General features: G+C 41.6%; 8 protein-coding genes and 1 pseudogene across 16 annotated transcripts in view; 4 read left to right on the forward strand and 5 right to left on the reverse strand.

The window, feature by feature from the left end:
* The first annotated feature begins 26,407 nt into the window (after nt 1-26,407).
* On the forward strand, nt 26,408-45,775 carry SIAH1 (siah E3 ubiquitin protein ligase 1). Of its 4 annotated transcripts, none has more exons than XM_031051964.2 (2): nt 26,408-26,639; nt 42,715-45,775. In XM_031051964.2, exon 2 carries the CDS (start codon nt 42,717-42,719, stop codon nt 43,563-43,565), a length of 849 nt encoding a protein of 282 aa, XP_030907824.1. In that variant the 5' UTR covers nt 26,408-26,639; nt 42,715-42,716; the 3' UTR covers nt 43,566-45,775. The 4 variants fall into 4 exon arrangements, with proteins under 4 accessions (XP_030907824.1, XP_033929089.1, XP_005152263.1 ...); XM_034073198.1 differs by lacking the exon at nt 26,408-26,639 and adding an exon at nt 33,567-33,633; XM_005152206.3 differs by lacking the exon at nt 26,408-26,639 and adding an exon at nt 39,280-39,466.
* Nucleotides 45,776-47,807: 2,032 nt separating this feature from the next.
* LONP2 (lon peptidase 2, peroxisomal) lies at nt 47,808-94,352 on the reverse strand. The gene is made up of 15 exons (XM_005152205.2): nt 94,099-94,352; nt 92,924-93,158; nt 92,051-92,182; nt 90,596-90,718; nt 89,321-89,484; nt 88,538-88,632; nt 86,477-86,735; nt 77,918-78,059; nt 71,833-71,983; nt 71,218-71,344; nt 69,276-69,406; nt 59,714-59,856; nt 50,129-50,336; nt 49,085-49,275; nt 47,808-48,154 (listed from the first exon to the last, which is right to left on the reverse strand). Exons 1-15 carry the CDS (start codon nt 94,329-94,331, stop codon nt 47,933-47,935), a joined length of 2,556 nt encoding a protein of 851 aa, XP_005152262.1. The 5' UTR covers nt 94,332-94,352; the 3' UTR covers nt 47,808-47,932.
* Nucleotides 94,353-117,198: 22,846 nt separating this feature from the next.
* PLEKHF1 (pleckstrin homology and FYVE domain containing 1) lies at nt 117,199-123,854 on the forward strand. 2 transcript variants are annotated; one of them, XM_031051923.2, is made up of 2 exons: nt 117,199-117,281; nt 121,851-123,854. In XM_031051923.2, the coding sequence occupies exon 2, from the start codon at nt 121,863-121,865 to the stop codon at nt 122,682-122,684; it is 822 nt and encodes a 273-aa protein (XP_030907783.1). In that variant the 5' UTR covers nt 117,199-117,281; nt 121,851-121,862; the 3' UTR covers nt 122,685-123,854. The 2 variants fall into 2 exon arrangements, with proteins under 2 accessions (XP_030907783.1, XP_030907782.1); XM_031051922.2 differs by lacking the exon at nt 117,199-117,281 and adding an exon at nt 121,296-121,351.
* A 12,618-nt stretch (nt 123,855-136,472) lies between these two features.
* Nucleotides 136,473-139,535, reverse strand: LOC101878191 (protein C19orf12 homolog). 2 transcript variants are annotated; one of them, XM_005152203.3, is made up of 3 exons: nt 139,082-139,122; nt 138,786-138,962; nt 136,473-137,868 (listed from the first exon to the last, which is right to left on the reverse strand). In XM_005152203.3, exons 1-3 carry the CDS (start codon nt 139,098-139,100, stop codon nt 137,603-137,605), a joined length of 462 nt encoding a protein of 153 aa, XP_005152260.3. In that variant the 5' UTR covers nt 139,101-139,122; the 3' UTR covers nt 136,473-137,602. The 2 variants fall into 2 exon arrangements, with proteins under 2 accessions (XP_005152260.3, XP_033929093.1); XM_034073202.1 differs by lacking the exons at nt 138,786-138,962; nt 139,082-139,122 and adding an exon at nt 139,363-139,535.
* An 11,188-nt stretch (nt 139,536-150,723) lies between these two features.
* LOC117435860 (protein C19orf12 homolog) lies at nt 150,724-155,837 on the reverse strand. 2 transcript variants are annotated; one of them, XM_034073279.1, is made up of 3 exons: nt 155,490-155,837; nt 152,663-152,839; nt 150,724-151,796 (listed from the first exon to the last, which is right to left on the reverse strand). In XM_034073279.1, the coding sequence occupies exons 2-3, from the start codon at nt 152,820-152,822 to the stop codon at nt 151,531-151,533; spliced, it is 426 nt and encodes a 141-aa protein (XP_033929170.1). In that variant the 5' UTR covers nt 152,823-152,839; nt 155,490-155,837; the 3' UTR covers nt 150,724-151,530. The 2 variants fall into 2 exon arrangements, with proteins under 2 accessions (XP_033929170.1, XP_033929171.1); XM_034073280.1 differs by lacking the exon at nt 155,490-155,837 and having other exon boundaries at nt 152,663-153,732.
* Nucleotides 155,838-174,461: 18,624 nt separating this feature from the next.
* Nucleotides 174,462-200,113, reverse strand: LOC101877848 (uncharacterized protein F13E9.13, mitochondrial-like). The gene is made up of 7 exons (XM_034073129.1): nt 200,088-200,113; nt 199,840-199,914; nt 198,759-198,841; nt 191,142-191,322; nt 182,928-183,078; nt 180,650-180,777; nt 174,462-174,849 (listed from the first exon to the last, which is right to left on the reverse strand). The coding sequence occupies exons 2-7, from the start codon at nt 199,910-199,912 to the stop codon at nt 174,659-174,661; spliced, it is 807 nt and encodes a 268-aa protein (XP_033929020.1). The 5' UTR covers nt 199,913-199,914; nt 200,088-200,113; the 3' UTR covers nt 174,462-174,658.
* Nucleotides 200,114-200,451: 338 nt separating this feature from the next.
* CCNE1 (cyclin E1) lies at nt 200,452-212,847 on the forward strand. 2 transcript variants are annotated; one of them, XM_005152200.4, is made up of 11 exons: nt 200,452-200,780; nt 200,897-200,987; nt 201,229-201,297; nt 207,387-207,529; nt 207,603-207,738; nt 208,563-208,709; nt 209,518-209,613; nt 209,977-210,111; nt 210,228-210,339; nt 210,426-210,583; nt 211,379-212,847. In XM_005152200.4, the coding sequence occupies exons 1-11, from the start codon at nt 200,767-200,769 to the stop codon at nt 211,499-211,501; spliced, it is 1,224 nt and encodes a 407-aa protein (XP_005152257.1). In that variant the 5' UTR covers nt 200,452-200,766; the 3' UTR covers nt 211,502-212,847. The 2 variants fall into 2 exon arrangements, with proteins under 2 accessions (XP_005152257.1, XP_030907842.1); XM_031051982.2 differs by having other exon boundaries at nt 200,453-200,780; nt 201,238-201,297; nt 211,379-211,619.
* Nucleotides 212,848-254,156: 41,309 nt separating this feature from the next.
* Nucleotides 254,157-254,600, reverse strand: LOC101877516 (ubiquitin-conjugating enzyme E2 D1-like; annotated as a pseudogene).
* A 4,969-nt stretch (nt 254,601-259,569) lies between these two features.
* URI1 (URI1 prefoldin like chaperone) overlaps nt 259,570-288,358 on the forward strand; it is a 44,398-nt gene continuing 15,609 nt past the window's right edge. Inside the window, exons 1-4 of one of the 2 annotated variants that reach the window (XM_031051803.2) lie at nt 259,570-260,036; nt 272,847-272,881; nt 276,898-276,976; nt 279,233-279,368. In XM_031051803.2, coding sequence (XP_030907663.1) covers nt 259,965-260,036; nt 272,847-272,881; nt 276,898-276,976; nt 279,233-279,368 — 322 coding nt within the window. In that variant the 5' untranslated portion in view covers nt 259,570-259,964. The remainder of the gene's footprint in view (nt 260,037-272,846; nt 272,882-276,897; nt 276,977-279,232; nt 279,369-288,358) is intronic. The other variant, XM_031051804.2, reaches the window with a different exon arrangement.

The following is a 288,358-nucleotide window of genomic DNA, read 5'->3' on the forward strand; positions in this document are numbered from 1 at the left end:
TTGCTTTTCATCTGATTTCCCTCTGGCTCCCAGGAGTCAGTCTCAATGTAGCAGACACTGCATTGCTATTTCCTTTTTAAATCTAGGACAGCAAATCTATGACACTATTCAAAGTCCCAACGTCCTTGTTAATATTTCTTTGTACTAAGAGTGAAGGTAAAGCTTACGCAGGAAGTGTCCTAGTTTCCAGTTCCTAATTCCAGCAGAAAAAGTTTAGAAAACAGAAGTTTGTCAAGCCTTTTATATTTATATATATATTACGTCATATATCTTGTAGTGTGTAAAAGCTTTGTGAAAGATAGAGGGGATAAAATGCAAAAGTATGACAGTTTATTATCCACTTGTAAAATATTCTACTATTAGTTTGGAAAGAATTTCAAAGCCTTCACAGTCATTTAACTCAGATACATCTGTGTGGTACATGAGTGGCAGTAACCTTTTAATGACTTTCCAGTACCAGAAAGACACTGAACATACTGCAGTTAATTCAGCAAAAAGCCTCTAAGAAAACCGAGGGTTTAAAGTACATGATACTCAAGGAAAGGCTTAGAGAACCAAGTTGTTTGAACCTCAAGAAGAGAAGATGAGGAGGAAACCTTATTGCTCTCTACATTTATTTAATGAAAATGTAGGGAAAAGATAGAGGGTGACTCTTTCCAGGGAGTGTGCAGCTACAGATGAGAGACCATGAATGCGAACTGGAACACAGGAAATTACAATTATATGATCTTTATAAGGTCCCTTATAACCCAAACTATTCTATGACTCCACGAAGAAAATTGCTTTCACTGTGAGGATGATCAAACACTGGAACAGATGACTAGAGAAGTCATGGGGTCTTTGTCCTTGAAACTCTGTTCCACCAGATCTATTTGTACTTGCTTTGAGCAGGGGACTGAGTTGAAGTTCTGTGTTTCTAGGACTGAGCAAAACCACTACATCTGACGCTGGTTTTGCCACAAGAATAAGAAAGTATATCTTTCATATAAAAAGCTTAATTATTTTTATAGTTTCTCTACAAATGTCTGACTCCAGATGTACCCACTATGGATAGTATTTCCTTGTCCTCTCCCTTCTCCTCTGTACTCATGCAGCGTTAATAGAAATTGAACAAATAATACATGAACAAACAACAGGCTAATACCATAATGCTTGTGCAGAGGGTTTGAGCTGGCCAGTAGAGCATGTAAAAGCCTTATCTGTGTGGCATAAAGTGCATGGTGAGAAACACTGGGGTCTTACTGGCAATGTTTTGAATTCAGCAGAGGAAAGCACCAATGAGATTTGAGATTTTAACCACTGATGATAGGAATGTGTACCTCACCCAGAAATTCCTCTCAGCTGTTTCATATTACCCGATTAAAGTTTCTCACAAATACAAATATGCATGTACACATTTTTTTCTGACTTTAATCTCAATAATATTTTTAGCTGCTGCTGCTGTAACAGAGACCTAATTCAAAAAAATGAAAGTGAATACAAAGGAAATAAAATTTGACATTCTGATCCCTGTGCTCCTGGCTTTATCCACTGTCCAGTCAAAACCAGATACCCCACTACTGCTGTGAGAAGCAAAGCTGGGATGATGGTAGTCCTTCCTCACTGACTGTAGTTTTTACTACATTTACACCTCAAGTTAGAGAGAAAAAGTTTTGCAAGAATCTATAAGATTATAGGTATTCCTGTATGAAATTAAAGATTAATGGTTCTTTTTTTCTTCCTATAAATCACCCCTTTTAACTCTTTTTCAATATAATAATTTTCTTTGTCTTTTCCACCACTTAGAATTAAGGAAGGCTTTGGACAGTATCTGCAAGCCTTCTGGAAAATCAACAGTTCTTACAGAAATGTTTTTACTGAAAACTGAAAGTATATAATGTCCAGTGAGCCTCTAAGGATCACCTACAAAGACATACATATAATTGCCATGTGTCTAAAAATGCCACCCCTTCCCAAAAAAACAGGTAGTGTTGTAATAAATATCAGTGCTACATTTGAAGAGGGAAATTTTCAACTCGGAAATTCTTTGTATTTATTTTATTAGATTGGTATCATATTTTCAAAACCGTTTCACTAATACAAGTACTAAATCTGAAGGAAGAAACCAAGGAATTGGCAGCTGTTAAAAAAATATTTGAAGAAAACTGAGTGGCTTTTGGAAATTTGTCTGTGCCTAGTGGAGACATTTTTATTACAGGTCAAATGATGTTTTCCTACATGTTCAATGTCCTAGGTGGGACTGCAAGGGTGCTACTGAATTCTTTAGGATATTATTTTATTGCATATTGATGTGATCTCTAAGTGCTGCGTGTATGTATGAAAGGTTAGAATCCAATGTCTGTACTGTAATTATACTCTGTCCTTAACTATGTAACTTAGTAAGTTAATATGGGGGTAGAAAAAGAAGGAGAAGGGATACCTGCTACACTTGTTTCAGAGTATGCCAGGTATTTAGAAGATAGCAATGCTATTAAAAATGAAAGTACAAGAAAAAGAGCAGAATGCATGCCTTTGAAGCAACATTATGTGGAATGCTGAGGTTTTGGTTTTCAAAACTAGTCTGTTAGAATACTAGCAATAGGGGAAAAAAGAAATGGAGCTTATCAAGTAGCCTTGGGGAAGTTGTCTTTCTCCTGTACACATTCAAAATAGAGATGAAAATATGGCTGAGTTCCACAAACCAAATACACCTCTATGCAATCCTACTAAATCGCAGAATTGCATCATGATCTAGTCATCCCTGCAATTTGGACTACATAACATTGAGTTCAAGGTGCTCATATATCGGGGAATAGATATGTGACCCTTGAAAGATACTGGCATGTCAGTGAGTTTGCTTCAGGGTGACAAGTTGACATGGAACAATATTTGGAAGGCCTTCCTTTGGAAAACTCCTGGCTGAGCATGGGAGTTCAAGAGGAAATATTAATAAATGCACGTATTGGAGAGGCATACTCTGTTGTTCTGCAAAATGAAAAATAAAGGGAGATTTATCAATTGCTAAGAAAGCATGTTTGGGTTGACTTCACTTTTGATGTTTTTATTTCTGCACATATTAGGATATTAATTCTAGATACCTTGTCAAACTTACATACTTGTGCGTTAGAAAGCATATGCTACTACAGAGGCTAATAATAGTATATAACTTTATGTAATGTTACACTCCACTTAGTATACAATTTTATGCAATGTTACATTTCACATTAGGCATCATATAAATAAACTTTCTTTTAAGCAAACTTTACACATGTTCCTTTGATCATATGCTGAAGATAATAAATAACAGTTGTGGTTAAAATAATAATTGTAAAGTTCTGAAGGTAAAATGTACAGAGTAGGATCTATTCAGACAAGAGGGTAAGTGGGATTGGCAGAGCTTTTGCTGTGATTTGGGATACAATTTATCTTAAAGCAGGATGCAGGTTAAGTTAATGGCCATGCTCACTTAAGAGTGATCTCAATGTCCAGATTATCTCTGTTACTGCATGATATAGTAACATGTTACTACACAATGTAGCGGGTGAATGAAGATGCAGATGGCAAATGAAGTTGCTAAGACATTATCCATCATATTTGAAAAATCATGGTGGTCAGGTGAAGTACTTGACAACTGGAAAAAGGGAAATAGAGCCCCCATTTTGAAGAAGGGGAAAATGGATGAGATCAGTCAAGTCTCACCTCTGTGCCTGGCAAAATCTTGGAGCAGATTCCCCTGGAAGGCATGCTAAGGCACATGAAAAACAACAAGGTGATTGGTGACAGCCAGCATGGCTTCACTAAGGAGAAATCCTGCCTGATCCATCTGGTGGCCTTCTGTGATGGGATACGGAACTGATGGACAGGAGTAGAGCAGTTGATGTCATCTACCTGGACTTGTGCAAAGCATTCGACACTGTCCCACATGACATCCTTGTCTCTAAATTGCAGAGACATCAATTTGATAGGTGGACCACTCAGTGGATAAAAGCTGGCTGGATGGGTGCACACAAGGAGTTGTGGTCAACAGCTCAGTGTCTGTCTGAAGACCAGTAACGAGTAGTGTCCCTCAGGGGTCAGTGTTGGGACTGGTCTTGTTCAACATCTTTGTCAGTGACATGGACAGAGGGATTGAGCAAGTTTGCCGATGACACCAAGCTGTGTGGTTCTGTTGATACGCTGGAGGGAAGGAATGCCATCCAGAGGGACCTTGACACACTTGTGAGGTGGGCAGATGCCAACCTCATGAAGTTTAACCATGCCAAGTGCAAGGTCCTACACCTGGGTGGGAGCAATCCCAGGCACAGCTACAGGTTGGGCAAAAAGGAAATTCATGGCAGCCCTGCCGAGAAGGACTTGGGGTGTTGGTCCATGAGAAACTGAACATGAGCCAGCTTCAGTGTGTGCTTACAGTCCAGAGAGCCAACTGTATTCTGGGCTGCATCAAAAGGAGCGTGACCAGCAGGTCCAAGGAGGTGATCCTGCTCCTCTACTCTGCTCTCGTGAGACCTCACTTGAAGTATTGTGTGCAGTTCTGGTGTCCTCAACTTAAAAAGGACATGGAACTGTTAGAACAAGTCCAGAGGAGGGGCACAAGGATGATCAGGGGACTGGAGCACCTCCCATATGAAGACAGGCTGAGAAAGTTGGGTCTGTTCAGCCTGGAGAAGAGAAGGCTGCATGGAGACCTCATAGCAGCCTTCCAGTATCTGAATGGGGGCTATAAGGATGCTTGGGAGGGGCTCTTCATTAGGGACCATAGTGACAGGACAAGGGGTAATGGGTTCAAACTTAAACAAGGGAAGTTTAGATTGGATATAAGGAAGAAATTCTTTACTGTTAGGGTGGTGAGGTACTGGAATGGGTTGCCCAGGGAAGCTGTGCATGCTCCATCCCTGGCAGTGCTCAAGGCCAGGTTGGACAGAGCCTAGGGTGACATGGTTTAGTGTGAGGTGTCTCTTCCCATGGCCTAGGGGCTGGAACTGGATGATCATAGGGTCCTTTCCAACCCTAACTCTTCTATGATTCTATGTTGCTCTTGAAATGAAAGTGGAAGAAAAAAGTAGATATGGTTCCACCATCTATTAATTAGCTAATTTCTTATAATCGACCAACCAATGGCAGGGACTTCTGCTCTGTGTGACCTTTCTCTGATACGTAACATTGGAATTGCAGCTTCCTGTGCAAACATCTATCCCTGTGCATGAACGTATCGTTGCTGTATCTGTGAATGGCTTTTGACCCACCATGCTTTGCATACTGACCTTTTTCACAAGCTGACTAGAAAGAAATAAAAATTGGCTGGTGTATTCAGTTCTTCTGGCCCCTTGCATGGGTCAAGATAAGTTTAATTGCTGTTGCATGCTAAGTTCAGTTTCTGTGAAGAGGCTGTAATGCAGGCAGGGAAAGAAACAATATTTGAAAACTTTCAGCAGCAATTGAAGCAGAGTTCATTTATGCATTTCAAGATAAATTAAAGGTATTTTGACATCATCTGGAGGTCCTCGTAGGAGGTCCTAGAATGTCTGCAAAATAAATCTAAGTAACCTTTAGGCTTTAAGGTTTCTCTTCAGTGGGCTGTAGAAGTGTAGCATGTTGAAGACAGCAGGCCTTTTCCTAGTTCTCTCTTATTTTTATCCTGTGTATATCACATTATACAGCTGTCTGCAGTTGGTGATATGATCAGAATATATCTAATATATTTTCTTAAGTGTTTTATGTGAACATATTCTGTCTCATTGTTAACTTTTAACATATTTTCATACTTGCTAGAAAGCACTTAATACTTATTTAATATGCAGTTTTCTACATATTATTGCTGTTCTTAAATCCTGATTCATACTACAATGGGTAATAATCTAGATTAGATATTAACTCTGCTTGTCTTTCCAGTTAAAATAGTTTTATGAGATTCTACACTCTCTCAACTGCTGTTGCATTTGTCAGCTTTCACACCACTGCCCAGTTTATATCAAAGGGTTGAAGGTAGTCATGTTTGAGGTTTGGGGAACTTTTGTATATTTGTATTTGTGACAGTAAGTGCTCAGATGCCACAAGCGCTCAGATTCCAGACAGCTGGATTTGATTGGTTTCCCTGCTCACAGAATGGATGTCTGTTAGTAGTTACATTTTCTTCTCATATCAAGAAAATACCTACTATAAACACAGTTTACCAAGTGTGGAAGTATAGCAAATATAACTTTCAAAATTACTACACAGCAGTTTTTTCTAGTGGACCAAACTTTGCCAGGACTAAATCTTCACTAATGACATAACCTTTGCTAATGAGGCTTCAAAAATATCTAGCCAAATAATAGTGAATAATCTGAGGTAGCTAACAGTTCATTATGGTGTGGAGAAGCTTGACAGAGTGCTGACAAATGGGTAGCAAAAAAAGAGGCAATGTTTCCAGAAAATGTGAAGTGGTGACATCGTTTTCTGTTGTGGATTTGACTCAGAAGATTGGAACTTGACTTCTGGCCTTGACGTTCAACACTTGTTGGCAGCATATTGTTGTGTGTAAATAAATCTATTTAGTTCTTTTGTTCTGGTTAGTTTCCCAGATCACATCAAAGTACATGAAACACATGCTAAAAGGAAAATACCTTTCATCTTAATGATAACAATAAAAACTGCTTTAAATATTCTTCAGTCTGATATATATAAAGTGAAGAAATATGCATTTGATATGGTTATATTTATTTTAAGCAAACACAGTACTTTCTGTGGGAATTAATGGGAAAGGTTATCTGTATCAAAACACAGCTGAATATTTCTGCTTTGTATAACACTATGAGATTAGATTTCTTGCATGGTGTACTTGAATCCATCCTGCCTTATGTTTTGAACCCTTGGCATCATATTCCCCCCTGCAAAAAAAAAAAAATCCTGGAAAAATACAGAAGAATACAAGTTGTATTTTGGGGGGAAGTCAGAATTACGAGATGTGATTCCAAGTATCTGATGATAGAGGGGCAGATTAAGTTCACTTGTAGGCATTTTCTTGCACTACAAGTTGTTACACAAACATTGGTAATCTCTGAAATTTCCCCTATAGAGGCAACACATTAATTACAGGATGTGAGCATGTTCACTTGTAACTTGACTGATAACAGAGAGAGGGGGAAGAATGGTGATTCTAACATCAATTTAAAGCGTTAAAATAAGTTGACAGCAAGTAATGTAACGCTCACAAATTCTTGATGGATACTGCCTCCACATTCCCTTAAAGCTTAAGTGGGTTCTTTTTGTTCCGTACATTCAAACTCTGTCTTACACTTGAAGATTTACTTATGGCCATCTTGTGTGGGAGGAATTTATTAACATGACAAATGTGCTCTCTGAAACATCACAGAGTTGTTACCCAAGAAATTACCAATTTATATTTTGAGCTGTTCCATTCATGGGGGCTGTAAGCACAATGTAGCTAGAAAACTTGATCTGTTTAACTGAAGACCACTATTCAACAGAGTTGGAAGTGATTACATTTATCATTATCTCAACTTCCCATGTAAGCTACAGGAAAATATTCCCTTCATCCCTCATGGTTAATTTAAAGATGTGCAATATATTTTAACTCTCAAAAAAAAGCACTTTGAAGTAACAGAATTTTTTCAGATTTTACTGTGGATGAAACTAGAGTGTGGTCACTGCAAAGGAGATCCTACTCAGATTATATGAAGTCCAGAACCTTATTTGATCATTTGTAAGTTCTTCAATTGTCTTTTTAAGAAAAGTATTACAGTCCCATTTAAATTCTGTTCTAGGCACAGGATGCAGAAGCTAACACTGTTCTCTGTTTCTCAAGAGATGAACCTAATGCAGAGTTGGACCACTCTGAACAAAAGGCTTCAGACTATAGACAAAGCCTATATGGTCTGTCCTTTATAAGGTCTTGCTCTAGCTTAGAAAGACCCTTCTCACTCTGTAATATCTTATACTCTGTTCTCCAAGCTGGAATTTGCCTGCAAAATCCCTAAATAAAGGTAAGTAGGGTAAAAAAAAAAAAAACCACTACATCCAGATTAGTGAATGTTGATGATGATTTCAATTTCCTTCTGTACACATCCAGATATACACATTTTGGATATAAGGAAGAAGTTCTTTACCGAGAGGTGGTGAGGTACTAGAATGGGTTGCCCAGGGAAGTTGTGAATCATAGAATCATAGAATAGTTAGGGTTGGAAAGGACCTCAAGATAGTCTAGTTCCAACTCCCCTGCCACAGGCAGGGACACCTCACACTAAACCATATCACCCAAGGCTTCATCCAACCTGGTCTTGAACACTGCCAGGGATGGAGCATTCACTACCTCCCTGGGCAACCCATTCCAGTACCTCACCACCCTAACAGTAAAGAATTTCTTCCTTATATCCAGTCTAAACCTCTGCTGTTTAAGTTTCAACCCATTACCCCTTGTCTTATCACTACAGTCCCTAATGAATAGTTCCTCACCAGCATCCCTGTAGGCCCCCTTCAGATACTGGAAGGCTGCTATGAGATCTCCATGCAGCCTTCTCTTCTCCAGGTGGAACAGACCCAACTTTCTCAGCTTGTCTTCATATGGGAGGTGCTCCAGTCCCATGATCATCCTCGTGGTCCTACTCTGGACTTGTTCTAACAGTTCCATGTCCTTTTTATGTTGAGGGCACCAGAACTGCACACAATACTCCAAGTGAGGTCTCATGAGAGCAGAGTAGAGGGGCAGGATCACCTCCTTGGACCTGCTGGTCACACTCCTTTTGATGCAGCCCAGGATACAGTTGGCTTTCTGGGCTGTGTGCGCACACTGAAGCCGGCTCATGTTCATTTTCTCATTGACCAACACCCCCAAGTCCTTCTCGGCAGGGCTGCCATGAATTTCCTTTTTGCCCAACCTGTAGCTGTGCCTGGGATTGCTCCCACCCAGGTGTAGGACCTTGCACGTGTCATGGTTAAACTTCATGAGGTTGGCATCTGCCCACCTCACAAGTGTGTCAAGGTCCCGCTGGATGGCATTCCTTCCCTCCAGCGTATCAACAGAACCACACAGCTTGGTGTCATCGGCAAACTTGCTGAAGGCACGCTCAATCCCACTGTCCATGTCACTGACAAAGATGTTGAACAAGACCAGTCCCAACACCGACCCCTGAGGGACACCACTCATTGCTGGTCTTCTGACAGACACTGAGCTGTTGACCACGACTCCTTGAGTGCAACCATCCAGCCAGTTCTTTATCCACTAAGTGGTCCACCTATCAAATTGATGTCTCTGCAATTTAGAGACAAGGATGTCATGTGGGACAGTGTCAAATGCTTTGCACAAGTCCAGGCAGATGACGTCAACTGCTCCACCCCTGTCCGTCACTTTTGTAGCCCCATCATAGAAGGCCACCAAATTGGTCAGGCAGGATTTCCCCTTAGTGAAGCCATGCTGGCTGTCACCAAGCACCTTGTTGTTTTTCATGTGCCCTAGCATGCCTTCCAAGAGAATCTGCTCCCAGATTTTGCCAGGCACAGAGGTGAGACTGACTGGTCTGTAATTCCCCGGGTCATCCATTTTCCCCTTCTTGAAAATGTGGGTTATATTTCCCTTTTTCCAGTCGTCAGGAACTTTACCTGACTGAATGCTCCATCCCTGGTGGTGTTCAAGGCCAGGCTGGACAGAGCCTTGGGTGGCATGGTTTAGTGTGAGGCGTCCCTGCCCATGGCCGGAGGGTTGGAACTAGATGATCTTAAGGTCCTTTCCAACCCTAACTATTCTACGATTCTATGATTCTGTGATTCTATATACATGTTGGTTGTCCTTTCTGTTTCTTCACAAGTTCTCCTCATTTCTCCTTAATCTAGTCAGGCTTTTCAGAAATATGTAGAGGAAAAGAGAAGCAAAATTATGAGAGCTTTAAGACGTATTATTCCACTTCTTATCCTTTACATAATTCCTGTAGAGAATTAAGGGTATGTGCACAGTTCATAAATTAGATTACAGGTAGCAATCTTGTTCTAGTTGAGAGAGTCAAATACTTGAGCAATTAGTCTGCCTGTTAAGTTTTAATCACTAAAGCCATGGAGATTCTAACATAGACTTCGTTAGAAATTCCCCTGGAAATGGAAAATATTTAAAACAGTTCTCTTGCCTAATTTTCAGTAAAGGAATATAATAAAAAAGAGCTTTTCTTGAGGACTATCAAGAAGTAACAGGGGAGTTCTCTGAAGATCTGATGGCTGACAAATTGCATCTGTGCTGATGGAGATCAAACAGGGTTAATGCCCCAAACTACTGATGTAAATTATAAAATAGCTTAACACTTTCAGCCCTTCTCTACCAACAATTGAAACCTAAGGGAATTATACCTCAGAATATGTTGGCAGATATGTACAGAAGAATTACGACAGCAGTTTTCATTCTATCCAGAAAACTGCAAACAGGATGTACCCATAACAGCTTTTTCTTTACCACTGCACCATCACCACTGAGACAGAATACAAATTGTAAATGCAATGGATGAATTAGCCTGGGAGATCCATTTGGCTACTGCTCAGCTATTCATTCTTGTCCCCCAGATCTTACTGCATATCTGTTGCAGAAAGACACTTTACTATCTAAGGGGTACGAATGGTTTCTGCCATTCACACAATTCTAATAATGTGGGAATTTCAAGACCTTTTATAAACTGAAATCAGTCCTGTGTAATGTTCATACGTGTAACTGTTATTCAGAAGCATAAACATATGGAGATCAGCTTCTTTGGAAGATAAAACTCAAGGTAGGCTTTCAGCAGACAGGGAAGGCCAAAAGCAGTTTGCTCATGAGGCCAAAGATATAACAGAAGAAATAACCTAACCTTTTCCCAAACCAGAGAGAGGTCTCTAAGATGGATCTCTCTTAATGAAGGTCTTACGTCAAGCATGAAAATTACTCCTTACAGCAAGCAGAGGAATACAGTGAAATGCAACAGATGTTCTTTCTTGCATTGGGTTATAACAAAAAAGAAATGGTAGGACCCTGTCCTGGATTCAGCTGTAACAGTTATTATTCTCCTTCTTAGTAACTGGTGCAGCACTATGTTTTTTGACTTTAGTCTGGAAACAACACTCATAACACACCAATGTTTTTAATTGCTGCTGAGTAGTGTTTGATCAAGGACATTTCAGCCTCATGCTCTGCCAGGGATGAGAGGCACAAGAAGCAGGAAGGGAGCAGAGATAGGACACCTGGCCCAAACTAGCCAAAGGAGTATTCCACAGCAAGAACTTCCTTCTGCAAGCAATAAAGGAGCCGACAAGGAGCGCTGCTTGACCTCGTGCTCACCAACAGGGAAGGGCTCGTTGGAAATGTGACTCTCCAGGGAAGTCTTGGATGCAGTGATCACAAGATGGTCGAATTTGAGGTCCTCAAGACAGTGAGAAGAGCATGCAGCAAGCTCACTGCCCTGGGCTTCAAGAGAGCAGACTTTGGGCTCTTCAGGAACCTGCTTAGCAAGGCTCCATGGGATATAGACCTAGAGGGCATGGGGGCCCAAGACTCTTGGTTAACATTCAAGGATCACCTCCTACAAGCTCAGGAGTGTTGCATCCTGACTAGAAGGAAGTGCAGCAGGAGGGCCAGGAGACCTCCTTGGATGGATAAGGAACTGCTGAGAAAAATTCACAGGAAAAAAGAGGCTTATAAAAGGTGGAAGCAAGGACAGGTGGCCTGGGATGAATACAGGGATGTTGTCCGGGTAGTTAGGGACCAAGTTAAGAAAGCTAAGGCCCAATTGGAGCTAAACTTGGCAAGGGATGTTAAAGATAACAGGAAGGGATTGTATAGGTATGTAGCGGCTAAAAAACAGACTAAGGACAATGTAGGCCCCTCCGGAAACTTTCGGGAGAACTGCCTACACAGGACTTGGAGAAGGCTGAGGTTCTGAATGGCTTCTTTGTCTCAATCTTCACTGGCAAAGGCTCTGACCTCAGCACCCGAGTCTTGGAAGGCAGACGCAGGGACTGTGAAAACCTAGACCTTGGGCCCACTGTACATGAGGATCTGGTTCGAGACCATCTTAAGAACCTGAATGTACACAAGTCCATGGGACCTGATGAAATCCATCCACAGGTCCTGAAGGAGCTGGTGAATGAAGTTGCAAAGCCACTGGCCATCACATTTGAAAAATCATGGCAGACAGGTGAAGTTCCTGATGACTGGAAAAAGGGAAATATAACCCCCATTTTCAAGAAGGGGAAAATGGATGACCCGGGGAATTACAGACCAGGCAGTCTCACCTCTGTGCCTGGCAAAATCTGGGAGCAGATTCTCCTGGAAGGCATGCTAGGGCACATGAAAAAGAGCAAGGTGCTTGGTGACAGCCAGCATGGCTTCACTAAGGGGAAATCCTGCCTGACCAATTTGGTGGCCTTCTATGATGGGGCTACAAAAGTGACGGACAGGGGTGGAGCAGTTGACGTCATCTACCTGGACTTGTGCAAAGCATTCGACACTGTCCCACATGACATCCTTGTCTCTAAATTGCAGAGACATCAATTTGATAGGTGGACCACTTAGTGGATAAAGAACTGGCTGGATGGTTGCACTCAAGGAGTCGTGGTCAACAGCTCAGTGTCTGTCTGAAGACCAGCAATGAGTGGTGTCCCTCAGGGGTCGGTGTTGGGACTGGTCTTGTTCAACATCTTTGTCAGTGACATGGACAGTGGGATTGAGCGTGCCTTCAGCAAGTTTGCCGATGACACCAAGCTGTGTGGTTCTGTTGATACGCTGAAGGGAAGGAATGCCATCCAGAGGGACCTTGACACACTTGTGAGGTGGGCAGATGCCAACCTCATGAAGTTTAACCATGCCAAGTGCAAGGTCCTACACCTGGGTGGGAGCAATCCCAGGCACAGCTACAGGTTGGGCAAAAAGGAAATTCATGGCAGCCCTGCCGAGAAGGACTTGGGGGTGTTGGTCAATGAGAAAATGAACATGAGCCGGCTTCAGTGTGCGCACACAGCCCAGAAAGCCAACTGTATCCTGGGCTGCATCAAAAGGAGCGTGACCAGCAGGTCCAAGGAGGTGATCCTGCCCCTCTACTCTGCTCTCATGAGACCTCACTTGGAGTATTGTGTGCAGTTCTGGTGCCCTCAACATAAAAAGGACATGGAACTGTTAGAACAAGTCCAGAGGAGTACCACGAGGATGATCAGGGGACTGGAGCACCTCCCATATGAAGACAAGCTGAGAAAGTTGGGTCTGTTCCACCTGGAGAAGAGAAGGCTGCATGGAGATCTCATAGCAGCCTTCCAGTATCTGAAGGGGGCCTACAGGGATGCTGGTGAGGGACTATTCATTAGGGACTGTAGTGATAAGACAAGGGGTAATGGGTTGAAACTTAAACAGCAGAGGTTTAGACTGGATATAAGGAAGAAATTCTTTACTGTTAGGGTGGTGAGGTACTGGAATGGGTTGCCCAGGGAGGTAGTGAATGCTCCATCCCTGGCAGTGTTCAAGACCAGGTTGGATGAAGCCTTGGGTGATATGGTTTAGTGTGAGGTGTCCCTGCCTGTGGCAGGGGAGTTGGAACTAGACGATCTTGAGGTCCTTTCCAACCCTAACTATTCTATGATTCTATGTCATGCCCAAGTATATAAACTGGGGAGAGTTACTGGAAGGCCCGGGTAAGTCTGGGTATCAGTGGTGATCAATTGCATTGTGCATCATTTTTGGGTTCTGTTTTCTTTTTCCTTTCACCTTTTAGTTTTATATTCTTTCTCCTTGCTATTTCCCTTATCATTATTATTATTGATGGTAGCAGTAGTGATTTTATATTATACTTTAGTTACTGGACTGTTCTTATCTCAACCTGTAGGATTTACAGAAACCTTGGGAAGCAGAAACCTTGTCTTCTTAAAAAATCAGCAGAGAAAATCAGTAAGGCTTCTCTGTAAGTAATGTTATATGGCTGATCTGGGCAACTTATTAAAAATGGAGTGCGTGTAAGTGAATCTGTGTGTAAGCCAGTGGTGATGCCAGGGAATTCTTCTATTTAAACAGGTAGCTGGTGAATATGAAATGCTTTCCAAAACAACACTGTGATGATTGATTCTTAGTACCATAATTTACTACTTCTCAACAAATACAGTACATCAGCGGAGCGGGTGGGGGGGGTGGGCGGGTGTGTGGGTTTGGAGGGAGAATGAGAAAGGAGAGAAAGAGAAAAAAGCTGTATTTCTAAGATCCTGTATCTGTGCTTTCTAGTAAATGAACATATCCTGATACTTCTCTCTGTTGATGTCTGTGTTCCTAAAACATTTTTTCTTCTAGACAGTAACTTTGAGAATATGATAACTTTCTGGGGTCATATGCTTCTAGTTTCTGTATTGCATCAAGCAAACTAACCATCCCTCTTCCTAGATCCATTCACAGCCACTCTGTTAATGTCTGTCACCTCTGAACAGTACTGAGTGGTTAAACCCTTCCTCCAGTAACCTAAACACAGTAGCATCCATGACTTTTTAGTTAATTACTCAACAAAAATAGGCACATTTTTCTATGCCACTCCTCATGCTTTGGGAGAAGGTTTTGCACACCTGCAAAACTCTGTTATTTTAATTCAAATTCTGGTGAATTTTTTGTCCCCTTTTTCACGGCCATGAGTACAAAACAGAGAATAAATATCAGGATGTCAACATCCTGTAACTACTTCCTATATTGCTAGTTTTTATTGTCTTGCCACTCTCTTCTGTTCATGTTCTCATATCTTATGCAAAAGTCTCAGGAGTAGGAAGTGCCCTTTTAACTTTATGTTTATTGAACAACTGGCATTCTGAAGCCCTGGCATATGAAAAGGATTTACAGGCATGGGTGCATTTAATAAAAGAAGCATTACCTGTGTAACTTAGCCTGGTGTGAAATTGGACTTGTTACTATTAAGGCTATGTAAAGGGACCTATGATAACCAAAGATCTCTGAAAATCCAGTTGACATATATTTGTATTTTTACCTAACATACTTTAGTATCATGTAATCTGAAGAGGTGGCCAGCTGCAGTTTGAATAGAAAAAAGAATTAAATTCAGTCTTCCATCACAGAAACTGAGCCAACTGCTCAGTGTTGGCTATGTACAGACACCTTAGCCGGCAGGCTTGCTTGGAGGTATCTTGTGACATCACAACGATAAACTGTCTGTTAGCGTTCTAATATTCTGGTTGTTCAGGAGAGTTATTCCTGAATTACAGTCATGAAGTGCTGGATTTTTCCTAGTCCTCTTGTAGGTACTGCAAATACAGTGTGTCAAACACACCAGGTGTCTTTGTATGCACACACAAAAACAAACTGGAGAAATGTAGTGACTAGTCTATCTTCTTCCAGGACTGAGAGAATCTGCTCTTGGGAATAGACTCACTGGATTTCAGGTACTAGCTTGCTTTTCTTGTCATTGTCTGAATTCAGGGTATCCTAGAATATGGAAGATTGGTACTGTTTGTATCAAATATGTGCAAAAGGAGACGTATTATGGTATTCCCAGATTATGCTTGTTTAGATGAATCTTGGTAGACTACTAACACAGTATAATGCATAAATTATTCATAGTTTATGTTGTAGTTAACATAATCATTTTGGTGTCAAAAATAACATCTGTTGGCTCTCCAAAACAGTAAATGATATTTTTCAATTAGCCTTGTAACTTGTCCAAATGGGTAATAACATGTAGTTATAGCACCTAGGCTAAGCTGATGCATTCAGCAACTGATCTGAAAGGCAGAGAAGCCTGCATTTCTTAGCCTACTTGCTGAAATTAGTTAGTTTTATAGTGCTTTAACATTCTTAAATCAGATCACAATATTTACATCTCAGTGTCATTACAACTGCAGTCAAAACTTGAAGTAAAAATATGATAAACTGGAAATACCTTGGCAAAGTGTCTTGCTTGGACCAAGAGTTTTAGGGGCAAGATTCACTTTTTGCTTGCTTTTTTCCTCTATCAGCCCAAGAGACTGCAATTTATAACCTTTTTGCTTAATTTGTATTGATAATCTATAGAGATTTATCTCCTTTCTTGGATATGGTGTTTTCACTGTCCTCTTTGGGGGACAGTATTTTAAATATGGTCACAGGTTTGACACATGCAAGCTTAGGCTGCTGAGACCACATATTTAGCCATACTGACTTAAATAGGTATTCTCCCACCACCCACTTCTTATTTGTGCTGGTTGTCAGTTTGTGCTGTAAAAAATACTGTTGGAAAAAGTTTTACATAGTAAAAGGGTTTTGCTGTGGTTTCATTAAGGGTTATAACAAAGTTACAAACTAGAAAACTACAAAGACAAATGAATTTTAAAATAGTTCGAGGATTTATGATGAGCATGTACACACTTCAGAAGGCCTCTGGCACTAATAAGCTGCAGTGTCTATCCTCTAACTAGATTAAATTCATTTCCACTAGAACTCAGCAGATGCAGCAGCCATTGGTTGGTTTTCATTCCTAAGGGGTACCTTCTCTTTGACAGAAACTCCAGATACCCTTTTGCTTTTCACCATCTAATTATTAGACAGCAATCAGGAAGGTGACAATAAAACTTGGAGCTTGTAGTAAACACCAGTCAAAAAAGGAGGAAAAAGTTAAAATACCCACAGCTTAAAGCAGTTTGTTAATGCACATCCTTCCTAAGGAGAAAAACGAAATATGTAACCCTGAAAAACAACACGCAGCTTGAAAAGTTGAAGCTGAATAGTGGAATAGAACTTTTTAAGAGAGAGCAGCAATTGTGAAAGGGAACTAAATTGTCAAAATGAAATTGGAAATGAGAAGGGGATGGCAGATTTAGTAGTTGAAATCAAGACGTTCTTTCCTGTTTTCCAGGAATACACTGAAATTTATCACTGCTTCAAAAAAAGTTTCACAACAACACGAAAACCTAAACTTCGGATGCAGCACTAGAGGAATTCTACAGTCAACAATTAGGAGAAAATTCATAGGGTAAATTATTTGGAGTTTTTTGAATGAACTCTAATTCCTTGCTATAAGCAGTTTTCCAGCTGCTTTGATGTGCAGCTGCAAAGATTCTGCTTTGGTTAGTTACTAGGACAGGTCACATTCCAGGGCCTCCCACTATAATGCACTTCTAAGGACCATTTATTGGAAGCTCATGGATGAAATTTATTGATTGTGAAAATCGGCCATAGTGTGATGACTAAAGGAACAGACATGTTTGTTTGAAAGTACTGGAGTCAATTTATTTGAAATTGGTCCCTGAATTGTGTAATTTAGGATACATACAAAGATGACTGATTCTACTGCTGTGGCTGTAGCTTCCTCTACCACCCTTTCAAACTTTCTAAATGTGTAGGATTCAAGAATAGCTCTGCAGCAAGAAACTCCCATGTTCTAGAGCTTATGTTCTTGGTTTTGTTTTGTTTTTCCATTAGCACTCTCTTCATAACTTTTTAAGGACACCTGTATTACAATAATACATTAAGAAACAGCAAGATTGAGGCTGTGGCAAGCTCCTGCTGGATATGATGAACCTTCAATTGCATACTGTTTAAAATAAGATGATGGTGTCTTTAGGATCCCTAATACCATATATAAGGCATGCAGGCAGACAGGGTTATAGTGTTTTATCATATCTTGAAGTGCCTCTCTGTTGAAATTCAACCCTGTCTGCAGGATCCCAGTGGTGAAGGATGCACTGTGCAATGCTTCTCCTTATCCCTTCTGGGCCAACCAGAGCAGGATTTGCTCCATGATTATGAAAAGGGATGCATATTTCACTGTCAGATGTTCAAATAATGTGCTTGCTTTCTTCCATTTAGAGGGGAATAAACTTTTTTGCATTATCACAGTGAACACAGGCACAGCTTGCACAGGATTTCTGTTTAAAATCTTACTGAATGTTGTTACCGTGTCACCCAAAAATACTTGGAAGATGATATCTTTATGCAGCTGACAAGCTATAAATTTTCTCTCAGGCAGCTCTGTAAACGTGTGATCTTCTCAAGAGCTTTTAATTTTAAGCAAATGTGCAAAATAATCAAAACAAGCATGGATTTATTTGTAACTACCTAAGAGATTTTACATTTAATTTTGGACTTACTTTGGTAAGAATAAAGACAAACAGTTTTTGAAAAGAGGGTGTTTCACCCTAGCCAGGGAGCTGTCCTCTCCACACTACTGAGAGAACTGAAACAAAAAAACTCAACCTCCAAACCCAAACCATCAAACAATAACAGGAATTAAACCCCGAACACCTTTAGTAGGCAAAATAATGGCGATATTATTGATGGTCAGTGTCACCACGCTAATTGGGATGGCAAACTTGTTCTTGTCATACTACATTCTTTGAATTATCCTGTTGCAAACCAGGCTGTGTTGGTTTTGTTGTTTTTTTTTCTCTTGAGATGAGGTATAACACACATAATGACCTCATTGAATAAAAGGAAGCCTGACTCGAAAGCTTTCCTGTGCAGCGCTAGCAATCTAGGCGGAAGGCTGAAAACAACAGGTGCTACAATGGTAAATGGTATTACAGTAGGAAGTAAAAAAGATATGTGCAGTATGAAATAGGCATTCATATCAAATAGCATCATAATGCCTCTAGCTTTCTGGGTACCCAGGTGTGGAAACCAGAATGTTGCCTTTTGCAATTTTCCCTCTTCACTGGTAAATCAGAAGTGTCAGTTATAATGCATTGTAATCAGATTTCTTTGTGGCAGACAGCTTCTTCAGTGAGGAGCCCCTTCAGATGTTATAATCCTCATTACACTCCTAGTGTTTGCTCAGACTAACTCCCAGTACCACTAACAGGATGTTGCATGACAAAGGATACCAGAACACCTAACCAAAGGTGTTATATCTAGCCCGTATATGATTTGCTGATGTATTTCTTGTCACAAGAATTTGTTGACAGATAATGATTTTTAAATTAATTTTAAACATAAATAGGAATATGAATGAAGCAGACCCTTACTGTACCTGCTGCATTTATGTCTTGGTGACCACTAGGACTCTACTGAAAAAATACTGGCAAGAAGAAAAATAAAAACTTCCCAATCACCTTTTATTTAAAGCTGAATGCAAACCTTGCTCCTTTGTCCAAGCTTCCCCACAGTAGTGCTCTCATTCTTACTGATTCATGCAGAAAATAAAAATCAGGAGACTCTTTGTCCCAGTTTGTATGGATAGAGGAAGGAGAGGGGAAAAAGTTTGGAAGCATGACCATTTTCTTTGGAGGTGTTCTCAAAATGCTCTTTTTTTGGCAAGTGTTTGCTACTGTGCTCAGTCACGGGCCTAAGTAGTACAGTCAATAAGTAAAGGCTGAGCAGGAGAACAATGAAACATTCATGTGTACTGAGAGATCTACAACAGTGAGAACTGGCAGATGTGGCAGGATCTGAGCAAGGTGTTAATCATGTGCCTCAGGAGATTGGTTGCAAGTATAGAAATAAGGATTAGTGTGAGTTTTCTCATCAGAAAACTTGAAGAACAGCCATGAGCCTCTGTAGGAGGCATTTCACAAAGGCAAAAAAGGGATCTTTAATCAAGGAAGGTGATACCACTCTCCTTTTTCTTCCAATATGTTCAAGGCAACTGTTTAATGAATAATTAGACTTTTGCCAAAGGCATACATACATTCTGCAGGGGCCTCCTCCTGATTTTAAGAAGGCCCAAAATGTTGGTTGTTTGCCTGAACCATGAGTAGCAATACAGTGGAGCAAACAGTAAGTATTTAGATAGGAACTACCTATAAAGTGCATGGTATGGGACTATGTTTGCATACCTCTGGGAAAACTAACTCATTTGTGCTAGCTACAGGTATTTGCATTCACTATTTACTGTTTGTTTCTGTACAAAACTAAAGATGTGTTAAGTCTGGTTCAGAACTTTATATATACTGTTTGGGGTTTAGCTCACACCTGATTATTTGTGTATACAGGTTATTTGTCAGAATAATAGAGATCTAGTTATAGTGTCTGACTTAAAAAAAAATGGATGACTTATTATTTGACATTGTTTCTAATTATCTGTCACTGTCCAGGAATGTTGTTCTTCAGGGCATGGTGCAAGACAAATTTCTTCCACCCAGACATAACCTGCCAAAAGAAACCCCTCAAAACCACCTTCTTATTTTGTTCAGTCTTACAGACATACAGATTTCAAACCTGGAAAAGTTACTATATGCGTTTCACAGTATTTTTAAATATTTTTTTTCATATCACAATTACTGAGTTGCCAGGTAGTTGTGAATTTTTTTCTGTAGAGTATCATGTGCTACATATCCACAGAATCTTTCCAGTGTTACACCATTTTAATGTCATATAATTACACATCTAACTTTTTTACTTAGGAGTTAAATGAAGACCACATATTTACATAGTAAGAAATGGATAATTCAGGAGATTGTAATTGGTTTTAAAGGTTTTTTAATTTAGTTAGTTAGAATCTAAACCAGGTCAGGACTGACTGGAATTGTATTTTGTCTAATAGCTTGTTATGGATTCTTGCAAAATAACAAGCTTCTCCTTGGATTCATACTGATGCTTAGGAGGACAGAGCTTGTGCCAGCTCTTCCTGCTGCTAATAGTATGCTTATTCTGTCTTAAAAATCACAGCTTGTTCTAAAACAGAATTTAGATTAATTATTTCACCTGCATTGCTAGACAGTCGCTTGCTGCCCTCCTAAAAGTGCAAGGTAATAATTGCCTAGAAATATGCTGACTATAAGTATTTCTGTGGAGCTCCATGACCTATCAAATAGATAGCATACAACTGGTTGACAGGTTACTTGAGTGTATTTTCTAAATAATTGCTACATAGAGAAAAATATGTGCAACCTAATCCTGTGATTCCTTTATGCTGGGATATCTACAAAATATCAAGATTCTGGCTGCTGTCAGGAAGAATGAAGCTAGAGAAGTAGACAAGTCTTATATTAACTTTTATAGTGCTTCAGAAGAGTTAGTAGATTAGGTATTACGTAAAATCTCCAGTTCTGAAAATGCGTTTGTAATATACTTTAATAGGTTCATATGATTTAAAGGGTAGCAAGGCACCTATTCCTGCCCAGAATAACTTTTAAAAACTAATTTAGCATCTTTTTCACTTTAAAAAGATTCTTTTGTCTCCCCAACATTGTTCATTGCTAAACTAAAAATCCTTCTGTCTTCCTAGTCTTTCTATAAAACCTGTCTTCCACTGCTTCTTTCAATTTTAAGTTCTTAATAAATCCTGAAAAAGAACATAAGTGGTAAATAAATCTAATGCATGAAATAAAAAAAAAGTTTCCTTATAAAAATATTGTTATCAGTTAAGGTAGTCAATTATGATAATGAGGAAATACAGAATATCAGTCTGGTATTCTACCAGGCTGCCTTTCTTTGAAGTGTTTCAAGACTTGGTACAGAGCTGCACTATAATTAATAATAGGCTATAACATATACTTTCTGTAAATATATCCAATAAAGTCAACTGGTAAATCAGGGCTATCAAATCCAACCAGCCTAATGTAACATTAGCTTCAAATTGAAATATTTATTATTTTAAATACTAAGGTTTTGGTTCTATTTATTTGCCTTCTGAAACTATAGCTTTTACTTTTGAACATTTTGTTTGTTCATGTTTTTAGAGGGAATCTCTTGAATGCTGCAGATGTTAGAAGCAGGAAAAATATCCCCAAGCCTTTTGTCACCTAAAGTATTTATCAATAAAACTACTAGAGCTAGCAATCCTGTATATGATGAGGCTTTGCAGGTTGAGTGGGATTATCACACATATTTCAAAGAATCTTGTTACTTTCTTACAAGCTAGGTTTAATTCAACAGCTTATATAAAACCTTCAGTGTATCCCAAAATGCTTTCTTGCAGAGCTCTTCCTACCTCAGAATTTTGTTACCATATAAAATGTGTAGTCCAAGCACATGAAACAGCTATTGATGCCTACCTGAAAAAGTAAGATTGTTTTTTAATGAACTGCTTTAAGTAGTTGTTCTGTACTTTCACTTTCTGGCTGTCAGAAAGCTCTGAAATAAACTGCTTGGAAAGAGAGATGTTTAGCAGCCTAGGCAGTGAAGAATATAGATTAAAAAAGCCAAACTCATCCTACTGCAGGATCAGTAGAGATCAGCAACTGATCTTCCATCTTCATATTACTAAGAGCCCTGGAGGTCCCAGACAAATTTTTGAAAGTCTATCATCTTCCTTCCTGTGATACTGGGAACTGTGGGCAGCAAAAAAACTCATTAGTACTGCATTCAAAGTGCTAGGCTGTATGGGGAAGATATTGACTGAATAGAAAATGATAGGGTTAAAAATATTTTTATTTATATTTTGATAAACAGGATGTATCATTTTGCATGTGAAGAATAGCCTTTTTCTTGCAAACTCATGCTTTATTTAGTACCTTGAGGAATGATCAACTTAAGTTTCCCTTTGTAATTTGCGTAATCACTAATCTGTAATTAGTGTACTATGTTACCTTCAGGTACTTTGTTTACCCAAGTCTCAAAATAAGAGTGTTTTGTTGGATACTTGTGTCTTGAATTTTCTTAAAGGCTTAATGTTCTTATTTTCACAGAACCATGGAGTAAGAGAACAGTTAGGGTTGGAAAGGACCTTAAGATCATCAAGTTCCAACCCCCCTGCCATGGGCAGGGACACCTCACACTAAACCATGTCACCCAAGGCTTTGTCCAGCTTGGCCTCAAACACCGCCAGGGATGGAGCATTCACAACTTCCTTGGGCAACCCATTCCAGTACCTCCCCGCCCTAACAGTAAAGAACTTCCTCCTTGTATCTAATTTAAACTTCCCCTGTTTAACGCGTTGCCTCTTGTTTTATCACTAAAGTCCCTAATGAAGAGTCCCTCCCCAGCATCCCTGTAGGCCCCCTTCAGATACTGGAAGGCTGCTAGGAGGTCTCCACGCAGCCTTCTCTTCTCCAGGCTGAACAACCCCAACTTTCTCAGCCTGTCTTCATATGGGAGGTGCTCCAGGCCCCTGATCACCCTCAGGGCCCTCCACTGGACTTCTTCCAACAGTTCCATGTCCTTTTTATGTTGAGGACACCAGAACTCTACACAATACTCCAATTGAGGTCTCATGAGAGCAGAGCAGAGGGGAAGAATCACCTCCTTTGCCCTGCTGGTCACACTCCTTTTGATGAAGCCCAGGATATGGTTGGCTTTCTGGGCTGCAAGAGCACACTGCCGACTCATGTTCTGTTTCCCATTTTGACACAAAAAAAGCAGTTAGGATACTCAAAACTGGGTATTTTTTTTTCTTCTAGAGACTTTAAAATGCTGTAAATAGAATTCATTTAAGCATGTGTATTTTTGGTAGCTTCACTGTTGTTACAGACAAGCTTAGAAATTAGTTTATGTTTGGGTGCTTTGCTGAGGATCTATGCGCTAAGCTACCAGGATCAAGTGTCACTTTGATCAGAAACAGTACTTCTGCCCAGGAAACCAAATCCAGCCACAAGATTTGAATATCCAGTTTATCCATTGGTAATCAGATTTCTACATCTCAAGAGAATGCTGCCATGAGTTGCTAACACTCTCTTCATTCTTGAAACAAAGAACATGTTTTACAAAAACACAAAATATCACTAGTGCCTTTGTAAAATATTACATCAGCTCACATAAATAGTTTACTCTTTTATTAAATGCATATTAAATAATGGTGCTTCTAAGAATAAGAATACTAAAAAGTATTTTATTGCATCTTAATATGAAACTGAAGACTTACAGACATTATTGACTAGTATGGAAATACAGTAATCTCATTAAACTATAGGACCCCATACATACATAACTTTAATCACAGTGGTATTATACACTTCAATTTGCAATTATTATATTGACAGATACTGCTAATTTAATGGTATGCCCATAGATTCAGCCTTTATTACTCAGCATTTATGAGGGCCTCAGTTGGAGTTCTGTGCCCGGCTCCCAGAACAATAGTCAAAAAAGAATAAAAGGAGCAGTTGCAGAGTATGCAGAGAGAAAAGACAGGAATTATCAGACGCCTTCCAGTGATGACCTATAGATGGAAAGGAACTGATGTAATTTACTGAAGATTAAAGTCTTCAAAATCGGGAAAGGGAAAGAAATGCTTCTGTGTTCACTGGAATGTTTCAAGAATGGACCAAAGTTATAATGGGAGATTTAGATTATATATCATGGGGAGCAACAACGTAATGGTAAGGACAGACAAACACTACCTTCAGAGGATGGTTTTAAAATTTCTACTGCAGGAGGATTTTTTGAATGTTTAGACCAACACCTGTCAGGAGTAAGGAAAGCAAAATCAATTCTACTTTGGAGCAGGGAGCTGGATTAGGTGATCTTTTAATGTGTCTTTAAGACCTTCTAACCCTTACTTCCTACAGTAATAAAACTTGTGCAACCTTGCTGTGAGGACTGTCCCAGCAAGCCCCATCTACCAACTTTAGAACCCATTAGCTAATTTCACCCCAATTTGGAGGAGGAGTAAGTCTCAAAGACGCTGAAGTTCATGTAACCTTCTCAAAAAGTGTGATGATGGGTAGTGGAGGACTCTTTGGTCTGCCAGCTGGAGAGTGCACATTGAAGATGTGAACGGGGTGATGGAGCACTGCATGTGTGCCCACAGCTGGAAAGCAGCTGCACTGGGTATTCTCTCTGGGGCAGCAGCTACAAGCCAGGGTGCTACAAACGGTTAAGGCATGCTGGCAAGCTGGAGCAATTGCAGAGGGGAGGCTGGCAGGAACATAGGGAGGTACTTGTGGTGGGAGGTACTTGTGGTGAGAAGAGAGACAAGAGAAAAAAATCCATTAGAAAAAAAGGCTCAATGACTTTCACTGCTCAAGGAACTAGTCTCTATTTAGTGAAAGGCAAACGCTTAGTCATACTGACCATCTAGGAATGGGCTGATCTGAGTAGGGCTGTGAGATTCTGTCAGCTTGTCCTTATTTTGTAAGAAGTTAGTGTGTGTTTGCAGGATCAAGGCCTTAACCACAGAGATACTTTGCAAAGACTGCTGGAACTGATAAGCATTCTGGTTCTCGTATCTAAAAATAATAACTGATAGAAGGGTTTTTTTCCTTGTTGGCTATGGGAGACTGCCTTTTTTGAACTACTGAACAGACTTCTATTTGTTTAAAAATACATCAAATGACTGGTCCTACTTTATACTGAAATCACAGGTGGCAAAAAAAACCCTCTTAATATTTATAACTATCCAGGACAAAAATAATCCTTAATTACAATCTATTTCCTTAAGTATTCAGGAAGTCAACCCAACTATGGGTTGGCAGTCTTTGCCAACAGGGAGCATGTACTGCTCCTGATGAATACTTAAAGGCAAAGGCTCAAAAGCCACTGCTTAGCTACAAGGAGTGCAGCAAAAACATTATGTGCAATGAAGTTGCACCCATAGCTGTCATTCTTCAACAACAAATAATTCACATTATCTACACTTGGGAGGATTCATAAATAATGGGTTTGATACCTATTGTAAGGCATCACTACATGGATGTATTATTGAGAAGCTGCCTTAAAACTAATCCTCTAAAATCTCTGAATAAGACCAGACTTGGCAAGTTCAACACAAGAATATTACACAAAAAGAAATGCTTTCTGGTCATCAAAAGGAATGAGGACGATATTGAGAACCATCTGGATAACCAGTTAAACTAGCCAAGAAAATGCTTCAGTCATTCAAAATTGAAGTAGGATAGCAAATACATATTTTTAAATATTTTACAGAAAATAAACAGTGGTTCTCCTCTGGCAAAACTTAATAGCTTCAGTAGACGCTCAGGGTTTAATCCAGCAAAGCATATGTAAACACAGCAGTAGCTATACTAATTTCACTCAGTTTATGTGTTAAAAGTTACATGCTCGAAATAAGTGCATTGCTGGACGGGGCCCTAACCTGAATTATGCAAAGTCTTTAAAGAGATTAGAAGAGGGGTTTGTTGTATGCCGTCCCTTAGAACCACCACCATGACCCTGTGCTGGATGTTACCATCCTCTGTAAGACCTCGTTTGGGGGCTTTTTTCATTTTGTTTTTTTAAGTAGAACTAACAGCCCCGTGTCAGGAGCGCCCTGTCGTGCCTCTGAGGCTTTCCCCCACCAGTGCTGCTGTACCAACCAGGAGTTGCGGGAGTGCTCCCGCCGCCGCGGCCCACCGGGTGCAAGGAGGAGAGGGCCGCGCGTGCGACTTCTCCGGGCTCGCTTGCTTGCTCTCTGGGCCGCGGGGGAGCCGGGTAACCCTGGCGGGGCTGGGTAGCGGCGCAGGTAAGAAGCGGCCTCTCCCCAATCCCGACGAGTGAGTGGAAGCACAGCGCGGCCCAAAGGCCAACGGCAGCCGGGAGCCAGCCGCGCCGCTGCCGAATAGTCTTTGTTCGCCGGCCCGCACCGCCCCAGGAGCGGGGTAGCCCGACCTGCGTGCCGCTGCTGGGTGCGCGTGCGCGCTACCGCCCGCCCGCCTCGGGAGCGCGTCCGGCAGGCTGTAAAAGCTCGCTCCGCCGCAGCTGGCGCGTGTTCGTGGTCGTGGTGTGCTCTCGGCCGGTAACCAGCGGCACGGAGCGCGCGGTCGGTTCAGGTGGTTGTGGCCGGGTACTGAGCGTCTCGGCGAGAGCGGCGCTGCCAGTCGCCCCGTAGCTCGCACGATCGGGGGAGCCAGGCAGCCTCAGCGGGGTCCGCCCAGCCCAGCGCCCACAGGTGAGCGTGCTGCAGAGAGGAGGCCGAGTGACCTCGCAGGGGCGAGAGCGACCGCCCTGATGGGGCCCTCTTCCCGACCGGTCCCCGGCTTGCGGCGGTCTCTGGTCGGTCGCAGAAGGCCCCGGCGCGGCCTCAGGGCCGGCTCGGCCGCCGCAGGGGAGAGTCGGGACAAGGCCCCGCCGCGGCCTAAGCGCAGCGCAGGCGTCCGCTTCCCTGCTGACGGACGGGCCCCATGCCACCGCCCGCGATGGGGGTCTGAGGCAGCGTGACCCGGGGAAGCGAGGTGCGGCGGGACCTTCTTGCTCAGCCGAGCCTGCGGGTCCCGAAGTGAGGAGGGACGGGGCCCCGCGCGGCTGCGAGCCCTTACGCTGGCCTATTGTGAGGCAGGCTGAGGCGGGGGCCTGGCCCGGCTCATGCGGAGGGTCTGGGCCGTGGGGCTGCCCCTTTGTGGTCTCGGAATCGGCCTCGCCGCTCTGTGCGCTTTGTGTTCGCGGAGCGGGCCCTGGCGCTGCCAAGGAAGGGCGGCGAGGGCGGCCCTACCACTGCGGGCCTCCGGCGGCGCCTCACTGCCTGCGCCCCGGCGGGCCCCGCTGCCGCAGGAGACAGGTTGCCGGGGTAAATGGGCCGCTGGGTGCTCCTCTGTGGTATTTCCTGGGAAGGCTGCTTTCTCCCTCCTCTCTAATCTGATGAGAGCAAAGACGGGGGGGGGGGGGGGGGGGGAGGGGGGAGGGGGAAATCTTGCTTATCCCACGGCTTCTCCTGTAAAATTAAAAGGCTGTATTTCTCTTCCCTTCTCCACGGATTTAAAAGGACAGGAAACAATAGCGATTGTAGTAAAAGGCAAAGCTTCTAAGTATTTCTTCAGGAGAAAAACTAAGTTTCTTTTCCGATAGTGAACTGGTGGCACTTCTATTACAAGCTCACGTTTCGTTTGTAGCTGCAAATATACAATATTTCTCCAATATTATCTCTTCAGCTTCTGTTTCAACCACTCTGGATGAATACTACCTTTCCTCTATAATAAACGGTTTACTCATATGCTAAATAAATAGATAAAGTGGCTTAATTTGTGTAGTGTGGCAGATGAGTGGATGTTAGGAAGCTCATAGCTAATTGGACTAGGTCATGAAGGACATGGGATATTCCACACATGGGATGTAGTTTCACTTGTCTGTTTAACTCTGAGCCTAGCACAGTGCATGCTAGATGGGGAGGAAAAATGGAAGGACTCTTCTCAAGCCTGAGTTATGCAAGCTGATCTTCAAGAAGATTTGGGGTATTGGAATACAGGTGGACAAATAGAGGCTTTTATGATAAAACATGAATTTCTGGGCCAGTAACCTGTTGTAGAAAATAACTTTGGGGGGCATACCTAAAGAATAAATTGATTAGTTCTGCTTTTATAATATATTCTGCACCCTAACACTGATGTAAAAACTGAGTGTTAAAAATAATTGTGTGAACTTAAATAGAAACTAACATTCTCCTATAGTTACTCCTATAGTAACACACTGGTATTAGGAAAGAAGAAATAACAGAAGATGTAGCACTGCACAAGCTGTATTTCAGCAGTAGCTGAAGACAGTTTCAGTTCAGACTGCTAGTGGTAACTTGCTGTGTTGCTGTCACCAAGGTGAATGTGAAATGGACCAGTTTTAGTTCCAAGTTTAGCTGAAAGCTAATCACCTGTGAGGAATGGGTAACTACTACCTGGTTCACTTCCCAGAGCAGGTTGCTCTGGGAATGGCTTAACATGGCTCACATGTTAACCTGTGAGCCAGTGCTGCTGCAAGAGATGTCATCTTCTGTCATTGTGAGTGTGCTTGGATTTAGTCAAAGTGTAGTCTTACAGCTAAGAAAGACTGGTCTAGCTCTCTGTTGCCAGCTTGTTTTCAGTGTCTTCCTAGTGTCCGATGTAAGCACTCATGTAGGTGTGAAAGACTGATCTTGCTGAATACCTTACCTTAAAGAGAAAGAAAACTAATGGGTAAAAGGCAGTGCAGCCATTCAGTTTGATAGCAGCTTGTTTTTGTTTGTAGAAATCGTGGAATTGCACCCAGACATACTGTGTTTGTGTGCCTGGAGGGAATCATGGAGCCTCTATCTGGTGGATTGTTCTTTGTGCTGTATATATTTTGTTCAGTTGTTTGTAGTAGTATCTGAAAGCTCTGAAGAAATACTAGAACTGAGCAGTTCTTAAGTGTTGCTAAGGTGTTTCAGAACCATTAAACATATAGTGTTGCTACTTTCTCTTTGAAAGGTAATTATAGAATCATAGAATGGTTTAGGTTGGAAAGGATCTTAAGATCATCTAGTTCGAACCCCCTGCCATGGGCAGGTCTGCTTCACACTAGATCATGTCACCCAAGACTCTCTCAAACCTGGCCTTGAGCACTGCCAGGGATGAAGCGTTTACCACTTCTTTGGGCAACCTGTTCCAATGCTTCACCATCCTCACAGTAAAGAACTTTTTATATCTAGCCTGAACTTCCCCTGTTTAAGTTTAAACCCATTTCTGCTTATCCTATTGCTATAGTTCCTGATGAAGAGTTCCTCTCCAGCATCCTTGTAGACCCCCTTCAGATCCTGGAAGGCTGCTATGAGGTCTCCATGCAGCTTCTCTCCAGGCTGAAGAGCCCCAGCTTTCTCAGCCTGTCTTCATACAGGAGGTGCTCCAGTCCTCTGACCATCCTTGTTGCCCTCCTCTGGACTTGCACCAACAGCTTCATGTCCTTCTTATGTTGAGGACACCAAAGCTGCGCACAGTACTCCAAGTGAGGTCTCACACAAGCAGAGTAAAGGGGTGTTAGGATCATCTCCTTTGACCTGCTGGTCATGCTGCTTTTGATGCATTCCAGGATATGGTTGGATTCTGGGCTGAGAGTGCACACTGAAGGTGGCTCATGTTCAATTTCTCATCAGTGAGCAGTCCCAAACCCTTTTCCACAGGGCTGTTCTTAATTACTGCACTGCCCAACACAACTTTGTGGAGCACCTTAGAACAAAGATCTTAATCCAGTTCTCAGGTCTGTGAAAATGGGCTCTTAACTTTGTGGTTTTGTGTTTTGAAACCTCACAACCTTCTGGCATTTTTTGACCAGGTGTAGGACTCAGAATTTGCTAGTCTTGTGATCAGATAGTTTAATCTTCTTAAATTACCTCATATTGGTTTGGAAATCATGTTTGAAACATGCTTTGATACGCGTTTGTGTGTCAATACATATATAATCCCACTTTAAGGTGTACAAGATAAGCTTCTTATTTTTAACTGAAGTGAGTTTTTAAATATATGTAACATTGTTCACTTTTGCCTGTATATGAGCCTCAAGTCTTGTTCTGTTCCTCCTCCTTATGTGCATGTGCAGTTGCTTTCCTGTAAAAGCTATCAAAATGCTCTGCTTATCTATTGATTTCTGACTGTTTATTTTGAAATACATATGCACACATGTGTATAATATATATTAAAAAATCATTAGAGGCACAAAATTACTTTGGTTCATAGGAATTTTCCCCCCCTTTTGTGCATGAAAGTGTCAATGCAGTTGAGTTAATTTGTATAGGGGTTCATCACTACATGGCCCATATCTGTGTGATTATGCAAGTACGGTAAGGATATAATTTGAAGACTGGTTGTACAGGTGTGACTGGGGAATAAATTGGCTGGCAGATGTTGGTGGTGTACTATAAAATTTTAGCCTGGCTTTGTGCTAAGTCAAGTATAATCATTAGAAAGGAAATTATACAAATAAAATGTACTCATTCCCTAACAGAAGTTGAGATAGACATTCTTTTAAAAGAGCACCTGTAAAGCAGTAATTTTAAGAACACTTTTATGCATATTAAAACCAGCTGCTTTGTGTAACAGCTTTATGTTAAAAGCTAGTGTTCCATTTAAGGGAAAGTTGTTCCATGTGCGATCACAATTCTTCTATGGATGTACAGGTGCTCATCTGCTAGAGGAGTTAGGAGTTTTTAGGAAAAAAGATTATTTAATAAAGGGAGTTTCTTAATAGCATATGAGGAAGTAGTTTTAGGCTTGCGTGTGAAACTTTATTTCTTCATTTTTGAGTGTTTGATCTTCCAACCCAATATGTTTTTGTAAAATTCATGTAACAGAAGGCAGCTCAAAAGTACTTAAATTTACAGTTGTCCTCTGGATAGTGAGTCACTGTTAACAGTTGATGTTTGCTATTCACCACTGCAGCATAGGCTCAAGTTTTGATTTAACTGCATACCAGAAGAGAGGACAATATTTTGCAGAGAAGGATGTAGTCACGGGTGTTGAATTTAGAAAGTGCTGATAAAAAGAGCATCAAGCAGCAGAAAGATACATCTACTACCATCACTTCAAAACCATTTATAATGTCTTGTGTTTTGTTTTCTGATGCAGACTCAGGCCTGACTTCAGAGCAGTCATGATTGAATTTTAGTTTTGCATGCCATGAACCATTTCCCAGGCAATACAAATAGTGACATAGTGAGTGCATTCTGCTTAGCATTTGAGATATACCTAGTCAGAATTCAGTGGCCATTAAAGAATATAAGAATGCTGAGAGCTGCTCTTCTGGTGAATTTGAATCACTTGCTACTAGAGTTGGGTAGTTGGATTTTCACAAAGAAGGCTGAAGCATTTTTTTTGGGGGGGGTAATACAAGGATCCCTCTAAAGAAAGGTTACTTTATTTGCTTTCCGTAAAATATCAGTGTGGAATTGATGTCACAGAAGGAGGCCTTCAGATTGGCCTAATGCAGTAGAATTAGTGAGAAGGAGCTACCCTGTCTCCCTAATTTGTCTCTTTGATGTACAAAATACTAGAATGAATAGAGGGCAGTTACTCATATGTGAAGAATTGGAAAGTAAACAGTTATTGAAGTTTTACTATTGCTAGCTGTAAAAACAGAGATGTTAAATAATTTAATATGGTGTCCTTTAGTGTATAATGATACTTAGTTATTACTAACCTTAAGTAGATTTAGATAGGGTCTACAGAATTAATTTCTGTATTCTTATCAAGTTAATATGTTTCCTTCTGCATTAATGACTGAAAAACATGTAAGAAATGTTTGAAAAGCCTGTAAAAGGCAGGGAAGTACTTGCTTGTGGTGACTCAGAAACTTGTGACAGAGCAGGAGCTAAACCCATGTTGCCCATGCTACACAATAATGCTCTATTACCACTAATCCTTTTATGTATGCATATATATATATATTTTTTTTTTTTAGGTTTCAGGGAATGCTCAGTCTTTAAATGTGACACAGTTGTCTGGGGAATGATCAGTTCAACCCATTTCTGTTTGCTGTGTCTCAGGTTGATAATGCGTGCTGGAAGAGTGCTGTTACATCAGATAAAGCCACATTCTAAAACCTGCTAAAACCTTTTCATGAAAAGTAGTAGAGCTGTTGCTCTGTGCAGGAATACAACCATGGTAGAGTTGTCAGTAGCCAAGTTTAGGAATCTGAGTAACATTGTAGTAATGATTTTTAAAAGATTTTTAATGGTGGCAGTTGAATCCTTGTGCAACAGTACTACAGAAACAATTGATTCAATACTGAGGAGTGGGGAAAACAAGTGATTTCAGTAAACTGGACTGGGTTTAACAGGAGCATATGTAATTCAAGGAATGGATGTTAGAAACACAAGACACACAGCAAATGGGAGTTCAAAGAAATAAAGTGCAGAAAAGTTTGGAACCATGAGAAATGTGAAAGCACCAATCTGCTTTTGCATTTATTTTACTAAGGTCTTACATTTGTTATAGTGTAAATAATATCAGTGCTCTTTATTTTCTACCTGAATTGGGTATCCACAGTAGGAAAATCTTACTTACAAAATGTAGAAGTTACCATTTAAAAATATGCACTTGATTCTTTACATTTAAAATGTTGTGTGTTTTATTTTTATGTTGTGCCTCAGAATGACTAGAGGTTCTGTGTAGGTTAGTACAAGAAGGCCTGAAAATTTAATAATTTCTGATAAGTCAAGTCAGGCTTCCAGTAACACTCTACGTGCTGCTGGAGGTATGTGTATGCAGATTTTATGTTTCTCATAACTTAGGGCACCTAGATCTGTACTCTGGAATCAGTTATCTCAGTTCTCCATGCCCACCCCTACATGTTTGCCCTCTACAGGTCACATTACCATTCTTCACAGGGTTCCACTATCAACAAGACTACTTACAGGAATACAGAACAAATTAAGCATGGCAAGAATAAATTATTATTTAAGATGAAAATATGTATGGACCTAAGCAATGCACTCTTTTGGGGAGAATTTAATAAAAATAGTCAATATACATAAACTTGTCCTGGCCGCTCCTACAGAGTGACTTTGTGTGTCATGATCAGTCTCTTATAGGCCAGGTCCTCCTTGATCAGGTCTGGTTATTCTGATGGTCTACTCACTAACTGTTTAGTTATGCAGGAAGTATATTGAGCATAAAATAGGTCTTGAATTTGAATGGGAGTAATTATCACAGAAAGACTTTGTATGTGAAGACACATTGAAGTACAGGTTCTTCTTATAGTATTCAGCCTTACTGAATTAAGGTAGGCGCTTCCACACCATATGCCACACCCTCCTCGTCTGCCACAGACACAGGAATGGTGATGCAATATTGCATGGCAGTTACAGTATGCAGTGGAGAATATAGGTTTTGCAAAATCAGACTGAGGAAAGAACCACAGCCCCCAAACTGTCACACTCAGTAGGATTTGCTGTTAATATTTACATAGTTTTGGTTGGGATTTTTTTTTTTTTTTTTTTTTTTCCTTGAGCTGATAGAAGTTGTATACAGAGCCCATCTGTGATACCTTATAGAACAGAATCAAGTGCTTCCTGCTTCACATATTTATGGATAGTAGTATATGTTACAGCATGAAAAATAACTTGTTGGTTTTTTTTTTTGGTGCTGTTATTAATTCACCTTGAAGCTGATCCTCCTGTATGCCTGCCTGCCTTTTTATTGCAACATTCTATGTCTGGAACTTTTTAAGAGGTAACTGACTACCTGTGTTTATAGAAATTACTGGGCTGAACTATTGTTGGAAGGTGATCCTGATGAAGCTTAGTTCAGTGTGTTCTGTGCACTGTGAAAGGAAATCAGATATTACTAAAAAAATAAAACCCATTTCCCCTGGTATTTACTGTTTGCATAGAGTTGTCTGCATTTTCATACGAAATTTTTCTTACTTTGTTAGATTCGGTGGTTTGTGCTATCTTTATTTTGAAACCTTAACTTCTGCTTTATCTCAGTTAGATTTTCTGTGATCATACTACAGCAGGCTGCCAAAAGGCATGTTCAGTTTGGTATCTGAGAAGGCTAGTGTAGGACAGCTGCTGGTTTGAGTTCATACCATAGTTTTTCATGGTATAGGTTCTGTTTGTAGGCATGCTGGCGGTTCAGGTGTCCTGTGTAAAAGGAAGGCTCTGACCATTGACTTGACTCCTGGAACTGAGGTTACAGAGCTAGTGAATGGAAAGAAGACAAGGCTTTTGTCACAGAGCCCAGCTTCAGTAAACTGCAGGAATGTGCACTTACACAGCTTTGAGCAGTATTTCTGTAGTACCATCATCACACCTCTATAGTAGATGGGATTCAGCAGTGTCAGTGAGATAAATTATTTGCTTTTTTTTTAAAGGGGAAAAAACGGTGAAGTCCAATTTGGAAGTGTTCCATGATCTTTCTAATTCAAGTGTTTGGTTTTGATTTGTGTTTAAAGAACGATTCTTTTTCTCTATATTTTTGTTTATATAAGGAAGGTTATTTCACTGGCTAGTTTGTGGCTTAACTTTAACAGACTATTTTGGGTTGGAAGGGACCTTTAAAGCTCATCCAGTTCCAACCACCTGCCACAGGCAGGGGCACCTTCCAGAAGACCAGGTTGCTCCAAGCCCTGTCCAGCCTGGGCTTGAACACCCCCAGGGATGGGGCAACCACAGCTTCTCTGGGCACCTTCTGCTAGGGCCTCAACACCCTCACAGGGAAGAATTTTTTTTCTAATACCTAGTAAGTTACCCCACATATCAGTAATTTTTCCTATTATTGCTTATACCTATTTATTTATTATATTGTTGCATTTTCTTTCCCTAGTGGTGGTATTTGATAAATTGGTTTTAGTATAGCTAGAATTTTAAGGAATTTCCTTTATAGCTCCCCTAGCTTTTGCTTTCTGTCCAGCTTCCTCTCCTTTAATCTCTGAGAAAATGGGGGAGATGCACATCCTATTTTTCTTTATTATTTGTTTATGGTCTGTGTTCTTGTAATTGCAAGACATATGAAAGCTGGAATGTTCTCTGATAGTACAGTACAGAGTGAGCAGTCCAAACTCAGCTTTTTGCTATTAATCAGACATTTCTAGTGTTCATTCTAGAATGAAATTTGGGGGTTTATCAGTTAGTTGTTCTTTCTCTGAACTTTGGTCTTCAGTTAGCCTTTCTCTGCCAGGCTGGAGTACCACAGCAGTATAGTCTCCAATATTCCATGCTAACTTGGATCTTGATTCTTTAAAGTATGGAAAATTCTGTTCAGCTACAGTATGGGTTACTCGCTTTTTTTACATTGATGAAGTTATTTGTTGCATTTAAAACTTGCATGACTACAGCATTCAGAAGTTACATGATGACAACATTAAGCTGTAGTCATGGCAGTAGTCGCTTGCTAATACGGATTGTAGTGTTGTATGTCTTCTATGGTGCACTCTTCCTTAATTTTATATTTTAAAGTAGTTGGAAAGAAAAACTTCAGTAGCTAGGAAAACACCTCTTGGGTTGGTATTTTATATTCTGGCATTGTTAGGCAGGAGAAGTAGTTAATGATAGTGGTGAAGCAGAAGTCAAAGGACACTAGCCAAGGCTTAAGTTTTTGTACTGGATTAGAAACAGGTCACTAATTTGATGGACATAATATTATCGTTTCTGTTTACGTAGTGTTGTTTGGATCTGTATCTGATATGCAGTATGTGTTGAATTTGGAGAAGACCTGGATTGCCCACTAGCAGTGACTCAATTGGTTATCATACTATGTACACGAGAATATATTTGATAGCATCAGAATACTGAGCCTTAGGGTCTGGTGGCTCACTGCAGAGGTAGCCATGAAGAGGATGACTGATTCCATGATTATATAAATCCATTGGGATTTCCTTTCCTGGTGGTTGGGAAGAGGGGTTGGTAGGGAGTGTCTTGAGGTGCAAGAAAAAAACTGCCTGCACTTCCAGGTAGGCTAGGTTACTACAAGGTGATGGGAATTGTTGCAATTGTGTATGCAAAGGAGATGAACCAGAGAGGTATGTTTTGGAAAATGAAATCATCTTGCAAGTTGTGTCAATTTTGCATTTTTTTTGAGGGGCTTGCTCTATTATCTGTTACATTGGATTGCTCTGGCTTTTGGCTGTTACGCAGGAAATTGGAAGCCCTGAGGTGTCTCAAGTAATAAATAGCATATAGTTAAGGGCACTAAAGAAAACTGTCTGGAAGAGTTGAAAAAAAATCATAATTAATGAATAAAAACCAGAGTGTATAGAGACTAAATTGTGTTTTGTAGTTGATTAATAATTTGTCAGGAACTGTCTTCTGGAAGTTTTGAAGTAGGCCAGTAGGTAGAGAGGCAGTGTATAACCTCGGATGTACTTTTCTGTGCCCACTGTTACTTGCAGGAGCAAGCATGCATTTGATATTAAGCATGCCAAGCCTTTGTACTCTAAAATCATGCAAGAGCTCTGGGAGATAAATTGATAGATTTCAGAAGGGAAAACCTTGGGCCCTCAAGTGTCTTGGAATTTAAATAGAAATTAAAAAAATTAATTCAAAAATACTCACAAGCTATTCACTGGGACAGTTGTGCATAATGCACTTAATGTTACATGTGTTTGATTGCTGAGGTGTGGGTTTGGTGGTGGTGAGGCTAATATATAGTATTTTCACTAGAACCTGCTAAAACCCTTTTCCCTTCTGTTTTGCTGTACATTAATGATTATGAGTGCAAGAGGGGACAAGGAAAGGTAGATTCCTTGGAGGATGACTCAGAAATAGTAAGTACATGTAGTTGAAAAGCTGGCTTTTCCTTAGACCTGTAGATGTTACCTCAGCCATTTAAGACTTTTCATAACTGAGCAGGCATGCTACAAAATTATGGTATCCTAAGAATTTTTTAGAAATTAATCTAATGCTACTTTGAAATTTGTGAGAAAGCTCCCAACGTAAAATAGACTGGATCCCCTTTCTAATAAGAACAAAGTGTGCTTTATAATCCCCTTCATTCTCAAGATAATATTCACTTGGGACTTCTGTATCATTAACACTTGCAGCTTCTTGGGCATGATATTATGTACTTAGAGTATACTTGTACATGTGCACACATTCTTGTTTCTAAATATAGATACACTTCTTTTTTCTGTTGCATTCACAAAACCTGCTGCTGCTGCCGCCAGGGAAATATTAGTCACTCTTTAGTATTTTCAGTTTACTGTTTATAACATTTTACAGATGTTACCAATCTTTCTCTATCTTTTTTTTAAGATCTTATTTACACCTGTTTAATGAGTGTTTTCAACAGGTTGTTTAACTTTCAGGTTTTGGCACTCCTTGGCTTACATCCCATCTTAGAAAAAGTAACCTGTTTTTTTCTACAACTTCAAACACTATCATGAAATGTTGTCATTTGCAGTGCCCTGTAACAGGGGATTGGTTTTAAAAGTCTCATTTTCAAATATGAATGTAAAGTTTAAGAAGTTGACAGACTTCGTGTAACTTTGTTGATGGCTGTAATGCATTAAGAATGCATTTTGTGTGGAAGTCTCTGAATTCAATTAGTTCTGAAATGTGATTGAAAAAAAAAAGATTTTATTGCATCTGTGATAAGACAGATCCTATTCTTACACCACTCTTCGGCATTATAGAATCAGAGAGTTTTTTCTCTCTTCCAGCCATTTAGATGACTCTACAGGAGTTTCCTGGGGTTTTTTTCCCAAAACCAATATTCAGATACTCTTTCAAAAGCAAATTAAAATGTTAAATCTGAGTATTAGTCTGTTTGTTGAGGGTGAAGATTTTGGGTAAGTGGGTGGTATTGACTTGAATTTGTCAAAGGTACCCCCCCCCTCCCCCCTGTATTTTGGTGCAGGGCAGGAGAAGGAGAGGTAATTTCTGGAGTGGTGTCTGAAGCCAGCACCTTTGAAAGATGAGCAGCTGAAAGGGTATCGATCCCTACTGTTAATTCTGTGGCATGTGAGGTGTATGATTGTTTTGAGCTTATCTTGAGACTGCTTTCCTATGCCTACACCTCAGCTGAGCTTTTTAAACAGTGGATTGATTGTATCTTCCTCTTTTCACTGTCACTTTTTTATCTGTCTGGAGTTTCAAAGGCTTTCTCTCTTCAGGCATTGTACATTACATCAGTTTAGCAGGGCATTCACTAATTTATGGAGTAGCAAGTGATTTTGTTTTGGGGACAGCTGCTTTACTGCAGAAGGGAGAGCCCAGGGCACACTTCAGAAGGTGCTCTTGGTTTCTCAAAAGCCATGTCGGTACAGGTTTTCTTCAGCTTTTCTGTGTTGTTTGGAAGCTTTCTTGACTCCTAGCAGGTGGGGATATGTTGTATATTGCATGTTTGGGGGGAGACTGAAGCATGTCTTGTACTATACTGATAGTTTTCGTTACTGGTGATGGGGTGTTATTTGCATGTAGTGGAGTGCCAGTACAAGCTTCCATGGTCTTCCTTGAACAGGACTTGAATTTCAAGTAGTAGGGACACATTTTCAAAGACAACTTTCTTTATTCTTATACTGTAGCCTTTTTATGTGACCAAAAAACAATTTATTGCATTATGTTCTTCTATTGCCCTACTGGAACTTGTACCTCCATGATTTTGCTGTACTTACATCTGTATTCCATAATGCTGAAGGTTTGATGAGCCCAGAGTGTGTGCATCATGCAAGTATGTTGACTTGGTTTCCAACTACTTTATCCTTAAACTGTTCTATTTTGTCAACAGTCCACATGGACATTCGACTTTGTCACATTTTTCCAAGTCTGTTGGCCTTTTCCTAGGGTTTTGTATGCTTCTGCTTCATAGAAATGATGAAAATTCATGTTGAACAGGTTCTTTACAGATACACAGTGGAAACTACTAATTACAGCAGTGTCCTTAAAATAGCGGCATCGGGAAAAGAAATCCATGTTTTGAATGCAGTCTGTAGCTTTTTAGAAGCGGTTATTTGGGGAAGATAATCAGATCTGTATCTGAAGAGAACTGGTTGTAGCACGTGAGACTCACGTACCGGTGTTGCGGGGAGCTCTGTGTGCAGGTGCGAGGGGGCGGCGGTGTGCGCGGCGGTCCTGGGCCGACTCGGGCCCTTCGGGGTGTCCGTGCTGGGGCCAGGCGCTGCCCGCGGTCCAATGGGTGCCAACGGCCGCCGGGGGCCGCCCGCGCCGCCCTGGGCCGCCGCGCCCTACCCTCTGCGGCCGGGCGGAGGCGGGGCGGGGCCGCCGGGGCAGCCAATGGCCAGTCCGGGCCGCGCCGCCTCAGCTGCTGGCCCGCAGCCGGGCGCGGGGCAGCGCCGGCGGGAGGGGCCAGCCCGCGGCGGGACGGAGGTTGGGGGAACCATTTTGGGGCGCTGGGCCGGAGCGTGGGGGCAGCCGTAATGGGGGGTGACAGCAGCGCTGGGAGCGGAGCGGTCCCGCCGGGGATCTGTGCACCCCGGGCAGCCCAGTGGAGACGCGATGAGCTCCTCCGCTCCCCATGACGGGGAGATCAGCCTCCAGCTCGCCGCATTCGTGGAAGGGAGTGCTGTGTGCCTGCCTGCCGGGAAGTAACGCCAGTAAGGGGAAAGGTAGCGACTTGTGTCTCGCGGTGTGCGCAGGGCTGTAAGCTGTTGTGTAGGAGCTCTGAAAGCGTGTCCCTCGGGAGGCCTTGGTAATGTGTGCAGCTCACCCCTCCCCAGAACCGTGTTGAGAAGTTCCTCAACAGCTGTGTGCGTTCTGGTGTCAAGGACAGAGTTTTTCTTGCTCTAGAACTAGGAAATCTTAAAATGCACTTTTCGCTCTTACTCTTGTTTTTGTTTTGTTTTTTTTGTTGCTAGGGTTTTATTTGTTTTTTAATTTGTACAATCTCTTGAATAATTTATGTTGTAGGAAATAATACTTTGACAATGACACTTAGCCCTAGCTTGTCACTGTTGCTTAGAGACTTATTCCCAGTGTATGCAGAGATAGTAACACATCGTGTATTATTACCTGTAGTACGGCTTTTGTAACTAAAAATGTGTTTTATTTCCAGTTCTATAGTTACTTTTATGTGGTTTGTAATTACATGTTTTTGATAGTTTAGTAGGTTAAATATATTGTACTGTCAACACTTCTGTTTATGCTTGACTTGTACTTTTCAAGAGAACTATAAGAAATTCTCACTTTTCCATCATGATATATTATTCATCTTTGTGTTAACAGGAGTGATGAAAATGTAGGCTTTGGGCAGGTTTAGGCTTGGTGAATTTATAGTTTTATCCAGTTTCTTCCTTGTGTGCTAATCTCAATGGCCTGATTCACAGACTCCTGCTCGGTTTAATCCCCTGGTCGTTAGGACAGTCCTCAGTTGTAGGTGTGTGTGAAGGTTGGTCACACACAGAAACGGTGATAAAACAGGGCTGTACGGTTCTCTGTAGTACGTGGTTAATTTCTCTAGTACTTTAAGGCTTAGGAGGTTTAAGTGGGAAGTACCTCTGTGCATAAGGTCTCCTGCAAAGTTGGAAGGTTGCTTAATTTAACTGTTGAATGGGCCCCCAGAGGTGTAATTAAAGAAAGCAGAGCTCACCCAGCCTGTCAGACTGCCCAGGGAACTGGTCTAACGCAGTGGGTTCACCAGTGTTATCTGTGGGTTAGTGGGGATCCCTGCATCAGGACCTATAGGCACAGGGAAGATGAAACACACACAAGTGTTTCTGAAATGCGTGTTTACAATATTCGAAGGGAAACATACTTAGAATCTGACATATGAATATGCATGTGATTCGTCATTGAGCAGCCTGATCTAGTGAAAGTGTCCCTGCCATGGCAGGGGTTGGAACTGTATGACCTTTAAGGTCCCTTCCAACCCAAACCAATCTGTGGTTCTAAGCTCTTTCCAAGTGAATACCATGATCAGATTTTTTTTCTCCCATGTTCAGTTACTTTCTGTGTATAATTTGTTCTAGATTGTAGAACTGCAGCATGCCATAATGAGTCTCCCACCTACAGGTGCTGAGGAAAAACAACAGAAGTGCTCAGTTCTCACAGAGGCCTTTACCATTTGAATACCCTAGCAACAAGCTCATGTGGCATTGCTTCCCCAGAACATCTATTTGATTTGTCACAGATCAAGTAAACTTTTGAACTTTTCATCTAAGCTGGAATGCCTTACAGTAGGTAAATGAAGCCAGAAGATAGAAACATTCCTGTCATATCTCTACAGTATCAGTTAAAGCCCAGCATTGTTTGAGTTTGGTTAATTTTTTTCCCCCAAAGATGGGAACTGGGTATCTCTAATCCAAGAAGCCTGAGATGAAGGAAGAGATTTTGAGGGGTGAGATGGTGCTGTTATTGGGCATGTGACCAAATACTGAATCTTAGACAGTGTTTTTCTAGCTCTTGACTTGGGAGAGAGGTGCTTCTGTAGAAGAACTTGAAAATGCTGGTCTGTTTACTTTTTGAATGTCAAGGGATAAGTTTATGTTATGTTCGAGTCTCTTAGTTCCTTTGCTGCATTGCCTGAACAGCGCATGTCTTGCAGAAGTATGCACAGTATGCTGCTTTGAGCTATCTAGTCCAAGTATGAGTAAGTTTGCGGGTGAAATGATGCTAAATATGGGAAGCTTGCCTATTGCCTAATATTCCCATGTCAAACAGCAAGGTGATTAAGGATGAGATTTATTTTGAAAGCTTTATATGTATGTGACAGATACAGAGCTGGTGTACTTGCAGGGAAGCACTTAAGGTGGTTGAGAATTTTACTGTGTAATGGAAGCCAGTTTTGGATAGCATTTAACTTCCGTCACTTAGGATGGCAAGGTTTATCTTTTCAGACTGGACTGTTTATTTTTTTCTGGTAGTACTAGTAATTTCTTCTGCACGGGAAGGAGAGCTGGGGGGATGAATCCATCAGTACTTTAACTGGCCTGTTTAATGTTTGAGCAAGGTGCTTAGGCAGGGTTCAACTTTTGTATGGGGATGTTTGAAAGGACAACTTTAGTGTGAACTCCACTGACTGAAACTTAACATCTCTTAACATGCCTCTTCAAATACGGGGAACGTTTGAGCTCTAAGATGTTAAAATTCTGAAAGTAAAATTTTTTAAAATTTCTTATTTGGGAAGTTCAGTCAAATTCTTGTGTTTTCTTTTCTTGTATCTTCACAAATGGTTTAGTTCAGGAAGCTGAAGCAGTGGATGTGCTTTACAAGCCTTAGTAACAGTAATGAAAATGGAGAGTCAGTGCCCTGTTCTGGGGAACAAAACAGTGCAGTGAGCTCTGAGCTATGGTTTTCCTTGCTACTGGTTTTCAATTTAAAACAAAACAAAAATACAGTAAACATGGTCACTGAGAAGGTCATATCTTGAAGATCATGTCTGGTTTCTCATCTCACTAAATATGCAGGAACTTAAAATTCAGCTTTAGAATTGCTTCATAGTACTCCCAGTTGTTACACCCAGTGGCCTGGGTGGAGTTATTTTGTAAATGCAATATTAACACCACCCCCTCCCCCTTCAAAAACAAAACACCAACAACAAACTTTGAGGATTTCAGTTTTGTTTTCAGTGTATCTTTACTCATCCCCCTTGGAGTTTCCAATAAGTAAATTCTACTTCAGAGTAATTACGAGAACTTCTTCACTTGTTACATCTGCATCTTGTGCAACTGTTTGTGTTGTATGCAGCACAACTGATATTCTCCATGTAACATACCCCCAGTTTGTATTACGTGAAGGCTTTTCACTGTCGTTTGTATCTGGTTTCTTTTGAGATCTCTTTGTAAATCAAGCAAATCTGTATGCAGAGGAAAATCAAATGTGTCTGGGTACTCATTCTTTTTTCTCTGTTCTGTTGCAGAAATGAGCCGTCAGACTGCTACAGCACTACCCACAGGTACTTCAAAGTGTACACCGTCACAGAGGGTGCCTGCACTGACAGGCACTACAGCTTCCAATAATGACTTGGCTAGTCTCTTTGAGTGTCCTGTGTGTTTTGACTATGTGCTTCCACCAATTCTTCAGTGTCAGAGCGGCCATCTGGTTTGCAGCAACTGTCGCCCTAAACTTACGTGCTGTCCAACTTGCCGAGGCCCGCTGGGATCCATTCGTAACCTGGCGATGGAGAAAGTTGCCAATTCTGTACTGTTCCCATGTAAATATGCCTCTTCCGGATGTGAGATAACTTTGCCACACACAGAAAAAGCAGACCATGAGGAGCTGTGTGAGTTTAGGCCTTATTCCTGTCCGTGTCCTGGTGCTTCCTGTAAATGGCAAGGTTCTCTGGATGCTGTAATGCCACACCTGATGCATCAACATAAGTCCATTACAACACTTCAGGGAGAAGATATAGTCTTCCTTGCTACAGACATTAATCTTCCTGGTGCTGTTGACTGGGTTATGATGCAGTCTTGTTTTGGCTTTCACTTCATGTTAGTATTGGAGAAACAGGAGAAGTATGATGGTCATCAGCAGTTCTTTGCAATTGTACAGCTGATAGGAACCCGCAAGCAAGCCGAAAACTTTGCTTATCGGCTGGAGTTAAATGGTCATAGACGGCGATTGACTTGGGAAGCAACTCCTCGATCTATCCATGAGGGAATTGCAACAGCCATTATGAATAGTGACTGTCTAGTCTTTGACACCAGCATTGCACAGCTCTTTGCAGAAAATGGCAATTTAGGCATCAATGTAACTATATCCATGTGTTGAAATGGCAATCCAACCTCTTGAGGCCAGTGTTTAAATCGTTGCATTTAATTTAGCTGAAACTAGGGTAACCACCTTTGACTGTCGGATGAATTATTTGGTAGATGGAGGCTAGACATATATGAAGGTAATAAAAGGAAAGGCTCTTAAATTACAAAAAGCAGTTGCATGTAGTAACACTAATATATTTAAAATAAGTCAACAGTAAACCACTGAAAATATATATACACCCAAAATGGGCATCTTTTGTATTAAGAATTGATTCTACAGAAAATGTTGTAAAATAATTCTAAAACCTTGTTTGTAGATTGATTGTACTGTTGAAAAGGATACTGTTTTGTGGTTTTATTTGTGTTTCTTTTCCTCCACCCCTTTGACTGACAAGCCATGTTGAGTGGTCTGGTCTCTGGCCACTGCTTCCCTCCCTCCCTGTCCCCCCTTTGTAAGTCACTACATAGTATTGCTGCTGTTTGTGTATATTTTTTGTGTATTTGCTGATTTTTATTAACTTCTAGTTTTTCATTAAATAAATATGACTTTCTTTTCTGTAATTCAGGTTTTTCTCTTTTTTGTATCTTTTTAAAAAATAATTACCGATGTCATCTTTTGATATGCACAGTTACTATGGTAGAACTTCTGTTTCTGTATGTTTGGTAAATTTTGTCTCTTTCCAGTAGTCAAATCTTTGGTGATGCTGTTCTTACTTGAGCTATTCTGTGAATGTACAGAACTCGAAAGAAGTAATTCTGTTGAAAGATATATCGGTAAAGAAAGCTCTAAAAACAGGTCAAGATGTTGTACTTTGAGTTATCTTCTACCAAAAAGGAACAACTACTAAGAATTTTGTGAATTATTATTTTGTTCAAATTCAGGCTTCAAATTTACAGATGTTTAGAAACTTGATTGCATCCTTGTATTTGTTGTTTGCAGTACAAAGAAGGTATTATCTTAAGCAGTATTTCAATTACAAACCCAGACCATTTGCTTAAAAAAAAGGCAGTCAGAATGAGATGCTGTCAGTCTTTTTATGTTTGTCATTGAGAGAATACCTGGCAAGTTCAAAACCAAAACAACCCAACTTCTGCTTTTTGCATTAGCTCAAAGTTTGGCACATTGATACTCTTGCTTAGTTTTTTTGTCTTCATGGCTTTTGGTTGTTACTAAAGGAACTGTCTTGAACTGATTTCTGTATGTTAGTGACATGACAGACGTTACAATGCAAACAGTCTCCTACAGGTGTGACTCCCTAGACAGAAAGCCTTTTGAAGGATACTGGGCTTTCCACAGTCCATCTGTATGTGAAAGATTGAGCCATAAATGTATATGGTATTTGTGTTCCAAGTCACAGACACACAGAATAGACAAAGCTGAAAAGCTGTTTGAAAAAGATCTTTGTCAAACCTGGTGGTAGTAGACATGTGATTGGGGAGGTAGGCTGGCTATTAACTACTTTTGTAACCCATTAAAATACGGTTTTGCTTACTGTGCACTGTCTTAACTTTCTTGTCAGAGGTTGATCTACTAAGACAACTCTTGCTCTTACTATTTTGGTGCATGATGAGGTAAGTATAGGTAAGGAACTCAAAATCCATCAGGTTGGATTAATAAAGTACTACAGAAATAGCTGGCTTTGTGTAGTAAAAGTTTCACTTAAAATCTGGTATTTAGGCTGTTGGAATGGCACACAGATTTGATTTAAAAGATGTACTGGTGCCTTGTGGCAGTAGATAAACCACTTCAGAAATCCAGCAATCTGGCATCTTTTTCTGTATGAATATACAGTAATTATTTGCAGTCTTCCAAATTCTGTAATTGCTCTCACCTAATTAAGCCTGTCTGCATTTACCTCTGGTTTGTCTCCTGGTCTTTGACAGAAACTTGGCTAAATACTTTTTGATATTTTGAGGGATACACTGACTTGTGTGTGATCAGCTGCTTGGGACTTGCATTTGCTTGCTGAGGTCAGCTTGTTTCCAGCTCTCTGGTCTTGTCAAGAAATCTGTATGGAATATGGGGTGTCCATCAGATGGAATGATTAGAGATTATCCTTAGGCCCAGATCCTCAAAAGTATTAGAAGCCTGTTTCAGTGGCTAAACTCTGTTAGAGTTTGAGGGTATGGTGAGTCAACTACACTGATACAGAAATAGAAAACATACTAGAAGTCTGTACAGTTCACTGCCTTATTTAAAATAAATGGTGTATTAAAGTCTGGCATTGTTGTGACAGTAGCTATTTATTCTAGAGAGCATTGTTTTACTTTGCTGTATTGGGAGTATTCACATTTAATAGATGGGCTGAAATGCAGTGTATCTTGTGTTTGCTAGCTGTTTCCATTGCTTCTCATTCCCTTTGGGGGCGGGGGGGAAGACTTTCAAGGAAAATGATTGTCAAATGTGGATGTTAATGTCTGGGTTCTGCTTGACATTTTTTGCTAGTTGGTTGCAGTAGTGTTTTAAAATTGCAGCAGGCAAAGCAGTGCATTGGATGATATACCTTTGTAGTGTTTCCCCAGTTGTCTAGTTTGTATATTCTGTGTTCAGGTATCTTGTAAAGTGTTCTGAGACTCACTTGGTGGTTGTTGCCTCTTACCCTTGCAAGGTGCCTAGTGAATGACTGAAATAGAATTCTTAAAATAGTGAAACATTATGATTTTATTAGATTGTCTTCGGTGACATTTGTAAAATCTTTTGTAATCAGGTACAGAAATACAGAATTTATTACTATGGTGCTGTTATGTTCCAGGTAAATCAGCTTTCTGTCTATGGAAATGAAAGCAAAACAAATCATTACTTTTGATCTATAGGCTGCTTCTGTAATAGCTTTTATCAGTGACACAGTTTGCAGTTCATGAGCACACTCCAGTTTGTTTCAGAATAAATGAACAGGATGAAACTGTAATATATGGGGCTTCCCTTGTGGTTGACCCTAGCATGAAACAGTGAAAAACTCAAGGATCTTACATTAAAAAAGTTTAAATTCTATCCACACTCACATTCAAGGGAAGCCAAGACAAAGCTGTCAGCTGAGATGGGACACTGACAGACTCTTTCTTAAACATGCTTGATTTTTCTTACATCACTTGCAGTGTGCAGTACCTAATGCATTGTGATGATTCAGTGTTCTCTTGGTATCGTTTAAACAATTCACTCTTTATAGGCTAACTCCAAACATAGGCACCCCAGGCTCAAAGTGACAGCTCTTCTGTCAGGTAATAAAGACACAACATATTGTCCCTACAAAATCTAACCAGGCTTTTTTTGTAGTCTTCAAGTGTGCTCCACCTCTTGGTGCTGACAGTACAATTGCATGTACCTGAACCTGAGTGCGTCCTCTCCCTCCTGTCATGAGAATTAGAACATTCCAGTTCTTTGGAGTAGGTTCCTGCATTTAGGTTTGAAAAATGTCTGCATAGACCTTGCCACAAACCAGAGGTGAGGGTTGAAAGGACTTAGTAACTTGGACCATATTGCTTCTGTTCAGCTCCCTTAAGCATATTTTTTTTAGATTTCAAACCCCTTATTTTCTCCTGCTGCTGCTGCTCCTTAGTGTATTGAATGGCATTTCCTAAATAAGTAAACTGTTGGGCCAAATCAGTTTACTTTTTGGTATATTGGACTCTTGATGAGCTGAATTTGCTGCAATTTATGTTCTCTAACTACAGCTCACAGAATTATGCATTATAGAACCACAGAATCATAGAATAGTTAGGGTTGGAAAGGACCTTAAGATCATCTAGTTCCAACCCCCCTGCCATGGGCAGAGACACCTCACACTAAACCATGTCATCCAAGGCCCTGTCCAACCTGGCCTTGAACACTGCCAGGGATGGAGCATTCACAGCTTCCCTGGGCAACCCATTCAAGTGCCTCACCACCCTTACAGTAAAGAACTTCTTCCTTATATCCAATCTAAACTTCCCCTGTTTAAGTTTTAACCCATTACCCCTTGTCCTATCACTACAGTCCCTAATAAAGAGTCCTTCCATAGCATCCTTACAGGCCCCCTTCAGATACTGGAAGGCTGCTATGAGGTCTCCACACAGCCTTCTCCAGGCTGAACAGCCCCAACTTTCTCAGCCTGTTCCCTGTTTATATACAGCTATGCCAGATGAGCTGAGGATTCCTTCTTGACAGCCTCAATTCTCTCATGCTTCAGTCATATTACTAAAGGAGTATTTTTTTCATGATTCTTTGTTGATGTTAGTAAAATGCCTGTAAAATATGGTTTCGGATTAACTGCGGTAGTAGTATTTTGATTTTTATTCGCATTTACACCCACATTTAAACAAGTTTAGCTCGTAGTTCTATTCGATACATTGATAACTTGATCTCTGTGAAACTCAATACAGATGTGATCTTGGCCTGGTTGTTTAAAGTTTACTATTGAGACGCTCAACTCTGGGCTTAACTGCAAAACCTCCATCAAAAGCTGCGTTAAGAACTTCATCCAGGCAGCTTGCCATAACAAAAGTCAAATCTTGCCGTATGTTCACTGCAATTTCTTCTAGATCCTTTTCATTTCTTTGAGGAATGATGATTCTCTTTAGTCCAGCTCGGTGTGCTGCCAGGACTTTGTCTTTAATTCCCCCCACCTAATGAGAAAAAAATACATATATGAAAACATCTATTACACTGATCTAAGGGGGTAATCATTGTAACAAATCACATGAGGAGTTAAACTTTAATGAAAGGTTCTCCCTCCTCCAGTCATTTAGGAAAAAAATTAAAAATGCTGCTGTAGTTTTTAGCTCATTATATGCTTAATGAGGGAAATATGTTAATGTGCTACTGTACCCTTTCTATAACAGTTGAAAATTAAAAATTAATCTGGTAATACAGGTACAAGAGCATCAATAGTGGAAGAATCACCACTTTTCAGGATTTCTTAAGAAACCCTGAAACCCACATTAGAACTGTTTTTATGATAAGGGCAGTATCAGGTTTAGGGGGAAAGTAGTCTTAAGGATGTGATGCTACAGGATTCAAGACAACATTTAGAAGGAAGGTAAATCTGATCTGATACTAAAAACTAAAACTACTGGTTTGAAAATTTGCCTTTGACATCATACTTTGAAAAAGCTTCACAGGAGCCATTCAACTGAACTATGTACAAGTAACAAAATCTAAGACAACTTCAAAAACACATTTGGAGATGGCTTCAAGAGTAACCTACATGCAGTAACTGCAAGAGCTTTAAGAAACAACTTTTCAGATTAAATTAGAGGTAGTTCTGTATTAACAGTTTAGAAAATTGCAGTTCTGGGACCCTCTTGAATTTTAAGATGTCCAGATTTCCTTTCTCACTAAACATTTTGCAGTGCTTTCCCCAAAAGCAGCATCAAGGGAAGCTTTAGCATTCAATGTAAGGCCGTAAGGAATGGTGTGGTACTGCAGCAGGCTGGCTTCCCCTCAGCCTGACAGCGCACCAAAAGAGACTGGATTCCTGCAAATGGCTATAACCAGATTTTATACCCAGAATAGGGAGAATTAATACAACTTGGCTCTTCTGAAATGATGCTTACAGGAAGAACAAGGCCTCTTAGTGTAATTTCTCCTGTCATGGCTACATCTGAACACACCAGCCGCCCGCTGAAGAGTGAGGCAAGACAGGTTACTATGGTAACGCCAGCAGATGGTCCATCTTTTGTGACAGCTCCAGCTGGGAAGTGCAGATGGATGTCAGTGTTGTCAAGGAGATCAAAACTTCCAGAAGCTTAAGGAAAAAAAATAATGGTTTGAATGTGAAAAATCTTAAACCATTTTGTTCCCAGTCTTTATTCTAAAAGTCCACCAGAGAATTACAAGTCTCAGCACTAATTTTTTAACAAACAGTAGACTGAAAAAACAACACTGTATCACAGAGGCCCTAGAAAAACAAACAAAAAGACAACTCAGTGTGCTTTCTACATCCAGATTCCCAGAGAAAACCATAACAAGTCAACCAATATGCTTTGTATTTGCATGAGTTGGGAAATTCTGAGTAGGGAGTAATGTAGAGATCAAGTAATTCCAACACAGAATTTTTAGGGGGTTTTATGTCCCCAACTCCAAATGTCAATTTTCAGACACCATCCCAAAGAACCAGCACTTCACAGAAACCCAGGATTAACCAATATTAGAAAGTAAGTCTCTTATTTACCTCTTTTTACCTTGCTGAGCCTGTAGGACAAGAGTGTAAACCAGAGAGGTAAATGTATATGCAGTTAATACCAGCAGCATTTCGTGCATCAATTCCATTTAGTTTTTTAACCTGTCTAAACTTCCGTAAGTCATGACAGATACTGGCCAATTACTGAATAGTCAGCAGATGATCCAACTAGACCCGTTTACAGAACTCTTGGGAGGATCAAGAGTTAAAAGTGCCTTGGCTGAAGTCCTACTGCACTGCAGCTCAACAGCTGCCACACAAACCCAACTAATTCTCAAGGTATGAAAGCTTAAGACTATGAAAACTGATATTTAGCATAAACTGTATCTTAAATTTTAGAGAAAAACTACAGACTTGTCTACCTAGCCAATGGATGCACACCATCTCCACAATGCACTGTCATTTCTTCCCAGCCTACCGTTGGTTAGCTGGTATCTCTTGGCATTGCTGCGCAGCCAGCTGATGGCAAGATGTGCTGACTCCTTCATCACGTCTCCGAGCTGACCAGTCAAAGTGAGCTGACCTTCTCCATCCATGCGACTGGCTTCTACAAACATGATCTCTCCTCCTAAGGGAGTCCAAGCCAAGCCTATGGCCACTCCTGGCTGATTTAAGCGTTCAGACACCTGAAGGAAAATAAAAGGGAAACAGTTTAGGGAACAGTTGTAACAAAACTCTCACAAAAACAATTTGATAGTTGCCTTCAAAACAACTGTACCCACTAAAGCACAAAAGGTAAATCCAAATATTCAGATTTTTTTTCTTATGCAGCAGTGTTTCTGCTAATGTGTAAACATCCATTATAGAATCAGAGCTGTAAGTGGCTGCTAGCTTAAGGCAATGGCAAACATCTGGGTATATCAAGTTTTTGAAACCTTCCCCACCCCCAAAAGTTCAATGAGAATCTTTCTTTTCAAACGACTTCAAGTATTCTGCCAATGTTTATATGACCTAGTCCATCTGCTAGAGGTCTGTTTGCTCTCTGTTACCTAATGAAAAAGCCAGTTTTGCTCGCAAACATTATCTATAAGCCTCCTTCAAGGTGGATACATTGCTAAAACTACCATCAGATAACACTGATTTTGCTCATTGCAAAAACAGTTCCAAAAAATGCAAACATGACTCTGCTAGAAATGAAAGAGGATGGGAAATTTGAGTCCCATTAGTAATTACAAGTAGTTGAGCAAGCTCTACCCACACCAGACTGATCTACTCATCTACAAGTCTGCCCAAGTACAGTTACTGACGAGAGTAATGGAGGGCTCCGAGTCCCACATTAAGGGGAAGGAAAGACAGGCAAGATGTTTTCCATACAAGTTCCAGGTCTTGATTTTTTTTTCCTCTGCCAGAGATTCTTTAAGAATATACAGAAAGTCATTTTGTTTTCTTGAGCTTCAAAATGCAGAAGCCCCACTGAAAAAAGCATACAGCTATTCAGCGTGTTCAGAGCTACAAAGTTAGATATTTATTACATGGCAAAAAAGAAACTGGATGAATTTTTACTGAGTGAGGCAGTGACAAGCAAAAGACAAATACTCCTTTGTAAAATAAAAGTATAGGCCCATTTTAAAATAATTTGGTCTCCTACTGAAATGCAAAATTAAAAGTTAGTTTGAGCCATTCCTCAAAAAGGGATGAATTCTTCAGTAAACTGTTTAGAGAATTTCAATGTTTAATTTCTTGGATACAAAACAAATCAAAGGAGCATCACAACAGAACCACAATAAAAGAATTCCAGTTCTGAACGCTGCATTTTCTTTTGTCCTTTCTAAGCACATTTAACAACATCACATTTTATACTATTGCAAATCCAGAGCAAGACATTTTTTCTCTCTACCATCAACTCATTCTGCACTGTGCAATTCACTGTGATCTTAGTGCTTTAATTTCGCTTCCTGCCCAGAGTTAGTAGAGAAGTCAGTTTTTAACCATCAGCCCAGCTGCTAGAGCAGACACATCTGTATAGAGGTCTGGACAGCCCTGTACCTTAGATTCAGAGGCAGAATGACTCATACAGCCCTGCTGTGAGCTGGCTGTGTAAGAAACACCTCCAGTTGTGAGCTCCAAAGACAGAAGTTACTAAGCATTTTAGTTCCCTACTAAAATGCTCTCTGGAAGCCCACTAGAAATGCTGATGCAAGTCCCCAGGTAGTACATGGGACTGAAGTTATATAAATCAAACAGCAGTATGGATTTGCTCTTACTAACATAATTTAGATGACTTTCTTTTCGTAGCATTTAAGAAAATGGCACATAATATTTAACTTCTATATCAAAATACCTCATCAAGGGTTTTAATTTTTGTTAACATGAGTTTCTGCATTCATTCCTACTAGTTATATTGACTTAGATTACCTTAGTAATCACTTACTAACTCATGTTAACAAAATTCATCTTGGTTACACTGAGATCCAACAACTGTGAGTCTTCTTGACACTTGAGACAACGATGTATTTTGGCAGCCTGTCACGGTTTCAAACATTTCAGGCTTAATGAACAACAGCAACTGTCCGTACACTCATCCCAAAGCAGCCATCAATGAGGTTTGCTGGTTTGAGGTTTTTTGGGTTTTAGCACTGGTTCTAACTGTGTATCAATTCCAAACAGTTACAGACTAATTCCACTGTTTGACAGCTCTGGGGCAGAAAACAGCAAACATGACTGAAGATCAAAAAACTAATGGCCCTAAAGACTCTTCAGTTATCTCACCTCAGTACAAATTCCTTCCTCTATCCTCAGACTATATAGACACCTCCTTCTATTTTCACAAGTAACTTGAGATCTGGTAAGAGAAACTAGGTGTAGTAAGTGCTAATCTCCTTTCAACCATCATTTTTGGTGCTAAGTGGCAGGATGAAAGGCCAGCAACTTCTCTTGCTGCACTGGTAGACACTGTACTGCCTGTACTGCAGCCTCTTCATCTAAATGGTAACTGATGTGTGTTGACAGGAATATGTCTAGAAAATGTCCTGGCAGTTTGGATAACTGTCCTCAGAAAAGAACCTTGGAAAAAGCCTGAACACACACACACACACACACACACACACTAACCCGGCACCTCTGAATGCATAATTTCTTCTCACAATAAGTCAGAGGAATTTAAATTAGAAAAAAACCCTTACTTACACTTTTTAAAGAGCTTCAGTTAAAAATACCATTAGAATGACTGGTCATGCCTGTTAGATGATGGGAAAAGAGCTACATATTGGTCTGTTGTTGAAACTTTGTGTAGAGGAAACCTACACTTTGGCTGTAATGTGGGAGAGAGGAAGGAGGAAAGGTAGGCTCCAGAGATGTTAGAAACCCCACACTTGTAACCTACGGTCACAATTCTTCTTCCATGTGATTTATTCCTACATTTCATAGAATCATAGAATACTTAGGGTTGGAAAGGACCTCAACATCATCTAGTTCCAACCCCCCTGCCATGGGCAGGGACACCTCACACTAAACCATATCACCCAAGGCTTCATCCAACCTGGCCTTGAACACTGCCAGGGATGGAGCATTCACTACCTCCCTGGGCAACCCATTCCAGTACCTCACCACCCTAACAGTAAAGAATTTCTTCCTTATATCCTATCTAAACTTCCCCCGTTTAAGTTTCAACCCATTACCCCTTGTCCTATCACTACAGTCCCTAATGAATAGTCCCTCCCCAGCATCCCTGTAGGCCCCCTTCAGATACTGGAAGGCTGCTATGAGGTCTCCACGCAGCCTTCTCTTCTCCAGGCGGAACAGACCCAACTTTCTCAGCCTGTCTTCATATGGGAGGTGCTCCAGTCCCCTGATCATCCTTGTGCCCCTCCTCTGGACTTGTTCTAACAGCACCATGTCCTTTTTATGTTGAGGACACCAGAACTGCACACAATACTCCAAGTGAGGTCTCATGAGAGCAGAGTAGAGGGGCAGGATCATCTCCTTCAACCTGCTGCTCACACTCCTTTTGATGCAGCCCAGGATACAGTTGGCTTTCTGGGCTGTGAGCACACACTGAAGCTGGCTCATGTTCATTTTCCCATTGACCAACACCCCCAAGTCCTTCTCCGCAGGACTACCATGAATTTCCTTTTTGCCCAACCTGTAGCTGTGCCTGGGATTGCTCCAACCCAGGTGTAGGACCTTGCACTTGGCATGGTTAAACTTCATGAGGTTGGCATCAGCCCACCTCACAAGTGTGTCAAGGTCCCGCTGGATGGCATTCCTTCCCTCTAGTGTATCAACTGAACCACACAGCTTGGTGTCATTGGCAAACTTGCTGAGGGCACACTCAATCCCACTGTCCATGTCAGCGACAAAAATGTTGAACAAGACCAGTCCCAACACCCATCCCTGAGGGACACGACTCGTTATTGTTCTCCAGGCAGACACTGAGCTGTTGACCACATCTCCTTGTGTGTACCCATCCAGCCAGTTCTTTATCCACCGAGTGGTCCACCCATCAAATTGATGTCTCTCCAATTTAGAGACAAGGATGTCATGTGGGACAGTGTCAAATGCTTTGCACAAGTCCAGGTAGATGACGTCAACTGCTTCACCCCTGTCCATCAGTTCCGTAGCCCCGTCATAGAAGGCCACCAAATTGGTCAGGCAGGATTTCCCCTTAGTGAAGCCATGCTGGCTGTCACCAAGCACCTTGCTCTTTTTCATGTGCCCTAGCATGCCTTCCAGGAGAATCTGCTCCCAGATTTTGCCAGGCACAGAGGTGAGACTGCCTGGTCTGTAATTCCCCGGGTCATCCATTTTCCCCTTCTTGAAAATGGGGGTTATATTTCCCTTTTTCCAGTCATCAGGAACTTCACCTGTCTGCCATGATTTTTCAAATGTGATGGCCAGTGGCTTTGCAACTTCATTCACCAGCTCCTTCAGGACCTGCGGATGGATTTCATCAGGTCCCATGGACTTGTGTACATTCAGCTTCTTAAGATGGTCTCGAACCAGATCCTCATGTACAGTGGGCCCAAGGTCTAGGTTTTCACAGTCCCTGCATCCGCTTTCCAAGACTCGGGTGCTGCGGTCAGAGCCTTTGCCAGTGAAGACCATGGCAAAGAAGCCATTCAGAACCGCAGCCTTCTCCAAGTCCTGTGTAGCCAGTTCTCCCAAAAGCTTCTGGAGGGGGCCTACATTGTCCTTAGTCTGTTTTTTTAGCTGCTACATACCTATACAATCCCTTCCTGTTATCTTTAACATCCCTTGCCAAGTTTAGCTCCAATTGGGCCTTAGCTTTCCTAACTTGGTCCCTAACTATCCTGACAACATCCCTGTATTCATCCCAGGCCACCTGTCCTTGCTTCCACTTTTTATAAGCCTCTTTTTTCCTGTGAATTTTTCTCAGCAGCTCCTTATCCATCCAAGGAGGTCTCCTGGCCCTCCTGCTGCACTTCCTTCTAGTCGGGATGCTTGTAGCAGGTGATCCTTGAATGTTAACCAAGAGTCTTGGGCCCCCATGCCCTCTAGGGCTATATCCCATGGAACCTTGCTAAGCAGGTTCCTGAAGAGCCCAAAGTCTGCTCTCTTGAAGTCCAGGGCAGTGAGCTTGCTGCACACTCTTCTCACTGTCCCGAGGACCTCAAATTCGACCATCTTGTGATCACTGCATCCAAGACTTCCCTGAAGAGTCACATTTCCAACGAGCCCTTCCCTGTTGGTGAGCACGAGGTCAAGCAGGGCACCTCTCCTCGTCAGCTCCTCTATTGCTTGCAGAAGGAAGTTGTCTTCCACACAATCAAGAAACCTCCTGGATTGCTTGTGCCGAGCCGTACCGTTGCCCCAACAGATGTCAGGGTTGTTGAAGTCCCCCATGAGAACAAGGGCCTGTGAGCGTGAGGCTTTTCTTATTTGTCTGTAGAGTTCTTCACCCACAAATTCCTCTCGCTCAGGCAGTCTGTAACAGATCCCCACAGTAATGTGTTCCATCACCGATTTCCCCTTAACCCTGACCACAAACTCTCTGTTAAATGATCACTTGTCCCCAGACAGAGTTCCATACTCTCCAGCCTATCCCTAACATAAAGGGCAACTCCCCCTCCCCTCCTACCGGGCCTGTCTTTTCTAAAAAGCCTGTAACCTTCCATTCCAACACTCCAGTCAAAGGAGCCATCCCACCGTATGTCTGTGATGCCTATTATATCATAGCCCTGTAGATGTGCCCACATCTCTAATTCCTCTTGTTTGGTCCCCACGCTATGGGTGTTTGTATAGAGGCATCTGATCCGAGCTCCAAATGAAGCCGGCTCATTGGCTGGAGCGGCTAGGATATCACTACATTGCTCCGAGTATTTATTATATGTGCTGGCAACTGATTGGGTGTGTTGGGATGCAATGATGCCCCCTTCCCCCAACACATCTAGTTTAAAGCATCCTTGACAAGTCTGGCAAGCCTCCTACGAAAACCACTCTTCCCTTTCTTTATCAGAGCAGTTCCACCAGCCCCCAGTAGGCCTGGCCTACAAATTTGGGCGCCATGTTCAAGATACCCAAACCCTTGACTATGACACCACCCTTTTAACCATTTATTAACCTGTCCAATCCTCCTTGCCTTTGGAAGGTCCTCCCCTGTGTCTTGGAGAATTGTCAACAAGACTATCTGAGCTCCAGAGCCCCTGACCACCTCTCCCAGAGCTCTGTAGTCCTTCTTTATACTCCTCAGGCTACTACTATCTATATCCCTAGCACCCACATGTATCACTAGAAGTGGGTAACAGTCAATGGGACTTACTAGAGCAGGCAGCCTCTCCGCAACATCCCTGATCCCTGCCCCAGGTAGGCAACACACCTCCCTTGAGACTGGGTCAGGCTGACAGATGAGCGCTTCTGTCTCTTTCAAGGCAGAGTCCCCTACTACTACAACTCCCTGCTTTTTCCTGGTGGTACCAGTAGAGATCTTCTGTACCAGTGCACCAGCCGGCTGTTTCTGGTGCAAGTGCATTTCCTCATCAGCCCCCTGCAGGACAGCAATGCAGCTCTGGGTGGGGACAGCAGATTTAGGAGGAAGCCCCTTGCTTTTTATTGCTCTCTTCCTCCTTTTGTTGTTTTCTTTTGTTACTAATTCCCAGCTTCCCAGGTTAACTGGCCTCCTTTTTTCCTCCATGAGTTAGAGGGGAAGCTTGAGGCCCCTGCGCTTTTTGAGCCACAAGCAAGCAGTCCTGCTTCCTCTCAGCTTCCCTGACATCTTGCAGCTTACTGACAGCATCCCATAGCTCAGCCACCTGCTGGAGGAGGACCTCCACCATTGAGCAGTGATCGCAGCCCTGCCCATTCTGCACCTTTCCCTCAGCAGACCAGTTCAGGCACTCTCCACACTCTGAGCTCTGCACTGCAGCCTCCCGTGTTACCGGCTCTGTCTGGGTGCCTACGTTGGCCACTGCCGGGGCAGCCAGGGCATTTGTTCTGTAAAGTAACACATAAGACTATTTATTGGTAATAAATGAATTAATCCTACAAATATGAGCTGAGTATTCTCTCCTGCCTTTCTGCTGTGAGACCTCTGCAGAAGATAGATACACAAGCAGAGCACTGAAAAGACTAATCACTAAGGTATTCTCTGAAGGACAACAGATCAATTAAGTCATGTCCATGTTTTCAGTTCTATTTGCTCACTCTCATCTAAGTACTGACATGCAGCTGCCTCCATTGTATCTTTATTTCAACTAATTATAAATGGCAACATGCAGGTCAAAGGTGAAGCTTTAAAGGCTAGAGAGACACACCACAGACTACAAGCCAGAATAAACACCACTGGCCAGGCTGGAATGCCTGTCATTGACACAGGAGCTTGAAAGACTCTTGGAGGCACTTGACAAAATTCAAAAGCATAAGGGGTTAGCTGGGAAAATTCATTAAAGCAGGAATTATGTGGCTGTCTGAGCAATTCACACTGAAAACTCATAAAGTGTATGGAAAAATATTTGCTTATTAATAAATACAGCAAATAGCACATGAAAATCAACCCTGAGCTGCTCACAAAATTGATGCTTTTGATTCATCTCTAGTTCTATTTCTGCACTATTTGCCTCCTAAATACAGAAACATTTAAAAAACCTTTGATAAACAGGTCAATAGTGTCAATCTTATTTCAGCTTATGCAGGCCAGCAGATCCATGAAATGCTCATATGCATATTCACAGCAACTGTGCATGCAAAAGACATTCTGTAGGAAAAGGACAAACCAGCAGAAATTATTTGCCAACACAGTCATGCTACCAAATTTAAATGAATAATCAACTCCAGAAAAGTTTTAAACTAAGCAGAACCTCTAAGGAAAGTCATGTATTAGCATATTTCTTGGTCTCCAATCTAATTTTTAATAAGTGTGATAAATTCATATTTATTTGAATTAATTCTATTCTTGACTGGGAACTGGGTGTACAACTGCAACTGACCAGTATTTTAGTACAAATTTACAAAATTCAATTTATTTTTAGCACCATTATGAAACTAATAAACACCATTTGTAGAAATCAGAGTACTGTCTTGAATATTAAGTTCAATTTACTACAATGGCTTTATGTGCACCTGCAATTCAAGCACTAAAAAGCCAAATGATCCTGCAGCGCTTTAGCTCGAAAGACCAGATGTCTGAAGTATGTAACATACTTCCAAATGAAAATTCAGATAGAATGTTATATCTCTGAAAAAAAACCCACATACTGTTTTACAGTAATTGTTTCTAAAAGTCAGGTAGTGGACAGGCTAGTAAAAATTACCATAGGAATATCACAAATGATCTGATGGCTACAGTCACCCCAAATCAAGCTGAAATATAGCCACACTATCAATTAAAATGGCCTTGAACTGCATTGTGTGATTTTATTACTGGGTATAGTTTCATATACATAAAATTATATACTGAATAAATACATATATATAAGTATATATATAGTTACAGTTATAATCATTGCTGGGTATATATATTACTAATGTCTTCTTCCAACGTGTCTCCTCATTTGTGTCTCTTCATTAAGAATCCCTACTGTGATAAAATCTTCATATCAGAAAACCCCTGTTCAGGTCTAAAAACTGACTTGTTCTGTAACAATCGTTCATATTCTCCTGCTTTCCCTGCATATCTTATACCCTTTTTGTCCTCCAGATCCCACTGAAGTCTGGTTCTCTCATCTAGGAGATAATTATCACACAAAAGTTCCTAAAAGTTTGAATTTTGTCTCTTTTGGAAGTTTTCCCTTAATTTCTATTTTCTCTATAACTTACTGGTTTACTGATCTTTTCTCTTGCATAAAGATGGAAAAATTTAGCTTTCCATTAGCAACTGGTTTCCTGTCCTAGTGTTCTATATACTACTTGCCGTTTATTAGTTCACCTGCACCTGAAGGGAATAACTGCAATGTACATGGTGAAAAAGAGAATCCCAAGACAACAAACTACTTTATTGGTGGCATTTTCATAGACTGTGTCAAAATACAGATGGGGGAAGAAAAAGTTCTGGAATATGCTCAGAGAGGCACAAAGGTAGTACTAGGAAGCTGGAGGTGCCTGGCTGATCATAAAACATTTTTAATAGCAAAGCATCACATTAATCTAAAGAATGTTTGAGAAATTCTGGTGAAAACAGAAGTGGTTTTAATACCCAAAACTGCTGACTGGCTTTAAGGAGATATGTGGGACAGTCCTTAACACAGCCGCTTCAGAGACAGGATTCCTGGGTTCTACTTTTGTTTTCTTTCACAAGACCACCAAACAGCCCCCAGACAAAAGCAAAGTTGTTATAAACTGAAAAAACACCACCACACTCTTCAGCCCCGCTGCAGGCATCTTTGCTAACAGAAAGTCATGCCATTGTGTTATTTACGTATCCTGGATTGAACGAAAATGAAAACTTCTTTAGGGTAAAATACACTTGCTAGAACACAAAGAGATACAGTGCTGTTACTAATACATTTTTTCAAAAGTTGGTATTGTCTAAACTTAGTCAATAGCAATAAGATAGACTACTAGTCAAACCAGACAGAAACAGCAGCCAAGCAGAAACAAACGAGGATGTTACCTCCATTTCATACATGGGTGGCCCCAGGATGTCTTTTAAAGCATGGAAATCAATTAAAATTGGCATTTCAGGTGGCAGAGCCAGGTCAGCCGTGTCACTGATGGATTCTGATTTTGCATCTTCTGTGACATGCTCTTTGCAATCTAAGAGAAGAAAATCTGATTTAAAATTTCTAGCAGTATTTCTTGACAGAGGAACTAAAAAAATTGTGAGAGAAAAATAAAATATTCAAAGAAATGCTCAGAAAATTCATTAAAGTGTGCTTAAACCATCTTTACAAAAATCTTGTCAAGCTAAAGATAGTCAATTATTAAACATGTTCTAACTGTTCAGCAAAGATAATGTTAAATCTAGAGCACGGACAGATGTGACTCACTTATAAACAAGGTCAAACAGTAAAATGCACTAAGTTCATTTTCGATTTTGCACTTTTCATCAGATTTGTGCATAAAAACCATATGTGTAGGAGATGATCATGTTTAATGTAATGTGTAATACAGAATATGGACCTCAATGTGGAAATGCTGATAGTTCAGTAACTACCATTATTTTTACATGTTTACAACAGTGCATCTGTGGTCTTCTGCAAGAACTCCAGTGCTTAACTCCCAATACTAGTAATTAAGATCTGACGAATTAAGTAGGAGTGGTTTGGCCAGATTTACCTACATTGCTTTGCCACACAGCTGCATTGCTTACAGCTAGCCTGCATTACATTCAGGAACACCATGTTTCACAGTGGCAAACACTACAGCTCTGGCCTCCCTGCTGCACACCCCAGTCCTTGCACACATGCTCTCAACACCAGCTGATGGGGTGAAGGAGAAGCTGCTACTTGTATATCACGCAGAAACCAGCTCCACTGGAAGCCTAACCCACCCGACCCCAGTGTGCTGCCTCCTTCTGGGCTGTCAGAGCCACTACTACAGAACAGAACAGCCTACCTTTATTGCTGCCTGTGCTGCAGATATTCTGACACACTTCTTTAATTCGATTTTTGTCTGTTATGATTATTATGGCTTTACTCAATCACAGAAATATAGAATAGTTTGGGTTGGAAGTGACCTTTAAAAATCACCTAGTCCAGCCAAAGGGACATCTTTCACTAGACCAGGCCTTTGCTTAATTCACGAAATCAACATTCCTTGTTTGCTCAGCAGCCAGCTGAGAACACAGAATATACAGCCCTTGCTCAGTGGTAAAACTTCAAATAATATTCATATAACAACTTTATCTATGGCTTTTGTCTCGAAATATTATATTTACACAGGGCTCTGCTCTTTCCTTTGTTGGATGAGACACTGGTAAGTTGTCCAGACCAATAACCACTTGCAGCAAAAAATACCTCAAAGATCAAATTATTAGGTATTTTCAGAAATCCCTACAGGTGTGAATCATACTTCATGAAGTTATATATATATATATATATATATGTATGCATGTGTATATATATATATATATATATTCACATAAGTATATTTTGCATCCAATATGGTCAAGCATCATCAAGAAGGGACCACATAATTAAAGCAATATTTATGAATTCAAAAGTGTGCTCCTTCATTCCTCCATTTATAGCATGATTGTATCTCTTACCTGTACAATTGTTTCCTTGCAGAATTTCCTTAAAATTTCTGTTTTCTCCACAAATGTGTTTTCTATACAAAAGTGAGCTATAACGGGGACCATATAAATATCAAAGCCTCAGGATTGTTTTAACCCAGACTACACAGCTGGTTGTTTGCATGAATAAGCTCAAGAACTTAAACATCATTTGTAGCAGGCCTACACTGCACATCTACTTAAGTGACTGTATAAAGAAGAAGAATGTAAACAGGGAGTTATTTCCCCACAGAATCTGATCCAGATGCAAAAGACTCATTACCATTTTCAAAATCCCAAAGCAATATTTTTGTGAAATACTTATCAGAGAAATGAAAAATACTGGAACAATCCAGATGTTTCTGAGGTTCTGTGGCAGTTTTGTGGCTGTGCCTCCTTGCCCTGAGGCTGCCATTAAAAAAGCATTGTACACACACATACAGTGAAAATACTTCTTCCCACCCCCAAGAAAACAGGACTAAGATACATTTAAAGAGATGGTTTACATTATGGAGGAATGTATACTGAGCTTCAAGACTTCTGCGCCATATTCATTTTACTTTCAACTAAGAAACTCTCATCCTTTGCATATTGATGCATGGCACGATAACTGAATCTAGTAATTTAACAATTGGAGAAAAACACAAATTGTTGATTTAATCTATTTAATATAACATTAATAGGTGTTTTGTGCTGCAAAAGTAATTCTAAGTACGTGAAGAATGAATGTCTGTTTCACAAGATACAACTATCCTTTTATTGATCATGATATATAAAGGCCTTTTTACAGTTAATTTTGCTGCAATGCAATTCTCATTAATGTCTTCACACAGTATCAAGGAAAACATTCTACGTCACTATTACCATAATAACACCAACTCAGCTTTCATTCAGGACCCAAATCTAACAGTAATTACCCAACAGCCACTAATCTTTCCATTGTACAGCTCATGGCTCCATGCACAAATCCCATTCCTTTACTGTAAACACTACTTTAGTCAGATGGCCCTCCTGTTGTTCCAGCATGTCTCTTTTTTTGTTGAATTACTATTTCTGTACATAATAAATTCAAATACATGAATGCTAGCAAGTCTAGGAAACATAACCAAACATGCTATTCTCACAACTCAGATAGCAATTTCAACACTATGGATCTTCAAAAACAGAGTAATTTGACAGGACAATTCTTATCTTAGAACAAAACGGAGTTTAAAACCAAGTGCTTTTGTTCTATACGAAGATTTCACCATCTAACAAACACTGTTTTCCATTTCTGCTTGCTCTTATTTCCCTAATTCTACGTATACAGCTGAAGGAGACAGACTTCTCTTAAACAAATGAGCAGGTAATTTTGAGGCCGCCTGTCCTATTAAAAGAATCAGAAACTCTTTGAGTTTATATAATCTAATTAATACACCCAATTTTATAAACTGGAACAATACGAAACTCCAGACTTTTTCTAAAAATATGAAAGTAAATTCTGACATTATCTAATTTTCTATAAAAGCATAGAGTGATGTTCCAAAATTCAATTACAGACAGCAACTTTTTGAAAGAAAAAACATTTTCATTCACAACCTTTATAGAATTGCTAACTACAAAGAGTCTATAAAGATACAAGTAATTAAGATTTCCATTAATGATGACAAATACATGTTCCCTACCTATCACAGATGAATAGACGTAAACCACAGCAGAAGTTAAATGACACACTCATCTAAAATAAGACAGTTAAATTCAAGTTTTCAGAAACAGAACTTCTGGTTAAGAACACAGCTCAATCATCATACATTTTGCATTAAGGTAGAGAAATAAGCTAGAGTCAAAGAAGTGCCCTTAACAGAGCTCCACACTGCACTGGAGGAACCACCTGCTGATCAACTATTGCTTTGCTGCTTCAACATAAGCAGCATGGTACTGAGTTGTTTAAACATTTAAAAACTGAGGGGGGGGGCAGAATAAACAAAAACTCCCAAACCACCATCACTCCCCAACAACAAACCAGCAAACACCCCTCCTGCCAAAAATTAACAAAAACTCCCACCCCCAAAAAAAACGCAGAAACAACAGCAACAAAAAAAGGCAATGTTTGTAAAATTTTAAAAGCAGAATCTGCAGCTGCTCAGCAAAGGTTACAGAAAGGTTCCTCAGGAATATGCCTTTGCAAGTTCCCAAAACGAATCAGTCTTGGATGTAAATACTGCATTTGCCGGAAAGTGGACTGCTAAGAAAAGATAATGGCTATGAACTATTATATATAATTCAAGATTTAATCTAAAAACGAATTCCATGGCACAAAGATTTAAGAATTTGAGACTGCTACTTTCTTCTAGAGATATAACGGAATTGAGTGGAATGAGTCTAAAACGTATTCAACATGTAACAATTTCTCAGCTCCTCATAAATCATACTGAAATGAATCACTAGCAATATACAAGTCTTAAAGGCAAAGATTTTTAGCCACACTTGCTGGCCAAGAGAGTAGAATATCATAGAAACCTAAATTTTTTTTTGCTAAATTGCTATGAAGAGGTGTAAGAAAGAACATAAGCATGAAAGAAGTAAGTTTCAAGTTTATGGGCAATCAGAGGGAAAATAGCATGTTTTTTCTCAGCTGACACAGTAGCAGATGCTCCAGCACATGACAGACAGAGCCAGATTCTTTTAGCCCCTCCAAACAAATAAACTCCACAAAAGCTACATTTAGATAGGACAGGATGGGATTGCCCACATTCAAACAGTCCACATTCAAACCCAGGGCTAATATGAAACTACATCTTAAAAGCAACTTTCCCTTGCTGAAGTAAATCTCAGGCACTACATACTTGGGAAGTGCATTTTTCCCCACAGGAACAGAAAATTTCTAATTTCACAAAATAATTATATTCCACCAATTCTCATCTATGATAACAACATGTACTTGAAGCACTTGATTTTGAGATTTTGGGGTTTTTCAGATAAATTAACATGGTAAAAAAAATAGTCTGTATATAAACCCAATTTTACATAACATTTATGTCTCTTTGGCCTAAACCAGAAACATCATTCCAAGTAATTTTTAGAAAGAGATACATATTACAGTCTGAAGAGCTGGTAAGCATACTAATGCCAGCACAGCTGAGCTCAAACTTGAGTGCCTACAGTCATACCACTGCAGGATTTATGCTGCTCAGGTTTCATATACTCATTTCCCAGTGCTGTGGGAGATCTCGTGCTGCTGGAAGTGCTGTTTTGGCTAGAATATTGAACAGGTCACTTTTTGCAGGAGCAGTGATGATAGCCCAGCTCTATGAAGGCTCTGAAACTACTAAAACCAAACAACCACTGCCACCTCCCCCAAGTCATGCATAACGTTTTGCAAATAAAATGTATCACGCTTGAGTTGAGTAAGGGAACATAAAGACTGCATGTTTCACTTCACATTGACCACACTGACCACTTCAATCAAACTTATATTTAAACTCACAACCAAGTATTTCATTCACAAAGAGCAAAACTGTATTGTATTAACAGGTTATTGAAGTATTTTTAAAGCCTTGGTTTCAACATAGATTGAATCTTCATATAATCACTTGTAGTTATTCAATATTACCCATCCTAAACCTCCTTTCAAGTCTGAATTAGGCAAATCACTTTTCAGAGTTTCAACTGTTGCATCATGACATGGTGCCCTACTGCACAGCTGCTGCATTGTATTCTCAAGGCAGTTGCACTAAAATAGGAAGCAGAGTTTCACACCTCTTTGTGACTCCTAGAATTTCTTCTAGTGTCAAAAACAAGATGAGTGTCTCATAAATCTCAGTGTTTCATTAAAATATCAGATAGTGTTACTGTACACAAGGATGACTCCCTGGAGAGGTCTGAAAAATTACTCCATTTGCTTTTGCTGAAGTTCACTGTACAAATTCAATGACTGATGCAAACTAACACTCCTCCACTTGCCAACTTCGTAATAAAGCTCAGGAGTCAAAGCAGCCAGAAAGGTAATATAAAGCTGCCAGTGTATTTCAATCATGCAGTTCTGGAAGGTGCTAAATGCAGTTTGACAGTGTATCTCCTAACATTAATTCTGCTGTGGCAGGTATCCTCCATTTTTAGAGCCTACAAATCAAACAATGTCAAAAGCCTGATATTTACAAAGCCTCAAAAACACATGCTCCACTTTGAGTTCATAACCTGTTCTAAACAATATAATGATGGAAAAGTTGTAGTTGTACCACCCAATGTCTTTCAACTTCTATTGCAAACCCACAAGACAGAAGGCACTCAGCTGAACAGACAAAACAGGCACCATGTTACTATCCTGATATGCTATGAATCATACATAAATTATGCTTTAGGAAGCTGGAATATACAAGGCAAGCCTAACTGCACTAACTGTAGAGTATCGATCCCACATCAGTAACTGACAAATGTGTAAAGCAAAAACAGATTATAGGTCTTTTTATGCAGAAAAAAAAATCAAGAAATAATTCTAAATGAAACTATTAAGAGACAACAACTCGATTACCAATTCTTCCAAAGTCGTTCATTATATGAAATAAAAATTCATCATCACTATGCACAACTGCATAAATGTCCACCAATCCAGGGGAAATAAAACCCCAAAGAAATAAATTTAGGTTACAAACCCCATTATTTGTATTGGCTCACAAGCACTTGCGGCTATTTCTGAGCTTTGTTTTAAATACTTTGTTGTTTCTAACAGACAGAATGAAAACTAAACAAAAATATTTTTAACAGTGTACTACTCTCATACACTCCCAACAACTGACATATTCACCTAAAAATACAGCAGGGTATAAAGCATACTACTAGTACAAAAGAAAACACATTTTGCACACTGTACCATTCTATTCATGTCTTCTTAATGCCAAACTTTTAACTATAGAGCCACCTGTCCCTTGGAGTCCTTTTTATTAATACAGCTTTTTCTAATGGAAAGTTTCAATTCCAGAAATACAAAGGCAACTCTTCACAGTTCATTTCTTCTGGGTTTACTCCAGATTGTGTGTCACCCAAAAAACTAGCATGTGCCCTCTTTTGAAGCATTTAGCTTTCTGTTTTCACTTTGCTTTGGTAAGTTCCAAGTCCAGTACTAATTTTAACAGAGTATCATTTTAATAGTGTAAATTCCTAAGTTGCAAGTACAGTGCTAATTTTAACACTGTAAATACCTCCCTCACTGGATTGAGTTGTCTAATACAGTTCTTTTTTGTTCTTTGCTTTAATAATAAAATGTTTCTTCTTATAGTATCAGGAGCTGTGCTCTGAAACTCTTCCTTTATTTTACCAGATGGGTTGAACAGCAAAATGACACTTATTTTTTATAAATTCAGCAATCATGTTAGACCTTTTAAGCCCACTTTAGACACAGACACCCTTCACTGCAAAGAAATACTTTAAAAACATGACTTGTTGAAATTACTATCAAAAAAGTGACAGTAGCAAAGACATCTGACACTGCTTGATGCTAGCAACCTGGCCACCACAGCCCAAAGGCTCAGCTCAGCATTCTGCTTCAAGAGCAAATTCAGGTATCACAGAAGAATTGGCAAACCGTGTTTGACTTCCCCACACAGGGGAGAGAAGGTTGACAAGATGTACATAATATATATGGAAAGCATTAATAAAAATGTCTTAAAAGCTCTTCCTTTTAAAACTTTTTAAACTGCAGTTATTCACACATGCACAGCCATAGTAGGAACTGACTTTCTTTAAGCCAAACATTCAGAGAAAGCTGAGCTGAATCCCCTTAAACAGGAACTGTTTTGTAGGCCAAATTCCATCTTCCAATATTACACTTTCATCAGGTGTTATCATGATCTCAGAAAACTCAACAAGGTAAAACGAGATTTAATTTTCAGAAAGGAAATACAGACTTAGGAGAAAAAAGGCATGGTAAAGCTGAATCTGTTAATAAACAGATTTCCAGAGAATAATTAAAGCTTTTGCTATGGGTAAAACTCTTCCTATACTAAGTAATACCCGTTTGTACAAGTATCAGTAATACTTCCTCCCCCAGGTCTTACTCTCAGAAAGGACAGCACCATTCAGATCTATGCATTGCCTTTATTTTAAAAGAACAGATGAGTCTCCTTATTTTTGTCTTTTGTACCAGTGCAGAACTATTCTAGCCATACATATGTGTGCTAGGTTCAGCAGTAGCAGTCATTTTTCTCCTTCTTAGTAGCTGGTGCAGTGCTGTGTTTTTGACTTTCAGCCTGCGAACAGCACTGATAACGCTGATGGTTTTAGTTGTTGCTCAGTAATGTTTAGTCTGACCAAGGACTTTCTGAGCTCTGGCAGGGAGGAGGAGAAGCCGGGAGGAAACAGAGACAGGACACCTGACCCAAATTAACCAAAGATGTATTCCGTACCACAGCACGTCATGCCCAGTATATAAACTGAGGACAGTTACCTGGAAGGGTTAGATTACTGCTCGGGTTGTTCTGGGTATCTGTTGGTGGGTGGTGAACAGTTGCATTCTCTTCCCTTGTTATTTCCTTTCTCATTATTATTGGTGGTAGCAGTGGTTTTGTGTTATACCTTAGTTACTGGACTGTTCTTATCTTAACCCATGGGAGTTACATTCTTTTGATTCTTCTCCCCATTCCTCTGGGAGTGGGCAAAGGAAGAAGGTGGGGAGTGAGTGAGCGGCTGCGTGGTTCTGAGTTACTGACTGGGCTTTAACCACAAGATGTTAAAGTTTTTTTCACACCAGCTAGGTTGCAGAATCGTTCACAACATCAAACCAATAGGGGTCTGTTCATATTTTAAGTTTGTGAGTACTCTGGAGCAAAAGTAAGCAGCCATTCTACATTTCCCGCTTTCTGGTGTCCTCTGAGACACTGTTGTTCTCCAACAGACTGTCAGTATTTCTTGTCAGAAGTATCAACCAGAGTCACTGCAGTCTTTCAAAAACAAACACACCAAACATCTGACACCCTGCTCACTAGATTTTATCGAGACTAAGGACTAGCCACATTTTAAAAGTTCTGTTTCAGGTTTGGATTCTGTCCTTTCACATTTATCATCACCTTGAACTGAGGGCTCCTGACAACACCTGGTGTTGCAGTGAACACCCTGAAACCTTCAACATAAAACAGCTGTGCACAGAAAGATCCTCCATCAGCAACTGGCTGGAATAAAAGCACAACAGTCTCTGCTCTGTATGCTATGTTTCACCAAACACAGTAGGGACGTTGGTTTTTATAAAAGAGAACACTAATTTGGGGATGAAAAGAGAGCAGTCACCAGCTGCATGCTGCACATGAACTGGATTATGGGCCTGATTTCTTCCCTCCTCCCTTCTATTTCAAGAATAGAAATAGGTCTACCTTTGTTGGCAAAGAAATTAGCTGAGTATCTGTAATGTCTAAGAATTCTATGTTTAGCTTTCATTCAGTCTGTTGGATGACTGGGAATGATAAATCACTACTGCCTGTATATGTGAGAAACCAGAACACACACACTGAAGTAATCAACACCTTTCTGATTTCAAAGCTCTTCAAGCAGACATTTAGAGTACAACAAAACAACCTGACTGATTTCTGAGCTGGTAGATCATGCATAGCACAGTTAAAGAACCGCTTTAAATACAATAACTAACGCCATGCTTAGTCTGTTATTAAAGAAAAAAAAGATATTCAAATATTTGTGAAAAAAAGCCTAGGAAGACAAAACCATACACAAATCATGACTGCATACCTAAGATATGAAACAGATCCATTGTACTTCCCAATTACCAACCTGGCAGGTTGAAATTACTCTACTTATATCCCAAGCCTTAATTTAGGACTACTTGAACCATGCTTAGTAAGAATGTCCCTCTAGTTGCAAACATTTTGAAAACAGAGCCCTTAAAGAAGCATAAAAAAGCAGAAAGGGTTGATAAATCAGCTTCTTAGTGACTGTGTTAGAAGTTTCTTTTTTAATAAAACATTCAAAAGATACCTACCTTCTTCACCCACTTCAACACGATCTGGCTTTGTTTCTTTGTGCTGTCCTTCTGCCACTTTCACTGCCACTGCTCTGCAAATAGCTCCCAGCTTCCGATCCAGAGAGCGGACTCCTGCCTCTCTAGTGTATCTAGCATAGAGACAGATGTTTTACTGGTGGATGTGCTTTGTAAGCACATTTGTAAGATGTTCTTTTAAACATAAACATGAATTCTTTTTAAAAAAAATGTATTAGAATAAAATGAGATGTGAAAGACAGTGAGACCTTGGGCTACTCAAGAAAACCAGGATACTCAGGATAAACAGGAAAAAATATCATGTGCAAAATAATTGTGATTTGCTGATAAAATCGTTAAAAAAATTTAAAGAAAGACAAACAATAGGAAGAAGACATGTCCAATGCTCATGCCATACATTAGTGAAATGCTAAACAATGCTCCAATAGCACTGAGTCCTTCTCAGATTTTTTTTCAGTTCTTTTAGTCTACAAATAAGAAAGAAACCCCAGACAATAACATTCACTAACTGCCAAAATGCTGTTCCTGGTCATAAAATGCTTAATTAATTGGAAATCAGGTAGTTTAAAGTCCAAACGATGTTCTGGTCAGTCTTTGCTCTCATGTCCAACAAAAAAGTAGCTCTAATTCATACAAATTATCTAAATAGTTTGTATTAATTCATATCTAAAAAAATACATATCTAAAAAAAATACAAACTATCTAAATAATTTGTATGAGTAATGTGTATGAATAGTTTCTACATAATTCCAATTTTCAGACAATTGTGGCCCATCAAGTCACAAGAAACAAAATAGTAACTTCAATACTTTCTATGAAAATGACGTAGAGCAAACTTCATTATTTAAAATAAAGACTGTGTGCTGCCAACACCACAGCGTCACACACTGAACACTACAGCAATACTAGCTTCAAGCACTATTTATTCCTAGTGCCTTGCAAATTGTGTCAACACAAGTGATTGTGAGCCATTCTTTGAGAGCCAGAACAAGGAATTCTCTAGAGAGGGAAGGATAACTCGGTTTAGGCAGCAGAGCCAGACAGACCTCAGGAACAGCAATTCTATAAATTACCAACTGTTGAACTTCTAAAGTTATTAAGGACAACGGATCTTATGAAATGTTTTGTGTTATCCCTTTGTAAGTGATTGCAATGAATGGGAACCTAGCTGAGAGTTCATTTCCTCTCATGAATGAGAACCGTAACAAATGACTTTGCTTGACACAGTGTATTCGGCAGCGTATATATGTTTGTGTTCATTGTGACTGTTTGTCACAAAGAGGCAGAAAAACATAGGTGTGCAGCTGTTCTATGACCTTCATACTTGGCCATACTGGGGCGCTTGGCCCACACTCTCAGAGTGGACAACAGTGAGATCATAAAAAACTGCATGATCCCACGAATAAATGATTAGAATCTGGCATACAGCCAGTTGTTTTGATAAGGGTATAATAGCGGTACCCTCGTCGCCAGAGAAGAAGCCTCACCTATGGGTGGACGAACTGCACTGGAACTTCCCCAGTTACCTGACACTTCTGGCATTGGCTTCCCAGCTGGAAGTGTGGGCCTGGATTATGATTCAGTGGTAACTGATGATGTATTTCTTCTTAATCTCTATTCTCTCTATACAGTCATGATCTAATCCATTGATAACTTTCTTTGGTACTTATATATCTCTATCTCTGATTTGTCTTACTGTACTTATTCACTATATATAAAGAGATGTATTTACCTAATTCACATTAGTGTGCTTGCTTTTAGTGTGCTTACTGGCTTTAGGATGCTTGTTTAATAGACTCCACATATTATACAGCTAGTGTGCAGTCACTTTGTGGCATAACATGTCTGTCAGCAGAACAATGATTTACTAGTTACAAGAAAAATATAAGATACTTAAACTTAAAGCAATGAACAACAGATTTACCTGGTAATTATGTCCAAAGTGGTTACCTGTGGAATCTGTATTTGCTGTGGAGTCAGGCCATGTTGCTCAAGCTGTTTAGGAATCAAGTGTCTATGTGCAATTTCAATTTTTTCTTCTTGTGTGTATCCTTCAAAGAAAAAGCCTATGCTTACTCATCTTTTTTGCTTATACACTACAATATAACAAAATTTCTTACCATTTATAATTGTACCTGTTTCAATTTAACAAAAAGACCTCAGCTATAGTTTAAAAAGCTGTTGGTATGATATTTCATGGTTCTTCATAACTTCATGTGAACACAAAGAGCAGGATTTTAGTGTTACAACAATCCCTTTCTTTGCTGTAATCTTAAAAAGATGCATTAGTCAATAGCCAGTTAAGAGTACTAACACATTAACTAGTAAAAATATTGTTATAGAATGTATCAAAGTATCTCCATACACCTACAACTGAACTTCCATCTCATGACAGAGGCCTAACAGAGGCATCCTGACTAGTCTCTTCTAATGATTCTGGCCAGCCTAGATTCCTGGCAGGCTTTCATTTCAGAAAAAAACATCCCAACATTATTTAGGACTTGCAACAGCCACTTTAATGAAAACACTGTATTGGTACCTGGAACTTGAATAACTTCCATTCTGTCCAGCAGAGCAGGCGGTATAGTAGCTGTGGTATTGGCTGTAGCTATAAAAAGGACTTGGGACAGATCAAAGGCTACATTTAAGTAGTGATCGGTGAAACTGTGATTTTGTTCTGGATCCAAGACCTTAACAAGAGTGAACAAAAATGATTTAGTTGCTGAATTAGAAGTAAATAACATATGCACATTTTATTGTATTTCTTTCAGATATGTCAAATCTGACTTTTACATTCATACGTATGTTACGAACATTACTAAAACCTGACTCTCAATATCCTGCCTCACTTTGATTATTCTGTAACAATATTCCATACCATATGCAAAAAAACCCTGTCATTTTCCCATTCATTCTTTTTACCCTTTTCTAAAGATGGCTGCAGCGTATCTCCAGTCACCTCCTGTACCCAACTCCACGGTCTTTCACAGCTGGTAGAGAGTGGCCTTTCAAGGACACTCAGCACCCTTGGAAAAGCAGTCCATGTAGTCCCATGGACTTGTATCAGCAGAATTCTCTCAAGAACTCCCTGACTCCAATCCTCATCTGCTGCTGTAGCTCTTCTTACTCTAAGCAACACCAGCTTGGAATCTAACCATGAAAACCAAGGGGAAGAATATCTTTATCTGCTGCCACAAAATCAGTCCTTCAGCTTTGTTCAGCCTTTTACTAGTAATTCAGTACTAGGAGCTATTCTTATTGCTCATGACACTGCATGAAAGCCTTGACTCTAGGTGAGTCCTGGCTTTTTACTAACACCATCTCTGCATTTTTGTTTTTTCTCCAAATGAAAATGGAGACAATGTTAAACAAGGACTGGAGTATAACAGAGAATAACAGAATATACCAGTCAGTCTGACCAACCTCAAAAACTTACTCCACAAGTAGAACTATGGCTTAAGTAATAGCATTGTCCTCCTCTTGCTTTTAGTACTACTTTTGTATGCTAAGGCAACACCGGCATGTATTTAAGCTCTTACTTGAATAAGCTGATTTTCTGCATTAGGTGACAACCATATACGTTCATCACAGATGCTCTCCTGTAGGTCCTTCAACAGTGCTGAAAATTGGAAGTTCATATAGCAATCTACATTTGGCTTCTATATTACCACTTATAAACCACCTTCATTCCACCCCCTTAAAGTACTGTCACACTTTTCCTTCCCAAATGACAAATTATCAATGCTACACTGACATGAATAGTTCTCATGTTACAAATAATGGGACCTATGCATCTCCTGAGAAATAATACACTACTGTCAAAATAATTTATCTGCCTATACCCAAATGAATGCACCCCTTGTCTTAAGCAACTTGAATTACAGCCAACAACAGTGCTGATAATCTAAAAAATGGAATCTGAGCACTTAGCTGGTTATGGAGAAACTATCCTGAATTTTCATTACTCTCAAAACCTGCTCAGTCTTTGAAAAGTTAAAAATCTTTAGAATACAAATGTTTTCTACTCACAAAAAAAATAGTAAAAGGGTTATTTTTATAGAATGCCAAAAACACAGCAGAACTTCTTTTAAAACAGAACAATTTCTGATTTTATTTGAAAGTACTGCACAGATTCAATACTCGAAAGTGTATTTCAACTGTAATAAAATACAAGTTATATGTTCCCCTTCATAGTGAAATCTTAAACCAAATTGAAGCATATGCCTAAATTCTAAAACTAAGGTTGGAACTCAGTGAATGCTACTGTTCATTAGCTATAAGTTATTCAAAAGCTTCTTATGCTCTTCAGCAAGCAGATGGTATCATTTACTCCCTTCTTTACTGATGAAGGCAAAGAACTTGAAGTATTCTGACTAGCCAAGTACACTGGCGCATAACTGAGAGTTACAGATGTCTCTTACCTCAACTAGTCCCACTGTCTAGCCCTAAAATGCAGGACACAACAGGCAGTGTATCTAACCACAGCATCTACAAACTGTCCTCAAAGAAAGTAGATCTATACCAAGTATTAGCCCCTCAGCCAAAGTCTACTCTCATAATTTTTTCAAAATTGATTTAAACAGCAATTCCTCATTAAACTTACATTTCCCTTCTTCTACACTGATAATACAGTATTTCCACAGTCTATTAGCTGAAGTATTTGCAATTACTTCCAAAGATCTTGAAAAAAACAATGTATCCTGGCAGACCACATTGGGTTGGTTTTTTTTTAATCACATTTATCTACACACATTTCTCTTTCTCCTTCCAGAAATCCTCATGGATTCTACTAAGTGTTGAGCTGGTGATTATAACAGCATTTACAAAGATATACAAAATACTGATGCTGTAATCATGTGAAAACAATACTATCAAATAAAGGGAAAGGAACCAGTAATCAAAACCAACACATATTATACCTAAAAATGTGAATTATCTGAGATGTTCTACAAGGGTGAGAGTCTGTCTGGACTAATAATTCTTTGTCATGGCAACCATTTCTTAGAATAAGACATAAACCAGCATCATGCCTAAGCATTTAAGAGATTTTCCAAAGTAAATAGAACCACTCTTGAGTTACGTATCTGTGCTAAATTCAAGATCCAAAGTTTTCAAAGAAATTAAAGTAATACAAAATATTAGAAAAAGAACACTGAACGAATTAAATATCTTGGTTAATTTATGGCCAACAGCTCACACGCATACAAAGGCTTCTCTGTACCAGCTTTTTATTACCACGAAATCCAGAACAAGTTCCATGAACATTTAATTGCCTGGCTATGCTCCTGGTCTAATTTCCCTGCATACAAACACTCACTATCAAGTACTTGGATCCATTTCTGGCTTCTTCTGTTTTAAACAGAGGTCATCTAAATTTAGGCTGAAATATTCCCTTGTTGATGAAGAGTAACTGGAAATAGGAAGACATTCTGCTTTGTTTATGCAACAACTCCGCAGAAGCACTAAAACTAAACACATATCCAAATTACAAAGCATCAAGTTTTGCATCCAGCCTTACAGGGTAAAGCAATATTCTTCTTGAATACATCCCACTGTAGATAGCCAGTGAGAATTTAACACCCTACAAGGAAAAAAGGATGTTCCTTTTATGCATAATGATGGCATTTACCAAACAAGAAGCTGCATTCTGAAAAACAAATGCGTCAGTTACGCGACCGCTTACTATTGTTTGATCTCCACCTTTGCTCATTCCAGATGGACTTTCCAACCACAGTGTAAACCACAAAAAGCAGATGAAAATTAAGCTGTTATGTCCAGGCATGAGTTCTCCATTAGAAAAGGTAAAGCACCTGCTTCAGGATGCTTAGACAGCAGTAAGAGTATACAGATCTCACATGGGAGCAGCTCAGACACAGTTAGTAGAGCAATTATTTCTCCAGATTAATCTAATGGTCAGTTAGCAATGATTTATATACAGACTGCAGCCCAAGCAGACAGTTGGAAGCTAACCTGACAAATGTCAGCTGGAAAAATTCATGGCAAGAGCTGAGCTGAATAATCACTGAAAGTGTGGTTTTAGAATATGAGAAATGGAAACATCCCAAAGCAGCAACAAAGTATCAAAAATTCAAACACAGATAATTTAAAACTAAATTGATTTCATTTGCCTTTATGCACTTGACATGATAGAAGAAGAACAGAAATACCAATTCTCTACTCCAAGACAGGGAATGAAAAACTCATTAAAAGAAACAGTAAAGGTTGAATAAAATTAGCAACATTAATGTACCGATCTGGATTCACGATTGGAACACTTTAAAAAGAATTATTCTCTTCCACAAAATGCCAAATCACTGCTTCATTATGGATTTTGATTGCCTACAAACAACAGGCAGCCAACAAAATTCAATTTTCAGATATTTTTTATCCATGCATTGACTAAATTTAGGCCAGCTTAGTTCAGTACGTAAAGAGAAATGACAGAAGAAATATCAGCAAACTGAGAAACAGAGCTCATTGCCATTAACAGCAAAGAGTAAATAATATCTCACAAGTGAAAAGTACAAAGGGAATGCATTTGAGCATTTGCTACACTGACCTGTTTGTTTTCCTTGTACTTAGAGGCTCTTCATGTACTATTGAAATGTGTTCTATATATTTATAAATATGCAAGTAAAGAACCATAACTGCCATATTTTAAAAGCTAGAAAAATAAACCCATGCTATTTTTTAGCACATTTAAATTTTTACTAGCTCATGTTAACATGCAAAGATCAAAACAGAGCTCTCAAACCATAGCCTGTTCAAACACTGACTTTCAAAGAACTACTCGGCCTTGTCAAAATAATAATTTTACACTATTTAGTAGGAAGAAAATAATGATATTTGTAAAATGTGAATTGTCATTTCATTTTCAGAAAGTCATACAGATGAGCTCATGACACCCTAATGTAAGTAGCATTTTTCATATTCAAATCACTATATTAAGTACTGTCAGTCAAAAAGAGTCATTAGGATGACTCTGTAGGCAAATATTACCAGAACCACTTTTATCCCCACCTACAATCACTCAGCTATGGAAGTTATCACAACTTAAGTCTAACAACTGAGATGCTTCAAGGATTAAGCCCTAAATTATTTCAGTGAAAGTGAACCAGACTCACTCAAAACAACTGGATAAATATCTTTTACTAAGTCAACTCCTTTTGACTGAAACAGGTAAAGACCAATTGCATAAGCAGTTGAATTGAAACAGTGATAGGAAGGTAGCCCCTATAGCCAGAGAAGACATAAAAGAAAGATATTCAGCGTAAAAATGCAGCAATATGAGGAAATTCTAAACGTGCACAATACCAAAACCATTAAGTGCACTTCTGCTACACCTGCTCTGGACAGCCTCAAGTGTTTAGGCTAAGCCAGCCTTGCTATGTCTCGATCTTCTTCATTCCTTCCTTTCCTCATCATCAGTGCTAGCACAGGAAGATGTACAGAGCCTTCTGCACTAAGATGCTGGAGAAGGGTAACATTCTCTTTTCCCCATACCTGAGGAGATGCTCTTTCCTCCCTCTAGCAAACTGCTAGAATAAAACCACTGAACATGAAAGTCAGTGGAAGAAGAAATTGTACTGGGATATCTTCATGTACCTTACTCCAGGGAAAAACAGAAGGCAGAAAGAAGGTTCTGGCAACTCATTACTGCTCTCTGCTACAGACTCCTCGGACACACGAAGTCTGCAAGGCATAGATCTCAACACACCTTCTTTGTAATCACTTAAGTTTTAGCCTCCTGAAATTCCAACAAGTAACCTACTTAAATAACCTCACAACAGTTGAGGGACTTACAAAATATAGCAACACTGCCTCATTCACCAAGGTCCTTATTTGTATCTCCTAGATTTCACTTGACTTTAACTAAGTCAGCTTTAACACCTCTAAAGTCTTTGTGATAAACAACACCACCACATACTTCAAAACTAGATTCATCCACATTTTCTGTCAAAAGTCTCAGAATTTCAGAAAAAAAAAAATCACACTTAATAGCTGTATCTCATTGAAAGCAGATGCCACATCATAATCAGTCAAGGACACGGATCCATGACTTAAATGGAAAACTTCAGAAAGTTAATTACAACACTAATTCAAAAATGCTGCTAAAAAACCCCACAACTAGACCAGACTACATGCTAGATAAAATGCTTAGCTCCAATATAAGTTTGTACCATCAAAAGCTTCAGAAATACATTAAAATTGTTCCAAGAAAGAGAGGGAAAGCTTGAAAGAGTCCAGCTGTATGGCTGCTCTACAGCTCTTTCCTACAGCTAACAGCATTTGGTCATTAAAAATCAATGTCTTGAAGTCCCACAAATAAGTAATGTTTTATTTGAACAGTCTTTAAATATACAAAATACTTAGCATAAAACACTTCTTTGTATTTAAGCACAGATCCCTGAGACTAAAGATATTCAGCATACTATCTAACAAAATTTGCATTGTGCGCAAGTAATTGACAGAAATCCAACGTCAAAACATAGTAGCTGGTATTTGACTGAAGAGGCTGACACTCTCATGCTATCTTTTGTCCAGTGAATCCTCCTTTCTGAGCCCAGTATTTTAGTTCTTTTTAATTACAAATGAAACAGTGCTTGTGATTTAACATCTCTTACCTCAAGCAAGGCTGCTGCAGGATCCCCCTGCAAGCTCTTTGCCAGTTTATCAACCTCATCTAATAGGAATACTGGATTGTTAACCCCAACAGTCTTCAGTCCATTGATTATTCTGCCAGGCATACTTCCAACATAGGTGCGCCTGCAAGAAATAAATGTATATGGGAAAATAGGGAGCAGCCATGTGCAACTGAGGTAAAAACATCCAAAATAAAACTCAAACAAAAATATAAGAATATTCTGAACACTGTAACAACTCTTGCTGTTTTGCAAAACTTTCTGGAACTAGTTGATAAAAACACAGAATATGCATCTGAACTAATATAAGCGACTACATCAGTAGATGAAAATTCCAGTGCCATGGTGCACTAGCCAATCTGGAATGATAAACATACACATTAAAGAATATCCAAACTTTATGGCTTGTAGGCATTTAACATGATTCAGTATAAGCTCCCTTTTACTGTATGAAGATGGAGAAGCAGATTTGGGAACATCAGTAACATTTTACTAATGATGCAAGTGGGTTTTTGTCACAACAACTGAGTTCACACAGCACATTACAATTTACTTCAAAATTCCAAATATGCTGAACTGTCAATGTCCCCTCTATAAACAGCATGCTTTAGCTACTACTCACAGAAAATAACTGAATTTACTACGTCATTTCAACATGAAATAAAAAACTAGAACAATGCAACAGAACAAAAATGAGTTGAAATTCAATAATAGTGGTAAAACCTATTTTTCACAATACACAGAGCAACTACATTTTACACGTATACATATCGCTTGTTTGCTGCATTTATCACAGTTTTTTAAAAGTATGAAACACTGGTCACTGAAGAAGAAAGAGATACATGAAGCACTGAATTACAGTACCTATCTCATGACCCTCACAAAGCAGATATACAGAACAGGCCTGCTTTGCCATATGATGTGGTGTAGTACAGTCCAAAATAAACAGGATGACATTTAGAAAGATAAAATTAAAAATACTATGGGAGCAATTTCAAAAGATACTAGAGAAAACCTGAAATATTAAAAAAACTAACTTAAACCACGCAGCAGTGGTGTTAGTTCTATGTCATACTCAATCACTGAGAAAACAAACTGCAGTTACTGTCTTCAATTCTACATCTGAGCAAAAATAAAAGTGTTTAAGATTATCTAAATAGACAGAAATGCAGCAGAATTTTAGTTTGCCTATCACCACTTTCATGAGACAGCTGCTAAAGACTGGAGCAGCCAGCATGCAATAGTTCATCATCTCTCTGCTTTTGTGTGGAGTCTTACTCCTCAGCAAGTGAGTGGATTCATCTCCACTGAGGGCTGCACTGTGTAACATTCATTACAGATCAAGAATCTGCATGGGGGAGCTATTATATGAGCACACCACTTCATTCTCCATCTGCACACAGGCAACCTTGCCAAAAGAATTAAAGGATTCTATAAAATCCAATCAGAAAATTACAAGACTAAAGGAGAACTGAAGTTCACAGAAGTGAATCATTTACCAGTGCAACCAAATTAATCATTGTAGCAATCTGGGGATTTCTTTTTCATTTTTCTTGGGGTTTTTTATTTGTAGTTTTAGATTTTGTTTGGTGGTGATTTTGTTGTTGTTTTGGAGATTTGTTTTAAACAAAAGGTGCTTACTGCACTAGTAAATAGTTTTATATGCTTCAGAGACAATGCAGCCTATTTCTAATAATAGGATAACATTATTAAGTAAACTTTAAAAGTTGTTTCTTGCTTAGCACATTATTCTCAAGTGCATGCTTAAAGACATTACACTTTTCTAATGCATGTTTATGGTTTTCTATATAAAAGTTTTATCTGATCCTTTTAAATGATATAAAGTCATGAGATACCAATGTTGCATCTAGTTTTAAGAAACAGCTTTGGTTTATAAACTAAATGACGGTAAACTGGGTTTCTCTAGTCATGGGAAAGCACTGTGAATAACCACTCTCTCATCCTGCACCATCCAATTGCAACACAAGTCAAAGAATAAAAGCATTAGGTATCAAAAGGTTTTCTGAATAATAGATCTGTTTGTTTATATTCATGCACACAGATCTACCACTTTTAAAAACTTTTTAGGAGATTTTCCAAATAGAAGCACTTAAAAAAAACAACAACACAAAACACCCAACAAAAAACGGGCACACACACACACAAAAACCAAACAAAAAAAAGAAAACAGAAAGAGATTTTTCTTTCTTGTGATACAAAAAAGTTGTTATTAATAGACTAAAATACTTTTTTTTTTTGCTTCAAACAACCCTGAAAATAGACTTAAAGTCACGGTCATTGTAGATTCAACTCCTTTTACACTTCTGGAAGATTCTCCCAGATACAGCATCTTTCAGTAGGACTTAACTGCTGCACACAATCAAGTTACCTGACATTTTAAAATAAGGCATAATACTAGGTAGGTTCAAACACAGAGTATCAAGATCTGTGGTGAAGAAAAACCAGAAAAAAGCAAATATATTCAAGACAACTCATGACAAGTCAAGTGAGAACAATACCTTGGAGTACTACAATTTTAAGAGTATAATAATTAATTGGCTTCTAAAGCAAGTAATAAGAAAAAACATTCTAACAGTAACAGAAATTTTTTTTCATGTACCCTGACCAAAGTAAACCTTGAGCTAAAACTTAAATAGAAACCATAGTCCAACTAAAATGAATCCAGTGTTATGAAGAAGATTAAATTGTTCCCTATGTAACCCAAGAGTTTTTCAAGAAACTCAAAGGTCAGAATTAAAGGAACTGTTGCTGGAAATACAAAGTAGTTCTGCAAAATACTCAGTCTCCACATAATTAGGTTTAACAGATGAAAAAAGCACATGGTAGGTTGAAGCATTCTGCTCTTCCTTTCACTATCTGACAATTGACTATTATCACTCTTCTGTCATACTGTCTTCTCATTTGTCTTCTCAATCACCTCTAGACATAGTAAATCTAAGCAACAAAGTCCAATATAAGCTTTCAATTGATATGCTAGATTTCAAATAAAAGGATGATTAAATTTATTTATGTAATTTGACCAGGTATCATGAAATAGATACTTGGACTATAAATTTCTGGATAACAAATACCTAGGTATCAATTTGCTTTTCCCATGTGTTACAGCCTAAATCTGTGATACATCTATCAGAGATGGACCAATACCTATTACCTTATACTATTTATCAAACACTCAAGATCTCCAAGGCAAGAAAACAATTCTAATGCAAATGTCATATGTAGGATGTTAAAGAAAAATAATACAATATTTTACTTTCAAAATAGAAACACAGGTAGCCTGGTTTTATTATTAAATGGCTATTAGGGAACACATCTTAAGACAAAAGTCCTTGGTAAGGCAGACCCTGCAGATATTTATATATAAACCCATTAGAACATACTAAAATGACAAGCAGATATGGCCATTTATCTGTCTGGACATTAACCTTTGCCTTGTAACCTGTGAAACTGAATACTGCTATTTGTGAGCAGCTGCCACTGAATGTGATGCTATTCTTTCTTTTCATTATTCTACCTAGGGTTGAAAGGAGGAAAAACCATATTCTGCATTAGCACTGTTGATGATACAAAGTGGCTTTGCTCATTTTTTGATGCACTATTTCTCCCCATGCATTAAATCTAAAGCTGCTTTCCATTCAAGACAGAAAGTAAATATGAAGTTTCCTGGTTATCCCACTTGTGTAGGAACTGTTGAAGAAACCTCTTAAGAGCTCATGCCACAGGTGGTCTATAATTTAGTAATTTTTAATTTATTTTAAAATCACTGAAAAGGTACATTTTAAATGTAGAGTTGTACAGCATGTCATTAGGAGCTATGTATCCTAGAAAAGCCAAGCAAAACATCAGGGAGGTCTAATCTTGTTGACTCTCCTGATGTAAACTGGGAATGTGTCTGAATTGGAACTTTAAAGCAGTACTAGTATTATCAATAAAAACATGACTCACTCCCTTCACAGTGCTATAAAGACAAACCATTTTAACTTGTTTTTAACTGCAGTAGTTTTCAAACTGCAGATGAAGAAACAGACAATGTTAATGCTGCCAAACAAACAATTTCTGAATCTAGTTCACAAGGTCACAGCTTATTTTCTTGCAAGGACAGAGGATGCATGTACTAAAGTGCTTTATCAATGTATCTTTGCTTTGTATTTGTATAATAAAGCTATTTCTCTCACAGCTGAAGTTGCTTGAGGTTTGTCTTTTTCTTGTGCAACAAGGTATGTGTGGTGAATTTCTGCTAGCCTGGCTGTACTAGTGAGCAATCGCACCTTTTCTCATGCAGATTCACCTGAACAAGTCTTCAGCACAGGGCTAAGCTATTAAATAAACTACCCAAACTTCCAGAAACTGAAAAGCAATGGTAATGTAAGGAAAAGTGTTCCACACAGAGGTGAGAGATAAAAAAGAGCTTCACTGTGATCTCACCAGCACCACTATAAGTAAATGGCACAATTACGGCTTTAGTTTCTAAGAATAATAAAACACACACACACGCAAGAGAGATCCTATGGTTCCTGTATAAAATAAAGTACCCGTACTGAGAAGACTTTAAATGGAGTGATCTTCTTGGAAAAAAGTGCCAAGTCAGCTATGGTTTAAGCCCAGGTGGTAACTCAGAACCACGCAGCCACTCACCCACAACCCCCTCCCTCCCCTTACCACCCATCCCAGCCCCGCCCACCCCCCCTCCCTCCCCCCCCCCCGCTTCAGGAGGGATGGGGAGAAGAATCAAAAGAATGTAACTCTCACTGGTTGAAATAAGAACAGTCCAGTAACTAAGGTATAGCACAAACCACTGCTGCTACTGCCAATAATGATAATTATAAGGGAAATAACAAGGGAAGAGAATACAAACACTCACCACCCAATACCCATCTCAACTGAGCAGCAATCTAGCCCTTCTGAGTTACTCCCCCACAGTTTATACACTGGGCATGACATGCTGCGGTATGGAATACCCCTTTGGCTAGTTTGGGTCAGGTGTCCCGTCTCTGCTTCCTCCAGCCTTCCCCTCCTCCCTGGCAGAGCAGGAGACTCACAAAGTCTTTGGTCAGACTAAACATTACTGAGCAACAACTAAAACCACTGGCGTTATCAGCACTGTTCCCAGGCTGAAAGTCAAAAACACAGCACTGCACCAGCTGCTGAGAAGGAGAAAAATGACTGCTACTGCTGAACACAGGACAGTCATCCTTCAGTGTGGTTTGGTTGTTGGTCTGTTTGGGGGGGAGGGTTTGGTTTGGGGTTTTTTTTGTGGGTTTGAGGGGTTTTTTTAATACAAGCTAAGAACAAAAGTAAACCAGCAAACTTTAAAATGTACAATATAGATGAGTGGTAAATGGGTAAATGCAAACAACTACTAGAGGATGCCTGATAAAGCAGTTCTGCTTTTGTACCAAGATGATGATTTCATTCTGGGAAGACAGAATGGCAGTTGCTACTCTGCACTTGATAAAAAAAATAATTCACAAACCCCAGCTGCAAGCATGTGATCTGCACTGAGATGGTAAATCCCGGGCATTTCCAACTGCCCTTCTTACACACCACAAAGAGCACGCTTACTGAAACTCCACTCCCCAACCTGCTGCCATCTCATATATTTTGCTTGCTGAATCTGTCATACTGCATTCTTCACATAAAACTTCAATAAGTGGCCCAAGTGAATGCTATTTCAGCCTATATTTGCTTACAAGTGAAACTGAATCCCAGTTTCCTTTTTAATGTTATAGTACGTTTACTACATCAGTTGTTACATACAGTTGATACAGACTTAAGCCTTCAAGCTTAATAAAGAACTTTCAGGAGAAAAATAATGGCTTCTAACACGTAATATCAGAAGATCAGCCTATTTACTGGACAGTAAAACTCAGAGAACAGCACCCTCTGTCCCTTCCACTTCCAGACCACCTCTCTAATTACTCTCTGTGACTGCCACTAGCGGCACAACGTGGATTCACTTGACTCTGAATAACCCGGAATGACTTATTCACACAAAAGGGCATTACACAGACAGTTCTCCAGAAAAGCCAGAGTTTTGATTAAATTTTATCTTGATAAGCAGAAACACAGGGGGACAAAAAATGAACAGAATTTTAAAAAATCAGTATGCAACAGTTGGTTTTAACCACAAAAAAATTGCAAAAGCACTCCTTACAAAGGAGTCCTCATACTGACTCCTGTGGAGTTTGTTCTTAAACTATACACTTGTTTGTTGAAGAGTAACCATATGATACTGTTGGTAATTCTAAATGGTATCTTCTTTTGCTTGTGAAAAATACACTGTGTTACCAAATATGAAATTTAAAATAGTTTCTAACATGCATTAATCATTTAATAATGCCCTCAAAAATACCACAGTGACAGTCACAAACACTTGAATATAACAGTTTTAAAAGCCTCATTATCAGACAACTCTGTCTTTATTCTTTGTTCGGCCTAAGCACAAGACAGAAAGCCAAACAAAACAAAACTCATCAAAACAACAATAAAAATGAACACAACAAGGAATTTCTGGCAATTGAGGAAGAGTTGATGACAGCTTTACTCTTAATGCTAATTTCCCAGACGTGGTTTCCTTATTACAAAGACTTCAGCTCTCCTCTGCCCCGGAAAAGTGACTGATACCTACATTGCTTGGTATTGATCACCCTCTAGTGGCTTCAGTTTGAATAGCAACGTGCTGCTTAATCACATTTTAAGATTGTTTTTTGGGATCCATATTGTAAGTAATCTAAAACATCAGAATTTTGAAACAGTGACTAACACTGTTAATGAATTACAGGAATAATATGTAGTGCAGGAGGAGAACAGGATTTCGCTTCTTTTTCCATTACTGCATAAGTAAATGGGGGAAAGGTCTGTTATCACAAAGGTTTACAAAACAACATACATACATGCACAGCGTGCTGCTACGCAGTAAAAACCAACGCATCAAACCATATGTACCTACAAACCCACAGTGGTTGCTGGGTATATAAGAAAAACCTGAACTAAAAAAAAATCCACAAATAAATAACTCCAGCAAATTTGCCACAGAAGAATACATGCAGGAGTAAGCACATATTGCTTGTTTTATTGAGAGTGCTGAAGGTTCATGTGAAAAAAGAATTTTCAAGCTGTCATCAAGCACAAAATCACTGTTTTGTCGCTTTTTCACCTCTCATGTTCTGGCCTAAGAAGTCATCAGCAGCATCTTACACTCCACATTCATAGAAATACCTCATATTCCAGATTCCTAGAAGTTTATATGTATGTTCAGCATAAGATTTCCCAATGAGTTTCCTGCATTCCTTCCAGCTGGGACTGTGAGTTTCCATCACTGTGATGTATTCACACATGCAATTAATTAGCTTACAGTCAAAAGTCTTAATTCTGATATCACAAAATGAACTTTTATTGGGGCATTTATTTTACATTATCATTTAAATCTCATAGGGAAGTGATACAAATACCAAGGTCCTTTTTATGCTTTGAAAACAAAGAGAAATTATAGAATAACCTATAACTGAAGACAGAATGATGGTGTATTCTGATGATGCAAAGTAGCAGCATAGCCATTGAGCAAAATTAACTGCTACATGGCATCAAAGAAATAATGGATAGCTTTTAATTCATAATAATTTACCTAATGTTGTGAAGACAACTTTTATTTAATAATACAACTTAAAAAAAAAACAACCCAAACCCCACATGCTTTTACAGATTTTTAGAACACTAACAAATCTAATATACCAAATATCCTATGCTGTATGCAAAAAGCATAAAATATGTTTAACATAACAAAAAAGCGCTGCACCAGTGTTTGGCACCTACTAATCTACCTTACCCATCATATGTTTCCAGTTTCAAGGAAGGGGAAATAGATTAATACACATAAATGGTTTAATAGGCTAAGAAGTATATACATAAAGAGATGCAAGATCATAAAAAGTCCTACAGAAAACCAGCCCAAAAAACTCCTTTGACATGATCGAGCTTAGGTGTGCTTGCCTAAACTTCCGTTTGAAATAGGAAAATACTACACTAACAAGTTTGAGATACTTAGTAACTCAGTTGCTATCCTCTAGCAACCTGTATCACTCTCAGTTTCTCTTTCTGTTTTATCAACATAGTTATAAAGTAACGCATTGCTATACATAGGCTATTTTGTATAACCAGATCTTTACCTCCCTCTTAAAATGTAGAAAAATCAGATACAACATTTAAGAGTTTGCATAAGACTTCCTACTGAATTTTACCTCAAAGAGCTAACATAACTGAAGATTAAATTCTGTTCTCCCCTATGACAATAAAAGGCAGTAGCAGAAGGAAAGAATAAAGGCTTTATCTCAACACTAAACGTCCATTCCCACTACTAAAGTTCTCTACTGAATAACACCACTGAATACCAAGAAAAATCAATTAATAACTACCATTGTTTGAAATAAGCAAAACGGCTCTGTATTAGCTAAACAAAATAATATATACATTCTGTAGCAAACAAAAGCAAAAATTTCAATTAGGAAAGGAAGAAGTAGTTACCTGTGGCCTCGAATATCAGACTGATCACAGACTCCTCCTAAAGCAATTCTGTGGAATTCTCGACCCAATGTCTTCGCAATTGATCTTCCAACACTGGTTTTACCAACTCCTGGGGGTCCCACAAAGCAAAGAATGGGTCCCTTGAGGTTGTTTTTAAGCTGTCGGACAGCTAAGTACTCCAAAACTCTCTTCTTCAGTTTCTCCATAGCATAATGATCATTATCCAAAACAATTCGAGCTGCACGAATTTCCAGGCGATCTATCAATAATTGACAACAGAAAAGATATAAGCACGTTTACCTTTACAAATGGAAACAATTCATTCTCAAACATGTTCATCAGAACAATCTCACTGACACACACACACACACTTTTCAGACATTTTCCTAAAACAAAGGTATTATAATTCTCACTTAATTAGACATAAGATAGACAGATTACAGTAATGAAATTTAGAAAACAAAAAACCACCAGTTTACAGCCTCACAGACAAAAATCTGGTTCAAATGAATTTAGGGAATGTAGTTCAAATAAACTATTCTGTAACAGCAATTCAATGAAAAATAAATTTTCAGCATTTACCTTCTCACAGAAGTAAGTTAGATCCTGTAAGGTCTTCTCAAAAGACAAACTCATCCCTGTGTCTTCATCATCTACTTATGGTAAGAGCCTATATCTCACAAATACAGCAAGATCTCACAGGCCTAAAGGGCACACTTTACTTGCTATACAACACAAAAGGATTTAGCACTGTATAAAATACCCACATGATATCACAACTGGAAAAATTAGTTTTTGCAATTGCAGTGATTTGTGATAAATGGTAAGGTCTCACTGGTGGACATTAACTAATGCTTTACAAAAGGCAAGAATTTCTGGCAGTTGTCTTCTCCTTTGCTCTACAACATAAAGATAGCAGGCAGGAAGCAGTGAAGTCTACCAACTCCGCACACACCCACCCTTCAAATTGTATGCATACTAGATGCAGACTCCTCATACTGTAAGTGTGCTTATTTCGCATGCAGACAATCATGATTGAAGTCTCATGATCAACAGTGCAAATTTTTGTGATGAACCACTGGACAAAAAATTCACTAATGATCATAACTTTCTATTGTATTTTCTATCTTTATATTCATGTATATTTTTATTCACTGTAGCTATGGATTCCAAAGCATCAGTCACATGAATGTGAATAGAAATTTCAAAACTCTGCTTAAAGTAAAACTTCACACTACATGTGACATGGCATAATTTTACAAGATTAAAGAGCAAATGTAACCAAAACCATTCTTCGAGGACATCAGTATCAATATTTACTTGGTTTGGTATTCTTTGAATAACACCATAGAGATCTGCAAAGATCTGTAGGCAGATCTTTTTACAATTTAATGATTGAAGAAAATATTAGAAGAAGATGTGTAAACAGTCAAGGATCTAGTTCAAAACGGCCAAAGTTCATCACCACGCTTACTAAGAGGCAAAAGACAGACAGACGTTTCTGCTGGTGTGTTATGTTAAATTTCTTTTTAAAATCACATTCAAAAGCTTCATCCTCCAGTAGCTGCTAGAAAGAATTAAAATCTTTTTCTCTAGCAGAACACCTTCTGAAAAGTCATTTTGCCCACTTAATTTATGAGTGTTGTTCAACAGGAAGTCATGTTTGGTTTTCAACTCTACTTGCTCTTTTTGTACACCGTTCCCATATTAACAGTACTCTCATATTAACATATTCCCATATTAACAATATTCCCATATTAACAGTATCACTCTATGCTCAGCATTTGAAAATGAGAGTACAAAGATGACATAACAGTTTTTTTATTGTATCTGATGCTGCAATTATTAAAATTAACTACAATTGTGCTTTTCATCCTTTTGTTCCTCACGAAACTTGAGTAACTTAAGACACAGCAGAACCTTGTTATATTAATGACATTTTTATGGTTAGGCAATGAGACAAACATTTGCAAGACAGAACTAAGTACACAGTGTTTACATGATGGCTACTTGTCCTAAAATGTCTGTGTAAGACACAATCAACAATAATAGAGGGGTTACCTTTTGTACTCTTGTTCCATGGCAATTCTACCATCAGTTCCAAGTAATTTCTTGTCAAAGCATATTCTGGCATTGATTGAGGCATCTTCTTTAATCTGGAAACATATGCACAGAATTCATAAGGCTAATCAGGAATTAACTGCAAAGTAAAACTCTTCTGCACCACAAGATGGACATTTAGCAAACACTTTAAGAAATAGGACCCTATCTTACTTTCTGACAAAGCAATACTAAAAAAGGAAGTCACTACTCCACCAATCATGAGCTTGTCTTTGCATAATAATAGTTTATATGACATATTTAATGATTATTTAATATGATATATTAAAAAAAAAGTCAATTTCCTATGCATACACTGCATCCTCAATGCATGCATCACTATCTATGCATCCTCACTGGAAGAGGTTGTTATCCATCACGGATAGCACAGTTATCCAATCATGAAAGAAAAACAGAAGAAAAAAGACTCAATAACTGGGTCAGTTTTAATTAAATAATTATTTTAAACTGGTATTATTTAGCTGAGTGTTTTTTAGATCTTCATAACACAAGGGCTTAGAGCTTACAGTTTAATGCCCTATTAGTGTATAAACCGTATCTAGAAGATTTCATATTTCTCTGTCATCACTTCTGATTCTCAAAAAAGATGATGAAATGTATAAGCAAAAGACAGCACTCTACTAAATTTTTAAAAATAATTTCCGAAACACAGCAACACAAACACACAGTCAAATAAGGGAAGGTTAATGCAAGAGAAGCAACCACCATATGAAAGTCTCCTACCTCTTTATTTCCTTAAGACAAACTTTAAGAGCTTGTTCTGACATACTGGATGTTCTGATCTTTTTTTCCAGCATGACAACATCATCATGATCTTCTTCCTCCTCATCATCTTCTGCAGTGCTTGGAATGTGATTGCTTCTTCTATTAGGACGGATAGCTACAACCTATGAAATGGAAAAGAGAGCCAGAGTATAGTATTGTTTTTTAAATCAGGTAGATACTTTGGCTTTGAATGGAAACCATGACAAAAATATACAAGGTGCTGGGAGAGCCTCCATAGAAAAATTCAGAAGATTTTAATCCAATAAATAACTTCACAAAGTATTACTGGTACTACTTTAGAGTTCTTATATTGCTGTATATTGCTGTATAGAATCATAGAATAGTTAGGGTTGGAAAGGATCAAAAGAAGCGTGACCAGCAGGTCGAAGGAGGTGATCCTGCCCCTCTACTCTGCTCTCGTGAGACCTCACTTGGAGTATTGTGTGCAGTTCTGATGTCCTCAACTTAAAAAGGACATGGAACTGTTAGAACAAGTCCAGAGGAGGGCCACAAGGATGATCAGGGGAATGGAGCACCTCCCATACGAAGACAGGCTGAGAAAGTTGGGTCTGTTCTGCCTGGAGAAGAGAAGGCTGCATGGAGACCTCATAGCAGCCTCCCAGTATCTGAAGGGGGCCTACAGGGATGCTGGTGAGGGACTATTCATTAGGGACTGTAGTGACAGGACAAGGGGTAACGGGTTGAAACTTAAACAGCAGAGGTTTAGACTGGATATAAGGAAGAAATTCTTTACTGTTAGGGTGGTGAGGTACTGGAATGGTATACCTTTCACTGCACTGGCCAAAACTCAGTATGTTCTTGACACTGGGCATGAAATGAATCCTTTAAGGAACCTGAGCCTTTATTCAATGTCAGAAAAGTGCTCAGATTGAAAAAAAAAAGAAAAAAAACAACAACTCAAAAAAACCCCACACAAAACCAACCAAACAAAAACTACCCCCCACACACACAAAAATAAAACCAAAATTATAACAAAACAAGACAACAAAATAAAACCTTGGCTGTTTTAAAATTATATTTTATCTTTTAGGTATTTAAAATACCAAAGTTGCCAGCGAGATGTTCTCTGCAGCTCCAGACTGACCATGAAACATTACTGCTATAAATTAAAACTTTGCACAGATTAAAACCAGTGATTAAGCATTAGTATGCTTAAGAGTGTATCTTCATACTTATTTATGAAGTTTAATTATCCACATTTAAAGTCCATACCCTTTTATCATCATCCTGCTTGGGCTTTCTTGTTTTCTGAAGCAGCTTCAAGCCTTCAATCTGCCTAACAAGCAATGGTATAGTCATCTTGAACCGTTCTTCCAGCCTAACAGCATCTAAAATCTAAAAGCAAGACGTTATAAGTTGCCAATGAGTTCATTCTGATGGATCATCAGCTTCAGGGAGGGGAACATGAAGGACACTGTTACTGTCTTCTGAACAATTATACAATAGATGGTTTAGGAAAAAAGGCAGCAAGACAAGCTATGAGAATACAATCCACAAAACCCAGCCTCAGAGGTCTGGATGCCAAAACTACAAAGCACTCCAAAACAGAAAAAAAGTATTTTATCCTGTCTGATTTTAAATCATCTTAATATTTCAGTTGCATTTTCTGTGGCAGACATCTATCAGCATTCTGGTTTTCAATTACTGAATTGAAAGAGTTAGACCTCTCAGAAACTTACAGCATGATCACGTTGATTAACCCAGAAAAAAAAAAAAAAACACCTTATGCCTTAATGGGTTTCTTGTCTGTTTGTTTACAGGTTATTTTGTTTGTCTTTTTAAAATCTTATATGCTATTCCATTTTCATGACTAATGAAGCTGCTATGTGGAAATGGGTAGAATTTGGCTCTTCCTTTTTTCCACAGCTTCCACTGGCTGCTCTTTTCTTTAGCACTTCTAATAACGAAAAAGGACATGGTAAATTTAATGATTTATGTACCTTCCTCAAGTAGGACATTTAGCCCAGTACATACCTTCACTTCAACTTATTTTCTATATTAACTTCTACTGTGCTTTGAAAGAACCTAACTTATGCTTTCAATTCAAGGTTGAACATGCAGCACTGTCAGTGACAAAAGGAACAACAAAACTTCCAAACACAGCAAACAAACACAGAAATCAGACTAGTAAGTCTTAAGCCATAAGCAACATTTTTGCATAAAGTTACCTTGATATATGATGCAAATTTAACCAGTGTCTCAGTATTTTAAACCACACACTTTCAGATGTTTTATTTAAATACTTAAAAAAAATCTTATTTTGGTAAGAAGAAAGCTGTTGGTATTAAGAGATGTATAGTCAACTGTGATAAGTAAGCAGGATTTCAACACAATTTGAAGCATTTCTCCTCTTTAATATTGGAAGGGGAAGTCCATGTTGTATTTATTGTTTAACAAAATGAACTGTTTCCAATGTTAACTAGATTAATTTACCTGTTAGGTGACTTCTGATACATGCATATATAAACACTTTAAATAACAGCATAAAACCTTTTTACAAATACTCATGCTCAGGTGTAACACAAATAACTTCTGACAAAACATCATCACTGTACAGTCTCAAGTGTAAGCAACTTCACAATGATCTAAAAAGTTAGTTAACTGAAAAATAAAACCCAAACCAACAAACACCTAACTCCACTTAAAAATGGTTTAAGGTCATAATACCTGGAGCTTCTCTTGGTTGGAGGTACGGATAATAGAAGTCAGTATATCTGGCAAAGCTTCTCTTGGCAGATTGTCCAAAAGACGTCTCAGCTTTGCAACTGCAGGAACGGACATATCCAGCATCTCAACCAACTGTAAGGAACACCCAATAAACAATATTCATGGTTGTTATGTTTCTTTTTATCTGACTTAAAAAGGGTTGCATCTTTCAGCACAAAACACTTCTAGAAAGCTACTGAAATAAATTTTTAAAAGTTCACAGCAGGCACTATCTCAGCACAAGACAACCATGATTTTTGTTTTTCAGCTTGTGCAAGTAGTTAAAAATATCATCATTTGCAGCACTCTTTACAATGCCTACATCTCTTATTTCCCACACACATGCTGAATAAAACTTTCCCAGTTACCTTAACAGTACAATGACTCTTTTTCTATGTAATCTTTAAACTCAAACTCATTATACCTGGGGACATCTGTTTACATTCAAGGCTCAAGAGAAGCTTTTCTTCTTTTAAAAATCAAACCAAACCACAAAATCTCAACCCATTGCATATGTTTACACATATACATATGTAATCCAAGAATAAAAAATCAAAAGTATTCCTTTTCTTAGTGTACAGTAGTACTATATATAGAATAATACAAACTTATCACAGTGCTAACATACACAGACTCATCCTGCAACAAGTTGTATAGATATTCTGCAACTCAACACAGAAACCTTAACATGTAACAAAAATATTTATTTTGCAGAAGAAATACTGAAATTCTAACAGTCACTGAAAAACGTAAGAATTGCAAAAAGGGCAGATAAGAAACAAAGAAAAAAAATGCATACATTGATATATGATACATAGGATTAAAACAGTTCACCTGCACTGCATACTTGTAGAATTGCTCTGACAGCTCTCCAAGTTCCTCTTCAGATTTATGCTGATTAGTAAACTGCTCAAGTCGATCTAACTGCTCGACTTCCGCCACAGGATATGGCTTCTCTTTCAGCAACTGCAGGATCTGGAATCGGCAGAGGCCTGTAACCAGCAACGTGTAATGTGGCTTGGGCCAGTTGCTGCCAACCACCTGAACTGCCAAGGCAGCAGTGCCAATCCTAAAAACAGACCAAATCTCTGTGTTACTTGTCACTTTCCACGAAACGTTTTGTGTGCCCATTATTAAGCAGCAATCAAACTAGAGATTGCAAGAACTTTCTGGGTCATAGTTATTTATCATGAAAAGCAACCAAATTACACAACTTCCTTTGTAACACAGACTACCTGAAAATTAATGAGGTAACTGAAAAACTAAGATAATATAACAGAGTCACACAACTTAGAAACATTTCTTCATAAATAATTTCATGAAGCTTGCTGTGGACAGGAACACTGACATTTGCGCTTAAAGTAACATGCTGGGAAATTGAGTGTAATTTACAGTTCTTCAGTGAAATGGTCAGCCTCATTCTGACCATGTTATTTGAGATAACATGTACCTATTTAAGCAGATTTAAACCAAAAGTTACTTTCTTGCAAAAACCTTACTAGGTCCACCGATACGATAATTTTGAGAGTAAGGGTTGCAGCATGTTAATTTTATTCATGCTTTATCCGACAGAAACAGGATAAAATTCGGTTTCATTTTATGTGAACTAGGTTAGTTTCCATGCTACCTGTTAGGTGAAAAACGCTAGCGTTAACAACTGCGACAGGCTTAACTCTCCTGGCCTGCGCTCTTTGATCCTATCTTCCTCATCCACCTTGGTCTCCTCACGCAGACCCTTCCCCAGACGCCAGCCTGACAGTCTCTGCCGCCATGGCCCCCCTCCAAGAGGCGCTCCTCCGGGGCACCGAGGAACGCCCCCCTCACAACTGCGGCTCGGAGCGGACCCGCCCCCTCGCCCAGGCCCATGCCCGCAGCGCGATGCCCCGCGAAGGTGACATCAGGGCAAGCTAGTCCCGGCGCCGCGCCGGCCCGGCCAAGGGGGGGTTATGGAGAAGGTCAGCCGGGGACCAGCGAGCCGCGAGGGCGAGCCTGGCCGGGCAGGGCAGCACCTGTGCAGGGAAGGCAGGTCGTCGCAGTCGGAAGTGGGGTCACTGGTGTTGGGGATGACGCCGATGATGGTGCTCCTCAGCGAGGTGCCCTTGAGGAGCCGGCTGCGCACCAGCTGCATGTTGCGCGGCGAGTCCACGCTGGTCCGCATGGTCGAGCCAGGCAGCAACACGCCCTCATGGGTGAGCAGCAGCGGCAGGCGGCTGGGGATCTGGATGGCGCTGCCCGCCGCCATAGCGTCCTGCTCCCCTCCCGGCCGCACACTAGCGAGACAGAGCAGCCTCAGCTCCGCCCCACTACGGGCGCCGGGACGGAGCAGTCCGCTCTGCACCCGCCCCTCCGGGGAGCTCCCGCACGGCGAGTCCTCCCCGACGAAGTAACTTCTCGCTCAGTTTTTGCCTTTTTTTCTTTTAAAAGACAAGGCCCGCTGTGGGTCAGGGGCCGGGGAGCGCTGGGCCCCGCTCCCCGAACGGCTCCGGAGTCTGACAGAGGCAGAATGTGACACTTTTCAAATGAAAACCATTTTGTGCTTGTTTTTACAAAAACCTGCTCTTCTGGGTCCGTACTCATAGGCAAAGGACTCAGGGCCCCGTTTCATTAAGTGGAAGTCAGTGTAAGGACTCTTCAGAGCGCTCTGGCCAGTCCAGCACATGAAGACATGTAAGAGAACAAGATGCAGGAGACCCCACCTGCAGTCCTGTGTCCAGCTCTGGAGCCCCCAGCACAGGAGGGACATGGACCTGCTCAAGCAAGCGCAGAAGAGGCCGTGAAGATGATCAGAGGGATGGAGCACCTCTGCTCTGGAAACAAGATGAGCGAGCTGGGATTCTTCAGCCTGGAGAAGAGAAGGCTACTCCAGAGAGACCTTAGAGCAGCTCCAGTCCCTAAAGGGGCTGACAAAAACACTGGAGAGGAGATTTTCACAAGGGCCTAGAGTGACAGGACAAGGGCAAATCACTTTAACCTGATAGAGGGTAGATTCAGATTAGACATTAGGTAGAGAGGTGCTGGCACAGGTTGCACAGAGAAGCTCCACCCCTGGCAGTGTTCAAGGCCAGGTTGTATGGGGCTTGGAACAACCTGGTCTAGTGGAAGGTGCCCATGTCTGTGGCAGGGGTTGGAACTGGATGAGCTTTAAGGTCCCTTCCAATCCAAACCAGTCTGTGGTTTTATGACATATCTTCTGCAGGGCAGGGACCCAAAGCCTGAGCCTTCCCCAGGGGCTGGGGTACTGTGAAAAGCAAAGCACTCACTGATGCTTCTCTTGCGCAGGCCAGGCCAGATGCCAGCAGAGGAGGATCAGAGGTCCTGGGGCTTCACCATTGCTGGGGGAGTCCTACTGCAGTACAGCTATTTCCAGCAGGCCTGGAGGGATTAGCCAAGGTCATAGCTCACTGTGATCAGTAACATTCCTTTACTTAGTCCTGCTAAAGCCTGCCCAGGGGAAAGGGCTCAACCACTTAGGCCCTATATAGAGTTCAGATGAAAAAGCAGCTTTTAGAAACTTTCCTTTCAACCCCTCTAGTGAAAAGAGGTGCAATATCAAAATTGCATAATATAATGAGACACATTAACCAATCCCTTGTTACTCAGTGACTTGCACAATATGTTTTGAACAAAGGTAATCCTGTACAGAGGGGAAATCTCAGTAGCAACAAAAATGACAATTTGAAATGCACAAGTGTAGCTACAGTAAAATAATAGCTTAATTGTTCAGTTTATTAACACCTTAAGCTGTTGGCCTACTGGAGAACGCAAGGTATCAGAATGTATGGAAATACTAACAATGTATTTAAATGAAAAAAAAATTAAGAAGATATTACAAATATCTTCTAAAGATATTAGAAAAACAAATTTAATCATCTTCTAAGGTAGCCACCTCATGCACCCTAGAAAGAAGCTGGAATTTAATATACTATTCAGTATGATGTTTAAGAAATGTTAACACAAAAGGGCACATAACAGGAATATGGAAAGTGAATAAATATATGTTTACACTCACAAATGTTTAAGTGTCTCTATAAGTTTGTGATATGAACACAAACCAAATCTACACTTCTAACATTTGCTCAATACGTTTATTGATTTCTTATTTTCAGTCAGAGTTTTTTCCTATTCCTATCAATGCAATGCCTTCTAAACCTTCAACACTGCTAGATGTTGTAGAAGAGCTTCAAAATTTATTAGGACATGAAGGTTAGGAAGATTTGATAGATAATACATGCTAACTAGTTTTCCTTTAAGAAAACTTACAGCTTCTTTCTTCTTAATCTACTTTGTGTTTCTGGAAATTTACATTGTCAAGTACTAAAAGCTTTCAATTGAAACAGATTATACACCTGCTGTATATCTACCTATTTTCATTTGAAATACATTCTTATTATTTGGCACCCACTGTTATTATTTGGAAATGATATTATCATTACTTTAAAGAGGAAGTAATTTAATGCAAAGACAGAAAATACAGTTATAGCAAATATTATTCCTACAGATGCATAGGAATTTTAAACCATTTTGCATTTTGTTTGGTTTAACTAAGACTGTGCAACCTCTGATGTGCTACAGGTTTTAGAGCTGCAAGATCCCTAACTAGCTCTCATTAATCCCAACGTGATTGATTTTTTTTTTTTTACCTACTAGACATCAATTGTTAGTACTATTTACTATTGCTAGGGAAGCACCATGGAGTGGAGGTCTGGGCAGCTCTGGGCACCATGCTGGAGGCATAGGGCAGTGACAGAGAGCTGCCAGGGAAGGGGTGCCTGCAATAGAGTAGGAGCTGAACTGGGGTGGCTCGCAGATGTGCCACAATGCACCTCTTCAGTGCACCACCTTCCCCTTTTCAGGGCCAACCCTCACCCCAGAGCAGCTCCCCTTGTCCCAGCATGCTGTCAGCTCCACTGCTTGTTTCACATTGCCCAGGACATTCACAGTTGCAGGGACACCTAGTCCCAGCTCACCCTGTCTGTGGTTGTGGTCACAGTTCTGATCTCAAGGCAATGCCTTCATTGTCCCAAATAAGACCCAGCACAGCCATCGCAAGCTGCACCTCCCCTGCTCAACTATACCATATTGGATGTAGAAGGACCACTGCCGTCAACCCCACTAGCTGCACTTAGGGGCTTTCTGTCCCCAGCCTCCCAACATACAGCAGTGGTCCCATGGTCAGGAACATGGCAGTGTTCATCCCATGGTCAGGAACAAGAGCCATCACCACCAGCCCCTTCAGGGACAGTGGGCCCTGGCTCCTGAGAGCAGCTTGACAAAGAAAAAGGTAGAAGCCCTGGGGTGCACAGAAAGGAAAAAGGATTAGTTTTAAGGGGAAAAGAACAAAGTGAGAGCTATGGAGTACAATGAAAATAAAACCACTAGAGGATGATTAGAGCAAACTGATGGCTTTGTGAGGCACAACCAAAAGCAGAAAGCCCAGTGGCATGCAGCATCCTTATCTCCCAGTGCCACCAACACAGGCCCCAGCCCTCTGCCCCCAACACACTAGAGGCACGGTGCTGTAGGCAAAGTCTGGAGCAGCCCGGGGATCTCATTCAGAGCTGGCAAGGCCTGGCTGCCCCTAGGATAATGGAAAATTACACCAACATCCCTGAGAGTCCATAAACACACAGCAGCACTGTCAACAGAGTTGCTATAAACCATAAACTCTAGCTGAAAAACTGCAAATATCAGAACCCAAATGGTTGTTGAGGCTTTGCAACTTATGGATAAGATTAGATTTTAAAAAACCTCTGCCCTGAGTGGTAAATGTGTAAACTGTAAATCCTGACTGATAGATACTGAATCCCACAAAATTAAGGAAAAAAACATAACATCTGAGTGAGAAAATCCCAGCAAGAAATTCTGAACAAAAAACTGCACAAGAAAACCTCCGCACCCAGTTTTACACAGGAAAAAAACTAAAGCACGTGCAAGCAGGAAAACAGTGAAGAGAAGCCAAGGTTTTTCTACCCACAGCTTAAAACATTTGCCCTTCATTTCTGAGTACAGCAGAACCGTAAGACGATCACAAACACTTTACAGTTGCTGTTTATAAGCTCGGGTTTAGCCACAATTCAAATGTGACAATATGCAAGAAGCAATCCACAGAACTGTGCTAAGCTAGCCTTCCAGGGAGCTTGCCTGCCACGCTGTGAACAGTAACTCCTGTGCAGTAGACACAACCGTTTGCGCTACCCCGGCTATCCAGCAGGTGGTGCAGAGTGTCCAGAGTGAGGGTAAAATACTGCGGATGGTGGAATATTTATGATGTAAACTAGACTTGTTTTTAGCCCGTTAACCACATTTCTAGTCCAGAGCATTTCTCATCCACGCTATACCTAATCCACCCGGTTGTCTTCAGCCTTTAGCAGATGGTACTCCTCAGGGAAACTGCAGCACAGACGGACACTGCAATGTTACAAATGGCACAAAGAACACCTAACATAAAAGGGGCAAACAAGCAGTCCTCTCACTTATCCATTTTCTCATTTGACACAGGCAGAAGAAGGAAAGCTTAGGCCTCTCAGACTCCCAAGACACTATCCACCACCACACCCAAGAGCACTGCCTACTCAGCGTCCTGTCACCAGGAACGTCCTGCTCATTGACCTGGGAGCAAGGAAGCAAGCCCACACTCCAGCCCTTGACTCCTACATCCCACCTATGCTTCTCCACTTAGCACCGCCCCAGCTCTTCTCCCACAGACCAGGCGTACAACACCCGTGGCACACAAATTTTTTGTCTCCAGACCATTCAGAAAGCAGCCTCTAAAACGCCAAGTACAAAAGAGACTAAACTAATTGGAAACAGACTGTAGCGGGATAACAAGAAAAGCCAGGTTTTGCATCATCTCCATAGACTGCCTAATACACACAAGTAGCTCAAATTGAACAGACCCTACTAGAAAGCCCTCTGGTTCAACCGTGTGCCTGAAAGGCTGAGTCAAGTGCAAGCCACAGCTGCAGAGGTGGAAGAGGAGCAGAAAGAGGCTGATGGAAGGAATACACCTCTTTACATAAACACATATCCAACAGGAAACTAGGCTATGTGCTGGTGTTGCGTTCATGAGTCAAGCTGCACCTCTTGACAACCCCATCTGGACACAGGCAAGCAAAAGGCACTGGCAATCTATGCAGAGGATAGCCTGCACACAGATGTGTGAGAAAGATGGTAACAGCAACTCCCGGGCTAACCTACTATGGGCACCTGCCCTAACACCCAAGTACTAGGAGACTGATCTCTCTCTTCCTGACACCTCCCCCACAAGCTTCTTCACTATCAATCATACTGCCCACATAACATCTTGGCTCAGTGGTAGTTTCCCAGAGCACATTCATAGCCCTGTGACCCAGCAACAAAAATCTTTGGAAAGGTATTACATGTATCTGAACAAAGCAGATCATTCTTTCATTCACTGCTGATCAACATCACTGAGCACCCACCAGGCCCTGCTGAAGGCCTGACAAAACACAAAGGAACACCAAACCTTCAGATGACAGAAGAACAGGAATACAGGAAGGGGATAGGGAGGAGAAGAAAAGAGGGATAGGAAGACAGACAGAGGGATTAAAAGAGATTTCATGTGTCTTTGAGGAGTGCTTGGAGGTGAGAAGGAGCTTTCAGGAAGGGTTTGGCAGAGTTTGAGGGCTGCTGGCAGCTTTAAGGCAGCATCTGGTGGGTCTGGGACAGGCTTTAGGGATATCTGGGATCTCTAAGGCCATTGCAGATCCATTGCAAGGAGCAGCAAAAACAACAGTACAGTGTGAGGTCTGTCTTACCATCAGTATCCAGTGATACTGATGGCTGCAGTCTCTCTTGTGGCATAGCTTCATCAGCCAGAGCTTTCTGGAGGAGGCACAGTAAAGTCCATCATGCCCTTAGGACCTGTACCAGTGACAGCCAGGCACAGCAGTGGAGGTACTGGCACCCATGTGCCCATAGCACACCAACAAGAGCAGCCCCCCACCAACTCTATCCCCCTCTGCCCTTCTTTGCTCCCCCCTGCAAGGCTTTTTAAGACACCCACTCAAACTCTTCCTTCAAAACCCCCTTATCACTCAACCCTGCCCCAGTGTGAACACTGAGCCTTAAAAGCCCGGGTACTTGCATAATTACCTGCTCCTCTTCTTCATGAGCACTGAGGCTGGAGTAAAGTAGCAGGCATTCCAGATGTCCTCGAGGCCTGGGGCAAGTTTCTCTCGTCTGTGGTAGCTAAGGGCCCTGGTCATGACAGTAGCAACTCCAGAATCACAGGACTGAGGTGGCAGGGGACCTCCGGATGTCATCTGGTCCAACCCCTCCCTCAAGCAGGGCCACCTACAGCCAGCTGGCAAAGACCATAGCCAGATGGCTTTGGAATATTGACATGGTGGCACACTCTACAACTTCCTGGGCAGCCAACCCATGCCAGTGCTCTGTCACCCACACAGTGAAAAGTGTTTCCTGATGCTTCAGTTTGTGCCCATCACCTTGTCCCGTCATTAGTCACCACTGGAAAATGTCTGGCTCCATTTTCTTCACAGTCTCCTTTGAAGTGTTTATAGACATTGATAAGATATTCTCCCTACCCTTCCACCCTGCACCTTCTTTTCTCCAGGCTGAACAGTCTCAGCGCTCTCAGGCTTTTATGTGAGAGATACTTTATCCCTTCATCACTTCAGTGACCCTTCACTGGACTCTGTCCAGTATGTTTGTGCCTGTCTTGCACTGCGGAGCCCAACAGTCCTCCTGCGCTACCAACAAGAGCCCAGATACCCTTCCCAGCATAAAATTCCAGATTCCCTGACACAAGGAAATAGCCCCAGATAACCTAAGTAAGCAAAGGGCCCCCAAAGAACTGAAGAATGCACCAGAGGTGCCAGCATAGTCTCATAGTCCCTGGAAAGGCCACCAAGACAAAAACATATGGCTCCACAGACCCCACAATATCTCTGGGAGCACTTTGGAAAATTGCCAGAAGCAATGGGTACAGCCCTAGAGAACACCCCCGAAGAGATACAGCATTGATGGGCCACCTCTCAGTATCTAGAGCACTAGGAACATCCACCTCCTACAGATCCCAGCAGTGGCACTGAAGTGATTACCCTAAATGAGCTATAACATAGTATTCATCAAGTAGCCCTAACAGGATTATCTCATATTGATCAAACAGGTACTGTCCATCCTGTGATGTTTCTGACACCTAATTGTTCCAAGATGTGTAAATAAAAGGTAGGCAAACCTGGCTTCACTATTTTAATGATAATTTGCAAATCATAAGTTTAAAACCTCTGGCTGGAAACATTGGTGGTGTGTTTTTCATAGAAAGAGACCAAAAAATGGCTTAAGGTGAGAAAGAGTACAGAGCTAAAAACACTGGGTGGCGTTCAGACTGCGTAACGAAGGGAAGAAGAGTCAGTTTGTAGTGGAAACAAATCCTGCAGGGAAAAGCTGCAGGTATTCACTGGTGTGACACTGGTAATTCTGTGCATCATCTGCAGGATTCCACTTTCCTAGGGAAAAAAACACTCCAATTTTGGTACAGAGTGCACATGTCACACTAACCAACTGAGGCTATTGGTCCTTCTACAGCACTTTCTTTTCTCCTGGTATTTATAAAGCTTTTATAAAAGCTTTAGAGATAATCTTTAACATTCTACAAATAAATAAGTAGTGGTCCCTGAGAAGTGAGCAAAAGCCACAGCATATCATCTAAAGATTATCAGAATTTTTTACTCTCCAAGGCAAATGGGTGACTGGGAAACACTGAATTTGTGACAGCTCTTACAACAGCCCGGATCTACACTCTGTCAGTTTTTTGTAGGTGTGTATGTGCAAAGAACCAGCACACACCACAGAGCTACTGACAGGCTTGCTATCAAATAATGTCTTTGCTTATAATTCTCTTCATAAATAGCATCCTTAGCCTCATATAACCACAACACTTCACTTACCCTTTTTTTCCCCCACACCTCCTTCTACTCCTTTTAAAATACAGTTAAAACAGAGCTGTGTTTAAGGCAGGACCCACTGTACTGCCTTAGACCTGAGACACCACCTTGCTCCTCTGCATCAGCTGCATGTTTTCAAGAAAGAGGAGCAATGTCTTCTCAAAGTCAGGGCAGCACTGCTTTTATTTAAACAAGGTAATTCCTCAGGCCATTACCAGAGCAGTTACACATGCCCATTCACCAGTTACAAGTCCCAGAACCATACACAGACATGGTTTTTAACTAACAAAAAGTGCTGGTCACCTTATCATTCCTGCTGCAGTCACTGACACCTTTACACTGAAGGACACACTACTGCACACACACTGATTTCCTTCATTAATCTCCCTTAGTTTAGCTGTGACTTTATCTTAAGTGATGCAAGCATAAGCCTCAGCAATCCACAAGCTCTCCTTTTGGGCTCCAACAGTTCTGTCTTCTTCAGCCTATGCACCACATGACGTTGAAGCAGCATCAGCAGGATAGAAGATCCCCTGTCATCAGGAGCAACTATATCAGGGCAGTCTCCTGCCTCACCACAGCCTCTTTGGCAACACCTAAATTCTAAACAAGCTCTCTCGATATGGAAAGCACGAGCACTTTGAAAGACTAATCCTTACCAGCTGTTTCTCTTAGCCCAGCTGTACTGCCTTCTTGCACTCAAGGTGAACTTGTTAGCATGCAGTGGCTTGCTGAGTAAAACACATTAGCTGACCTATATAACAAATGCTGACCTTCATTCATCCTCTTAGACAAACAAAAAGTGGATTTACAGAGCTTACAACATTCACCAGACCATGATTCTACATACCAGGTCAAATTATTTGTTGTCAATAGACAATTCCATGGAATTTCACAGTGGTTTGTCCTATCTTTGTCTCAGGCTCACCTTCCTTAATTCTGTCATTCCTATGGTAACTAACTCCAATCCCAGCTCACGTTCCTTACAGCCTGTGATGAAAACGTATTCTTTTGGTAAGGCAGAAATCTCCCTCAGTGTCCTGGTTTAATTAAATTAGTGAGAAAATGTGAAAGAGAGGATCAAGCATCCATTGCTGCTGAGGAGAGCCATTACACCTGGCAAATACAAACCTCCTGGGCTGCAGAACAAACAGGTGCTTTACCTGCAGATGGGTTTTGACATCTAGCTCTGCACACTGCCTGTTGGACTGGAATTATAGAGAACTACAGAAAAGCCAGCAACACTTAATACTCAATTAAGAGCTCTCCACTGTTTTCTATTAGCGTATTAGTCAGATAAGGTACAGTACCTTACAACCATTAAGAGGAGAGAAAAAAAAAAAAGCTGAGTATACAGTTGTCTAACATAACTGACAGCTTTGAACCAGGATGCTGAGGGAAAAGGCACAACCTAAACTTTACTGCCTACCCTGCCCCACTCCCCAGCCTATTTTTAGGCTGTTACCTTTTTTCATTCCATTAGGAACTATTCCCATAGCACATAACTATTGCCAAACAACACTGATTTAAAACATTTTCAAAAGCTTTCAGGTGCTGACGAGTCTTCTAATAGCCACCATGTTCTGTAGGCAACTGAATGGCATGTTAAAGATGTGGTACAGGCCTGATAACAGAAATTTCATCCTGGTGTATTAGTTAAGAAATTGAGCCTTATTTCTTTCACCTTTCAGAATGAGCTCCTAGCTTCATGACAACCATGCATACTTTTGACTGAGACACTAATCTTAACATATAAAAAAATAAAATAGAACATTAATTATAATATTTATATAATAGTTTCTGGGAAGTACAATGTTACCAGAAATGCCAAAGGACTTTGGCTTGACCTCACGAATTTTAAGTCAATAACCAAAACTGAATATAAATGCTGAAGTCCTCATATGCTTGTTAAAGGCAGAAGTTAAGACTAGAAAGCCAAAACTTCAACCCTGACTGGTCCATGAGTCAGGGTTTCTCAGCTGAGCCACATGGCTCCAGAGCCCCAGGCTTGAGACAAAACATTTAGGGATACACTTGTGGTGTATCTGAGTACAACTGCCAAGGCAGACCTCTGAATACCAGCTCCTTGGCCATCCTCTAGTGTACACACAATATCAGCCTTAAAATGGACTCCTCTTACTAGCATTGTTATTCTGGGAGGGAAAGAAAAATAGGACTATGCACTTCTCTTAAGTGTTAAAATAATCCCATAAATCTGAATAAAATGATTTTGTGTGTGCGTGTGAAATTGTCTGCAACACTCTGCCATGCATATTCTTCCTCTAAAGGATTATTTCAAAATTATAGACTCAGAAACGTTCAGCTGGATAGTTCTTGGGTGGTTGAGGTGCTCACTGAAGAATTTAAATGATGTAATAGCTATTGAACACCCCATTATATGGCTGCCTAATTAATGTGAATGATAGTTATGTCTCACTCACAGAGGATTATTTTACACGGAGGAAAATCTACTTAGTGCCACAGTAGCCATTTCGATAGTTTTTATAGGAGCGGTTGCATTATGGCTTCATTGAGTAGAAGGTAAGTAGCTGTCCTAAATAATGAAGATTGAAAGTTTAATAGTCCCAGTAAAGAATCCTGCAGGTTTTTTTATTTCAAAAATTAGAGTTTGATTGCAAGCATATGATAATGAGAGGGAAAAGAGCGTTGGCACATGGAATCCTTCTGCAGCCCAGGCTCCTTGGGAACTTCCATTTCTTCTGTAATATATGTTTCTTTCTGAAATATGGAAGAATAAGGATAGGAAAAAGAAAGAATTAATAAGCTTTTCTTTACTCTCTATGACAGTGTGTCCAAGGCCAAGCCTCTCCCTGTGGCAACACTTCTTTGGATAAGGATATAATGCATTGTGCCTGTTACATTTAGAAGGCTGACACTACTGGAACAATCACATACAGTTGATCACATACACACAAATACCCTCAAATAATGTGAAGAACCCAGCTGATGATATGCATACATAAGGCAGCCTTACAAACTTGTCACAGAGTTGCAGCTTATTGCAGCAATTCTCTTTTGTGAGGCAATAGTCAAAGGCCTCAGCATTTCTGTTACAAGACCCTGTTTGCAAGGTTATATATCAGAGATTATAACAGCTATAAAAACTCAAATGGGATTTAAAACTTGGCACGAACACTCTCACTTGGGATCTGGTATTTTTTAAGCTAATCTTTGTAGGAAAAGCCAGAAGCTTACTTGTTCTACTTGTTATTTTAAGTCTCTATTGCTACATAATTCTCAATCTAGATTCTTATGTGCTCCCCATCACAATACCCAAGTAATCTCTTCCCACAGCTGCATTTTCAGAATGGCAGTTCAGAGCTAGGACAATTGATTTGACATTTGTTTCTCCAAACAGCAAACTTCCAAGACGGGTTTTAAAAGAACTTCTGTTCCAAAGTAGACACTTTTTTTTCAGCAATAAAGCACCACATGTGTTTTAGCAAGTAAAAAGTGGCAACAACATTAACCTGAATTATGGTAACAATGACTACAAAACAGGCTGGCTGGAAGCACATTTGATTTGCAAACACAATCTCCAGATGTCTGCAAAAGATCCAATTTATCAAGCAGAATCCAGGCAGGATTTGTTGTGGGTTTGTACTTCCTTAAAGAGGTCTGTAGTGTTTATTTACTGTTAGAGTTGGTTAAAGGTGCTACCTTGTGACATCTGCCAGAAAGGTGAGTATATCTCTTTAGAATAATCCACAGGATACAGAGAAAGCCACAGACCCTAGAAGTTAAAGCTTAAAATCACCAATGAAATGGAACAGGATGAAACTGAATGTTAAATATAGGGAGGGGGGGAAAAAAGATCATAGGAACACAGGACAGCCTCAAGAGGAAACCTCAGGTAGCACCAAGGAGAAGCCCAATGCACTCCAGCTGCAGGGACAATTTAGAAAGGATAAATGCAAAACATAAAGGGTATAATCATATTATATCAGCACAGCCTGTGGCCATTTAAAATACTTCCCTCTGAGGGGGGCTTGAAAGTACCCCACTGAGGAATAAAGGCTAGTTCTACCTCTAGTTTCCACAGCCTTGCTGCTATTAGGGATGATTTCTGTATTATGACTCCCTGCCATACAGGAGCTGGGTTGACATGAACCCACTCTTTCCAAGCAGGTCTGCACACAACCCTCACCATGGATAACTGCTGTGTGCAAATAACTCACCACTCATGTTAGTGGAAGGGTGGCACCAGTACAGGCAGAAGAAGTGGGACCGTTAAATTTATGTTCACACACCCTCATTCTCACAGGTCTGCCATGCAGGAGTTTGGACTAAGAACTTAAGAACTAGTAATTCATACAGACAGTCCCTTATAACCTAAGCTCAATAACTAGGATGACAAAAATACCCAAAACCAAAACCCAAACATACTTACATACACCCACTGAAGCAAGTTAAATAAGTTACACACATGATCCATATTTTAAATTTTGCATTTACAGTGCAATACCTCCTATTTGCAATGACTTGCAACCAACAGTTTCAGGACAGCATCAAGATAATTACCTTTGGTTTTGGTTTGTTGTGCTATATAAGAGTTTTTTCTTAAGCAACAAAGTTGGGGCAATTATTTAGGGTTACTTAGAAAACCCAAGGCTTACCCAGAGAACAATTACGTCTTCTAGTTTTGAACAATGACTTACTTCTGTTTAAAGCAAAATGAGTTACTAATGTGAACAGATTGAGTCATCAAGCTCACTTAAGCACGTGCAGTATGCACTGTAACAACATTCACTGTTTTGTGAAGTAATTAACCAGCTTTATTTTCTTTTAACTTCTGGCAGTCTACCTCATAGAACTGTTCATTCCTGCTTCTACCCAGCTAGCATTTCCATGATGTATCATGAATTTTAGCTACTTTGCCAAATACATTGTTGGGGAGAGGAAAACAAAGAAAAACATCCTACAGCTCTAAGCAGCAGGCAATATTAGCACCTACACAGGCACCAAGCTTTGCTGGTACAGTCGATGCTCTGATCAAACACTGGTTTTGTAAAGGAAGACAAGGTACTTTTTGGGCGACACACTTAAGAAAATGTTTCAAATTACAGTTTTCTTTCCATGCAGCAGAACGGCTTGTAGCTTCACGAAAACTACATTAATAACTTGTGGCTTAGATCTGTGGCAATTATAATAATAATAATAATTTATTATTATTGTTGTTGCTACTGGTTTTGTTGCAGCTAACACAAGAATGCTATAGAAATCTCACCTCCTTCTATGCCCAGGTCAACGCGTTTTGCTCTGGTACCGAAAGATGGAGCCACATGCTCACAGTTTTAAAGAGATTTTTCTTTTTCTTTTTTTTTTTTTTTCCCCTGTTGTCAGTGAAAAACCATCTATGGAGTAAACGGTGCCTAGAAACTGCTCCTTTACCTTACATGAACTTGCCTTTTTACTGTGTCTATCTGTACTACTAATCTGGTGCATGTCTTACCCTATGTCAGCTGGCTGTCTCAGATGTTTCCATAACAACTGTGTTTTCCTTACTGCAAATGTATTTTCTAAATTGCCTACTGTGTCAAAATGAAATAAAAAAAAAAAACAGAACCAAACAAAGTCAGCCACTTCCAATTACTAAAATATCACACTTTTCATTTCCTTCATGACTTTTAGAGGAAGTCATACATGTCCCAGAACCATCAACTTAAGACTCTCTACTCTCATCTTGTCAAAAGGTCATATAAATGCAGATATATGACATCTACTGTTTCCTGATGACAAAAAAAATAAGTGCTTAGAGGAGAGAATAGGCTAGATTTGTACTCTATCAACCCTTCAGTGTTGCTGCAGTCACTCAGCAAACTGCAGGTTTGATGCAACTGAGGCATGCCTCCTCCTAGTCCAGCAGTCCACGGCTGCCCAGTGTGTCTGGGTGCCACGAGGTAGGGCACAAGGTAGAACCCCAGACAAAATCAAACCAAACACTACCAGAGCTGCTCCCCTCAGGTCCTGCTCTGGGGCAAGCTCCCATGCACTGCCCTGCAAATGCATCCAGGCTGTTTCAGTACCAGTGGCAGCTGCTTTACAGACAGGGCAGGCAAGGAGCATTGCTGACCCTCCTGCAGCTCCATGCTGAGGGCCAGTCAAGTCTGACAGCGAGCCTGCTAAACCCTGCCCCTAGCCAGCAGTGCGTGCTCGTCCTACCGCATACAGCCATCTGCGTGATGCATTGAGATGAAAAGAGCCTTTGTAAAATATCATACATCTAAGGAAGAAGAGAAACTCTTCATTAAAGGTACTAAAGCCTATTAGGTCTTTGTTGGCTACTTGCTCTGTCAGCCGTACAAGCAGCCAGTCCCAGAATGTCAGATCAAAGCAAGATAATGGCATTCCTAATAAAAGCAGCAGAGATCTTTCAGGTAAAAATGTTTATTGTTCAAGAACTCTGTCAGGTCCTTTCATGTCCTTTCCTGACCTGCCAATGTCCTGCCAATGTACAGAACTGGTTTAAATACACAGACTTAATTATTCTTTTTGCCATGCTTTCAGCCTGACCTGAGGCAGCTGACTAGATTTATTCATTTCCTTAGTACAATATTGTAACCTCTTTGTACCAAACCACAACACTAAACATCTCTCTAAAGGGACATTTAAAGGGAAGCCAGCAAAACAGTCTAGCAAAGTGGTTCACCAAACAAACCATTTATTTTTTACAAAATCTAAATATGGGACAAAGTATGCTGCCTCTATGTCCCTGAACACTACAGAGTGCTACCAACAGTAGATATTCATACATGGCCTCAGCTCCCACCAGTCCTTGGACAACCACCATTCGATAGCGAAAACTAAAAGGCTGTGTGTAACAGAGTGGCGGCCACACCGGCTGAGATTGACACAAGTGACATCTTCTATGCAGAGCCTGTAGGCACCACTGGCTTCAGCACATGAAACAACTAGAGTAATAGTTACTAATTCTCAGCTTTTATTTAAAAAACATGTACTTGCAAGCTTATCTCCACCAATTACTTAAGGGCATCCCAAGTGACAAATTCGAAGAAAATATCATGCCAATCATTTCCCCTTCCCCCCCCCCCCCCATTTATTTTATTGCTTTGGCCAAAAGCACAGTTACAGCTTTGGCTACCAGCAATTTGAAGCATTGTCTCTAGCACTTCTTCTGTGATTTTGGACAATCACTTAAAACCTTGGGTTTGCTTTCTTTGCTTGTAACGTATCAACAGTGCTCAAAGTCCTCAGGGAAGCACTACATCTGGGGCTATGAAAGCACTCTGTAAAGGTCTAAGGGAGCTGTGGGTTGGGATGTTGATGCATGGCTCAATATTAAAAAGGACTTTCATACTCTCTCCATCCACAGTCTGGGTCCTCTGCAGAGCAGCCACAGCTGTAGCAGTGGTCCCAGTCAAACTGCAGAAGGTGGAGACCTATGAGCCATGCAACCAGTGTAGGCAGAAGTCAGCTGTACACCAACTATGCTTAATTCAAACCAGCCTACAAAATCCACAAAGAACACCTGTGCACCACTTGTAAGCTAGATATATCCCAAATACATCACCTGCACTGCTCATGCTCTCTCTGCTCAGAGGAATTAAATTCCAAGGCAGAAATACAGGATTCCCATTGTAGATCTTCCTGAAAGCACAGCATGCTGAGGAAACCTTCAGGAGGAAGCAGAAAAGGTCACACTGTTGATTGACTATTACGTCTGCAAGATAGACAAGAATTTGAACTCCTTTGTAAGGAGACCAAACATCACTTAATAAAAACAAGGCATCCTACGATGAACCTCTCTTCCCCATATTTATTCCTCTCTAAACACAGCAGTGCACAGATTATAGGAAATGGTTTTACATTTAACTTCAACCCCAAGTGGTAAAGAAACGGATTGTATCTCACAATGTAAATTTGCATGTACCATCATTTAATGGATGTTTTATACATGCTATGTACTACTGTGTTTTTATGGAAAGGCAAAAAAATTACTTGGGAATTTGTTTTTAATTAAGCAATAAGGCTCAATGGGGTACTGCTATCATGCAATAAAACCACTCCTGGGGTGTTGCGAGGCATTTGGTCCAGATGAGTGCTCCAAATCACCCCCAGATTGTGATTAGATGATTACTCCCTGGAGTTAATATTAGATGGTTCTCTCTAGAGTTGTCTTATTGCTATTATAAAAAGTCTTCAACATGGGGAAACTAAGTAGCTTTTGTGCTTGAAGAAGATGAAGTCTGCAGTTTCGACAGTTCAGTGGCTTTCTGAGCTGTGTGGGTCCCATAGATCACTTATTTAGCATGCGTGAAAGATCATCTCAGTGCATTTCTTTGACCCAAACAGTTTTACAATTAAGCAGCTTTCTTTTTTCTAGGAGATGGAAGGATATAAAGAGCAAACAGCTCCAAAATAAAGCAATCCCAAGACAAGGCACTGAGGAATTTGGTACTGAGATATGTATTACTGGCTTTATCTTTTTGTAGGGAATAATGAATCCTAATCATTATTATGCTAATTGTATTAATGAAGGCTAATGCATGCAGTAATGGTAAGAGATTCTCCCAAGTTGGGTGCATGAGGAGGTACACAGCCTGAGGCATTCGTGAGGGCTCCCTAGCTAATGAATTCAAACAGCTCAAATGATACAGAGCCAAACTGCAGTGCTTTCCCCTGCCTCTCCCCATCTGCTCTTCAGGGTTGAGGCTGGAGAAGAAATACTTTGTTCTGATAAAACAGAAAAAAGGAAAAACACAAAAAAACCCAAGGCTTCCGGCCTATTTCAGTATACCTGCAAGAGAAACCTGAGGAAAACATTAACTCTTGCAGGTCCATTCCACTCCCCCAAAAAACAGGATGGTAGGACATGCACGTGGACAATTTTTGCTCAGCGTAAGCTGAAGTACAGAGCAAAATCATAGAATCATAGAATAGTTAGGGTTGGAAAGGACCTTAAGATCATCAAGTTCCAACTCCCCTCCCATGAGCAGGGACACCTCACACTAAAACATGTCACCCAAGGCTCTATCCAACCTGGCCTTGAACACCACCAGGGATGGAGAATTCACAACTTCCTTCCTCAACTCTTCCTTCAGATGCCCCTCAACAGTCCCCCCACGCCTCCTATTACATAAAATCTCTCCAGTTTCTCAAGCAGACAACAATTTTCACACTTCACAACTGAAGGTGTGATCCTTCACACATCCTCTGCCCTAGCCTATGTCACATCTCACACCCCGCACAACCCAGGCAGCAATACACTCTCTAAAAGCCAATCAACATTTTCCAGCTGGTAAGAAATTCCCATGGCTCCTCCTTCAGCTCAGCACCCCTCCATTGAAAGATCCAACATGGCAATGGATGAGGATCCCAGCCAAGCTGAGATCTGCTCTCTTGTTTCCAAGAGATCAGCAGCACACCTTGAAAAAACAACAACACCTTTCTATTTCTCTTGTACTTGAAGAACACAAAAGGAAACAAGGATTTCCTTTTTTATTTTTTTCCCCTTTCCCAGAGCTCTCTGCACTATGCACTTGATGCATAAAATTTCCCCCAACAATCACAGCAGATGCCTTCCTGCACAAAAGGCATTGATACGGGGTGAGGCGCGGGCCCCTTACAAAGAGATGATTTTTGCTTTCCGAGCAACACACACACACACTCAGCTTGGGTTCCAAAAGAAAAGAGACCAAAGCATGTTCTTCACATAAATAGAAGCTATATCCATGGGTAAAGCAGGGCTTATGAATGAAACCCTTTCATGTGTCTTTGACTAATCAGTCAATCATAGGTGAACACATTTACATCTTTTCAAATTAACTAATGATTATCACACTCTTGTTCCTCATGCTTTTTCCCCACTTTAATATTTGAAATGCCTAATCTACCTTAGTTTAGTGTTTGAAATAGCTAATTGCTCACCATGATTTATCTTGTGCAATAAAAGCACATTCTGAATATGAGATCACTGTTCAAACAGAATAGCAATAGTAGGAAGAGTTCAGATGAAGAACACACACAGAATGATGTTACTCTGGAAGTAAGGCTAAGCCCACAAGATGCAGTACTCTCTTCACATCATGCTGCAAAATGCTTTCACAGCTTTTCTTAGGCACACCTGTCTTTTCCACATTAATTTCATGGTTTTTCCTTTAATATTATACTCCTCTCTGCACATAATACCTGCACCTTCTCATAGTTCTGGCATTTCATCTTCTTACTTCACCTCTTTCTCACTTTTCCCTTTCATACTTCGGCTAGAATCTGCTCCCATTACTGGGAAACACTACTCAAAAATAATGGATTGGCAGCATGCCAGTCCTGCTGTTTGTTTGTCAGTACCTACTCACCTCTCCTGCTCCTCTGAAGAGAAAAAAAACTTCTGAACTTTCTCTGCAGTATGTCCCTGTACTGGGCAGTTCTTGGGTGCTACCTGGAGACTCATGGAGACAGACCAACTTGATCAATCCACTCAGGAAATTAAGACAAAACTCAAACTGTAAAGGGTAAAAGAAAATATGGGTTAGTGACACAAACTGAAAAAAAAAAAAATGAGACTAAGTAACTTGGCACATGGTATGGTGCTCCAGAAGGCAGGGAAAAGGCTGCCAGTGTAGGAAGCTGGGGATGTGTGGGTGTTCTGCACCACAAGGCATTAGCATCTTCCCAGGCCCAGCACCAGAGGTCCAGCATACCCTCCTGACATCTACCACACTCCTGCACACTTTCTGCTTGACCCCACAGCATTAATCTGTGTAGCTGGTTTGCTCATAGTTTTAAGTTTCAAGTTTTAGCACATCTCCTGCTCACAGTATACTGTCACACAGAACAGTATGCACTGATGGCATCATATGTAAAGGATATTTCAGTGATGAAATACCCTGAGTATTTTATAGTTAAGAAGGGGAATATAAATGGAACTACATATTACATGCTGATCCAAAACATAAATTAGAACTCATATCAAGCTTTGGATCAGATCTTCTAACCAGTTCTGTGATTATAGTTACAGACCACTGTGAATAGAACAAGCTATGAAAACCAAAATAGGCTTAGCAAGGAAACCCCTAACATTCCTCTTTCACCACTGCTATTTTTTGAATTTTGAAACTTAAGGAGGAACACGCAAAATACCTTATACCTTCACAGCACTGAGATCCACAGACAGCTGCTAGATAACATTGGTTTCAAACCCTTTTCATGGTGCAGATAACCACATCTTTTTTACTGGGGACAATATCTCACTTTTTTTCTTTCTGATAGAAGCCAACCTACAGCAAATATTTATTATGTATGTATACACGTGTCCTGGGTTCAGCAGTAGCAGTCATTTTTCTCCTTCTTAGTGGCTGGAGCAGCACTGTGTTTTTGACTTTCGTCCTGGGAACAGCGCTGATAACACCGATGGTTTTAGTTGCTGCTCAAATATTTAGTCTGACCAAGGACTTTCTGAGTCTCATGCTCTGCCAGGGAGGAAGAGAAGCTGGGAGAAAGCAGAGACAGGACACCTGACCCAAAATAGCCAAAGAGGTATTCCATACCACAGCACATCATGCCCCGGATGTAACTGAGAGTTACCTGGAAGCACTAGTGCACAGCTGGGGGCTGGGTATTATCTGTCAGAGGGTGGTGAGGTGGTGTATTCTCTTGTTATTTCCTTTATTATTATTAGTGGCAGCAGTAGTGATTTGTGTTATACCTCAGTTACTGGACTGTCCTTATCTCAACCCATGGGAGTTACATTCTTTCAAATCTCCTTCCCATCCCTTCCAGATGGGGAGGGGATTCTCCCCAGAGTGGGGAGAAGAAAGAAAGGGGGAAGTAGACTGCGTGGTTCTGATTTACAGCCTGGGCTTAAACCATGACAACACAGCACTTAAATTTAGCCTCTGTTGTATACCTGCTTGGTTATTATTGGCTGTTCAAGACTTCAGTTCCAATTGTACCTGAAGTCCATGCACAGCACTGCACATATGTGACCTGCAGATCAGGGCTGAAGGTCTGGGTAGGGAACACAAGGCACAGCAGAGCAAAGGCTGTTATGAAGCAAACTTGCAAATTTAGAGTGTGCACGTGTGAGTGGTTTTGTGCTCCTTGCACATGACCGCTTTTGTAACAAACACTGAGGATTCTGAGCTGGGACATGACACTGTGGTGAAGCACATGGGGACATGAGTCAGGAGCTCTAGGGGATTTTCCTCGGCCTTCCAAGTGATTCATTCTGCACAAGAGCCCGTTGCTGCTGAAAACAATAGTGAATAACCCACTATTCCAATTTCAGTGATCAAGCTGCATGTGACCGTATGTAACTCCCCAAGTTTCAGTTTTACTCTCTGTGAGAAGGGCAGAAACCCTCACACTGTTATTAGAATTCCTGTTGCACTTTGGTGTCCTCAGAATAAAGTGCTGCACACATGCAAAGCACAATAATGCTGTTGTAAGTACAAAATCACATCGATTGCATACTGCTTCCTTACACAAAAGGTAGAAGAAAAGTGGGTCTCTAGTTTGCTTCCACAAATAGTTTCATCATTCTGATAACCACTTTGCAGCCAGGCTCCCAGGAATAGCTCAAGAAATGGGTAACTGCCTGTGAATGGGCTGAGAAAAGCTCTGAGAACACAACTACCCTCTGAAAGGGGTTTGCCTGGCAGCCATTCTAAGGCATGGGAATCAGTGGTATTTTGGAAACTGACAGTCTGAAGTTGCAGTCTGTACTGAAAGAGCCAAGCAGGGCTCCAATTTCTGCACCATCAGATTTGGAAGCACCTCATTCCTAAAGCACATCAATGATGCTGGTAGGGCTTCAGAGACACAAATCAATCGTGGCAATTCTTGTATTTCTAAAATAGGCTGATGAGCTGAAACCCCCAGGAGCCAGATCTGACAGACACTCATCCCTCCATGCACACTGTGCTCTCACAGCGCACAGGACACAGGTTATTCCTGCTTACAAGTAACCCACATAATGAACACATGTTGACTTATCTGCTCATTAAGTAATAAGAGTATTCCAAGCTCAGTTCAATAAAATCTCTATAGCTAAAAGCTGTCTTGTCCACTGATGAAATGGCCCATGTAGTCAATTAGTTAAAACGGTTGTCTATCCTAAGATCACAGTAGGCACCTGACATCACAAACTGAATCTCAATATTGAGTTTTATTCAAAATCATTTTATCAAATGCCTGTTTTTTGTTTGTTTGTTGGGGTTTTTTTAACATGCAATGAGCCCAGAATTTAACAGATGTTTTTGTTACTATTATAAACTAATCTTTTCCTGCAGGCTATTGTAGTAATTTTGCCACTAGAAGATAATAAAAAGCCATTTTCTCCCCTGCAGAGTTTACCTTTGGCTGATTCAGCTGAGCAGCTGCAGTTTCTTTTACTTGCTTTGAAATTATTGCATCCCAATTGGGCAAGATGTTTCTGCTACTGAGAAACAAGTGGGTTTGGAGAAAATGCCAGAGGCAATAGATCAGATAAAGCCTCTTTACCTTGCTCTAGCTGGATTAAAAACTGTTAATTTGGGCTGCAGCTTTTTCAAGTAGTCCCACAAATGTTTCACTTTTACAGCCAGGAAAAAAAGAGTTCCTGACCCTACCTATCAAACAGCTTTTAAGACTACTGGTTAAGTCTAAGACTGTATCTCAATAAAGCATTCAAACAAGGATGTAATGGCTTCCAAAAGAAGCAAATAAAAATCAACAGAAAGTCAGGTCTCAAGTGCAACTGCTTAACACTGACTACATGCACAGCATGTATCTAGAGACTTCCCTCACCTCATGCAACCGCTGCCTTGAACACACCTCTGCTTTTGACTGACAAGGGAGAAAGTAGAAACAAACTTAAAATCCCAGGCTGTTTGGCTAGCTCAATGCTATGTTTGGCCAACATGTAGTGACTAGTGACCAGGTGAGCATACTAAGAAACAACAAGAAGAATAAATTGACTACACCTCAGTGGTAAAGACTATGATTAGGATCACAGGAGAGCAAATGCAGAATAATTTTAGCACATAGAGAGAAAAAACAATTTAAAAGTAATAATCTGTGGCTGGTTATATCTGAGTTATTCTGGTACCTAAAACAAACTCACTTATATTTAGTTCAGTGCTTTGTATATTTACAGTTAGCTTTACGTATGTTGAGGATTCATTCCTAAACTGGGCATATGTCCCCAGAGACAGAAAACTGCTTGCGAGACAGGCAGGACAGAGACAGCTAGTGTCGAGGCTCAACACAAAACAGCTCCAAGCTATGAGAGCTGGTCTGCAAAGGCTGTGCCCCCACTTCCCACACTAAAGGACTACCAATAACCTGGAACTCCCTGCTCCACCAGCAGCCTGTGCCCTCTGAGCTCTACTGACAGCCCTCTCTGTAACCGTCACCATAAGCTGCCAGGGAGCTACACACTGCAATTAGCTCAGTCCATGTCCTCGTTTTCCTGCTCACCTGACACGAACATGAAGTATTAAGATAACAGGTTTTGTGGAAGCTCTCATGACTGCCCGAGCACTTCAGCACTGAAGTGCACCACAAGCTTCCCAGCCCACATTATTATTACCAAAGAAAACGAAAACCTGGGGGGAAAAAACCCACACATTTTTAACACCTTGACAGGTCCATCAGTTCCCCTTAAAAATAGAAAACCCATTACAGAGAGTGTGCAAGCACCTGAATTATACATTATCAAGGGCCCTTGGAGCTGCGGGGTGTTTAACAGAGCCAGAGGGCAGCCGCAGCGGGTGCTGAGGGACGCACACGTCCTCCGCTCACCTGCCCGGCTTCTCCCCCGGCAGCGACGCACCGGAGGCGCGGCCGGCGGCCCGTGGCACAGGCAGCCACCGCAAGAGATGACCCTGGAGCGGCCCCGGGTGGGCACCAGCCCAGACGTCCGCTAGAGAGAGGAGACCGGAAAGGGCTCACTGTAGCTGCGGGAGCAGCAGTAACAGGCACCGGCAAACAGGCACCAGGCAACGGCTCCAGACGCGAGAAGCGGCAGTTACGGCCACCAACCCGGAGCCCAAGTGCCCTCACGCCACAGAGACCGCTCTTGGGCGCCCCCTAGTGGCACCCCAGCCGCCATTCACCTGCCAGTCCCGCTCTGCCGTCGGCACTCCAAGCCCCTCCGGCGCCCATTGGCTGTCGGGTGCAGAGGTGGGCGGTGCTGTGTGGTGGAGCGGCGGGAGCGCGGCTCAGCCGTTGCGGAGCGGAGCCGCTTGGGGCGGCACGGCCGGAGATTGTTCGCCGAAGGCCCCCAAGGCATTTCCACCGAGGTACGGGGCTTGGTGCTCGGCGCGGCGGCAGGGAGGGTAGCTGGTGCAGAGGGGGAAAGTTGTGGAGGAACCCAGGCTTGACGGCTCCTGGCTGGTGTGCCGGGAGGTGCCGGCCGAAGGGCAGCGAGCTGGCTCCGCTGCTCCCCCCGCTGTGGGGGACAGCAGTGGGGGACAGCGGTGGGGGAAGCCATGTTCGCCACCTAAGAGCCCGGCACTCCTGGGCCCGCGGTTTACCCGGCCCACCTGCGGGCCTTTGTCCCGAGTGCGGTGCTCTGCGCGCGGGGCAGCCGCCCTGCCTCACCCCGATGTCTGTGCGTGGCCTGAGCGCCAGCTAGAGCGCGGATTTACTGGGTTTTTTAGAAGGAACTCTTTAAATTACCGTGTTTGATCACATAGCAAAGCCGCAGGGATGATCCCGCTGCGGAGCTGTGAGAGGAATCCCCACCTTTGGCCACACACCCCTTCTGAAAGGCTGGTGGGCTCTCAGGTGCTGGGAGAGACAGAATTCATCTCTTCCTCTCGGTGGCACTCACCAGCGAGCCTATGTATGTCATTTGTTAAGAGCCCTTGCCCAGCCTGGGGATGTAAAGGGTGGCCTCACTATATGTTGCTATGTGAGCCCCATCAGCTCCAGAGCTCCCAATGGATGTCTCTGTGGTCTCTCATCACGTTGATACTAAGGAGCAATAGTGGGGAGGAGGAAGTGCAGGTGGAGCAGCGCAGTGCTGCACTGTCTGAGGACGGGTGAATGGACAGAGGGCAGGGCAGAAGGAAGGAGAGAGGCTCTTCCCTGAGTTTCAAGTTTTCCTTCCTTTTATACAAGGCTGTTTGGACACCTCTGAGCCTGCACAAGAGCCACAACAGAGCTCGGGCTGCTGGTTTGGGTAGCATCAGTCTGAGCTCCTCAAATGGCACTGCTCAGCTGTCCCCTAACTGAGGCCCTATGTGTCACAAGTCCTGGGTGTGCTGAACAACAGTGGCAATAAACCCAGTAGCTCTGTTTGTCCATATCCCACTGGGACTGGTGACATTTCTTAATCAAAGGCCTAATGTGACAGTCAGTCACAAAACATACATGTACTGAACTTGCATTCCTCATGGGCACGGCTGGAAGAGGGTTGCCAGAGCCTGCACCCAGCAGCCCTGCAATTACAGCATGCCAGGAAGGAGGGAGAGGCAAGCTGAAATCCCTTCTGTCAGCAAAAGGCCAGGAACTATGTTTTTGTTGCTCTAAATGCCTTCTGTGGCTATAAGGTGTCTTCATTCTGCTTACTCGGCGAGGAAGAACTTATGCCGACCTTAACTCCAGGGAAGACTTCTCAGCTGGGCAAAGCAAAAGGAGGAAGTAAGGAAGAGCTGCAGAGAGCTGAGGTGCAGGGCATTTTCTGCTGGCAGACCTTGGCAGTCAGATCTCAGTGCATGCCATTACGCCTGGACCATCCCTTGCATGTGGTATGCATTAGGTATGCAGTGGATACCAAGACTGTTAGTTCTGTGTGACAGTAAGAACAGAAGAATCAGAACAGCTCTCTACATTTCTATGACCAAGACATAGATACATACCAACTTGAAAAACATACCCCAGGCTCTCTGATCCAGGAGTTTCAGTTGAAATGCTTTGTCTGGCGTGCATCAACATGGCTGCTTAGAATCACAAGTGAACAAGAGCTCATTGTTTTAAGACATGTCTTGCTTACTTCTGGAGTGGACTGCCAAATAGTATTCTTTTTCCTTTGAATATTAGTTGTATTCACAGAGTTGTATATTCACTGCATAATACTTGATCACATGTAAAACCAACAGATCTTGACGAGAAAAACAAACCTCAAACTTTACCATGCCAGAAACTCCTGTGAAAAGTAGCACATTCGTAAAGTGCATCTTCACACCCTCATGTTAGCTCTGTAAGTTTCTGCTGCATGTGGCATATATGCATATGTATCCCTTGGTCATAAGCACTGTGACCCTGCTGACCTGACAGGGCAAACTTGAACAAACAGGAAGAGATTGAAATTTGTATTTTTATATCTTACACTGCTGTTCCACTGCTAGCACTCCTCTTTGAAAATAAGCTCATGTTTCCTGGCTCTTTGCAGGCACAACCTTTATATCTAACAAAAAGTTTTCATTACTATTGGCTTCAGGTACAGGAGGATCCCTGGAAACAGTCATGTCAAGCACTGTACATGCTTGAGAGGTTGGACCATGCTTCTAAAATATATAAAGTAAAATAAGCAGGCTGAGAGCTGGGGCTCCATAACCCAGAAATATGAGGAAGTGAGACTGGTAGGAACAGGATTAACTGCTTTGGTTTATCCCACTTGGTGTTGCTGCTGCCAAAAATTCTTTACAGTATTTGGTTGCATTTACAGTCTTTCCACACCAAACTTCCCAAGCTGTAATTTCAGTTTTCATTTTTCCTTTATTATTTTGTGTGCTCATCTTGGTCTTTCACTCAGAAGCCCTTCATCCATGGATTTGTTTATCAGAAACCTCCCAGAAACATATTCCAGGATAGATGTAACCCTGGATATTCACAGAATTTGGTGTTCAGTTGTAGAGCAGGTTGCCCTGCCTGTTGGTTCTTCAGCCTTATTTGTTTATTTAAAAGGGAGAGAAAAAAAAAAAAACAACACATGGTTCATTGTTGTAATTCAGAATAGATTTGAATGTATGTCCTGCAGCAGAGCAGCTCCCTCCCATGCTCAGGTCCACTTGGGCTGACACAACAAGGAGAACAGAGCCTTTCTCCTCTCCTGACAGCAGTGATAAATCCCGTTGCACAACTTCTGCATGTCCATGTTGAGATTGCAGGTTGATCGAGGCATTTCTTCAGTTGCTGCTGCTGAGGGTGTCAGGCACCCAGTTTCCCTCCGTCTGAGCATTGCGGTTCATTGTAAATTGCCCTTAGCACTGAAGCATACCCATATGAGCGGATATGCCTAATGCTGTCCAACTCCATCAAGTCCATTCTGGTGCTTCAAGACTATGAGGATGCACATCCTTCCAGAAGAAAGCTGGAGGCCTTGGGATCCTCCTTTTAGTTCAAGAGAAACCCCAAAGAAGCCAGCTTTTCAGAAGCACTGGCCACTCAATACTTCTCTAGTGTTTTCTGTTTCTGCAGCGTAGGTCACTTCATTTAGGTCTCCCCAGGCAAAACCTGCATCTTAACTTTGTGCCTTTGTACCTGGCCTGCTCTAGAAAAGGAAATTCTGGGAACTCAGAGGAATTAACGGGTCTGTCTGCCACTAGCTCAGGTGAGCAGTAAATGGTATGCAGCAGCCTTGAGCAACAGCCCTGTGGTTTCCCTTCTAGCATACCAAAGGGGTAATGTGGGGTGAAGGGCAAGGCAAGAATGCAAATCATCATTGTTCCAAACATACAGGATCAGTCCTGTCATCCTCCTCTCCTTCCTTTTCCCCTCCAACCTCCATGGCTTCAGGGATTCTGGACAAGGAAGACAGGGAAAATGGTGGGGAACAGTTCTGCATCAGTGATTTAATGAATGCTAATAAGAGCCAGGGCGACACACATCCCTGTGACCTCGGAGTTGCCTCGTGATGGCTGAGCTACCTCACTGGAGGAGGAAATGACTCAGGTTCCCGTGGCCAGCTGGCCTCAGGGCAGCACCCTTCAGTGCAGGAGGGACTAGATGCAACAAAACCAGCAAAGAGCACTTTCCTCACTGCAAACTACTGATAGCAAGCATCTGCTTTCACTGCAGAGGTACGCTTACCTAGGTTTTTCTGTTAAAAAAGCCCCAGCAGACTATTGACACCTGAGACTGTGTGAGAAGGAGAGTGCAGAAGTGTGGGACAGATAAACATGCTTCAGCAGAGATCAGGCTATTTTAAGAATAACATGTCTTTCAAGTGGAAGCACCGGCAGCCCCTATGTAACTGTGGTAGGGGAGGAAGGGCTTGGCTTGTGTGGGTTTATTCCCAGAGTGGGTGCTTCTTCCTTTTATTTTATTTTTTTTCCTTTTTGTTATGCAGGGGGGAAAAGAGGGAACAAGTGATCCTGCACTGGTTTGTTCCTGCCTCAGCTGTGGCCCCAAACATCATTGTGGGGTGTGTGTGCTTTAACTAATCCTTGAGAAAGTGGGTGTGGGAGGCTTGTTCCCAAGACCATGGATCTGCATCCAGCAGAGCATCAGTTAGCTCCCAGCACCAAGAGGGATAAAAGCAGGGGATAAAAGCCTTCAGCTTACATAGTACAGTAAGTACTTATGACTGCATAAGAACAGGTTCAGACCAAACAACTTTCTTTATGGGCGCAGTTATGCTAGTAAAAAGCATGTCTGTGATGAGAGAGCTGGCTCTGCCTTTCAGGGGCTTCAACTACTGCAAACTGAACTATCCCAGTACAGATCAGGCTGTTGCAAAGTGGTGTCATAAAATCTGAAAATTTAACTTGTAAAGGTAACAAACTAGTGAGGAGTGGTAAGGATATTATAGTAACCTCAGATTGCTTTAGAAATGTCTCATCTGTGCATGCATTCTCCTTAGCCTCACCGTGGTGCAAATGTTTGCAGGTTCACCACTTCCCTCTTTACTTTCCTCTCCTCAGAGTGAGCTGGAGATGGTGGACCATCTTGCAAACACCGAGATCAACAGCCAGCGCATTGCTGCTGTGGAAAACTGCTTTGGGGCTTCTGGACAGCCTTTAGCTGTGCCAGGAAGGGTCCTCCTAGGAGAAGGGATTTTAACCAAAGAATGCCGCAAGAAACCAAAACCTCGGATATTCTTCCTCTTCAATGACATCCTTGTCTATGGCAGCATAGTCATCAACAAAAGGAAGTACAATTCCCAGCACATCATTCCGCTTGAAGATGTCACTTTGGAGACGCTGCCAGACACTCTACAGATGAAGAACCGCTGGATGATTAAAACCTCCAAGAAGTCCTTTGTGGTTTCCGCAGCCTCCCTGACGGAGAGGAAGGAGTGGATCAGCCATCTGGAGGAGTGTATCAGGCACCTGCTGACAAAGACAGGCCGACAGCCCTCCACAGAGCACGCGGCTCCCTGGATTCCGGACAAGGCGACAGATATCTGCATGCGCTGCACGCAGACCAAATTCTCCACACTCACACGAAGGCACCACTGCCGCAAGTGTGGCTTTGTCGTCTGTGCAGACTGCTCCAGGCAGAGGTTCCTGATGCCCCGGCTGTCCCCCAAGCCCCTGAGGGTTTGCAGCCTGTGCTACAAGCAGCTGCTGGCAGAAAAGAAGAAGGAGGCGGAGGTAGACTGCAGGCAGCAGGACCCGATCTGCTCTGCCATTCCAGGCTATGAACCCTCCAGTGGTGATGACAGCGACAAGTCTGATGATGACAAAGCTGACCAGTGGCCAGCAGACACCGAGTTCTATACCTCAGAAGTATCTTGGTCATCTTTCCATAGCTGACCTCCTAGGGAGTCAGTGGCATTTAGGCATTGTGAAGCCAACTTTTGGCCTCCGATGCACATCTTTCTTGATGTTTTCCCTGGAAGCTGTACCTAGGACAGTGGATCTTAGCCCCTGCAGTGTCTGTGTGGGGAGCAGAGTTGGGATTACCCCTCTGAGAATGTGTCTCATATGACACGAATGAAGAGAGCAGCAGCTCACTGAAGAGCACACACTGGGCAGAGACCTGCAGATCAGGCTTGGCCAAGTGAGCTCAGCCTTTGGTGCCTTAGTCTTCCTGTCTGTAGAGACAGAGCAACACTGACTTCTTTTCTTAAATGCTTTGAGCTTGGCTCTTGGGAGAGAAAGGAGCAAGAAATCATAGAGTTAAACACTTACCTGCTAGTGGTGTGTTGCTCTATCATGGCAAGGAGTGTTCCAACTGCTGTTCACCATGAGCATTGCATGTACATCAGAGATGCTCAGTGCAAGCCTGCCATCCTGAGGGGATAGCTACTCATCATGGTAAGGTCGCACAGGCTTCCATTTCTACAAATGGGTCTCTCAACTTGGAAACACTAAGAGAATAGTGCTCCAAATGCAGGGAGCTCGTGAAAGGCTCAGTGTGAGCAGCCTTAGTAAAGCACTGGAGCATCCAGCAATCTCACATGGAAGGAGGCCATTTTGATGGTACCAGACCAGGAGGGAGAAAGGAAAGGGGAAGCGGACAGGTAAAATTATGCAGAGGAGTGAGATGAGGAGGGGAGAGACTTACTGCAGTTGACTCAACTAAGTGCAGAGCCTTAGATCTCAAAAATGGGCTGTTAATCTACAATTACCAGCAACCTAATGAAGTCAAGCCTATCAGGTTAAAGGGTAGCGCAAGACTTGTTAAATCTTGAAAAATCCAGGAAAATGCCCCAAATTAAGATCCTGTGAAGTACTGCACTTCCACTTCCCTCCTGAGCAGGAGCCCAAGGCATTGCATGAGACTCACCTGTGGGCTCACCTAATGTCTATCAGTCTCACAAATGCAAAGTTAAGATCCTTTATGTAGTTCCAGGATTGGAGCCCAAGACTTTACAGTTCACTTGAATTCAACTTTAAAGTTCAAATTAAGTTAGAAATAAACCATGTTTATTCAGGTATTTTATTATGCTATAGTGTGGAAGTAAAACAAATCAGACAATAGCAATTGTTTTGCAGCAGATTTTCTACAAACTCATTATATTTTTGTATTGTGTATTTTATCCTCTGGAAAAGTAACATGGCTGGGAGTACACTGCCAGTGTTATAAACTGTTTCCTTACCATGACCTGTTCCAAACAGTGCATTGCCTGCTAGATGGCCAGACTTAGGGTTCTTTAAATTTTGATTCCAACTAATTACTTTTACTGTCTTTTGTAAACTGCCACTGTTCCAATGAGCTTGTATTGGTCGACTGTGTGCGAATAAAGATACGGCCAACAGGAAGAAACCAGAAAAATATGACAATAAATGTGTTGTTTTTTAATAAGAGCCTTAAAAAGGAGCTGGGATTCAGGCCTGGCTGGCCACCCCTTAGCTGGGGGTGAATCCAATAGGTTTCTATTTACTGCTCCTGAGGTAAGTGTGAGTGAAAAAACAAAGCCAAATGTGATGCTTCCTTTCTATTTATACCATGTTATCATCTAACCTACTTTTCCCAAGTCTTTTGCAATCCCCTGCAGTAGTCTGTATTAACTGAAATGGTATTTTTCCGGTGGGGCCACAGCTCAGAGTGGGTCAACAAACCTTATGACCTAAGCAGATGTTTTTAGGTTTTAAAGCAGTAAGTACAGCAAGTTCTGTTTTTACCATCCCTTTCCAAGCTTAGTTCATAGCTCTGCTCAGCAGTGATTGTTTTTATAATGCCTCCCACCCACCAGAAGGGTGTATATGCTATGCAAACAGAAAATGACCTTAAAATAAACAGCCATTAGAATGGTTCACAAGTCAAAAATAGTCCAGCTGCTGAATCCACATCCACAGCCAGTATTCCAGTTCCCTGCTCCCGAGGTAAAACTCCCAATTTCTTCGTAGTAACTGGCTCCAGAAATATATTCCAGTTTTGAACTACTTAGTTTTCTTACGAATCAGCTTTTCTTTATCTTATGTGTCCAAAGATCTTGCTATTATCAGTCCCAAAAGAGCTGTAAACTGGTTTTATCTACTAATGAAGGCCAGGCACCCCTCTAGCAAATGCTTTCTTGTTGAACAAGAGCTTTTCTTAATCACAGCAGGGAAGAAAACCCCCCCAAAACCAACCAACCAATCAAACTCCACCAAAACCCACCAGTTCTGGGTTTTTACTGTGCATGTTGTAGTTGATGGCCTTACGGGCCTTACTGTTAATGCATATGGTTAAAGGAGCCTGCCCAGGAAATCATGGGGAAATTTAAACAAAGCCTCCCCCCACCGGCTTTCCTGTAGTGTATTAGCTAAGCTGGAGAGCTCAACCCTGGGATCAGAGCCTGGGGCTCCTGGCTTCTGGCCTGCTGAACACATGGGTTTTGCATCACGGGCTCTGCGGTTAAAGCCCAGCCTGGAGTTTCCCAGCTTGATTCTATCTCCAGTGCATTAATGGGGCATTTCCTGACGGTTTGGGTTTTTTCTTTTTTGAGCTAAATAAACATCTTACCAGGGATTCATTACAGTTTGCAAACCAGTGTGGTTAGGAAGAGTGATAGCTTGAATGCTCACTTCAGAAAAACATCTGCAGGCTGGGGGTTTTGCAGGGACACATTCTCCTCCTGAAAGGCTCCCAAACCTTGTGTGTGGGGATCAGCTGCCAGAAGGGGCTCCTTGCTCAGCCCCTGCTTGAAGGTGTCATGGTCCAAAGGGCACTGCACTGTGCAGCATCCCACCATGCATACCAGCCTCAGCGCTGCCCAACCCTGGCAATGAAAAATGCTCTTTCTGCCCCCTTGAGCCAAAATGGGAGCCCAGGCACTGTTAGAAAAATAGTTCCTTTTGAGCTGGGCACAGAGGAGCCACAGGACAGTCCCTGTAGCTGTCAGGAACAAGAAGGGCACTAATGCGCTGAACATGGAAAGCAAAACTTGAATGTTAGCATAAGACCTGCTGCAGCTGCTGGGGACTCTCCAGCAAAGAGAGCAGGAAACAGAGCTAGGGGCCATGCAGAAAGGCAGTCCTCTTCTGCTTGCCAAAGTCAGTAGAAAGGTGAGGCAGATGATGGTACTGCTGTAGCAGCCAGTCACAAGAGCCAAAGGAAAGGTAATGGGAGATTTGTTCTGTGCCTGAACCATACAGAAAGGATCAAAGAGGTTCAATGGGGTATGTGTGCTCCACCATCCCAAGGCGCAGCCAAGGCACACCACCTCTTTCAGAGCACGGCGCTGACTCAGCACTTCACAAGCTCTCAGACAGAGTCTTGCTCCCAGTTACTCAAACACTCAAATTCTATCCAAGAAGTTCTGGCTCTGCCAGAGCCCATGGCCTCTCCCGACTCATTACTGCTGCAATATTTTCCTCAGCCTGGAATTTTTGGTTAGCAGGAGGAACTGAAGAGCACAGATAGTCCCATCTACTGCTGAGCTTTAAAGCAGTGTCTCCAACAAAAAATACAGGCTTATGTTTCTGACTCTGCTCCAGGCCATGGATCTTTAAGAAAGGTGTTTGCAGGAATAAGATGTTATACAACTGTCACTGTCAAGGTGGGCACAATTTGGAAAACAGGTTTGAGGAACCCTTGCCCAAGACTCGAGTGCTGGAGATGCTCTGCAGACCTGCTGGGCGGGAGCGAGGTGCTCCAGGGCAGCATAGGGGCAACACACAGCCAGGCCTGCTTTATGCTGCGTATCCCAAGTAGGAGAATCCCCCCTGGTGCCGTGCACACAGATGGGAAGGAGCCTCTCCTGCCCCTGCAGTTCATAAAACCTCCAGACACAGCAGCTGGTGCTGCAGTCCCAAGACTGCAGCTGGAGCAGATGGGGCAGGCAAGGAGGTGGTGTCAAGTGCTAGCAAACACTGTAATTTGACTTAATTTCCGGTATGGCCTGGAAGTGCAAATAAACCATAAACATGTTTTCAGTAAACCTCTCATGGAGCAGTTCATGGACATAGCAAGTTACACAGCTGCCCAGCTAGCTGTCATAAGAAGGGTGGAGAAAAAGGCAGAGGGAAGCCAGATAACAAGGTTTGCTTTAGCAGAGCACTCCTGTGCAGCACCCTTTCTTAGGCAGTCAAATCACCCTAGGGCAGAGCTGCCAGCAGCAGTCCTGCTGCCAGGATACTGCTGCCCCATGCAATAAGAGAATGTTGTGCCCTATGTGAGCTTTGTCTCTCCTTTTATGTCTTGAACATGATCTGTTTTGGTGAGAAACTTAGCTAAAAAAAAAAAAACAAAACAGATTTGAGAAAGAAAATCATTAACATAAGAAACTGTGGCTGCCCCATCCCGGGCAGTGCTCAAGGCCAGGTTGGATGAGACTTCGACCAGCCTGGCCTAGTGGAAGGTGTCCTTGCCCATGGCAGAGGGTTGGAACTAGATGAGCTTTGAGATCACTTCCAAAACAAACCAATCTGTGATTCTATGATTCTGTGAACTCAGGTCCAGACAGGTCTCCTTTCCCCTAACAGAGGAGTAACTAAAAAGCCACACATTTTTATCAGAGGAGCTACATACAAGGTAAGACCAAACCCTTGATGGTTTCATGTACAAAGGATCTTCAAGCGACACAAGTCCTCTCTGTGGATTTGCTCCCCCTCCTGTTGAAACCCACAGGGGAACCATGTCCCCTAACGCACGCCACATCACATCCCCACATAGTCATCAGCCTGTGATGACCACCTTACAGTGTACAGCCCTGCTGTGACAAGGCAGCCTGGGTGAGTATGTGTGCCGTGGTCCCCCTTGGCAGCCTTCCTGAGCTGCATGTACCCCATTGTGTGAAAACAAGCTCTCCACTGTACCAGAGCTGCAGACCCAGTCCTGTGCCTGGGAGCGCATGCAGGAGAGCAGCACTTGTGGGAACAACCCTTTCAGTTGTCCTCAAATAGCTTCAATGGCTCTGATACTGTGGTGTGAGCCAGCTAACCAACCCACAAACCAGAGCCACCAGTAGGCAGGTCACAGATAACTAGTTTCCATCAGAGTCTCTGACTTGAGTGTTTGCAGCAAGTTTCAGGCAAACCAGCCTCTAGCTCCTTCCAAAAAATGGTCTGGAGCACGCTTGTGACCAGCCTGTAAGGTCTGAGGTGAGGCATCTCCCCTGCATGAGCCCAGGCAGCCCTGCAAAGTTTCACTGTGTGGCTTTTGTAGTCCAAAGTTCTTTCATACACTGCCTTAACACTCTGTATGCCCTTCGCAGCCCAGCCCTGCTCCCCAGCGCACCCCGAGCAAGCACCTGAGCCAAGCCTCTGTGGCTGGGGACAGAGGAGCATGGGAACTGCCCCAGCATCTTCTTATCAGGGAGCCTGTCACCTCTCACAGGGGTGTCTCCTATGTGAGGAGAGGCTGTTTGTCATGGCCTCACAGGACCCAGCTGTTCCCCTGACACACTCCTTGCACAGCTGACTTTACTGAATCACCCCATCAAGCAGAGGGAGGAGGGATGCTGTGCATTAAACCTGCAAGAGCCTCTGAAGCAGAGCCTTCTGCTGTGGTTCATGCAGGGGAGATGCCTTACTCCCCAAACCTCAACAGAGACAGGCTGATGTCAGTCACGATGTGGCTGGGGGAGGCACTTGTCTCACAGGGTTTCAGGCTGCAGCCACATCTATTTGTTATACTAGTGCCACTAAAGGATGCATTTGTTGATTGAGACCTTACAAGTTAGAGACAGACTGATGAAAATAGGGTTACTACTTCACATAGGTTCCCCGTTTCAGCACCCTCACCACTCAGGAGAGCCATTTGGGCAGTCTATGATGAACGGGGTGGAGCCCTCAGCATTGCAGCTCCTCCTCCCTTCGGAAGATGGAGAAAGGCCCTATGTTAGAAGCAGGCTGAGGAGCTTATCCTCGCCCTAGCACCAGCAATGCAGCTCCCCAGACACAAGCTGTCAGAGGCAGCTCCAGAACCAGACGTGTGGGGAGCACAGGGGCTGACGACCCCCACTACAGCTCTGCCTCCCACTCAGCACCAGCTGAACTTTCTCTTCCTTGCCTACTCTCCTCCCCAGAGTGGGTCTCTCATGTCCTGCAGGCTGGGTTTTCCTGGAGCCAGCCACACCAGTAGGGTGCAATGCTGAGGCATCCTTCTAGGCTGAGCCAGCCTTGCACCCCAGGCATCTCTGCAGCTGAAGGCTTGCTGGCTGCAGGGTTGGGAAGAACAGCAGGAGAGGGGAAGAGAAGAAGCTCTCTTCTTTTATTATTATTTTTTTAATTAGTTCTCTGAGAACACTTAAAACATTCAAAAAGAAAACAGGAGGAATTTCTCAATCAGACCCACGTCATCTTTCTGTGTAAAACAACTTTCCATTCTGCAGAACAAAGCAACAGCATGACTACATCTTAATACAACTTCCACTGTATGTGGGTGTGAATAAAGGAGACTTCCTTCTTTAAAAATACTGCCTAGTGATTTGGATTCTGGTGGCATGGAGGCATTTTCTGATTGGCACAAGTAATGAAGACATTTGGTTTAATTTTTAAGTTGATAATTGCAGTTCTGAGAACATGAAATAACTGGTTGAAGCTGATGAACTGCAGGAGATTTGGGTTTCTTACCTTTGCTTAATCAATTGCGTGTATATTGGAAAGCACTCAGAGAGGAAGGGTCTGCTCCTGAGCAGGATGAAAGGCACAAAGGCAAACAGGCAGCTCTTCCTGTGTCACAGGAAAACCCTTTTGCACAACACAAAGCGTGCCGTCCTGTTCTCAGAATACGATTGCTTTGGCAGCACATACATCTATTTTACTTGTGGTAGCACCTATGTTAGCACAACACTGCAGAAACTGTGTGCTGCACGTGTTTGGGGTAACATGAAAGCAGTCTTACAAACCAGAGCCAGAGGTCACCTACCACAAAATCACAAGGGATGGCATGCAAGAAGCACCCACAGGGCACCCACTTCCACTACTTTAGTCTGTGTCAGCCCATGGTGAGAAACTCCTCAAGACCATGCTTGATTCTGGACCAGTGTGTTTGATAGTGTTTGCTGCTATCAGTCTAAGTAATCACTTTCTCAGCACATTTTTGGTTTGGTACTGAGAGCATTGTGTGTCAAAGAGCTCCTCAGTGTCCTGTTACACTTGTGAAAAAGCACTTTCCTGAACCTCTGCCTGTTTCATTGGTGCACCCTGCCTTCAGTACAATGGTACTGCTCCTCTATTCATCCCTGCGCCATTCACAGCCACCAGCAGAGCTCTTCCCATTAGTGCTTTTTCCAGGTTGAAGTTTGAAACCAGCCCATCTCTTTTTACACAGACTCCTTCCCATACATTGTTATCATTCTCTGTATTCTTCGTAGCTCTGTAATGACTTTTCGGTTCCAAAAGGACTAACCAGAGGGGATGGAGCAGGCCATACAGGCTATTCAATATGTGGCTATTCAGTTCAGTGACCTAACAATATTTACTGCTGTCTTCTTGGTTTTCTTTCCCAACCAGCCTAACCTTCTCATTGCCTTCTGAGCTGCTGCTGAGCACTGAACTTGTATTGCCAGAAATCTGTCCACAGTGACCTCTAGCTCTTCCCAGATAGGAAATAAGTCACACAGAGACCAGCACTGTGACCAACTGATCAGGGTTATCTTTCTTCTGGTGGCATTTACCTATCTGACACCTATCCTTCTGCTGATCACTGGCTCACATTGATACTGGGAGCTGATGGCAGGCACTGCAATGCTGCTGGCCAGGGCTTCACTGCCTGGAAAGGCTTTGAAACCTTGCAGTTAAAGTAGAGAACCCACTCTGTTCCTTGACACATCAGCATCACACAGTGTGACTCTGTTCTCCTTTGCCATCAGTGCACACCAGTATGATGCCATAATCAGAACACAGCAACAGCAGCACAGAAACTGGGGCTCTTCATTTAAGCACAGCAGTGCCTGGGTTTAACTCAGTTGCACTGGGACTGCAACCTCCAGGTAGGGTTAAGGGATGGTGAAAACCATGTGCACGATGGAAACTGGAAACTGCAAAGCACAAGAGCCACTTTGTTGAACATTCATATCTGAGGTTCCCAAAGATCTGCCAAGGCTAACCAAAAGACATGGGGCAGCTTTGAAGCTGGCTCAGTTTTTGGGGTGTGAGCAGCCAGCAGCTGGTTAATTGATTTCCTGATTGCTATCTGAAGACATCACCCAATTTTGGCTTATTTCATAACAAGACAATACAGTTAAATTATGCACAGCAGAAACACATACCTCTGTTGCAAGGCTGCATGAAGCCTTAATTTAGTTAGTATCAGCAGAGCACTTGGAAGACATAAAGTACTACAAGAGTACTCCTTATTATCCTTGTTGCTCCTTATCATTAGTGGCACAACGTGAAGGCTGATCTTCACCCTCTACTCCCAGCATTGTGCTGCCACTGTTGTCAGCGACTCCAGTCCTACAGGGCTGAGCTGGGGATATGAAAGCCCAAAAGTAGGATTAGGCTCAGCACAGGCTCCTGCAGAGTTAAACTTCAGAGACAGCAGAAAGCCTCAAGTATGCAGGCAGCTGCCAGGCAAAGGGAGGCTGTTCACTGTGGTTATGGAACAAATATTTTATACACAGATTCCTGGAGAGAATGGCTGGGAAAAAAACAAGCAAGGCCCTTTTTATGGAAACCAACCAAATCGGAACCAAAAGCCTGCCTCACCAGCACACTATTTAGCCTTTTATTACTGACTTTGTTCCTGCATAAGCAACTAATAAACTACAGTTTGTCAGAAGTCTGCCGCGTGAACTTCAGCTCACAGACAGGCACAGAGTAGGCTGCTGATTCCTGCTGATACTCCAGCAAGTCTTGCGTTATATCACAGTATTTGCTGAACTGCTTTGCCTTGTCCCCTGCTTTCTTGAGGCACATGCTCTTGCACTCCTTCTCCCTCAAGCCCAAATGTTATATTCAGCTATTATGTCTTTCGTATCCTTCACTGCACTAAAACGGAGAAAGTCCTTAATTTAGGATTTTGAAAATCTGGTTATGTAGGGCTTAAAATTAACCAGGAAGGGCAAGGAGGAAAAGTCAGATGTCTCCTTCATTTTGGGCTGAAAACCTATGAGAACTCTGAGTAAATGCAGATGGCAGTCAGAAGTCAGAGCTGCCTTGGCTTCCTTTCTGCTTGCAGAAGACTTCCATTAGTACCAAGCAGAATTGCCTGCCAGGGAGAGGAAAGAAATCCACAGGAACTATCAACTGGCACAGTTTGCTGGGTGAACCCAAAAACTCACATTCATACAAATATCAGAAGAAGGGGCTTACCTACAGCTCTGGATCCAGGATAGGCTTCAGCCACTGGCTCATCCATTTCGGCAGGAGACTTGGATCCCCCCCAACTGGGAGGGAATGCTGTTCCCTAGAAAGGAATAGCCAAGGCTAAACATACACTGGCCCCAGCTCCAGGATCTCTTTCACTGGGAACCCTCTTCACTCTGTAAGTGTTCAGGGGATGATTCTGCCTCAGCTGTGAGATTCTCCAGTTATTTTGTTGCAACATCTCAACACAAGTTGTCACTCAGGATGCTGCAGTGGGGCAAAAGGAAAACAAGACCTTCAAAGCTTTTGTTTTGTCAGATCAGTCTTGACCCCAAATTACAAAGACTATTCATCACATCTTATTGACTGATACAGCAATAACAAACCCTTCCTGCTGTCTTCAGTTTACGTGTACTAGGGAATATCTGAGAGTACTCTACTCCAAAGCAACATGTCAGAGCACAGGAAAGATTTAATTTCACCCTAAATCACTCCTTCCCACTCAGCCTGAGGCTGAGCAGGAAATAAGGAATGCTATTTGCATCCCTGTCAGACACTCCTATGCGAGGTCTAATTAGTTAAGATCAAACACCAGTGTTGATCTTTCATTCCCCTGCAGCAAAGCAAACAGCTACATTCACAACTTAGCAATTTCTTCAACCCAGTGCTGCTAACCTCTACTAACACTTATGACATTTGTCCTCCTTCGATGCTCATGTCCTTACTGCAGGATCAGAGAGTGGTTAGCTGCTGTGTAACAGTGATAGCACACTTCTGTAACACACCATTTTCTACTGACAGATTACAAAGTGTTTAACGAAAAGTGCATCCAGGATGGAGATGGGACATTACTGAAGTCACCCAGCAAACAAGCAGAAGGTGATATCTCTTCTGACACCCACCATGCTGACAGCTGAAAGGTTGTCTTTGCTGAAAGATTAGGAGGGACACCAGATGAAACCAGACTGGCTTAGGGAATTGCAAAGGTACAGATGTCTTTACCAAATGTTGAAAGCTGTAATGTTCACATTTCTCTAAATCCTTCCTGCTGAATACTCATCCAAAGAAATGGATGCTTTCATTTTTGCAGACTTCAGAATAACTTTATGTATTTATCTCTTTGGCTCTTCTGAAATTCATAAATCACACTTAATGAGACGTATTAGCACACACTTACTGCAATTATGTGATGAATGTTTGATTTCTGGCTTACAGCCTGACAAATACATAGATTTCTGTGATCTCTAGAAAAGGTAAAGATGAAACCTCATGTTTTAATTAGAGGCTAATAGCTTTAGTTCACTGCAATGCAAAGGCCTTTGGGTTTTTAAAAGCTTTCCAACCCAGCTGAAAATCTGCTATTCAATTAGTCTGGAGTTATACATCAGCTGGTCAAGCAATGACAGCCTTTCTAAGAGCTATTGCTTTCTCTATAAGAGCTTTTACTCTGGGGAAAAAATGTATTGCTTTTACATCCTCTGGCTGCACTGGTGCTGCTAAACTGCTGGCAAACTCAGCAGGTCCTACTACTGCAGCCAGGCAGGGTTAAACCCTTAAGTCTAAACCACTTGAGTCTCCCACTAGTGAGCACTACTGGAGCTGCTGCAAGGAAAACATGGGAAGAAATTACTTTCCATATGAATCTGCACAGTTTGTAACAGAAATATTAAGATTGGGAAAAATTATGTATTACTGGAATTATGTGTATGTGAAAGCACCAGAACAAGTAAAAGAGGCCTGCATAGCAAGGGATGTTGTTTCATCAATGGATGAATGTGCTGCTGTGCTCAAGCCCCAGAGGCCCCACACAGTTGAGACCACAGGACACAGCTCCAGGACAGAAGACTCTGCACCGATGGTGGGACAGTGGCGCAGGTTGCAGCAATCATATATGCCAGTCCTCCTTCTGATAGCCATGGCAGGGGGGTTGGAACTAGGTGGTCGTAAGGTCCTTTCCAACCCAAACCATCCTGTGATTCTACGATATCCTAAAGGACATAAAAGATTTGTCAAAAAAGTTGGCTCGTCATTGACAACCAAGAATTGTTGGCTTGCCAATTCGACTGTGGTCCAGCAGTCTTTGCAAACTGGCTGCTGATCAGCTCACAAAATCCACTTGTCCTTCAGTAATCCTCACCCTTCCCATTTTCTCCCCTATCCTGATGCAGGGGCAGCAAGCGAGCGACTGCTGGGGCTGGGCTGACAGCTGGGGTTAAACTAGGGCAGCAGGAATACGTACAAACTCCACTCTAGTGTGTAGCTGGGCTGTTATTTATAATCTAATAAAAAAATCATCGAAGATAGAAATTGAATGGACTAAGAGCAAAGCAAGAAGTTCACCCTGCTTTTCATGGAAAAGCATTACTGTGTCATCTATATAGCGAGGCAGCCTTTATAGGCTGAACTTGAGAAATTATCTACTTGCCACTAGATGGCACATCTCAATTGCTGGTCTATGTTTGAATTCAGGGTTGCTTTTTTTTTTAATTCAGAAAAAAAAAATACTCCCTGTCTTTGCTAACATCACACTGTATAATCGTGCTTACTTTCTATTTTGAAATCAGACAGCTTAAAAAAAACCAAAAACACAGAGAAAAAAAAATTAAACTAAAAATAAACTGTTTGCCAGTGCAAACATTGCTTGATCCTGCCACATCTACAACCAAACTAGGTTAATAACCAGCATCACAGATGGTTTCTCTACATAAATATGTACATCTCCCCACAGTGGCTTTCAGCAGCTTTCTGAAGCTGCTGGCACCACAGTACTGGGTTCCTTGGTGATTACTGTGCCTTGCACAATCCGCTGGAGAGGGCTCAAGATGCCACCGTTGCCTGTGGCCTTTTCCAACACCAAGCAGGAACGCAGCAGTGGACAGCTGCGTCTCTACCAAAGAACAGCAACAGACAGGTATTATTACATTCTCATGCAGCCTGTCTTCTCCTCACATGACCAGATCTGCTGCTGAAGGGTTTTTCAACCTGCCCAAACACTCACAGAAGACTACATACCAAATACCACAGTGACCTCCATACAGTAGCACTGCAGTCAGAGCCACAAAGGAGGAATTTGATCTTTCTGCCGCATTGAACACTACGAACTGTCATAAATTACATACAAACCACAAAACCAGTGTGTGGTGCCACGCTCATTCTCTCTCAGTATTTATCAGAAGTGGTTTTTTCCCAATTCTTCTTATCCAGGCTCTCTTGAGCTGGATTCTGTTGTTCTTCTCTTACCAGCAGTGAAATGTGTTTCAGACCAAACCACAGACTTATTGCTACCACTTCGAAAATACGTACCTGTCACCTTCTAGGAAGTTTCATGAGTATCAAACCCCTTCAATAATGATACAGAGAATAAACTTAATTAAATTAGTTTCTTTGTGGTTCTATTCAGTCACCTGAAAACCTGAAAATCTGAAAAGTTAAAATACTAAGAGCATGCTATCCTGTGGTGTGGAGCTCCCTGGAAGCTCAGCAGCAGTGGGGTTTAACATAAGCTAGACTGGTCCTTGCAGAACTACACACTACCTAGACCTTGTTTCTGTTGGTATCTGTATGACACATACCCCCTTTATACAATAGTGAAGGCTAAACATTGTAGTTCTAACTGATTTATCATTTCTAGCATTTGAAGAATACCCTAAGAAATAGAATAATATAGCAGAACACAGGACCAACTCACATAACCTAAGCTCCATTCATGTCTGTTACACTGATATGAATGATAAAAATCAACTTACTATGTACATTTGGGCTCAAATTTATGAATACCTGTAAAATAGGAGTTATGATAATGATGTTTGAAACCACTCTTAAACTTGTAACAATCTATTTAAATATTGTATACTATTATAAATTAACTGAAACCAACATCTTTTCTGTGGTCTGCTTTATAATAAGATGTCAACTTTTCATGTTTGGGTTTGTCTTCAAATGAACAGTTATGATGGCAGGCAACATGCTACTCTATCACTCAAATCATCTGCTGCTATTATTTTGGAAGGAGAGAATTTAATTTGTGAAATAACCAGAAGATTGCAAATGAAAGTAACTGCATTCATAAAAATAGTAGTTAAATCTATATAAAGTGTGTAAAGTTTTAAAGAGCCAGTTGCAGTGTGTGTAATCTGTCAGTAAAACTGAAAAAACACAGATTTCAGGCCTGTCATTATGAAACTATGACAGGGTAAGGAGTGCCCACTTACCATTCACTTCCATCAGCTTTTCACATCACTAAAAATATGTTTTCAAGTTACAAGAACAATAATCATTGTCCTGCACTCCAAGCAGAAAAGTACACTGAATTTATTCATGCCAAATGGTATCTGCAGTAGTCAATTAATCAAATGCATGCAATAGCCATTTCCAAGTTTAAAGCTTCACCATTTAAAACTCAGCTTCTAGAAACTCTGACACACACACAGATATCCATCTTTATTTTAGGGGAAAATTAAATTATCAGAGCAGTTTCATTTGGCTTTACATACAAAAAGAAGATACACCTGTACATTTTTCTACTTACAAACTTGTCTCACAAGTGCCTTGAAATGAACAGTGAACAACAGGCTAGGACATTCAGGAACACTGCATTTGGAACTCAGTGTTAACTGCAGCCAGCACCTCACCCCACCACCACTGCTGCCAACTGATGCTGGTCCAGTACCAGGCTGGTTTCATGCTCAAATTTCAGTACTCAATTCAGAAAGAGTTCCTTTAAAAGAAAACAGGCCATTATGATGCTTCTTCAGAATAATGAAGACAGCGGACCATCTGTTCAGAGGCAGTCAAGAAACCAGTGCTGAAATGACAACCCTATCCTGGTATAGTACAAAAACTGCAGATTCAACTCCCCTCTTTTAAACTCAAAGAGTATTCTTGCTATGCCTTCCCATTCCAGGACACCAGGAATTACTAATTGTGAATGGTTTGTTTACCTGTTGCCTTAAATCTTGTTTAGGCATTGGATTCACTTCTTACAGAAAGGAATAAATAACTCAAGAATTTACAGCTTAAAAGCAACAAAGACTAAAGAGAGTACTTTGGAGATGTTTGAGTTCACAGTAATGTACTTTCTTGTAACTCTTTTGCAGGACCAAATCAGGTAAAAAAAAAAACAAACAAGGTAAAATTCTTCAAAGTGCCCTACCTACTTTGGCAACACCTATATGGCATTCACAGAAGAGAGGTAAAGCACTTAAACATGATTATATCCCCTAAATAAAACACAGTCACTTGGAAATTTTAACTAGTGATACATTAATGTAAGAGATGCCTAATTCCCTGCAGTGATTCGGAATTCAGTCAAGTGCAGAGTAATTCAACATTACGTAGCAAGTCAGTGGCAGGATAATGCATTAATCTCATCCTCACACACACACCCCTTCTCAACAACCCGCAAACAAAACCCCAAACATCAACCCCAAAACAATACTTAGATTGGCCTATGTTCATAATTAGTACAGATAACCAGTAATTGTTGTGTTGAAGTATGTGACTGTCAAAGTAAAATTCCTTACACTGTAAAAAGCCTGCTCTGGAAAGGTTCATTCTCCATACTGTATCTCTGCTCTTAGCTCTTTGGAGAGGTAATTTATCAGCACTGCTGTCAACTTCTGCTGGAGACTAGCATTTCCCATTACAAGAGCAGTCAGCTGAGCAACGTCAGTCCAGTCTAAGCGCCTGAGAATAACAATGGCTTCATCGTAGAGCTTCTGCTGCTCAGCAGGAGGCAATTCCAGTAAAATCTGAGGGACTGGCCTGAACTGTCCACTTGTCATCCAGGCACCAAGCAAGCCACCAAATGCTCCTCCTAGGACAGAGGGAGAGAGAGGTTACTTCTTGCCAGTTGATGTTAAAACCTGAGCTTCTATCCACAGGCTTCACCAACAATGTTCCCACCTGTATTAGAATCAATGCGAAGTTGTGTATGTCTACTGAAACTCCATTCATACCCGATGTTCAAAGCACCAAGAAGAATTTTTAAAGCTTTTTACATTCACCGCAATCTCTAAGCAACTGTTAGCACAATCAAAGCTAATAGCTTCAAGCTAGAGAAATTAGAAACAAAATACCACTCCTTAGGGCTCTAGTGTCTTTATGGTAACCCCTACCACTAAACAAAACCATGGCCAAGGAAAACACTGGACATTTACTTTATCAGTGCCATAGCCCATAGTCTCTTGCCAGAGATTCACAGACTGATCCATGCTTTCAGCTTCTCTACAGCCACACATTGCAGCCTCCTACTCCCATGAAGTCACCCCGCAGAGACCAAACCATCAGCTTTGTGTGCTTAGACACATTCACGCTTTCATATGTCAAACCAACAGCCCACCCCAGCTGGACAAGGAATGCTCTGTTAAGTAGACTGGTTCCAGCTCATCAGGTAACAGCAGAGGGATCCCCTACAGCTGACTTTGTGCTGGCTGAGAAACCAGCCCTGCAGTCCTGCACCAATGTTCTCTTTCAAAGAGCTACCAGCCTGACTTGCATCACAGAGCTCTCCAACAGCAGCTCACACGACTGACACCACTCAGAGACATAGATATCCTGATGAAGAAAGGTGCCAGAACACACCATGTCACCAAAATTCCCACCCCTATCAACTGCTCCTAAAAAGTCATTTATGCACTCACAAGAATGCAGTTTTTCATTAGACAAAAACTCTGTAATCTGCAGCTTTTACTCAGTTGGCAACTTTTCCCATGATACCACAGAAATACTTACCTACAGCAATTCCACGTGGACCTGCCATCAGACCCCCAATAAAAGCTGTTGCAAACACCAGCAGTGCTCCTCCACCAGAGTGCTTGATAGCAGCTTTCATCCCCTTTATCTCAGAGAGGTGGCAGAACAGCTGCATCACATCATCAACATTGATGGGCATCTTGGCAAGGTAGGATCCTGGAAAAGATAATTTAAATTACCTCCAGATTGCTGCAACAGGTACTAAACCTTACTACTAAATGAATGCTAAGAAAAAGCAGAGCTCAAAGTCTGTGAGGCTAAAAGTACAGAGGTACCGTAAAAAAAATAACACATTTTCTCTTTCGATTCTGGGAAAACCAAGCCTACTTGCAAACAGCTAGTGACTCATAGAAATGGAATTAAAACCATGTGGTATACAGGAAAATCTAGTTTTATTCTTGCTGACAAACAAAATGGCATCTTGTCAAAGGCAATCTACATAGAATCTGAATACTGCATGCCCCATTCCTTCAACCCATACATACACACAAGCTTCCTTGTTTCTTCACTCAGTATGTTAACCACAATTCTTGTTCCTAAAGCAAAACACACTTACCTACAGCAAGTCCAGGTGGACATCCCATTAGACCTCCAATAAAAGCTGTTGCACCTGCCAGCAGTGCACCTCGACCAGAGTGCTTGACAGCAGCTTTCATCCCCTTTTCCTGGGAAAGGTGGCAGAACAGCTGCATCACATCATCAACATTGATGGGCATCTTGGCAAGGTAAGATCCTGGAAAACATACTTGGAAATTACCTCCAGATTGCTGCAACAAGGACTAAATGAATGATAAGAAAAAGCACAGACGCTAAGAGTACAGCATTTAAAAGGAGCTGTACGCTTTATGTGTCAGAGGCAGAACCAGAGGAAAGCCAAAAACATTTATAAACTGATTGTGCAACTGACAAGTAAACAGAACTGCAATTTGATTTTAGCAACAAATTATTTCCTACAGAATCCACCCAGACATTAAGAAATACAAGAAATGTAAAATACTGGATCTGCAGTATTGGGGGGATTGAAACATCAGTGATATCCATAAAACTGGGCAGGGCTTTCAAAATGTTGACTCACAGAAACATAAAATCATAGAAACATAGTATCATAAAATAGTTACAGCTGGAAAGGACCTTAAGATCACCTAGTTCCAACCCCTCTGCCATGGGCAGGGACACCTCACACTAAACTATGTCACCCAAGGCTCTGTCCAACCTGGCACTGAACATTGCCAGGGATGGAGCATTCACAACCTCCCTGGGCAACCCATTCCCGTGCCTCCCCACCTGAACAATAAAAAACTCCTTCCTTATATCCAATCTAAACTTCCCTTGGAGCTGGCGAATGAAGTTGCAAAGCCACTGGCCATCATATTTGAAAAATCATGGCAGTCAGGTGAAGTTCCTGATGACTGGAAAAAGAGAAATATAACCCCCATTTTCAAGAAGGGGAAAATGGATGACCCGGGGAATTACAGACCAGGCAGTCTCACCTCTGTGCCTGGCAAAAGCTGGGAGCAGATTCTCTTGGAAGGCATGCTAGGGCACATGAAAAACAACAAGGTGCTTGGTGAGAGCCAGCATGGCTTCACTGGGGGGAAATCCTACCTGACCAATTTGGTGGCCTTCTATGACGGGGCTATGGAACTGATGGACAGGGGTGGAGCAGCTGATGTCATCTACCTGGACTTGTGCAAAACATTCGACACTGTCCCACATGACATCCTTGTCTCTAAATTGCAGAGACATCAATTTGATAGGTGGAGCACTTAGTGGATAAAGAACTGGCTGGATGGCCGCATGCAAAGAGTTGTGGTCAACGGTTCAATGTCCGGCTGGAGATCAGTAACGAGTGGTGTCCCTCAGGGATTGGTGTTGTGACCAGTCTTGTTTAATATCTTTGTCGCTGACATGGACAATGGAATTGAGTGTGCCCTTGGCGAGTTTGCCGATGACACCAAGCTGTGTGGTTCTGTTGATACGCTGGAGGGAAGGAATGCCATTCAGAGGGACCTTGACACACTTGTGAGGTGGGCTGATGCCAACCTCATGAAGTTTAACCATGACAAGTGCAAGGTCCTACACCTGGGTGGGAGCAATCCCAGGCACAGCTACAGGTTGGGCAAAAAGGAAATTCATGGTAGTCCTGTGGAGAAGGACTTGGGGGTGTTGGTCAATGAGAAAATGAACATGAGCCAGCAGTGTGCACTCACAGCCCAGAAAGCCAACTGTATCCTGGGCTGCATCAAAAGGAGCGTGACCAGCAGGTCCAAGGAGGTGATCCTGCCCCTCTACTCTGCCCTTGTGAGACCTCACTTGAAGTATTGTGTGCAGTTCTGGTGTCCTCAACATAAAAAGCACATGGAACTGTTAGAACAAGTCCAGAGGAGGGCCACGAGGATGATCAGGGGACTGGAGCACCTCCCGTATGAAGACAGGCTGAGAAAGTTGGGTCTGTTCCACCTGGAGAAGAGAAGGCTGCGTGGAGACCTCATAGCAGCCTTCCAGTATCTGAAGGGGGTCTACAGGGATGCTGGGGAGGGACTATTCATTAGGGACTGTAGTGATAGGACAAGGGGTAATGGGTTGAAACTTAAACAGCAGAGGTTTAGACTGGATATAAGGAAGAAATTCTTTACTGTTAGGGTGGTGAGGTACTGGAATGGGTTGTCCAGGGAAGTTGTGGATGCTCCATCCCTGGCAGTGTTCAAGGCCAGGTTAGATGAAGCCTTGGGTGACATGGTTTAGTGTGAGGCGTCTCTGCCCATGGCTGGGGGGTTGGAACTAGATGATCTTGAGGTCCTTTCCAATCCTAACTATTCTATGATTCTATTATTCTAAGTATTAACCCATTACCCCTTGTCCTATCACTACAGTTCCTAATGAAGAGTCCCTCCCAAGCATCCTTATAAGACCCCTTCAGGTACTGGAAGGCTGTTATGAGGTCTCCACGCAGCCTTCTCTTCTCCAGGTGGAACAGACCCAACTTTCTCAGCCTGTCTTCATATGGGAGGTGCTCCAGTCCCCTGATCATCCTTGTGCCCCTCCTCTGGACTTGTTCTAACAGTTCCATGTCCTTTTTATGTTGAGGATACCAGAACTGCACAGAATGCTCCAAGTGAGGTCTCACAAGGGCAGAGTAGAGGGGCAGGATCACCTCCTTGGACCTGCTGGTCACGCTCCTTTTGATGCAGCCCAGAATACGGTTGGCTTTCTGGGCTGTGAGTGCACACTGCTGGCTCATGTTCCTTTTCTCATTGACCAACACCCCCAAGTCCTTCTCCACAGGACTACCATGAATTTCCTTTTTGCCCAACCTGTAGCTGTGCCTGGGATTGCTCCCACCCAGGTGTAGGACCTTGCACTTGTCATGGTTAAACTTCATGAGGTTGGCATCAGCCCACCTCACAAGTGTGTCAAGGTCCCTCTGAATGGCATTCCTTCCCTCCAGCGTATCAACAGAACCACACAGCTTGGTGTCATCGGCAAACTCGCCAAGGGCACACTCAATTCCATTGTCCATGTCACCGACTAGACCAGTCCCAAAACTGATCCCTGAGAGACACCACTCGTTATTGGTCTCCAGGTGAACATTGAGCCATTGACTACAACTCTTTGCATGCGGCCATCCAGCCAGTTCTTTATCCACTAAGTGCTCCACCTATCAAATTGATGTCTCTGCAATTTAGAGACAAGGATGTCATGTGGGACAGTGTCGAATGTTTTGCACAAGTCCAGGTAGATGACATCAACTGCTCCACCCCTGTCCATCAGTTCCGTAGCCCCATCATAGAAGGCCACCAAATTGGTCAGGCAGGATTTCCCCCCAGTGAAGCCATGCTGGCTCTCACCAAGCACCTTGTTGTTTTTCATGTGCCCTAGCATGCCTTCCAAGAGAATCTGCTCCCAGCTTTTGCCAGGCACAGAGGTGAGACTGCCTGGTCTGTAATTCCCCGGGTCATCCATTTTCCCCTTCTTGAAAATGGGGGTTATATTTCCCTTTTTCCAGTCATCAGGAGCTTCACCTCTCTGCCATGATATTTTAAATATGATGGATAGTAGCTTAGCAAGTTCATTTGCCAGTTCCTTCAGGACCCATGGATGGATTTCATCAGGTCCCATGGACTTGTGTACATTCAGGTTCATAAGATGGTTTTGAACCAGATCCTCATGTACAGTGGGCCCAAGGTCTTCATTCTCACAGTCCCTGCATCTGCCTTCCAAGATGTGGGTGCTGCGGTCAGAGCCTTTGCCAGTGAAGACTGAGGCAAAGAAGTCATTCAGAAGCTCAACCTTCTCCAAATCCAGGGTAGCCAGTTCTCCTGATAGCTTTCAGAGAGGGCCTACATTGTCCCTAGTCTGTCTTTTATTCACTACATACCTATACAATCCCTTCCTGTTATCTTTCACATCCCTAGCCAAGTTCAATTCTAGTTGGGCCTTAGCTTTCTTAACCTGGTCCCTAGCTTCCTGTACAACAACTCTATTGTCTTCCAAGGCTGCCTGTCCTTGCTTCCACCTTTTATAAGCCTCTTTTTCCCTTCAAAGTTTCACCAGCAGCTCTTATCCACCCATGGAGGTCTCCTTCCTCTCCTTCTGCACTTCCTTCTAGTTGCGATGCAACACTCCTGAGCTTGTTGTAGCTGATCCTCAAATATCAACCAAGTCTTGGACCCCCCTGCCCTGTAGGGCTATATCCCATGGAACCTTGCTAAGCAGGTTCCTGAAGAGGCCAAAGTCTGATCTCTTGAAGCCCAGGGCAGTGAGCTTGCTGCACACTCTTCTCACTGTCTTGAGGACCTCAAATTCAACCATCTCATGATCGCTGTAACCAAGGCTGCTCTGGAGCATCACATTTCCAACCAACCCTTCTCTTTTGGTGAGCATGAGGTCAAGCATGGCACCTCTCCTTAGAATCATAGAATAGTTAGGATTGGAAACGACCTCAAGATCATCTAGTTTCAACCCCCCTGCCATGGGCAGGGACGCCTCACACTAAACCATATCACTCAAGGCTTCAGTTCCTCTATTACTTGCAGGAGGAAGTTGTCTTCCACACAATCGAGGAAATTCCTGGATTGCTTGTGCCGGGCCATACCGTTGCTCCAAATGATATCAGGGTGGTTGAAGTCCCCCATGAGAACAATGGCCTGCGAGCGTGAGGCTTTTCCTATCTGTCTATAGAGATCTTCATCCACAGAGTCCTCTTGATCAGGCGGTCCGTAACAGATCCCCACAGTAATGTCTCCCATCGCTGTTCTCCCTTTAACCCTGACCCACAAACTCTCTGTTAACTGATCACCTGTCCCCAGAGAGAGTTCCATACTCTCCAGCCTATCCCTAACATAAAGGGCAACTCCCCCTCCCCTCCTACCGGGCCTGTCTTTTCTAAAGAGCCTGTAACCTTCCATTCCAACACTCCAGTCATAGGAGCCGTCCCACCATGTTTCTGTGATACTTATTATATCATAGCCCCACAGATGTGCCCACATCCTCTTGTTTGTTCCCCACGCTATGGGTGTTTGTACAGAGGCATCTGAGCCGAGCTCCAAATGAAGCCGGCTCATTGGCTGGAGCGGCTGGGATATCTCTGCATTGCTCCGAGCATTTATTATAGGTGCTAGCAACTGACTGGGTGTGTTGGGATGGAATGATGCCCCCTTCCCCCAACACATCTAGTTTAAAGCATCCTTGACAAGTCTGGCAAGCTTCCTACCAAAACTGCTCTTCCCCTTCATTGTCAGACCAGCTCCACCAGCCACCAGTAGACCTGGCCTCCTAAACTGGGTCCTGTGTTCAAGATACCTCAACCCCTGACAATGGCACCACCCTTCTAACCATTTATTAACCTGTCAAATCCTCCTGGCCTTTTTAAGGTCCTCCCCTTTATCCTGGAGAATTGATAAAAGACTATCTGAGCTCCAGAGCCCCTAACCACCTCTCCCAGGGCTCTTTAGTCCTTCTTCATGTTCTCTGGGCTACTGCTATCTATATCCGTAGCACCCACAGGGATCACTAGAAGTGGGTAACAGTCAGTGGGACTTACTAGAGCAGGCAGCCTCTCTGCTACATCCCTGATCCCTGCCCCAGGTAGGCAACACACCTCTCTTGAGACTGGGTCAGGCTGACAGATGAGTGCCTCTGCTCCTTTCAAAGTAGAGTCCCCTACTACTACGACCTGCTGCTTTCTCCTGGCAGCACCAGTAGAGATCTTCTTTAGCAGTGCACCAGCCGGTTGTTTCTGGTACGAGGGTGCTTCCTCATCAGCCCCCTGCAGAACTGCAAAGCGGTTCTAGGTGGGGACAACATATTTAGGAGGCAGCCCCTTGCTTTTCATTGCCCTCTTCCTCCTTTTTTTTTGTTGTGTTTTTTTTGTTTGTTTGTTTGGTTTGTTCTGGTTTTTTGTTACTAATTCCCAGCTTCCCTGGTCAACAGCCTCCTTCTTTCCTCCATGAGCTGGACAGGAAGCTTGAGGCCCTTGCACAGTTTGGGCCAGGAGCAAGCAGTCCTGCTTCTTCTCAGCTTCCCTGACATCTTGCAGCCTCTTGGCAGCGTCCCGTAGCTCAGTCCTTGCTGCAGGAGGACCTGCACCAAGGAGCAGCGAGTGCAGCCCTGCCCATTGTGCACCTTTCCCTCACCAGACCAGTGCAGGCACTCTCCACACTCCGAGCTCTGCTCTGCAGCCTCCCCTCTCATCAGCTCTGCCTGGTGCCTACGCTGGGCACCGCCGGGGCAGCCAGGGCATTGCTCCCAGCCCAGGCCTTGGTCACACGGTGAGCGCTCACCATCCGGCGCCAACTGCCTCGGCCGCGCTCCCTGGGGCAGGTTTCACTCAGTCAGGGCTGGTCCCGCTCCTCCTGGCTCCGCCCCTGTGAGTCCCTGCTCCAGTCAGCTGAGCTGCCGGCTCCCGGGAAGTGCTGTCGAGGAGTTGAGGCTCCCGCGGGGGCTCTCGCTGCTCTGAGTTGAGGCTCCTGGGCGCTGATCTCCCCCCGCCCCGGTGCTGAGGACGTCCTCTCTCGAGCTGCTCACCTCAGCAATAAGATCGTTAGGGTTGGAGAGGACCTTAAGATCATCTAGTTCCAACCCCCCTACAATGGGCAGGGTCACCTCACACTAAACCATGTTACCCAAGGCTCTGTCCAACCCGGCCTTGAACACCACCAGGGATGGAGCATTCACAGCTTCCCTGGGCAACCCATTCCCCTGCCTCACAACTATAACAGTAAAGAACTTCCTGTGCATATCTAACCTGAACTTCCCCTGTTTAAGTTTTAACTCATTGCCCCTTGTCCTGTCACTATAGCCCCTAACGAAGAGTCCCTCCCCAGCATCCTTATAGGCCCCCTTCAGATACTGGAAGGCTGCTATGAGGTCTCCACGCAGCCTTCTCTTCTCCAGGCTGAACAGCCCCAACTTTCTCACCCTGTCTTCATACGGGAGGTGCTCCAGTCTCCGGATCATCCTCGTGGCCTCCTCGGGACTTGCTCCAACAGCAATTGCTACAGAATCGACACAGATGTTAAGAAATACTAAGAATGTAAAATACTGGATCTGCAGTAATGAAGGGACGGAAACATCAGTGACATCCATGAAACTGGACCTGGCTTTCAGAAATGCTGAGTCCCCACATGTCTTACAGGCTTCACATGGCACTGAGAATATCCAGCACTTCAACAATAAAAAAAATAAATATCAAGAGTTTTGGAAAAAGTTTTGGAAAATTTGAAAAATGCTGGGATACCAAGCTTTGCTGTCCAACAGACCTTCCTTTTTGTCCTACTGCAATTCAGTGGCTGTGTGTGGTGCTCCCAACTGTTCAGATGAGATGTTAAGACTCCGTACTTCTCTGACTAAATTAGATTATGCAGGGACTGGGGAGCAAAGTGAGCAAGGATCCTGTTCTGCTTACCCAGAGAGAACGGTAATATCATGTGTTTGTAGTTTGTCTTTGAACCTACAACCAATGGGTTTCATTGAGAAGTACATTCCTCTCAGAACTAACCTCTTAGGAAAAAAAAAGTAATGGAAAGAATTAAAACAATAAAATGATCACATCATACACACCTCACTGAAAGCCTTGTTAATGCCAACAATGAAAGGGGGTCCCAGACTATTCCATGGTGTGAACCTCAATTCAGCTCCTTCCTCTTTAACACTCCCATCTCATTATCTTACTTCACCCTTCAAAGAAGGATGACTTCCAACAGGCAAAAGCCCTTTCATTCCCCTGAGCTCACTGCCCTACCAATAGAACAAGGAACACTCTCCCAAATGTCCACACAGAAGGTACTCTAAGCAGCACACAGCCTGGCCTACCACTGAGCTTTCCTCACTGCTTGTCACAACCTCCTCCTGAGTTAACAGAGCAGACCCTTCAATAAACATCTCCACACTGTGCATGTACATAGAACAAAAAGCACCTACAGGACAAATTCCAAACCCACCAAGAAATGAAGACAGAGGTCTAAGCTGTCACACCAAGAGCTAGCTTTACTTTGGCAGACACAACACTGTGGTAAACAAGATTTGCTACATATACGGATATTCATTGTAATAATATAATTACATTATATGCTGACTATACATTCAGCCCGATGTTCGAGTTCCAGTTGTTAGGAGACAGTAAGAAACTCATGTATTTGACAGACAATCCAAATGCAATGCTTAAAAGAGCCTTTTTGGTATTGTTTCATAAGAACTGAAACTTTATGACCATTAATTATTTTGTGTATTTCTCTAAGCATGTCAATTTATCAAAGCATTTAATTGGTTCATGTAACAAAACAGACAACAAATGTACTCATGAATAAACTACTTTTAGGAACCTAAGAGCTGAGTTTACAAGGCTCTTGGATGCCTAAAGTCTTAGGCAAAAATTGAGTGGAATTTTCTCCTTCCATTGAGACTGAAGAAAATTTGGCACCTAACCTGTCCCACCATGAGTGTAACTTTCTTACCTGGACTGCTGAATTATTAATGATCTGTGAAGGACTGGCTGCAACTCCTTTAGCCATTAAACTTCTTTAGCCAACTCAATGTTTTTAGAACTTAGAAATTAAGAGTAATTTTTTTTCTTTCATTTCCTAGACAGTTTTTCCAATTTCGAAGGAAGCAATTGACAAAATTACAGGTCACTTCCATCAGCTAGCTGATAGTGAAGCCAAAACAACCAGACTTTACGAAAGGCACTTGGAAACACAAATAGCCAAGATTGTTCCCTATAGACACTTGGTATAGCAGACGTCAGTGGCATTTTTGAAATCAGAACTAAGCCTGAAAATTAAAGATGCTTTCCCTCATTCACTGCAAAAAAAATAAACTTCTGCTCATCAAAATTAATCAACATGTTCTGAATGTCTTAAAATGTATTAAAAACTTAAGACTAAAATAGGCTGAGCATAAAATGTAATTATAAACTGTCAAAGATACGGCATATTAAATATCGGCATTTTTGATATTTTTGTATTTATTTGCATACCACACGGATTTCATGTTGACTACTGCTGAAAGGATGACACAGCCACAGTGTAACCCAGAGAAAAGATAAACCACAGAAGCACAGAATGGTGTGGGTTGAAAGAAATCTTTCACTAGACAAGATGGGGCAGCCACAGCTTCTCGGGACAAGCTGTGCCAGCACTTCAGCACCCTCACAGGGAAGAACTTCTTCTTAATGTCTTATCTAAATCTACCCTCTGTCAGTTTAAAGCCATTGCCCCATGTACTGTCACCAGAGGCCCTTGTCAGAGAACCCTCTCCAGGTTTCTTTGCAGCCCCTTTAGGCACAGGAAACTGCTCTAAGGTCTCCCCAGAGGCTTTTATTCTTCAGGCTGAACAAGACAAGCTCTCTCAGCCTGTCTCCATAGCAGAGGTGCTCCAGCCCTTGGAGCATCTCTGTGGCTTCCTCTGGGCTCACTTAAGCAGAAAGACCAAATATAGACCAAACATCTAACTGCTGATGTAGTCCTAATAACCTGTGTTTGTTTTTAATCATAGTATTGAAGTAATAATTCAGTTTGGGACAGAGTGATATAAAGTCCCTCCTTTGATGTTGGCAGATTCATTGCTTTTAATTCTGCTCCTTGGAAAGCTGCTTGCAGCTGGAATGTGGGGGTTACTTTCTAAAATGTACATGGCATTGTGGTTCTCTGCTCAGTTTAGGAACTGCATTTGCTTTTTACATCCAAAACACAAAACTCAAGAGCACCAGCAGACCCGGTTGTTACAGACTTGTTTTATGTGATCATAGAAAGCATGGCAAGGTTCAGAAGTCCCCAGTACAGCCACAGAAATTGTGTTATTCCTCCTCCTTCTCCTCATTCTGCATTTACATTTTCTCAACAAGGACCTGAGGGGAGACGGTTTACCTTAAGTGAGAAGTGAAATCATAAGAAAGGCTTAGCTGACAAAACCAAACCCCACCGTAATAACCCGTTCTTGGCAAACGGCAGCACTTCTAGCATCAGGCAGTGACTTTCCAAGGACTGCACTGGTGTGCACCGGGATCGGTGTGGCATTTCAGGACACGTATGTGACACAGGGGCTTAACGCTGCTTCGGTGCAGAGCATGTCCGGTTACTGTGCTGCTGCACGAGACCGGCACGCTGCACTGTACCCATGATGGCTGCAGTGCACCTGGATGAAAAGATGCACAGGCTGTGTTCACACGATGCTCCCGGCTTAGGACCCGGGATGCCCTCAGGGCTCCAAGTGCAGACGGTCCCTCTCTTGCTCCTCCCGCAGCAGCTCGGCCGCGACCAGGAGCCGCTCCCGCAGCCCCGCGTACCTGCAAGCACCGTGACATCCCGCAACGCCCCCCCCCCCCCCCCCCCAGCGGCCGTGTCCGCGCACGGGAGCGGCCAGGGCACCGCGGGGGCGCGCTGCAATCTCCCGAAACGACTTCCTGGGCACCGGCTGCACCGCGCCTGGCCTCCGGCCTGCGCCCGCCTCGGCACTAGCGCCGGGGCCGGGTTGGCTGCCGGTGTCGCCGCGGGGGCAGGCGGGAGGGGCGACAGCAAACCCGCCTTTAGTGCCGAGCACGCTGCGGCGACCGGCGGCAGCGGAGGGAGCTGGGGGGCCTGCCGCCGCTCCCTGCGCGAACCCCCGGCGCGGAGGTGACTGCTTGCTGTCGCGGGCCCGGCGCTTCCTCGCGGAGCTCCCGCCAGCGCTGGAGAGGGCCCGGGCAGGGCCCGGCGGGACTTCGCTCCTCTCCCCGCACCGGCGGCACCGCAGCCGTTTCCGGCCGGGCGCGGCTGCCGGCTGAGGTAGGCGGTGGGGAGGCGGGAGGGAGTGAGCGGGAGAGCCGCAGCCGGGGTCGACGCTGGCTCAGCCCGAGGGGACCGGGAGCCGCGGCGCTGGGGCCTCGCTGTGCCCTGTGCTGCCCGGGGAGCTCCCCCTCATCCCGGCCCGCTGTCGCCGGGTTTGCGTTTGCGGCGGCCGGGAACGTTCCAGAAGAGGCCGCTGCGGCGGGCGGGCGCGCGCGCGCGGTCTGGAGCGGGGCCGGTGGGCCGCGGCCCGCAGCCCGGTGGGTGCCGGGGCTGCCCCGGGAAGGGTGGCGGGAGAGCCGCGGGGCCCTGGGGCTGGTCCGGCCCCTGGTCCTAACTCCGCTCGTCCCCTGCCGCTCCAGTCTTTGGGACCATCCCGGGCTTTAGAGGGACCTTGGGGTAGGGCGAGAAAGGCACGAGAAACCTCAGCGGGTGAACTCGCCTTTGTCTTCTCATCCGTGGCTCTCTCATATCTGGCAGTGGTCAAGGCCCGGTTGGACAGGGCTTCGACCAGCCTGCTCTAGTGGTATGTTTCTCTGCGGTGGCAGGGATTGGAATTGTGAGAGCTTTAAGGTCCCTTGCAACCGAAAACAGTATGTGGTTCTGAATTTTATTATTATGGAAATCCCTTTAAATAAAAACACAGGCCATTATGATGCTTCTTGACAATAATTTAATGAAAACAGCGGACCATCTGTTCAGAGGCAGTCAAGAAACCAGTGCTGAAATGACAACCCTATCCTGGTATAGTACAAAAACTGCAGATTCAACTCCCCTCTTTAAACTCAAAGAGTATTCTTGCTATGCCTTCCCATTCCAGGACACCAGGAATTACTAATTGTGAATGGTTTGTTTACCTGTTGCCTTAAATCTTGTTTAGGCATTGGATTCACTTCTTACAGAAAGGAATAAATAACTCAAGAATTTACAGCTTAAAAGCAACAAAGACTAAAGAGAGTACTTTGGAGATGTTCGAGTTCACAGTAATGTACTTTCTTGTAACTCTTTTGTAGGACCAAATCAGGTAAAAAAAAAAAACAAGGTAAAATTCTTCAAAGTGCCCTACCTACTTTGGCAACACCTATATGGCATTCACAGAAGAGAGGTAAAGCACTTAAACATGATTATATCCCCTAAATAAAACACAGTCACTTGGAAATTTTAACTAGTGATACATTAATGTAAGAGATGCCTAATTCCCTGCAGTGATTCGGAATTCAGTCAAGTGCAGAGTAATTCAACATTACGTAGCAAGTCAGTGGCAGGATAATGCATTAATCTCATCCTCACACACACACCCCTTCTCAACAACCCGCAAACAAAACCCCAAACATCAACCCCAAAACAATACTTAGATTGGCCTATGTTCATAATTAGTACAGATAACCAGTAATTGTTGTGTTGAAGTATGTGACTGTCAAAGTAAAATTCCTTACACTGTAAAAAGCCTGCTCTGGAAAGGTTCATTCTCCATACTGTATCTCTGCTCTTAGCTCTTTGGAGAGGTAATTTATCAGCACTGCTGTCAACTTCTGCTGGAGACTAGCATTTCCCATTACAAGAGCAGTCAGCTGAGCAACGTCAGTCCAGTCTAAGCGCCTGAGAATAACAATGGCTTCATCGTAGAGCTTCTGCTGCTCAGCAGGAGGCAATTCCAGTAAAATCTGAGGGACTGGCCTGAACTGTCCACTTGTCATCCAGGCACCAAGCAAGCCACCAAATGCTCCTCCTAGGACAGAGGGAGAGAGAGGTTACTTCTTGCCAGTTGATGTTAAAACCTGAGCTTCTATCCACAGGCTTCACCAACAATGTTCCCACCTGTATTAGAATCAATGCGAAGTTGTGTATGTCTACTGAAACTCCATTCATACCCGATGTTCAAAGCACCAAGAAGAATTTTTAAAGCTTTTTACATTCACCGCAATCTCTAAGCAACTGTTAGCACAATCAAAGCTAATAGCTTCAAGCTAGAGAAATTAGAAACAAAATACCACTCCTTAGGGCTCTAGTGTCTTTATGGTAACCCCTACCACTAAACAAAACCATGGCCAAGGAAAACACTGGACATTTACTTTATCAGTGCCATAGCCCATAGTCTCTTGCCAGAGATTCACAGACTGATCCATGCTTTCAGCTTCTCTACAGCCACACATTGCAGCCTCCTACTCCCATGAAGTCACCCCGCAGAGACCAAACCATCAGCTTTGTGTGCTTAGACACATTCACGCTTTCATATGTCAAACCAACAGCCCACCCCAGCTGGACAAGGAATGCTCTGCTAAGTAGACTGGTTGAAAGGGTTTCAAAAGTGCCACTTTCTCAAGCTTAGACCTCTAGATGTCTTCCATTTTGATGCACAGGTGTCCAAGTCAGCAAGGTCACTACCACACTAGAAAGAAATACACATGCCTTTCTGATGCACAGCTTGTTTCAAAAAAGCTGACAAACAAAAATGGCATCTTGTCAAAGGCCATCTACATGAAATCTAAACACTGCATGCCCCATTTCTTCAACCCATACATACACACAAGCTTCCTTGTTTCTTCACTCAGGATGTTAACCACAATTCTTGTTCCTAAAGCAAAACACACTTACCTACAGCAATTCCAGGTGGACCTCCCATTAGACCTCCAATAAAAGCTGTTGCACCTGCCAGCAGTGCACCTCGACCAGAGTGCTTGACAGCAGCTTTCATCCCCTTTTCCTGGGAGAGGTGGCAGAACAGCTGCATCACATCATCAACATTGACGGGCATCTTGGCAAGGTAAGATCCTGGAAAACATACTTGGAAATTACCTCCAGATTGCTGCAACAAGGACTAAACCTTGCTACTAAATGAAGGGTAAGAAAGAGCACAGACACTAAGAGTACAGAGGCAAACGTTCAAAACATTGAAAGTACATTCAAAACATTCAATGTACATTCAAAACAATAAAACACTATTTTTCATTTTTGGGAAAAACAAGCCTACTTGCAAACAGCTGTTGACTGGTGGAAATGGAAATAAAACCATGTGGAATATAGGAATATCTGTTTTTATGAGAAATCAGAAGACCAAACAAGGGGAAGCACCAGTAATGAGAGACAGGATTCAGTTCCTCCCATCAGTCAGACAGAAAATTATTGGTGTTTCTCCTGCACCTCCTTAGCATGACCTCAGCCCAAAGCAACCACCTGAGTGCTGACTAGCATTTGCTGCTTCTCTTTGGGCCAAATCCAGCCAACATCTCATGCAAACCTCCTCATTATGGAGCCTCTGCAACATGGGATAACAGGAAGTGAAGAGCTGACAACAGAACACAGTACAACAGCTCTTGATGACAGGAACATTGTGTGCTTTCCCCCAGTCAAGTTGACTGACTTCCACAGTTTCCTAAAGCAATCTAATTGTAATACACGTGAAAGGATGCTTTGTGAGCAGAAACACCTGAAGGTGAAGCATGAGGTCCCTGCAGTGTGCAGAAGGTGGCTGTCCAAGGAAATTCACCACACTGACAGCACTGGAAAACAAATGGGGTCCCAGACTAATCCATGGTGTGAACCTCAAATCAGCTCCTTCCTCTTTAACATTCCCATCTCATTATCCTACTTCACCCTTCAAAGAAGGATGACTTTCAACAGGCAAAAGCCCTTTCATTCCCCTGGGCTCACTGCCCTACCAATAGAATCATATAATCATAGAATAGTTAGGATTGGAAAGGACCTCAAGATCATCTAGTTCCAACCCCCCTGCTATGGGCAGGGACGCCTCACACTAAACCATATCACATAAGGCTTCATCCAACCTGGTCTTGAACACTGCCAGGGATGGAGCATTCACAACCTCCCTGTGGGCAACCCATTCCAGTACCTCACCACCCTAACAGTAAAGAATTTCTTCCTTATATCCAGTCTAAACCTCTGCTGTTTAAGTTTCAACCCATTACCCCTTGTCTTATCACTACAGTCCCTCAAGAAGAGTCCCTCCCCAGCATCCCTGTAGGCCCCCTTCAGATACTGGAAGGCTGCTATGAGGTCTCCATGCAGCCTGCTCTTCTCCAGGCTGAACAGCCCCAACTTTCTCACCCTGTCTTCATATGGGAGGTGCTCCAGTCCCCTGATCATCCTTGTGCCCCTCCTCTGGACTTGTTCCAACAGTTCCATGTCCTTTTTATGTTGAGGACACCAGAACTGCACACAATACTTCAAGTGAGGTCTCACAAGGGCAGAGTAGAGGGGCAGGATCACCTCCTTGGACCTGCTGGTCACGCTCCTTTTGATGCAGCCCAGGATACAGTTGGCTTTCTGGGCTGTAAGCGCACACTGCTGGCTCATGTTCATTTTCTCATTGACTAACACCCCCAAGTCCTTCTCCGCAGGACTACCATGAATTTCCTTTTTGCCCAACCTGTAGCTGTGCCTGGGATTGCTCCAACCCAGGTGTAGGACCATGCACTTGTCATGGTTAAACTTCATGAGGTTGGCATCAGCCCACCTCACAAGTGTGTCAAGGTCCCTCTGAATGGCCCTGGTGGTATGGTCCCTCCAGCGTATCAACAGAACCACACTTGGTATAGCAGGTATCAGTGGCATCTTTGAAATTGAAACTAAGACTGAAAATTAGATGCTTTTCCTCACTCGCTGCAAAAAACATAAACTTGTGCTCATCAAAATTAATCAACATGTTCTTAACGTCTTAAAATGTATTAAAAACTTAAGACTAGACTAGGCTGAGCATAAAATGTAATTATAAACTGTCAAAGAGTTTAATATGCTGGCATTTCAGATTTTTTTTTATTTATTTGCCTACAACATGGATTTCATGTTTACTACTGCTGAACGGATGACACGGTCACAATGTAACTCGTGGAAAAAAAACACAGAAGCACAGAATGGTTTGGGATGGGTGAGACTTTACAGAAGAGCAGGCTGGTCGAAGCCCTGTCCAACCGGGCCTTGACCACTGCCAGATATGAGAGAGCCACGGATGAGAAGACAAAGGCGAGTTCACCCGCTGAGGTTTCTCGTGCCTTTCTCGCCCTACCCCAAGGTCCCTCTAAAGCCCGGGATGGTCCCAAAGACTGGAGCGGCAGGGGACGAGCGGAGTTAGGACCAGGGGCCGGACCAGCCCCAGGGCCCCGCGGCTCTCCCGCCACCCTTCCCGGGGCAGCCCCGGCACCCACCGGGCTGCGGGCCGCGGCCCACCGGCCCCGCTCCAGACCGCGCGCGCGCGCCCGCCCGCCGCAGCGGCCTCTTCTGGAACGTTCCCGGCCGCCGCAAACGCAAACCCGGCGACAGCGGGCCGGGATGAGGGGGAGCTCCCCGGGCAGCACAGGGCACAGCGAGGCCCCAGCGCCGCGGCTCCCGGTCCCCTCGGGCTGAGCCAGCGTCGACCCCGGCTGCGGCTCTCCCGCTCACTCCCTCCCGCCTCCCCACCGCCTACCTCAGCCGGCAGCCGCGCCCGGCCGGAAACGGCTGCGGTGCCGCCGGTGCGGGGAGAGGAGCGAAGTCCCGCCGGGCCCTGCCCGGGCCCTCTCCAGCGCTGGCGGGAGCTCCGCGAGGAAGCGCCGGGCCCGCGACAGCAAGCAGTCACCTCCGCGCCGGGGGTTCGCGCAGGGAGCGGCGGCAGGCCCCCCAGCTCCCTCCGCTGCCGCCGGTCGCCGCAGCGTGCTCGGCACTAAAGGCGGGTTTGCTGTCGCCCCTCCCGCCTGCCCCCGCGGCGACACCGGCAGCCAACCCGGCCCCGGCGCTAGTGCCGAGGCGGGCGCAGGCCGGAGGCCAGGCGCGGTGCAGCCGGTGCCCAGGAAGTCGGTTCGGGAGATTGCAGCGCGCCCCCGCGGTGCCCTGGCCGCTCCCGTGCGCGGACACGGCCGCTGGGGGGGGGGGGGGGGGGGGCGTTGCGGGATGTCACGGTGCTTGCAGGTACGCGGGGCTGCGGGAGCGGCTCCTGGTCGCGGCCGAGCTGCTGCGGGAGGAGCAAGAGAGGGACCGTCTGCACTTGGAGCCCTGAGGGCATCCCGGGTCCTAAGCCGGGAGCATCGTGTGAACACAGCCTGTGCATCTTTTCATCCAGGTGCACTGCAGCCATCATGGGTACAGTGCAGCGTGCCGGTCTCGTGCAGCAGCACAGTAACCGGACATGCTCTGCACCGAAGCAGCGTTAAGCCCCTGTGTCACATACGTGTCCTGAAATGCCACACCGATCCCGGTGCACACCAGTGCAGTCCTTGGAAAGTCACTGCCTGATGCTAGAAGTGCTGCCGTTTGCCAAGAACGGGTTATTACGGTGGGGTTTGGTTTTGTCAGCTAAGCCTTTCTTATGATTTCACTTCTCACTTAAGGTAAACCGTCTCCCCTCAGGTCCTTGTTGAGAAAATGTAAATGCAGAATGAGGAGAAGGAGGAGGAATAACACAATTTCTGTGGCTGTACTGGGGACTTCTGAACCTTGCCATGCTTTCTATGATCACATAAAACAAGTCTGTAACAACCGGGTCTGCTGGTGCTCTTGAGTTTTGTGTTTTGGATGTAAAAAGCAAATGCAGTTCCTAAACTGAGCAGAGAACCACAATGCCATGTACATTTTAGAAAGTAACCCCCACATTCCAGCTGCAAGCAGCTTTCCAAGGAGCAGAATTAAAAGCAATGAATCTGCCAACATCAAAGGAGGGACTTTATATCACTCTGTCCCAAACTGAATTATTACTTCAATACTATGATTAAAAACAAACACAGGTTATTAGGACTACATCAGCAGTTAGATGTTTGGTCTATATTTGGTCTTTCTGCTTAAGTGAGCCCAGAGGAAGCCACAGAGATGCTCCAAGGGCTGGAGCACCTCTGCTATGGAGACAGGCTGAGAGAGCTTGTCTTGTTCAGCCTGAAGAATAAAAGCCTCTGGGGAGACCTTAGAGCAGTTTCCTGTGCCTAAAGGGGCTGCAAAGAAACCTGGAGAGGGTTCTCTGACAAGGGCCTCTGGTGACAGTACATGGGGCAATGGCTTTAAACTGACAGAGGGTAGATTTAGATAAGACATTAAGAAGAAGTTCTTCCCTGTGAGGGTGTTGAAGTGCTGGCACAGCTTGTCCCGAGAAGCTGTGGCTGCCCCATCCCTGTCAGTCTTCAAGGCTAGGTTGGACGGGGCTTGGAACAACCTGGTCTAGTGCAACGTGCCCATGCCAATGGTAGGGGATTGGAACTGGATGAGCTTTAAGGTCCCTTCCAACTCTAACTGTTCTTGGATTCAGGTATTTTTATGGTGGAAGTTAGTAAAATGCGCGTGAACGGTGCAGTGTATTTTTTCAGGATTTACATGCTGCTGTAAATTATGCTACTCCCTTAGAGATACTCTGACTCTGCTGAAGTCTTTGCATCAAATCTCTTTATTGCAATCAGCTGGATGAAGATTTGATTCTGTATGCAGTTACCAGCCAGCAATTCTTCTAAATATAATAATAAGACAATAATTAAAAAATCCTGTTTCACATCCCAAATCCTCAAGTCATCCGTCAGAAGCAAGCTTTGGACATCAACAACAGCTACAGTGCACTGACATCCTGGTTTGGCAAGCCACCTAGCAGGTTTCTGTCAAGTCCTTCCCTAACCTGCAGCAGGACCCAGAATAACCACATCCCAGTTCAGCATTTCCTCAGCACAATCGTCTTGCTGGACATTTCCACAGCTTTTGACATACTAAGAGAGAGGCCAAGAGCTATTTCTGCTGGGGATGGGCTGTTGCTACCAACACCATGATTCATTCTGGCTCTCAGCTTTCTTACAGAGTTTTGAGAAAACGCTCATCAGAAGCAGGCTTGGTCTGGAGGAACTGTCCAGAAATACCTGATGCAATTCTCTGAAATTCCTATTACCTTCAAAGGAAATCATGACGTATTTCTTTTCATCATGAAGTGCTAAAAAGTAATTTCTCTAAATTTGCTTCTGTGCCAGTGATTCTCAGAGAAAACACGAGGATTAGGCAACTGTATGTGATAGCCTTAGCTTCATCCTTTCACCTAGTTGCACTTCTCTCTTACCCACCCCCCATCCCCCCTTTAGTTTTCTTATAATGGCAGGGGAAAACTTTCAAAAGAACTGTTGTGTGTTCCCCAAAACAGTGGGAGTGGTCCACAGAGAGAAAAGGGATGGAAGATGTAACAAAGCAGGCTTCTCATCATATTCAAGTTTAGGAGGGTAAGAGATTTCTATCTCCTTCCTTAGAAGTCTTGGAAACCCTACACTGCTGTGAAGAAAAACAGCTTTGCTTATCACTGTCTAATGTCTAGGGGTTTAGACTACCTCCATCCCTCCCCTAATGCTACACTACCCTGGTAGGCTCTTCCAGGGTCACAGCAGTCATTGCTTCTATTCTGGAAGTCTACCACTTCTGCTTCATATTATATTTCTAATTTAAACCTTCCCTTCTTGACAACACTGCAGTTTTATGTCTTCTGAGTTAGTTGCTCTTTTTTTACTCTGGATTGCCAAGAAAATGGTGAGCTTCCCAAGATCAAACAAGGCACAACATGTATCAGAAGAGAAAATTAATGTAAAATATTGTAGCATTTCATATTAAACTGAGCCACTTAGGGGAATTTTGCAGCTGCGGAATGGCTGTTTAAAAGGAATGAAGAAAGGCAACATTTCTAAACCCAGGGACATAATTCCAATTTTCACCTATTAACTCATCACCTCTGTGTAGGTGTAAATAATGTAGTAAAAATGACCAAATCACTACAGGAAGGCACAATAGCAGGTTTCAGAGATCCACCACAAGCAAAGCGTATCCATGATGGCAAATCTTTTCCCCATTTCCTACATTAGGTATTCATCAGGGTCTGACTTCTAATTGAATGCAAATAAAGAATATAACAGGGTTTTGCATATGAAGTGAAAATATAGAACATCTGTCTCTCACAGCCTTTCAGTGTGCCTTATATGACATTAAGCAGAGAAGAGGTTTGCCTCATCAGCTTGTAGGAAACGGTGAATTTGGAGAATGGTGTGACTGAACTAAATCACTCCACTGTTGTTGTAGAAGGTGCTTCTTTGATCCACTCACACACTCCTAGGTGATAAAATGCCAAGCTGGGTAAAATCAGTTTCAATGCCAAAAAGATGGACTACTGGTGCAGAAGGTCGCAAAACACTATGAATTGCCTTATATCATCTCAGCCTTGAAAGATGATACAGAGTATGGGCTGGCACTTTGTAATAAAGCAGACACTGCTAGCTAGGATTATTCAAGCAAGCTGGTAAAAGATATAACCTTAACTGCAAACTGTGTACATGTCTTCTGCTCTGACTTTCATTAGTAGTTCTTTATGCTGGTTTTTTTTTCATTTTCTCAGCAGCCTAATTAAGTAATTGTGCTTAATGTTACAGAGTAGCCATTTTGTGACCTTTTCAGAAAAAACACCACAGCAAATCTGAAGTCAGTGTCCTGAAACTAGCATATGTGTTTGTATGTCATAGTATGTATGAACACTGAAGTGGAAAGAAAATCCTGGTTAAAAAATATGTACACATCATACCTGCAAGGTTTACAGAGAGCAGCTGAAAACCAGAGACATCTCCTACAGTCACTTCCCCCACTCAGCACTCTTTTGCAGAACGCATCTCGGAAAACTCATGGGTCCTGGGCTGACTTAACTTCCGACCTTACATCAACTTCACAGGTGCTGAATGAGAGCCTAGCTTTTACAAAGCTGTTAGACTAAGCTTCCTGTTCTTCTGGGAACACAATTCTGTCTGGCCCTCTTGGAGTGGAGTTGTGATACTGTGGCAGGCAAGAGAAGAGCTCCCAGTCAGCCAGGTAGTAAGGTGGAAGGGAAGAGACCACCTCATACACTTTGCATGGACTGATTTTCTTCTCTCAAGTGATAGGTTGGAGGCAAGAAGATGGAGAGGTGAATTTGAATCACTCTGCAATGACAGACCAGACTGAAAGCTCCCAGAAGTCACTGCAAATACTCAAATATGTTACAGTAGGATTTTCAGACTTACACAGGTTAGCATGTTATATTTTAATACTGCCTCCTGGGCCACCTCTCTGATTCACATTTGGGAATAAACACAGCCTATGGGGCTACAACTGGGTACTCTAAGGAGCTATTGCTAAGCTAAATGTAGAGTAAGGCAGTGTTTAAACCATATTTATGTTTGTCCTATAATGTGATCTAGACAAAAAGCCCGGAAACTGCAAACTACAAAGAAGCCCTTTGCTGGCTTTCTACAGACCTCGGTTTGGGAACTATTGCCTAAAAATTTCATAAATGACTGTCTCAGGAGTAATACATAATAATAATACAGTAATACAGGTATAATTTACAAAGAACAGCTAATGCAAGAGGGCTTTACTTACAACAGCATGCATCTAGACAATCACAAGAGGCAAGTGCCACTGATTCAGCAGTTATCTGAATGCTGCAAATGGAAAGAGCTAGCCAGCCCCTTCTCTGTGATAAGTTCCAGGGCTGTTTCATTCTGCTCTAAGTAAACAGGCACTAAGTTCTCAAAAGCCTGTTGAAGACTCACAGCAGGTTGTGCCAATCTATACCACAGAAGAATAAAAGGCTAAGATTTTGCTGGAATTAAACAACTGTCCTTAATTTCTGTCAAACAGTAAATGTGTCCTTTTGCTAGCATTTGAAACGTGTAAAATGTTGTTAGGGTACACATCCACAGTCAGCATTATTACTCTTTTTTTTCAGCCTACATTCCCATCCTGCCTCATAGAAAAATCCAGGAGGGACGAAAGATAACACTGAGTCCAAACCTTGAGAACATTCCCCCATTACAAACTCTACTGAAGAGATTTTCTTCAGAAAGATCACAGGTCTCATGCTTTAATCATGGCCTATGCCTTTGCCATCAGATTCAGAGAAAGTGATCTGTGAGAGCAAAGTGATTTATTTAAAGTAAGCTGCTCACGACAGCTACAGAAACCTCCAGGATTACAGTGCACAAACAATGGGAGAAAAGCTGCTTCGAATAATACATCCAGACAATGGAGTTGCCATTATGGCAGCAATGCAAAATATGGACAGGGATTGAAATGAAACGGGTGATATCCGTATGCTTTGGAGGGCTCACGTGCACCAAATTTGGCAGCATGAATGTTCATATTGCTTGTTGCTCCACCCCTTGAACAATGAGGCTAAACCCCATATGTGCAGGAGTTGGTAGAGCACAAGCGGTTTTGCTAATCACACTGCATGCAAAAGCAAAAGGACAAAGGAAACTAGTAATGCTTAGACTAGCATTGGGGAAATAATTAAGCATGAATTAAATATTGTATGTGGATTTGAAATGAATGTTCTTGGAGACAATTGTTCTGTTTCAGTTCTGCTGCTTCCCCCTAAGTTTCACAAAGTAATTTGCATGTCATTTAAATAAATACCATAAATTATTACAGATTTTTTTTGTTTACATAAACCAAAATGCTCATTTCCGTTACTGTTTGAATCGCCTGGTGAGTGAAATGCAGAGGTCTGAGAGGAAACTTCTCTCCCCCAAATATTACAGTATTATAGACTGAGCCAGAAAGCAGGTCCCCAAAAGGAAATCAAATGAATGAAACACAGAAATCCAGAAAAAGAGAGTACAAGATAGCCTAAGAAGATACGAAGTTGCAAACCCCTCTGCAGGATCATACATGGCCTGTTGGCCACTGCAAACTAAACACAGGTACTGTCACTTGAAAAGCCTAGTGCCCTAACCATCTGCAGAAGGAGGAATTTAATATCTAGCATCAACTTTGATGTTCTGGCTGTAAGACACTAAATATCATTTCGGCTTCTGACCTGTGAAGACTGGTTGCAGGTTTCCTCCAGAATGCTTGCATTTACATCTGGTTGCTGTTTCCAGTCAAAAGGGAACCCAACAAATATCCCCCTCTCTCCTCACACAACCGTGGGCTAATTTTCCCCATGGTCTGTTTTTAAATGTGTCCAACATTACAGATTTCAGAACAGCTGAACTCATTAGATGGATGTCCTGTAGCTGCAATTTCTATGGCTGTTTTTTGTTTTATAAACTGAGGGATTCAACCTGCTCCCTATCTCCAATACGAAGGCATTTACTTTCCTGAACTCTGCTCAGTGGAGTCCTAAGTATTTCTTTATCCCAAGGGAAGTAAAATTGTCTGGGTCTAACTTCATGATTTCCAGACATCACTAGGGTGTGCTGTAGATCATGAAATTGCAGTGAAGCACAGTTAGCAGGGAAAAATCTAGCTGCTATACTAGGTATTTTAAATTAGTAGCAAACCTAGTAGCAGCCTAACACTGATTCAGATTCCTTTTAGAACAGCATAGACATCAAGAGTAACAGAACACCTTAACAATTTAAAACATTTTTGTTACACAGGCTTGGTAAACAGAGTGTGGTACACAAAAGAAACTAACTGGCATCATGCGGATAATCATATGCCTAGAAGGCATATAGGTAACTAAAATTCAGTCATGTAGACTGGTGGGAATCAATAAAAATGGGACTAGAACCAATCCTGAACAAACCAGGAAACAAGCAATAAGGAATTCTTTGTGGAAAATCTTATTTGGAAAAAAAATATAGTTACAGACTATGTAAGTCCCAGCTGCATACAAGGTTGAGGCTGAGGCATGCAGTCAGGGAACGAGTAATAATTATTTATGCCATTTAATGCGTATAAACAATGGTGCTGAAATTCCCAGTGAGGTTAACAGGAGAACCAAACCAAATTCATCACAGGAGACTGTACCTGCCAAGTATCAGCTCTTAGCACTTTTTGACAAGGAAAGTGGCAGCTCCCAGCTCTGGGCTTCCAGCCCTGCAGGAGGTAGGAACCCTTGCAACACCCTACGTACACCCAACTGCTGCTCAGCACTTGGGAGGAAGCATCTTCCCACTCTTACACCTATAACCTTCAGCCTGGGTTAAAACCTATTGGCAGGTACCCTGTCCTCTAGTGCCCATCAACTCCCAGTATAGTCATGGAGTGATGGTAGGGTAATGAACCCAGTACACTAAGGATGCTGAATCAAAAGAGATTTAAACACAAGCTTAACTTTAAGCATGTGTTTACACTAATAAGCACAGACTCAAATGCAAATTTAAAAAGAAGCACCTATTTAAACACAAACAAAAGCTTAAATGGTTTACTGCCTGAGGCCCCAGCTGTCAAGGCATATCCTGTATGCCACAGTGGTAACAGCAAACAGAATTATTAAGTGATGCTTCAGCAGGCTGTACGAACAGTTTGGTAATCTTACACCATGAACCACATATTCATTATAACAACAATTTGTATTACTATTTGTAGCATCTAGGGAACCCCAATCAGGGCTCTATTGTGTTTCAGACTGTACAAGCACAGAAAAATAGGATGGCTTTTATAATGAGTACATCACAAGCCCCACTACCATAATTAACATTGATTAGAATCAATGCAAACAGCATGGGAAGACAAAGATTGAGCCAGTTTGGGAGCTGAGGTACTCTCTCACCCTTTAAGGTGGATCCTCTGGCTCCCAACTGCAGAACAGAGGGGAAGTTGTTGTGGTGGTTAAGGCTGCCTTCTTCAGTGCTATCAGTTAGCAGCTCCCATGAACATCCCATCCTGTTCTGGGACACGGGATTTCAAGAGGCATCTTTGTCACTTCCTAATCTAGTCCCTATCACAAGCAACTACATCACACAACCCTGCCCTTTAAATTTTGAAGAATCATTAGATTCATAAGAGTGGTTTTCTTCCTACTCAGGGCATAAGTCTATGTAAATGTTACCTAGGTTGGCTAAACAGTTGGACTATACTGTATATCCTTCTGCTTCAAACTAAATTCAAGCTAAATACTAAAGAAAAACTACTATCACAAGTGTTAGCCTGAAATGGAATGGCTAGAATTGACCTAAACCAAGAATCAGTCAGACTTTCAGAGTATTTAAATCCACTGAAGTCAAAACACCAGCATCGGACCTGCTCCCTCATGCCTGAACCAAGTATTTCCCCTCCTTCCCCAAAACCCTCCACCCAGCATTTTTTACTCTCTCTCAATGCCATTGTGAAGCTGTATGATCAATCAACATAAATTCTGATCAAAAAGAAATGTTGGCAACCTCTGATCTACTTAATGTATTAGAAAAACACCCCCAAAAAAGCCAGATCCACTTTAATGAAACATCAAAAGAGTGACCTTAATGAACACGGGACATGGAGCTGCATGTAATAAATTGCCTCCAATATACAGCCCTTGCTAGATCTGTGATTATCATATGCATCATCTCATTCCAGGCCCATGGCATTTTCCCAGGTTTGCCTTGGATACTAATGCAGTTTTTTCCTTTCCAAGTGCAGGAAAGTGTGTTGAGAGCTTTGTAATGCCAGTAAAAAGATAACATTTTGGAATGGATAGTGTGAAATCCTAGGGTTGACTATTCTGATTGTGTTAATGAAATTACCTTCATTAACCAAATGAAATTTGAGACCTGAAACTTCCCTATGAACCATCCTCTCCCCAAAATGTTTCTGCTGATTTTGATTGCATGACCTTACAAAATGCAGTGACCTTGATTTTCACTTTTATACTCAGCACCATGGGAAATATATCCACAGAAAATACATTCACACTAGACACTTTGTTCAGTTCTCCATGCCATCACTTGTGTTGTAACCTAACCTGCCATCTGGTCTATCTTCAGACTCGGTGCATGTCTCAAGAATTCTCACGTGCATGAAACTAAACATGCATGTAAATATTAACAGGATTATATTGTAGCCACAATTTCAGATGCAATGGGGATATGCTTGCATGTTCAGCTGTAGTTATTTTCCAGTGTTTTGCTACTCTTTGCCATTCTGGTAAAGGATTCTTCCTACAATTTCACTCCCAGGGATATGAAAGATAATTCTATAAAGCCTAAAAATAAACTTGGATCTGCTAAAAAATTCATCATTTCACTCCCAGGCTTCCACCAGCTGGGCTTGTCTGCTTTAGCTTTGCCACCCCTGAGAGCTACAAGCATGACTTATAAAGATGAGCAAGTTTACATGAGAATGATGAAGAGATCCATTTTTTTAATCTTTACTTTGCCAAAATACTGTCCAGGGTACCTATTACTGGAAGGCATTTATTTTTGGCAATTTCTCACTTTTAATACTATACTTGTGTTATTTGCAGATTTGGAGAGGTAATGTCCAAATACATATGCTTCTCTACATTTATTTCTTTCAGGTTTGCTCATTACTTTCGTGAAACTATTTAATTCTCAAGAATCTACTGGGGATACAGTGAAGACCCCCTGAACACCAGTTAAGAACAAACCTGTAATGAGAATAAATTACACACGCCTATCAATTGCTACAAGTCCTGCAAGGAGGGAGACCTTTCTCCATAAACATCTGCTGCAGAATTAAATTCGAGACATTAATAAAAGCCTTCCCCACCCAAATCAAACAATGGAAGTATAACAGTTATCCGAACAGTTAAAAGAATAAACCTTTTAAATAAATAAATTTGCACTTCACCAATTTATGTCACTGTGGTACTTAAGGCAAAACCTTTTAAAGGAATAGATTTACTGTGCATACAGATCTCCACTGGGTATGTGTAATTATGCAAAGGAAAGGCATTACTTTTAAACTGGATGAATGGCTGATACTTTTTGATTTACAGCTAGAAACAGAAAAATGGTAATGGCATGAAATAAGCATTTGCAAAACCGTTTTGGCAGATGGAAAATGTTTGATTTACCTAGGGCATCCATCAGGTTCTATATTTTAGATCAAAGTAGATAAATGGAAAGGCAAATGGATATTTGGGGATAAAAAAAAAAAAAAAAGAAATTACTCCTTTTCTGTCAGCCCTGCAAGTAAGTTAAATGTTTGGAGGGGAAAAAAAGCCTAAGGCTTTTTGGACAGAAGGAAGTCATGATTGATCACTGCTCTGGCAACTACAGCTTTTTATTTTTACCTGGAAAGGTGAGGATTGCATGGAAGTAGTTGTAACTTTCTTATCTGGGCCTGATTTTGAGATATGATTTGAAGGAAGCTGGCAAAGCCCAACACTTCCACCTGACACTGAAATGGATAAGGCACACCATGGGTCATATTTTCCTCTTGACTCCAAGCTGTTCACTCTCTTTCCCTCTTCTCTTCTGTCTTGAATTCACATTGAAGAAAATACATTCCAGTCAAGATCTGCTTCCTGGCAATTCTAACCCCACTGCCTTTTCAGGTCGTTTTGAAACCTGTGTAACAGGAAAGCTCACTGAAGTAAGGGTTATTGGACTGTTATTTGTGACAAGTGACACTGAAGAATCAAAAATCAGCTTCTTTTTAGGGCACTGTTCTAGGGCATGATTTTTGAGAAGTCCACAATCCTGTTCTGAACTTCTCCTATGCTGAAACACATCACCGGGAGCTGCATAGCATATGTCTTGCGTCCAGCCCTTAAAGCATCACTAGACGTGTGATACATGTGTTGTGCAGATGGTCTAAACATGTACGGTTAATCAGAAATGGTGGTTGTGCTTGTGAAAATCCCACAAGAGCACATGCATAACAGCTCCACCAGATTCACTGTGAGTGTGCAAGTGTTGTGGAATGGGCATTTCCAGCAAGTGTCAGATTTGCTATATAGGCATGGTAGGAATTATTTCGGGTCACATGATGAGGAAAAAGCTGGGATTACAAGACAAAACCTGACAAACACATGCAATCTTTGAACATGACCTCTCAACAAAATGGCTGGGGAAGGACACGACTGGAGAAATTCAGCATATGTCCTTCTGCCCACTCCATTAGAAAACAACACAGAGAACGATATGGCCTTCCCAGCTCTCTCCACATCATTATGAATATGAGCAGCAAATCCATCAGCTACTTCTGCATCTCTTTATCCTATGGAAGGGTTACCCAGCTCTTGATAGGCTAAAGACCAATCAAAACTCATGTATTTTTCCCAAATAGGTAAAAAAGCCAGCAAGACTTATAATTGTACAATAATAGAGCTGGCTGCTCTCTAGAATACGCATTTCATACATTTATCATTACAAAATTAGCAGACATTTACTGCTGATTTACATGGCCTGTCTTTAAACTTGGTAGCTTATCCTTGACCACTGAAATACTGGAATTAGTTACCCACAGGGACTGTGAAAACTGCACCCTTGCACGTATTCAGAACCTGTCTGGACGAGATCCTGAGGAAACCGTTCTATCTGACTATGCTTTGAGCTGTGGGTGTTGGACTAGGTGATGCTCCTTCCAACCTCCACTATTCTCTAATTCTGTGGTGAAGATCTTTCCCTGCAGTTTTGTAGATGCACTTGCCTTCCAAGAAGTAATTAATTGATCATGACCCTACCATAAGCCATAGTTATCGTTGTACACAGAGTTCAAAGATGCTGCATCTGTGAAATGACCCAAATCCTCTCCAGTTATCAACACAAAATGAAAAAAAATATCAAGTGTTACCAACAAAGGAGACCAAGGAGGAGGATACTAATCCTCTGCTGCTATCCAATACCTGTGACTGGTAAACAACACTTATACATAAGGCTTTTCATACACAGTTCTACAGCCAATACATCTTCAGACAAGGCTCAGCAAGCAGCACTGGACCTTTTGTGCCTATATGTCCTCCCCTCTCCCCAGGATTATCTTTAGTTATGCCTCTCTGAAACAGCAAAATTGCTACAGACTTCCATGTACATAAGCTCTTAAAATCAAGACTCAAGTCTAAGAACACCAAATGCAGGCCTTTAACAGTCAGTGTACACGTGTGAGCCGAAGATTTGTGCACATCCAGGGGTATCTGAAAGTTAAACACTTTGTCTGTAGAAAAAAACTTTGCAAGCTTTGATGCAAGGAATAAAATAAGTGTTAAAATACTGAGCTAGAAGTAAGGCCAGACTGTATTTCTCCTCCTGTAATAAATCAGCACTATATGTATATATTAAATCCAATCCTTTGAAGTGTCCAGGTTCAGTGATAAAAACTTAGTGAGCAGGGCAGAAGTTACTGGGCAGAGATCAACATGCTTGCTTGTTGTCCTTGATTGGCAATAATGCAACATTTTCTCCTTGACTGTAAGAGGCGCTTTTGTGATTTGGGAGCATAAAGAAATTCTGTACTTGACAGATTTATATAGTAGGAATACACTAATGTCCTTTGACCTGCTTAAGAATAAATACGACTTACCAAATTGTCATTTTTATGGGTATTTACAACTGAAGCACTTTGTAAACCTAAGAACTAATATTTCCCAAAGGAAATCTGTACTCTCAAATCTTGATAAATTATTGAAAAATACAAGCCACTATCAGCCCTACAGATTTTCTCTTCTATTTCACCTATTTTTAGTTACATAGGAGTTGTCAAAGCAGATTGGACCACTGATCTATTTCATCACGTATGTTGCTGCAGTCATGGCTAGTGCTTCAAAAGAATCCTATATTTTTGGCCATTTGCTCAGGATGGTGTACAAAAAAAGTTCTTTCCTGAAACTTGAAGGTTTTCAGTAATAATTGAAATATTAGTCATATAATTCTTTAAACTCTCAAATTAGAAAAGTATTACAAAATATAATTTCCACAGCCCAAATGCCAGCAGCTGTATTTGCTCTTGTGAATGCTTCAGCTGATCCTTCAAAGATACAGTGCCAGGAGACGAATAAGCCATCCAGTTCACCTGAACTCCAGAGCTTGCCACTTCATTTTGATACAGATACTTTGTCCATTTCATGACTCCTTATTGACCAATTACACCCCTAGTTTCTTAATTTCCCAGGCCAGGTGACCCAGGAAGCCTACATTTGATTGTGCTGTCTCTGCTCCAGTTCATCTTACCTGCTCACACACTTGCCATATAAATTTTTCTATCACCTTTATGCTGTCTCTGCCCACAAAGGGTTTCAGTAGAGACAAACTAACTATCCACAGAGGAGAGACAGAAGCTAATAAGACCACGACCTTTGCCCTTCAGAACCTTCCTCTGGAAGATGACAGCACACAGCTATACTTCTATAGCTTGGTCTTAAGGAAACAGAAGATTTTGACATAGAATCATAGAATAGTTGGGGTTGGAAAGGACCTTAAGATCATCTAGTTCCAACCCCTGTGCCATGGACAGGGACACCTCACACTAAATCGTGCCCACCCAAGGCTTCATCCAACCCGGCCTTGAACACTGACAGGGATGGAGCATTCACAACTTTTCCTGGGCAACCCATTCCAGTACCTCACCACCCTAACAGTAAAGAATTTCTTCCTTATATCCAGTCTAAACTTCCCCTGTTTAAGTTTCAACCCATTACCCCTTGTCCTATCACTACAGTCCCTAATGAATAGTCCCTCACCAGTATCACTGTAGGCCCCCTTCAGATACTGGAAGGCTGCTATGAGGTCTCCACGCAGCCTTCTCTTCTCCAGGCTGAACAGCCCCAACTTTCTCAGCCTGTCTTCATATGGGAGGTGCGCCAGTCCCCTGATCATCCTCGTGGCCCTCCTCTGGACTTGTTCTAACGTGAAACTGATTATTAATATTCTCATTCCTAACAGAAGACTTGGAAGCTATTTCCTTTTGTCTTTATTCTCCACCTGAAAGTTGACAAAAAGTCAACAATATTCAGGACTGTATCAAAGACATGAGCCTTGCAGTGTTTTTCCAGCAGAAGCTTATTGTTTCTACTCTTGGTTATATCCTTGTACAACAGTACAGATCTTCTCAAAGACTTTCAACACATCAGATTTTGATTAAAGCATCATGACGTGGCAGTCATCTCTACTTTTGCTCCATTTCTAAGGGCAGCTGCTTTTCTATTTTTCTTTGCGCATCTGTGGACAACAAAATCTTTTCTCTATCACAAGAATGTCTTCATTAAATCAGTTTTTGCCTTCAGCTTATTCTTAGTCTTTTGCATACTATAATGTATGTATATGCACAAGAAAGGCTTGAGAGGCAAGCTGAGAAAGCAGGAAGCTGGAATAAACAATGAAACAGGAACTGCAACAAACTTTCTTTTCTTGCCCTTACTGTGTTGCCTTCCTTTTCATCCCTGCTTACTGCCAAATTTGGGATTCCTCCTATATTTGCATGAAACATGATTTCCAAGTTGTCTGTTCTGTAACCTCATTCTGATAGCAGCATGACATGGCACAGCTAAAAGACTGACTGTAGCATAAAGTTGAACAGTTCTGACTACTATCTTCAACGCTTAATTTTTGTATCAGATTTGGCAAATTTAGATATTTACAATTTCTTGTACACTTGATGTTGTTCACTAAGTAATAAAAAGGTCCTAAATACCTACTAATTCATCATATCCTACCCTCTACACTGAATACTCCATCTCCCTTTGCACAGGTAGTGGGACAGAAGTATACATTGCATTTTAATATACAAAACATCCAGTAACCCAGTGATCCACACAAACAAATGGCATCTCTGTCCCATTCATTTCAAGGAGAGTGATGTCCCTTGGATAAAGAAATCATTAAATACTAACTTCTGTTATCTGAACATTTACTTTGTGAAACAACGAAAAATTGATAGTAACAGGGAAGAGGGAAGTTAAACATAAGTGTAGTAGCTTCACCCCAAGTCAATAAAATCCCATTTTGACATCTTGAAAGACACCTACCTGTTAATAAGATCAACAGATTTTTAATCAAGTTAATTACCCTCACACATCTTTTCCTACCCTCAAGTGTTTAACAAGAAGCATCTTAGGCTCTCCTTACTTTACTACTTCTAAAGCTTCATACTGTAAGCAAAGAAACACACTATGTTGTGAAGTGCAACTTATGCCTCATGTGAAAGGTTTTCCTATTTGCATTGCAGAAAGTCTTTTCTCCCTAAAGTTATTTGTGCATTTAAAGACTGGGGTGACAAACATCTATTACTCTCAATGTTTGATCAGAAACCATTTGGCCTTACTTTTAGCTCAGTTGTGCCAGGGAGGTTTAGACTGGATATTAAGAAAAATTTCTTCCCCCAAAGGGCTGTCAAGCACTGGAACAGGCTGTCGAGGGAAGTGATGGAGACATCATCCGTAAAGGTATTTAAAAGCTGTGTAGATGTGGCACTCAGGGACATAGTTTAGTGGTGAACTTGGCAGTGCTGTGTAAACTGTTGGACTTCATGATCTTAAAGGCCCTTCCAACCTAAATGATCCAATGATTCTGTGTCCTTTATTTGCTGCAGCCTACAGAGGCTGACAGGAAGGAGTGATGTTTCTCTGACTGTGAGCAAAGCACATGGGAGAAAGGGACTCCTCTATGAATGCTGGAATATTTCAGTGCCCCAAAGGCATCAGTCTGAGGTAGTGCATGGGCAAGTAGCAACTTTGTCAGATGAAGAATAATCCAAGGAAAGTGTCTAATTGTTCTGTCTAGACCTGAGTGAGAGTGTGACAAAGTCTTTTTTTTTTTCTTTTTTTGACAGAGGAAGTCAGGAATATGAATGCAGTCAGGAAACTATGCAAAATTTGCAACTTAATATTGACCAAGTAGGGACTTTTCAACAGAAGAGTTCTAACGAGTTACCATATGAGAATAATGTGACTGAAGTTATTAGTCTTATCATAGGTCTTTTAAATACATCCTAAGGGAAATAAGATTTTTATTGCAAAGCAAGCATTCAAGGGTGCAAATAATCTTTGTCATTAATATTCAAACAATGGTAAAGAGTAGAGAAAAAGATGGAGCAAAGTTTGATTATGCCTCAATATGAACAATCCATTGCAAGCCTCAGCACAAGCACTGGTTCTTACAAAGGCAAGGAGCTAATGTGTAGGTTTTCCTGACATCCCTATGGCAGGAACCCAGCTACGTCTCTCTCTGAAGGATTTTAAGTACTGACAGTATTTCGACAGTGCAAACTGTAGAGTGGAGGGGAGGGTCAGTTCTATGACACAGCATGGCATTTTATCCCTTAATAAAATATCTCAGCCCAATTCTTCACCCTTTCTGAAATATATAATTTAGGTTGCATAGATAAGGACTGCAATTGTGCAAGAAAACAAAGCCATGGATGGTTCTGTTCCTGTAGTCAACTTTCAAGTTCGTTGGCACAGCAAACTCTGACTAGATGAATCTCTGAAAATTATCAATAAATCTTACAAGCTCACATATTTGCAGCACTGAAATAGGTAAAAAAACATTTGTTTTATTAGTTCCAGATGAAAATACTTAAGTTTTATGAATAAAATTAATAAGGATTTATTAGGAAAAAATAAGGGTTTATTAGGATTTATATACTGATTTGGACCATAAAGTCAATTACTACCAGTGAGCTTTACTTATCTATAATTTCACTTGAGACCTCCATTTTACTGGGTATCTTTCCTGTGCTAAAGGTGATACTGAATCTCCATGAAGTGTTATTTTCTTACACAGACAGATGCTTACAGTTTCTCTGCTGGTTCACAAGTTTCCAGCAAGAACCACACATGAGGTTTGGATGGGCATGTGAGGGAACTGAGCTGTGGGCAATTACTGTTGTCTTTTCACAAGCTATTTTTAATTCTTTTCTGTTCAGCACAGAATGGACACAAGTATAGTAACTATGCAAGAGCAAAACCTGAAAGAAGAGATCCAGTAAGAAAGAGAGGCCACTATCTGACATTTTAAAAGGGCAAATCAAAAGCAATCAACACCCAACAAAATGCTCAATGTAGGATGAGGTGATAGCTTAGGATATACTTAGGATACTGTAACGAGGCTAACAAGTGCTGTGTGTTTTAATGTAAATTAACACAAGATAATCTCTTCACATATTTAAGTGATGCACTTCAAATTAATTAATACATATTTAATAGAAGTCTTCTTGAACAGCTGTTATTTACTTCTGGAGTTTCTACACATTAGCACTGCCTGCTTTGTTCTCTGAAGTTGTTCATGCTCCAAAGTACTTTAACAACTTGGGCTGTATAAAAATTGAAGAGTCTTCCCAAAAGAGACAGGCTTTCTGATAACTTAATATTTTTACATTAAATATTCAAACACTTTCTGAACAAAAGGTCAAATTCAACTTACAGCACCTGTGTGAAACAGGCAAGCTAGACAAATACTTTCAGCACAAAGAATGATAAAGAGTTGGCCATCAGTCACATTTCCAGGCTTTAGAATCTGCTTTCCTCTACTTCTGTTCCCAAAATTCTGCACTTACCATTCATATGTAACAATACAGACCAAAAATACGTCCTCTTCCTTTCATAAGTGTTACACAGAGGTATGCTAAATGAAATCCTGACAATGGAAGTGCTGTCTACAGTGTTCATTGCCTGTGATGAGCATTACACCAACTCATGAGGGTTTTTTTCTTACAAAGACTACTACATCGAACATTACTCCATTTAGACCTTGTATACAGCGTTGAAGGAGTTCTCATCGCCCCTTTTATGCAGATGAAAACCCATTTGAGTTCCATTCATTTCTAAGTTTTTTTGGATGTTAATGTGCAAAAGACAATTCAAGAAAGATGCTGGCAACACATTATATTTTCACACTCACAGTGATGAATGTGACTTTTGGCAACTGTAATCAGTTTCTTTAAAGATAATTATTATCACAGAACAATCCTTAGCATTGTACTGGTTGTAGTTTTCAGCTGACTATTTGAAGATGGCTACTGTTCTTTGGGTTCTTTTAAACTTCCATATAGCTAAAAGATTGAATTCTAGGGGAACCTCTCACAACACACATAGTAAGACTGTAATATTTTCCCTCTACATTTTACAGGAAAAAATAAAATTCTGCGTTTAGCTGTCAGCTTTGGTAGAAAAGTTTCCATCATAATTACACTTTGTGTATTGGAGGGAACCTGGCAGGTTTTAACATCACTAATACTAGTCTGGAGAGGTACAAAGCTGTAGGAGCTTTCTGAAAAATAATAATAAACCTTTATTAAAATTTCCATTTTTTGTGAAAACATTTTAACTAAATTCCAACTCTACTTAAAATGTAATTAAACATTTACTTTTACCGCCTAATAAGTATTGTAAGTAAATCAATTTCCCAATTATCCTAAATTTTTATATGGGGTACAATTACTACATTTTTGTAATAAATGCACAATTCTAATGAAAAAAAAATAATGATCTTGAACTTGAAAAGAGCCCTTCATTTGAAGAGATGAAATAGCTGTACATTCATTCATTTATTATGTCTTACAACCCCCATGTGATACAGGTTCTATTATCATCATTTTACAGATGGGGAAACTGAAAGAGTAATTAACTTGTCCAATTTACAATACTCTTAGCTGTAAACTAAGGGCATTCTATTGTACTCACAAGCAAAACAAAACTCAGCTCACCTGTGATGGGTATTTACTACAAATTTTTAAACTCCATAGCATTTTACTTATAGGAGAGAATACATTACACAAGCCTTCAGAAAGCTGGTTTTGTGTTAACACTGGCTTTGAGTGCCACAGAAATGTGCTGCCTAGAAGCATGTATCAGAGAACAAGTTTATTGTAAGTGCCACCATGTTTCCAAGCTAGTTATGGAGATGATGAGTGTTTTCATTTCAAGTTATTAGCCCTTCAACCACACATTTGTGCTTTAATTCTGTATGATGCATCATAATACATTTATACAGACACACAAAAAAATACTGTTTACTGACAATTTCATTCTCTCAGTTTACGTATGTGTTCCATAAATTTCTTTACTCGGTTAGGATCAACAGCATTTGCCCAATAACCTTCTTTCTTGAAATGCGAGCCAATTATTAGAGCATTTGCATCCAAGTAATTCATCACATTCTCTAGAGTCACTCCAGACCCAACCAGCGCAGGAATCTTCACAGTATCTTTAACCTCTGAAAAGAAGAAAACCAAAATTCGGGTTAAGTCTGTCTTTGAAACTCTGCCAAGACTTTAATTTACGCAGTTTGTCAACAATAAAGTTGAGAATCAAGACGATAGTGATCCCAGGATCTCTTACTACTTCTATAGAATGAAACAACTTCTCTAGAAAAAAACTCCTTTAGCCCTCACTATTTTGTAAGATATGAAAGCTGGGTCTCAATACCATACCTGTACCCGTCTTTATTCTCAAGGAACAAGATTTAACCAAGATTAAGTTGAATTGTCTGGCAGAGAATGTACTGCATTTTACTATAGTCCCCTTACGAATTTGTCTTTACTCCACATCCCTGGTAGGAAGAGATGCTAGATGCAGGAAGTTTTTGCACAGCACTTTTACTTACTGTAATTGTTAGCATCGTGCTTAGAGGCTCAGATGTGCTAGAGGTACTACACCTAAATAGAAAGGAGCTATTGTTTACTACTGTGTTGCAGTAGCAGCCAGTATAGATTCTAGGCAAACCATATCTATTGTCTTGACAAAGTATGCACTGGAATGACTCTGTGGGCTACTATGCTTCATGTGGAGTCTCAACACTGTTCTCCGTTTCTCTCACCTTAAGACATGTCATCACCTCCCCAGTCTTCCCATGAAGTAATCAAAATACAGCTACAAGAATAGGATGCCATTCTTGTTTTGATTTGTCATATCAACTCAGATTCTTTCTTGCAAGTCTGGTGAGAACATTACAGTGGCAGAACTATTCAGCAGAGCTGTGCTTATTACAATTCTTCCGTCATCAGTTTAAATCACAGTAATGGTAATTGGACTGGTGTGTATTTCTGCCAGATATCCTTGCTGAATTTATGCTACGTTGACAAATAGTAGAAGATCTTCAGTGAAGAAACAAGAGCAGCCTTATTCACAGGGGAAAGGAATGTGTCCTCTACTTCATGATAAATTTCAGGAACTCAAAAGTAGGAAAGCAAGCAGCAGTCATATAAGCTACACTGATAGCTCCAGAGAGCAAAAGATAATATTGATAAAGACTACTTTTCTCTCTGGGAATGGCAATGGAAAAAAAAGCCCTTGTTGTTTTCTATAGACAACATGTGTCACTTTATCATCTGACCCTTTACCTGGCTCCAAAATGAGAAATAAACAAAATATCAAACAGGTGGATTCCAGTGCATGGCTCACTATGAAATGCATACATTCCAGCAGATATGGCTGTGAGGAAATGGATCTATGGCTCAGCTACCGCAGTTCCCATTTTTTAGAGCAAAACAAAAAGGGGATGGCTGGTTTAAGCATGGAAAAGTTCCCCATAGATAGAAGCTATTTAAGAGTATTTTCTGCAGAACTTGGGTCAGTACTAGCCCTGGAAAAAGAAATAAAAAAATATCCCAGTCCAAGAATTACTAAGCATCCTTCTCATCCTCTCATTTCAAACTGACCATCCTCAGAGTTATTTCTAGGACTGGATGCTTCATCCCTTAGAGAAATGTTGTGAGGCATTATTTCTGACCTTTAAACACTTTACTTTAATGGGCAACAGACTGATATAAGATGGTCAGAGCTTGAGGTAACTGGAGAAAGCACATATGCAACATATAAGAGTCTGCTTCAAAACACTTTGTTTAAATGAAGTTTCATCAGCAGCCTTACTTATTAATTATGCTTCAGGGAAGACTAATTATTTATCACCTTCCTACTTAACTGAAGAAAGGGGATCAATTAAAATGCTCTTGAATCTCTTTTTAGGTCACATGACCTACCATTTTTCCATGTAGGAACAATAACTCCTTCTTACAAATATTTCAACACAAAAATAAAACCATTTCACACAGTCCTTATTGAAAATTTTTAATAAATCAGATGGATCATGTATATATAATTAGAACTGCAGTTATTTTTACACATATTTTTTATTTTATAGTCATCCTGCTTACAGGAACAAAATAATTAAATTTTCATTATTTACAGTATGATTACTGAAACCCTGTTCTAGAAAAATCACAATACCTATATAGTCTCTATGTGCTCTTAGAAGCATCACATTTGCTTTACATAGACGCCAATGCATAATTAAGGTTCTACAACTGACCAAGGGTGTGTGCAACAGTATTTGTATACAGTATTCCTAAGGGAACTGCATTCCAAGTCAATATTTGGTTTTAGGACAAATGCATAAGACACATTAGCTGTAGTCATTTTATAATTATTTCATATTGCCAGGAAAAATTAGGAGCCAAATAATTAAAACAGAGCATAATTACTTGGGTGTAAGACAGTCATGTAGCCCTAGCAGGGAGGAAAACCCAGCAAAACCTGAGACTGTTGTGAAACCACAAAAATTCCAAAGCTTTCCAAAGGAGCAAGGTATCTAACTCGTGCTGTCATCCATACATGACACATGGAGTCCACACACACTTTCTGAGCTGCAGGTTTATTCAGAGTGATGATGTGAGGAAATGACAATGGGAGTGCCCAGTCTGCAATGAGACTGGGGTACCTAATTAGGTATGCTACAGAAGGTACTTCTACGTCATTTCCAAGCACATCAGGGCCTAAAGTTGATTAGTACAAGGTGATTTGTCTATTGTCTGGGTTAATACAAATCCTAACTTTAAAAAGAAAATAAAGCAACAGCAGTTTGATATGCTTTTGCATGGCAATGTTCAGTCACTGTCGAGATGTCTCTAAACACAGCGATTTAAATCTTTCAGCCTTCTTGCCTTTCTTTTCCTGAGTATATATATATTTTATTTTTTTTTTTTGACACAGAGGAGACATTTTTTTGATGTTACAGTAACAAGATCCTAAATTTTACAGAACTTGCACGTTTCTCTATTTCAGTAAACTGTAACTAGAGGGCACTGTGCTCTTTCTTGTGACAGTAATCTGCAGACATGTCTTTAATAAAATCAAATAAAGTAGTGCTTGGTTGCAAAGCACAATGAAAGGATTTGAACTATGGTACGCACAAGTTACATGAAATAAAGGCCAAATGCTCCTAGCTTGAAAACAATGGTGAAGAGTAGCGTAAAAATAAGCACCACTGTGCCAATAACTTGCTCAACTACTCCTCTTTAAACAGCTTTTTCATATGCAGAAATCACTGTACCGTACACAACACTATGTTTATGGTAATGCTCCACTGAAACACATTTTCTTTTAATTCAAATGACTGTTATTAAATGTGGGGCTTACAAAAAGCACCGATCAGACTCACATCTCTTATTTATTTCAAGAGTACCACAAAGGCAGCAGCCTCTATTTTGACCTAAATGTATCATCAGAAGGCAAGAGGGTGAATCAGCCTCAATAACCCTTTTATGAACAATAACTAAGGAGGTGACAGTCACAGCCAGTTGTTGGATTTCTTGCTGTACCCCGTTTGCCACTGGTTACTCAGTTGAGACCATCTGCTTTGTTTAAAGAGACAACTAAGCAGTCGTTATGCAAAGATTTAGTCACTTAAAATACAGACTGGATGCAAGGCAGGTATTTCAGCAGTTGGATCCAAAGAGAATCCTTACTAACTAGAGATCCTTACTAACCTGAAGTCTGACTTTTAGACCTAGTACTACATCAACCACTAGCATCCTCGTATGCCCCGGGCCCTGCCAGCCTCTGCAAAGGACAATGCTGATGGTTGCCTATAAGAAGGCAGTGACACAAGCTACAAACAAAATCCTACTTAATACAGTTCCGTTGTTTGACAGGGGAACATTCATTTCCCCCACCCCATCACAAATCAGTCAATTCAACATAAAGACACAAAGACAAAACCACTCTTATATTACCGCACAACAAAGCTGAAGAGAAGACATGACAAAAATCTCATCCATCTCTTGGTTCTGCTTTCAAGAGATGCTTTGCAGTGTGATGAAAGGTACCCAATTGTGTGTATCATTGTAACACAGCACTTCCAGAGCTGCATAAATTCGTGAAAAGCAAAATTTCACTCACATCAACACCAGCTTTGTAGACTGCAGATCTGATTCCTTTTAAGAATCTGCTGACACAGTTATGCCTAATTTGTCATTTCCTTATACCCTGGAATACTGATTTTTAAGTTCTTCTCTTAATTGTTTTAAGCCGACATAATTCTCATGAGAGGGTCTGCTAACATCCAGAGTGCTGTGACCTAAGTTAAAATAAACCCATGATCTTCAGACTCTTGTTTTCATAGCACAAATTCAAACACAAAATTAATGTGTGTATTTCATTACAACTGCCAACTCCGATTCATTTTGTTCTTCGGACCCACAAAGAGAGCAGGACAGACTGACATGTTTATTCACATAGAAGAAAAGCAGAAGCCATGCTGCTATTTGTTTGGTATCCTGTGATAAAAAACCTTTGGGCCTGGAGGTCAGGTTTTGCTCTTTGATGCAGGAAATGAATAGAGGTTGCACATGCATATGTGAAAGCAGAATTTAACCTAGGATTTTGTCCTAAGAATTATACAATATTTTTTTTTAAATTACTTAATTTGCATTGAGAGTGATAGGAGCGTTAATTGCAGACAGGGATGAAGCTTATGATTAAAGAAATTCTGCAGTCTCTAAAACAGGCCTAAATTTTGGGTCACCTGTTTCATGTATCATTTCTAGTTCTCTATACCAAAAAACTCAACCAATTCAAGAGCTCAGTGTTCACACCAACCCATCATTTTAACATTGGTGACTGAAGCACAGCCATTTATAACCCATTATCTGGCAAAAAGTTTAACATGTGAAATAAGACTCCATTTTGACAAGTTCAACATTCATTTTAAATGCTGTTAAGTACATATGATATAGACAAAAATCCTGAAAACACTGAATAATTTCATGTTATTTCAAAAGATGTTTGAGGCCCAGGTATCTATGGCAAGTAAAGTATGTTTTTCACGCTGATCAGTGAACAAAAGTTGACTACAGTACACTCTGCACTAGAACTTCAAAACATGACAAGTTAAAGCGTGTCAGCAAAAGTAAACCCTAAAAAAAATGAATTACACATTCTATTTTATGTGGAGAGACCCTCAAATTCAAGAGATTAAATTAAAATTAGTGATGAAAATTAAATGCCACCATGACAGAACTTTAATTCCAGCATGGGAGCAATCCAATTTCATAACAGCTCAAACTTATGCCAATAGAAAAATGTGAAGAAACTTGTAACACTTTGGAAAGGGTAACAACTTGGGTCAAATGACCCTCCCACACCCCATTTAAAAAATATTTTGATGTAATATCCGTGTATCTGCCAGTGAACCTGTACTCTTTCTGAAATCTTCCAAGCAGTACTTCCCCTGGTATTACTGATCAGAATGTTGCCTTATTGAAATTCCCCTTTTCTTTCAGGACTTGAATTTCTATTGTGAAAGATAAAAATGCCTTATTCTTCAATGGAAAGATTTATAGTTAGGTAGCTTTCTAATAGGGCTATAAGGTAGCTTCTTTTTGTATGAAGACATGTTAGAAATGAGAAGTTGTGGGATTTTTTTACATAATTTTGTGGACATTTTTAATATTTTCTTTGTATTTAAGCCTCAGCATAATTCAGTGTTACAAAGGCTTGAAATAATTCTCATTTTCATCCCAACAAATTGTTGTTTAGAACCACAAGACAGTCAATCTGAATAGCACCTCAATCACATAAGTTCTGCTGTATCAAATCAAACCCAACAGTGAGATGTTTTTTTCTTGCCTCTTCTATTTTTTTTTTTTTAATCCCTTAAGGAGCAGCAGATATAGATTTCTTTCTACACTAATCCAGATTTGCTGCCCATTGTCTTACCTTTGTCTGACAGCTCTCACCTTTCAGCTCCTGAGGATCTGTGGGCAGTCCAGTTGCTGTGCCAGTCAGTATAACCCCATCAGCCAGGAAGAGCTCAGCAGCCAAAGCGGTCTGGGCCACGCTGACATCCACCGTCAGAGCGTGAGCACTGTCAACAGCATGAACATACCCTGTGGTTACTGTTGGCACACATGTTTGTTATTCACCTTGTTGAATGTTCAGTCTAACTGTATTTCTTCATCTTTCCTGCTGTCAGAACAACCAAAGGCAAGCTTTGTGAGAGACGGCAAGCATACTGTTTTAAACCGGGAAGTAACATTGCAACATGAACAAGAAGAAAAAAACCCAGCCTTTTCCATCAGGGAATCATAATTGATCTGTCTATCATTCTGGGTCTCCCGTCTCTAAAGAGTGATTGCTGAGTGTGAGCTACCAAGTGTCAATTGAGACAGCTGCTTATATGTCAAGCACCTGTATTCCAGAAGTGTTGAGCACACACACAGTTCTGACTTCAAGCGGGAGTTATGGATGTGCAGTCATTCATAAATCAGATTCTGTTGCTAGAACAGAATTAACACCCTCCATTTTACAAAGTCCAACTAACAGCAAGTATAGTTATTACCTATGATTTAATCACAGGAATCATCTTACACAGTAGTTGCAAACACCAATTACCTGCAACCTAGCTTTTCAACAGCTGTCTTTGATATATGGGTGATGCACTTTGTATGAAACCTATAGCAAAAGCAGCTTTTAATTTAAACCGTTCGAAACTTTGTAAGAAGTCCAGCCATTGCTGGTTCAACAGCTGACTTTGTTATTTCAGTATTTATATTTAAGTAGAAAGCAATGGCTATGGCTGACATGTTGCACTGATGAGTGGTGCTGGAGACAGCCTCTTTCCTGGATCTGCCTGGATGGACAACACTCTTGGGGGGGTCATGCTCTGGCCATATTCAGAGGCAGCATATATGTGCAGTGCGATGGACGGGAAAGGAAATACACTAACTTCATTTCTGCAGCTGCAGAAAGGCAGGCCTAACTAATAAATACATACAATGAGATTGAAATGAGGCTTAAGAGAAATAGGCACCCTAAAACTAGCACATGGAGGGTAGTTGCAACACAGCAAGTAGACTATATAAATAGTTTCTGCACATTTAAAGAAGAGGAGGCTAGCAGCTCTCAGTGGCAGGCATATTTTTCTACATTAGAAAGCTCAACCAACATGTACTTTAACATTCCCTTTTCAGCTTATGAATCTGCCTGAAATAAAAACATATTTTCCTTTATTCAAAAGCAAACCCTTTGAATAACAAGAAGTATAATCCAAATATCAATTCATCAATTGTCAAGACAAAGAAAAAGTCACATGATGCTATCAGGTTTTTTTTTTTAGGAAAATAGTCTAATGCAGTGTATTTTTATTCATATATACATATATCTTTATATATATATAAATCATTAGAAAGAAACCACTCTGAAAGGACTGTAAAAGCTTAATTTGGCCACTCTGCATTGTTTCCATTCTACTTTGAAATTTATTACCTGTTTATTAGGTTTTTAATATCTCCCAGACTTGGTTATTCTCATGATTACACACATACTACGCACAAACATTTTAATTAGGTTATTTAGCATGTATAATACATAACACTTGAGCAGTTCTTCTGGGAGAAAAAAAACAAAGAGTGACATCTAAATAGCTGAAAGTACCAGGTGACAGTTATGATAGAGTATCAGCAGAAAAGAAACTGGATTCATCTGTCAGAAGTTCTTTCTGTTTGATAATCGTAGAATATAATCCATACATAGACAGTGCTGATTTAAGTAGAAGAAACCAGTATTATTGGCAGGAAGGAGAAAAAAGAGAATGGCTCTTTTAAAATGCCATAATATTATGATTTGGATGCTTTTATATGGCAACTGCTTGCATAACTGAAAACAACCTTGTATACCTAGCCTGCAGAAAGAAAATTTGTTTAAATATAACAGCCAAGTATACAAAATCTAACCTAATACCAGATGCAGAACTTTTTCAGCCTGCATTTATAAATCTTGAAGGTTAAACAATGGCAAACCAGATGCAGCAACATGGAGCTAACAGGTGCACATTCATTTTTAAACATAATAGCACATAATGACCCTAATAGCACTGCAAGACCTCACTTGATCAATAAAATTCTCCCTATATTATTAACTTTCCTGACACTAAATAAGCATTAAAAAGAGAAAAAAAATTAGAAAAATAAAATCATTATTACATTCGTATTTACATAAAATATTGCTTGGTTTTACCTATGTTTCTTTTTAATATCTGCGAAAACCTGAATGTTCTCTGCTCCAACTTGTTTTCTGTATCGTAGCAGGTTACCTGCACAGGCATTTATAATCCCTTCATCAGCAACATGAGAAAACACAAACCCTTCAGCACGGATAAAATCAAGACCTGAAAAACACAAAATTAGCAATATCTTAGCTAAAACTGAAGCCTGAAAAAAAGAAATTCTAAACCCAAATAAAATCCAGCCTGACTCCACTTTTACCTAATCCTAACACAAGTTGTGCCATAAGCTCTAGGACTAACCAACCTTGCTTTTCCACATATTTAAAGTTTACATTTTTTATTTTCTGTCTATATTATCTCCAGCTTCTTTCCATCTTACTGCCTTCAACTCTCACCTCCTGCACAGAGAACACCAGTTTTCTCCCTACCCACCCCATTTCCCTTCTTTTTCCCTGCCCTTATCAGTTTGTTCCTGAGAAGAGCCAGCCACATACCCTGTCATAGAATAATAGAATAGTTAGGGTTCAACAGGACCTGCCTCTTGCTGTGTGGGCATGTGCCAACAAAGAAGCAGGTAGGTCAGAACACAGCCCTTCAATCTCAGTGATGTGTCTTCTCTTCAAAAGAGTAATCAACTTGTGTTTCTCCCCTCTTTCCAGATACTCTTTCACTGTACTATATCCTTCCCAACATCTATTTCACTAAATACACGTGAAGTTGTCCATCAGGTCAAAAAGCATCAAGGAAATGGGCAGAGAGGAATAGCATTGTCTTCTTTCTTTACAAAAATAGGTAAGAAACACAGCCTATATTATTATATACATTATATACAACCTCCATCTGAATGTATCTTGTTTTATCTACACAGAACCACATCAACAAATTACTTCTAGAGCTCTGCCAAAGGTACAAAAAGATGAGGTTTGGCAAGACTGAAACATTTTCTGCTCTGCTCCAACCATCAACTCTACCATGTCTATGGTTTACACCATAGTAAATTATTTTTTTGTACTAGGAAGGTTTTGTGGGATGGATACCGAAAAGGAAGATTATGAATAGCAATGACTTCACAGTCCATTCATCTATGCTCAGGGACAAAGCCTTGAAATATCTCTGTGTTGAAATCCTGGAGCCTTGGGCCATAGTGTAGCAAGCCCACAGCTGTGAGACACCAAGACTGAATTCTGACTCCCCTCTTTTCTCCAGTCTTTCATAGCCTTGAAGTTTATTTCACCTGTCACTTAACACATGTGCAAAAGCTCTGCATTCATCTTGTCTTTTGCTGTTCTTCTAGTACGCTTTAGAGGTCTCTTCCAAGCCCTTATGAAGCTCTGCTGCTGCTCCAGCTTTGGAGTCAGCTGCACGTTTAATTAGAGCTGACATCATCTCAAGGAAATGAATGCATGTGAAAGCAGCCATCAAGAATGCAATCCCACCCACCAGAGAACTGCTTCGGCAACAGAGGCCTCACTTTAGCACATTTTGAATACAAACATAAACGATCTTTAAAATGTATTTACCAAATGACAAGGTGCCTGTTTATTTTATAATTTCAGTTTCATTCCAAAAGCCCTGAAGTTGCAGAAACAGAAGCTTATGCCTGATAGAGAAGAGCCTGTATTGCTTAGCAACACAGAGAAGAAACATCAAGCTAACAAGAAACATTGCAGATGGATGCCAAATCAAATGCAAGCTGTCCTGTGCCTTGAGACTAGTGACTGAAAGGCATGGATTACTCTCAGGATCCAAAGATAAAGTGTACCACAAGTATAGTTAAAAGTGCTAGTAGATGTTGGGTAATAAACACACTGTAAATAGGTAGACTGAGATTTCTGCATCTAGGAAAGCAAGCTATGGGTTCTATTTCTATAGATACTGCATTGTACAGCACAGTTCAGAGTTATATAAAATGACTTCTCTAATCATAAGACTGTTGATGACTCTAGAGATATGTTACATTTTCATAGCAATCAATGTCTAAGAACGAGCTATTCACAGAGTAATTTAATTTATTGAAGTCACCGCTTCCATGTTGTTTGGTGATGTTTGGTTTGTTTTCCCTTAACTTAGTAATTTAAGACTTTCTGCTAAACATTAGGATTATTTACATAGTTTAACAAGGCTGTACTCTTTATCTGGATTTTTGAAGGCTATGAAAATACCAACTTTAACCAAATGTAATAGATGCAGGCACCAAATCATTACACTATGAAGCCATAATCAAATCCCATTAATGAATTCATTCTTATGCTCACAAAATTGTGAGAATGATACTATTCCTTACTTTCATATTTGGCAAGTTGAAAAGTAATAGCCATTGAATAGTTAACAGACAGTCCTATTTCTGACTTACATGGGAACAAAGCAATTTTGTCATCTCACTGAAAAACAAAAACAGGAAATTTCCAATGAAACCTACAAACAGAACTTCAAGACTGTATTAAGAACATGTAAATCAAATAAGTAGCTGTGGCAGCACCTGCTCAAAGAACTAAAGTTTGTCTCTCTTTCACAGGTTAGTGCTAATCCACTTAATTTAGTCATATTTAAACACCTTTACCTAAACAGCTGTGAAGGTCTAACTGTAGAGAAAAGCTTTATTTCTTCTTTTTTATTTTCACTGCTATGCTAATTTATGATTAAAAGGGGAGAAAAAAAAGATAGACTGAAACACTTTTTTTGCTGGGTAAGAAAATAGTGCAAGATGGAGCTGATGGAAGAAACATCCATCTTAAATGCTGAAAATGTACATGTCACTGCATTTTAACAGTCCAAGACAGTGAATTGGATGCAGCCACTGAGAAGCACTTTCTCAAGTATGCTCCTTCTCTTCAGCTGCAAAGTCAAAAGGACCTGAGAGCAAGGATTTACTGTTCCACAAAGATGGGATCCAGCTTCTGCTCCTGGTTGCTGTTGAAATTTGGACTTCAGGCAAACCTCTTTGCCTTTACACAAAGGCAAGATGCTGCAGGTTAACTTTACTGGTGATATCTTGTTTTATAGGTGCAGTAAATCTTGGCTCCCAGCGCTTCTTACCTTCCTAATGCAAAAATAATTGGAAAGACTAATTTTATGCTGAAAATGAAAACTCAGAGGAGTATCAACTTTGGCTGCTATTGATGCTAAAGGCACACAGTCTCCATGCTGTGAAGGCCCTTTGCCATTCAGGACATAGTCTTGCAGCAGCTCCTTCCACGCTCAGCATTGCACCATGGCAGCCGCAGATGCTCCCAGGAATGCACATGCCTGCTGAAGTTCTCAATTTTGCTGCCTCCCTGCCACATAGCATTACTAATCATAGAACAGTTAGGATTGGAAAGGACCCTAAGATCATCAAGTTCCAACCCCCCTGCAGGGACACCTCACCTAGACCATGTCACCCAAGGCTCTGTTCAGTCTGGCCTTAAACACTGCCAGGGATGAAGCATTTACCACTTTTTTTTTGGCAACCTGTACCAGTGCCTCACCACTCTCATAGCAAAGAATTTCTCCCTTATATCTAGCCTGGACTTCCCCTGTTTAAGTTTAAACCTATTTCCCCTTGTTCTGTTGCTACAGTCCCTGATGAAGAGTCCCTCTCTGACATCCTCGCAGGCCCTCTGCAGATATTGGAAGGCTGCTATGAGGTCTCCATGCAGCTTATCTTCTCCAGGCTGAAGAGTCCCAACTTTCTCAGCCTGTCTTCATATGGGAGGTGCTCCAGTCCACTTATCTGACATGGACAAATACTTTTGAGTTGTGAAAATAATGGAGAGAATTAACCAGCAATGGTAGTTAAAAAGAAAAACAAAAAAGCAGCATACAATACTGTCCAATTCTATTCCACCTTAAACATATCATGAACTGCAGCACATGAATTCCCATGCAGGATATATATGCTGGTGTGTGAGGGAAAGCAACAGTCTCGGACAACAAAACTGTATTTATAAAAGACATGGAGATATCTGGGATATCTTCTGATATCAAGTCTCAATCAGCTATCAACTGTGTCATTATCATTGATGAAGAGTAATTCAGAACTGGGATTTCAGTAACATGATTCTTAAAGGAGAAAAAGGCAGTTTCAAAGTCAGGTGGAGATCCAGCTGGACTACATGATTAAGTTCCTTTGTACTGAGCTATTCTAGATTTATAAGATGAGAGAAGATAAAACTTACAAACTGAGCCCTGATTCATGCCAAGTGTAACACAGGCTCAAGGTGTAAGGAAGCTGCACCCTACAGCAGACCCTACAGTCCTTGCTCCCAAGACCCAGACTGAAGCTCTGAATCTCCACAGAGTCAAGTAGGGAGGGGTAACTGGAATATGAGTGTTCCTGTGCGTCACTACAGAAATACAGCCCTGGGGACTGTTTTATGCCTGGAAGATCAGCAGAAGGCCAGACCAATATTCTGCAATGGCAATTTTTCTTTAAATCCTTCTTCTCACCATTAACTTTGTCTTTATTAGGTTAATGATCGGCCAGTTATATATTTCTTCTTAATCACTGCTACATGTTGGTAATGTAGAGCATGCAGAATGTGCAAAATAATAAAGGGAGTATCACCAGCATATACTCCATGTACTAGAAAGGCTTGGCATCTCCTTTGCAAAGGCCTACACAGGCAGTTCAGAGCCAAGAAAACATTTCACTAATGCAAAAGAAAATATAGATATCAGCTTAAAGGCTTGTGGGCAATTCCTTTAGACACCATAGTCCCTTCTAATATGAAGCAAACAACAGGAGCCCAGGTAAATAACACAATGGTTAATTGCAAGAAACAAGGCACACTGATAAGTAAGAAAGAAAACACAAACACTGTGCCTAAATCTGACCCAGACTCAGTGAATATATTGTGCCAATTCCTGAGCACTGAGAGATGATAAGTAATATCTGCTAAACAAAAATAAATAAGGGAGCATTTTTACTTTTATCTCCTCTACAAACACAGAACCTGCTTATATACATCATTCTGCTTCAAGCAGATGTAGTTAATTAAATCAGAAACTACAAACAGGAAATTATACACCTCTAAAAACCACATGGAACACCTGTTAATAATGAACCAACTGAAAAGTGACTGTACAAACAAATTCTGACTTGCTTATCCACAAAGAGCATTTTAGGAAAGAACGAAGATAACATGGGCTTTGGAGGATGTCATTAAAATGAAGTATTATGCAGTGGTGTTTTTTTTTTTCTGAGAATAAGTATTTGAGATTAAGGAGGATTCCAGTAAAAAATATCAATACAAAACTGTACTATTCTGTGTTGTCTCCATGTTTTGTGATTTATGGCTCCATAGCGACATTAGTGTATTTTAAATTAAAATGTCTACATTAGAAGAGTGAAAAGTTGAGTGGCAGAGGACTTTAATATTAAGGAAGATGTAGCATGGATCTCCCCCACTATTTGTACATATAATGACACTAATTTTTTGAATGGCCTAATATTGCCATATTTACCCTCATGAACAGACAGCTTTCAACATAACCTCTTGAAGTCAGAACGGAAAACAAAACAACAGACACCATGACGACCTGCATTGAGGCCCAGGGCTGAAGGAACCATGGCCCACCAGATTGACGCTCTTGGGTAACTGCATTATCGAGCCCCTGTGCTGGAGTTGGTGTGCTGAACCAAAAGTGTGCAGCACTGGAGTCTGAAATAACCTTCTGGAGTGTAAAGGCTGTCGGCAACAACTGTTTTGGCAGGACAGTTGTTATTTGATTACATGAGAAATTGCTTGTTCCTTTGAAGAGTGGAGACACAGCAGTTTTCTTTTCCTCAAGATCTCCCTCTATTTTCCTGTCATTGCCCCATACCTCAGAAGAAACAGAAGCATGTTTTTGCTGGCATACCTTCCTTTAGGTGCCTAGTAGAATAAATAAATGCCTCCAAAAGAACCAAAATAAATAAATAAAATCTCTCAACCTTCTCAGATGCCTCATCTCCTGATGTATTACTGTTATTTTCACATTTATACAGTACCTCATCAATATGTTAGGAAAATTTAGTAATTTCATCTATTATTATTTGGCTATCCACAACAGGTTTATTAGCATAACCACATGTTGCTGATGTTGAGCTCCTTCTAGTAATGCTGTATACTGCTGACTTCTTTCCCCCTTTACAAAATAACATCATTACCTTTGCATAGTTTTTTTTTTTTTTTAGCTAAACCATTTTCAAGTATTTTTTCTAGTGAAACTATGCAGGGCTTACTTTACTTTAGGGCACAGCTACAGGTTGGGCAGAGAAGAGATTCAGAGCAGCCCTGTGGAGAAAGACTTCGGGGTGTTGGTTGATGAGAAAATGAACATGAGCCGGCTTCAGTGTGCACTCACAGCCCAGAAAGCCAACCGTATTCTGGGCTGCATCAAAAGGCGTGTGACCAGCAGGTCGAAGGAGGTGATCCTGCCCCTCTACTCTGCTCTTGTGAGAACTCACTTGGAGTATTGTGTTCAGTTCTGGTGTCCTCAACATAAAAAAGGACATGGAACTGTTGGAGCAAGTCCAGAGGAGGACCACGAGGGTGATCAAGGGATTGGAGCACCTCCCGTATGAAGACAGGCTGAGAAAGTTGGGGCTGTTCAGCCTGGAGAAGAGAAGGCTGCGTGGAGACCTCCTAGCAGCCTTCCAGTATCTGAAGGGGCCTATAAGGATGCTGGGGAGGGACTCTTCGTTAGGGACTGCAGCGATAGCACAAGGGGTTATGGGTTAAAACTTATACAGGGGAAGTTTAGATTGGATATAAGGAAGAAATTCTTTACTGAAAGGGTGGTGAGGCCCTGGAATGAGTTGCCCAGGGAAGCTGTGAATGCTCCATCCCTGGTGGTGTCCAAGGCCAGGTTGAACAGACATGGTTTAGTGTGAGGTGTCCCTGCCCATGTCAGAGGGGTTGGAACTAGGTGATCTTAAGGTCCTTTCTAACCCTAACTATTCTATCATTCTATGATTAACAGCCACCTATTATAACCGTGTTGACATTAAAGTCACTACTAAGCTGCTACAGAACAAATAGTCAAAGATTTGCTACCTACAAAGCAGCACTCAGTTTACTACCATTTTCCTTCAAGTTATTTTCTTTTCTTTTTTGCTTTGCTGCTCAGTGAATTCGAGACAATCATTTTTAGAGAAGTGCAATGCATTCAACACAGGCCTTTCCTAGTGGTGTTCTGCAGTTACAGAGCAAATAGTGCAGAACAACAGCAGAGCTGAGCAAACCCCAAGCTTTCCAGGCATTCTCTCCTTCATTAATAATTGTTGAGAAGTAAGAAAAATACATTGTTCCATACTATTTACCTTATTTAGTGATCAGTTTTGCTCCTAAAAGGAAACAAAGCTCACTAATGGTTAGACTATTGCTTTTAAAAATGTATAAATATTTTTGCAAATGCCTCTGTACCTCAAATATTCTGCATGCATACAATTCCTAAAAATTAAAACTGGATTTGTTAGCATTTTTGCTTTAGGTTTTTATGTAGGTTTTACTGCAGCAATAAATACTTGGTTTTGTCAGGTTCTCAAGGTTCTGGATACCTTGAAAGCGGCAACTTGCACAGTACAAAGCCTTCCATATTAAAACAGACTCCATATCTTTAAATCATGGAATGTTACAAATAACTAAAACTGCTTCAGTAAGCAGCAGGAGCACAAAGATTAGCAAGTCTAGGATTCATGCAATAAACATAGATTAATTTGTATTTAATTTCCCCAAACGTAATTTAATTTTAAGTAGTTTGGCTAGCTATACACTCAATTTTTTGTTATTACATAAAAGTTTAATTCCATCCATTCATTTAAAAAAAGGCAATGAAAACTTAGTTACAATGGATAACAGTAGTAACAACAATATATAATCAGATACTGATACAGGATGCTTATCCACAGTGGGTTAAATTGATCCTTAAATATAACTTCAGTGAAGTAAACAGAGTTACAGCAAAGGTGGCTTTTAGACATGAGTGGGTTTAAACTAATCATTATATTTAGACAGGTTTCACCTAGTAGGCTGCAGCAGTGGCCTTGGGATTTTTAGCTGCCTCCGACTGAAGCAGTGCCCAAGTACCATCGATTATAATCAAGCAGGCATTTTTCTCAAAACCTAATTTCTGCTTTTTCAGGGTACAGTGAGCTTTTCATGTCTCATTTTTCATGGTATCTATGTTAGTACAATACACAATTTGCACAGAGTAAATGCCATAGCAAACAACAGTAATAACTGACAAGTCATTTCTATTACCTGCAGCAAGAGCAACTGCTATTGCCTGTTGATTTGCAGCACACAGGATCTGGGCACCCAGTGCAAGATGAGTGCAGGCTTGTCTCACTGCGGCACTAATGACTGTCATCGCTGCAGTTACTTCAGGCCCAGGACATACTGTGCAAGGAAGATCATGCATGTTTTCTACTATCAAGCCATCCTGGAGAGATTATTATAAGGAAATATGATTAAACTGGAAAAAAAGGAACTTAAAAAACATGGCTAGTTTACCATTATCCTGTTCTGTATTAAAAGACACAGGCATTTAAAGGTTTTCCTTCAAAGGAAGGATTATCTACAGTAAATTGTGTTGATGCATATTACCATTCTTAAAAGTGCTTTCATCAACAGCATGGTATTTGCAGGGAAATCATGAAGAGAAATAAATGTGATTTTAATTATACATTCATCAATTTGATTTCTTTTGATCCATCCTAAAATGTGAACTATAGGCGAATGAGTTAAACCTTATACCTCATTAAAAATAGTGTAAAGTCAAACTTCAATTATCCGAGTGGAATATAGGATATTGAGTATGTTTGGATAACGATGGTTGTAGAGATAATCAAGGCAATTTCCAATTAAATTAATGTCAGAAAATGTGTTATTTTTGGTAAATAAAGGATTTTTTTTGTTTGACTATTACTATATCTATTTGCAGTGTTCCTAATACCATGGTTTTAACTATAGACATTTCTCTCATTCCAGATGCAGAATTACTTGAAGATATTGCTCTTTATTATCTACTACACTGCTCACTCCACACAAACATACTCTTAGCGAACAACGGAGAGATTAAAAAATACTCTACAGATATAATTTATGAGATTTATTGACTATCTTGTACTTTTCCAATCATGTATAGTATATACCAGAAAGTTTTCAACAACTGCAAGTCATATATAATTTTGTCAAGGACTAATAACAAAACTATAGCCTTAAAATATATTTCAAGTCTGATGGTCTGCCTTTACAGAGAGGATGTTAAAAGAAGCTAGACATTTCTCACCAGCTTCAATCTAAATATAAAAAAGTCTAATAGATTAATTGTACATATAGAAAACAAATTCCTTGCTCTCTGGAGTTCTGTCACATATCTTAATCCTTTAAAATGAGAGCTTACGTTTCAAAGACATTGTAACTGAGCCAGAATAGAAAGAGCAATGTTTTAGAAAAAAAACCCAAAACAAACCAACTAGAGATTAGAGAAAGAAGCCTGGTTAACAATAACATAGAGAATCAGGAAGGGGGAGGGGGGGAAGATTTCCATTTAAAAAAAAACTTTCATATGTAACGCTTCTTTAATCTTTGTTGCAGTGTAGAAGCTCTTTTGGCAGTAAAAGATAAGACAGTATATAAAATGCACTCAGCATTTAATGGCTGAATTACCGAGTGAGCTACAGACATGATAAATAAATACTTAACATGGAGGATGAGAATAACAGAGTGGAATTCATTGGTGGAACAACACGGTCAGACCGAGCACATGACCCACATGCATTCAGTGCAAGCATTCAGCCACCTTTAACAAATGGCTTACAGCTGAGTATTTAAACACCCAAATGCATGCTACCTTAAAAACAAAAGGACACAATTGATAATGAAAAAAGCAACCTAATATGAGCACCCCATGTTAGACCTATACACTATTTGCTACTGTTCATCAGCATATTGAATTACAGAATTCCAGTCCCAGAAAACCTCAGCTAGGCAAAGGAAAACTAGATATGACAACTAATCAAAACATCTGTCTTGATTTTGTTTCTATGTCCAATTCAATGTATAGTTTAACATCCACACTTCTCTACCTGTGATGGAAGGTAACCAATACAACAAAGATGACAACCAGTCCTCAGAAAACCCACAGCATTTTCAGAAATGAAAAAAAAAAAAAGGAAAAAAAAGACACAAACTTTAGGCTGTTCCTCTGGAGTGAGGTCACAACTGTTCCAACAAACCTGAACTGACCAAGTGCTGTTGAAACTCAAGTGCAGTTACCAAATCCTTTGTGGTACCGACAGAAAGAGAAACCCCTTGGTCTTTTGTTCTCTGTACACAAATATATTAGGTCAGTCTAAGCAAGAATGCAAAGTTGGTCAATAGCACTATTTGGCAAAAGGATTAATGTAGACCTATACTGTTTTAGCAAAACAAAACAAAAAAATGTAATGATTCTTCAAACCCAGGTATTTTCCTTGAGACAACAGAATCTAGAAGCCCTTGGTGCTTGGCTTAAGTATGCTTTGCTAGGCAGACTTCACCAAAACATGGGTATCTATGAAACTCCAAGCTTATCAAAAGGGCAAGGAGATAGGGTCTGCAAACCAGCTGCTTTCAGGCAGTCAAGAATCAACCTCAATAGGACACACAAGAAGAAAGACATCTGGGAATGGGGCTTCAGATGCTCAGCTCCTGAAGAGCCGTGCTAGTAGCAGGAAAAACAGAACAAGCTCACAGAATTCCACAGAAATTCCACAGTGAAACTGAGCTTTCCGTGGCTTGCTACTACTTCAGCAGCTCAGGATTTGCATAAAGCAAATTATTCCATTAGATTAATGAATTAATTAATTTTAAAATTAATTAAAAACATAAGTCATGCTACTGTACATGTGAATTCTAGTTCAAAACGCAGGCATATGGGACGATTCCAACATTCCTCTCTTCTGCCTTGAACTTGCTATATTCAGTTTTCAGAAGTTGTCACTTCCTATGCCCTCAAGGCCCACAGTTACAGTGAATATTTTTGGTATTACTTTAATAAAGTCTTATTCTTTTGGTAACATCCAATAGGTTCTGTTCTTTTGCATATTATATTTTATTTAATTAAAAAAAGAACAACATACGTCTGAAATAGTGAGAGCTGAATTACAGATGCATTAACTCAGAACTTTCATATTTTATATAAAAAATAACACCACAGATTTCTGTGTTTACTGAATTGATATGTATATAAAACAGATTTCATTACTATCAGGCAGCTAATTAAAATGGTGGAAAGAAAACAGTTATGTTGAATTCAAGTTCTTGGAACTTAATCTTACAGTTTAGAAGTTGGTGGGAGCACCTACAGTATAGCACCCTCCAAAGAAGAATTTACCTGGATAATAAAAAGTAAACTCTAGCAAATACCTTTTGTGTTCCTTTTCTAGTGAATATTACAATTATTTAAGTGTTGCTTATATATAATGGCCTCATTATAAACAATTCTCAAACAATATATTTTCTTTTTACTTTGAATGACTTCTGAAGTGCTATATATGTGTGCAAAGTGTCTCTTGTATCAATGTATGTACTAGCTCTCTGATTTTATAGAAAAATAATTTCCATAGCTTTATTCCACTTATAGAAGTAACCTCTTAAAGCACTTCAGCCTCATACACACATATCACAGCAGAAAAAACTCAAATGTAGTCACAACACTATAAACCGCAAGTATAACTATCACCCAAACTTTAGCTCAATATCTACCTAATGTAACCTTTACCTAGGACAAATTTAATCTTAGTGTTTCCTTTAACAGCAAGGTCTTACCTACAAACATATGCATACTAATACAAAACTTTACAAACTTAAAACAATTACTCTTTCCTCCAGGAAGAAAAGGGGACTATACCTTGCACTATACCCATCATTATATAGGCTCAGATGTACACTGAGATAATCACAGCCTTTCCCACCACCACAGTCATGTGCTCCTTATGAAGGAAATCAGGAGCCTTTGCAAAGTATTTATGACCTGTGTCGTCATAGCTTTGTAGCTATTCCTTTGAAAATTCTATCTCTAGAACAAGAGGTTACTGCTTTAATAGACATAATTAGATATATTACTAGGCAATTCTCCTGCATATGATCCATGGCTGAAGCACCTCTCCTATGAAGACAGCTTCTATGAGCAAGCTGGGCTTGTTCAGCCTAAACTATGAAGACAGAGCTTCTATGAGCAAGCTGGGCTTGTTCAGCCTAAAGAGAAGGCTCTGGAGACACCTTATAACAGTTTTCCGGTACCTAGAGGGGCCCACAAGAAAGCTAGAGAGGGACTTTTTACAAGGGCAGGTAGTGACAGGACAAGAGGGAATGGTTTTAAATTGACAGAAGGGAGATTTACATTAAATCATAGGAAGAAATTCTTCCCTGTGAGGATGGTGAGACACTGGCACAGATTGTTCAGAGAAGCTGTGGCTGCCCCATCCCTGACAGTGTTCAAGGCCAAGTTAGACAGGGCTTGGAGCAGCCTGGTCTAGTGGAATGCATCCCTGCCTGCACCACAAGGTTGGAACTGGGTGAGTTTCAAGGCTCCTTCCAATGTAAACCAGTCTCTGATTCTATGATATACCATAGGAAGTATTTGTTTATTTTATTCTACTGTAATACAGCTAAGATTCGAAATGTTAATCTCTGTAATCCAAGTTATAACTACCTACATGTTTCTATGCAGAAACAGTACTTTATTCTGTTATTAAACAGAATATTATGTTATTATTATCTCAACTGTTATTAAACTCTAATCTGAATCCCAACTATCATTGTAGTTAAGAGTAATAGGGTTTAAACTTTTTTTTTTTAATCAATGTAAAACACGTACTAGCAAATCCTATTTCAGTTACAAAGACAAATGAAGCATCAGGAGGATGAGCACTGGTAAAAAAAAAAAAAAAAGCAAACCAAAATTTTGTGTGGTAAGAAGCACCATAATATTTGCAATTCAATATAACTTTATGATTTGGGTTTGTTTTTTTTTTTAATAGAAATAGTTTTACTTGTGTATTTCTAACTGTCTTTACTGTCAGCTACTCAAGTAGCTACAGCTAGATTACAGCAACTAGTAGTAAAGTGATTTATTTCAATGAAATTAGAGGAAACTTGTGCTCTATTTTCTGGCTACAAAGAAGCATCGAAGACTGAACAGAATGAATAAAAGTTTACTTGAATATACATTTTGCATTTGTCTTAAGCAAAAGCAGATACAAATTGGAGGGATCATAATGCTTCATAGCTTGCTGCTTATAAAATCTTGCCTAGGGAATTTCACTGTTTAGCAACACACAAGTACAAAGCATATACATTTTGAGCACAGATGGCTTCCTAACTGAGCACTCACTTGTTTTCATTACTGTGCTGTAATATCACAAATCTTTCATATTTATTATGTTAAATTGCTAATGTGCCAGACAAGTCACCTTTTTCTGAAAATACTATGATTTATCCAAGTGCAATGCATATTGAGTGAGCAAGACCATATACTTTATTTGTAAATGTTAGCACAAATTCAAGCAACTTGAGAAAATATGTAAACATCTAGTTGTGGCAAGATGGTTAATTATCTTCTGAAAGATTTGGAAATACTGTCATTAGAAACATCTGTGTAAAAAAACTGTTAAGTTTCTAGCTCTTCTTTCACAAGAAAAAGCAGACATCTTAGCAGATCACTTGAGATACTGAGGGGCAAACCCAAATATATTTCCATTACATATGCTGGATAGTTACTTTGGAAGAGTGGTGATCTCTGTTCAAAAGCCAGGAATTCCTTAAAGTATCTATCATGAAAACTTACCTTTCTCTTAAAGTACCATGAAAAAATGAACAAATAAGTTGCAGAATGTGTTAGGCAGCTATACTGATATTTATGGATGCTCTCCTGACTATTTCTGACCTTTATGGCACTAATAAGGATTTGTTGGTCATACTGCTGCTACAATTGTTAGAACAAAGATTGGTGTGGAATGTACACAGATGTGACTTCTACAGCAAATTGACTACACATAACTTTAAGCCTTGAATTTGTCCAAATGTGCAGAAAAATGACTGCATTCACCTTATCTGTCCTACCCAAGAGTTATACTTAAAAATACATTCAAGTTCAGAGACTGCAATATAGGGGGGAAAAAATGTAAACTACTTAGACCTGGAATAGCAAAATTTATTTCAACCCTTGAAAAGACAATAAAGTATAAACCCCAAATTAAAATTCCATGTTAGAATGGATTTTAAAGCTTGTCTTAAAATTGTTACATTGTCAGCAGTGAAAGTAACTGCTTATGTACCCTTCCTCACCTTTAGGTATACTTGGTGTTTTCTACCTGCTGATAGAAGTTTTAATGTGCAATTAGTATATAAAGAAATGGGTAAACAAGCACTCAAACTCGAGGCAATGGTTTTACAAATTACAGATCACTTGTATAACCACTTCCTCTAACACAGGAAGACAAAGGCTAGCACTTGCCACTTTTCTGATGTAAATCAAATCACGTTATACCTCATATCATCGTGATACTGTAAATGTAAAGTCAAAATATAAAGTCATGGTACAGAATACAGAGCTATTGCACACCTGTTCCTTCAACAGGCACAAAAAGGAAAAAAATTTACTCACCCTCCACAATTTGCAGTACAAGATTATTCTAACTGGGCGGCCATCTTGTACTTGCCCATCTGATTCACAAGCCCAGCTATGTAAACATCATTCTTTCACACTGATGTTTATCCTTTAAACAATTCCCAGGATTCTTCCTAATTTGCTAGCTCTCTGCTCATAATCTACTTCATGTGACTTGTCTTGCGTTGTTACTTTGGTCTTCTATAATTTAGACTAAGTTCTTACATTCAATTTTGTTCAGTCTCTAAAGTCTCATGGTAACTTACACCATTAAAAATGTTTCAAACAGCTTGTTAAAGTTTTGCAGACAACAACAGCCCAGAGCAGTGGCTACTTGCTCATTTAAGATATTTTTCAAACATTGGACATTAGGATGTCACCTTACCATACCAGAAAAAGTACATAATACTGTACACCCAAAGACTGGTGCAATGAAATGTTTCAAATATATCTGACTTTCCAAAAGTATATGTTAAAATCTACTGACCAATGAAGATTACTATTCCACTTTAGGTACAGTGGCAATTCAGTCAGTAGTACTTGCCTTAACTTGCCTCTCACTGAGACTGGCCCTTTGGGCCTTCTCTTCTACATGTGCAAAGCTGGCATACTTCCAGCCAAGGGGCTTGAATATAAGGGTTAATGGGCAGAAACACTCCTAAGCTTACCTCTTAATTTTTATTTCCTGAATAATCTGTGGTGTTTTGGTACAAACACAAGCGTGGGACAATCCTGCAGCCTGTAAGTGACTGAGATTTGCAATGCCTTGGCTGTGTGTGCAGCATGCCTGCATGATTTCATGAAACCAGAGTACTACACAGAGCTAAAAATACAGTGGCTTGTCAGACTGGATAATGAAGGATTCTACAGCCAGATACCTAGAAGGTCAGCAACTACCCATGTTGCAGTCAATGTTTGTTTTTTTTTCTTTCTCCTTAAATTGACTTGATTCTTAGAAACTGATGGTAATCCAACTGAAGCAAGCCGAATTACACAGTTTGAGTCTAAGCTTTTTCAATTGTTTTGGATGCATGTGATGCTTATTTTAGGTTTTGTAATCAATGCCTACTTATGATATTGAAATGAAAGATGTGGATTTAAGCATCTTCCTAAACTGTGTTCTTTAAGACTCTTTGAATTATAGACTCGATTAAAAAAATATTGCCTATGCAGAAGCAGCTTTGTGTAAATGCTGCCATAGGAAGGAGGAACCCAAAACTTACAACTCCAGCATTCTTGTAAACTTCTGCCTCTTGACAAGCTTGATCAATGATCTGGGTCAATGGAAGAGAACTTCTTGGTGTCCCTGCAAGAGTAATGCTGCTTACTCAGGGCATGCACAAACCAAAACCACATACAGTAACAGCCTTCAGGTTAACTATGGAGACTGGCACACTGAAATAGGGAGAAATAGGATAAACTTGCTACAAGGGTGCTTGTGACATGCCTTAGTGGCATCTCTTTTGTTAGCTGAACTTGTCAGGTCTGCTGTAACTGTTCAGCTTCTAAATGTAATTCACAAACTTCATAAATACCTGCTATATCTCTCACTGTACCAGATCTGCTCTTGGCTTGTTATTCCTGCACTTATTATAGGTTTCCTTGCATTAGTGATGTTCCATGCAATACAGCCTATGGCAAGACCGACCTCTAGGTCTGCGGAATACCTGTGCTAAACACGAGTCAATTTAAAATTACATAAAGCTATCTTAAACTCTAATCTGCAAGGTTGATTGTATCTGAACTTTGATGTATGTGCTTCATAGGATGTATGTGCAAACATAGGATTTTGCAGAGTTCAGTGAGTTTCACTTGAGAACAGCTCCAAAGCCTTTTCTGATACTTGGGCTCCTAAAGCTGAGCACTGAGTCTGAAATGTGGACTGTGAAGAGCTCTCTGGCAGCTTGGTTACATAGTCCGGTTTCATGGAAGGATGGCCAGACTGCCAGGAGCCTGCTTCTGGGAAAATGTGGAGCTTGGTGAGCTCTGGGCACCAGCCGCTCAAGGGGATCTGCGAGAGCTCTATCTGACATCTGGTAGAGCCGTTTCCTGTCCCAACGCCCCTTTCTGTGATTTTATAAGCATTGCCTCCTCAAACACGGCTCACCAAAACCACCCCATGCTCCCTGTGCTCCTCACACAGGAGTGCCTCCTGCCTCTGCTACTGCTGGAAGGGGGGATTGTGCAAACCTATGGTACTTCATGAGGAGCCTGGGGCGGCGGCCTAATGCTCCGGGGGAGCAGGCCCTCTTCCGGGCCGCAGCCGGGCTGACAGGTGCCGCTGCCGGGGACGCCGCCGCTCACCTGGCAGCGCTCCCACATGCACCACCCCGACGACCGCTGCCTTCAACCGGCCAAAGAGCCTGGGCAGCAGCATCCCTGCGGGGAGGGAAGAAGAGAAGGGATCAGGGCCCGCCGGGGAGAGGGGGGGCAGGCCCCAGGGACGGCCCGCCTCTCGCCGTGGACAGGCCAGGCCCGTTCCCCCTCGCAGACGGCGCTGCCCGGCCTGCTGCCACAGCTCCGTCCCTTCTGCTCCCTGCACCTCGAGTCACCTCACGCCGCCACCAGTATCCACCTGCGGCAGCCCTAAAAAAGCGCTCCTGCCGCTTCCGCGTCGGTGCCGCCGGCCCCGCCCCCGGCCCCGCCCCGCCCCGCCAGTGCTGTCGCGGGGTCCCGCGGCGCCCTGTGCAGCTCCCCGGGTCCCGCCGCCGCGCCCCGCCGCGCCCCCCGCAGACCCCGCCCCGGCCGCGCTTCAGGGCCGAGCGCGGGGCCACGTGTGCGGGCGGGCGGGCGGGGAGGCGGCCCCGCGCCGGTCGTTTAAATGTCCCGCTCGGCGCGGGGTGCGCTGTGCGTAGGGACGGGAGCGGCCGCGCTGTGAGGCAGGAGGCGCCCAGCGGAGCCCGCCCGCGCCGCGCTCCCGCCCTGCCCCCGCGCCCCACCAGCGCTGCCCCGGGCACCCACCTACCCAGATACCTTCCTCTCTGGTCCGGAGAGGAGGCGGGCGACGGAGTGCGGGTGCTGCTGGGCAGCGGGTGGTGGGTGCCCCGTCGCCTCCTGGGGTGACCGGCTGCGGGGTTGGGGGAGCCGGCGGGGCGGCCCGGGGCTGCGACCGCCCTTTTCCGCGCCGTGCGCCCGCTTCTCCGCGGCTCTTTGTGGGGGCTGAGGCTTGGGCCTTCTCGGCTGATCCCCGCACAGCGTTCCGCTCGCCCCGACCCGATCCAGGCGTGCACCATGCGCCGGGAGAGGTAAGTCTGCTTGCTGGCCCAGCCGTGCGCGGGGCCCTCTAGGCCGAGGTCCCCGCAGGCACCTCTGAGGAGGTTCCTTGCTGCCACAGCTCCTTTAGCTTCTCCTCTCTTGGCAGTGACTGCTCGGAGGAGAAGGCGCCCGCCAATGGGGACGGAGCCGCTGAGAGCGCCATGCGGGCCCGCAAGAGGAAAGCTGATGTGGCTACGGTGAGTGTGGGCCCGCCCGGCCCAGCCGCCCACCCTGGTGCCCGCAGGCCGGCGCCTGCTCTGCTGCCGGGCTTGGCCTCAGAGCCCTCGCCTCCTTTTGTTGGGTGTCTGCAGGCCATGTGGTGGTCGGGTGTGGGGTGGTTGGGGGGGGTCTGCTGCGGGACTGTGGTCCTGAGGGACCAGGCACACGGCTGCTTATCCTGTGGTTTGTGCTTCAGAAACTACATGTTACTTTTGGTAGTTCTTGCAGGATCCTGATGAAGAAGTTGCAAATATGGAGCTGACTAGAAAAAAGCAGTGTGAAAATCAGGTAACTGATTTGTCTTTAGGCTGTACTGCTGCAATCTTGTTTAATTTTATTGTTACTTTGCAGTACCCTATTCCTTCAAATGTGGTAAAAACAGATATATATATAGGTACCCATGCTGTATAGCAGTGGGCAAGGGGGGCTATCAACGCTGGCTGATGAAACATGCAAAACACTTCAGTCTGTACCAGTTGCTCTTGAGTCTTTACAAGAGATGGGGCCCCTGTTGGTCTAAAGCATTGTTAATACTTCACTATAACCAATTATCCTGGGATTGCAAGGGTGCACCTTACAAAAGCCTTCATTTGCCTTTAGTTCGATGTGGAGGGATTCTGCACTGACCTCTTTAGAGAGTTGCAGGAGTACAGTAAGTGCTTACGTGCTGTACTTTGCAGGCCAAAGCACAAGACCCTTAAGCGTACAAGCAGAATCATCTTTTGAGGTGGTTCTCTTCATGATCATGTCTTTACTTGTATCACATGGGAGAGGAAGGATCTCCAGGATACTTTCTACTGTCTGCTCCATTCACATTGAGAAGGGTTATTATTAGACTGAAAAAGTAAGGGCTTCCTGATCAGAACTTGATAAGTTTTTAGTAGATGCTAATGGAGTAGTAAAATACCTTTCCTTTCCTTATGAAACAAAGAGATAATTTCTATCAAGTCACCTGTGGAAATCGGGCCTACAGTGGAGGTTGGTAGTGACCATTGCCATCTTTCTCCATAAGTCATCCAGAAAGATCTGAGTTAATTAAAACTAACTTTAGTAGTACCCTCTTTTCTCCCCTCCTCCCTCTGCCCCTGGTGCCCTTCCCATATTCTTCAAAACTGAGGTGCTTTTGGTACCTATATCAGATGCTGTATTGGTATACAGTATTGAAAGCATGATGCTTTTGTATATCAAGATGCCCACTCTAAATAAAGCAGAATAGCCTGTTTTCTGAAGCAGGTTCAACTCCCCCTCTTCCTTCCCTTCCCCTTTTCCCTCCCCTCTCCCCACCCCTTCCCCCCATTTTTTCCTGCATGTACACACACACACACACTTGCTTGGTCAGTGGCACTAAAACTTCAGCCTGTTAATGCACGTACAGGGTGATACTTAAGCTGTAAAAGTCATGATCAGGGAGCACAGACCATGCTCATTTGGTACGCAAGGCTATGCATAATGTGGCACATGTAACCAGAAGTGGCAGCTGGAAGTTCTAAGACTAAAGTGCTACCATAACAGATGGGCATCATTGTTTGGAATGGTCTCTGCTTGTTGCAACTGCATATACTAGTTATCAGTCAACATATTAAACAGGGCTCAAATGGTGAGCATTTAATGAGGGGATCTCTCCTTCCCTTCTGTCTTTCTCTTGTGTGGTATATTAAACTAATTTCTCACTTCTGACAAGGAAGAGCTGCCTGTCCTTTACCACTGCTTTCTCCTTCACCAAAAGATTCATTCTGCTTGATCTAAGCTAAGCTTGATCTACCACTTATGCATGTTTATTGCATAATAATAAGGTATTGTTAAAAACCTCACAGGAGCCCAATTCCACCTTCTTTCATAAAGACAGTGAAAGAAACTTGAAGTGTTTTCTATACATTGGCCTTCAACTTTGAAAGTAGATAAAGGCTTTCATTCCTGTGTTCCCAGCCTGGTAGCTATTCAGAGTTAGTCTGGGAATGATAGGTAAAGTAAAACTTAGATAATTTAGGCATCCATAAAGTAGGCATTCAAAATACTTGTGAATTTTTAAAGTTAATCTTAGAATACTGGTGTGATTTGCCCCTTTGATTTTGTAAACCATAAACAAAATGTGTGCCTGTATTATCAACCCCTACACACAGATGTTTTTTCTTTTTTGTTGTGACAAAGTAGCCAGATTGTTACAGGTCTGGTTGGAAAAAAAAAGCTAACATTTGGCTGCACAGCAGCAGCTCTTGAGGCTGTGGTGTGACACAAGCTATTCTGATATAAATTGCCATGGGCCACTAATGAGAATATGTTTATGGTTCCAGCAGCAGTATAGCAGGCTTGTATGATAGCCAGTGAGACAGCTATTTTGTTGAGGCACAACATTTCTAAAATGCAAGTAGCTATAAATCCACTGCAGCCTATACCACATGACTTGTACATTAAATAAATTGTTTACTGACACTAGTTTATACATAAGGCAAAATATCATAGTTGCATTCCACTTTATGGCATCTTCATAGTAAATTCATTAGTTTGTTTCTGTTGAACATAAGGCCTGAGCTCTTAATTAGAATGCTGTTACCCTTTATGTGATGAAGGGGTGGCTATATCATCAGGTTTGTGACAGCAGAATACTGCGTAAATTCTATGTTTGATTTTAGAGGACTGGCACTGCTGTAATTCTGCTAGCAATTCTCCTACTAATTCTGGCTGCTTTCTGTGGATGGATACACTTCCAAGAGTCTATGTAAAACAAAATCTAATCTAACTAGATTAGAGTCATCCATGCAATTGTGATATAAATTATATGGCCACCTCCATCTAGGGTGGAGAATTTACTATAGAGGTTTGTTTCTTTATATGAAGCGAACTAATCTTTTCAGGTGAAAAGAAGATGGAGTAAACTCTCAAGAAATTGGTTTAATTTCCCATGGGACACTTTTCCAGAATGTGGTCTTACTGTTGCCAGGATGTTCCACCTAACAGGTTTGAAAATATCCGCCAAAAAGTTTCTTTAACCAGCCTAATTTACCTTTGAAAAATCCAATTTAAACAAACAAAACAACATCCCTCAAAAGCAGCTTACAAATCTTCAGGCAAACAGATGTGAAAAGAATGTAAACTATATCCAGATTGAGGTCTTGACTTGGCCCTAGTCTGGGGTAGGTCAATATTCAGATCTTTAAAAAATTAAAAGTAGTAGAAGCACCAATGCTATTTAGAAAGAATTGGAACAGCTTAATAAGGTGAGTTGCTCTTCTCTCTCCTACTTATTAATTCTGGAATCTTTCTGATGCCAAAGAAAAACCCTATACTTCAAACTAATGTATCCTATGAGAGAAAAATGGCTAGAATTATGGGTCTTATTATTTCTGACAGACAAACTAAGGCTAGTAACTGGTATTGATGTCACTCTGCTACAAGGTGCTGTTTTTTAGGGTGGGGCAAGCAGACCTGTCCCCTTCCAGTTCCTTTCTGTTCAATTTTCATGCTGGAAATCCTTGCTGTTTCAGTGGAGCTGAAGGTACCCTTTTGCTCTGCTTTCCTGCTGCCCTCTTTGCCCTGACTCAGGAAGCTTGTACTGGGGGGGGGGGGTGTCCAGCTCATATTGAGATGCAGAAGTGTCTCAGCAGCCTATATTCTTAAATGTGGCTGCTTCACTGAAGCATCTGCCTGGCTTGTGACCTATATCCTCAGTGCTTACTGCCTTCTCCATTTTTTTTGGGTCTGGCCTATATACTTGAAGGACGTCCAAAAGATCTGTTTAAATGAACATTTGCTATATCAGTGAGTGACAGCATGCTGCAGAAAACTGAGGAATAGGAATATCTGAGCTTTAAAAAAAGCACCCCTGAACTCCTGGCTTTTCTTTTTTTGGAGCTGTATGGGTTTGGCTGCTCTCATCACCTTCCAATCTCTATCTAGTTCTCAGGTTGGAGAACTTTAACTCTGGACAACCATTCCTATTTCTGTGTCTGGAATACTACTGTAGATATCACCAACCTTTCTTGCTGGGTTCCATATAGATTTGTAGAGGCAGGTTTCCCCACTGATTTTTGGCTTGCCTCCTACTTCAGCCCCTTGCCTAAGAAGGAAGCCCAGGACTGTAGGATTTCCTTCACAAGGCAGCACAGATTCTCTGTAACATCTGTTGCTTTTTGGCAGCTCTCCCCTGTCAGGTTGGCACTGTGCAAGCCCAAAGGAAGCTCTTTGTGGTTTCCTCATGCCCTCCCCACCTTAAACTGTTTCTTTTTGCAGTGGTGGCTCCTGCTTCTTTACAGTTACAATGTGATGTAATGCCGTTTCTTGATATTGTTTTTTAATTTGTCTTGCTAAATCTGCTTTTAAAGCTCAAGAGTCTGATTTACAGCTATGGTGCTCTCTCACCAGTGCTAATTCAGACTCCTGTCTCTTTTCCCAGTAGCTGCCCTCTTTTGAGGCCCCTACACGCTTCCTTCTTGTCCCTTGCTAAGCCAAATGCTTTTTTCGGTTACTTGCATCTCTTTCCCAGTTGTTGTGGTGAGCAACATTATCTAATCAAAAACTTCATTTTCACTTCTTAAAATATCTAAGAGACTCCTGACCCTTTATTTGTATTTTCTTATTGAAGATTTGGGGGGGGGGGGGAGGGGGGGAAGGTGTGTGTGTGTGTGTGAGATACCTTAAGTTGATCCTGCTGCCATGTAGCATGTGAGACATCTATTTTGGTTGAACTCGGGACAAAGCAGCTCCCTTCCTCTTCAGAAGATGCTGGTGTAGTAGGCACCATTAATATATATATATATGTATATATATATATGTATAGGCACCATATATATATATATATATATGGCTGGGTATGTAGCTATGCTGGATTTGCATGTAGAACTCCAAGAAGAAAAGCTATCCATCTGTGTTTCAGTAACTCAAAAGTACAAAGAAGTCTTAGATGCGAGTGAACTGTGAAATGTGGGTTTTTTTTTTTTTTGTTTCATCAAGTCAGTGGTTTCTGTTTCTAAAGCTGGTGCTAGCAGGTTGCCATTTTGCTGGAAAGTGATGTCATTTGTAGCAAGAATGGCAAAAATCAGGTGTGGAAGCTTCCTTGCAAGAGGCAAAACTTCGTGTAAAGCATTTTACTTGTTAGCACCTGATGATTGTCCTGATTATTTATTTTTCTTAAAGCCCATCAAATCTTTTTAGGGAGTTCTGTCCTTTTAGTGGTGCAAAACAGATCAGCTTGCAGCAACATGGCTGGCTTCACTGTTAGGCAGAAAAACCAGAATTTTAATTTGCTTAGATATGATGACATGGAGCTGGTTTTGTTTTCTACTGACAAATAGAATAGTAATGTTTTTCCTGGGTAGCTGTGCGAAGTGTACACCAAGATCTTTGCTAAACAGAGTTAGGCAGGAGAAGGGTGAACATCAATTTTAGCTCTGGTCCAAATAAAAGTAAAAGGATACTGTGGGTGAAGTGTCGAATGTCTGACGTTAGCAGACCTGGCCATGTATATTAATGTACATGAAAAGGTCAACTTGGTGTTTTAATGAGAACTGATTAATATGTACTTGCTTTATTCTGAAAACATTTGTGTCATATGTGCTTTGTTTTTCCATCACTGCTGGATGAATGAGTAAGAAATTATTTAAATGATTATTTTGCTGTGTTCATTGTCAGGGTTGCTTTACATGGAACCATGGCTTCCAGTGTTTCATCTACATATTCCTTGCCAGAAATCCTGACCTTTTATTTAGGTGTTGAGATTCCATCTGCTTATCCTTTACCTGTAGGCAAGCATATTTCTGGTAAAACCAAAATGCTGCATTACAATAGGAGACTCTGACTTGGATATTGTTTCTTGAAACAGTTGTCCTTCAAGAGGAGGACAGGGTAAGTGTTCTTCAGCTTTAGTTATAAACTCTGCACTGGTAGTCCACACCTAGAGTGTTATGCTCAGTTCTGGGCTCCTCAGTACAGGAGAGACTTGAACACACTGGAAAGAGTCCAGCAAAGGTCTGCTAAGATGATTAAGAGACCAGAGTGTGTTTGTTATAAGGAAAGGCTGAGGGAGCTGGAACTGCTTAGCCATGAGAAAAGAAGGCTTGGGGAGATTTTTGTCAGTTGCATATAAATAGCAGGAGGGAGGATGTAAAGAAGATGTAGCTAGGACCCTTTACTTGGTGCCCAATGATGGGACGAGACATCTGGATGAAGTCCGAGGCCACTGGCTCTAGGTGGCCCTGCTTGAGCAGGGATGTTGAACAATATGTCGTACAGGTCCCTTCCTATCTCAACAATTCTGTGATTCTGTGTAGTTTAAAGAGGTAATCATAGTTGTTGTCATAGTTTTTCTGGCCAATATCTTCTATTTATAGCTAAAATGACTATTTTAAAAGGCACACTGTAAAATCTTGTGTTTCATTTAACAGCCATCATGGAATACTGATCCCAAAAATGCCCATATGCTGATTCCTACTCCAGATAAAGATGATGATCCAGTTGGTGTTGATTACTCTCAGTTTCCACACCTAAGTCTTGTTCGAACTAGAGTTTCACCATTACCAGTTCTTGGGTAAGTGCTGTTTTGCTGCTGCTAGTTTGCCTTCCTTTTTTATGATTTGAGACTAAACATTGATCTATCTTAGCTGGGCAAACAGAGATGATGTATGGAAAAACATGATGAAAAAAGAGGAGACGTATGTGAGGGATAAATTTTATATGCAAAGGCACCCTCTCCTGCAACCTAAAATGAGAGCAATCCTTCTAGACTGGCTAATGGAGGTAAGCTTTTCCATGCTTGTATTTCAAGTGTGCTTTTGTTGAAGTGTACTAACAACTGTCATGAGTGCCCTTAATGATATTTGCATAACCCATTTAATATTAGACACTCATCTTCATCTTGAAGTTAGTCAAAGAATGGCACCAAACTTTTTAAAAGTATATATAGTGGATTGTGTTGATGGTGTACAAACTGACGGTATTTGCTGTTGCTCATTGATAAATTGATAGTGAATAACAATAAACTTGTCCCCAAAGTGACGTAAGCTTTTTAAGGTCACACAGTAGACAAAAGCTGCAGGAGTGATTACGATAGTCCTTGCAAGAAGGAAGATGTGTGGTGGTTTGGAGATTAGATGTATCTTGCAACCTCTCTGTTATTTGCCACGTAGAATGTAATACAACTCTTCTGCCTGTATGTGAGTCTTTTTTGCTGTTCAGATGAATTGGCAGCATAGTCTCTGTTCTTAATTCTGAAGGATTTGTGAGAATTTTCTCTTTTGAGGTGCTGGAATGATGCAGCTTTGCAAAAATGAGGAACTGATGTTCTGACATTGTTAGGACATGTGCTTGCATTTCCTAAAAAGATATTCACTCTGATCTCTTTTTCTGGGGGGAGAGTTACTGTAGTGGCAGTCATCTTGTGTCAAAGGAAACTGTTTAACTCATGCTCCTAGTTAACATATTCCTTCACAATAGCAGTGAAGCAGAAAGCCAATATGAATTTTATGTTTAGCTTTTGATTTTATTCTTTAATACATCTGTAGCATCTGGTTTTGACTCTGCAACAGTGTTCTTGACCTTTGTAATCTCTGATGTCTCTCCAGGTTTGTGAAGTCTACAAGCTTCATAGAGAAACTTTTTATTTAGCACAAGACTTCTTTGATCGGTTTATGGCAACACAACATGATGTTGTAAAAACACTATTGCAGCTTATTGGTATCTCTTCTTTATTCATAGCAGCAAAGCTTGAGGTAAGTATCTCCAGCTTTACTGAAACATAAAAATGTGAATGGGCAGACAGTACACTTAGTGTATGCTAGATGGGTTTTGGCGGGCTTTATGGAGTTTGCTATGACATTTCAGCTGGAAGACAAAGATACTTTTTTTCAGTTTCTCTTGTTTTTCGAAGAAGTGTCTATGACCAGCTATCCTCACAGTATATCCGTAATTTTAAAAGGATAATCTTTTCAGTGTTAAATCTGAATTTTTTAATTACGGTTAAGTGAGTTTTTGCCTGGCTGCTGTATACAGAGACTGCTTGTTGCAGTTCTGTTGTCAGTGGAGTACCTACTGGATAAGAATCTGAGCTATTCTTTATTTACTGGAACAAATTCAACTGTTAAAATACATAGTGCTTTTTAAGTTCTTACTGTTTCTCTTATAAGAGAGCTGTTATTCTTCAATCTGTTATTCTCCAGTAAGGGCTAAGTGGCCTTAGGATATATAAAAAAAAAAACTTAATGTCAATTATGATCCCATCTCAGTGATGCTGTAGTCAAACATAAAGCATGTTGTACTGGTGCATTGAGTGAAAGGTGAAATCTATGAGCAGGAAGGTTGAACAAGAAATCTGTGGACATTAAAGGCAGAGGAGAACACCATGAGTTAGGATGGAGAGCTTGGTTCTTTTTTAATTTTCCCTCTGTTTTCAAATGCTGAGGTGGTGGTCCATTATTTTTCTTTTTGTCCTTCTCTGCCCCCTTTTTTTTTTTTTGAAAGCACATAGAGATTAGTTGCTATGTATTACACAAATTAAATGCTTGATTTCTTATCTTTCAGGAAATTTATCCACCAAAGTTGCACCAGTTTGCCTATGTCACAGATGGGGCTTGTACAGAAGATGAAATCCTCAGTATGGAATTGCTCATTATGAAGGTAGTACGTCAAAGTGGAATTAATTCTACTTGAGTTTTAAAAAATATATAGCATAATCAGACTAAAAGCAGAGAGGCTCAATTTGTCTTATGTACTGCTAAGAGGTACAATTTCTCGTACTAATTAGAAAATAATATTCTCTAGGTAACAAGTAATTTAGAGCATCTACCAATATGTGCGTGTTAACAAAATTAATTGTTCCCCACCCTATCAGCAGGAAGAGGTATAGGAGAGGACTAGATTTGTGTGTTTCAAAGATGCCTTGACCAACTGAATTACAGCTTCTGATCTGGATATAGTTGTGTGGTTTAAGTTAGAACCTCTTTATTAATACTGAAGTCTTGTGAATGCTTACTCTTTCAGGCTCTCAACTGGAACTTAAGTCCACTAACAGTTGTATCGTGGCTGAACATTTACCTGCAAATTGCATATTTAAACAAGCTTTATGAGGTATTGCTGCCACAATATCCACAGCAAATATTTGTACAAATAGCGGAGGTAAGGCTGATGTTTTGTTTTGGGGTTGTTTTGTTTTTTTTTTTACTTTAAATGCTATTTCACCTGGAAATAAAGTGTTCTTGTCATAGACATATTAAGCATCTGTTGTCTTGTAGCTCTTGGATCTCTGTCTGCTGGATATTGGCTGCTTGGAATATACATATGGAGTACTTGCGGCTTCTGCTTTGTATCACTTCTCCTCATCTGAGCTAATGCAGAAAGTTACAGGTATTTGCATTTATAAGCTAAGTCTAGTGTGTTTACAAACATTAAGTCTTCACTCAGGCAGATAACCATATGCCTTTGTCTTCCAGGTTATGAATGGTGTGAGGTAGAAGAATGTGTAAAATGGATGGTTCCGTTTGCAATGGCGATAAGGGAAGTTGGAAGCTCCAGACTCAAACACTTTAGAGGTGTAGCTCCTGAAGACATGCACAATATACAGACACACATAAATGGCTTGGATTTGCTGGTATGTATGTGCATAACGAAGACAAAATCTGTGTAATCTTCGAGTATTGTTTCTTCTTTGGTTAGAACATACAGTAAACTTCAGTGAAGCATTACTAGATAGATACTGAGTATATTCAGGTAATAAAAGGCACAAGGTTGTACTCCAGTTCCAAAATTCTTAGGAAAATTTTGTCTTGGGACTGACTTCTTCTGTGTTTTCATAAAAAGGTGATTGTGATGTAATTCTCTCATATCAAAGAGTAAATAATTACTTAGAGATCAGAAGTTTATTTCTACCCTTTTGAATACTTCAAATACTGTGCTATACCTTTCTCTCTAGAAAATGCAGGTCATGTAAACTTCTCTGATGAAAAAGAAAATACTGATCGCTTGAGAGTGATCTTGTGAGACTGTTTCATGGTGGTGATGGTTGACAAGAAGTTCAGCAAGAGTAGTTTTCAGCATGAGAATCTTGCAGAGGATCAAAATCTTGTCCAGCAAATTGTAGTTAATATTATATTTTTATTTTTTTTAATTTTAGATTATTTAGAAGTTATTCAATAGAAGTTAAAGTTCTTCCTGTTCAGTTGCTTCTGAATTTTGCTTTCTTTAAGATACAGGTACCATAACGCTGATCATAAGGTTTGAAAAGTTAATGCTGATCTCTTGAAGCTTGTATTCACTAACTAATGTGTACTACATGATTTATAGGTTGCTGTTAGTGGCATTAGACAGAGAGATGAATTACATTGCTCTGTTGCATAGATATACCAAAGTAAAGATCTTCTCTTATCTCCTTTCCTTATGCTTTCAGGACAAAGCTCAAGCAAATAAAGCCATGTTGTCTGAGCAGAATAGAACTTCACCTTTCCCCACTGGTGTCCTTACACCACCACAAAGTAGTAAGAAACAGTCTTCTGGACCAAAGCCAATATGACTTTAGAAACAGTTAACAGAGTGTTGCTGAAGTGCCTATTCTGCTGGTTCTAACTCCTGCTCCATTATGGACATGCTGTCAGTGAAGTTCATAAGCCTTTTTAGAATCTGAAAAAGAAATCTTACCTTTTTTCATGACAGAAGATATCTTCTATTTTAAATATTTTTATTGAACATCAAAATCTTCTAAAGAAGTGGATCAAGTATACCAGCCGCTTAAAAGAACACCGAAGAGTGCTCCAAATGCTGCTACAGAGGGTGATGCTTGATGTGACCAACTGTTCAGGAAAAGGGTTTGAAGTTTAGATTAGTTACTGTGCCGGTTTGTCCGTTGGATAATCTGCATTCAGACTGTCCCCTGTTGACAAACAGGCAGAAAGTGCTGTGGAAGACAATGTTTCAAAGCCTCTTTCAAATGGTTGGCTTGCAACTTGATGCCTTTTAAAAACTCTTTATTGTAAATGCTGCTATGTCTCTATCCATTTAGAATAAAAATGCTGTCTAAGACAGCTAGTTTTATGTATATTCCTATTTTTCTTTTAATTATGGTCAGCTAAGGTTTTTCAGATTGTGACCACTAGTAGTGTGGGAGTTGGGGATCAATAATGTAGTAACTGTCTCTTTATTTATTTACCACTACTGCTTATCAATTAAAACTTCCTTTTTGGATACTAAGACAAAATGGTCATGTTGGGCTACTTGGATTTCCCTTAGCCAGATGCAGGTGGCTAGGGAGGGGATAAAAGACATGACAAGTATATGGGGAATGCTTCCATAGCACATTTCCTAATCAGTGTACTGGGAAATTCTTGAATTGGATTGTCTGTATTGTTATGCTTAATAGCAAGAAGTGATCAATAGCAAAAGCTTACCTTTCCTTAAACCATAATCATTTAAACATTGGGATTTTGGCATAGTCGTTGGCAATTATAGCCTTCTGTGCAAAGCTGAGTTGTGGAATGGTGTGTGCCTTTTGACAGGAGGAGTTGTCCTTCTTGACTTTTGCAAACTCTGAGAAATTACAGTAAGATGTTTTCTGAAAGTCACAGTTCTGGAGATAAGAACAGAGAAATAGAAAATTGGTTTTCTCATGATGTTCACTTTGAAGGACTGTTCAACAATACTGAAAACTTCCGTGAGAATACCAGGATTCATCGTGTTGTCCTGAAGATAACTTAAATGCTTCAACACTTTCAGGAAGCTCCTGTTGGTTCATTTTTATAAACATAATTCCCAGCAAGGCTGCTTTTTATTATTGTTAAGTTATTCTCCCTATTTCTCTTCCCTGTCCCACTATTCTGTCAAATGTTAAAGCTTTAAGGTAATAAAAATGCCTATGGTAACTAATAGTAGGCAAATCATTTGTCTTATTTTTTTTTCCTTTCCTTGCAGTAACTGGTTGTATGTTCTGTGCTAACAAAATAAGTGTAAGTGTTAGCTGGACAAATTTGGTGCTGCCAGTTCAGGGATGTTTTAGTTTCTTGGAGAGCTACATGTCCTAAACAAAGGAATACTATATTTACCTGTTTATTGAAAAAGCTTGTAACTGAAGGAATTTGTCAAGAGCCATTTTGACACTTTGTTCAAATTTAAGCACACAAAAGCAGGGGCCAGAGAGGTGACGATACATGATAACCCTCCTGAAATGTAATTTCTAGGCTTAATTCCTAAATCACCAGGTAATTTTCCTGATTTTTGTAACATCCCCCTGAAAGGTCAACTGTCTTCATTTTGATGGGAAGCTGTCATCTGGCCCCAGAGCCACGGCCATCACCGCTTTTGCAGCTTCCTAGGGGTGCAATACTTCCCAGGAGCAGTGATTTGTATGAAAAACCATTTTCTTACATTCTGATCTTTATCTTGTGCTTTAAGAATCTTTGTTTCTGGTTGTCTTGCAGCATGTGTGGACGCTTATGTCTGTCTTGAGTGTGCTGTCATTCTAGGGTAGTTTGAAAAAATTATGTACTGGTTGCCATAGCCTGAAAACTGTTTTAGGGAGGAATGGGGTAGCTAATTTTAAGATGGAGAGTTCCCTCTATGTGGGGGGGATGAAAACCAACCACGGCCAAGCAAAACAAGTACAAAAAGCAGTTCCCTCCATCTATTTCATACCTGAGGATCCTATTCTCTTAAGTTCTTTCTGGTCACAGACCAGTCTGGAGATAGATTCATGGCAGGTGAGGAAGAAGCAAGTGCACAGCTCTGCTTGGCTGGATAAGAGACAAAGGTTTAGTGCCTTTACAGGTAGGCTGAAGTTTTTTACACTAGGATTAGCTACTACCAAACAATATGGTCCTGCAAGCAGCTGAGCCCATTGCATGAGGCTGCTGCTCCGGCACAGGAGTGGGGGGGCTCTGGGATGGGAGAACCCCTGGAAAGCAATTTAGCTGTGTGCTGCTCAACTGGAAACTGCTTCTCCCTCTAATAGCTATAGACCAGCATAAAGCATGCTGCAAAATAAATTGAATTCTGCAGTAACCCAGGTGGCATATGATTATCTTCCTCCTCCTGAAAGGTTTGTCATCACTATGTATCAAAACCTCACCTTGGTCTGAAAGCTGGGGGCATTGGAGAAACTGAGAGAAATGAATCCCATTTTAATTTTGGCCAAAATCTTGCAGAATGAAGAATGCACTGAGGAAATGTTAGCTGATACTGTGTGGTTTTATTAGTATTCTGGGCTTCAGTCAGGAGATTAATAATGGCCACAGACAGCGTCTCTTCATATTAAAGTGTCTTCACATGAGTAGTTTGGGTGAGTGCAAAAGGACTGCAAGGCACAAGCAAGCTGTCTTGTCTGGCCCCAACTGACAATGAGTCAACACTTTAATATAAAGAAGAGACAGTTGGTAACAGTCATTAACATAACAAAGTGCCCTGTGGATCACTCCAAATTCATTTGACTGTTTTTAAAGCAATGTTTTCCTCTGAGAAGTGGCCACTGAAGAGTATCAGTGTTTTGCTGCCTGGTCTACCCTGTTCTGCTGGGGGTAGGAGAGGTGCTCCTATGGGATGGAGAGTCCTGAAGCCTCCTGATTAAGAACGGTGTTTCCTTGAGGTGACAATGTGCTAGGTTTTTTTGTATTTTATCCTGATCTTGTATCAAAACTGGACTTGGGGTGATGAGTTTAAACTGGAACAGCAGAAGTTCAGGTCAGATGTAAGGAGGAAGTTCTTTACTGTGACTTGGTGAGGCACTGGCCCAGGGTGCCCAGAGAAGCTGTGGCTGCCCCATCCCTGGCAGCGTTCAAGACCAGGTTAGATGTGGCTTGGAGTAACCTGCTCTAGTGGAAGGTGTCCCTGCCCATGGCAGGGGTTGGAACTGGATGAGCTTTAAGGTCCCTTCCCAACACAAACCAGTCTGTGATCCTATGACTCATAGGGTTATTTGTGGCCCACCCCATCCCTGTCAGCTTCATCCACTGCATAACTGTGAGGAAATCCGACTTTTGCTAGTACATCTAAGAAGAAAAAGGAGTCAGACAGGCTGCTGGTTCTCTGTGTGAGGGAGAGGCATAGGCTCTGCTACTGTGCTTAGTGCTTGGCTGGACCTCTGGAAGGAGGGGGCTCTGTGATGTACATCTGACATTGAAGGGGGATGAGTAGAGACTGAGAGTAGCTCCAAGGAGAGAAGAAATGCTATGAGGAGTAGAAGTACAGAATCACAGACTGGTTTGGGTTGGAAAGGACCTTAAAGCTCATCCAATTCTAACCCCTGCCATAGGCAGGCACACTTTCCACTAGAGCAGGTTGCTCCAAGCCCCACACAACTGCCAGAGATGCAGCAATCACATCTGTATGGAAATGGCAGGTCTGTTAGTTGGGTGCCCAGAGAGAAATTTGCTTGACTTCTTTACCATTGTACCATTGTGCTGGAACAATCTGAGAAATGTACTGGTTGAATGTACTGAGAAGCCGTTGTGTGTCTGCCCAGAACAACCTGATTTTGTCACTGCTGTAACTTGCCTGTGCTCTTGAACTACGGAAAGACTGTTTCTCCTGCAGTTTCCAATCTGACAGCTGCAGTGAGTTTGGATCCTCCTGCTGCCAAGTGGACCTTGCTCCCCAGCAGCCTGCCTGAACAGAAACCCTGCTTCCTGGGAGTGATGTAATGGGAATGCTCGATGATGGAGAAGGTAAACTGTGTGAATCTGGATCATGTTGTTGGCTGGCAGCTGAGTGGCACCAAGGGTGGAGATACCAGAGCAACCTCTGGGGTGTAGTTTTTGGAGGCATCACTTCACCGTTTATAATTGCATACCTGACATCAGTGTTTACAGAGGGGTCATCACCTCGAGGTCAGCTACAGGCATGGGGGCCACTGGCTTTGGTATGGCTGCATGTATTGTGGGACCTGTTGCTCATGAGCATGAGAGAAACCCCTGACTGTCCCCCAGCTGTTGGTGTCAGGGGAGCAGGAGGGACCTCTTCCACCCTTTACCACTGCAGCCACACATCCCAGGCACGCAGTCATCTTCCAGGGTGCAGAGGGCAAGCATGAATGCATCCCTTTGTGCAGGGCTCTTCTGCGGCTGGGTGCTCCTTCAGGGATGTGGAGAGCTGGCTGGGAGGCTCCCGGGTGGGACCTGGCTAGGAGAGGAGCTGTGGAGGTGGCAGGAGCCGCTCAGTGGCCCCACGCTCATTGACTTAATTGGGGCTGCGCTGCAGGGCTGAAGGAACGCGAGATGGACGGGATTCTCACGGCGACGGCCGGGACCCGGCCAAATCATTAACGTCAATTAAGTACCGAATGTGTAGATTACTGACATGTTATTGTTAGGGCCCTAAAGGAAATATAATTAATAAAGCTCCCCCACCCACACCAAGAGGCAGCTCTTTGTGTTCCCTGTGCTTTCCCCTGCCGGCAACGTCTATCTCCTCCTGCAGCCCCACACTCCTTTCAGCAGCCTCGGACAGCATTAACATTTGAATTAACATAAAATCACTTTCTGAAATCTGTTAACATTTATAATGCTGCTGTACTTTGCCTGATCATCGCGTTTTTTCTGTCAGTTTAAGCTTGGTGAGGGTTGGTTTTTTTTCGAGTGATACCAAACATAGACCTATTATGCTGCAAAAAATTGCATATTTGTTTAATGATTTCCCATTGGTATCTTTGTTGCTATGAACCAAAGCATTAAATAGAAGCTAGGATGTTAATGCTCTGTTGTTCTACATAATAAATTTGAATATCCCCTGATGAATGTTTTTAGCAGGGATTTTCTGAATAAAATGCATACGTGCCAGGGTATTAGCAATTACTTAAAATCGGTTTCTGACATTTAATGTTGACGTCTAAAATATTTCCTTTAATTTTTGGTTGCCTCTGCAAACAGAAATGATGGCATTCGTCTTAGGGATGGCTGGGTGGACAAATAACACTTTTACTCATAATGAAATGAAAAGCAATGGAGAAAATGTGCTAAATGTCAACAGTGAAGCATATATTCTCTTCACATATTATGAGGAGAATATACCCCAAAATAGACATACAGAGACTAAAAAAAAACCTTTAAGTGACTTAATATGTTTGAATATTAATGGTTTGAACGTTAATCCATTGCAATTGTTCAAATTTTTGAAAATTTGTTATTTAAATACATTATTACCTCAATAAATTCTCTATGGTCACTATGGTAGCCATAGTATGAGATGTAATCATCATAAATCTGAATTTACAAAATATCTCCAAAATTGCCCAGTTTTGCTGAGGGAAACAAAAGATGAAGGATATGTTATTTAACTCGATATATTTTGTCCTCACAGTAGTTGCTTGTCTGAAAAAGCAGCAGCTGGAGGACACGAGGCTCTGGCAGTAGTTGAAGAGCTGTGGCACTTGGAGATTTACGTAATAGTGATTCTAAGTAAAGGAGGGAAGACAGCTCCACTGCTGACTTTTTGCATTCCCAGGACATCTACCCCTCATCACCACCTTCAGCTCATGCCCCCTCAAGGCACCTCCCATCCATGCCTGAAGATCCTTGTGTAGGTATCTGGGGATGTTTCCTGCTTTTGCATTTCTTTGGCTATGTTATCACTCAGCTAATAGTGCTCAACAAAAGCAGACCTCAGTGAGGCCAAATTCAAGAAGGCTGATCAAACACTGACCCCTGTAAATCGATGAGAACTTTTGCCATTACCCTCTTCTCTTCCACTTGAACTCTGACAACCAGTGTAACCTATGCATACTGTCTTAGGTAAATGACAGAGAGGGTGATCGGGCATTGCAACAGGCTGCCCAGGGCAGTGGCAGAATTACCATCCCTGGAAATGTTCAAAAACCACGTAGATGAGGCCCTCAGTGACATGGGTTAGTGGTGGCCTTGGCAGTGTGGGGTAATAGTTGGATTTGATGATCTTAAAGATGTTTTCCAACCTAGTTGATTCTATGATTCTGTGTATCCAGGCTGCTCAGCAACATGTGTGCAGGGATGAGGAAAGAAACCAAATGTCTCTTGAGTCCTTCCATTTCCAAGAGCAGGGAAATGGCAGCAGGATGCAAAGGAGAGAGCCCAGGTAGCAGACACCTCCTTTCGTAGGTTCCAGGGTCCTGACCTTCTTACTTAGGGACCAGTCCTGGGGTGCCCTTGCCCAACCCAGAGTCAGGCAATTCTGTGGGTTTAGGAAAATAGCAGTGGGATTAGCTTCACTGGTAAACCCACTAAAAGCTGAGCATCCTAACTATGAATTGGAGCCTTTCCTTTCATATCTGCAGCTGAGTTTGACATGTGTAGCTGCAGCTGGCCCTACCTCTACAGTTTTATTTGATAAATCTGATTGATGAGGGTTTTTTAATTCCTCTCAATCTTTTTAAATTAAAAAAAAAAGCCAAGTTGAAAAGAGCTGTAATTGCAGTGAGCACTATAGAAACCTACAGCCAGCAGGCATGCTTCAAAGGAAACAGGGCCTGCCTGAACCCTTTAGTTGCTGGCTAGTGACAGCTTCACATGTGCCTGTGTTTTCATTTTGATCTATACCAAAAGAGCTTAATTGGAAGATTCTAGAGGTTTTGGTAGCCATGGCCCCTTCAATTTGGAGCATGGGGCTGCTGACACAGCAAGCACCAGGAGTGATGTATAGTGTCTTCCCTAGTGCAGGCAGGCACAGCCCTGCCTCCCCTCCTGCTGCAGAGCTTCAGCTGGGGCTTGGCCAGTAGTAAGGAAAGGTTTCCTCCTCCTCGAGAAGCAAGAGACCCCTGTGGTGTGTCTGAACCCTGATGCTGCAGAGCAGCCCAGCTGTGCCGGGAGGCCACCTCTCCAGTCATACACTCTCCACTAGTAACTTCTCTATGCCCTTGTGTCCGTGATGCAGCCACACAGGCACACACAGGCAGCTGCCTGCACACCCTCCTGCGTCACCCCCAGCCTGTCCCATCCCTCCAGCCTCAAAGAATGAGGCACAGAGAGCACAGCCTTCCTCTGCCTCCCACCACCTTCCCTGGCATGCTTCTCTGTGTGGCTGGGGAATTAAGCAACTCACTTTCATGTGTCAGTGCCCCTTGCACCTTTCTAAACTGGCAATTAATGTTATGGATTCTGATCAGCAAAGGTACTAAATTCCAGTTGGGACAGAAAAAGCAGGTACTAAGCTTACAGAGACAATCTGTTTAACGCAGCTGCAGATTAAAGCAATTGATTTATCATCTTCGTACCTTTACAAACACCAGTCTTCAGGATGTGGGCCTGGACCAACACTTGAATGTTTAAAGTCAGATTTTGTGCTGCAGCGCTCCAATTGTTACCTTTAATTGCTACCTCCTCAGAAACAGGTTGATTTTTTGGTTGCTTTTATTAATTCTACAGGATGATTAATTATTGCGTAAAGATAATTTTGTGTTTATTGGTTTGGGACATGAGAATTTATTGCTTTATTTCCTGATCCTGCAAACACAGACAATAGCAAAGTGTTATTGTGGATTCTCAGGTGGCTTTTCTCAGCCTGCTCACTGAATTTGGACCTTAGCTTGGGGTGTCTCCATAAGGAGATATCAGTCCATATTCATGCTCTGGAGAAGGCATTGAGCATGTTTCTGTTCTGATTTCATCTAAGTGAAGGTTGCATCTAAACAGTCATTGATTGTTAGAATAACTTGTCCTGGAACATACAAAAAAAAAATGATTCATCCTTCATGAATCATGATCTGAGTTGATTCAAGAGGCATGAATGTCAGCATTCCTCTGCAGCAGGAGTGACCTGTGTCTGCTTGATGCATAGCAGTAGTTTAAAAAGCTAATAGTATATTTGAACTAGAAATGAGAGAGAATATGAAAGGATATTATAATTGTGCATTACAGAAATTTCTATAATTAAAAATGGAATTCTCTGGCATTGGAGCAGAAATAGCAATTTTCTACCCAGTGAAGCTCCAAATTATTTTAGAGGGAATTAGATGTATGCTCCTGGACTGTGATCACTCCAAAAGATTTTTTTTCTTTGATGTTAAACTATCGGAATATCAGAAAGAGCAAACTGTTGTCCTCTCACCTGCTGCCAGCTTGAGAGTAGAAACATCAAAGACAAAAGTGCCATGGCTTTTGGATTTGTTTCAAAGTTACATTCTCTCTTCATGTGATGGTAACGTGGGAAATACCTTCTCTAACCATGGTGTATTCTCATGCACACATTTATTCACCATGTTTGAGCTAGGATGGCTATTGGCTTTATAAGCAGTTGCATCTTGAGCAGCTACTGCTATGGGCTGGTAGTTGAAAGGTGCAGGAGGTTTCTAGCAAAGGACAGTCAGCTCTGTGCAAAGACCTGTGGAGTCGGCTGAGCATTCCTGATGTGAGACACTGGGTGGCCTGGTGATTCCCAGATGTGCCTATTCACAGTCCCTTGAATGCAGCTGCAAAACTGAAGAACCCTCTTCCTATTTCTTCTTTTCCCTTATTTGTTCAAAATCATCTTGTGCTGTAAAGAGCCATTGCAGCATAACTCCCAGCAGGTTTCTGGCTTTTCTGATCTTCCCACACGCCAGAAGGCTGCCTAGATGGGCTCTGGAGATAACGGCACTGAAATATTTGGGATGTGTGTATGCGCCAGGACCGGCACTAGGTTGCCCTCTAGTTTATTTCCACTGCAGTTCATTCAAGGCTGCTGCCATCTAGCCTGATTTGTCTGCTTTGTCCTAGCAGTGCTCTGGTGCACTTTCCAGGCTGAGCACCTTGTGTGGTCTTGCCTAAAGCATCAGCTCTAGGGTAAACTATATTTGTGTGATTCAGTTTACTGAATGGGGGGGAAATTCAAGTGACCACTTGCTCTCATGATAAAACACCCCAAGAGTCTGGCTCTAGCCCAGTCCCACCAGTACAACGTGCTCATGTTGTTCTCCTGGGCATCCTTTAGAAAGAAGGTGGAGGGAGCAGCTCCAGCTGAGCTTGGCTATGGAGAGTTCAGTGTGAATCATACGGAAGAGACCAGTGTTAGCCTCCATTAGCTCCGATATAAATATTGCTGCCTTGCCCTCGCTTTTGACAGCTAGTGTTTCTCTGCTCAGTGGCACAGGGCCAAGACCTGACAAGCTGTTCCAGTACAAGGGCTGCCTGACCCGGCTTCTGACCAAGTTCTGCTCAGCAGAGGGTTGAATTTGTGCTTAAGGTACTGGGAAGACACACAGAGGGGCCTCTGAAATTCCCAGTTCTGCTACAGACTTCTCCTGTGATCTGGGATAAATCAATTAATCTCTTTCTGCAGCAGCAACCCTTTTGGGCAGAGAAGTGGGAGCAGCAATAACTGCCTCCCTTCATCTTACCTGCTTTAGGGCTGTATTTTTAATAATGTATGGCACCAGATATCCTCCATTTAAAAGACTGCCTTCTCCAGACAGGTTTGGTTTTACTTGGCACTTGAGAATTAGGCTCACACCTGACAAGGGGTGTCGGGGTACCTAAGCTGAGGTATCAGGGCTTCACTGTGATAAACCACATTGCTGCAAGAACCCATCAGTGCTTCTGGTCTGTCTGACTCTCCCTTGCTGGCTGTGCCCTGCTCTTACCTAGGAAACTCTCCATCTGTCCCTTGAAATCTGTGTTAAAGCAAGAGAACGTCAAATACTGGCCTAGTCGGCAGCATGGGGAGGTCAGGCAAGGGAACAGATTTTACTTGCAGAGCTGAGATAACTGTTGAAAGCAAACAGACAGCTCAACATTTTTGCTAAGTTACAAAATCTGGCATCTTGGGAGAACATGTCTGGACTCAGCAAGGCCATTTTCACCGGCAAAACATTGTCACTAATCTGCGTGTTTGGCACTGCTGCTGGAGAGCCTCCTTTTTGTTTTGAATGAGATGTGTATTCCTGTATGGCCTGAGAGCTGCCTGGTTTTGTTTTTATGCTGTCCATGTGGTTTGAATGGGGTGGGATCTCCTTGTGCAGGCACTTCACTCTCCCACCTGCACGTGAACAAAAGCTCTGGTCACTGCTGCGGGATCATCAAGCAGAGGGCGAGCTATGATTGTATGGAGGCCACTGCCATCAAATCACCTGCCAGTCTGGGGAAAATAGGGCCTAAGTAAGATGATGAGTGAATGATGTGGTCAGAATTAAAAGGATAAACAGCATCTTTCTCTTAATGAGCTCTGCTTAGCCTGTGAGAAACCCGCACATGCTTTATCTGTATTCTGACCAGTGAAGAGTCTTACCCAGACTTCATACAACAATTCATCACGGCTGATTTGTGCAAGGCATATTTGAGATGTAAGATGTGTGACTCAACCTCTTTTATTCCCTCATTAATTTTCTATTCTGCCTAAAACGGGTTCTTGCAGCACTCATCACCAGTGTATGAGTGCTGGTGGAAACAGGGTGTCAGAATTTCTGCCCTGATTTTTGTCACTGTGGTTGTATGCAAACATAGATATACAACCACCTGGGCTAGCCTGTCTGGGGGTGTCCTGCTCACCAGCACCTACTGATCTTGCGCATGTGCAAATCCCATAATAAGAGCTGATCACTGCTGTGACACTGACAGCATTTCTAAGAAATCTGATGAATGAACAATTGGAGTTTGAAGGTTTTAGTTCATGTTGACCCTTTCAAAGATCTCACCTGAAAGTGCTTGAAGATCTGGTTTATTTGGTCTGCCTGCATGCACATCTGCTGGACTGTGTACACAGTTCAGCAGAGCTTTTCTGCTCTAGTTCTTCTCTCCCCTTCAATGATTTCATAGGTATTTCTTGCTGTGTCTTTGTATTGCCTGCTTTATATAGCTTTCTGCTGTGATATGTATTAACAAGTCAGACTCCCAAGGGCCTCAGAAGATGAATGACTTTATCTGTGAGATTCCAGCAATAATCCATTTGTGTCTGAGATGTGCTCTTTAGTATTAGCTCATAGCAGAGGGATGGCATTATCTGATAGCTTCAGAGGAGGCTGTGGGCAGCAGCTGTGTTCTGAGCTGCAGTTTAGGCTCTCCCAGCAACTCCTGATAAGTCACATTCTCTGCAGGTCAGTGTATCCAAAGGCAGACATCGCTCAGTTTGCTTGGTGTGTGGGGTGCACTGTGCAGAAGCATCCCAGCCTTTTGGGGAACTGCAACCAGTAAGCACTTACACACCAAGCAGTGAACCCAGGTTTGTTCACAGGGAATGCAGCAGCGGAGGTGGTGGTGGTGGTGTGAGTAAGAGGGCTCGGTGCCACCAAGCATGCTGTGTGTGGGTGTTGGAGAAGTCCTCCATCCTCACATACTCTCCTGCAAATCCCCACCTCTGATGGAATCGGGCTCTTCCAGCCATTTCAGGTGATGGCTGTAGTAGAATGACTCAGCATGCGGTGGTATTCTCAAATTATTGTCCACTGGCTTCTGATTTTGTGTCAGATTACCTTAGTCCTGGCAAAAAAGGCAGTCTGTGCTAACCAAGAAGTATAAGAGCACACAGTACGTACAGCTCAAAAGCTATATCTATCAGTAGTGATCAATTAGCATGGAGGTCAGTTGGCGGCTTGGAAATGAGTCAGATAAAAGAACGGCAGAAGGCGGGTTTGAATGGAAAGGAAATCCTTGATTCATATTTGGTGTTTAAAGTCGTAACTCTGTAAGAGAGAGGGCAGAGGGTACTGCTAAGTAGTCCTGCTGTCACATTGACTCAACCAGCATGTAAATCATGGTGGAGAGGGTGCTGTACATTTTTTCTAATACAGAAGCATCATATTACACCACAGAAGGGATTGAAAGAGGCAAGAATTCCTCCTTGCCCTTCATCCCCACCCTGAAAATCCCTGGCCAGCTTGACTTCTCTGGCATGGCAAAGCACCACAGTAGTGGTGGCTGCTCTCAGTGTCACCAGAAGCTTAAATTTCTGATCCTTGGCTTGCAGCAACAAACATGGGTCAGCAAAAGGTGGTACAGGTCAGAGACAGGTGACCTCCACAGTCTTCTGAGCATCATTTGGGCAGAGGTGTCACTCAAGATAACGTTAATGTTTTGAGGGAAGTATAAAAGGCGACTTGTAACCAATTAATTAACTTGCACAATGACCTAACTGTGCCACATTAAACAGTGACTGTCCCTTGTCAGTGTGTATGTGCACGCTGAGATAAATAAAGAGGTGTTAGAAGACATTGCTAAGAGTTACATGGGCACACCCTGGGTAATGCAGGCCTGAATGCGAGCATGTATTATAGTCTGGTTTCCTCTGTGAGCTGTTAGTTCAGGCAGAGATTACAGGGCATATCGTTGTGCTGTGCAGCATCACAGTGTACTGCCTAGATGCTCTTCACCCTGACAGCTGCCTTAAGTGTTCTTAAAATGGTTTTATCTTCACTTGAGTCTCCCTCTGTGAAAGCAGCCAGCAAGTGGCTGAACAGACAGGTTAACATGGGTAAGAAAAAGAGGGTGTTTTGGTGTAACATCCCATTTGAGGGACAGCTGATGCAAGGACATGCCTGGAGGGACAGCATGTGGTTCTCCTTGACTCCGGTGATGGCTCCTCCCCAGGCCAAGTAAGAGGGAGCTTCCTCAGAAGATACATCAAAGCTGCCTCGAGCATGAGAACTGATGTCTGAGGCAGCTTCTGTCAAATAAAACAGACAAACTGTGGAACTTGCCACAGATTTCAGATGGAACCTTTCTTATGAAGGCTCATGGTAGGCCTTAGAGCAGCTCCCAGTGTCCAAAGGGGCTGACAAGAAATATGGAGAGGGGCTTTTTACTAGATCATGTGAAGATAGGACAAGGGAGGGTGGCTTTAAACTGACAGAGAGTGGCTTTAGATTAGATCTTAGGAAGAAATTATTTCCTGTGAGGGTGGTGAAGCCCTGGCACAGGTTGCCCGGAGAAGCTGTGGCTGCCCCATCCCTGGCAGTGTTCAACGCCAGGCTGGATGGGGCTTGGAGCAACCTGGTCTAGCTGAAGGTGTCCTAGTTCATGGCATGGGCTTGAAACTGGATGAGCTTTAAGGTCCCTTCCAACCCAAACCATTCTAGTCCTTGTTTTTCTCAAGTTTATGTATCCCAGGTTTTCACTGTAGCTGTGAGGCAGATTGGTGGATGGGTGAAAATAAACCTGTCACTTTTTAGTGTGTGGAGTTTATTTCTCCTTATTTCTCTTTATTTCTCCCATGCAGACATTCACACTCACACAGAGGTTTAGCGGAACACTTCACCTCTTTCCATGTTAGTTATGTGAAAGAATACACGTGCACTGTGCTTCTGAAATACTGTATGTTCTGACCTAAAACAACCTGGTGCAGTGATGTTTCAAAGAATGAGAGCGCCACACAGAGAGTTTCTTTTCTATTATCTGGAGGCTAATTAATCCCCTTAAAATAGAGAGATAGTAGTGAAATAGGTGCTCTTGGTACCAAACAGCTGCACTGCCTGCTGAAGATGATGAAACATAAGTACAAAAGAGAATAGGTAGGGGTAGGTTAAACCCGGTGTTCCTGCCTCTGACAGTTTACTTTGATGAATGCACTCATTCACTCAGCTTCACCATTTGGATCCTGCATAATCAGAGATAACAGGCGGATGGTTTGCATGAATAACCAAGTTTGTCATGTTTAATTTTCTTTAAAAAAAAAAGAAACAGCAGTTGCTTTACCCTCATCCTTCAGTCCCAATACATATTTATAAATTGTCAGGAAATGAAAAGCCTTTTAACGGCACGCAACAAGCATGCAAAGCTACCAGGAGGAGTAACTAGGAGCACAGGGAGCAAAGCAGCCTTCCTGCAGCTTGGGTGGGCTCGCCTTGCTTTACCTGGGAAGGTGCTGCAGGCAGGGGGTGCTGAGCAGGTTGTCTGATTTATTAGGATGTGTGGCACCAGTACTGGTTCTGTGTTCTGCAGGCGGTGTCTTCTGACAACTTGACATTGCGCAGCAAGAAACATTAAAACTGAAAAATAAACCTGCATTTGGCAGTTGGTAGTTCAGTGACTGATTGTGCTGCTTAATATTTGATAGGTGCTTGCTTTATAGTGTCTTCCCCATCAATGGCAATCAAAACATACAGAAAGTTCAGCTGGAGTCTGCATGGATCAAAATAGTGGAGGCGTGTCTTCTGCAGAGCACTCCATGTGAAGGTGAAAGGTCTGACTCGTTCCTCAGATGGCTTTGATCCAGGACCAGCCTTTCCCAATCACTGCCAAGTGTAGGTATGGGCACCCCGTCTGCTATCAAACACTGCTAATATTACAATTAAAAAAGATCCAGTCTCTTTATTGAGCAAATGATTTCTGTAGAGAATAGTGTGATATATGAAAATGTCTGTGTCGAAAGCTCCCAGGGGAAAAATTCAGAAGAAGAAAGGTTGGATCACTAAAACTGAGAGAGAAGCCAGGAGTCGCTAAAGTGAGGCTGAAGGAAGAAGATCAAATCTAGTTAGAGGGTCTTCTAACCAGCATGGCTTTTTTCATAATCATCCTATCAAGATGATCATTGCAATAGGTGACCTCTGACTTCAATACTAATATATATGTCACCAGACAAAAATCCCTCAAGAGCTAACTCAATGATATTTCAAGTAAAAACTACTAGGCAGAAGTGCAATCTGATTATCGGTGTATATGCAGCCTGGGAGGCATGGAAGATCTATGAACACCAAAGCCTGAGAGAGGGGTGGGAGCACACTGGGCCCATGCAGCAGTCCTACTGGCTGTCCGTTGCTGCTCCTCCAGAAGCCCCACTGACAGCATGTGGCATTTCAAAGCAGACACCCAAAGAGAAAAGACCTTGAACTGATTAGGGATCCTGTTACTGGGTTCTAATTTGACTTCAGCATCACTTAAAACAGTCTCAGAGTTGCTGTTAAATTGCAGTCAGTTGCTCACTGCTGGTGGCTGCCACGGTGGGTGCCAGGATCACCTGCCCTCCCGAGGGAGCCTGGGTGCTTTAGGCACTGCCTGTGTGGGCTATGAGACCACTGCTGAGCAATGTGGTGCTGAACTGATCTGTGAGCGTGTACATGGGTGTGGAATTTGGGTTTAATGGGAAAAATGATAAGTCTGACCAAAAATATTGCTGAGATAAAAAAAAGTACAAAGTGTTTGCCACTAGTAGTTGTCTAGGGAGTACGAATAATGAATTAGCAAATTCAAAACCACAAGGGCTTGTAAAATGTTGTTAATGTGCTAAAAGGATCTTTCAGAAAAATCTTTAGAGCATCATACTCCTTTCTGGTTTTATAGACCTTGCTCCATCCAAGTGCTGATGCATGTGCGTAGTTTTAGCGTGTGAGCCGTTCTGTATATGCTGTAGGATGAGCATGGGTTAAAAGTGCTGGCATGTGGTAATGTTTGCCTGGGTCAGCCTGTGGCAAATGCTTGTGGGAATCTGGCAGCAGGTGGATGTGCAAAGCCTGATTCTCATTTAGGCCAAGGTGGCTGTACATGGCTCCCCAGGTGAGTGGGGCTCTTGCAGCAAGCGTAAGCGTGCGCAAACACTAAATTATGTAATTAATTTCAAATCCTCTGAAGTTAACCCAAAATAGCCCCATGCAGACATCGTGGGGTTGGCAGATCGCAGGCATCCGTGGGCCATGCCCCTGTCCTTCCCCGTGGAGGTGTGAGTGGGTGTCCCATGGCAGTAGTGGAGCTCTTCCCAGTCACTGCTTTTCCTCTCCCTGCCTTCTTCATCCCCGGAGGAGCCACATCCCACCCCTCCGCTCCAAGCATCTCATCTGCTGTCTGGACTGGAGAGCTTAGTCTCAAACAGAGACATTAACATTTCTGTTAATAGGGATCTCTCTGTTGCTACATAGTCTGAATTGGCCTCTATTACTTATTAATGAAGATCCAAAAGTGCATGTACTTAAGACCTTGCTTAGCTAAGGGGAGTCTTCTAGGGGCAATTTGAGTCCTATTTAATGACTAATGGCTATTGAGACATAATGTCCACTAAGCAGATATCACATCCTATTTAGTATTTAATGTTTAAATATTTAATTAATTAAACACTGCCAAATATTTAATTAATTGTCATAAGAGCCATCCTGACACTTCCAGTGTGCATAATGCAAAGGGAATCAGGGCTTTCCTTACCAACCCCACAAGTCAAGCAGACTGTGCCTTATCCAGAGGTAGCTGGGGTCTGTGTAGCCAAAATACCTGCAGTCAGACACAACAGAGAAGATGAGTTCTTTAAAACCCTTTTTATTTTGTGTGTGTTTTTCTGCAAAATGAGCTGAGCTAAACGTTTGATTAGTAAATCAGACTCTGAAGTGACATGTAGGCAGAGCAGTGGTACCGTACACCACACAGCAACAAGAATGCTATGCCTGTATATTGACTTTTAATTATTTAAAAGTAAATGACTGCTACTTAGCATGGCATACCTGCCAACAGTTTACACTAGTTTTGCTTAAATATTTACTCTGCTATTCAATAAAGAATGAGTCTACTGAAGCAAAAAATGAGAACCTTCCCTATCACAAGGTCCCTCTCCTACCTGTGGCATGCCAGCTTCACATGGATTTATTCACAGAGATGGTAGATCTTGATGGCTTTCCTGGACTAAGCCAAAATATGGCTTTAAATTATACAGTTAGACTTCCAGCCACAGACTGGGTCATAATTATCAGCTTCCGACATTCAGTTTTATATTTACTTATGGGAAATTGGCACTTAGAAACACAAAGATCTTTAAATCCCAGTTTCAAAATCCGGACACCCAGCAGGTACCAAAACATTTAGGGCTGAATTGCTTATTTGAATATTTTATGACCAAGCTCCATCCTCTGATGCATGCTGAAGCTGCTGGGTCGTGTTTCATCACTCCCAGTCTGTGCAGGGATGTCTTATTTTAATGTTCCCACATGGGATCTCTCGCTAACAAGGAATGTGGCTACCAGTTGGATAAACCATTAAAGTAACATCGTTTTTATGCTTGGATTGTCGTGGTTTAAAACCAAGTCCGCACAACTCATTCACTCACTCCCCCCCTTTGCTCCCCCAACTCCCAGAGAGTTAGGAAGGAGAATCCAAAGAATGTAGCCCCCACGGGTTGAGATAAGAACAGTTTAATAGCTAAGGTGTAACAAAATCGCTACTGCTACTACTACTACTAATAAAAATCATAAAGCAAATAACAAGCGAAGAGAATACAACACCTCACCAGCCACCGACCCATAACTCACCCCACCCTTCCCGACCGAGCACCGACCGATACCTCCTCCATCCCCCCAGAGCTCCAGCCCTTCCAGGTCTGTCCCAGTTACATCCTGGGCATGACGTGCTATGGTATGGAATACCTCTTTGGCTAGCCTGGGTCAGGTGTCCTGTCTCTCCTTCCTCCTGGCTTCCCCTCCTCCCTGGCAGAGCATGAGCTCAGAAAAGGCCTTGGACAAACCGAACACCTGAGCAGTAACTCAAAACATACTTGCTATCAGCAACTGTTCCCAGCCCGAAAGTCAAAACACAGCACTGCACCAGCTACCAAGAAGGAGAAAAAATGACTGCTACTGCTCAAACCCAGGACAGGATTCAAGCCATTTATTAATGAAATGAGAATACATGTGTAGGGCTTACTTTAGAGGATCTTGTGTAATCTTATCTGCTGCTCCAGCCAAATGACCTTTCACTGTGAAGAGGTGATGCTCCAGTTGCTCAAATTGGCTTTACTTATATAAAAATTAAAAAAGGACTCAGAGGGTAAAAAGTCTCTGTTGTCAGGACCTTTACCTTTCAGGTTCACTGATGCTTTGCTTTGTCCCTTTGCATTTTCTGAACAATCAGTTGTCTCAACTGCCTGGAGTTTGCCTACATCTATCGGCTGCTGGGATGTTTTGAATTTTCATGTGCTCCTGCCCACCCAAGCAATAACCTCAAACTATGTTAATGCCTTTCACTTCTCTGCTCCTTACAGTCTTTTCAACAAAGGTGTATTGCCACTCAAAGTGGGAGTAAAATGTTATCGTGCCCATGATTTGCCCCAAAATAAATGCTAAAAGTGAGCAAGATGGGGAACTCATTGACGCCATTTAATGTAACTGACACTTGATGGTCTTACTTGATGTCATGTTTTTTAATTAGCATGCACTTTATTCTCACTTGTATACCTAAAACACCCCCTAACTCATTTAAGGCAGGCACCAGTCTACGTATTGGAGATGCAAAGATGACAGGAACTGGCAGCTGTGAGCAGAGTGGTGAATGAAGTGAACAGTTGGATGCTTGGGTCCTGAGGCTTGGTCCTCCCCACCAGCGCTGCAGGGTAGAAGGCACTGGCTATGGTGAAAAAGCAGGGCTCTATGGACAGGAGGTGCCCCGGCAGAGGCCGGGGTTGGAGCGCTCTGCCGGCGCTGTGCCCAGAGCATTACCCGGGGACTCGGCCCCAGCCGCAGCCCAGGCCTTTCTGCGCTCATTTATTATTCAGCACGTCTTGACTGCTTAATTGAGGAGGTGCACAGCAGTCTCTGCTAGCGCCCGAGCTCTCTGCGGGGGAAATCAGCGCGGGCAGCAATTCAGTTTATATATAAAACCACCTTCAGCCATCTGCCATCACCCCGCAGGTCCCCAGGTATGGTCACCAGCTGATGTATTCTGTTGGTTCCCTGCCTGGCTTTGCGTTGGTGATTGTGCCTTGCAGGTTAACCAGCCCTACTTATGCCACCCCGCCGCAGAGGCCTCCTGCCCGCCTGGGATGTGGCACCACGCACCCCCACACACCCCTGTGTGGCTCTTGGAGCATCCCCGTGGCCTCCTCTGGAATCGCTGATCTTCCCTGGAGGATCGGTTCCAAGGAAGGTATTTAATCTACAATTTTCTCCTGTGGCTACGTTTAAAACAAAGTGAAATTCGGTATCGAACCAGCAGCACGCCAGCGAGCTCTGCTGAACGTGGCAGAAAAGCCGGAGCGCTACCCGGTGGATGGCTGAGGTGGGCTGGCAGTGGGGTGCGTGACGGAACGCGGCAGCACTCCCCTGCAACCTCTGTCCCACCACGAGAGGTCTCCGGGGCAGGGCTGTCCCGCTGCAGGCAGCGCACCCCCGACAGCCCCTCAGCCCTCCCGCCCAGCGCGGGGCCCGCCTGTCCCGTCACAGCCCCCGCCCGCCGCCGGCCAGCACCGCATTACAAAGGGTCTGCTGCCACCTCGTGGGCTGGGCCGCGCCGAGCCCCGGACGAACCCCTCCGAGCCCCGCCGAAACCCCACCGAATCCGCCGAACCCCCACCGAACGCTGCCGAACGTCGCCGAGCCCCACCGAACCACAGCCGAGCTCTGCCGCGGGGCCACCGCCCCAGCCTCTTCCCGCCGCTCCCGCGCCGCATCCTCCCCGCCATCCGCATCCCCGTAGCCCTATGCCTGTACCCCACCACCCCACTGTACCCTTGCGGGAAGTTCCTCGGTGAGCAGCCTCACCCTGGAGAGCCTCTTCCGCACAGACACCGTGGGTTCTGACGGGAGTTTGTTTTCCATACAAAGAGGGTTTGTGTTTCAATCCCCTCAGAGTGGGAACGACTCAGAGGGGCACAACCAATGTGTGGTGTGAAACAGCTGGTGCAGCTGTGGATTGGGATTCTCTGCATGACAGAGGCAGAACTGAACTAGCTCACTCTGTTCACCATCAAAATAGAAAGCCTAAAAAGACTTCACTTGTTTGGGGTTCATATTCCCCCCTCCCCTCCCGATACTGGAAATTATGCTGGAAACACAGCTGTTTTGGCCATATAGGTTTATGGGCAGTAATTTTGTGCTTACATAAGGACTTGAAACAATGTGTACGTGGAAAAGGTCCTTTTTCTCTCCACAGTTTCATAATGTATAGATTACATTTCATGGTCTCCCATAGGATTTTATCAGGCATGTTGTTTTCATTGCACATCCTGACTTAATGCAATGTGGCCTACAAAAGTTAGTCATAACACAGTACATTAGCCCAGAAGAGAAACATTTCCATAACTGTATGTTCCACCAGTGTGCTGGTGCAACCTATGGGCAGATGGTTTTGTCCAAATTCAGAGGAATCATGTGTTTTCCAGGTGGCTCCATGTTCACAAATAATGTATTCCCACATGTTCACAAATAATGTATTCCCACACAACTCTGACCCAGACATGGGTCAAGTTTTGTCTTGAAGTGAAGGTATATTAGTCACAAAGTGCCTGTCTTTCTCCCTGCCCTATTTCTGGGTGAGCACACTATGAACCATTGGAGAGAAACATCCTTAATCCTAAAAATAGGCTCTGGTGTAATAGAATCTCTGCTGGGATTTAGTCTGATTTGTTGGTTAACAGCTCCTTGATTAATGGGTGATCAGGGAGGACATGTGCTGGGTGGCCCCATGAGCTCCATGGACAAGGCAAACATTTGGTGGGACCTTGGCCAATGTCCTGCCCCTCTGAAGCCCAGCCAGGCACAAGCTGCTCTTTGCACAGGACACTGCTTTCTGTGCACTATGCTCATCTGGCAGGTATCTCCTGGCGCTGACCCGCTGTCTTGCTTTGTCCCCCCATTTTACACAGGCAAAACCCCCTGAGCTGGTGAGCTGCTCTGGTCCTCTATTGGCACTGTGCACCCCATATCCTAAGGGACGTGGGCTGGTGCCCCGGCAGGGCTAGCAGGATGTCCAGGCCACGCTGCAGGGCACATGGGGTGAGCAGCCCTGTGCCCCTGTCCCCGGACCACTGGTGATGTGTTCTGCAGGTTAGCCCTGCTCCTTGCCGCAGAAATGATTGTCAGTTGATCCTTCACTACTTCAGCGACGCTGATCAGCTTTTGAACTGCTGTAAATGAGGCCAATCAGCATTACTTTCATTTCATTACTTCAAGAGCTTACTCATAAATTTCCTCTTATCCTGCTTCCCCTTTGGTCTGGAATTAGCCACAGCACTTGCTATGAGCTGCTGTACCCAGTTCTCCTCCACTGGAGCCGTTTGATCATTCTCAGGTTTAGTAATCAACTGACAAACACACCTTATCATGTTTGACTTAAACCAATACACCTTCTTGCCCATTCTCTGCGTTGCCTACGAGGTGCTGCTGGGGAAGCAGGGGATGAGCTGCAGCACTTCACTGACCTCAGTATAACATGGGAGAGAATGAATTGGCAATGAGTCCATAAAACAATTAACAACATCTTCCATTTAGCTGTGTGAATTTTATTACTTGGATGTTAAAAAATGAGGAGGATGGATTTCATTGCAGATGAAAGGGTGGTTCCCCCCGTTACTACCAAGCAGCCTACAGCTCAGTGCACAGTGGGGATGGGTTTGACAGCAACACTCTTCTGGGGTGAAAAACCAGCATGTTCCTGAAAAAGTACAACTGGAACACCAAGTATTTCCTTTTCCGCATCATTTCATTGGTGTTGGGGTACACTGAAACGAGGTGAGGAATGGCTTCATCCATGCTCCTGCCCAAAGTGCCCCTGACTTCGATGGCTGGTCCAGGGAGCTGCAGCAGCTCTTCCAAATAGCAGTTAATTAAAACCAGGGTGGGTGCAATCCAGTTGTAACAAATGCAAAGCCCTTCAAATGTGCTTCCCTGTCAGGAGAAAAGGGTAATTTTCAGAGGTATTTTGCCTTGACTTTCCTGATACATAACGTAACCCAACCTGCTTTCAACAGAAACTGAGCAGAAAGCAACTTTCTTCTTAATGATTTTCATAAAATGCAATTTAAAAAATTGTTTGCTTTCTTGATGTTAGAATCTCTATTAAAGGGCTGATGAATAAAGTGAGCATTGAAATTGCGAGACATATAAGAGGCAGCTTATTTGTGTGGGTGCTTGTGCAGTTGGTGCTGGTGGTCCCTGGCTGCTGTGGACACCACTGATATTGGAGCCCTTGGGAGGCATCAGATCCCTCCAGCTCCATCCACCGGCCGTTTTGAGATAGGCCATTTCCTAATTGAGCATCAACATCTCCAGCCACCACAAATTACAGATTTTTTTCTGGGGATGCTTAAATTCATGGCACCTGGAGGAAACCCAAGCTCCTCATAAAAAAGTCCTGTGCTCTTACGAGCCCTTTTGGGGGCTGAGCCCTTGCCCCATGCCTCTTTGTTTTGCAATCCTTGCCTTAGAGGAGACCCAAGGCAAACAGTTACTGCTCTGTGCTGTGCTAATGGCTGGAGGGGTAAGATGTGATCTCATCTTCCCTCTGTGTGGCTCTGCAGCGTTTCTCTGGGCCAGGAGAGCAGCAAGAGGGAGCCTGGTGCTTGCTGCATGTGAGGGCTGGCTCTGGTGGCATATTACCATGGCTGGGATGTTTCCCACCCTTCTGATGTTGTAGGGATGACAGTCTTTTCCTCCAAAACCCTTCTTTTTTCAGAGTGATGTGACATGTGGTGCTGGAGTGCAGGTTGAGGGCTCTGTCCAGTCGAGGCTTGCTTCAGCCATGCTGCTAACCATGCACTTGAGGGAAGCAGTGTTCTGGTGGCTCCTCTTTATCATGTGTAAAATGGGGATGATAATAAAAACCTATGTCACAGAAGTGTTGCAAGACTTAATTAATTAGTATTTGCAAAAAGCTTTCAGATAATTGGATTAGAGTTGCTATATTAACACAAACTGTTATTGTTATTATTTATTTATTACGTACTTGTGGAGTTGGTCTGTGCAGGATGTTTTTGCTGACTCTAGCTTGCAGATGTAAACAGAGGATATTGCACTAGAGTTGAAGAGAGCAGAAGTAAAATCCTATTTTGGTTCTTGCTTGTGACCTCCCTGAGGCTAACACACCTCCAGAGCCTGAGCAACACATTCAGGGAAGCTATGAATGGTGCCTCCTTGCTGAAGATAATATCTATGTTTCTGGAAAATGCCCAGAAAATGGGTGGGGAAAGGTCCCACAGTTCGGGAGCCTGGTGTATAACATGATCCGTGTGTCCTTCAGGCACAGGAAGATGAGGAAAGAGATTGGATCCCAAGACTTGTGTGCCTGTTCCTGGGTGAAACTTGCAGCCCAGCAGCAATAAGGCATGGGAAGTGTGGCACTGCTGTGTGTGTAGCTTATTGAGGTTGGGTGCACTGGATTCACTTTTTAGGTGGGAATATATTTGTAAGGCTCACTTACTGTGGAAAGGCATAACAGGAACAGTCAGGTGGAGCAGCCCAGTGGGGATCTGGTGCTGTGGCAATGGCTCCTGCAACACTGGGTCACGGCACAACATGCACTTGTTCTCACAAAATGAAGTTATTGATGAATATGGAAAATAAGCTTCCCAAAGCTGTGAATGCTTTTCCATCAGACTCCAGCTTCTCTAGGTAATTCACCCCTGAGGTGAATACTTGGGTCAGAGTTAAATGCAGCTGCTTTGGGATTCTGTGGATATGAGAACAGACTAATTTGGTGCATAAGTCATTTTTAGTGCACTAATTTCCTGTTTTACATGCAGAAATAGTCTATAAATGGCACAAAAGTCTTGAGGAAACTAAGCTTAAAGCATCTTTTTCAGATAGAGTGAATGCTGGAGTCTTCCTTAAGAGCATATTATATGAAAACACTTGGTGCTTCACTTCTTACAAGAGACAGCAAATCTTCATCAGCTTACAGCTTGCATGGGTTATTAGTTGTCTCAGGTTTGCATAGCTCTGTTTTTCTTCATTAATATTAGGCTTTTATCCTTTCAATCGTTTTGAAGAGCTCTGAGTCCACAGCTGAAGATCTGAAGTCTTTCTTCATTAATAAGAACAACAACAAATACAGTGTGCAAATGAGATGTTTAGGGAGATGGAGCAGAAGCTGCTGTGTCTGGAGCTGGGGGCTCTTCTGCAGTGTCCCTGGGTACTGCTGCTGCAGCATCTCACCTTCAGCACTGAGGCTGGGCACTGCAGAAAGGCAAGGTGCTGTCCTGCAGTGTACCCCTGGGCCACCAAAATTCCAGGCCCTGGGTGGAAATGCATCCATTCACGTTCAAAGCTACTGAATTGCCTTGAACTTGAGATCTCAGTCTCAGTTTCCACACCGATACCTAAGGGTTCCCATTAACTGTGGGAGTTTCTTGCCTTGAAGAAAAAATAGGAGGGAGGGACTGTCCTGTGGGAAAGGCACTGAAGTCTGGAAAACTTGGGAACATGCTGAAGCACAGCCAAGCCTGTAAGTAAAACTTCAGGGTAAAGTTTACTCCAAATTGCTGATGAGCCGTCAGCGCAGGTGAGCCCTTGGCAAAGCCCAGGTTAGGATTCCACATGGTGAGAGAAGCAGCCTCTTTGTGGGAGAGGTGCTGGCTCACCCTTTGCGGCCTCCTCCTCTCCTCTCCTCTCCTGTGTTTTTGGCCATGCATCTCGACGGCATTCCCTAGCCCATCGCTGAAGCTTTTCATACCTAGCAATGCTGACAGTGCTATGAAGCAGTTAGTGCATAGATGGGATCCTGAAAGTAGCACCAGCAAGATGCAGGTGTAGAGTTCAGGGGCTGGCTGTGGGCAGAGTGGCAATGGGTCCGCAGCAGCCTTGGCATGCGCAATTTATGGCCATTTACATGGGAAATTGCTCTGATCTAATTTACATATGCAGTCATAGTAATCGTGGGCCAATTAAACTTGTAGTTCACAAAATCTGGACGTGAAACCTTTACAGTTCTTACAAACACACTAATCTGGTGTATATGTCACTTCATCAAATTCATGAAACCATAAATTGTTCCTGTCTGGCACCAACAGCTGCACGCGGGAGTCGCTGGGCCTGGGCTGATGGAGCCCTCGGCCCCATGCAGCGACTGGGGAAGATATTTTTAATGAGTTCTTCCCTATTCAAGGATTGAATCAGAGCTGTTAGGATGTCAGTGTAAGATTCATTGCATTATCTATGGGAGATTTATCTTTACTCTTCCATTTTAAAAAAAATGTTGTTGTCCTGGAGGAGTTGTTAAGACGTCAATAAATGTTGTCTACATTTGTTAGTGCAAATGCAGTTATAAAATGTCAGAGATTTGTCTCAATTTTTTTTTTCTACCTTACCACTGAGGAACAGAAGTGGCTTCAAAAAAGGCGTGAGGGGCTTGCGGCAGGGTGGGGAGCAACTGTCTGGCCACCATGGCCCTGGAAATCCTGTTTCACTGCGGAGGACTTGGGCAATGGGGTGATTTGCGTCTCCAGCCCCGGGATGGGGATAGTGAGTGGGGAGGTGTCATCCCATGGCAACTCTCAAGTCTTTGACAGGCTGAGAGAGCTGGGTTTGTTCAGGCTGCAGAAGAGAAGGCTCTGGGGAGACCTTAGAACAGCTTCCAGTGCCTAAAGGGACTGACAAGAAACCTGGAGAGGGGCTTTTTACAAGAACATGTAGTGACAGGACAAGGGGGAAACTGACAGAGGGGAGATTTAGATTAAGTATTAGAAAGAAGTTCTTTCCTGTGAGGGTGCTGAGGCCCTGGCACAGGCTGTCCAGAGAAGCTGTGGCTGCCCCATCCCTGGCAGTGTTCAAGGCCAGGTTAGATGCGGCTTGGAACAACCTGGTCTAGTGGGGTGTCCCTGCCCATGGCAGGGGATTGGAACTGGATGAGCTTCAAGGTCCCTTCTAACCCAAACCATTCTGTGATAAGTGGAGCTGCGTGCTGCATTGGTAGCATCCCATTGGCTGCTCCTCAGAGTTGCCTTTTCACCAGCTGGAAGCTTCTGGAAGCACCCAGAGAGCACTGACCCCTGTGAAAGCAGATCTGAAAAACATAGTCTGTCTGTTCAGCTTTAATTGTCCTCTTCCATGCTCTGTACCTTATCCAGTCTTCCCAGAGGACACCTACCGTGTTTCCACATACCCCTTCATGCAGTTCAACTCAGGCGTGTCCCATTAATTTAGTGGTGCATCTCCAAATAGCTGGTGTTGGAGCAAGGCTTTATCATAGCCAGATGCTGTTGACGACTTGAGGTTTGGCTTTTCTTCAGTGAGAAGACTGTAGCTATTGAAGCTCTGAGGCTGGCTGTTGCAGAGCCAGATGGTTTCGTTCCAAATGTTTAAAATCTATAAATCTTTAATCTATAAATTCTGTTGTCACTATGAAAATGATAGGTTAAATTTTGCAATCCTTACAGATAGTTACCCTCTGAGTAGATATCATCAAAGATTAAAAAGTCATTATTTCTTGGCTTTTTATATATTTTTCCTTCTTTGTCATTTTTGTGTAAGTTCCTACAGAGGGAAAAAAAAAATATCCTAAGCTCTGAGTTGAAGAACATCAGAAATCAGCTTCTCTGAACTGGATGTGAAATAATTTTTTTTCCCCCAACACATTGCCCCTCTTTGGTCAAGCTGCTGTTAAAGGCCTTGGTATATTTGTGAGACTCCTGTTATTTATATCCCAGCCAGCTACAGATTTTATTCTCTCAATGACATTTTGAACATTTAGCAGAAAAGCGGTTACTCACTTCATTTTTACCCTTGTATTTCTTGTTTTAGGCCTGTAAGCAGCAATATTTTCCTTCACCCTTAAATCTTGGTAGGGGCTCTGGCATGGTAGCTTGCTGCATGTGGCTCACTGCTGAGGTTTAAGAGCACTGTGCTATGGCTGTCTGTCACCTACATCACTCCTGCAGAACAAAAAGCCTTAAAAATCTTGGACAAGTCATGTTTCTGCTCAGACTCACAGTAGTGGAAACTACCAATGGGGACGGTGCTGTGGTCTGCCTGCCCTGCCCAAGCACTGAGCTGCAGAGTGCCAGCGTTGGGATGTGTGATGTGGATATAGGCAGTTTGTGTCTTTCCCTGCCAATCCCATGCTGACCTGTCTGCTTGGTTTTACCTGGTCCATGCCAGTAAGTGCCTGGCGCCTAGCACTAGCAGGACATCCCTTCTGCAGGGGACTCTTGTGCTATGTAGCAGGTTATACCATAGGCTGAGGGAATATACCTCTGGCTGAAGAACATAACTGGGAGCCAGAAAACCTCATGCTTTTTAAAGCAATCCTACTGCCTTACAATAAATTCTGTATCTGGTCAGTTACGGATCTGGGATATGAGAAACATACCTTCTTGAAATGAAATGCTTGCTTGGAGGTTTCTGGGGGAGCCTGGAGTAGGTGGACTTGCAGATCTACCTAGAGGCTTAGTAAAGGCAAAAAAAGATTTATTAGCATGCACTAGTCTAAATCCCCCAATGTGAAACCACATTTCTGTGCATACCTGAACTATCTGCTGCTCAGTGAGCACTGCAGGTAGTACAGGGTTGATCAGAACTTGGGTACCTAATGCTGGGCTCCAAAATGTGGGAGTGAAACAATACAGGCTACTTGCAAAGTCTGAGCCTGAGAACATACCAACCCCGCAGGTAACTGTTTGCAAGAGCTCTCCAAGATAACATTTTGCTCCAGTGTAACTTTAAAATTGTTAGGGACAAAAGCTTTCAATATATTTGCCTGAGTTTATGCAAATTTATTAAAATTAATGCAAATTGCAATCTATTGATTTTTTTAAATTATATTGGCAGGCATGAGTGAGACAGAAAGACACCGCACTGATTTTTTTTTTCAGTCTTGCATCTTTTCAAGCACTTTACTCCTGTGCACAGTGAAAATAAGTGTCTCAAACTCAGTTTTATGCTCACTTCATACAGGCTGAACACACAGTGGAGATAAACTAAGCCTAAATCCATTAACTATTTTGCAAATGAAGAGGAATACTGTCACCAGATCCATGTATTGGTGAACAGAAAACACATGTAGAGGGAGCAATTTGTTCTCAACGTGTGAGAACCAGAACAGCAGTAACTTGTGTATGCTGGCAGAGGCAAGCTTGGGAAAAAAAATCCTGTGATTTCCAGGCAGCGATGCATGGAAAGCCAGCCAGCCTTAGGGCATCAGTCATGGTGGGTGGATGAAGGGAGACCTGTGTTGGGAACACTAGGAGCGTGTTGTAAGGCTGGGAGTGGTGGTGAGGCAGCCTGATGTAGAGGAGAGGCAACAAGTAAGGGAAATGAGTTTCTTACTGGGAAACCTGCTCTCGAGCTGCCCAAACCCAGGGCTGGGCATCTGAACCAGGGTAAAAGCAACAGGGAAGTCCTGGGATGCAGGGGAGCACACCCCAAAGCTCTGCTGCTCCTCAGCTTGTGCTGAGATATGGCCCCAGCTCCCCCAGCTGTAGCTTGTACCAAATGACTTAGTAGTTTATTTTTTAATTCCTTTTTGGTTTATAACAACTGGTCTGAACCTTGGGTTCTGCATCTCCTCCCCATGTTGTTTTTGAAGTCTTTGTTCTAGAGTAACAGTGTCTACCAATACCACATGGGTTTGTTTTAAAGGATACACAAAAAAGTGACTCTTGATATCGTATTTAGGACTGGGAGGTCGGGGGATGCTGGCGGGGGAGCGATTGCTGCTATGACAGCTGGACACTGAAAGGCATCAGTCCTGCCTGTGCTTTGCTGGGGAGTCAACACAAAGCTTAAAGCTTTTGGTAATTTAACTTCAGTTTCTTTCTGTTTGAAAAATGGTCCTGTGTTTTCTTTATCAGGTGGAAGGAGATATTTTTTGCAATTGGTGTGGAGGGCTGGAAAGCCTGGGGCAGCACAGAGCAACCCAGCTGCTTGTGAGAGTCCTCCCAAAAGAGGTAATGAGAAGCTGGGCAAGTCTGGGAGGTCAATGGTAGGCGCTGTGCAGCAAAACCCACACAGACAGAGCAGCTTTGGAGCTGCTGCTGCCCCTGAAGCTGAGTTTGGGTGAATCTACCTGTTGTTAAGTGGTGTCTCACCTTGACACCTGTTCCACTGCAGTTTTTGCCAGGCATAGCTGATGGCCAATGGCAGCTGATAGGGCTTGGTGACCTATGCAAGCACTGTAATTTCAGCACATTCTTCAGTGGATAAATATCCACATTAAAACTTGAATTTGTTGTGATTTTTAAAATGTTCTTATTTTTGGAAGTCCTCAAAGCAGGGCTTCAAGAGGAATGACCTCTTTCATCTGAGTAATTGCCTTTGAACATAGGGGTACTACTGGAAAGGAAGCCTTGTCCAGGAGTTTTCATCATCACCAAACTTCTGTGGTGAGCTGAACTCAAACATTGGAGGTAGCAAAAAGTCAGGTGAGGCATATTTGATGTCCTCAGTGTTACAGATACCTGGACTGGACATAGTGAAAATGACATGAACGATTGATGACCTCTATCAGAAATGTTGATGGAACATTTCTTTTAGAAGGGAACTACATGGTTATGTTTGTAAGGCTTTTCATAGGGAAGTATTTCATATTAATTGGCTACAGTGAAAATCCTAGGTTAGAAAATGCCTCCTCATGTCTGGTTCTATACAGTGACCAACGAAGTAGAGCAAATTTGTTGCTAACCTGCAGCTTATACGGTATTTAATTTATTGGAGAGTCTAGTTAAATCCTAAACCTGCTGTTATATACCCATTTACGGAAAAAACACTCTATGCTGTTCTACTGGTTTAATATACTATTTGCTTAATGGGCCATTGACATAATCATTTGATATAGATCCCAGTCATACCATGTTACCAAGCCATGATATATTAATACAGCCACATATTAATGGTGGAGGGCAAGAATTTTATAGTATTATCCATGACCAATTAGTTTCTGTCTGTCTTAGGGACACAGTTATCTAGGTGTTAGTCTTTATGGACTTGATTTCCAGAAGTCTGAGTACTACTTACTTCCACTGAAGTGAACTTGTACTTGATGGATCCATTATTCAGGATTACTCATAGCCCTCTATCTAATATGATCTGTGAACATGTCACTGTAATTGTGTATTTCCTCTTGCACTTGAAGGTTTTTGTTTAATTACTGTTAACTGTTTTCTTTCATTTTTATCTAATGGATAATCAAATAAGACCTTCTTTCACATTTTAGCTTTCTACTTAATTAGAAGATGGCCTATAAAGTCAGAAGGGGCTGCTTATGTCAGGAAAGCATGCAACAATACAGGCTTGCGGAAGAGTGGCTGGGAAGCTGCCTGAAAGGAGGTTGTAGCAACGTGTGGATTGGTCTCTTCCCCCAAACAACAAGCAACAGAACAAGAAATGGCCTCACATTGCACCAGGGAGGTTTAGGCCAGATATTAGGGAAAATTTCTTCCCCCAAAGGGTTGTCAAGCACTGGAACAGGCTGTCCCAGGATGTGATGGAGTCACCATCCCTGGAGATATTTAAAAGATGTGTAGATGTGGGACTTGGGGACATGGTTTAGTGGTGTACCTAGCAGTGCTGGGTTAATGGCTGGATTCTATCTTAAAGGTCCTTTCCAACCTAAATGACTCTATGATTAATACAGACACATTTAGTTGCTCACAGAGTTATTGTGCTACACTTACATCTAGCGTAGAACCATACAGCAGCAAATATGATCTTTTCTGTCTTTCACCCCCCTCATGCTTGGATTATTAATAACAATATGAAAATATGAGGGACCAGCATGCAGATTCTGCTCTTTGTGGGGTGCCTGCAGAATTAAGTGATCATTATAAATAGGAGGCAAAATTGGCATTTTATCTGTCTCATATGCTGTAATTAAGTAGCTGATTTCTTCCTGATGTGGTAGCAACAGTGGCTATAGAGAAAATGAGAAAGGGTAATAGTTTTCTTGATCAGTTCTGGGAGGCTGCTTTATGCAGAAAAATAAAGATAAAATGTACAGAAAGTATAGGTGACAAGGGAACAGAAGAGTCAGTTATAAGGACTAAAATAAGAGGTTTGATTTGCAGACAGATTGAAAAGGATTGAAGATTGAAATGTTTGGGTGGAATAAAAAAGTGGAATGGTCTGAGTACCCCGAGCTCTGGAGGTAGAGTGTAGGAGACACTGGGAGGACAGTGCCAAAAGGGAGGAGGAAGGAACTTGGATGCATGAGGAGCTCAGCCAGCATTTTTGGAGTAGGTATTTTTTAACATTCCAGACTGATTTTAATATTAAATTCCAAATATAAAGGGACAGACTTCTTGAAGAAAAGCAGAGGAATTTCCTTGGTTACTGTTGAACAGCTACGAGAGTAATCACCATCCTGCCTGTCTCCTCTGCTCTAATGGTGATGCTTACTGGAGCACACAGGCTGCACTCCATAGTGGTCCCATGCTCAGCCTGAGCCATGAGAGGCACCCCTGTGACTGTTTTCTGCCATGTGAGAACTGGTCTATTGTCCCTGTAAACTAAAGTCTTTGGTTTTCCTAGGGGAAATAATGGGGACTTGAAAGAGCATCTTTAAAAGAGGCTCTGCTGAGTGCCTTAAATTGTGTACTTGGGTAATGTCATGCATAGATGTACATGTTTCACGCTTGCTAATTCAGTGCTATTCATGCTGTGCACTGGATAATGTAAAATCCTATATAAAGTGTAATGTGGGAGAGTATACTATATGATGTGGCTGCATCAAGTAAATGAAATGAGGTCTCGAAGGAAACCTCAACTGTGCCAGTTTTTAAGTTTTCATGCTTGATTTTTGTATCACTATTGTTTATTTAATGTTGATATTTGTAAATAGCTTTCTAAGCTTTTTAGATGAAGGAAATCCCCCCTCCCTTAATTCCCAAGTTGTTCTGCATAGATATTGTCAGAGGAAAATGTATCAAGCAGGATCTTACAGCCTGAGAGAGGTGAGGCTGCTGCACATACGTGTGCATGGCTGGCAACGCAGAGCACAGAGCTTGCACAAACATGTGTATCACCAAGAGCTTCATCCTGCTTCCCCTTCTGGCTCAGCAGGATGCAGGTCTGTAAGTGAGGGTATATATACATATGTAAAATACATACATATACACATACAGAAGGTACAACCTTACAGCAGCTGTGCTCAGACACCCATCTGCCTAATCATGTTCCTTCCTCTGGAGCTATTGGTTTGGGGTTTTGTCTACCACCCTGCACCTGGCTTCTCTGGGCTTGTGATAGGCTAATGGCTCCAAGGAGATGGCATTGCAAAGAGAGAAAACAGAGGAGATGTTGAGGACTGCAGGTAATGCCTGCCCTCCGAGGTTCTTACCAACCATTCAAGGGAGTAAAAGGATCAGCTCCGCTCCCATAAACTCTTCAGTGGGTCCTATGTGGCTCCTTCACTTGCAGAGTCCTCCTGGACCTGTTGTGTGATGGAGCAAAGATGGTAAAAGGTCTTCTCCAGGAAGCCCCTGCAGAGGCTGGGGAAAGAGGAAGGATGTGTATGGATTATCCCACTGTAATGTAGACAACTGGCAGCCATATGTGTAAGCAAGCAAAGTTTTACTACTTCTCTAAAAGAGATGGTTTTAAAAGCTTTATTTTCTTGCCAGTTGGCTAAGAAACGAGCAAGGAACAATAGATTCAAGTTGAAATAATTTGCATTTATGATGAAGACAAGGAATATCTACCTTGCATTTTCCTAAAAAAGAAAAATTAAACCCCATTTTTAATTAACTGATAAACTATTAATCAAATTTTTGCAATGTTAGGTGACACATTATTCATTTAGATAGAATGACTGTGAACTTAAACTAATCAAATCTGATTTGCCCACATATGCTTGATTGAAATACATTTTAACTAGCATATACAAAGAGAAAATCTTGGATTTCTTACCTAATCTTCAGAGTATACTGCTGAGTTAATAAGGGCAGTTTTTTTTTAAATGAGACCACCATTTCTTAATCTGCATATCAAAATCAAGAGCAACTTAATTGCAAAACACATATTCCTGAAATCTAATCATTATACTGCTTTAGGGTATTTTATTGAAGCATGTTAAATTATGGACAGAATATTAATGATGAAGCTAATCAAACCCAATTAGTCACTTCTAACAATAGTCACATAAATATACAAGTCAGGTACTAAAGTACTGTAGGTATGGTTTTAAGTTTTTTAATATAAAATTTATGTGCTATATATGAATATATATACTTACTATTTTTAATCTAAATATCAAGCACAAGTAATTTCAAAGACAATGTGATATGCCAGCTGACAACGGGACTTTCCCTTAGCTATAGAACTGGCACTCCTAAGGTTTGAATAAACAAACGATGCTTCGATGTGAGGTTGATGGGCACATGGTTAGTAGAACATAGGTTGGGTCTGCCTAGGCTCCTAGATATAGTACCATGAACCTGTATCTGTGGCTTTCTCCTCCTTTCACTATCATTACTAGCTGTCTGTGTGAGCAGTCTGGTCTCACTCTGCACTGACAAGATTTGCATTTGCTGCTACAATAATCATAGTATATAATAATTACAGATGTATTGTGTCTGTCTTAAAAATCAGTTGTCTTCCTTTATGCTCAGATACAGCATCTTGTAGAGATTTAAGAATAATGCTTATCTTTATGCTGATTCCATTTGAGTGTACTTTGATATTGGTATTTTGGGTGGCTTTCAGTTTGTTTCAGCCTCCTACTTGGTAATTATGAGAGAGCAGCTGTCATCTTACTGAGGTCTATCTACTCTATCAGAAAAACCCACACATTGCAGGGGTCACAGACGACCTTCTACTGAGGTGTCTTTTGAAAGAGGATGTGTTTTGAAAAACCTTTTGAATTGCAACTCTTTCAGTTTCCATAATTATTCAAGTCACATAAAAGAATGACTTAGCATATTTATAACCCCTTTTTGCACTTTCAGATTTAAGGACATGTATTTTATAATTTTAAAAAGGGGTATGCATAAATAATAGGTATGGATTTAGAGCCAGGCAGAGAATCCCTGTCAGGGTTTGCAATGCTGCTGGTGCCAGTGGTTGTGTGGTGTCAGGCAACCTGTTTCCCTTCTACAATCCATGATTACAGGTGGCTCAGTCACATCACTTCTGCATGGCCCTGCATGGGGCTGGGCCACGTGTGGGTGCGCTAAGCGTGAGCAAAATGGAACCAGGAACCCTCCTCTGTTAGATTTTGGGGATATGGGTCTTGGTTCACGAGCAGGGAGACTTGCTGTCACAGGTGACAGGGTGAGAAAGGAGGAGGGAGAACGGCTTTTGTATGGAGCTGTTTGGTATAGCTCCAGGGCTGAAGCCCAGAATGGGCATCAACAAGAGCAGGAGCTGGATTTGTATAACCATCACAGGGCTCTGTGGTAGGGAGCAGGCCACTGCATGAGGACCACAGCTCTCAGAGGATGCTGCATGTGCCACTGAGAGTGTAACTCACTTTTCTACAGTGGTACCTTTGCTAATAACAAGATCATATGCAGCTGATTGTGCTAGTTACCAACCAAACCACAATGGCTTTTATGTTCAGAAAATAGCTCCATCTCAGAGATCCAGGCAGTCCCTCCAGAAGACTCTGAGCAGGGGAGAAGCCCCTGTCCACCAATGCCTATATTGGCACCAATCAACAGCAAGCCCCTGCAAACAGTCTGTAATGACAGTGGGATCTGCAAAGGCTTTTCTCAAATCAGGGTTAGATTAGTTGAAATCCACTTCTATGAAAAGAAAACACGTCAGTGAAACAAAAGCTGCTGTTAGGAGTAGCACCAGAGCTTTAGGTTTAGACAAGGTTTAAATTTCCACCTGCTATGCAATTCCAAATTGGTTTGTCGTAAATAGTGCTCATGTCCACAAAAACTGGCTGAAAGTCCGAAGGCTATCTGAGCTGACACATGCTTACAGGCTTTTTAATGTGAGCTTTCCCCTGAAGGAATAAAAAGCTTTTGGCAAGTTTGAAAAGGGAGATGACTCATCCTGTATTGTAACTAGTCAAATTAAGACCTCCTCTGCTCCTTCATAAACTCTCCTGGAAACCTGCCTATGCTCTAAAGGCCACAGGCTGTTTTATTCTATCTTTCATTATAAAAAGAAGATTGAGAAGTGACTCAATTATAATGTGTAAGTATTCTCTTCATGGGAAGAAAATGCAGGGTATTAGAAAGCCTTCTCACCTAGCAGGGAAACATTCAGAAGGACTTAAGTCTGAAAACTAAAGCTGCTATTGGAAATACAGCAGCCATTTCAAAGTACCAGCTGAAACCTCCTGTTGGAATTCATGATGGGTTCTACCTGTCTTGGTGTCTTCAGGCCATTGCCAGATGTGTCTCAATGATATTCTTTAGTTATTTAGAAGCTGTTAATCAAAGTATACGCATTGAACTTAATGCAAGGCTATTTTGGTGGTCTGGTAGCTTTTGCGGCGTGAATTGAGATAGCTAATCTAATAGTCTTTTCTTGCCTTGACACAAGACCTATGTATTGTACTTCCTTGCCCATCACAGTTGGGCTTCAACAAAGACTTGGTGCAAGAAGAAATTACTGGTTCCTTGATTTTTCTAGCATTTCAGTTTCATAACAAAGCACTGTCCCAACAAAATAACACATGAAGCTAAAGAATTTGGTATTTCATTTGCAAATAATATCTGGTTGCTTTTATTGCTACATTAAGAGTTAATATTCTCCAAAGTCTAAGTATTGCAAATGCACTGTCCTGTCTGCCTCTGCAGTCCCTTGGACAAAAGCAGGTCCATCTCATGCAGAGCTAAGTGCCTGTAGGTACTGAAGATCTGCTTTGGTGGGAGGAAGTAAATCAGATTATAGTCTACAGTAATTTGCGGGAAGATCCAATTCAAGCATAGCTTTGCTATAGCATTTTATAAGAATAAAATGGGACACTGCTGACTAGTTAAAGCTTATTAGCTGGGTGGTTATTACATCATGTGTGTACTGAAAATAAAATCATCTTCTGCTGTAGCTAAACTACTTCAGCATGGCTTCAGTACTGCTCTGCTCCCACTGTGTGACTCTCTGGACCCAGCAAGCAGCATATAGTGGTATTCGTATTCATCAGTATTTCAAAAGAACATTAAAATTTAACAAGTACATTTAACTAAAAAAAAATCTATATCTAAATAGCACCCAGGTAGTTATAAAAAGGAGGTAATTCAGGCCAAGATGTTGCATTAACTTCCCTATGAATGGACGTTTCAGACAGCACAGAGCCAGACTGAAATCACTACACTAATGCCAGTTTCTTTACTCAGAGCACATGGAGCCTTGGTTAGAGGGGTGCCAGAGCCTGCTCTTTGACCTTAACATGCTGCCTCTTTTTGTTTTTTTTTTTTTGTAAGTTTAAAAATAATAAAAAAAACCCAACCCAAACCCAAAATCCCACTTTTTAGGGTTTTTAATTTGCTATCACTACAAAGGTATTTTACTATCATCTTTCTGGAAAGCTTTTTTACCTCCCCCAATAGGTCCATTGAAACTGGCAAGAGTATGACCAAGCCACATAGTACTCAAACTTTACCAGTGACTTTAGTTGGTCTCTGTAATACATTAATTTTACATATTTTAGGTGGGGTACAAGTTCTGGAATATTAGAAAAATATTAATTCCATGTAGCTTTGCATGATTCCTTAAAAGCATTGTCATAGTTTAACCCCAGCCATCAACTAAGAACAACAAGAATGACAAAGTCTGTTCCTTGCTACCTTCTTCCCCCACCCCCTGCCGAAATACCTCTGAACTGCTAAAGGAACAAAGCACAGGCACCTTGAATTCTTTGAGTCATAGCTGAAATGAAAGTGCTTACACAATATTTAGAATACTCTGCAAATACTGAGTGACCACAGTGAGTTGTCAGTTCTCTTATAAAAATCACTGAAAATCACTGTGTGATTTAGTTCCCTGGCAGTTTACCTAAAAATAAAAATTGGACCCAGATTTCCTCAAAGCCTCCACTTCTCACCTGATTCAAAACTGAAAGTTAATAGTGAAAGCTGCTGCCTGACAGTTTTAAATCCCTTTCTTATGCAAGCCAGAGGTATGCAGCATTAGTGGCTCCTGGGGTGTGTAGGAGCTCTGAGCACAACCATCTGTATGGACCATTCCTACCTATACTGCTGTGTTTCCACATGCTTTTTGTCTCAGGAAAGTACTGCAGAATTGCAGCTGAGGCATTGTGGAGCAGCATCTCTTCTGTAGGAGTCTCCTACTTGGCTTCTGAGTGATAGAAGGTTAATTAATAGGCTTAGCTATAAAGAAGGGCTGGAGAAGGGTTTGTTGCTTCTTGGCGTGCTGCTCTTTATAGCTGTACGATGAATAATACATCCTCCATCCAAGCCCAAGGAATCTACAGATGCTTACACCCAAGTTTCCAAGCTATACATGTCAGGACAGACCTGATGGGGCTATAAAGACTTGTGCACACTCTCTTTTGGGGACATATGGGTTAAAGCAGAGACTTGAAATAAAAGCCTGACTATTGAAATGAGTGGCAAAAGTCCCATTCACTCTGGCTTGTCAAAATGATCTGTAGAGCCCCTGAAGATTTGTGTTCTGTTAATAATTATTACTTCTACATAAAAGTAAACTTCTATATTTAAAACGTATAACTTGGCAACCACGAAATGCATATGTCTATAATGAATAACCCTGTGAGTCTATCACTCCAGCTCTCCTCCATTCTCACTCCTTCCTCTGTTTTACCTGCTAGTCATCTGTCTAAATTTCAGACTGTAAGGTCTTCTGGGCAAAGACCATTTTTTTTTTTTTTGCTGGCAGAGCAAAGCGCCTCTGTGGCTCTGTGTTAAATAAGGCAAATATTTTAAATCTTGGGAAACAAATGTTCACGCATTTGACAATTTCAGAACATGAATGCAAGTGATCAGGCATGCGTGTCTAGAGATGTGCTTTCTACATACACATATTGTTTTCTTTTAAACACATCTGCATCTACTGAATTCAGTCCAGAATTTGGCCTAGAAGTTTACCATTATTATGCCTCAATTCAGCAAAGCGTGACTGTAGGGAGATTTAAAATTAAAAATACATGTAAGTATTTAGCTGGATGGAGGCCTTTAAGGTTTTGTACATTTGAGCTCTTGTAATTTTAAAATAAAACATATTACTGAAAGCCTTCAGTTCTTGTTCTGTCACTTTCTCACTTATTTTTATTATATATAAATACATGTCTCCTTAATTCTAACACTTTTGGAAAACAAAATCAAAATACATCAAAATCAAACATAAAATAAGATCTGTTCCTCACTGAACTACACCAGTACCCTCTGTTCACCACCATCACTTTTGTATGGAAACAGCAGCTCCCCTGTCATAGCCCTCATGTCAAAAACTTGGTTTCTAGCCAAGAGCAAATGTGTCTACTCCAGTGCTGGTGGTTCTTCATGCCATGCCTGTTTTGCTTCCTGAGAATGGTAAATGTTGCTGCACCTGCCCTCCACTGAGCTACCAACACTGATTAAAACCGTTGTTGAGCAGGTGCTTAGAAGTGCTGACCGTCCAGTTGTGCCGCCATGGGTGATGATGTTTTGGCTGTTGGTTGGGCTTGTCTTTGGGCTAGCTATAATCTTCCATGCAGATTTTAAACCATGGAGATGCCTGCTCAAGGATGTTGCTAGCTGTTGCTGTAGCAATGGTTCACAATATCAGGTTTGCATTGTACTGTGAAACAGGAATAAGGTAAGATGGCCAAGCAGTACTTTCCTCTCAGTACAATAAATCCATGTAAACAGACACAGATTAAGGTTCATCTTGTAAACTGATATGCACCAGCTAGTAAGAATGAGAAAAGTGACTGCTACTGCTGAAGCCAGGACAGTGACCAGTTTAGATTGATTAAAATAGTTTGAGTATCTTCAAAACATCAGTTACATTTGACAGGTCAAAGGATGTGGAAATACCTACTTCTTCCACATAGGAGCCCAATCAATTCTAATTTCTTGTTCTGTATAAAATCGGACCTATTTGTACATGTGTCCTGAAATCACAGATGGCAACTTTGAAAGCATTCGCCTCTCCTGGGTCTCCTCACTCAAGTTTGCTCAAATAATTGTAGTTTGCAACATTCCACACAGTATGCACTTAAAAAATCTTTTTTCACTTTTTCCTTCTTCTAAGTAACGATGACAAATATCTAATGGAAATCTTCAGGGATCAGAAAATACAAAGCTAACTGACTTCGCTATGTTTCCCTTGCTAAAGATGCTGTGTGAATTCAGCAGCAGTAAAAGAGCAGGATTAACACCACTGAGCCTGGAGACCTCCATTTTAAGTGCCACCTGCAGTGGTGGTTTATGAGATGAGGTTTGCTCTCCTAGAAGTTATAATGAGACCACCCAGTCCCGATTACATATGCCATGGATTAGGATTCAGATGGTAACAATTTCTCACTATTAGCGAGGCCAGATTTGATCTGGTGGTGCAAAAAACAAATTGTACTATGAGTCTGCTCAGCCTACAGCCTCCAGAGAAACTCTCTTAGACAAGTCATCTAAATTCTTCTCCCTTGACAAGAGTCCATGATAATGTAAATGCTTCCACTGAAGTCATGAGGACCATCTCAGTAATGGGGACTACATGCTCAAGAAAGGGCATGCAGGAGTGAATTGCAATATGATTCAGTTTTGTAGAAGCAGAGTGGTTTCTGGCTTCCTTCAGTTTATCGTAGTCCTATCCCAGTTGTTTTCTTAAATAATGTAATGTTCAATATAATTTGGAATTGTATGGAGAAGAATTAAATGATACTGGTAGGATATCAGGAAACCTGAGATGATTTTCACAATAACATGCAGTCCTTTAGGAGGGAATAAATGTCAAGAAAGAAAACAAAACATAAAATGAAAGGTAAGTTGGCTGATAGGGAAACAGGTTTAAGCTTGTCAGGGAAATGCCCTGTTTTCATATGAGTACATTTGTTAAAGTGTATAAATAAGTAGATGTAAATATATGTAAATAGTTCCCTAAAGTGAATAAGAAGTTACAACTCCAAAGATAGACAAAGTTATTAATTGAAAATAATGATAACCCCAACCTTTGTAGTTATAAGCTTTACTTCAGCCCCAGAAACAGAGATAAAAAGGTCTGGGAAGCAATTTCAAGCTGCCAGTCTGGCTTGCTGCAGCATCAGGAGAAGAATCCACTTACTCAGGAGAAATGTCATTTTACCACTCTGAAACATGACAGTGTGAAATATCCAATTAGCAGGCACACCTCCTTTTGGGCCTTCGAACTGGAAACCTAAGGAACTGCTTTCTGAGAGTTTAACAGTGTCAGATGGGCTGTCTCTGGCAACAGGAAAACACTGGCATATAACCTCCTTTTGATCGATAATTAGCAGGAAAACACGCCAAACAACAGAGTAGTACTTAACAAGGCTGCTTCTGGCTGAGAATTCTTCATGGGTCTGACCTAGGTGGCTCATGCCTGGACCTGATACATGACCTGTATTAAACACAGTGTCCTGGGCCAAAGTCCAACAGCCCAGGAACCAACAGTCCAAATTAGCTTGCAAAAGTGAAATGCAAACATTCATACAAATTTTATGTGCTACCAGCTCTGGCTTTTTTGTGCAGACTGTGTGTGCATATTGCTGGTTCCTACAGTGAAGTGACTGTGTGTCCAAACACTAGAAAAGTAGTTGTGCATTTGCAGTGGGAAAGAACTGTAAACCTTCTCCCTTGGTCTGTATAAGGACTGCTCTATCCCTTATACATCTCTGCTGTATAAGACTCTCATCATCACCTTAGCAAATGAGTACAGGAGTAAATGGTTTGGGAGAAAGACATCCTTAAGGTCACAGTCTTTACCAGATGTGTGAATTTGTTACTGTCTGTTTCAACAAGCTAGAAGAACAAATTTCATCGTACTGTCCATAAAAACCTCAGCACTTGATTCTCCTATCACTAATGCAGGTATAAATTACCACAAAAGTCAACAGACTTATACCAGCTTTAATTCTAGGACATATGAAAGGAGATTGAGGCCCTTAAGGTATTCAACTATTGAGGCAATCTTTGCTGATACACTGCCATGATCAGAAACCTCTCCTCCTTTACAGAGAAAAGATGAGGGGAAAAAGCAAAGTGACACTAATCTTTTCTGAGCCAGGCTTTCCTCTTGGGTGTGACTACATGCAGCAAAAGCTGGGGTTTCCAGGTGATACTAATAAAAGATGGCAGAAGCAACTACAAAGCATACAAATAAAGCATCCAAGTTTCATGTATTAAGCAAACCAGGACAGTGGCCATGGTAAAACATAGGATACAGTCAGCTGTGTTGCTGCTAGGGGTCTGGAGCTTTCTTGCATGATAGTAGCATAAAAATAACTCATCATCAAACACATAGTAAGACTAAAGCATCACTCACACTAATAGTTGGCTATCTTGTTTTAAAAAAAAACCCATGTATTTTACACAGATGCTTTTAAGATCAGGAAAAAGAATTTCTATAGATGATGCCACCAGAAAGCTCTCTGGAGTCTCTTATGGGGGAGGAAGAAACATGCTAATGTCAGTATCACCTGCTGATGTTTCAGATCAACAGCCATTTAAAAACCTCACTCTTCCTATAGACAATTAATGGTATCTGCTAGTCTGACTCCATTGTCATACTACAAACACAAAAAATACTGCCTGTTTCAGACTGATCAGACTGAAGGAGATGCAGGCTTTCACCAGGGTTCTGCAAGCACTGCACAGCTTCGCTCCTCTAAGTAGTTCCACTGAACCCAGAGGAACTGGGTCTCCTTCCAGATTTACTGATGGAGAGAGGCTCATGGCACAGGTTTTCTTTGCAAGAGGATGTTTCGAAAGGACATATCTGCAATCTTAAGAATATTCATGAGGAAATTTAATAGTGGTCTTGTTCAGAATAAAACTTTTCAATAGGACAAAGTTCAATTACTGCTGGTGGAGCAGAGACAGTTTTTCTTAAATATTTGCTGGAGCACTTACCCTCCTTGCAGGTCACAGCAACACAGAAAGGCTTTTAATCTTCAGCAACTCTCTAAATTCTTTTTAAAAGTTCAAAATGAGCATGCATGGTGTTAAGAGCCAGAATTACGCAAAATTCTAAGATGGACTGGTTCTTGTGGCATTTTGATTATTATTATTAGTTTTGATTATTATTATCAGTTACGTTTAACATGAGGATACTGTTTTGGGTTTTTTGTTTTAAATGCAGCAATATATTTTTTAAACTGTCCATTATGATTAGTGCTATGCCTTGATTCAAGTTGTGTAGTCAACCCACTGCAGAAGGCAGGTTGTCTACAACCACAGTGTTCATAGACTCATAGAATAGTTAGGGTTGGAAAGGATCTTAAGATCATCTAGTTCCAACCCCCCTGCCATGGGCAGGGACACCTCACACTAAAAAAAACCTCAAAAAGTCTGAAGATGCAGATGCCCAACTCTTAAAAACTGTATTAAATGTCTTCTGCAAAGCATACAAAGAGGATAAATATTCTGATCACAGTCATAAAGTTATTTTTGGAAGTTGGTTCTCCCTTGCTCCAGAAACACTTACATAGTTGAAAAAAATTCAAGGCACATCATGATACGTTGAAACAGTAAACTGCCCTCCATTTTCTTCTAATTTTGAAAAAAACCCTAGCATTTACAGTACTCTGGTGTGTGAAAAAGTCTTCAGAAGCTCACATTGCGTATTTCTGAGTCCACTCTCTTGCATGTCTGTTGTATTTTTCCTTGTGTGACTTGTAGATCTGTGCAATATCTGGTACTAAAAGTTCATCTGAATTAAGATCACAAAGTAAGGAGCATATAGACAATAGAACTTTAGATACAGTCAGAGCTGGTGACTATTGTGATCTCAGGATATCAAGACAAATATTCCCATTACTGTTTATATTTGGGTGGTATATTTTTGTTGTAAAAGCAATCTTTGGTGGTTTGAAAGGACAGTGTGTTAGAAAATGTACTGTGAGAAAAAATACTCCCCTTGATATGCACTATAATTATAGTCTCATAATTGTTGCTTGCCAGTGAAACAAATCATCTCCCACAGGTCTGGCAGAACAGTGGGATTGTGGGTCTCACTGCAGATCACTTAGTTCTTTCTGTGTCTGCTTCAGCACCATGGGAGCATGGGGGGGGTAGAGTGGTAGCACCAGGGAGTGAGGTCAGGAAATGGCACCTGCACTCGTGGCAGGGGTGAGCATATACAATATAGTGATGTACGATATTGTAACAGTTCAGGTAAAAGAAACCAAACACAACACAAAAACCCCAACACTAAAACCAGTTAATTCAGAGTCAGATTCAAGAAAAGTTGCAAGTTCCAGCATGAAGAAGTTGCAGCAAGACGATTTCACGCCAGAAGACTGTTTTTGAATTTTTCCTGAAGCAGACCAGGGAGTCTGCTGTCCACTATAGATGTTCATTCACTGCTCACATTATGAGACTGTATGTGCTGGTAACAGAGGTGGTCTTCATAGGTCATACCTTGTTTTCCAAAGATGCACTCCTCTTGCAGGAGGCCTGTCTCAGAGTACCTTATTTTCCAACTTGGTAATGATGAGCTCCCTTTTGTCACTTTTCCTCAGTACTTGCTCTCCAGGCAGTCCAAATGCAACTCTTGCTCTTGGTGTAGCTCTGCATGTATGTGCACACACATGTGAGCTCCAAGGATGACCTGGTTCTTACCCCTCTTCTCCTCATCCATGATTTGATGTTGCAATCCGTACTTTCAGACTGAAGTTTCTGGTCTTGCAAAACAGGTGTCATGTTTTCACCTTTGTTTTTCTCAGAACGACCAGCTGAGGTATTTTCCCACATTTGTCTCCTCTTTTTGTCATCTCCTTGTTCTCCTCTTCCCTGCGCCTGCCCTTTTCATGGAATGGTGAATGACATTTACGGAGTATGGGAGAAGGCACAGACTTCTTTGCCAAAGAAGAATGTCTCTGAGCCAGGGCCCTGGTGTGAGATTCTCTGCTGCAAACTTAACTTGACTTCTCCAAAACTTTGCTTCTAATCCTCTGGTCTCACAGGAAGGGCTGACCTGTTTATGCTAAAGCCAAAAATACAACACTTATTTCTCATTCTCAAAAGCTCATTCAGTCTAGTTAGCTTGGGTTCTGTTAGGAGACCTGCCAGCAGACACATCTTCGGCTACAGCACAGGCATATCTGCTGACTGGTAAGCCATCCACTTGGAAAAGAACATGTAAACTTTGCTTATTTGCCTTTCCCTTACTTAATTACAGAATTCTCCAAGTTTTCCCAAGGTTTTATGAAAATCATCTGGTAGGCCATCTCAACGATTTAATGTAGTAAAATAGTAAACAAAAATCTAGACTTAGAAGGCCAAATTCCAGTTTCATTTATTTTATATTTCATACAATTTCATTGGTGACAATGGTTTTATACAGGTTATAAGTGCAGAAGAATGTGAATCAGGGAGAGGCTTTGTGTTTCTTTTTGGCAAATGCTGTGTCCCATCTGTTTGTTACTATTAGAATATTTTTTCATTGGCAGATGAAAACCAAAATGTATAAAAGGATACAGTAAACTATTCCATACTACCCTCAGTACAACCAAACACAGTCATTACTCTGATAACGATGCAGCCTCTTACTTTGGCCAACTGTCAGAAATCGTCAACGCAATATGTTTAGTGACTAAATGGTGTACTAGTGGCATGGGAAACGGCAATGTCTTTGAAACAGGAAACTAACAATTGCACGCCTTTACATTCGACTTAGAAATCAGTATCTCATGATAGAAAATTCCTACTTTGTGGCTCCTCTTGTTAGGTAAGTGCTTTCTTGTTGTGTCAGCCCGAAAAAAAATTAAATCTTTATAAGACTCATTCTAACCCTAACCCTAACCCTAAACCATTCTACAATTCTATGTTTCTATGTATCTGCATGTTGTGCATCTGTCTTGTCCAATCAAGTTGAGGTGAAATTGAATCAAACTAGAGCATTTGAAAACGACCTGTATTTGTAGTATCTCCTCTGTGAGTCCTGTAAACTGGAGAAAAGTTTAGGAGAGGTTCTAAGCAGGCTGAAAGGGAGTTATTTACTATGAGCATTTAGCAGATTATGGATGTAGGTATTTCGTAAACCAAACTACCCAGCTGCAATTGCAAATTTTTATTTGCAATATTGGAAAATGTATTAAAGTCTGTCTAAAACCTAACTTCCAGCTTGAGTAACCATGCCTTGAAAATTGTTTTTAAATTCCTCATCTGTAGAGCTTTAAGAGGCTCTTTAAGGGGGATGGGAACCTGGATTTAAAGTACACAGCACATACTGTCTCCTGTATATAACACGAACAGCTGTTTCATGGTGTATACAGGGTTAGTTCTGCTCACAAAAAGGAAATGTTCTGCAGAAGGACACCCAGTCCCAGATCAAAATGCAGGGAAGATACACTTTTGTACTTCTACCTAGTGACATTCCTGCCAGTCCTTGTTGGGGAGACAGTGTAAGCCCCTCTACTCCACTGCCAAATACATATGCTGGGTGTTCACAGCTCCCTGCTCACTCAAGGGAAAGGTGCAGCAATAAGCACAAGGTTTGTCTATAACTGAATCCCCCATTGTGGTGTTCCATGTCAAGAATGTAAAATACACCTGTTGCAATTGAAGCAGCCAGTCAAGCCCTATGTAATGTATCTTCAGCAGTGCTGTGCTCCGGCATGCTGTTGAAGTATGGCTCCACTCAGTTATCAGAACATTACTTTGGCTGTGCCTCATGCCATTGACAATATCAGCTAACTAATTTATTGCACATGAATTACTCTGTGGTAGTCCTAGAGGGGCTGCATGCCACTTGCTTCCCAAGCAGTAACATTTCATGTAGCCAAGCCTCAGGGTTTCCTTAAATGATTTCCGAGCATCTACTAAGTACATTTTGCAATCCTTCTGGTCATTGCAGCCTACACTTTATTCACTGTCAGGCATCCTGATAGCAAAGGTTCTGCAGAGCAGGTATTTGCATGGGGCTTTGAGCATCCTGGTCTAGTGGAAGGTGTCCCTGCCTGTGCCAGAGTGGTTGGAACTGGTTAAGATTTAAGGCCCTTTCCAACCCAGACCAGTCTGTGATTCTTGAGATCAGTTGTTGCAACATCACCTCCCTGTTATAACAGACCTACAGTTCTGTCTACTTAGATTACGTATTAAGAAAAAACTCTTTCCTGTGAGGCTGGGGAGGCCCTGAACAGGTTGCCCAGAGAAGCTGTGGCTGCCCCATCCCTGGTAGTGTTCACGGCCAGACTGGATGGGGCTTTGAACAACCTTGTCTAGTGGAAGGTGTTCCTGCCTGTGGTAGGGGAGTTGGAACTGGATGAACCAGGTCCCTTCCAACCCAAACTATTTTGTGATTCTGTGACTGTCCATCATATATGTCTCTATCGTATTTGAAAAATCACGCCAGTCAGCTGAAGTTCCCAATGACTGGAAAAAGGGAAATACAACCCTCATTTTCAAGAAAAGGAAAATGGATGACCCAGAGAGCTACAGGCCAGTCTCACCTCTGTGCCTGGCAAAATCTGGGAGCAGATTCTCCTGGAAGGCATGCTAAGGCACATGAAAAACAACAAGGTGCTTGGTGACAGCCAGCATGGCTTTACTAGGGGGAAATCCTGCCTGACCAATTTGGTGGCCTTCTATGAAGGGACTACAGAACTGATGGACAGGGGTGGAGCAGTTGACATCATCTACCTGGACTTGTGCAAAACGTTCTACGCTATCTCGCATGACATCCTTGTCTCTAAATTGGAGAGACATCAATTTGATAGGTGGACCACTCAATGTATAAAGAACCAGCTAGATGCCTGCATGCAAAGAGTTGTAGGCAATGGTTCAATGTCCGGCTGGAGACCAATAACGAGTGGTGTCCCTCAGGTATCAGTGTTGGGACTGGTCTTCTTCAACATCTTTGTTGGTGACATGGACAGTTGGATTGAGTGTGCCCTCAGCAAGTTTGCCGATGACACCAAGCTGTGTGGTTCGGCTGACACGCTGGAGAGAAGGAATGCCATCCAGAGGGACCTTGACATGCTTGTGAGGTGGGCAGATGCCAACCTTACAAAGCTTAACCATGCCAAGTGCAAGGTCCTACACCTGGGTGGGAGCAATCCCAGGCACAGCCACAGGTTGGGAGGAGAGAGGATTCAGAGCAACCCTGAGGAGAAGGACTTGAGGGTGTTGGTTGATGAGAAAATGAACATGAGCCAGCAGTGTGCACTCACAGCCCAGAAAGCCAACCGTATTCTGGGCTGCATCAAAAGGAACGTGACCAGCAGGTCAGAGGAGGTGATCCTGCCCCTCTACTCTGCTCTCGTGAGAACTCCCGAGTATTTTGTGCAGTTCTGGTGTTCTCAACATAAAAAGGACATGGAACTAGTGGATCAAGTCCAGAGGAGGGCCATGAGGATGATCAGGGGACTGGAGCACCTCCTGTATGAAGAGAGGGTGAGAAAGTTGTGACTGTTCAGCTTGGAAGAGAGAAGGCTGCATGGAGACCTCATAGCAACCTTCTAGTATCTGAAGGGGGCCTGTATCGGAAGCTGGGGAGGGGACTCTTAATTAGGGAATGTAGTGAGAGAACAAGAGATAATGGGTTCAAACTGAACCAGGCAAAGTTTAGATTGGATATAAGGAAGAAGTTCCTTACTGTTAGGGTGGTGAGGCACGGGAACGGATTGCCCAAGGAAGTTGTGAGTTCTCCATCCCTGGCGGTGTCAGACCAGGCTGGACAGAGCCTTGGGTGATATGGTTTAGTGTGAGGTGTCCCTGCCCATGGCAGGGGGGTTGAAACTACATTATCTGAAGGGCCTTTCCAACCGTAACTATTCTATGATTCTGTGACTGTCTAGGGACGATCAAGCCCCTTTACGGAGGCTGGCTGGATACGACGTTTTGCACTCGAGACCCGGGCCTGTGCTCCGAACAAGTTCAGAACGGAGGACACCCGTGCCCGTCGGGGGCACTCGGCATTCTGTGGCCGCCACTCGCCCGGCGCGGCGGCGGAGTGAGACGTCGGGGCCGTCGGGCCTGGCAGGGGGTGGGGAGCGCCCGCCTCTCGCGGCTCTCAGCCGGGTGCCTCCCGCGGGTGCGGCGGGCCGCCGGACGGGCTGGCGGGCGTGCTGGCTGGCTACCCAGAGTGCAGCAGGCAGGAGGCAGCACACGGCGGCCAGCACCGAGCTGCCGGCGCAATCCCGGCCCGCCGGCGCAGCGGGAGCGGGGCCCAGGCTGCAGCGCGGCCCAGAATGCGAGTGTGAGATGCTTCCCCCGGCAGCGGCGATCTGGGCCCAGGCGGCGGTGGCCCCCGCGTGGATGCAGCTTTGGAGCCGGCGTTTCGCTCTCCACAAACATTTCTATAGGACTCATTCGCCCTGCTGAGGAGATCGGCCCGGCCGCCTGCTGCCTCTCGCCTTCTCCTCCGCGCTGCTGAGCGGCTCCCTCAGAGACTGCGGGCCTGGCCCGGCTTGTCGGGCATGGAAGCCCCCGGCGGCTCCTCGCCGCTTAGCCCCGCGCTGGTGGGCCGCCTCCGCCAGAAGCATGAACAGGTAAAGGCCAAGGCCTCCGGGCCGGGCCGGGCCGCAGCGGGAGGAAGGGACGCGGCTGGCGCCCGAGACGGGTGGCGGGGGGGGGGGTGTAAAGCGGCTCCCCCGGGCTTGGGGGTTTGTGTGTGTGCAGGGGGGGTGGCGGCGGCCCCTGGGCGGCACGCGCAGGGGCCTGTGTACGGCGAACGGGCACGTGACGGCGCTGACGTCAGGGCTGGCGGCTGAGGCGGGTCGTGGCCGAGCAAGGAGACCCGGGAAACCAAGCCCGTTAGTGCAGCGGGCAGGGCCGGTGACCCCCCTGCCAGCCTGCCTAGAGGTCGCCTTGGGGAGAAGGGGCGCTGGGAGGCCCTCTGCCGCAGCCCGTTAGCTGCTGGCAGCTGTGGCCGTGACCAAGTGCCGTTTAGAGCTATGCACGCCAGGCGGGTAATTTAGGGCTGGCGGGAGCGGGGCCTTCGCTGTGCCCGCACCCTCGGTGCTCGCCCTGAAACGACGTGGGGACCCGTTGCAGTCAGCACTTTAGAAGCGTGCATGTCGGCACTCTGGCGCACGTGTGTTTTCATCCTCCTTCCCCTTATTCATGTTTTCTCCAGCTACAGGCTGGTCGCGCACTGTTGTAAAATGAGGGCTTGGTGGTAGGCCCTGTGCAGGGCCCGGCCAGTGCCGCTGAACTGGCTCATCTCCTGGTCTGACTTAAGGTCAATAAAAAATTCATGCCTTGTTTTAAAAAGCATTGATTGTATTTTAAACAGATTGGAAAGAGACAAGCAGAAATGATACCTGGAAGTCTGGAGGCTGGTTCTACATGTGACTAGTTCAAAACTTGAGATACATTTCCTGCAGATTACACTTGTAATCTGTTGCACGCAGGTCCTGCTACTATAACAAGGGGGGTCTTGGGCTTGTAGGTTCCAGCCTTGCAGCGAGTGCCTTGTGGGTGCAGGAGAAGCTCACGGGGACATTCAGTGCATCACTGGGACAAGTACATCTGCACAGTCACTATGCTTTTCCATTTTTCTGCTCATTTTTTGTCCCATGGTGAAGATTTCTTAGAGCTGCAAGTTTCTAAGATGCACATTAGGACTCCTTGGTTATAACCAAGGGCTTCAGTGTGTATTGCTTTGTCACATGCAGGTTTAGTTAAGGGTAAGGAAATTGGGTAACACATGATGTAAAATGTACCTTGCCAGCAGTAGTGTGCAGAAATGTGTCTACTTTTGAACAGCCCACTGTCATCATGAAGTGATGTACATACCCAGCTCCCCCTTAGAGGATCTGATGGAGTATGATGTACATACCCAGTTCCCCCTTAGAGGATCTGATGGAATACTCTATGTTCACCCATTCTGCACAGATAGTAAACTGTTACATCGGTAGTTGGTGATGGCAACTCATCTGCTTAGGCTCCTTTAGGTAACTTTCAGGGTGGCAGAATTTGGTGAAGCATAATTTCTCTGGTACATTAGCATCAGGCCTAATGTGTTGATTGTAACCACACAGAATTATTCCCAGTTCATGGCAAGGCCCCTTGGTAAGCAAGTTTAAGACTGTTCTTAAACAGATCTGCTCCAGTGGAAAAGAGGCCCAGGAGACCATTAGTTAAGCCTCTGTTAGGCTGACGTACCAGAATTATGTTTTATCATAGGGAAACTTTACATAATTTCTGCAAATTTGCTAAAAAAAACCCAAACGGAACACTTCAGCTTCAATATGAAATTACACTAAAGAACTGCTTATCTTGGTTACAAGGGAGTGCCATGATGAAAATATAGTAGACTTTCCCTGTATACAATGAATATATATAATTAAATTACAGCAGTATTTTCAGTTAGGAAAATACTGCATTTTAAGATGAAGATCTTTTCATTTCAGCTGCCTTTTTTTCAGAGGTTCTTATTTTTCTCACAGAAAGACTGAAGTTGAATGCTCATGTTGAATGCACAAAGATGAGGGAGATCAGTTATGCTGTACTTTGGTAAACCAGTAATGGTAGCATGAGCATCATAATGTTATCAATGAGTGAGCCAATCTCGTTTTAAAACGCAAATTTATAAAGTTGAGCAAGCAATAGCAGATAAAACACAGCACTGGGTGCCATGGGGAGTCTCCGCTCCGGTCAAGACAAGCACAGCGGGTCTTTGGGGGGCTGTCCTTTATCCTTCTCGGTTCACGGCTTCAGCCAATCCCGCTGCCTCCTTTTGCCTGGATGTTGACGTGGCGCTTTTCCATGCTTCCCTCTGTTGCTGGGGTCTCATGGTCGAGAGGTTTCGAGAAGCTCCCAGAAGCTTCGAGAAGTGTCCGTTACCAGCCTCACCATCACCGGAATCTCTATTCCTTATATGGTGCATGTAACCAAACTACCTAGCTCCCTCTCCCTCCACCAGCAGGGGTGCGCTCTGAACACCAGCTCGATCTCGCTGGCTCCAACCTCAGCACAGTGCTCGGGGCTTCCTCTCCCCATCCCAGTCCCGTGCAACAATACAACTGACTTCCCCTTTATAACTCACAAAGTACAATAATTACAAAAAAAAATGTGGTTCCATACAGTGGCAGTTACAGAGAGTGTCTTAGAGTGTAGCAAGCAATATTTCCCTCTAAACCTTTTGATGAACAAACTCCACACATTACAATAACATAGTCAAGTTGTTTAGCCAGAACTGTATCTCTATATAACAACATTTAAATAGGCATATATATTTTCGTTAATTACTGTGATGTTATGCTGTCCCAGTGATGCTTGATTAAATATAAAGAAACCTATTCGTTCCATTAGTCTGAAGGCAGCTTTGAGTGTAACAGTGAAATACATTGTTATCTGTCTGCAGAATTAATATTTGAATCATGTTGATTATTTTAACATCCAGGCCACTGTACAACCCTGGTTCTGCTGCGAGTTTGAGCTTTTGAGTGCTGAAGAGCTGCTCTGGAGAGCACGTGAGCAGAGGCTTTCTTCCTGTTTGAGAACATCAAAAGAGCAGGATGTTCATGACTTTCTATCTTTAATCTGATTGAAGCTGCAACTTCCAGGTTTAGGACCCCTGGTGAAAAGTAATTTTAATTCTTGTTTAGGACTGCTTGCTGGTTGGACAGATTTCATCTTGTTAATTTGTAGCAATGGCAAGACCAAACTGTTAGAAGCAATTTTCAGTGCTCCCACAAAAGGCACTTTGTATAAAAACATGACTTAGAATGTGTATCTTGGGGATAAATTATAGAAGAATATCTAGTAATTTTCATGATAAAGATCATCACTGGAAGCACAGTGCCTGTGTAAAGTTTTCAGTATTCCTGTAAGAAGAATATAATGTATGCGTCATGGATTACTTGCAAAAGCAATATATGCTAGCTGGAAATACTGTTTTAAATCTATTGCAAGTTAGTACAGAAATTATAAAATGAATATTTAAATAGGTGCATTCTTATGCCATAGAGCATGCGTTTAAACATAATATTTGATACACATCTATGTCTGCAATCAGATGGGTTGGGATTACTAACTGATGGGAAGTTGACAAGTCAGATCTGCGTGATTTGGTACAACTTGTGCGGACAGTGAATTTACAGTGGGCTGATAAATTCTGTAGTTTCTGAGAAACGCAAGGAGGGTACATGGAATGGGAGACATTACAGAACCAACTAGACCCAAGAGATGTTTGTAGAGTGCAAACATGAGCATGGAGAATGTAAAGGATTCCAGCATTAGTTGGCAATACAATTTTTTTTATTAGTATTATTATTTTTTAATTGCACTGACAAACACATTTGTTTATTTTCTTTTTAGGAAAGACTTTCCTTAAGCCAAGGAAGTGACTCTTCTGTCACTCATGACAACAAAGCACAATTAGATTTAGTGCTGCTCTTGCAGTAACTCATTAACCACTGTATGTCATGTCATATTTTTCTGAATTTTAATGGGTGATCTGGATGATCTTTAATTTCAAAATTGTTTTCAAGATTCTGGGTACTTGCAGTTTTTTAATGGTCTTAACTTATGGTCTAACCAACTTACAGGTGCGTTATGGAGAAACAAATCACAGAATCCTAATCTTACATTCTTTTAAATTGTTGTCTGCTTATATGAATTACTTCTGGAGGTAGTTGTTTAAGTCTTTTTCAAGTAGCATCTGTGCTATGAAATCAGCAACTTGGCAGTTTTAAACTGTTCCTTCAGTCTGAAAAAGAGCAGTGAGACTGAGCAGGGTCTTGCAGACTTTGTGCTGCTGCAGGAGCCCCTGGAAATCTGGAAGTGCTTGCTTGCAGACTTGGCAGGTGAGATGCAATGTGCTTTCCAGTGCTGTGTCTCCTAGGGTGTTGCACTTTTTCCAGCCTCCGCCCGTGCAAACAGGCTCTAGAGAAAGCTTGGGTATGAGACAGCAGCATTCAGACTTTCAGTTTTCACAGCAGCTGCTTGAGAAAAGTTAACAGCATCTGAAGTTTGGTTTGACATATTTCTTTTTGAAAAGACCTGTCTGAAGCTTTATTTGCCATATTCCTTTTTCAAAGGTATCTGAACAGTTACATCTTCAGAAATTTATGGTGATGTCCACTCCACCCCATCCAGTGCCTTTTTCGTAATAGTGGGTTCCAGTAATGTTTTCTCATGCACTGCTTTGAAGTAAATAGGCTAATTCAGTCATTATTGAGAAGCTTTCAATGTAATACTGTTTCACCAGTGTTAATTGATCATCACTTCTCCTTTTTATAGTCAGTATTTGTCTATGTTCTCATTACTATGAATTAAATATCCACTGGTTTATATAGTGTCAAGAATTGTGAAACGAATTATCAGATCTTAAATATTTTTTAATGGTAATTAAAGTAAAAAATTCACAAAAGAGTTTAAAGAGTCTTGCCTTTATTCTGGAGCTGGCAAGTCTGTATGTGTTATCTCACTGGTACCTGAGCTGCTAGGTTGGAGCTTGCTGTCTTAAGGCCCTCAGAGCAGCAATTGAACTGGGACTTTGTTTTCTTGTAGTGGGTGTTAGGAAACCAGGCTGCACTGTGCAGTTGCTGGTTTTATGGTTCCTCTTGTCTGTTTGCATAGGCTGCCAGTTCAGTGTCACAAAAAAGGTGAGCCCCTCAACCACTTTTGTAGCAGCGCTTATGATCAGCTTGCTGAGGGTAAGAGGAATCCAATAATTGCACACAATGGTCATATCAGATGCCAGCATAAATGTGGCAGGGAGATACAGAGCCAGCAATTGGTTAAACTGGGCTGGTCCTTTGAGCTGCGGCTGCACTTGTACCAAATTAGAGCAGTTGTGAGCAGCAGCCTCTGTCCCTTGTTCAGAAATTCCCTTGATGATCACTTGAGTTATCCAGGAAGGAGATTACTTCACTTCGGTGAACAATTTCTTAATCTTTTTTTTTTTTTTTTGTGCCCACTTGTTTTCACCTTTTAGCAATTTTAGGGTGGCACATTTGTGACTGCTCAGTGACCTGCATTGGGATTCAGCTTAAACGCAAACTTTGTTGTTAACATTTTTTTCCCCACTGGATTATTGTTCAGCCAGCATAGTTCTCTAATCTGGTTGATTGTGCAACATCACAAATGTCTGCCAGCAGATTTGTCGGGGTTGGAAGGATAAGACAGTAGAGCTGAGTAGCTGAAGACAGGAAGGGATGAGTTTACTCAGGATTTCAGCTGAATGTTGAACCACAGCCTGAAGGCACCTGCCTGTGAGGCAGATGTCACGGCTCATGGCAATTTTAAGCTAGTTAACTTGGGTATTGCTAGCAGCATAGTCATTGCACCACAGACTACATCAAAGCTTGCAAAACCTGCTGGAGGTGTTTGGTGAGTTAGATCATGGGAGTTCAAGGCTTATGTTTGTCTGCTGCTGTCTTAGTACCTGAGCTAGCTTGGGTATGGTACAGCCACATGAATGGATTTATCTGAAGTAAATTAAAATACTAAGGTTCCTTAGCTCTGTTTCAAGGGGCAGTTACATGACATGGGTAGTGACTTGCTGTTGGTGAAAGGTTTGTGGCTCTCTTGGACTAGTTCAGTAAGTTCAGAGCTAATTAAGCTCACCCTTTTAGCAGAAAACATCCTGCTGCCTTTGGGAGCTTTGCTTGGTTTGTGAATTGAAATGACTCCCAAAGGAGACTGACAAACAGCAAAATAGCCCAGAAGTGTCGGGAGCTCATGGTTGGATATGAGCATGGGGGGTGCTGGTTCATGTGAGGTGACCCTGCCTGCCTATCTGTCCCACTCTTACTGCAGGGTAACTCCCAAGTTATGTCTATGTGACCTGTAGCTGTGGTCACACAATAAAACAGTCTTCAGAGGACAGGATTCCCAATGGCAAAGAAGAGATAAGGCATTTACTGTCTGCTTTTTTTTTCAAGTAGAATTTTTGAGCTCCCAGAACCAGTTTTTGTCAGAACTTAGTTTTTGTTTATTAATGATAGTTTTACTACTTTTACTGCAAAGCTGAGAGATCCCCTTTTGTGTACACAGTTAATATAAAAATAGTAGATCTTCACTTGTTTTCTTGTAGAGGAAGATAAAAAATGTGATTATATTTTTAAGTTAGATTTTTTCCTTAGGAAAAAAAGTTTGCTATCATTCAAATTTCTTTCAGTCTCTCTTCACTATTCTTCCCAAACACATTTCTTCAAAAGAGAGTTTCCACCCAAAGGGGGATTTATGTTAGTAATTTGTTGAAATGTAGTGTTTTTGAGTAATATGATCTAATAAATGAGCGCTCAGAAACGCTTTCTTCCTTTTCCATTAGATCACACAGTGTGCCAACAGACTGAAGAACTTTTAATAGTTTTATTTCATTTTTTGATTGAAAATGAGGCTTTAGGAAAAACAATCGTGCAAATGTTAATTCTGTCTTTCTCCATCAGCAATTGCTGTGTGTTTCCTAGAGGAAAAGTGAAAATTCATTTTAAATGTTTATCTTGCATAGGGCTTGTTACATACTTGTTACCAAGAGATGATTAAATGTTTGACCATCCATTAGTGTTCTTCTGTAATGTAAAGTCGTATCACAAACTGGTTATTTTGCTGGTAAACTTTCAGGGTTTGGGAGTGCGACAGAAATCTCATGCATGAGTTGTATGGCAGAGCAAGTTTTGATACTTGTAAACATTTACAGATGGAGGCAGCTCTGCAGTAAATACTTGGATGTAGAAGGTTAAGCAGTTAAAACTATGTGCAGAGTTGGAGTTATCTGAATTGTGTCAGTAGTGGAAATTATCTTGGATTTATCGTGAGCCTTGCAAACGTGGATACACATCTCAGAAAAGTGGCATCCACTTCCACTGTAGTTTTTGGAAGGTTCTGAACAACAGAACCAAGGTCAAGACTTTAACTGTTTGAACAGCCCAAATGGCAGGGACAGTCTCCTGAAGGCAGATCATTGGTTTTAGACTTTATTAGGCCCTCACTTTAATTACCACCTCATTACTTGCTCTGCTTCCACAAAAAGTATTCCATACTGTCATTTTCCCTAAGTAACTGGAAATGTGATTGAAAGGGATGTTTAAAGTGAGACTAATTCAAGATTAAATAGTCACAAATTATATTATTGCTACATGTAAACAAATTACTTGCATATCTGATTTTATTCAGATTACTTTTCAAGTGGTAAATAATGCTTTATCACTTATATAGTGCTCTTACATCTTTAGAGTGCTTTTCTCACATTAATTAATCATCATTAAACACTCTGAGGTGGGTAGGTTAATACTATTATCCCCATTTTGCAGATGAAGAAATGTAGACTGAGAGGTTGTGATTTGCTCAAGGCCATCTAGAAGAAATAGGATCAGAGCAGGGATTAGATCTGTGTCCCTAGCTTCTAATTTCAGAAGACCAGCCAGATTGTAAACCACAGTTTTGAAGCAAAATATTCAACTATGCATGTGGAAAACAGAGCACATCTATCTACTTGGTCTCTCAGATACCTGAGTTGCAGTTTATAAACAGGAACTTTGCTTATGTGCCGTAGTCCATATTTCCACATTAATAGCCGCAAGTGTGGAAAAAGCCTCTCATTCTTTCAGGAACTCTTCCTAATCTGATGGGGTGTTTTTATTTCCATAATTTTTGTTGAAATTAACTTTCATATAAAGTACTAGTGTCAGGTTCTTTAGACTAGAACATAATGGGTTGGCTCAGATGCAGGAGGTTTAGTGTTGGAACCCAGAAGTGTCTGCAGATGATACCAGTACCAGCTCTGTTGCTTACAGTTTTTCACAAACTAAAACATAAATAAGATAAGCTTACCTTATTACTGTTCAGAACAGGTGAGAGAAGAATTAGCCTCATGTGCTAAACCAGTCCATTCTGCAGGCAGTGCCTACCTGACAAGTAGAGACATTCAGATTCATGCATTCCATCTTGGAGAACTACCTAAATTAAACCAGATGGTCTTGGCCTAGAGAGGAGATCAGAACTATTTCTGTCCTGCCTTGGTAATCACAAGCATCACAGACAATTCTATTCACCTGTTAATAATAGAAGCATGTGCAGAAGCAGCAGGTTATAAAAACGAAGTGTCGGGAGCTCATGGTTGGATGAGCACGTTCTTGTGTGTGAGAGTGTGGACCTTCTGGGAAGAGGAGGGAATAATATGGAATAGATTAGAGGCCTGTAGGTCTGTACAGGTAAGAATAAGGTTTGTGCTGCAGCATCCTTCTTGCCTGTTATAATTTCCAAGGAAATACTGCAAGTGATGGTAATGCTTGGCTGCTGAGTTAAGAGATGTGACTTCTGATCCTAGCCAAGTTCCAATGTCAGTGGCTAAATTACTCATCCTGCAAAATCAGTGCAGCACTTTTCCAAAGTGTCATGGTTTAAACCAATCCGCACAGCCTGTGCACTCACTCCCCCCCTTTGCTCCCCTGACTCTCGGAGAGTTAGGAAGGAGAATCCAAAGAATGTAGCCCCCATGGGTTGAGATAAGAACAGTTTAATAGCTAAGGTATAACACAAATCACTACTGCTACTACTACTACTAATAATAATCATAAAGCAAATAACAAGTGAAGAGAATACAACACCTCACCAGCCACCGACCCATAACTCACCCCACCCTTCCCGACCGAGCACCGACCGATACCTCCTCCATCCCCCCAGAGCTCCAGCCCTTCCAGGTCTGTCCCAGTTACATCCTGGGCATGACGTGCTATGGTATGGAATACCTCTTTGGCTAGCCTGGGTCAGGTGTCCTGTCTCTCCTTCCTCCTGGCTTTCCCTCCTCCCTGGCAGAGCATGAGCTCAGAAAAGGCCTTGGACAAACCGAACACCTGAGCAGTAACTCAAAACATACTTGCTATCAGCAACCGTTCCCAGCCCGAAAGTCAAAACACAGCACTGCATCAGCTACCAAGAAGGAGAGAAAATGACTGCTACTGCTCAAACCCAGGACACAAAGTGCACTATGCTTTAATTAATGGAAAAGTTTTTGAACTCTTCAGATGGAAGATCTTGGAGAAGATGGGCTATAAATGGATAAATTGGAAAAAGAGAAAGTATCGCACACAGAAAGAAATTCCTGCCTTCAGACAGCTAATGTACTCTTTGGCTTAATGGTATGAGTTGAGTGTGATTTGTAGTCACTAGCCTGCAAACTGTGCTGGGTTCAGATTCACATGGTGAAACTGGGAAACACCTGTGAAGTGATTGTAGGATTAATCCTCCTGGTCTGCTGTGACTCTGATTGTGCAGCCTGGAAAGAAGAGATTCCTTGAAAGCAGGAATATATGCTTCCCTTCAAATAGCTCAGCCTAGTAGTAACAAAAGCAGAACCAATGCATAGTCTTCTGCTTTGCCAGTTTCTTTTTTGAATGCAGAAAGAATTGTGCTTTGGGTTATTGTATTTAGGTGCACAGAGGTGTGTGCTCTGCCAGGGTTATCCCACGGTATGCCTCTGTCCAGGGTCTCAAGAAGCACTAAATTTTAACAAGTTACTGTGGGAAGAAAAGGAGGAAACAAGATATTTGGCCATTGGTTTTCTTTAAGAGCATGGAATATGTTTTCCAACAGTGGATTCTGTTTTAATAACCAGATTCATGATTAGGTAATACTAAGTTTGCTGCAAGAGTAATTTAATAAATATTTTCGTATGCAGATAAGCCATCGATAGCCACATGCATTCATAAGCTTCTCCATTTTTATGCCTAAAAGGGGAGAATAGAATGTTTATTGGTATTGCTTCACTATGGTGTCTTTCAATTAATGCGTAGTGGGTGGCTCTAGGTGTCCAGACAAACAAAACTCATATGAACAAACAAATAGGTTCTTTTTTTTATTTACCCTGAAAGAAATTTTCATTCTTTAATTGTAGCTCTAGATATAAGTCATGTGTAGAAGAGATACACTAATGATTTTCCTGTGTTTGATTAAAGGCAAAGAATCAAAGATTTGTTTATATATTTATCTATTTGTTTCTTTGCTGTGATAAGACCAGTTGTTCTCCGAACAGTGGGACTGACCTAATAAGGAGCATATGCATAATTGATCTCCATCTGTTGTATTTATTTTTTTCAATAGAGCTCACTTCTAGAAGTGCAGCCTGAAACATTTTTAAGGTGATATATTTTAGCACTTCTGTAAAAGGTCTCGTTTTATGCTGGCCACTGAGACGAAAAGGTTTGTTGTTGGTTCCACCCTTTAGTATCCCTTCAAGAGAGATTGTATCAAAGAAGAATTAAATTAAAATTGATTGGTCTTATTGATTTTTATTTATTTATTTATTTATTTTTTAAAGAGGATAAAGGGCAATAGAAACAGCGTATGCCCCTGTGCTGTTTTACTGGTGGGCTATTTTTTAAAAACATGAAAAGCATATATGCCCAATTTACATATTTACTAATTAAAAAGGCTTCCTGGAAACATTAAGTAGACTATCTTCTCTAACCTTTAACATTGTAGCTAATGGATATAGCCTGGAAGTTTTCATACAAGGTCCTCTAAATAATGTAAATGATTATGAATATGTAACTAGTTAATATGCAGCTACGAAAGAATTATCATGTGGAGGTTAATGAGCATGCTGCTCTTCTGGTTTGCAGGGTTTTAATTTTTTGTGCTTTTAGCTCACTTCATGCATGGGAAGTTATGTATTGGGAATGGGAAGCTTCCTGTCTTTTCCATCTTCATCTGTAGTGGGACATTTAAACTGGAACTTTCTTAAAGGATTGCATAAACATTTTTGTGTGCTAAATTCTGTTGCTTGCTTCACAATCCCTACCAAATCTGAATGGGTGAGAGATGTTGGTAGAACAGGCTCTGATTCTCCTGCTTGTGTATGGTGGGCTCCATTGTGGGTTAGCATTGTACTCAGCGCTGTGTGATATGTACCTTTAAAGGGAACTTTACTCTTAAAACTAGCTCAATATTAATAGTATGAATCAGATTTCTGAGTTGATGTCATGTAGAAGTCTGTATACTTACTCTTAACCTTAGCTTGCATGTTAAAGAAAATATTTGCTGGGCATTTGATTTATAGGCATTTAAAGCAAATGATAAATTTAAACTTGGCTTATGCAGGGCAAGTTACCTTGCTGAATTTCCTGATGGATTATGAAATAGCATAAACGTAAATGTAGAGCTGATCCTTTTCATGTAAGTGCTTTACTCTGTTTAAAGAATTATTAGCTCACAAAGTAGTCCTTGAGTAGGAAGTGAAGAATCTGAGCTCTGTTCTGCAATAGATGCACATATGCTAACTGAAAAAAAAAAAAAAAAATTGCCTCTCATCCTGTTGTTTGGGAAAAAAAAAAAAAAGAATTATCTGCTCCAGTGATTTCAGTGGTACTTGAATGTATGTTACTGTTTTCTCTGCAAATTTTTTCATTAATTGCTTTCAAATGCTAGCATTATTTTGGCCATAGGAAAAGCAAAATTTGTAAAGAAAAAATAATCTAGAAAATGCTTATAGTGAGAAGATGTCTAGACATATTTAATTGCCCTGTGGCTTCATTGCATTTCATATAATTGAATGAAATTGTTTGTGTTATATTTTTAGTAACCATTATTCAGAGGTCAGAATATGTTTTGAAAGACAAAATCTTCAGGTAATTATGGCAGACAAGGTCACAGGTTTCATCATCTTGTCTGTTTGCTATACCTATGTAGTCTAAAAAATACAGTTAAAAAAGAAGAAATCAATTTAATTTTAGCAATGCCCTTTATTTTGTAAATTATTTCAGATTTCTTGGGAAAGCCTATGACATAAAGTGAGATATTCAGATTAAAATTTCCTCTTTTTGTGACACCTGGAAAGAACAGGAGGCAAGTCAGCAGCCCATATAATGGTGTCAGATACCCTTGTGTTTAAACACCACAAAATTAATTTGTGCTTTTTCAAATCCAAATGGCCAGTGGAGACATTTGTTGACGTACTGATGAAGGAAAAAATGTTTTTGGTGCTGTGCGGTTCATTTGTTTTTGGTTTTTAATGACTCAGTAGGGAGGTTACACTGATGTGTTGTTACAATGTATGTTGTTTTCTTATTCTGTGAACATGTAACACTGAAAGTAGATCTGCAGATTGCACAGCCTACTACTATTGCAGTATACTATTGTGTGTCATGTAATAGTTACGGAGCAGGTATTGTACCAAAATATGAATTGAAAAGCTGTAACTTTTTTCTGTGGTTATTGGTCTGCATTAGTGTGTGATAAAGTGTGCTGCTTAAGAACTACCATTCCCTTGCCTTTGCACTGACAAATAGAAGTGTACATAGAGGCACCACCAAATCTGTAATGCTGCTGTTCTAGTTTCTGATGCATTGACATTGCAGCTGTGTGCTTAGCCATGTTTTTTCATGAGTAGTTATCTGTTTTGATGACAGGTGGTCACTAGCTGCCAAGAAAAAATCCAGCACTGGTAAGTGAAAAATGTTTGATTACATTCCTAAAATACTGATGAGTAACCTAGTTATATTTTTATAAAGTATTGCTATTGATTCTGATGATAGCCAAATCCTACCAGCATGTTTTGGGGATTAGTGATAGCTCAACATTGTTACAGTAAAACTGTTCTTGAAAATGTATGTATTTTCCATGATATAATGACTTTAAATCACAAATACACTGAGCCTTAGTGTTTATACTTCTTTTTTAAATGCTTAGCTCATTCATCTTTTTCCCCAAGTAACCTTGTGGGTAAATGCTGAAGTTGCCTGATTGGTGCAAAGGTACTCCCAGGGTAGAATTAATGATTCTTGGTTTCTTTCTAACTATGGAGAAAGTAGGTAAATTCTCCTTTCCCTTTCTCTGTGTGTTAAATCAGTGTGAAAGTCATGTTTCCCTGTTTTTTCCTCTAGTAAAGTATGCGGTAAAGCTTAGTTTGTAATGCTAGAAATAAATGGTTTGTTATATAAAAAATTATCTCTGGGCACTTTTTTCTCTGTTGGCAATCTGTGGTTAATAGAAAACATGTTTAGTAAGTAACAGTTTTCTATGGCTTGTGAGGAAAATGTACATTTAATGGTGAATGAAACCTTATATTATGAGTTACTGGGAGATACAACAGTTGATCTTACAGATATCAAATTACAATATATCCATGCTGTGTTTACCATGATTTTACTGAGAGAACAACAGGAGCTGTCTTGATTATTGTCTGCAGGGTTATTGCAGAATCACAGCAACTGCCCCTTTAGTGGTGAGATTAAACCTTTGGTTATACACCATCAAGCATATAATATTTAAATTTATTTTAAGAGGCTTTTTCTTCATGCCTGAAAGATCTCCAAGCAAATAATTTATATTTAGTGTGTATCAAATGTTTTTACTTTAAATGCACATAGGCTGCAAGCACTGGATAAAAGGAAAAAATCAAGGCAATCTATACACATCATATTAAATTCTGACTGTTGGCTCCCAAAAATAATCTAAAACTAATATGTTCCATTTATGTTTAAAATTCAGAGACTGCATTAATTTTCAATAGGGGAAACATTATTGAAGTGCCTCCTCATACTGCCATGGTGAAGGCAGGTAGAATATCCCTAGACCACAGACTTTTTCAGGAGCTTTGCAGTGTCCCTACTAGTTTGGTCTCATGTGAAATTCTGCATGTACATTCTTTCACTAAGAGACACTATTTTTCATTAAAAAACTGACAAAAAGCCTTAAATTTTGAACAGATTTAAAAAACTTTGTAAAGTTGTGACAGTTATTTACTCTTACAAAAATGTCTGAGGCTAGTGAAGTCAGAAGGGAGGGCTCTGGAAAGGAGAGTTATTAGTGTGTTTGCTTTTATGCAAACTGTGGCCATGGCCTAATGAGCTTGTGGAATTTGGGCATAGCATGTCAAAAGGAAATCCTAACTTACTGTTTGTTACCTTTATGTAGAAAAGCAGTTTTATACAGCATCTGATTTAATAAAAAATTATTTAAAATTTAGTACCCTTATTTAGATCTTGATTGTGTACGAGCTGAGTGCTCTTTTTTCAACTGAGGAAGTTGTTCATTCTAAGTAGTCAGTGACAGAAGAATGTTAATAGAACCAAGTGAATAACAACAGGGTTTAAAAATGCTCAGCTTTAATCTATTTCCATTCAGTTACTTTAATTTTAATTTAATTTTTTAGTTCACTTTTTGAGGTATCTTTCTGAAGCCATGAATCCAATAATGGGTCTGGTACAGGATTAAGCATCTAAACATGCATTTCCCTTTCTGGGGAATGTTCACAACTGGAGTCCCAATATTCATCCTCCCTCTTCATGTTCTTCATCGTGTATGGAAATTGAGCTTGTGTGGCCATCAGCTATAGGTAAAGAGGGATGTTGGCTTCCTTCTTTAAGTAATACTGTCTCAGGCCCATTAATTAAAAGGATTGATTTTAATTTTCTTTATCTTGATGGTCCAGTTCAGGATGTGGCCGTGCTTTTAGAGATTCCCGTGGTGGAGGCTTGATTGCCAAAGGGCAGTAAAAAAAGAAATATACTGAAAAAAAGAAGTCTACTTTGCTCTGTAAAGCAAAATAGCTTTTGTAGCAAGTGATTTGTCCTGTGTCCTACTCAGATTATTCAGCAGCAGGCAGCAGCCAGACCTTAAAGGCAGCACCTTTTTTTCAGATTGATGGAAGAAATGTTGAGTGACTTTCAGCTATGAAGCGATGGGAATATTTAATCCTGTTTTAGTGGGGAGGGATTTTCACACCATTCTCTGCACATGGAGGCCTCTCTTCACATTTGAGACTAAGGCCAGGCTGTTGGCTTGGGGGTCATGTTTGTTTTTTAGCGGATGGTTGGAATGCATCAGTGTCCATTTCTCAAACACAGATTTCTGTGAGGCAAAGGCTGGATTCTGTCAATATCATTAAGTAATTTATTGTTAATCGTTGACATCAAATTGTCAGGATATTGCACACACACCCCCCCCAGCCAGCATCTCAATGCATTTTTTTAAGATTCATGAGTTTGTTCTTCCTCTTTGAAGGAAGTGAATTGTATTTTCATGTTGATGTAGATAAGAGAAGTATGCCTTAAATGTTGGGGAGAAATCTGCTGTCAGACCAAGGCAGAAGCAAGCATCTTTGGTATATCAGCTCTATGGAATAAGCTTTTAATGTCCAAATGGCATAAAAACCCAAAATCTTTTTTTCAAGACTGTTCAGCAGCTTAAAGTATGAAGCACTCCAGGTATAAAGTAGGGTGATTACTGCAAAGTTCAACTATGAAAGCAAATGAGTCAAAACACAGGAGTATCAGATAATTTTTCATAACGAATGCTGAAGAAGATTTCACTCTGCTTATGAATCTAGGAAAATCAATGATAATATTTTGAGAGTTGTGTTATCAACTATGACATTCATTTTTTAGCACATTTATAGATTGCTTTTCTGAATCCTCAGAAAACCTGTAATTTGCATCTCAGGTCAGTGTTGTTAAGTGTGCTGCTCCATACTTCCAGTTGCCTTTTATTGCAGACTTTACTACCATATATACATTTACTATTTTGAAGTACAAGTAAACAGTATCATCAAACCTGACATTTATATACCAGTTACTTCATGCAGGAGCTGCTATCCGACCACCTTCAAAATCACAATAGTCCGTTAAAAGACTTTCTCAGCTGAGTTTAAGTATTTAAGGATGTCTTTCCAAAAAAAGGCTTTTTTTAGATGGGGTCTAGTTGCTTTTGTGCACAAAGGAAAGTCCCTGCAGCAATGAAATGCTGTATTTTGCAAAGTCCTCTCTGAAAAGCCAGGTATCTGCTGGGGGAATAATTTGTCTTAAGTTCTCCAAGCCATTTCTCTCTTTGGTGGCAACATGTAGCCTGAGCCTTATTTACATTTTGGATGGAGAGGCAGTTGAAGGGATGCTCCTCACCAGCAAAGTCCATTGTCAGGGATTGAAGATATGGCAGCATCCTGGTCAAGCTATCTTTCACACGTGTTGACTCTTGATAGGAACACAAAGTTCATGTGAAAATAAGAATTAATTAAAATTTTGCCCATTCATGTAAGCTAAAATCAAGGCCATGAATCTTTATTACAAGTGCCACTTGAAAGAATTTGCCTCTACAAGGTATAAACTGGATTTTCAGTTATTTTTCTAAATATTGATGGTGGTATAACTGATAAACTTGAACAGGGAGTGATATAAGCCAAATCCTACGGAAAGAACTGATTCTTTGCACCAGTCAGATTCAGAAAGAGACATGCACAATTTAAAATAATCATGATGCTATTTTAATACACATTATTCTAAAAAAATGTATCATGTTTGTCATCCCAAGTCTTTTATAAATAAGTTATTAATATATCAACTGTATGTGTTTAAGAGTAAAATAGTTTATGTTCCTGTATTTTCTGTTTGTTGAATTACTAGCAGAAAAATGTTAACTCTTTACTTTAGATGTGAAATTGAATCAATTTGAATTTGTCAACAGGAAGAAGGTGGAGAGTGATTATGAGACTCTTCAGGAACGACTCCGTATGCTGCCTGATAAACTGTCCTATGATGTCATGGTATGTACGCTGTAGATTTCACATAAGGAAACACTGAAATGTTTAGTAACTTGGGTATCTGTAGTGGTAGCGTGGTGCTACTCAGGTGGCCACATAGTACTTTGTAATGTTACGTGTCTCCTGGTAATAGTTATACCTTTGCTTTTCTTTCTGTTTTGTTTGAAATCCATTGTAAATTACAGCACTACTGACAACTGAGAACTGATGACATAAATGCTAACACAAAACCTTACATATTTAATATGTAAATCTGTTGTATAGAAAACTGTAATTATGACTGAATTATGGTACTTAGTAATTTCCTGAGAAGAAAGTAGCCGTAGTGTTTCCTGATTCATAGAAGTAAACCCTAGAACATTGATTTTTACATAAAAAGGTGCTACTAATTTTTGTTTCAGTGATCTTCACATTGACGTAGCAATCTTTTCTGGTGCTTTGAATCTTCCCTAACAACTGCACAGCGCCCTATGTAAACTTTACCCTGTTGGCTTGTGCTCACCAGAATTTTGACCATATTGACTTTTCTCTCTTCATTTCCCTCCTCCCTTCTCAGATCCAGTTCAAGATATATCTTTGGAGAGATGGAAGTTGTACTGTAAATAACTGGATGACTGATTTCAGCCCATAGTGCCTGTCTGTTTTCTTCCTTGGCAGCTTGGGTTAGCATATAGCATTGAATTGTTAGCAAGACAGCGCTGGAGTACACTTACCATGTGGGAAAAGAGTGGTTCCCTTTTTCATGCTAATGATTCAGTGCTGGGTTTTATGCATGTAGTCCATTTACTATGTGTATATGTATGGCCACATGTTGTAAAACAAAAGGATCATGTTGTTTCGAAGCATACAAAACTCCCTATTAAAAAATAAAAGCTATCTAGGGCTTATTCTCAGTTAAAGCAGTAATGTCAACTCGCATCTGTTATTTTAAATGTATATAAATAGTTGCTATCTTGTTAGCCAAATATTTTCATATGTTTCCAATTTTGCTTTCATCATTTTGGGGGAAGAGTGAACAGGCGAGTGGTGTAGTCTGCTACTTGAAAACCAAGTTGGGAAGGGTGCATGTGTAGGAAAAGTACATTCAGCATAGCCTTAATGTCAGGATCCTGCCTGCTGGAGAACTTTTTCAAGCCTTGGTCCCCTTCTGGATACTGAAGCTAGGGAAGATCATTTTCCAAGGAAATATATCCACTAAGCCAGATGCTGTGCTTCAGCACAAATGTGATGAGAAAGCAAGTGGCTATCCTGAGGAAATGAAGGAGGTAGCAAAGGAATGACGTAGAAGGAACTGATACAAACTGGCTGAGACAGATCTCTCTTTACCCTGAGAAAACCTGAGGTGGATGTTTTGTCACCTCCATTTTAACTTCAGTTTGATTTTGGTCTTGTTTCTTTGCAGTTGAATGCCAAAGGCAGCCAGACCGCTAGGTTTGAGGGGCTGTAGCAGGAAGCCAGGGCTCCTCCTCAGCAGCAGGACTTGCCCAAGTCTCTGAAGTTTGACCCATGGAAGGTGTCTTAATTCATGAAAACAATGTCCCAGACATTGCAATATGTGTTAAAACAGGGCTTACACTTTTTAAGAAGCACCTCTTAAAGTTATAAAATGTGTTTATTTCCACTGTACTCCTGTCTGAAATATTCTGTGTCAGTATTTGAAAAGTTACTAGAGAATGGGTGTTCTGTGGTAGAGCATTGCTTGAAGGTTGAGGTTTACACGTTGGTGAATGATAAAGCGAGCTTAAGCAGTCTGTGGTCCTGCTAGTAGCCCCACAAACTTACACTGAGGTTTCTAAGGTACTTACTGTTAGCAAGACAGATAGAAGCAACTAATCTTTGAGTTGACCATACATGTTTAAATATTTTTAACATTTTAGCAAAGCTAAGCTTACTGTTAATAGTAGATGAATGTAGTCTGTGTGTAACAAACATGTAGCTCATCCAAATTATAATAATTTTGTCATCAAGGCTTACATGTTAAGTGGATTGTCTTCCATGTGAGCATTTGGCTATTCTATAGATTTATGTCACAAACCAACTTGTCCAGTAACAGGTTTCAAATATTTTAAGTATGATACTAAATTTAAATGGATCTGGTAATTTGAATATATATGAGGGATTAGTCATTAAATAACTGATGTAGAATTTTTATTTCTTTAACTCCATGTTTTAGTTTTTGTTAAAAACTAAGGCATGAATGACTGCCTGGGTTTTATTTTTATTTGTGATTTCTAGCAGTTTCTTCTCTGCCTTTCACAGGTACCTTTTGGACCTCTTGCCTTCATGCCAGGGAAACTTGTCCACACCAATGAGGTTACTGTTCTGCTTGGGGACAACTGGTTTTCCAAATGTTCAGCAAAGCAGGCTGTTGAGCTGGTTGAGCACAGAAAAAAACGTATGTATGCTTCTGAGCATAATTCAGTAGTCAAAATTATGTGTCTTTGTATTAATAAATCAGTAACATCTACGCTGTGTTTTTGTGAGCTCACTGTCAGAATTCTTGTTCAGATGCATTATCAGTTTAGCACCTTATTTTCCACCTTTACGTTGTATTTTATTGCGTATGTCTAATTTTTCTAAAGATCTAGCCAGATTTTTTTTTCTTTTCCAATGATGCATCAGCTTAAATTAACAAAATTCAGGTTTTGTTGTTAAAAGTTAGAATACAAGATCAGCTAAGATTTATTTCTTTATTATATGCAAAAGTAAAAAAAGAAAAAAAACAAACTAAAACCGCCCTTTCGTTTTAACATGCAAAATGCTGTATTTTCTTCCAGAAGGTGAACTTTTGCTCTTTCGTTTTGATTGTACTTTTGCTCTTATGTTCTGTTTACATATTCTGTATAGGTATTGTAAACCTGTATTCCGTTCTCTTGTCTTTGTTGCCTTCTCCTCTGGTTTAGTTATTTTTTTTATTCATGTAATATTCCACCTTTCTTCTTCCTCTGCACATGCTTCATTCCTGCTTGTTGGTTCATTTGTTTGTTTGTTTGTTTCTCACTTGCTGCTTAGATGCATTTCTGCCTCCCATCCTTGGCATTCCTGTCCACTGGTATGGAGAGATCCACTGGATCTCCCCAGATGTGCTGTTGGTGACCACCACATTCATCTTCTATAGTAGCATGTCACAGAGGCAAACAGGCAATTTCTGGTTGTGTTTCCAACTCTTTTTAGTTGGTGAGATCTTGGCTTTGAAGAGCCAGGACCACCAGGAAGTGATGTGCACAGTGCGCTTTGGAACCTCCTTATGTTAGAAAGAATGAGTGCCTAAAATATTAGATCTAAATGTCAAGGAAGGAAAAGCACAATGAAATGGAAAATAAATTGGTACCTAGTAGCCTTTGCTGCTTGCTTCAGATAAGCATTTGAGTAAATTTTTTTTTTATTGGTATTACCTGTAATCTGTCTCATTCCTGAATGAGTGCTCACTGCAGCTTTACCCTGTGGCTGCTACAACTTCCACAACTGTTTACACTGGATTTTTGTTTGAGTTCTGCTATCCATGTGCTGCCTGCAGCAGAATACCCCAGAGCTTCCCCATCTGCATTAAGTTTGGTTTTTTTTAACTCAACCCGGTGCAAGCAATATTTGTGTAAGAAAATATTTTTTTTTATAAAAATTCATTTGCTGTATTACTTTAAAATACTCCTTTATGAAGAACATTGCCAAAAGTACATAATTTGTATTTTATCTATTATCTTTCTTAATCTGGTTCTCCTGACACAACTTTGCAATTTTCTTTGTTACTGAACTGAATCTACATTATTTATTGTGACTCTTGTGAGATCTCAGGTCCATATCTTTTTCCTTGATAATCTGATACTTTTTTCAGTGCTGCAGGATATTTTTGTCACCATTACATTCAGTGAAATCATTTGACCTTTGCATAGTAGATGTTTGAGCATTAAGTAGTCTGCTGGGAGACACACAATAAATGCTGAATTCTTTCCTTTATGATCTTTTAAATTGCATTTAAAATACGAACTCAGAAATACTAATTTCTTTTAAAGCAAAATAGTCTTTGATGCTGGATATAAACCCCTGTATGCAGCTGGTAGTTCACTTCAGCTGTGTGATGGCTGCCAGTGGGAGGCTCCAAAACACAGATATTAACTAAAAACTTTTTCTTTAAAGGACCATATTCACATTTAGATGACAAAACCCGTATTAGTAGATATGATTCTGAAAAAATTACATTCCTTCACAGGTAGACATTTCTGTTTTAAAAAATACAGCTGACACAAACTCTTTCAACTGTTTTCACACTAAATAAGGGCAACTTCGAGGAGAATATTTAGTATTTTACTAGCTTAGTTAGAAAAAAAGGTCGTGTATGTGAAAGACCTGTAGCCCATTGCTGGATAATGTGAATTTGCCACTTACGGCACAAACGTGAAAGACTGATTTTTCACAAGCAGTAGTTTAAAGTCTCTTTTGTGTATCTATTTTCATAGGTATGACTTCTGATTTCACTGGCATTTTGTGGGCATAGTTTACAGGCTGATGTATGCTGGATGTTATCATTACATTGATACAATGTAATTTGATTTTTGGTGCATAATCTTTTTGTTTTGGACATAAATTCCATGTGTAGGTCACACACACTGGAAAAGAGCTCATGCTTCCTGCAGAGGATTACATTGCAAGCAGTCCTGAATGTCCAGTGTGCCAGTTGGAAGGTCCTAACACAGCAAAGCTTTCTTAAGCATGTACTTATGGTCAGTGTGTGTGCTTGATGTATAGGAATTGGGGTTTGAACAGAGCAAAGAGCATGCTGGAACTGCTTTTTGAACAGATAGTTGGCAATGTTTGTTTCTTGGTTTGTTTCTTCAGTGACCTACATTTTTTTTTTTTAGCCAAAACTGCTCTAATTGAGGTAGGCATTTTTTTCATAACTAGCTGGTCAAATCTGTTCAGATAACCAAAATGAACTTAATTACTATAACACTAATAACTCAGTGCTATAACATAAGAGTTGAAATAAATACAAGGTACACATTTTTATTGCTCATTGTGTCCTGCTCTCCTGAATGGTGAGGAGTAGGAAAGCATCTGCTTGGGGCTTAAGTTCTCTAGTGGGACTGGTGCTTGGATAGCAAAGGGTAAGAGACTCCTGTAACTCCCTTCTGAGTGTTGTTTTTTGCTGGTTTTGAGGAGTTTTCCCTATTGGCTTTGGCTGGTTTTGTCGGGATCTGCCTACTGAAGGCCTCTAGTCACTAGGGTGACCCTGTTTGCCTTTGAGGATGCTACTGCCCTAACAGTTAATTTAATCAAGGTTCACAGAAAATTTTCTTTACAGTTTGATTCCTCCCGTGTGTGTTGAATTCATACACGAATGGACAATATGAATTTTCATGCTTAAGCAGTAATAGTGGCAGATAAATCAAATCATGTCAGTAAGCATAAAGCCTTGGAACTTAGGGGCAGCAGTAAGAGTGTACTATATATAAAAGCTTTAAATATTACTTTGTACTAATTAGGTCATCTTTTTTGTCTTAGTAGTTTTGTTAAATTTGCCTTTTAAAGGTGAATGAGTGAAAAAAGTGTTTGTGTCCATAGAACAGAGACATGCCCAAACACAGCAGATTAATTTCTTTGTTAAAATTTATTTAACTGAAAAAAGGAATAGTTGAGGAGTGACTGTACTGCATTATAAATGCACTTTAACTGACATAGCTATAGAAAGCCCTATTTTGGGGCTACATTTTTGTTCGCTTGGCTTTTGATTTAGATGCAGACTGTTCATCGCTATGATTGGTTGCAATGTATTTGGTAAAATTTGGGACAGTCACTCATGTCAGATGTTACCTTTTCATAAAATATTGATCATGTCTTCTTGAATAATATCTGAGTTGCAGCAGGTCTTTATTTGCTGTGCATTTTTGTGACATCCTAGGTGTTCAGTTAGTTCCAAAACTGTTAAAAAATAAATTCAGTGAAGTTTATGGAATTGCAAAATATATTTTTAATTGTTTTAAATTTGTTGCAGTTAAGCCAGGTAGTACAGATAATGGGAAACACATTACACACATGTTTGTGTGAAAAATGTGAAGAAATAGTGAAGAAGATTAAAGGATATGCACACCAAATTCCATTATAATAAAAGAAATTAGCTTTTTAAGTATGTCACAGTTTAGCACAACAATAATGCAATTGTAGGTTTTTCTCTTACAATTATCTTGCTTAAGGTACTTCATAATATTTCTGTTCTCCTCAAGGCAAGACTGTATTGTCTCAGAATTCAAAGAGGGAATAAAGATTCTTTCTGTGAATATGGGATTATGTCTTCTATGTGTTTGTGATGATATAAATTACATTTTTTCTCTATATCAGTAATCGTATTAATTCTTTAAGATGGGAAATTTTTCATTACAATAGTCCCTGTGGTAGTTACTATAGAAAGAAATTGAATAGATTTTTCTTGTAAATATTTGTGGATTGATTCAGGATGCTAGGTATTCCAAGTGTCTAAACACTTAAAAAGGTGGGAAATTAAAATATGTGCATGGAACTAGGATTGTTTTTATTGTGTTAAAAATTTATCAGATAAAAAAATCCCACTTAAAGGAGAATTGTTGAACTACTTAACAATTGTGTCTTCAGTATGTGTAAGAATACCCTTGCAGTGTCATGCTGAAAATGAATTAATGAAATGAAAATACTGATTGCATTAACATACAGTATTGTGATAGTACCCAATTGTAAATTGCAGTATGTAACCTTTAATACAAATATTTGTGTCAATCAAAATTGACCGATAGCTTAGTATATGGGGTTTAACAGATACCATTGTTTTTAATAAATAAGATCATCCAGGCGGATGAGGACCAGTTTTGAATTTGTTCCTTATCAGCATTTCCAGAAAAAAAGGATATTGTCTCCAAAATATATGATAGGAAAGCATTCAATTTTGCATCTGTGAATGAGTGAGGCCTTTAGAGGTTTTTAATGTTTCATTCAGGGGTGAAAATAACTTCCTTTATATTCTAAAGAATGTAACACAAACTTGCCTACTCACTTTATGTTTGGGAAAGGACAAAATTGTGGGTAATGTTACAGAGTGATCTAGCTGTTGCTTTTTTTGATTAAAAAAAAATCTTTTATTTTTCTACATGCCGGAGAATTTTCTTTCTTTGCTTTTGAATGTATGTTTACTGTTTCTTGCTATGATCACTTTTGAGTTTTATAACCTCCATCAATTCTGTCCTTACCCTTGTTACATCAGGAGCTGGTTAGGGGCAGTGCTAAGTGCTCTAGATTTGCTCTGCAGTTCCCAGGAGGTGTTGGGTTTCTCAAAGGACCATAGTCCATGTATTTTAACCAGAACACAGTGGGAAGAAAGTAAGGAGCACAGACTCCTTTCTGTAGGTTATCTATTGTGATTCAAAGAAGCCTCTAGCTTTTTGTATTTCTTACAGGGTGAGAGAGGGGTTGTTTGAATACCACCCTCCTTCATTTTGGAGGAATTTAAATGTATTCATACAATTCTAGCAATTACACAGGTGTCTGAACCTAAAAGGAAATGTGTTGCATTTTCTTAGTGTTCCTAAAGCCAAATTATCTATACATATTTTTACAGAAAAAAAATCCAAATGACTTTGGTTTTGATAGCAAGGGAACATGGAAAACAGAATGAAGGTTGTCATTAAAAGGCGCAAAGCTGCTGCACAAAGGGTTGTGTTGCATTTTATAAACTAGTGCAGTTGCTGTTATGAAGAATTAATTTATTTATGTGGTTGCAAGCACAAAGAGAGCTCAAATCCATATACACAAAAAGCAAATCGCTTTTTTGGATTCCCTTTTCAATCTTAAAACAAATGCATCTCTAGAAAGATAAACAGAAAAAGAGTAGAAAAAGGGTAGGAAAGAGTGTTTTGAAAAGCTCTTAGTACATATTTCTTTCTGCAGAGCTGCAGATCTTCTTTCAAGTAACCTGTGATAGTTTATTGAAAAATTATTGACTGAAAACATATTCTGCTGCAAATTAAATGTATATTTAAAGAAATACAGTTTAAAATCCTCATATGATTGATCTACTGATGCAGACCCTTAAAACCAAGAAAATAAGTAGTGCACTTAAAATAGTATGACATAGCTCGATGCATTAATAGTTTGTGTAGTTGTACTGTAATGCTTACTGTAGTGCTGTGCTTCTGCAAGGGAATAACTTCCATCTCCAAAGGATTCGGGAGTGGAGAATGTGCACTAAGTTGCATCGTGCTTTTCCTCCAGCCTCAGTAATGTTAACATGCTATATTAACAGACTTCATGAGAAGAGTTCTTGTTTTGTTCAGGGGTCAGTTGTAATTGTCCTAAAAATGGCTTATAGAATCACAGAATGGCTTGGGTCGCAAGGTACCTTAAAGATCATCTAGTTCCAGCTCCCCTGCTATGTTGTATCTATGATACTCCCCCAAAGATTAACTGAACCTAGCAAGGTACCAGGCTTCAGCTTCATTTCAGTTTGTCCTGTTTCACGAAGTCTTACTTTTCAAAATAGATCAACCTGTTCTCACTGTTCTTGTCTGTTCTTACTATTTAAATCCCACTGTAACACACAGTTTCCAGAAGTAACTAAAATAATGCCTATGATTCCCCCAGTCCTTATAGACAACACTCCAAGGACGTTAATGTCAAACTTAGATAATTAAAATTTGTATCCAGCCAAGCTAATTAACCCATTATAGCCAAAACGCATAGATGAGAATTTGTGTCAGTTTGGCATTAGTATGTTGTCATGTCTTGTAAAATCTGGCTTCAGTGGACTTCATTTCAACAATATGAAATGTGCTCCCCAATTATGTTTTTTCTTTATCAGTGTATATGCAGCAACCAGAAGGCTGCTTCTTAAAAACAGCTAATCATGGTGTAAGGAAATCCAGTGCAGTCCTTTCAGAGTAATAAGGGAGCTGGGAAAGAATGAGGTAAATGTGAAGAAATTTGCTTCCTGTAAATATTCAAAGGATGCTGCGCTGAGGAAATGTACGTATCCTGATTTCTGATTCAAGTATCTGTTCCTTTTGGCAGTCCTGGAAAACAGTCCTAGAGACTCTGGCATGTCTGTGGCACTGAACTGTCTTTCTGAGTGGTTTAGCTGGGACATGTAAATAGGAACCACTCGGGTTCACCTGAAAGCCATGTCAGACTTTTCTCAGATTATTGGATGTGACAAAGTTGGACAACAGCCTCTGGTTCAATCCGTCTTAAAAGGCTCTAAGAAGCTTAAACCGCAGGGTAGTAAGAGGAGGAGACTATGGAGCCTCTCTTACTTTACTGGTATTTTTATGGGGCTCTCAACTAAAAAAAACCCTGTAGTTTGTAAAGCAAATTGTTTTTCACTTGATAACAGTACATTTTAAGATTCAGTGAATTATGTTGGAGGTTTTTAGGATGCACGGTGGCAAGTGAAACACAAAACCCTGAGCTTCCCTTGAAGTTAGGTGCACAAGCCCTTTTCCAGGAGACCCCTTCCTCACAGGGGAATGTCTCTTCTTTGCTCAACCAGGAGGAAGGTCTCTCCTTCGGCTTTCTGTGGGCAGGGCAGGAACGAGTGACTTGTCAGGCTGCCTGCAGGCAGAGCATTGTTGTAGTCCTGGCTGTCTAATGACTTGCTGTGTGGCCCAGGGCAAAACACTTAAACTGTTTCCTATCTGTAAAATAGGAGAGCATAACACTTCCCTCACTCACAGGGTGCTGGGCAGGTTAGCTTATGCTCGTGCAGCATTGTAAAACAAAGCGTGGTGTGTAACTGCTGAGTGTCCTTACAGAATATAATGGAGCAAGCCAGCACTCTCCCATCCAGAGAGCAGCATCATGAGCTGGTGCTCCAGAAGAGTGTAACTTGAATACGTGTAGCATTTAGATACACAGGTAATGACTGAGACACTCGTGGTGTTTAAGAAACAGCTGATCATCACATTTACTATGAATGTGAAATAAAACCCTGAGGAAGATTGGTCTCAAGCTGGACGTTTATGTATATTGAGATTATGTTCAGGAGCTGAGAGCACGGATGGGAGCATTAAGTATGAAACTCACCACCTCTCTTTTATTTGGACCTTGGAGGGTGCAACAGACACCAAAAAAAAAGCTTTGGCCAGTGTTGGTGGAAATTAAATGAAGAATGAAAACGGCATGCAGAGGACGAGCTGACTCATGGAGGAGTTGTGTCAGGGGAGGAGGACCCTGACTACATGTGGAAGGAGCCTTGTCCTCTGAAGGCAGGGTTGGTGCTGCTTGAGATGTTGAATGCTTTTTGGGAATTGTATTTCATTCAGTAGAAAATGCAAATGCAGAGCATTTTTCAGGGAAGAATCTTAAGGTATTTCTTAGAAGAACCTTAACTGGAGGAGGTGACTGCACATTTGACACATAGGTTGTTGTTTGATTTAAAGGCTAATGCTTTTGAATACCCGAAAGTCGTACCTGAAAGTCTGAGCTGTGTCTTCATGCTCCTTGTTGGAAGGGATGGGCATTTGCTGTAGTAGGCTTTTTGAAAATGTGTCATTTTCTTTCTGAAATATTTACTGCAAGTAATATATTTTTAAGTAATTGTAGTTGATACACTGTGAAATATCAGCAGGGGAACAAACATACAATACTGAGTCTGTTCAAATTAGGATGAGAGTAATCTCACACACATGGTGGTAGTTGTGTTTTGCATTGACTATTCCATGCATAATTCCTTCTTCTACGTGTGCTGAGGGGGAGGAGGAATCTGAACCTGTTTGCAGAAGTTTGAATGACTAAAGAGATTTTATTTTCTCAGTGTATCTGCAAACTCATTTTGTCTACTTAAGCACCTTTTGTAATAATTTTGTGATTATTAGTGTATTTTCACACATCCTTACCCGAAAGGCCTATGATTATAATAAAGCAATCTCTGAAATACTTACAACTGCATACCCTAGCCAGAAAATTGTATGGGGAGTAGCTATAGATGTACTTAAAACGCTCTAAGATTAGCCTTTAGACCAGAGAAGTACTTATTCAAATGCTCAAGTTCACAGGCAAAAGGAGTGTTAAAGAGTAAGTATACTGAGAAAATACTTTGAAAATAGTTTTACAATTAGAATATTTTGCAATTAAGTTTTTCCTCATTCCATATTCCTGTCTGAAAAATGGGAATAGCAGGGTGCTCCACCATATTTGTATGTTGTGAAAATCAATAACTGAAGGTATATGAGTTTTTTTTTCTTACATGCTGCAGTGCTGGTGATCATGTAAGTATCATAAATAAAGAGAAGCAATGCTGAGGAAGGAGTTAGCTAGGTCCATGAAGTGAGTTAATAAGTTTCTTGGCATGTGACTTTGCTGATCCCATGGTGGAGAGGATCTCTTTGCCTCCTTCAGAGTATTGTGTGAGACATCTTCTTCTTGTATTGC

Source organism: Melopsittacus undulatus, chromosome Z, assembly GCF_012275295.1.
Source record: "Melopsittacus undulatus isolate bMelUnd1 chromosome Z, bMelUnd1.mat.Z, whole genome shotgun sequence".
NCBI lineage: Eukaryota > Metazoa > Chordata > Aves > Psittaciformes > Psittaculidae > Melopsittacus > Melopsittacus undulatus.

Excerpts from the sequence above, each read along its gene's own strand:
- LOC101878191 (XM_005152203.3), bottom strand. Across the intron at positions 137,869-138,785 it reads TCCACGTGGAATTGCTGTAG|GAGGAGCATTTGGTGGCTTG; the intron begins GTAAGTATTTCT and ends CCTCTGTCCTAG.
- LONP2 (XM_005152205.2), bottom strand. The coding sequence starts at position 94,331 with ATGGCGGCGGGCAGCGCCATCCAGATCCCCAGCCGCCTGCCGCTGCTG. Across the intron at positions 92,183-92,923 it reads TCTACAAGTATGCAGTGCAG|TTGGTTGAGATGCTGGATAT; the intron begins GTGAACTGTTTT and ends TGTTCCTTACAG. Across the intron at positions 49,276-50,128 it reads GAGATACCAGCTAACCAACG|CTTCTGGAAGTTTTGATCTC; the intron begins GTAGGCTGGGAA and ends TTTTTCCTTAAG.
- SIAH1 (XM_005152206.3), top strand. The coding sequence starts at position 39,376 with ATGACGGGGAGATCAGCCTCCAGCTCGCCGCATTCGTGGAAGGGAGTG. Across the intron at positions 39,467-42,714 it reads TAACGCCAGTAAGGGGAAAG|AAATGAGCCGTCAGACTGCT; the intron begins GTAGCGACTTGT and ends GTTCTGTTGCAG.
- LOC101877848 (XM_034073129.1), bottom strand. The coding sequence starts at position 199,912 with ATGCTGCTGCCCAGGCTCTTTGGCCGGTTGAAGGCAGCGGTCGTCGGG. Across the intron at positions 183,079-191,141 it reads AGCAGTTGCTCTTGCTGCAG|GTCTTGATTTTATCCGTGCT; the intron begins GTAATAGAAATG and ends TGTGTTTTTCAG. Across the intron at positions 174,850-180,649 it reads AGATCCTCAGGAGCTGAAAG|AGGTTAAAGATACTGTGAAG; the intron begins GTGAGAGCTGTC and ends TCTTCTTTTCAG.
- CCNE1 (XM_005152200.4), top strand. Across the intron at positions 201,298-207,386 it reads AAAAGCAGTGTGAAAATCAG|CCATCATGGAATACTGATCC; the intron begins GTAACTGATTTG and ends TTCATTTAACAG. Across the intron at positions 209,614-209,976 it reads TGGAATTGCTCATTATGAAG|GCTCTCAACTGGAACTTAAG; the intron begins GTAGTACGTCAA and ends TTACTCTTTCAG.
- LOC117435860 (XM_034073279.1), bottom strand. The coding sequence starts at position 152,822 with ATGCCCGTCAATGTTGATGATGTGATGCAGCTGTTCTGCCACCTCTCC. Across the intron at positions 151,797-152,662 it reads TCCACCTGGAATTGCTGTAG|GAGGAGCATTTGGTGGCTTG; the intron begins GTAAGTGTGTTT and ends CCTCTGTCCTAG.
- PLEKHF1 (XM_031051923.2), top strand. The coding sequence starts at position 121,863 with ATGGTGGACCATCTTGCAAACACCGAGATCAACAGCCAGCGCATTGCT.